Genomic DNA, 288,358 nt, shown 5'->3' with positions numbered 1-288,358 from the left:
ATTGGTAAACATGGTTTAGATAGAATCTCATTATTGGTAACCCCAGCAGTTTTGATGGAAAGAATTTTTGGCATCTGAACCCTTGAAGGGCAAATGCAATACTTACTATTGCACTAACAATTTTTAACTTTGTCCACCCCAGTCCAACACCGACACCTCCACAGCATAATTACAAGCAGCAAAATTACAGCTTTCATTTTTGACCTATACTGGAGTTAGCTGTTTCTAATAGTATGGCTCTTTGCATAAATTTTGACAAGTACAGAAAACACTTTACTGAGGACTTCACATTGTTTGTAAGTGAGTCAATTCCCAATGTTTCAATACAAACCAGCAATGAATTCAGAACTAACTCATTGGTCATGAAGCAGAGTCGAACAACCTGAGAATATGAAAGATGAAACATGAACCAAATTTTCGCTTATTTCTTGTTGTGAGATGAGACAAACCAAGGATAAGATCCCTTGAGTGTAAACATGTCTACCTTTATTCTTCTTCTTCCTTTCAAAGTTACCACTGCATTACTGTACATGAACTGTGACAAGATCTCAATGAGTTTGAGAATAGACTTTGATTCTGTTATATCTTGTATTAAGTACTCTGTATTGTCTTATACAGTCCATGCTGTGCTCTATACACTGTATTATGACATGTATTGCCGATATAATCATATGTTCTCTACATTAGAACATGGAATAGTACAGTACGGGAACAGACCTTCGGCCTATGATGTTGTGCTGAAAATGATGTCGAATTAAACCAATCCTGCAATTGGTTCATTCTTTCCATTCTTTGCATATGCATGTGTTTATCTAAAAGCCTCTTAAACGTCCCTATCATATCTGCCTCCACCAGCACCCCTGGCAGTGCATTCTAGATGCCTACCACTTTGTGTAAAAAACTTGACCCTCACATGTCCTTTGAACTTTCTCCCTCTCACCTTAAATGCATGCCCCCTAGTATTAGACAGTTCAATTCTGGGAGAAAGATTCTGACTGTCAACTCTATTTATGTATCTCTTTATGTCTGCTCTCAGCCACTGCCATGCCAGAGAAAGCAGCCCAAGTTTTTTCTAGCCTCTTCTTATCGCTCGTACCCTCTAATTCAGGCAGTATCCTGGTAAACCTATTCTACACCCACTCCAAAGCTTCCACATCCTTGTTGTAATGTAGTGAACAGAGTTGATTGCAGTATTCTAAGTGTGGCCTAACTGAAGTCTTATAAAGTTGCAACATGACATCCTGACATTTGTACTCAATACCCCAACCAAGCCATATGCTTTTTTTTAACCCATCCCATCTTCTTGTGAGGCCACTTTCAGGGAGCTATGGACTTGGTCCTTCTTTACATCAATGCTCTTCAGGGTCCTGGGTTTAACTTTATACTTCTCCTTAAGATTTGACCTCCCAAACCAAAGCATCTTTCATTCACCCAAATTAAACTCTGTCTGCCACTTCTCTGCCCAAATCTGCAATTGGTCTATATCCCACTGTATCACTTGACAACTTCGATACTATCTAAATCTCCACTGATCTTTGTGTTGTCTGCAAACTTACTAACCCATCCATCCACATTTTCAGCCAAGTCATTTATATCTATCACAAACAGCAGAGGTCCCAGTATGGATCCCTGCAGAACACACTAGTCACGGTTCTCCAAACAAAAAATCATTCTTCCACCACTACTTTCTACTTCTTATGGACAAGCCAATTCTGAATCTGTGCGACCAAGTCACCATAGATCCCATACATTCTAATATTGGGGCAGCACAGTGGCTCTGTGGTTAGGACTGCTGCCTCACAACGCCAGGGTCCTAGGGTCAATTCCAGCCTCAGGTGATTTTACACAAAGTTTGCTCATTCTCCTTGTGTCTGTGTGGGTTTTCTCTGGGTGCTCCAGTTTCCTCCTACAGTTCAAAGATGTGCAGGTCAGGTGAATTGGCCATGCTAAATTGCCCATAATGTTAGGTGCATTAGTCAGAGGGTCTGGGTGTGTTAATCTTCAGAGGGTCAGTGTGGACTGGTTGGACCAAAGGGCCTGTTTCCACACTGTAGGAAATCTAATCTTCTGGATGAGCCCACCATGAGGACCTTTTTGAAAGCCTTACTAAAATCTATCCATTGTATAATACCTCTTTATTCTTCCTTGTCCCTACATTTTATACACATGCTTTAGTGATGATCTGGTTTCTGATACTGCGTTAAGTAATCTGATTAGCTTCAGTGCCTAAATTCTTAGGCCAAAATGCTCAGAGAGTTTATGGAGGCATGATGGGCCAAATGGCCTCCTGCTGCATCATAACAATTCAGGGATTTTGTGAGGAAGGGCAGATTTGAAAGCTGGACATCATTCCTCATTCTGAAAATATTATTTAAGAAGGGAGAAAGAGAAACCAGGTAACTACTGTAGGATTCTGGTTTGCAATCAGTCATTTGGTGACTTTTAGATGTTTTGAATCATTCCCAGATCCCTAGTTCTGACACTAGGCTTATTTAGGGAATGTGAAATGAAGAAAGCAGTAAACAGATGTTTCAGGGCAAAATAATCTCTGTGTTTATTTAGTTACAAAAAGGTCAGTATCATATGAGAAATAAAGGCAAATGCAATAACACAATTATACAGAGGACAATAATTAAATACACTCTAAAACTAAACAGGTTAAAACACTATTAGAAGCTAAACAGCAGTTCTAATCACAGACACATAAATCAGATTTCCTAACCTTGTGGTCCCTGCACGGTCACCACCCACCTTCCCCTCCCTGCTCGGTAGGTTGGAGACTTTGGGGTCTCACGAGTTTAGGCTTACCACATGGGAAAACATAATTTTGAAGTACAGCTGACTGTTCCCACTTGCTGTTCCTGGTGCCTCGATGAAGACTTCAGACTGTGTAGTCCTTCAGTCTGGGTTGAGTCCACTGAAGCAGTAGGAAGCGATTTGGATTTATCAGGTGAGTATTTGGTTTTCCTTACTTTCTGATGGTTTTTTTTGAGAGCTGGTTCTCACCTCAGGATGTGTCTGAGGGCCTTGTGGTATTGGTCGGTGCAGCAGTTTTTGGAGGTGTTTGGGTGTCCGGTCTGCTGGTCGTGGTCAGTTGCTGTTTGTTCTCCTGGCTCAGAACAGGCCTATGTCCATAGGTTTCTGAATTGCTATTGGCATCCCCCTTCTGGAGATAGCTCTTGGAAAAAGCTGCTGTAATTAGCCATTGGAAATTTTCATCTGAGGATCGCTGTCAGGAACACCTCCTGTGGAACAGTTCTTGGGAAGCTAGCTGTTTGGGATTCCTCATCTGGAGATGCTGTGGGTTAGCTCCCGGGGCAATAGCTGTCTTGGGTGAACATAGAACATTACAGTGCAATACAGACCCTTCGGTCCTCGATGTTGCGCCGACCAGTCATACCAATCTGAAGCCCATCTGACCTACACTATTCCATGTACGTCCATACGCTTGTCCAATGACAACTTAAATGCACTTAAAGTTGGTGAATCTACTACCATTGCAGGCAAAGCATTCCATACGCTTACTAATCTCTGAGTAAAGAAACTACCTCTGACATCTGCCCTATATCGATCACCCCTCAATTTAAAGCTATGCTCCCTCGTGCTTGCCGTCACAATACTTGGAAAAAGGCTCTCCCTGTCCACCTTATCTAACCTTCTGATTATCTTATCCGTCTCTATTAAGTCACCTCTCAACCTTCTTTCTAACGAAAACAGCCTCAAGTCCCTCAGCCTTTCCTTGTAAGACCTTCCCTCCATACCAGGCAACATCCTAGTAAATCTCCTCTGCACCCTTTCCAAAGCCTCCACATCCTTCTTATAATGTGGTGACCAGAACTGTACACAATATTCCAAGTACGGCCGCACCAGAGTTTTCTACAGCTGCAGCATAACCTCATGGTTCCGGAACTCGGTCCCTCTATTAATAAAAGCTAAAACACTGTATGCCTTCTTAACAACTCTGTCAACCTGGGTGGCAACTTTCAAGGATCTGTGTACCTGGACACCGAGATCTCTCTGTTCATCAACACTACCAAGAATCTTACCATTCGCCCAGTACTTTGCATTCAAGTTACTCTGACCAAAGTGAATCACCTCACACTTATCCGCATTAAACTCCATTTGCCACCTCTCAGCCCCGCTCTGCAGCTTATCTATGTCTCTATGTAACCTATAACATCCTTTGTCACTATCCACAACTCCACTGACCTTAGTGTCATCTGCAAATTTATTAACCCACCCTTCTACGCCCTCATCCAAGTCGTTCATAAAAATGACGAACAGCAGTGTACCCAACACCAACCCTTGCGGTACACCACTGGTAACTGGACACCAGGGTGAATATTTCCCATCAACCACAACCTTCTTCTTTCTTTCAGCAAGCTAATTACTGATCCAAACTGCTATATCTCCCATAATCCCATTCCTCCGCATTTTATACAATAGCTTACTGTGGGGAACCTTATCGAACCATATACACCGCATCTACCAGTTTACTCTCATCTACCTGTTTGGTCACCTTCTCAAAGAACTCAATAAAGTTTGTGAGGCACAACCTACCCTTCACAAAACCGTGAGATCGGGACCTGCAATTTTATTAATTGCGGGCATGTTCATGCCGATTCTGCACTTAATTTGTGTTACTGGTGTTCCCTTTTAGGTCAGTCGGCTTCCTGACAGTTAAGACTATGTGTGAATGGATTTTGATTGACGTTGAATGGCCAGTATCTCTGTGAGTGAATATTGATTTAAATTGAATGTCTGGTATCTGTAGAGGTCCCATTCTGTGTTGTGTGGCTGATTGTTCTTTCAGAGTCAAGAAGTGGCTTGGATTTTGTGGCTGAATGATGGTTCCAGACAGCTATCTCTGTGTCTCCGTATTTTCCCAGACCATAGCCCAGCTGCCTTTCTACTTATAAAAGTTTTTTTTGCGACAAGTCCAGAGTTTTGGTCCAGTATTTTAGATGATAAGGATTTTGCTCAATCCTACATGACTGCCTTGTAAATCTGTTCTCGGCTGTGAGGAAGTTACTAGAATCTGGCATTAGGGACAGAATGATTAAACCAATTGATAAGAGTCAAATGAGCAAACAGAGTTGGCATGACCATATGAACAGTGGGTCATGATGAACTAATTTAGTGGAATTTTTGAGGAAGTAACTAGAATAATGGATAAGGGAATGCCCAGATTATCTACATGGACTTCCAGAAAATAATTGATAAAGCTCCAGTGAAGAAATTTATTTGTAAAAATGATATAGAGTGGAAATGGGCATTAGTTGGAAATCAGGCCAGAGTAAGGATAAATGGAAGGTTTTCTGAATGATGGAGTGTAGTCCATGTGATGTTCCCCACGTACTTTAGCAGGGATCTCAGCTATCACCATTTATCTAGATGCTGCGGTTTAAAGAATTAATAGCCAAGTTTGCAGATTGTACTAAGTTCTGATGTGGAGTGGCAGGTACTGGACTGGGGTGGACAAAGTTAAAAATCACACAATGCCAGGTTATAGTCCAAATAAACCTGTTGGACTATAACCTGATGTTGTGTGATTTTTAACTTTGCACTAATTTAGAGTTACAGAAAATTTCACAGGTTGGAGAAGAAAGTTACAAAGGAACATAAACAGATTAATTGATTGGCAAAACTGTGTCAAGTGGAGTTCAATGTGGAGGCGTGTGAGGTCATTCACTTTGGATCCAAGAAAGACAAATCAGTGTATTTTCTTACTGGTGAGAATCTAGGAACTGTGAAGGACCAAAGAGATTAGGTTACAGTCAGTATTGTACTTGCTTGATTTTAAAACAATCATCTTATTGTGGAAAATAATGAACCAAGACCTTGGACTGTACACGGCAAACAGCAAACACACTTGGAAACATAACTTTGCCAGGTCATGGTGATCTTGCTTCCACTAAGTCTGTAATTGCACTTTTGCTATCAACTTGTTTCAGTGTTGTCTACAGGATCATTTTCAATATTGTGAAAGCCTCAGTGCAGTATTGAGCCATTCAAACCAGCAGGTTCCTGGGTTTGATCCATGGTTTTGCTGAGTTCGTGGTTGTTAGTGAGGGTAGGGCAAATTGATCCTTGTGTCTGAGGCTAAAAAGTGGAAACATCAGTTTGGTTCTTTACTGCCAAGTATCTTCTTCCAGAAAGTGGACCTGTAAGGATGACACTGATGCAGTTTAGCCAAGATGCTCCCTCATGCTGACATTACCCTGGTGGCATGTTCTCATAGGATATGATGTAGGATATACAGCACAGAAATATCCTTATGCCTAAACCATCCATGTGTCTTTATATTCCCACTATAAAACCCTTTAGACAGGGCTTTATGTACTCCAGCTACCTCCCATCCCTTCTCATCTAAATCAATCATCAGAACTCTATCCCTTTCTCCCCCATGCACATACCTAGCTTGTCCTGTAAATTCATCTACAATCCAAAGATATGCAGGTTAAGTGAGTTGGCCTTGCTAAATTGCCCATAGTGTTCAGGCATGTGTGGGTTAGTTGTGTTAGTCAGGGGTAAATGTAGAGTGGTAGAGGAATGGGTTTGGGTGGATTAATCTCCAGCGGGTTGATGTGGACTCATTGGGCCAAATGGCCTGTTTCCACACTGTAAGGATTCTAGTCTAGGAAATATTTGCTTCAACTATTCCCTGTGCTGGTGAGTTCCACTTTCTCACCACTCTTTGAATAAAGAAATTTCTTCCTTAATTTCCTATTTAATTTCTTGGTGATTATCTTATATTGTCTTTGACACTCCTTGCCACAAAGAGCTGTGGGGCAGGGTACTGGTGTATATTTAAGGCTGAGATAGGGAGATTTTTGATCAGTCGGGGAATCAAGAATTACTGGGACAACACAGGAAAGTGGATGTAAGGAATGTTGGATCAGCCATGATCTTATCAAGTAGCAGAGCAAGTACGGGGGCCTCCTCCCTATTTCTTATTTATGGCCTTTAGTGGCCAAGATATTCTTCCCCACAGGAGAAAACACTTTCAATGTAGGCAGCCTCTTAAAACCGTTCAGGGCTCTCTTGTGAACAATGGTGGTATCATTCAAGTCCTACTTGCTCCAGGGGTATGTATTAACAGCTCTGGACAGATTGATTGGAAAAATATCTTAGGGTAGCCCCCAGTGGCTCGATGGGGTTAGAACTGTTGCCTCACAGCACCAGGGATCTGGGTTTGATTCAGCCCTCAGGAATATATGGAGTTTACAAATTCTCCCCATGATTTTCTGGGTCTGCTTTGGTTTTCTCTCACAGTCACAAAGTTGTGCAGGTTAGGTGGATTGGCCATGCTAAATTGCCCCATAGCGGCCAGGGATGTGCAGGTTAGGTGGATTGGCCATGCTAAATTGCCCCATAGCGGCCAGGGATGTGCAGGTTAGGTGGATTGGCCATGCTAAATTGCCCCATAGCGGTCAGGGATGTGCAGGTTAGGTGGATTGGCCACGCTAAATGCCCCACAGCGGCCAGGGATGTGCAAGTTAGGTGGATTAGCCATGCTAGGTTGCCCCATAGTGGCCAGGGGTGTGCAGGTTAGGTGGATTGGCCATGCTAAGTTGCCCCATAGCGGCCAGGGATGTGCAGGCTAGGTGGGTTAGCCATGGGAAATGCAGCATTACAGAGATGGGGTGGGTCTGGGTGGGATGCTCTTTGGAAGGTCGGTATGGACTTGACAGGCTGAATGGCCGGTTTCCACACTGTTGGGATTCTATGAAAACCTTTCATAATTTATTAGGTAACCCATTCACCTCCATTTTTCAGGAAGAAACAGACCCAACCTTCACATCTTTTCTGGAAATGTATACCCCATATTTCTTGTATCATCCTGGAGAATTGCTGTATATTTTATTATAATTATGGTCACCCAAGGTGCACAAGTTCTTTCAATGTGGTTGAACCAATGTTCAATTCAAATGTAGTGTAAATTTCATAACTTTCAAGGTGAATCCTCTAGAAATCAAGCCAAGTATTTGCTTGCTTTCTTTATGACCTCATAACTGATGGTACAACTTTCAGTGTTAGCTTTGTGACAGTCTTAGCTTAATACCTGGGTGAGTTGACAAAGGCCTGTGTTCTGCTTCTGAGCAAAGTGACCATGTAAGGATGGATGGGCAATCAGAGAAAGAAAATTATTTTTAAGAAGTCCAAAAGTAGAGGACATAGGTTTAAGGTGAGAGGGGAAAGATTTAAAAGGGACCTGAGGGGCAAATTTTTCACACAGTGAATAGTGCATATATGGAACGAGCTGCCAGAGGAAGTGGTAGAGCTGGGGACAATTACAACATTTAAAAGGTACATGAATAGGAAAAAGATAAAAATCAGACAACACCAGGTTATAGTCAAACAGGTTTATTTGGAAGCACTAGCTTTCGGAGCGCTGCTCCTGTTAGACATAACCTGATGTTGTGTGATTTTCAACTTTGTACACCACAGTGCAATACCGGCCTTTCTGAATTATGAATAGGAAAGGCTTAGAAGGATATGGGACAAATGCAGGAAAATGGGACTAATTCAGTGTAGAAAACCTGGTCAGTATGGATGAGTTGGGCTGAAGGGCCTGTTTTTGTGCTGTTAAACTATGATTCTATGAGTTGTTCACATTGGTTTTCTGTTGATATTGGTTTCTTTGTATTTACCAATAAATAGAGGTGAATTCTGTAACTTTCTGTGAATAAAATAAACTGACCAGCTAACCTAATGTAGTGTCATGAATACTATAATGAGGAGCATCAAGATATTGACGGGAACTCTTCCAAGTGCAGGATTTAGAATCAATGGCATTCTTACAGAACAGAGTCAGTGCTGGTCATATAGGAAGATTCAGCAACTGATTTTCTCACACTAAGGTCCGATTTGCCAAACAGGCACATAGAGTCATAGAGTCATAGAGTCATAGGGTCATAGAGTCATAGAGTCATAGAGTCATAGAGTCATAGGGTCACGGAGCTGTATGGCACAGAAACAAACCCTTCACTCCAATTTGTCCATGCTGACCAGATATCTGAAATTGATCTAGCCCCATTTGCCCGCATTTTGTCTATACCCATCTAAACCCTTCCTATTCATGTACCCATCCAAATATCTTTTAAATGTTGTAATTGTACCAGCCTCCATCACTTCCTCTGGCAGCTTGTTCCATACTCTCACCACCCTCTGCATGAAAAAGATTGCCCCTTAGGTTTCTCTTAAATCTTTCCCCTCCCACTTTAAGTCCATGTCCTCTAGTTTTGGACTGCCCCACCCTGGGGAAAATACCTTGGATATTCACTCTATCTATTCCCCTCATGATTTTATAAACCTCTATAAGGTCACACCTCAGTCTCCGATGCTCCAAGGAAAATAGCCCCAGCCTATTCAGCCTCTCCCTATAGCTCAAGCCCAGCATCTGTGGCAATATCCTTGTAAATCTTTTCTGAACCCTTTCAAGTTTCACAACATCCTTCCTAAAACAGGGTGACCAGAATTGAACGCAGTATTCCAATGTTTTGTGGTTTTAATTGATAGAGGAATGCTGACCAGAAACTGCTCCCTGTCTTCTTCAGATAGCACCGCAGCATCTTTCAGGTGGACAATTCCTCGGTTTAATGTCTCAACTAAAAGTTACATTTTATTCCTCAATGCCAAGTTGAAAATAATGGTCTCAAATGTGCAGTGGAGCCTGGGCCTAGAACCTTCTGTCGAAAAGGCAAGCTTGGGCACAATTTTAAATGTGCAACAGGTAAGATTTGAATGGGTTAAAATGAGGTTAAAAACCGAGCTAAAATGGTATTTTGCACATTCGTTTCTGTCAGTCATGGTATTCACTTTCTCCTTTTTTTCGAAGTTATTTTTAGGTTGTGGGGTGAAGTAATAAGAAAATAAATCCATGGGGGTGAGTAGACTACTGGGATGGGTGGGTTGGGATGAAGGTACACAGACAGTCTCAGGAAGGGAAATGCATTGTAGGACTGCAACAGTGCGAAAGAAAGGATGAATAAAGAGGTGTCCCTGCAGAGGGAGAATGTTGGAAACGGATGAAAGGACTAATCAGGCAGGGGGGAGATTCCGAGTCACAGGGTAGACCAGGGGGCAACAGAAAGTGAGTTCATGTCATGCCGAGTTTGATATTCAGAGAGGTGGAGGTGGAAGGGCATGGTGCTAAGGCCTTTGCTGAGACAGGAGCACTGTGGAGTAGGGAAAGTAAAGTGAATGCACAGTAAGAGCTGAGACCTGGAAAAAGAGGGGGGCATTTGGAGAGATGTGAAGATCAGAAGGATTTGGAGAGATGTTTATCCCCTCGAGCTGGTGAAACTTGCAATTCTTCACTTGAAAGGAAGGATTTTGTTAAAATGCAAAATGATGATAAAATGAGAGAGTGGGGGCTTAGTGGTATAGTGGTATTGTCCTTAACTCTGGTTCAGAAGGTCAGAGTTCATGCCCATCCTGCCCCAGAGATATGTCACAGTATTTCTGAACAGGTTTAATAAAAATAATTTAAATCAAACAGGAGACTGGGATAATTTTGAGATAAGAAAAAGTGAGGACTTCAGAAGCTGGAGATCAGAGTCAAGAGTGTGGTGCTGGAAAAGCTCAGCAGCTCAGGCAGCATCCGAGGAGCAGGAGGATTGGCCTTTTTTTGGGTTGAGAGATAAATGGGAAGAATTGGAGGAAGGTAGCTGAAGTTGTGATAGGTAGACAGAGGTGGGGATGATGGTGATAGGTTGGAGAGGAGGGTGGAGGGGATAGATGGGAAGGAAAATGGAAGGTAGGATATGAGGGCGGTGCCGAGTTAGAAGGTTGGATGTGGGATAAGGTAGGGAAGGGGAAATGAGGAAACTGGTGAAATCCACATTGATGCCATGGGGTTGGAGGATCACAAGATGGAAGATGAGGCGTTTCTCCTCCAGGCGTTGGGTGGTTAGGCAGTGGCAATGGAGGAAGCCCAGGGTCTTCATGCACTTGGAGGAGTGGGAGAGGGAGTTGAAGTGTTCGGCCTGGGACAGAGGGATTGGTTGGTGCGGGTGTCCCGGAGATGTTCTCTAAAGCACTCTGCGATTAGGCGTCGTCTCCCCAAGGTAGAGGAGACTGCATCGGGAGCAATAGATACAGTAATTGACATGTGAAAGTGCAGGTAAAACTCTGATGGACGTGGAAGGCTCCTTTGGGGCCTTGGATGGAGGTGAGGGGGGCAGGTGTGGGCACAGGTTTTGCAATTCTTGTAGTGGCAGGAGAAGGTGCCAGGAGGGAAGGGCAGCTTGGTGGAAGGGCATGGACCTGATGAGAGTTGCAGAGGGAATGTTTTTTACAGAAAGCAGATAGGGGAGGGGAGGGAAATATATCTCTGGTTCTAGAGTCCATTTGTAGGTGGAAAAACTGGTGGAGGATGATGTATATGGAAGTTGATGGGGTGGAATGCGAGGATCGGGGGTTCTGTCCTTGTTGCGGTTGGAGGGGTAGGGTTCAAGGGTGGAGGTGTGGGAAGTGGTTGAGATTGCCGGAGGGCATCATCAACCACGTGGGAGTAGATGTTGCGGCCTTTGAAGAAGGAGGCCAGTGGGTATGTTCTGTGGTGGAACTGGTTCTCCTGGGAGCAGATGCGGCAGAGGTGGAGAAATTAGGAATAAGGGATACCATTTTACAGGTTGCAGGGTGGGAGGAGATGTAATCCAGGTAGCTGTGGGAGTCGGTGGGTTTATGGAAATGTCTGTGTTGAATCAGTCACTGTTGGTGGAGATGGAGAGGTCCAGGACGGAGAGGGAGGTGTCTGAGATGGTCCAGGTGAACTGAAGGTGAGGGTGGAATGTGTTGGTGAAGTTGATGAACTGTTCAACCTCCTCATGGGAGCACAAGTTGGTGCCGATACAGTCATCAATATCGCGGAGGAAAAGGTGGGGAATGGTGCCGGTGTAACTGCAGAAGATGGATTGTTCCATGTAACCAACAAAAGGGCAGGCATAGCTGGGGCCTATGCAGGTGTCCATGGCTACGCCTTGAAATTGGTGAAATCAGCAGATCTCATCCACTTTCTGCACCTCCACCCTTGAACCCCACCCCTCTAACTGCAACCCCCCAGTCCTCACATTCCATACTACCAACCTCGGTATGCATCATCCTCTGCCAGTTCCACCACCAACACCAACCAACCCCACTGCCCTGTGGCCAAAAACTTCAACTCCCCCTCCCACTCCACGAAGGATATGCAAGTCCTGGGCCTCCTCCATCGCCACACCCTAACCATCTAAAGCCTGGAGAAAGAACGCGTTATCTTCTGCCTGAGGACCCTCCAACCCCACAGTATCAATGTGGATTTCACCAGTTTCCTCATTTCCCCTCCCCATCTTATCCAGATCCAACTTTCCAACTCAACACTGCCCCACTCCTCTCTCATTTATCTCTCCACCCCCTTGGCTCATAAACCTCATTCCTGATGAAAGACTTGCCCGAAACGTACTCCAGCACTACTCTCTTGGCTCTAATTTTGAGATGAGGTGAGTCTGTGTTGTTCAATGGAGAGTGTACATTTGGTACGGCATGTAATGTCACTGAAAGGTCTGGATAAAAGGTCACTGATCTGAAACATTAACACTGCTCTTTATAGTGGCTGCCTAATCTCTCGAGTCTCTCCAGGTGCTTTTTTGTCGCTATTGACAAATGATCAGTTGGAGGAAGTTGAGTTGATTGAAGAATTGCTCAGACACAACAAATTAGGTGTTTTTTTTTATCTTCACACAAACAATATGTCTCAGCCACAAACACGAACAGCGCTCTTCGTTCCTTAATGTATTGTTTCCCTTTCCTCATGCCATGAATCTTGCAGCCTATTGATTGTGACTGATCACTAGTGCTTAATTCGAGACAGTTTTAAGCCGCATGGGAACATGTGTTGATGAATTCCAAGCTCTTGTTATGCAGGACAGTTACAGAGAGACGGAGAGGTTTATCACATCAATTTACACAAGGGGGAAGGTCAGTGTGAACCTGCAGTGCAACATAGAAACTACGAATGAGCCGATGCTCAGGAGACACCTTACATTTTGAGTTGGGTCGTAAAGATAGTAATGGCAGTATCACTCACTGACGAACAGACTTGCAACTGGCTGGAACTCCCCCACCTCTCATTTCTGACAGACATCGCAGCAACTGATACTGAACTCACGGAGTGTGAAGTTGTAAGTTTCTTGTGCACAGAAATAGTCCTCAGAAACTGACTGCATCATCTGCTTTGCTGTTGATTGACATGAATGAACTGCCACATAAAGTGATTGTCCAAGAGTGAGTGCCTTTGACCCGACCAGCTATTGTCATGGAGGGGTGCAGAGAAAAGCTCTCACATTTTGCCACCAGAAGGAGAACTTGCAGCATGGCTGCCCTGTATTCTATGTGGCGTTAGGACAGGTTTCCTTAAATGGGAAGTGAAGGGGATCAGTTCTATGACAGCTCAGTGAGCACAAACCACACACCAGCTGGTGTTAAGCTGTGTGAAATGAGAAGATTTTGAGTTTATGACTGGGTTGTGCTGTTGTCTGATCTCAGCTGGCCAAGGATTTGGGCCATTCAATCGGTTTTTCATGTCCCCGGGTCAGAGATAGCCCGACAGAAAATTAGCCTAACTCAATTAGACAGCAGCTCGCGACTATTGGCTGCAGGGAACAGTGGAAACTGAGGTCAAAGATATCACGAAAATATAGGGTGATCCAGTTCCAACTTTGCACAAGGGAAGTGTATGAGCAGAGAATTAGCCAAACTTTCTGGCACCTTGACTTCTAGCCATTGCCTGGAGATGTGCACTTTACACCTCCCCAGCATGGCAACAGCGAAGGGTGACTCTATTGGACACTTGGAACCCAGCTCCTGACCCCATTGGCCAAAGGTCACAAAATATTTGGAAAGGGGGATAAAAACACAGACACTTGGAAGCCTCCCCCTCAGCGAAGACTTGCAGCAAGACCCAAGGTGGGAAACCAATCCAAGAAGACCCACCTTAACCTGTGAGGCCTACCTTCATCAAACAGAGCTACTTTTCCATCAGAGAAGATCATTGCAGCTGATATACTTTCTCAGACGGATAGCGCCAGATAGAGAATAAATGTTGTGGGAATATGGGAAATGCTCACATGGAGTTTTAAATAAAGAATACTTTGTTAATAAAATTGAATTGAACTGCAAACAAAGTTCTGTGTCCCTTTGTTCATCTCACTGACAAGAGTGCTTAGGTCAAAATGTTTTTGGTATAATAAGCTAGTCAAAGTGTTCAGTGCACGGACACCAGCGTTATCTGTGGAATAGAGTAGGAAGACTTGAACTTAAAATAAAAACAGGAAGGTGTTGTTTTATTAAAAATGGTTTATTATTGCATTTTGGCAGCAGTAAGTTCCAATACATTCTGAACTCAACAGAAAAGCATTAAACAGAATCTTTAACATTGTCCAGCCTTGTGTGTTATGAGATTTTCATTAGAAGACAGTGAGATATGGTAACACAAACGTAGCTGTCCTGGTGAAGCATGCAGTGCCACAGATTGGGAGATGGGAGTTGACTACCATTTGCTACAGGCAGTGAACCCTCAACCTCCTCCGCAGAGTTTACTCAGGATGAAATTCCCGTGAGTGGAAACATTCTGAAGGTCAGTTCCTGCAGGCACCCTCCCCTTAGCTCCAGCAGCCAGTAATGGGTCACATTTTGTGAATGAGTGCACCAGAAGAACCAAAATTAGAGGGAAGGTGGGAAGGGAGAAATAATGAATCATTTTCCAAAAATCTGTGCTTGATTAACATGATCACAGTTTTAGGATGTAGATAAAGCAAGCATCAAAAATTCTTATCCTTGTACAATAACCTCTTAAAGAAGAGCTTGATCTCTAATCTTGCTGGAAACACAGGCCTATCAGGGTCTGAAAGACTTAGGACCCAGGGCATGGATGATCAGCTAAACCTCATGTTGAGGACCTGCTGTGCATTCCCACATTTTCTGCTTGTATTCCAGTCTTATCCGTGATCTTACAAGTTTGAATGCCCTCCATCCGAACCAACCCTATTCATTCCATTCCCTAGTCCATGCTACATTGAGGCCATATAAAACAAGGGTTGCAGCATCAACAGGCTGGGAAAGGAGATGGCAACTGATGTAGCCTGTACTTGAGAGAGCTCTGTCCATGGAAATTAGCTCTTTGTCCACTTTAGAGATGGCCGACCGAGCTGCTGATCCCCTGAGCGTCGAGACCAGAGCCCATGGGATAAACTGCTCATCTCAAGAAACAACCTGTGAAGAGCTAAGTGAAAAATGGATTTCTGAAACATGAAATAATGGAATTGTAATGGCCAAATTGGCCATGATCGTGTTCTTCCGAGTAAGCTGAGTGCACATCCTCATGGCCAGTATGTTAAAAGCTGGTTTCAGGGTTAAATATGGCCAATTTCATGTTGAATCACGCTGGCACTGAGTTCTCTCTGTGGCTGGAAATATTCCCTCATCTTCCTGGAAGCACTCAACATCCATATTGCGTATAAGAAACTCAAGCATTTGGATTTTAGAAGACTTTAAAGCATGTGTCAGAAATCGTGCCTAGTTTTACTAAATCTAAAAGCAGGGGAGAATTCCCCACTAAAATAGAAGGGTAATTTGAGATCGGAAATTGCAGTTTATTCTGATAAACCTTAAATTTCCTTCAAGGAGCTTGACTCCTATCAATACTGCTAGGTGTTTAATTTTGTTCAGATCCTGCCTGAACAATCTGTGACAATAATACTTCTTTAACAAAGTGTGTTGCAATTTTTTTGTTCAATCCTTAAATGAATGGCATTGCTGGGATAAGAGACACATTCAAGTTTCAACCCTTCCTTTCAGATTACTATTTCTGATCACTGCCAATTGCATACATCAGCTGGGATAGGTATTTTCTAATCAACCTGTTCAAAGATGTCATGAGACACCTCTTGAACCTCCTGACTCAGAGATAGGGACTACCACTGTACCATAGACACCTCCACTGACTGGGATATGTAGGGGCTAAAATATGCAGAATTCCAATTTTGTTTTTAAATGGCTGTAATTATGGCTCATTCATTACTTGTAATAAGGCTAAATTTAAGTGTATTCAAATTCTTTACATTTGGCATGTTAACAATTTACAAGGAAAATGTTTACTTCCTGCATTCCAGGGTTCCTTAATGCTTGCTGGCAACTGACAGATAATTGTCCATGTGTCATCTTCTGCTTCAGGTAAGCCCAAGAGCATAGACCAAAATCTATCTCTGTTGTTCTGCATAAGTTGTAGATATCCACTTGGATGGCAGTAATGTAGTCATGAGAGGAGGGAACGATTCAGCAACATGACTGAACATGTAAAATTGGTTGAGTTCTGAACTGGGGTTACCTATTTGGATTTGGTGTTCTCAATTAGAATATTTGTCCAATGACTATATTTGCATTCCTAATAGTGGTTAAATTGCCCAAAGAGCAAATTGAAGCATTCCAGAATAGTGAATCTCCTTGTGGTTTTCCCATTTACAGGCTGATTAAACTCCCAGTTCTGTGGAAATTAAAATATTCTCATGGGTCTGGGGCAATGTTTCAATGCTGAAGTAGAGAGAAAAGATAAAACTGGATTTAAAAACAAATATTTTTATAAGTATTAAAAATGGTTATGGCTTTCATTTTGAATATCATCTTCCTGCATGTTCTTTCTGCTGATTTTGTTTCGTAAAATTGGCTTGCAAAAGATCTGGTCAAAAATATGCGGTTTTGTTGTAAGCAGAGCAAACACGCCAGATAGTGAATGTCCAAGTAGTCCTTTGTATACTTTCCATATCAATCTAACGCTGATTCTTCCTTTGTTTCTGCTCTTTTAAAAAGCTCTGCTGTCATTTGGTGCACCATTACAATTTGAGATCAATGGCACATTCTCCAGATCACCAGTGTTGTCTGCACTGGGTTCAGCAACACTGCCTTTTTCATTCAACCCCTGCTGTGCTAACTTTGGCTCCTGGCTGTCTGGATTGACATTACCCATACCTTTCATCTCAACTGTGTCTGCTGTCTGGTCCAAAGTGATCTTGGGGGACTTACTGCCCATATCATCAGCAGATAGTTGATTGGAGTTGGTACTTAGACCTTCTCCATTTTCCAGTTCCTGCTCTGTCCCCTTCCCTTGCTCATCATCACTTTTCTTGCTGTCTCCATTTTGTTCTTCTTTATTTCCATCCTCTTTGCTGTCTGTATCCAGTGCTTTGTCTTCCTTGTTTTCTGTTATGTTCAATGTGTTGTCTACTCCTGCTGCTTCTTGTAATGTGGTGCTCGCTCCTTCCTTTTCTGGGATGTGGGAAGCCTCTCCTTTTGCGGTATCAGTCTCTCCTTTGGCTGGTGTCTTCTTTTTGAGGTTGTGGGTCACGGTGAGTATGTCTGTTTCCAGTTGCTTAGAATCTTCCCTGGGCTCATCATTGACCTTCTCGGGAATCTCATCAAATGACTTGGTCGATCCCCGTTTATCTTGCTCATTCACATACTTTTTCTTTGGGTAGGAAGATGGGTAATAGGCTGAAGCCTTGTAGTTTTGCCTCACCAGCACTATAGCACACACTATGACAACCATTAAGATTAGAAGAACCCCACCAATGATGATTAAGCTCATGTATTGGTTAATGAATCCCATAATAGCAGCACCAATGGTTGTGGGTTTTGCAGTGGCACTAATAGCCTCATTTACAGAAACGGGGTCAGCACTGTTGGTGGATGTTGACACCTTCACAGTCAAAAACGTGATTTCAGTAGAAGACATGTCAGATTCTGAACCTCCAGATGATTCTGCTGAGGCCGTTGATATGGTTGCAGATGATTGAATGCTGGGAAATGTTGTACTTGGGCGTATTGTTGTGAGGGCAAGTAGCCAAAATGCCAATGGAATGGCCATTGTTGTCTTTCACAGTTAGCTCAAAAATCTATTTAAATCAAAGAAGAACAAAACAACAGATTAGAATGAGAAAATACAATGTTCAAGTACTATTAAGATTAACTATATTAATTTCTTGGAGGTTGAAACATAAACAACACATGAAAGAGGCCAGGTGCAGTGCAGGGTAAATGCTGAGTTAGGAGAAGCCTGGTGTTGGAATTTCTCTGGTTTGGGATTAGGGAGGGGGAAAATTAATAAAAGAAACTCCTGCTCCTATTTGCAATCCAATGACCCTCATATCTGAGCCAGGATTGGATTTGTGAGGAATCCAAATGGCTAAGGATGAGTTACAAGTCTTTTACATCTCTTCTAATATTGATTCTCATTCAAGTTAATGGAAAATCATGGAAGCCTGACCTATTTTTAAACAGCAGATGTAATGTCTTAGACAGCTTGTGGCATTCAGGCTGTATTGTTGACACCTCACCATATGCATTAAAGACCCCTGGATCAAAGCAGTTTTCTGGACCCTGAGTTGTGATGATGGAATTTGCTCAAATTAACAAATTTAAACAGTGGACTGAGAGTAATGTGGATCTTGCAGCTACTCCTGAGATTTCGGCTTATTTTTTGATTTACTTCTAGATTTTGCACAGTTATTATATTTCCGTAGTATAAGATTTTTATTTTAATTCATTTTTAATTTTTTTACACTTAGATAAATGCATGAATAAGAACTTTTTGGAGGGTTATGGGCCAAGCGCAGGCAGGTGGGACTAGTTTAATTTGGGATTATGGCTGACATGGACTGGTTCTCATGAAGAGTCTGCTTCCATGCTGTCTGACTATATCTGGGCTAATCAGTTTACTTGCCACCCCAATTCTCTGTTTGTTATCACAAGCCCCTTGTTTCGTAAAGGTCATTGATGTGTTTATGGCTCAGTCTAACAGGGTAGGCCATATAACATCCTGTTAATGAACAAGACTTTCCTTTTGGATTAGGCTGTGATGGAAGATTCTCAACTTCTGCCATGGATTAAAAGCAAATTGCTGTCATTTACAGAGCAGAGAGGATGATTCGACTCTTGTACCATGGCAAGGATAATTGTGGAATGAAAATAAAAGAGGATGGAAATCTAAGCAATCATGCACAAAGTCAAAAATAGCACAGGCCTCTTTCTAATTTAAACCTACTGAGAGCTTCATAATACAGGTAGACTGGTTACTAAGGCTAGATCACGCAGAAACTGGGGGATCTAACCAATTGGATACAAAATTGGCTTGAAGTCAGGAGACAGAGGATGGTGGTACAAGCTTGCTTTTTGAACTGGAGACCCATGACCAGCGGTATGCCACAAGGGTCAGTGGTGGGTCCAATGCTTCTCATCATTTATATAAATGATTTGGATGTAAATATAGGAGGCATGTTTAATAACTTTGCAAATAACACCAAAATAGGAAGTGTAGTGAACAGTGAAGAAGATTATCTCAGAATACAAAGGGACCTTGATTAGATGGGCCACTGAGCCAAGGAGTGGCAGATGGAGTTTAATTTAGTTAAACGTGAGGTGGTAGAGTAATAGAGTCGTAGAGATGTACAGCACGGTCCAACTCGTCCATACCTACCAGATATTCCAACCTAATCTATTTTCATTTGCCAGCACTTGGCCCAAATCCCTCATATACCCATCCAGATGCCTTTTAAATGTCGCAAATGTACCAGCCTCCACCACTTCCTCTGGCAGTTCATTCCATACATGCACCATCCTCTAAGTGAAAAAATTGCCCCTCTCACCCTTAAACTATGCTCTCTAATTCTGGACTCCCCCATCCAAGGGAACAGACTTTGCCTATTTACCCTATCAATGCCCCTCATGATTTTATAAATCTCTATAAAGTCACCCCTCAGCCTCCGACACTCCAGGGGAAACAACCCCAGCCTGTTCAGCTTCTCCCTATAGCTCAAATACTCCAACCCTGGCGACATCCTTGTAAATCTTTTCTGAATCCTTTCAAGTTCAACAACTTGAGTTTCTTCATAAGTTTCTGCACCTGGTTCTTGGGAGAGGGCTTCAGGGCCAAGACAGTGGTAATATCTTTTGGTTGCTCAATCCATTTGATTGATGTCAGATGCCCGATAGCTAACACCAGAACCAAAATTAAATTCCTCTCAAGGAAAATGAAATCCAAGCTTTGGAGATTGATAGATTTTTGTGGACAACTTTACTTAGATGTCGGAAGTAAACCCCACAACGTCACCATTAACCACAGAATGCAGACATATGTTTAATTTGTACCAAATTGGAATCTTAGTAAAATATGCTGACGTTTGAAAATCCATCTGAATCCATCTGTCTGATGACATTTGGCATGAAAAGATGGAAAGTGTCAAAATGCAAGGAACATGAAATTATTAATAAACTTTGAGATTTTCATTTTAAAAAGGTCATACTTATAACAGTGTCTGACAGCCTGAAGGATCTTAGTTTTAATTAACTTCCTCACAATGGGCAAGAATGCCTTTGCCAACTTACCACTACTTGTTTTACAACAGTGAACAACATGCTGTGTTACTGTTCCATCTTGGAGGTTAACATAACCAGACAAGTACAATTGGGAATCTATTTGGAACAATCATTAACTGGACTTCCTAGGAAGGATTGAAGAAAGCAGGCAGTAAAACTGAGACAGAAGAATACATCCTTACTGTCGGGTAGGAAGTGCAATTATGTTTTAATAGTTCATGGAAGTTTTTAATCTTCCTCCTCTACACCCCCACTTCCCAACCAGATTTCCCAATCATAACCTTTCATTCAAACCACTTCTGTCTGCTGATAGCTTTTCTCACTTCCCCAATTCCAAATAAAGGCCAAAATTTCATCTGTTTTCTAATTCTTTGTTATATCTGCATTATAAATCCTGCAATACTGCACTACTTACAGCCTCTCAATCCATAATTCACCAGTACTATGTAACTTCCTCAAGCAGAAGTTAATGACACCAGAGTGGTTAGAATAGAGAAAGCCATCTAAATCAGAGAACATCACTGTCAAGTCATATTTTATCCTCACCCAATGTCCATGCACATTCAGATTGATAGAAATATAGAGAAAAGACCAGTTTTGTGATGAATATCAAAACAAAGTACATTGAACTACTCTTATTTAGAACTGGAAAAGAAATTTGTATTGCATTTCCCAAAATCATCTTCCATTTGTTCCTATAATTGGATTAACAATTTCTAAACAGTGCCCAAGACATGGAAATACATCTGATGGCAAGTTGTCAATCAATTTCAAATTGCATGGAATTCAGCCAAGACAACATGTATAACAACACGACACAGCCAATTTTTTGTTGGTTTCGCTGTTCCTGATTGCCAGGTCTCATCTCCTAAGGCCACACCTGAACCTGTAGGGTGTTTCATTCCACCCAATGGCTTGCCAATTTGGCCAGTTACCAAATGGGAATCAAGAAAAAAATGATTATAAATTCTTGCTGTTAAATTAGAACTTTTATATCCTTAGTCTCACCAGGTTCTTTTCTCTGTCCCCATTACCCAAGTAAATATCCATTATCCAAGAGTCCTTTCAAACAGCACAAAATTCTCCTGCTTCACTATATAGTTAGCAGGGAGGCAGTGGTGTGGTGGTACTATTACTGGTCTAGTAATCCAGAACCTCAACTTAATAAAAAAAAACCCACCATGGGACAAGGAATTGAAAATGAGCAAAATGGCAAATGTATATCCACTGTCAATAGTTATAAAGACTCATGTGGGTCACTTTACAGAAAGCATCTGCTGTTATTTTCTGATCTGGTCTACACATGATTCCAAACCCACAGCAATGCGGTTGACTTTCAACTACCTTCTGAAATGGCCACACAAGCGACTCAGTTTCAGGACAGATACCAATGGGAAATAAATGTTGGTCTAGCCAGCAACATCCCACATCCCATGAACAAGTAATAAGGACCACTAGTACAATAATATTTGAAGTAGTTCACTTTCTTTATCAGCTTGAAATCAAATTAGGTGAAGCACAAACTCAATGATTATGAAAACAAATAATTTGTTTGGTTGAACCAAAGTTTGTTTTAAAAAGTAAGAAAGTTTTAAAAATTAATCTTTCGTGTCTAATATAAACAGGAGCAGCAGGGATCCATTCAGCCCGTTGAATCTATTTCACCTTTCTATATGACCTGCAGGTAACAAGTATTTTACTTTAAAGATCATATGTTTGACAGAAGTGAACATGCCCAAGATCTGTTGTTTGTATTACAGAGGTAGATTTCCAGCATGCACAGTATTTTGCTGCTTTAACTGGTCACAGTGGTTAGTGCTGGGAGGAAGAAGATAAACATTACAAAGGCATAATAGCAGGTTTTGACAGGCAGCTCAAGTTTTAAAATGGCTGAATTTCAGAGGTTCAAGGTAATACCTCATCACCACCTCCTCAATGGCAATTAGAAATGGGCAATCAACACTGGCCTCACCAGCAAACTTTAGGTATTGAATGCAGAGGAAATTGAAACCTATTACAACAAGCCACAGGATCGTGTTGCATTTTGGTAAGGCAAGCCAGGGCAGCACTTACACAGTTAATGGTAGGGCCCTTGGGAGTGTTGCTGAATAAAGAGACTTAGGGTGTAGGTACATAATTCCTTGAAAGTGGAGTCGCAGAGAGACAGGGTGGTGAAGAAGGCATTTAGCATGCTTGTCTTCTTTGGTCAGAACATTCAGTATAGGAATTGGGATGTCATGTTGCAGTTGTACAGGACATTGGTTAGGCCACTTTTAGAATACTATGTACAATTCTGGTTGCCCTTCTATAGGGAGGATGATGTTAAGCCTGAGACGGTACAGAAAAGATTTGCAAGGATGTTGCCGGGGTTGGAGGGTCTGAGCTACAGGGAGAATCTGAATAGGCAGGTTTTTTTGTTCCCTGTAGTGTCAGAGGCTGAGGGGTGACCTTATAGTGGTTTATAAAAATGTAAGGGGCATGGATAGGGTGAACAAGCAAGGTCTTTTACCCAGGGTACGGAAGTTCTAAATTATAAGGTTTAGGTCTGAAGTGAGAGGGAAAAGATTTAAAAAGGACCTGAGGGGTAACATTTCCACACAGAGGGTGGCGGATGTATATGGAATGAGTTGCCAGAGGAAGTGGTGGAGGCAGGTACAATTACAATATTTACAAGGCATCTGTTTGGATATATAATAGGAAGGGTTTGGAGAGATATGGACCAAATGCTGGCAAATGGGAGTCAGGCAGTTGGAGTATCTGGTTTGCGTGGATGGTTTGGACTGAAGGGTCTATTTTCAAACTGTATGAATCTATGACTCTATGCACAATTTCAGAAGTACAGAGTCAGGCCACAATGAGGATAGCAATGCATGAGCACTCATGAAGAGCTCCGGCTGTGACTGTCAGCAATGTAGTGAAAATAGGAACTGAATCTATGTTTAAATTTAAACAAACATCAAGATAATTATATCACTGAACTAATTGAGTCAACGGTAGAATACTGACTGAGATCCAGAAGGTACGATGTTTAATGCAGGGCTTACCAGTCCCTGCACAATGTGGGCCATGGCGAGAATGTTGGGAAAATCTGGAGATATTCAGTGAGGCCTTTCTCAATGTCAAGACAAAAAGCCCCATTTTCCAATCAAGTGTTGGACATCGAGAGGAAATTCACTAAAACGTGGCAAGGAGCCACTTAGCATGGATTTTCACTCATTAACAGCCTCATTATTATTTAATCTCAACTCATTAGTCTGCAGTTTCCCATTCTGTCGCGTCAGGAAAGATGTCAGGAAAATTCCTGTCACTAGAGGGTGATAGGAATCTGGAACTCACTGTCTGTTTGGGTGATACAGGGAGAAACTTTCATAACCTTCGAGAAGTCAGGTGGGACTAAATTTGGATCGGGACATCTGGTCAGCATGGATGAGTTGGACCGAAGGGTCTGTTTCCGTGCTGTACATCTCTGGGACTCTATGACTCTAAGTATTTAGATGTTCACTTGTTGCTGGAAAATGGAGTTAAGACAGTTAGGTGCTTGATTTTGACTGGCACAGTCTGGATGGGTCAAAGGACCTTTTTCTGTGCTGGAGTTCTATTATTCTATACACAACTGAGCAACTTGCCAGTCTCAAATGATGGTCTCAGTCACACTTTCCAACAGTGGGTATTAGTTAGCAGTCAGAGCTGATTTTTATTGAAGATTTGAAGGAAATTTACAGGCTCCCCTCAAAAGCCAAGTCAACTCAAGCCTGACAACAGCCTGACCTTGCTGATTTTTATATCAAATAGCATGCTGATTTCTCTTTATTCATTCATAGGTTGGTAGCCTGCTGGACAAGGCCAGGGTTCTGTTTCTCGAGAAAATGACAGGGAGCTGCATTAGTGTCTATTTCAGATGAGAGTTTGGATTCAAATGCATTTTTATGTTTCTGAAGTCACAAGTCATAGACCAGACAAGGACAGCAGATTACCTTTCAGAAAAGGCATTAGTGAACTGGATGAGTTTTTACATCAGTTTGGTAGTTCCACAATTACCCATATGAACTGCTTAATTCCATAGTGCCGTTTAATTTGTTGGTGATGAAATTTGAGTCATCTCTGGCTCACTGGAACAGGCCTTTGATTATTAGTCGAGGGTTCACTGGACTACCATTTCCCCCGAGCCTTCACTTCCCCAGCTGGGTTCCCTTTTCTGATTGCCACAACTTGGATGAAGGTGAGCTTAGAATTGCCGTGAGAGTTCTGATTTTTGAGTGGTCTATCAACACAGACCATCCTGATTCACGTGATGATGAATGATCACTTGAGTGAAATACCAAAACGGGGGAGGGGGTTTCTGCTGACCGTGGGATTCTGCTGGGCATATCAGCATCTTCAGGAAAGGTAGGGAAAAGTAAGGAAAACCATTACAGCTAGCCAGTCCCCAGGAGCTCTGTACTGCGTTCAGCATTGAATAGAATGAGATTTCTCACATTCTTGGACAATGCTACAGAGGAAACCACAGCATATGTGGCATTACTTTAAATCTGAAGGCATTTGGTGCTTTTCTTTTACAAACTCAATCTGTTTTTTTAAGCTAGTTATGATTTTCTTTGTCCCTGCTTAACATGAGAAAGCTGAAAACATCCACATCAATGATCAGACAAAGACTGGAAATGTAATTTATTGGAAAGCACATACAGGGGTGTCAATATACCTGAAGCACTGGGAGTTTTTTTTAAAAAAAGTCCATTTTCCAGAAAGGAAGAAACAAAAGGTCAGAGGCCTGATGAGTCTAACAGAAACTATCATCATGTTGCTATAAATCTGGAGAGTTAATACAGACCCCAAACATTACAGAGAGGCCAGCTCAGCAACTCAGCTAGGATCAGTGGTTCCCGTGGCTACATAGGGAATGTCTTTATTTTTGGATTGTTTTCTTGTTGCTGTGAGTTGGAAGTTGGATACATGTACAAAACTGAGAGAAGGGGAATGAGGCAAGGCAGAGGTGGTGAAGTTATGGGAAGAAATTCAGAAACAGAGGGAATTAAGAAGGCTGGAAAGACAAAAATGAGAGAGAAAATGCAGAAAGGAGAAGCGAGTGAGAGTACGAGAGGAAAAGGCAAAAACCAGAAGGAACAAGAGAGAAAGAATAAATCAAAAAAAAGTGAGAGGAAAGATCTGAGAATGTGAGAGCGAGAGGAAGTGAGACCAAAAAATGGGGCAGTGACAGTGAGTCAATGAAAGACACCAGTGAACACAAGAGGGGCAGATAGTTTGCAGGGATGGAGTGAGAAGAAGAGTAGAAAAATCAGCAGCGATTACCAATTAAAGAGAGAAAGAATGTTTTCGGAGTAGTAAGGCGTTTTAATTGACAGGGTGAGACAGCAAGATTAGCAAGGAAAAGAGGGAGTAATACGTTGTAGAGGGAATACATGAAAGAGTGAGAGGACATGCACAAAAGAGGGAATAGAAGGATGAAGTGTATAGAAATATGAATAAAAGATAAGTGCACTAAAAGATTAATGATTAGATTAGAGGGGATTGGGAGGAAATGGGAGAAAGGGGGTGGTAATGGAAATGTGAGGTTTAGAGGGAGAAGAAGCATGTATACAGGAATGCTACAAATCCATGACCAAGCTGTCAACAACATCTGTTTGACGTGTGAATTGAAGAAGGAGTGCTTCAAAATGTGACAGCAATGGGGAGGAGAACATTAATTGGAACTCAAAGAGATATATACCAAATAGATCAAATTGGATCAAACTGTAGCTCTACGGGGTACTTAACTGCAGAGGGACAAGTTGCAGCAAGGGTTGTGCTTGATAACCCACACGTGTGTGACACTTCTTCTTCTGTCTATATCCACAGGATATACTAAGAATAAAAGTAACAGAATACAACAGTGCATCTACCAGATTAGTATCATCATTGAATAAGTAAGACAGCAGCACATTTCTTAAGCGAAACAAAGTGTCAAGTGTATTTTAAGCAGGTTAATTTGCAACTTTAACTACTTTCCTTAAAGAGAGATTCTCTTGAAGGGGCAATTTATTGGGAGGTTCAGTGGTCCAGTTGTGGACAGTGCCCTCGAGTAAAAAGCAGTGCTCACTGCTATTACATTCTGAGTATTTGACCAGGTGGCTAGAATGTTGGTACCGGTCCTTCAGCTGGCCAAAGGTTAATTATTTGGCTTTGTACCACCATGAACTTTTACAAATAATTTTATTTTAAGAAAGACATATTGCAAAGGTCGATACATAAATAAAAATATTAGCTGCCCTTAGAATTACCTTTGAAAACAAAAAACTTTTTATTCTTACATTGTGGTCACTTTAAGTAGTCACATCCCTTTACATTTATCCCTCACTCCTTCATAGAGGTTACATTTTTGAATAGGAGAATGTAGAATTAATGAAGAAAAAAATTAAATGCTTTCATTGCAATGGTTAATGAACATCTATGATTCGTAGAATCATATTTCACAGATTGAGGTCATTCACCCATTGTATGTGTGCTAGCTCTCTGGAAAAACTAGTCAATTACTTTAATTCTCTTGTGCTTTTTCTCCCCCAAGCCTATGAATCCTCTCCCATAAGCAATTTTTAAATCCAGTCCTAAGTACCTCCTGGAGATTGACCAAGCTGGCTGTGCAAAATCAGATGGGGTCTAGTCAGAAAATGATCCCAATAATTTGTAAAGGGAAGGAAAAGTCCCACCTAGGAGCAAGGATTTTAAAAACTCTTCCACAACAGCACTGCGAAGGAGTGTGTCACCGTATTATAGGTTGTGGACTTATGCCCAAGATTTCCCCCTACGGTTTCAAGATTTAGTTCTGGGTAACGGGTAATGCGGGTTTGATGGGAAAATGGAATCACTTTCTTTGATGTCTCTCCTTGTCAGAGAGCCACATCACTCACAGACTTGTCGGCTTACCTCCTCAGCAGTGGAATCAAGAATGGTACAGGGAAACAAGCTCAAGAAACGAGAGATAGTAAAACTCCTCAGTTAAACGAGCAGACATTCCACTGGTACAAAGGCTCTTGTGGTGCAATGGTAATGTCACCACCTCTGGACTAGGAAGCCTGTGTTCACATTTTATGTGCTCTACAGGTTTGCAAGTTGATCAGGAAATATCTGTAACCTGTTGGTGTTGGATACTGGCATTACCTGGTAGGTGGCACTCTTAAATTTACATCAGGTGGCCAATGGTGCTTCACAGTTTGGACATTTGTAATTTCTGTAAAGTTATAATAATCCAGAGACCACATGTTGGAGTCGAGAATTTTAGAATTACAGTAGAACAAGAGATTCAGGAGCTTTAGTTACAGTAACTGGTGATCTATATCACCAACAAATCTGGTGGATCAGTCTCAAGTATAAATAATAAAAGTGTCCCTTTTGGAGCCAGTGTTGAGTGAATACAGATTGGCTTAGTTGTAATGTTTTCCGTGGCTTCCTAACCTGCCAAAATTCATCATCAAAGATCAGTGAAATAGCTTTCTGGGCAAATAATCTGTCAAAACATTTTTTTTATGGCAACAGTTTCTGATGTGGAAGGCACTGCCTGAATGGCTAGTGGAAGCAGTATCACTGCTAACGTCCACAAGGATATTGGATCAATACATTGAAAGGAAACATTTTTCAGGGGCAATAACATAAAGGTGGAACTAATCAGATAGCTGAATGGCTGAATGGCCTTTCTGTACTGTATGAATCCATGAAGTATTGGAAAATATCAGTGCTCATGGAAATACCCCAAATGAGGCCCAAACCTTCAGAGGATCACAAGGAATTGGCTTGAAAAAATAATCTCGAGATTTTCTTTGAAATATCAAAGATAACATGGTAAGATGATGTACTACAGGAAATGCCAGGGTTTGTCATGAATTACCTGATCATTATCATAAGGCAATTTGTACTTTCAAGGACTCGCTCGAAGGCCAATAACCTGATGTCATGTTTAATCATTTCACGGCTGAGTTATGGGATGAGGGACAGGGTACTGCGTTTCAGGGATGAAATGAGTTCTGGGCATACAGTTTGGGTTGCAAGCTGCTATTTCTAGTCTGTTGATCGAGTTGAGATGAGCAACATCATTTTGAGGGAAAGATGTTTTGTGTTTACAGAAGATTGAGGATGTGAAAATGAGAAGAACAGGGAGCATTCAGAGGGTAGCTCCAACAGCTTGACAGGGAGGCATTAGAAGTGATTTACATATTGACCATGCAGCGCCATTACTAACCTAGGGTTGAGGCCCCATTCCTGCTCCCAAACTCTCTGCTAGCCAGCAGACTGAGAATCAATAACCTCCTTAAGGACACAACAGGAAAGGGTGGGATGCTGCAACAATTACATGAGCCCGTGGTGGGGAGTGGAGGCTCAGATGGCCTCTCTTGAAATTGTTAAAATGAAACATTATTAGATACTATCCACTCACCACCTTCACATTGTCATTGGGCTGAATGGCAAGAATTTGAAAGTGGAGGTCAGGATGTCCTCCAGAGAAAGGGTTAAAATTCAGTGAGAGAGTCACCAGCTCCTCCCAATAATTAGCTCCAGACCTCCCATTAGCTTCCCTCAAGGAGAAGGCACTGAGTAATGGATAGAAAACCAGTCAAATAGGATTCTTTGAAAATTGGGATATGAGGGGAAGAAAAACATTCTCCAAATGAAACAAGCTTCTGTGAGCATTCCAGCTAATCTCAATTTGGCCCAGAACTCATTTCATCCCTGAAACGCAGTACCCTGTCTCTCATCCCATAACTCAGCCGTGAAATGATTAAACATGACATCAGGTTATTGGCCTTTGAGCGAGTCCTTAAAGGTACAAATTGCCTTTTTTTGCCACACTGTCCATTGAATCTCTTTTTTTCATCTGAATCTGCGTCAAACAATTGTTTCTGTAAGATAATCTGTGAAGGTCCTGACTATTATGACTTTGATTCAAGTTGTTGGCTATGGTTTGAGATACAGTGCTGTGGAGTTACTAAGATGTAATATTTTTCAGCCGTTCCCCGCTCTCTAGCTTTGCGATTTTGTCTGTGCTATTGGCAGCAGGGTCAAGTGAAAGTCAGGGTCTTCTTTGCAGATTATAATGCTCTAAGCAGACACATCTACCACTAATATCCATAGCCTAGGTTGAATTGAGTGCAGCCAGATTTGTCAGAGAAAGAAAAACTAGAACACAAAGGAATAAGGAAAGGGCTGGCAGCAGAGAAGAGGAATGTGAAATTCATAAAAAAAAAGAGAGTGAAGGAGAGAGCGAGCATTCAATCTGATTTAGCTTGCCCAGAGTGAAATGTAACATGATGGTAACCAGAGCAAAACAGAGAGGGAGGGAAAAGAACAAGACAAAAATATGCATTTGGGGGAACAAAGACATTGATCAGAAAGTGAGAGGAGAGAAAATTCAACACAGTTCTGGAGCAAATGGCTGGGTAAACAAAGGAAAGAAAGGGCTGTGATTGCAATGCCAAGTAAATTAAGCATAAACCTGAAAAAGTACACTTTATTTTTCCATTTGCTGAATGCATTTCCAGCAATTTCAGTTTTCATTTCAAATGTCTCTCAGTTTTTATTTTTACCAATTTTTTTAAAGCAGTTCAGGACTCTTTTGCAATATTCTTATTCCACAACACATGTTTTAGATTGAAAGGTGACAGTACAAGAGTTATTTCGGTGAAGAACAATGGGTGAAAATGTGTTCCCTTTTAAATGTTGACGGAAAAATTGTAGACAGAATTCCACGTTCATTTTGCGAATGGTGAAGACTGACCTCCCCCAATATGTTGTTGGCAGCTTGCAAATCACCTACTTTCTTAAATCTGTAGCATTTGAGACATGGAAATGGAGTGAGGAAGTGGAGGAAAAGTGATGAGATGATGAGAGGCAGAGAGTGGAAAAGAAAGGAGAGAAGAACATTTTTGACTAAGTACCAGGGATTTTCCCATTTGCACTGAAAGCTCATGGTTTAATCTAAGACTATCTTCGCAATAATCTGCATCAAAATGATATTTATTGCAATTATAACTTCACAAAAGCATAAGAGAATGAATAAAAGAAATTCTCTTCTTACATAGCTCGTGGCAGTTCAGACAAAAAACATAAACTTCGACTTACCCTGTGACCTTTTATTTGAAACAAAGTAAGCGTCTTCTCAGTGAATGGCTTCTATGTGCAGTAGAGGTCTTGGAAATAAAAAGTTGGAAGGAGTTTTTCAACTTCTTGTCAGTCTTTACTGTTCTGTGCCCTTGGAAAAGCGTTCTCTTGCCAATTATCTTGCAAGCAATTCCCTCAAGCCATGGGTTAGGAGCTAGGCTTGTGGGTTCTTCTCTCTCTCTCTCTCTCTCTTTCTTTCTCCTCCTCACCAGATTGTTTTCATTAGCTTGGAGTTTAATGTGGGGAGAGCCTGCAGGGATAGAGTGCTCTTCAGCAGCAGACTTCCTGTCAGACGCTTGTGTGCTGTGTTGAGACCAGATCGCTTTACTTTATGCAGTTGATTGAGCTGCTGGGAGTCACAGAGAGAGAGAGAGAGAGAGGGCTGTGTCTATGCGTGTTCATGCATGTTTCAATTGAACAGAAAATCTTGGTGAATCATTGGTTACTAATAAAAGATACAAAGAAGAATGAACAGAAATATCATCTGTTGTCAATGTTTTTTTTAAACATGCCCTCCACAAAAAAGAAAGTTTGTCTCAAAGTTCTAAGCAAAAGAGAAAAAGAACTGTATTTTGAGCTATGAAATGTGTTATATGTATCTCCTGGGGAGTTATTTATGGAGGATTAACTCTTTTGAATGTGAATTTTCTCCTTCCCTTCCCTCTCCAGTACTCCTTCTTAAAGGAGCCATGTATCACATGTTGTGGGTTTCACCTCCAATTCTGGAAATAATGGGTTCAAGTTCATATTCCTGAGATGGAAGCACATAATCCAGGCTTAGACTCCAATGCAGTACTGAAAGAACACTGCTATGTTGGAGGTGCTATCTTTTAAGTGAAACATTAAAAACCAATGCCCGTCACCTGCATATAAATGATCTCTTTCAAAGAAGAGGAGAGATGTTTTTTGTGGAGCAAAGGGTTAATGATCCTTTTACTCTAAGAACAGCCTATGTACAAAGAATTGTGCCATAATAATGTCGATTACATGGAGGTGGAACCGAAGTCTGTAGGATTCAAGAGATAAGCTCTCTTACCATCTCTGTGTACAGTTATGTTTAACAAAGGCTGTTGATTTTCATTATCAAGAATGTGGACTATCTTCCATGAACAACACGGACCTGATCTTACATCATTAAATCCTGTATGATGGAATAGTGATCCCTCAATGAACATCACATCGCTGTTTGAGGTCCAAATCAGTTGTTGCTTTTCCAAAATTACAACAGTGACTACACTTCAAAAGTACTTCATTGACTTGGATGTTATGGACTCATGACAATGTAAGCAACTTTTTTCTTCATCCTTTTTGGCCAAGAACAGATTGGTGGCTACCGCTGCTCTTTGGTGCCGATGAGACAATGAGGGTTTGTGGAGTTTTCTGTAATGGAAAGAATGAATGAATGTTAATAGTTAATAGCTAGAATGTAACATCAATGTTGTTAGATGATGCCACATCATCTAGGCTTGGGACCTGAGGGAAGTACGTTGTAATGGTGTCCTGCTGAACAGTGTCTCTATAAATAGTTAGCCAAAGCTTTGCAACAATATTATTTCTGGCCCTCATCTGTAGGAAATTCAGAATCCAGTTTTGATATTCATTCATATTCAACTAGAGACTGTATCAGAGCCAATGAAGTCAGACCTCGTTTGCCTAAACTGCCCACTGGTAGTTTCTGGGGAGTAGGTAAGGGGAAATATGATTCAATTTACCACTTCATCAAACTGCTTTTGTCATCTTGGCTGAGTTCTTTGAATCAACACATACCAGTTGTCAAAGCTGGGCTATCACATGAGAAGATCATTCAGTCCATTGAATCCTGCTCTAGAACAGGCCTGTCAGACATATTCCTCTACTTTACCCATATCGCTCTGAAGGATCACTTGTTCTTTACGATACACTGTGTAGCATCGCTATCTTCTCTGAGGCTTTGAGAAATGGATCTGCTCCAAAGATTAGTTTTGCAACCACTAAGTGCAAAAAGTTAAGGTTATTCAAGGGCTGGCTTTTTCAGTGGGTTACAGCATTGACCTTGGGCTCATCTCCGGCACATGCTGATCAAATGAAGATCTCCTCTCTCTATTAACTGTAGGCATCCTCTGGAAAAGGTGGTGAAGCCACATTAGTCTTTCAGGCTAAATTGTAATGAGTGCAAAGTTAGTGCACAAAATCAGCCTCAGTTTGGCAGAAATTAACATACAGTTGGAGGACTATTTCATGCATCCACTATTTCTGCAGCATTTCATAACATACTTGCAACAAATTCTTGTCTGTTACTTTGTATCATTGTCTACTCTGTCAGTTAGCATGCAGTATACCTTGAAGAGATATGCTTGTGGAATCATCACTGTATCATAGCATGTGACCTCAGGGTGTCAAGGTCTCAGATTCCATCTTAACTGGGGTCATTTGAAGCATGACAGCCTGATGAAAATGGTCTACTGTTTATAACCAAAAGCTTAGCATTAACCCAGATGCAGAAGTGTCTGAACTGTAGTATATCGAGATGCCAATAGCTACAATTATTATTGTATATACTCGAGTAAAAGTCGATTTCATGTGGAAGTCGACTCCCTATTTTTGGAATCTGGAATTTTCCATATATCGATCCTAGTTCTTCACAGCTACTAGATCAAAATTTGGGAGTCAAGGTATTATCATGCACATAAAAGTTCCAATGAGGAGATGAATTTTTTTCTGTGCTATTATGCATTTTGATGTATAATTATAATATGTATAATTGTATAATTGATGCATAATTTCAAGATGCATCAGGTCAGAGTCAGGTGACAACCTCCCTTTGTGTGCAGCTCAGCTGAGCTCAGTTTCCCCCGTGGATCTTGTGAAATGCAGTCATACACCTAGTTGAGGTTTTGAAATTTCTTCATCATTTTGAGTAAAAATGCCTTCCAGAGAAAACAAAAAATACACAGCAGTGTTTAAACTGAAAGTTATTGACGTTGCAGAGAAGACAAATAAACTGCACGGCAGTGAGAATTTCGTGTTTCAAAGAAACTTGTGAGAGCCCGGAGCAAGAAATCTGACCAACTTCAGACAATGCTAAAACAAGAGTATGCCAACAGACGTAAACCTAGCAGGTGCTCACAATTGAAGAAAAAAAGTTGCTGATTGGGTGTTTGAAAATGGTCAAAATGGAAAACGTGTTGGTTGTGAAGCTGTCTGAATCCATGCACAAAACAAATCAAAATATGATGGAATTTCAGATTTTTAGGTTAGTGATGGACAGTGCACAAGGTTCACAAGAAAGCATGATTCAGTACTTCAGCAGAGAACTCCAACTGCACAAGAGCTGCTGGCTGGACTAGCAGATGAGATATTTCATCAGTTTGTAATCAGAAATCGCCAGAAGGAAGGCAGAAAATATGATGCATTAGAAACATGGATGAAACGCCTATTACTCTCAACATGCGAGAGAATCGAATTGTGAACCAAAAGGAGAAAAAACAGTAATGGTGAGAACCACTGGCCATGAGAAAAGTAGGTTTACTTGAGTTCTTTCTTGTATGGCTAATGGCACTAAGTTAAAATCGATGGCTGTTTTTAGGAGAAAACTTTGCCAAGGGAGAAATTTTCAAAAGGAATTGTCATCCATATGCATTCACAAAGTTGGAATGGTGAAGGTGGATGTAGAAAATGGATAAAGCAAGTTTGGAGTTTACAACCCCTGGTAGCCTACACAAGGAGAAGAGTCTGCTCGTCTGGGGCCAGTTTAGAGAACATCTAGTGAAGAGTGTTGCACAAAGGATGACTATTTTTGGGATGACATAGATAAAGAAGAAACGAATGATGTGTTACCTCTAACTACGGACAGTGGAGATGAAGAGGCTTCATACGACGATATCATTCCTCCTGATGATTACGAAGCTTTATTTGATGCGGAAGGTGTTGAACAGTGTGATATTGCAGGATTTTAATTTACTTTTGCATTTGATATGTTTAAGGTACCATGTAATTGTAATTTAAAGCTGTATTATATTTCTACTTCACTTTTTGTATGTATAGATAAAAGCTTACTCATTCATTTTGTTTCTATTGTCTTTATTCGGTATCTACCATAATTTAACCTTAAAAAATAATCTAAAAAATTTGACTTTTACACAAATATACATGGGTAATCTTTAAGTACTATGTTACTTATACCTGGTTCTTATGGGTGTTGGCACAACTATTACTTCATGGGATAAGAATGACCTGATGGAGGCAAGGCATTGCATGGTGACAGATCATGGAGGCAGCTTGGTAGTAATTGGGAGGCACATCCAAGAGTAGGTATTGGAAAAGCTGCACTGGCCTAGTTTCTCAAAGCTTGAAGTTAAAGTGTAGAATCAGAATACAGGGAAAATTGACTGGGAAATTCTTTGGAGCTATTCATGGTGTTTCCATCACACATTTGAATAATTAGGTTTGGTGAAATGGAATCAGCTCCTAAGAATTGACCAACTTTTTATTTTATCTCAATTAGGTAGTGAGACTGGGTCAGAGAGATGATAATGCTTAATATCCCAACAGTGGTTAAGTCTCCTTTTTTAATGGCATTTTGAATGAAATGCCTCTGATGAAAAGCGCAAGATTATTTTCAAAGGTATGTGACATAATCAAGGAACTAATCTTACAATCAGCAATCACAAACGTGAAGATTCTCGGTTTATGACATAATCACTTCATATTCAATTGGTTATTGATCATGATTGATGGAGGATACCATGACAATGATTGCAGTATAGTCCAGTGAGAGAAATTGTCACTGTGTCTATCTCTGGCCGTGGTCAATCAAGGACATAGTCAGCTAATGAATCCAAACTGGTCCTATTTTACAAGTCACTATCCTCTCGGCAATTCCTTGGTACAGAAAATTGTATTAATGTGTTAGTTCTGTAGCTGGGGATACCTTAAACCTAAACAGATGCTCACCACAAACATTTGGTAATAAGTAATTCAGTAATGGCTGTGTAGAATCATCAGTCAAATTGCTGCCCTTTTATCTTCAGGCTGTGATGTTTAATCTATCCTTGGGTTGGAGCAAGAAAGTTGGTTGTCTCTGGGGAATGTTAGTGAAACAATTTCAGGGCAACATGTTCTAATAGGCACAAGTTACACAAAATAATTACCCTTCAGTGGGCACCAAAGATTTCATTTAAAAAAGCCTCAAATTTAGTTTGTATGGAAATATTATTTTGGTGCTAATGAGGAATATGTTCAGGATTAATGCTCATCGTTTGAGACAGATTGGAAGACATGACTTCGTTCAGAACCTGCAGAGAAGGAAAGACTGGAAATAAATTTGAAGGGATGATGTTCAGAAACTCAAAACATTATTGAAGATCCTAATAGGTTGTTTCAAAGCCAAATGTTCTAGGACGGTAGAACAAAGAACCATGCAGTTCAGTCAAAATGTTCACTGTACTTTTTCATTTATGTAAATGTAATATTCACATCCGCAATGAATGGGTGGGAGATAATTCCAAGCTTACAAAATAAAGGATTGGTCCTTAATAATGACTGGAAAACAGGCCCGGAAGAAATTTATCCAAAAATACTTTAGGAAGTGAGGTTAGGAGTGGGTGCTGTGACCAGAAGATTCACTGTACATTAAATAGGGAGGCAGTAACTGAAAGCTATAAAACAGTCATTGCTGTTCTCATTTTAATTGGATCAGAACTATGATTCTGGAGACTACAGGCTGGTAACTTGACAAACAAAGTTGAAAAAACACTGGAACATGTTACATCAAATTAATGGCATTTCTGGAGCATGATGGAAATGATTCAGAATCATAAGTAGAAACAGAAATCGCTAGATCAGATGGGATGGGTGATAAGTTACTGCTGTTTAGCAAATTAATTGGGATACTTTGAGGATCTAAAGCAATGATAACAAGGACTAATGTAATCCAGATTCAGAGAGCTTAACTGCAAACTGTATTGGCTCTGAGTTTTGCAAACTCAGTAGGTATTGGTCAATGACAATGTTGTTCTGGGATGCTTGTCTATCCTCACTGTTTTGCACTCCTAGGCAGGTTACACGAAGCAGCACATTATCCTGTACATGATTCTCTACCAACCATCAATCCCTTTCTATGCAGCATTCTAGGCAGCCACTGTTTGACAGCTATCACTATGACCATTGTTTTTCATCTCTGTCCCTCCTAAAGTCTAAAAGCATTGATACTCCATAACCTTCTACCTTCCTGTCTCATTGTTGTTTTCAAATCAAGATTCATCAAAACAGCTCCTTCTTCAACTGTCTCTTTGCCAGGATATCATAGCTGAGGAATTATTTATTTTGTGCTATTTCTCTTTATACAATATCTGGGTTTTCCAAATTCAGGGTTGGCATCATCTGCCTGAACGTGTTCACTCACTGGAGGAGGAGATAACTGCTGATGCTGGAATCCGTACTGAAAACAAAAAATGCTGGAGATCAAAGCGGGTCAGGCAGAATCCGTGGAGAGCAAGCTAATCTTTCGAGTCTAGAAGACTCTTCATCAGAGATGAGGTGAAGTGTGGAGGGGACAGTATTTAGGATATAGTTATGGATCGGGGGGCGGGGGGTGTGCTTTGGAATATGGGTGGGGGTGGTGGGGGGGGGGGGGGGGGGGGAAGGATGCTGATAGTTGAGATTAAGTGATTGGAATATGATTCAATCACTTCATCCTCCAGCACTCCAAAGCATCCCATGCCCCCAACTACAGTATAAATGCTGCCTTTCCACAATTCACATCAGCTGTGATGAAGAGTCATCCAAACTCGAAACGTTAGCTTGCTCTCTCTTCATGGATGCTGTCTGACCTATTGTGATCTCCACCATTTTTTTTGCAGGACTCTTCTTCACTCACCTTGTCTTTTCGCTTACTACATAACAAAATCACAGAGACTTCACAATTTGGGGATTGCTAGGAAAAAGTGACTTCTTGTTGATGCTTTTGGCTTTGCTGCCATCAGGACAGATTCACACGAATATCAAATTTCAAGGGGACCAACAATTTATACTGTATGAGGAGAGGGTGTTGATTGGTTAACAAATGGACTGAGTGGACTTCTGAATTTAAAACGCAGACTGTGCCAGTGGAGGCAGTTTAAGGATCTTTGTTGTTTACAGTGTCAATGATCTCACTGAGTAGATAAAGAGCAGAATGCCTAAACATGCAGATGGCAGTTAGTTGTGTGGGAGAACAGGATGTTTGAAATTGACAGAGTTATAATAATTGGGTAGATAGATCAGAAATTAAAAGTACTAATTATACTTCAGCACTTATTAATCCTTAGACTGATTCTGGATTCATTGAGACATTGGTCTTCTTTGAGTATAAAGTAGTCAATATTATTATAATAAATTTCCTAATAATTTTGCTTTGTTATTTCCCAGTTTTTGTTATTTTGCCTCTTACAACCTAATGTATATGTTCTATGCATTTTTGAAAAAAATGTTACGTTTGAATGTTTTTTTCCTGGATGCCACTATCCATTTTGAAAATTATGGAAAGAAAATAGAAATGCAAAGTGGATTTATCAACATTATGCCAGAGCTGAGAGATTATAGCAGTCAGTAAAGATTGAATGAGTCAGGAAAGAGAAACCAGAGGGATGGCTTAATTGAGGTCTTCAATGCTATGGAAGAATTCGATGGGGTGGACATATGGTTTCCATTTATGGGGAAGACCAGAACTTGGGGATATAAATACAACATACCAAAAGGAAATTAAAGAGAAATTTCTTTACCCAGAGAGTAGTTTGATTGTGCAACTTATTATCATGAAAATAATTTGAAGCGAATAGCATAGATGCGATTGAAGAGAAACTGGAAAACACTAACAAAAGAAATGAGAAAGGTCTTAGCTTAGCCAGCTCCCCCACCTCCTCCCCTCCCCACAACTGCTGGTAGAGGCTGAATAGCTTCACAGGTAGATGTAGCCTGATTTATATGCTGTCACGTTTGCAGAATTATACATTACTTCAGTTCATGGGACATATTAGCCAATGCCTCTAGTTAAACAGCACAGTGAAGAATAACATACTTACATATTAAATGCTCACCATCTTCAAGCTTAGTTTGATGCTAAAGCTTATCTTTGATAGGTTATTTTTCTTTTCTAATTTCTCATTAAGTCAATAATAGTTACTAATGTCAGAATCTCTATCTACCAAACATGTCCCTATATTCATGAAAAGAACACGTGAATGAAAGCAGCTTTCTGCAACTGAATCACTACATTGATAACATACATCCTTAGAAACTTTCAAAATGAACAATTAAAATAACAGAACATTCAATGTCATCCCAAAGCATTTTGCTATAATACTGACTGTTAATTTTATTTTAAAATTAGTTGGATGTAACTATGGCTGACAAGACCAGCATTTATTGCTCTCAAGAAGGTGATGGTGATCTGTTTTAAAGAGTCCAATTTTCAGAAAGTGTGAGAGTCAACCACATTGCTGTGAGTCTGGAGTCAAGTTTTTGTCAGGGTACCTGACATAGCAGCTCAAATTTAACGTTATATAAAGTGTAAATGCTTTCCTTTCTTGTCTCACCAAGCCTTTAATTGACCATATCATCCTGCATCTGATCCCTTACCCCAATTATTTAGATTAAAACTAACTCTACCTCCAAGAAATCTGGTCCCAATGTAGTTCAAGTACAGGCCAAGTCACGGTACAGTGTTCACTTTCCCCAATACAGTTAGTAGTGGCTCATAAACCAGAACTCATTTTCCCCCACCAGTCTTGAAACCACGTATTCACCTTTCTAATCTGATATACCAAACGCCAATTTGCATGTTGTTCAGGTCATCGTCCAGAGATGATTACTTTTGAGTTTCTGCCAATTTCTAATTTCTTCTGTGTTCTGCTTTTGTTTGTGGACGGTGATGATGCCTTTCCTTATGGCTTCAGATGTACTTCCAGCCAGAATTACATCCTTGTACACTCCCAACAAGCCTGGGTTGACACAGTCTCACTGAAACAAGCATCATTTGGCTGGTAAACTTCCACTTCCAGCAATCTCTCAAAGGACCTGACAACTCTGTTGATAAACTTGTCAAGAATTAGTATTTTTATTCCCCCAGATTCTTTCACTTGCCATAATCCAAGATCTGAATGTCTTAAGCCACTTCTTTTTAACAAAAATATACTTAATTCACAAAAATTTGAAAAGGTCCATTACAAAATATTTTGACTTGGAATGTGCCTTAAAACTGAATTTCTCTCCATACAACATGTTCCTCGCTGAGTTGTCTCAGTACGACTGTAAGGTTAACACATACAATATACGTTCCACATCAGGCACATAGTCCAAGGGCAAACATTTCAAATGGAAAATTGTGCAAAGTACAACAGAAATAGCCTGTTCTTCGATCACCATGTTCTACTCTGAGGTGCCTCAATACAATTTCAGTCGTCTTGATGTTCACAATGTACATTTCTTGTCAGGCTTTTAGTTCAAAGGGTTCTATAGGTTACAGCTGAGACCAGGTTAAAAACAATAGGTTTCCTTCTCCAAAGAACATCTGTGTATATCTGTGCTCACAGCTCCATGACCTTTACTATATTTATGGAGAAGGATAGGAGCAGACGGTATGGGATAGTATTTAATTGGGGAAGGGGGAACTATAGTGCTATTGGGCAGAAACTGGGACACCTAAATTGGGAACAGATGTTCTCAGGGAGATGCATGATAGTAATGTGTAGGTTATTTAGGAAGCACCTGCTGATAATGCTGGACAGGATTATCCCACTGAGGCAAGGAAATGATGGTAGCTTGAAAGAACCTTGGGTGACAAGAGAAGTGGAACATCTAGTCAAGAGAAGAAGGAAGCTTACTGAAGGAGCAATGATCAGACAGGGCTTTAGAGGGTTACAAAGTAGCCAGGAAAAAAAAAACTGAAGAATTAACTTAGGACAGCTAGACGAGGGCATGACAAAGCTTGAGCTGGTCATAGTCATAGAGTCATAGAGATGTACAGCACAGAAACAGACCCTTCAAACCAACTTGTCCATGCCGACCAGATATTCTAGCCTAATCTAGACCCATTTTTCAGCACTTGGCCCATATCCCTCCAAATCCTTCCTATTCATATACCCATCCAGATGCCTTTTAAATGTTGTAACTGTACCAACCTCCACGACTTCCTCTGGCAGCTCATTCCATACACATACCACCTCTGCGTGAAAATGTTGCCCCTTGGGTCCCTTTTATATCTTTCCTCTCTCACCTTAAACCTATGTCCTCTAGTTCTGGATTCCCCCAGCCCAGGTAAATGACCTTGTCTATTTATCCTATCCATGCCCCTCATGATTTTATAAACCTCAAAAGGTCGCCCTGCAGCTTCTGACGCTCCAGGGAAAACATCCTCAGCCTGCTCAGCCTCTCCCTATAGCTCAGATCCTCCAACCCTGGCAACATCCTTGTAAATCATTTCTGAACCCTTTCAGGTTTCACAACATTCTTCTGATAGGAAGGAGACCAGAATTGCACGCAATATTCCAAAAGTGGCCTAATCAATGTCCTGTACAGCTGCAACATGACCTCCCAACTCATGTATTCAATACTCTGACCAATAAAGGAAAGCATGCCCAAATGCCTTCTTCACTATCCTATCTACTGTGACTCTACTTTCAAGGAACTATGAATCTGCACTCCAAGGTCTCTTTGTTTAGCAATGCTCCCTAGGATCTTACCAGTAAATGTATTAGTCCTGCTCTAATTTGCTTTTCCAAAATACAGCACCTTGCATTTATCTGAGTTAAACTCCATCTGCCACTTCTCAGCCCATATGCCCATCTGATATAGATGCTATTGTACTCTGAGATAACATTCTTCACTGTCCACTACACCTCCAATTTTGGTGTCATCTGTAAACTTACTAACTATACCTCCTATGTAGGATTAAGAAAAACCCTAAGGCATTCTACACTTAAGTGAGGAACAAGAGGATGGCCAGAGTGAGGGTAGGGCCAATCAGAGGTAGTGAAGGGAACTTGTGCCTGGAGTCTGAGGTCCTTAATGAGTTCTTTGCTGCAGTATTCAGTACTGAGAGGGACCCTGACATTTCTGAGGACAGCATGAAACAGACTAATATGCGAGAACAGGTTATTGTTAGAAAGGTGGATATGCTGAAACTTTTGAAAAACAGAAGGATAGATAAATCCTCTGGACCAGATGGGATATATACTAGGTTTCTACAGCAAGTGAGGGGAGAGACTTTTGCACTTTTGTGATGATCTTTGTGTCTTCACTGTCCACTGGAGTAGCGCCAGATGATTGGAGGGTGGCAAATATTATTCCCTTATTCAATAAAGGGAACAGGGATAATTCTGAGGACTGCAGACCATTCAGACTTACGTCAGTGGTAGGCAAAGTGTTGGAGAGGATCCTGAGAGACAGCATTTATGATTACTTGGGATACCATAGTTTGATTAAAGATAGTCAGCATGGCTTTACGAAGGGCAGGTCATGTCTTACAAACCTTATTGAATTTGTTGAGCATGTGACAAAACACATTGATGAAGGTAGAGCAGTCTATGTGGTGTACGTTGATTTATTTTAACAAGGTATTTGATAAGGTGCCCCATAGTAAGCTCATTCGGAAAGTAAGGAGACAAGGGATACAGGGAAACCTGTCTGGATACAGAATTGGCTGTAGAAGACAGAGGATGATGGCTGATGGAAAGTATTCAACCTGGAGCTCGGTGACCAGTGGTGTTCCACAGGGATCAGTTTTGGCACCTCTGCTCGTTATGATTTTTATAAATGACTTGATGAGGAAGTGGAAGGGTGGGTTAGTAATTTTTCTGATGACATGAAGGTTGGTGGAGTTGTGGATAGTGTGGAGGGCTGTCGTAGGTTGCAACGGGACATTGACAGGATGCAGAGCTGGGCTGATAAGTGGCAGATGGAGTTCACCCTGGACAAGTATGAAGTGATTCACTTTGAAAGGTCAAATTTGAATGTAGAATACAGGGTTAAAGACAGGATTCTTGGCAGTGTGGAAGAACAGAGGGATCTTGGGTCCATGTCCATAGATCCCTCAAAAGTTGCCCCAGGTTCATTGGATTGTTAAGAAGGTGTATGGTGTACTGGTTTTCATTAGCAGGGGGATTGAGTTTAAGAGCTGTGAGTTTATGCTGTAGCTCTGTAGAGTCCTGGTTAGACCACACTTGGAATATTGTGTTCGGTTCTAGTCATCTCATTATAGGAAGGATGTGGAAGCTCTACAGAGGGTACAGAGGAGATTTACCAGGATGCTGCCTGGACTGGAGGGAATGTCTAATGAAGAAAGGTTGAGGAAGCTAGGACCTTTCTCATTGGAGTGAAGAAGGATGAGAGGCAGCTTGATAGAGGTGTACAAGATGTTGAGAGGCATAGATGGAGTGGATAGACAGCAACTTTTTCCCTTGGCAGAAATGTCTATTACAAGAGGGCATAATTTTAAGGTAACTGGGGGAAGGTTTATGGGTGATGTCAGAGGATGGTTCTTTACTCAGATAGTGGTGGGTGCATGGAATGCACTGGCAGCAGTGGTAGTAGAGTCAGATACATTAGGGACATTTAAGCGACTCTTGGATAGGCACATGGAAGATAGTACAATGAAGGATATGTAGGTTAGTCTGATCTTAGAGTAGAATAAAAGGCTAGCACAACATCGAGGGCTGAAGGGCCTGCATTATGTTGTACTGTTCTATGTTCTATATTCTATGTTCTAACTGGGTTTTAGGATGAGATGATATGATCACTGTAACTGGCACCATACATTCTATTTTAAATTCCAGATTAATTCATCGAATTTAATCCACAATTTGTCTTGGTGGAATTTGTACCCACATATTATTGGGCCAGTCATAGAGTTACTGAGCAAGTGTACTTGCATGTAAGTGATAGGACAGAGCAGCATCCAAAGATCTGACAAATTGATCAAAATAAATGGCTAGTTAATCTCCTTTTGGTGGCTTTGGTTTAGGAGTAAATTTTAGTCAAGCTACTGAGGGAGCACCTCTGCTTTTCTTCAAATTACAATGTAGGTTCTTTTCCATCCACTTGAGAGGAGAGAAAAGGATTTTGTGTAACATTGCATCTGAAAGGCCAAGTGTCAAGCTCCCTCAGTATCACACAGCCGTATCAGCCTAGATTATATGCTTCAGTATCTGGAGTGGGTCTTGAACCCACAGCCTTCTGACTCTGGTTCAGACTGAGTCTAGATTGACGATGTTATCCAGCTCATTGCTAACAATAGAGCCCAAAGAAATTTCTCGACTGTTTCATATGCAGAAATTTCTAAACTGACACATTTTCATCTCATTAGCTGAGGAAGGTTCTAGCCCCAGGTTTCAGGATTGCACGTGTGACATGTGAATTTGCTGCCCAAATGTAGCCTTCAGTCTCACTCCAACAGGCTACATCATTGATCACAGGATGTTAATGTTAATTTGGTCAGTTAGTCTCTTCCTTTGTGGCTGGTATAAAAACATATTGTTCGTTCAAACTGAATGGAAGTTTTACAAAAAGGGAAAATGTAGGAAATGTTTAGCAGGTCTGACTGGAGCTGCAAAGAGAGAAAGTGAGTTAATATTTCAGGTCAGTGCTGGAACTTAGATCTTTATTTAGAATCAAGCCCATGCTGCGACTAATGGAGCAGTTCCTGCTGCTGATTCTGGGTACTGACAGTGGAAAATCTCCCATTTTTGCTCACTGAATTCTTCATTTTCAGGGCAGAAAATATTGCTTATAATGAAGGGAGCTCAAGTGCGCCCCATTAAATAATTAGTGAATGCAGTAAGTGGTGCACAGGGCGGAATCATATATGGATCTGAATGATGTGGGCTATGGTTAAAAATGTGACAGAATTAATGAGAAGCCCTAGAGAGACCTATCTTGACATGGGAACGACTTGCTGAATCTTTTAACTAAGATTTCAGTGTTGAGGCAAGTTTCTCGCTAGGGAATGGCAATTTACCAATGAAGGGAGACTGTTGCTGATATTTTTCACTAGTTTCTGTTCATTAATTGTGAGTCATAGAATCATAGTGTCATACAGCATGGAAACAGATCCTTCCACCCAACTTGTCCATACTGACTGGGTTTCCTAAATTGAACTAGTCCCATTGGCCTGCATTTGGCCGATATCCCTCTAAACCTTTCCCATTTGTGTACTTGTCCAATGCTTTTTAAATGTTGTAATTGTACTTGACTCTGCCACTTCCTCTGGCAGATTGATCCATACACGCACCACCCTCAGGTCCCTCTCACCTTAAACCTATGCCCTATAGTTTTGGACTCCCCTAATCTGGGAAAAGACATTAGATATTCACCTTATCTATGCACCTCATGATTTTATAGACCTCTATAAGGCTTATTAATGGCTTTAATAATTGTGCAGCTCACCTAATTAATATGCAGCTTCCTATCATACCAAACCTGCTGCCAAAAAAGTAGATGCTTAGAATTCCCACTGTGGGTGTCAGAGGGGCTACTGGCACCTTCAGATCATTGCTGCCTGTGCCCAGCCTCTGGGTTGCTCGGTCTGCAACAGCATCTCAGGGCATGATGCGTGGGCACCAGGCCCATACATCCCTCTTCCACAGGCATTGGGCAACCTGCAGAATCCTCATGGCACGTCCCTGATCCACTGGAAGGCCATTTCGGAAGTGCAGATCTCCATTGCAGGCCGCAACAGCAGCTAACATAGTCTGCTGCAAGGAGACCTTACACACAGGGATAGACAGCCAGCTCCATGGTTTGGACCAGGCTGCATCTCCAGGCTACTTGCTTGATGAGTTAGCGCTCGCTCACCGAGCACCTACCTGTATGCCCATAGCATGCCTTGCCTTGCTGTGCCGATTAGTACAGTCACACGCTGCTGGACAGCAGGCCTCAGTCAAGGGGGCAGAGCTCAGCAGTACAGTAACGTGCTGTCGGTGTCACATCTGCACCACATGCTAGCAGCTCACGTGGCAAACACACTTCAGGGGCAGCAAGAAGCTACCGGGTCTCTCAATCTTAGGACAGTCATCCTGATTGAAGTCTATGGAAGCACCAGTCAGTCGGGGGCCCTTGCACACTGAGTCAGGGTTGCCCGTGCACACCAAGCTGATTCATTAGCTACGGTCAGGTGTCCAGTAGGATGTTCAGTCAGAGGGTCCATGCCTGTGTAGTTCAGGGAGTAGGTCATGGTCAGTTCAGTGGCTCCACAGCAGTCAGTCTGAGGGGTGGGCTACAGCTAATGCAGTCGAGACGTGTAACTATTGTTAAATTTGTAACTATTATGAATAAAATACGCCAACTTGGTGTTACCTCACATATAAAACACTCCAACCCAGTGTTACCCCATGTATAAAACTCTCCAACCTTGTGTGTTACCCCATATGTAAAACTTTTTAACCTGTGTATTACCCTGTGTGTAAAACACTGTAATTCTGTGTGTTAACCTGTGTGTACAATACTAACTCTGTGTGTTACCCTATGTGTAAAACACTGTAATTCTGTGATATCCCATGTGTAAAACTCTCCAACCTGTGTTATCTCATGTGTAAAATACTGGATTAGTGGTGCTGGAAAAGCACAGCAGTTCAGGCATCATCCAAGGAGCAGTAAAATTGACGTTTTGGGCAAAAGCCCTTCATCAGGAATACAGGCAGAGTGCCTGAAGGGTGGAGAAATAAAAATACTGTAATTCTGTGTGTTATCCCATGTGTAAAACACTCCAACCTGTATGCTACTCCATGTGTAAAATACTGTAATTCTGTGTTACCTCATGTGTAAAACACTGTAACTTGTGTTGTCCGGTTTGTAGAACACTCAAATCTGTCCATTATTTTGTGTACCACATTCTTAGTTTAATCATTATGCTTCGTGTAACACATCTGTTTGTTCACTTCCTTGTATGGAACAGATTGCAGTCAACAATTTCCTCTCATCAACTCACAAATCCTTTCCACAAGAATGGATTTGTCTTTAATCACACTTAAAGGTTTTACAAAATAGTGTTTTAAAAAAGAAGCTCAAATAATCCTCGTCCAAGAGTTTGTGTTGTGAGGACAGATCTTGCCAGCCTTTTCACAATGGATGCCATTTTGGCCCAGATAATGTATGAAGATGTGAGGTGCCCTGGGTGAGACTGTCTGTGCCCCAATGGCCAGACTGATTCTTATCTAAAAAAGGGATTTACAGGATCCTGCATGGATTCATGCAATTTTTGAGCAAAATAAAATGTAATTCTGCAAGTACAAATTTACCCCACAAACTTATGTGTGTGTGTCTGTGTGTGTGTGTGTGTGGGGGGGGGGGAGGGGATGAGTGTCTGTGAGAGAGTGTGTGTATGTGTGTGAGTGTGAGTGTAAAAGTGTATAGGTCTCTGAGAGCGTGCGTGTGAGTGTGCGAGTGTATGTGAGAGTGTCTGAGACAGAGCTTGTGTATAACAGAGTATATAGGTCTGTGAGAGAGAGAGAGAGTGTGTGTGTATGTGTGTAAGAGTACAAGTGTGTGTGTGTGTGTGAGTGTGTGTGTGTAAGAGTGCAAGTGTGTGTGTGTGTGTTAGTGTGAGTGTGCGTGTATGTGTGAGTGCGTTGTGTGAGAATGTGTGTGTGTGTATGTGTGTGTGTGTAAGAATGAGAGTGTGTGTGAGTGTGTGTGTGTGAGAGAGAGAGTGTGAGTGTGTGTGTGTGTATAATGCAATGGGGCTACCTGTAGTGTGACATGAATCCAAGGTTCCGGTTGAGGCCATTCCCATGGGTCCTGAACTTGGCTATCAGCCTCTGCTTGGCCACTTTGTGTTGTTACTTGACCCGAAGTCCACCTTGGAGGATGGTCACCCAAAGACCCGAGGTCAAATGTCCCAGACCGCTGAAGTGTTCCTGACTGGAAGGGAACATTCCTGTCTGTTGATTGTTGTGCGGTGCCCATTCATCCATTGCCATAGCTCTGCTCGGTTGTTTAAAGGTGAGAAGTGGAGGTTTGGGAAAGTCTTGGCGAGGTGCTAATTCTCATTGATAACGTGTTGCAGGCTGCGAAGAAGAACATGGCGTAGATCTTTGACCCCTGGGAAGTACTGGACAATGAAGGGTATTCTGTCGGTTACAGTTCGTGACTGTCTCCTGAGGAGGTCATTATGGTCTCTTGCTGTGGCATGTCGGAACTGGCAGTCGATGAGTTGAGCATTGTACCCGTTCTTATGAGGGCATCCTTGAGTATTTCCAACTGCCCATCATGTTCCTTCTCATTTGAACAGATTTTGTGTATGTAGAGGGCTTGTCCATAGGGGATGGCTGTTTTAATATATTTCAGGTGGAAGCTGGAGAAGTGTAGCATCGTGAGGTCATCCATGGGTTTGCGATAGAGTGAGGTAATGAGGTGTCCATTTTTGGAGATGCATGTGTCCAAGAAAGAGACAGCTACTAGAGAGATATAAAAGAGACGTAAGGGGCAACTTCTTCACACAGAGAGTGGTACATGTATGGAATGAGCTGCCAGAGGAGTGGTGAAGGCTAGTGCAATTGCAACATTTAAAAGGCATCTTGATGGGTATATGAATAGGAAGTGTTTGGAGGGATATGGGCTGGGTGCTGGCAGGTGGGACTAGATTGGGTTGGGCTATCTGGTTGGCGTGGACAAATTGGACTAAAGGGTCTGTTTCCATGCCATACATTTCTATGACTCTGACTAGTTCATGGTGAGTTTGATAGTGAAATGAAACTCATTGATATCTCTGTGTAGTTGTTTGTGACTCCTCGTCATGGGTCCAGAGGAAGAAAATGTCGTCAATATATCTAGTGTATAATGTTGGTTGAAGGACCTGTGCAGAAAAGAAGTCTTATTTGATCCTGTACATGAAAATGTCAGCATATTGGAGTGCATATTCGGTCCCATGGCTGTTCTGTGTGTCTGGATGAAGAACTGGTTGGGCAGATGAGTTGTAGGATGGTGCTCGGAGATTGTCAGTTGTTGGCATTGAGTACTGAGGCTGGTGCCATCATTGCAGGGGAGGCTGGTGTAGAGTGCAGAAACATTCATTGTGACGAGGAATGTGGGTGCTGAGTTTCAGGTAAGAAATCTGTAGTGTCGTGACAGAAACTGGGGTCCTCTGCACAGTGGGTTTCAAGATGCCTTTGACATAGCCAGAGAGGTTCTCACACAGGGTCCTATTGCCTGATACAATGGGATGTCCAGGTGTATTGGCTTTGTGTATCTTTGGAAGGCAGTAGAAGTCGCCTATGCGAGAAGTATGTGGGATGAGGGGACGTAGGGAACTCTGAAGAACTGGATCCAAAGTCCTGATCAATGTGTTTAGTTCATGGATGTGGTCGTTGGTAGGATCGGCCAGTTATTGCCTGTAGTGTTTTTGGTTGTTCAGTTGTCGGTACACTTCCTTGCAGTAATCTGTTCTATTCTGAATGACAATGGCTCCTCTTTTATCTGCTGGTTTGATGACAATGTTGTGATTGGTTTTGAGAGCCTGGATGGCATTGCGTTGTGAACGGGTGATGTTTTGCTCTACCTTGTGGGTACGGCTGATGAATCTGGCATTTATATATTTCCTGATGGTTTGAGCATACATGTCAAGCCCAGGGCAGCGGCCCTCCGGTGGGGTCCATGTTGACTCCTTTTTTGGTCGCCCCTCTACAGATCCCTGTGATGATTGTTTCGGTTCCTCGGTAGGCTCACTGCTGGCACCTCGAAAGAATTCTCGGAGTCTCAATTGTCTGATGAATTCCTCTGTGTCTACTGCAAGACCCATGGGATCCATTTTGGCGGTGGGGCAGAAATGAAGACCCCTGCTCAGAAACTCAATCTCTCACAGTTGAAGGGTGTGGTCCAATAAGTTGACAATCAACTTCCCTACAGTGATAACGTCTTCCACTGTGGTCCCAGCTTGGCTACTGCTGGGGGTGATGCCAAGTTTCTCCGGTTTCTTGTCCTTGGTGTGCAGATACGTAATATAGCTTTGTCACCTTGCCTGTTTGGCAATGTCTTGTAACTGTATTCTGAATGCAAGCTGAGAATGTGGACTCCATCTTAATTTCAAGGTGCCTGCTGTAGAGTTGTGTGCACGAGATAATTGGGGAGTTTGTGAGAGGAGTTTCTGCTGAATTTGTGCTAAACAAACATTTGGAGAAGCTCAGAGGAAATTTCAAGGAAGTAGCAAACACGAATGTAGCAAATTACAATTTCCCTCTGACACAGCAAAATATTATTTTTAAACATGATACAAAATATGATAAAGTTATGTTGGGTTATGTGTAAACCATGACTGTGATGCATCATCTATAAGATGCAATGCAGCAATAATCCAAGGCTGTGTAGATAGCACTTTCCAAACCTCTGCCTCTAGCACGTAGAAGGACAAGGATGGGAACATCAGCGACTTGAATTTCCCTCAGAGTCAATCGTCTGACTTGGAACTATATTGCTATAGCTTCACTGTGGCTGGGTCAACATGCTGCAACTCTCCTCCTGACAGCTTGTGAGTGTCCCTAAACCAGGTGGGGGCAATGATTCAAGAAGGTAGCTCATCACCATCTTCTCAAGACGGCTATCCAGAATCATGGGTCCCAGTCTGAGGGGATGAGGAAGGCCATGAGATGAGGAAAAATTGCTTCATCCAGAGAGGGGTGAGCCTGTGGCATACTTTGCCACATAAAGCAGTTGAGACCAAAACATTGAATGTTTTCGAGAAGGAGTTAGATAGAGTCTATAGCGCTATAGAGATGAAAGGATATAGGGAGAAAGCAATGATCATATTGAATGGTAGAGTCCTCTCAAAGGGTTGAATGGCCTACTCCTACTCCTATCTTCTATGTTACTGTGTTTAGGAATGGAGAATAAATGCCTAACCAGCGATGCTCACATCCAATGAAAGGATTAATAAAGTTGAAAAGAAATGTAATATTTTGAAAGAACTACTATATGATGCGGTGGCTAGTTTACAATTCAGAGTCAAGTGAAGAGGACCCTCAACCTATTTGACCCTTAATCACCAACATTCCAGTCGCAATTTGTTTGGAACTAAGTCAGATCCACTGCATCCAAACATTGTGTCTCTGCAACATTAACATTGCTGATTGGCTGCACATTAGGGTGCATTGATATAGCAGGACACCCTCACTTTCTTCCTCTAGTTACTCACAGGATGTAAGACATTGCTGTGAAAGATACCCATCTCTAACTGCCAGCTCTTGAACACAATGGAATAGTTTACTAGGCTGTTCTGGGACGTTGCTATGGATCTGGAGTCACATGTAAGCCAGGCCAAGTAAAGGCAGCTGGTTTCTTTCCATATTTATTAACCAGATGGGTTTTTATATCAAATGACAGTTTAATGGAAAACAATTTAATTGATTGATTGAATTTAAATTTCCAGCTGCTATTTTGGGATATGGATTCATGCTTTTGGATTATTTGTCCAGACCTCTGGATTACCATAGTACAATTGCCATGTTACTGTTCACTAATGAAGGAGCATCGCTCCAAAAGCTAGTGCTTCCAAATAAACCTGTTGGACTATAACCTGGTATTGTATGATTTTTGACTTTGTTCACCCCAGTCCAACACCGGCTCCTTCACATTATTACTATTCCCTTGCAGGAATGGAAGAAGGGTCAAGATCAGAGTGGTGCTGGAAAAGCACAGCAGGTCAGGCAGCATCTGAGGAGCAGGTAAAATTGACATTTCGGGCTTCATCAGGAATTCTGCGTAGGAATGGAAGAAAATCAGGGGCTGGCTCTTTATAGGATATTGACTCTGTGGATTTACCAAGGGCAGAATCAATGATGTTGATGGAATGTCTGGCTTGTTGAATGAGAACCGAGAGTTTTAGTCTGTGAGAACATTTCTTAAATATCCCCCATCTTCATTCATGCTGTCTTCTGACCTATAATTAGTATACAGCCAGAGGTTAATGTGAAAGTGTTACTTGGCAGCTGAATGAAAGGCGTCAGGTTGCCATGTTTAGTCAACATTAGCAGTAACTAAATGTTGGAGCTGAGCAAGGAGATTCCAGTTAATGTGCGTTCATTCTTTAATCCCCACGTGGCCACAGAATGTTTAAATTACATTACTTATCGGAATTTTAAATCCCTGAACTCCCTCCCTAATAATATCGTGGATGTACATAGACCACATGGACTGCAGCAGTTCAAGAAGATGACTCACAACCACAGTTCTGAAGGGCAATTAGGGATTGGCAATAAATGCTGGGCTTGCCAGCATCTACTGAAGAACTTAAAGAAAAACTGTTGTGATGCTTAGGTCACCAAACTGTGTGGGGTAGACTTACTGATTCAGTTACTCTTTTCTTGCCTGCCAATGTTTTATGATTTTATAACTCCTTATTATGGTTTTAATAATTTGACTGTTACTGTGAGACTCGCTGTTGTAAACATTTGGGAAGGATGCACTTTAACAGATGCAAGTCTGACTCAAAGCCTGCCCCTTTGCCTCCACCCTCCAGAAGTGGAACAAAGGATGCTAGGCCTTCACTTTCAAGGACATGCAGGTCCTTCGACTCCTCCATCGCCAGACCATAGCAACACGACGGCCGGAGGAAGAGTGCCTCATCTTCCGCCTGGGAATCCTCCAACCACAAGGGATGAACTCAGATTTCTCCAGTTTCCTCATTTCCCCTTCCCCCACCTTGTCTCAGTCCCAACCCTCGAACTCAGCACCACCTTCCTAACCTGCAATCTTCTTCCTGACCTCTCCTCCCCCACCCCACTCCGGCCTATCACCCTCACCTTAACCTCCTTCCATCTATCGCATTTCCAACACTCCTCCCCCAAGTCCCTCCTCCCTACCTTTTGTCTTAGCCTGCTTGGCACACCTTCCTCATTCCTGAAGAAGGGCTCATGCCTGAAACATCGATTCTCCTGTTCCTTGGATGCTGCCTGACCTGCTGCGCTTTAACCAGCAACACATTTGCAGCTCTGATCTCCAGCATCTGCAGTCCTCACTTTCTCCTTCACTTCTTGCCCAATAAATGAAGCAGCAGACTTGTCTCTGGCTGTTGTGCCACACAACCTGAAACCTGCTCAGTGTTTCTGAAGATACGGGAGGTGGTGGAGAGAGAGGGGGAAATGTCTCAAGTTTGTTTCTGGGGTGGTATCTACTGATCCCCTTTCAGAGTTTGGAGACCTGGCATTATGTAAAATCCTACTGGCTTATATATAAGTCTTTACTGCCCTCCTCATTTCCAAAGGTATTTGTTGGATTGATTCCTGCTTATGAGCAACATGACAGGTGACCAGGAAGGTGGCTCCTACTGCTCATGCATTGTAAGGATTTGCAGGCCCATCATCAACGTTTTTAACCACATGACGAATGTAACATCCATGGGCAACAAGTCCTGGCACAGGATTTGAACCCAAAACTTCCTGCCCACTGCCTCACAAGACTTCCTGGAACATACAAGATTCTTCAGGGACTTGCTGGGGTAGATTGTGGAAATGTAGTTTACCCTCATGGGAGAGTCTAGTACTGGAGTGAATAATCTCAGAAGAGAAGAGGTGAGGAGAAATGTCTTCTCTCAGAGGGTAGTGAATCTGTGGAAGTCTATACTACAGCAGGCTGTCGAGGCTGGATCTTCAGTGGATATAAGACTAAAGCAGGCAGATTTTTAATCAGTAAGAGAGTCGAGGGGAATGTGGAGGAAAGTGAAATTGAGGGATATCAGATCAGCCATGATCTCATCGAGTGGTGGAGCAGACTTGATGGGCTGAATGGCCTACTTCTGCTCCTATGTCTTATGGTCTTAAACCTCATTTCCCTTATTATAGAACCCTGAAGGATGAGGAGGTGAGAGGAATGGGGAGTGATGGAGGAGGAGAGGGAAACTACATCATTCAAGGTAAAAGGATAAATTAAGGGTGAGGCTGAGCAGTAAGTACAGCAGGAAGAGGACAGTAATATAAAGGTAGTCACACTTCCCCTTCCAACCCTCCCTCCCACCCACCCACCCACCCACACACACACACACACAGAGCAGCACTTTTAAATTAATTCACAGGATGTGGGTTTCACTAGCAGGCGAGATATGGAGATAAAGCGGAGCTGTGAATGTGGATTTGCGAAAGGAAACAAGCAGAGGAGACTCACCAAAAAAGAATAAGATTGAGGCCACGAAAATGAGCTCCATGTATGGATGAAGTTGTTATCTGAGGTTGTAAGTTTTTAAAAGTTCTTTCATGGGTTTAGTGGGTGTTGCGGACTGGATCAGCATTTACTGCCCACCCCTAGTTGCCCTTGAGAAGGTGGTGGTGAGCTGCCTTCTTGAACCACTGCAGTCCATGTGCTGTAGGATTTCTTGGATTAAGACCAGTGACACTGAAAAAAAAAGGCATCAAATTCAAAGTTAGGATATGAGAACCTGGAGGAGAACCTGCAGGTGGTTTCTAAACACCTGCTGCCCTTGTCCTTCTAGGTGGTAGAGGTGTGGGTTTGGAAGGTGCTATCTCAAAGGAGCCTTGGTAATTTGCTGCAGTGCAACTTGTAGATGGTATACACTGATGTCACTGTGTGTCGGTGGGAGAAGGAGTGAATATTGAAGCTGTTAGGTGGGCTGTTAAACAAGCGGTTTGCTATGTATAGGATGGTTTTGAACTTCTTGAATGTTAATGGAGCTATGCCCCTCCAAATAAGTGGGAAGTATTCCATTACACTTCTACTTTGTGCCTGGTAGATGGTGCCTTGTAAGCTTTGAGGAATTGAGAAGTGAGTTACTTACCACAGAACTCCCAGGGCCCCTGCAGCCACAGTATTTACATGGATTTATGTAGTACATAAGTAGAAGAAAATATAGGAAAAAGCAATTGACTCATGTCAATTAGGGTCAAGATCAGAGTGGTGCTGGAAAAGCACAGCAGGTCAGGCAACATCCGAGGAGCAGGAAAATCAATGTTTGAGGCAAAAGCCCTTCATCAGGAATGAAGGCTGGGAGCCTCTGGGACAGAGAGGTAGTTGGGAAGGGGCTGGGGCTGGGGAGAGGATAGCCAAGAGTCCAATAGGTGGATGGAGGTGGGATGAAGGTAATAGGTCGGAGAGGAGTGGGAGCGGATAGGTGGGCAGGAAGATTGGCAGGTAGGACAGGTCATGAGGATGGTGCTGAGCTGAAAGGTTGGAATTGGGGTAAGGTGGGAGGAGGGGAAATGAGGAAACAGGTGAAGTCCACATTAATGCCCCGGGATTGAAGTGTTCCGAGACCTTCAAATAGGTCCTTCACACTGGGACTGGACAACTAGCCAGCAGAGAGTGGAACTGGGCTTTCTGCAGAAAAATGAAAATAACAACCACTGCACAGCTCAACTGCTTGTGCCTGGAGGTCCTTATGTTGTCAAGTGAGGATAATGGATAAGAATGATGAACATTAATTCCCTAAGGGAGGGAGAGAGCATTTACACAGCAATAACATCCAAAAATTCAGGAAACACTTGGAAGCTCAGGCAACAATTGTAGAGAGAATGCCTCCTGGGTCAGCAACAACTTGTCCGAAATGGAAAGTAGATCTCAAGCTTGACAGAAGAAATGCTATTTATACCAATTGAAGTGAAGTATACACAGGTGAGGGCATTGATTGGTTCATTGCTTGAGCACATCTATTTAGTGACTTAAGAGTTGAGTGGAGTCAGGAGATAGATACCTGTGAGGTTTCACTCTGTGAACAAATCTAATTGTTCACAAAGCCTGGCTTTACATTCTTCAGTCACCAACCAGCTATCAGGAATATTGCAGGAAACAGTAAACAATGAAGGTGAAAAACTTTAAAGAGATCATTGGAAATCCTGCAAAATTTATACATAGTCTTCCCTCAGGAGATGTAGGTTATTTATTTTCAGGTGTTAGTGTTCCTGAGGGTCGCTAGGTTGAAAACACTAGTTCATGATTCAGAAGCAATATAAATTTCAATTTAAGTTCATGGTGTTTTTACTGGTCGTTGTTATATTATTAACAACCTTTATTGGTGTTCAAGGAACCATATTTCTGCTGGTACAGTGGGTCATGTGTCTTAAATGACTGAGCAGATCCCATGATGGGGCCAACTATGCATGATCCATGGAAAGTCTGGTTCTGTCAATTTTGCATTTGGACTGCAACACTACAGCAGGTAATGCTGAAGTAGAGAAAAATAAAGTCATTTCTGTTTCCCTTTTGGCGAGTTCCCACGCAGACAGAATGAAAAAGCTGAATCAGAATTTTTTTAAAAAACCCACAGCTGGCAAACTGCTGTCAGATTATACACATTGTTCCAAGTCCCTGATCGATCCAATTTTTACAGAAGGAGCTTTGAGAACAGGTCAGAATTTGTGAGAATATATCAAGATTTCAGCCAGCAATCAACAGAGCTGCTCTGTACTTCACCAAAGGCCAGGAACAAGAATAATAGTAAAACAGTGGCTGTTACCCTGTGTATCTGATCGTGTCACATTATAATTGACTTCAGTATCCCTGTGCTAACAAGCTGAACATAATAACCCATAGGTCTCCCTTGTAAACATCCAGTTATCCAGTCATAATGAGAGCTACTTTGGAACAGGTCAGTTAGTAACCAGATCAAGCTCAAGCTTCAATACCCAATATTGTTCGAAGGATCTATCAACACTCACTGTAGAAGTTCTCACCCAAAGAGTGGCTGTTGATTTTAGGATAATCTCACAGCAGTCTACACCTTGCGGAGAGGAGCAAATCAAGACGAACTGAGCTTAAAAGTGGGGAGTTTGCGAAGTAATTCAGTAAGACCGGACTCCAACCTGCTGGTACTTAGTCTACAGTTGAGCTGTGCGACATGGCATAGAGATTCCAGCAAGATTCTGCCAAATGGAGGCATGCCACAAATGGCTGGGGATTTTTGTGCTGCTACACGGAGATCTTTGCTTAAAAGAAAAGGTGAAACCTCCAATGGTGAGATGAGGTGTTGGTGTATTGCAGTCAGCGTGCTCACCACTTTTACTGAAGACCTTGAGAAATGGTGATCAAAGGCCAACAAACAACTCAATATTCAATCACACTGCCTGACATTTCTACTGGATAAAATTCAAATATCCAAAGGAGAGTTCTCCTCACATTCAACTATTTTGGAACAATGTGATCGCCTCACTGGATTGCACTGATTTATTTAAGAAAAGCCATGAATCTCATGTGGGGAGATGCAAAGACTTCCTGGTGTTGATCAACGTGTCCTTTCAACACAGGCCATCTTATTGGCAGGAAAAAAGTATAACCAGTTTGACCAAATACACTTAGTCTCTGTTAATAATTAGACTCTTTTACTCAGCCAAAAAGAGCACTTGTAACCCTGAGTCACGTCAGTGTAGCAACTGAGATAAGGGCAGAAGCAGAAAAAAATCATTTTTAATTTAATGCCATAGTTTGACAGAGAGTAGTTGAAGGGAGTTTCTCGAAATGGAGAAAGGTGACCAGTGGAGTTCCACAGGGGTCGGTATTGGTGCCATTGTTGTTTGTAATATACATAAATGATCTGGAAGAGGGCACTGTTGGTATGATCAGCAAGTTTGCAGATGACACAAAGATTGGTGGAGTAGCAGAAAGCATAAGGGACTGTCAGAGAATACAGGAGGATATAAATAGACTGGAGAGTTGGGCGGAAGAGTGGCAGATGGCTTTCAATCCAGACAAATATGAGGTGATGCATTTAGGCAAGACTAATTCTAGAGCGAATTATACAATGAATGGAAGAGCCTTGGGAAAAGTTGATGGGCAGAGAGATCTGGGAGTGCAGGCCCATTGTACCCTGAAGGCTGCTGCATAGGTGGATAGAGTGGGCAAGAAGGCATGTGGTATGTTTGCCTTCATTGGACAGGGTATTGAGTATAAAAGCTGGCAAGTCATGTTAACATTGTACAAGACATTGGTTATGCCACATTTAGAATACTGTGTACAGTTCTGGTTGCCACATTACCAAAAGGATGTGGACACTTTGGAGAGGGTGCAGAGAAGGTTTACGAGGATGTTGCCTAGTATGGAAGGTGTTAGCTATGAAGAGAGGTTGAGTAGTTTAGGTTTATTTTCATTAGAAAAAAGGAAAGTTTAAAGGGGATTCATGTGGCAATTACTTCACACAGAGGGTGGTGGGCATTTGGAACGCGTTGCCAGCAGAGGTGGTAGAGGTAGGCACGTTAGATTCATTTAAATGCGTCTGGACAGATGCATGAGTAGGTGGGGAGCAGAGGGATACAGATGCTTAGGAATTGACCGACAGGTTTAGACAGTGGATTTGGATCGGCGCAGGCTTGGAGGGCCGAAGGGCCTGTTCCTGGGCTGTAAATTTTCTTTTTTCTTTGTATGACCTTGTTTCAAATAAAACGACCAACCACTCACTGTCAAAGTAGAGTCAGAAGTCACACGACACCAGGTTATAGTCCAACAGGTTTACAGGTTTATTTGAAATCACAAGTTTTCAAAACACAGCCTCTTCATCAGGTAACATGAGAGAGAAGAGCACACAGAAACAAAATTTATTGGCAGAGAGATCTAGGGCAGAGAGATCAAAAGATCATACAACTGCTATGAGTGGGGTGTCAAATAATAAGTCTGTGCAGGTAACCAAGGCTGTGAGATGGTGTAAAGTTTTACTCACACCATCCAACACTGTCAATTTGCAGCACTGTCAATATGCTTTGGACAGTTCTGTTTCATACAACCTTTAGATGTCATTTATCTTTATCATCAAGGTCTTTCATAAACGGTTCCTCCTCTATGCATCCACTGCTTGTCAAAAGAGCATTCATCATACAATCTCCACCAATGTGTTCTTCCCAAAACTGCCTTCCCCATTGTCTTCTTGTCACAATCCTCAGGCACCATCTGGGCACTATTTACCAACAATCCTTGTCCTCTTCTACTCTGGTAGTGCCCTATATTATGGCCTTTGCTTCTTCACCATGATTTGCTAAAATACGTAGCTGAACAGTTATATCCAAATCTTACCTTTTTAATACTTAGATGGTCTGAGTTTCATATCGAATTCATTTTCAACTGTGGTTTAAGTTTAATCAGAAACTATTCTAATTGCTGACCTTCTATCCAGTGGTAACTTGTCTGTTCTTTGAATGCAACTGAAACATTTTCTTGCAATGGACCCATTACACTGTTTCCCCATTTTCCACATCTGGATTCACTCAAATACAATGATCCTTTCTAAGTTCTTTAGAGTTTATCACATGTGATAACTTGGGGAGGAGGAGATATTCAGATGACACACTCAATAGGAAATGATCATTCATCGCTAGCAGCACATACCCATTAATCAAAAACATTAATGAAACCTTTCAGCTTTACCCTGCTGATGCAACAGGCTCTGGACAGAATCAGCTTTCTCCTGGGTGAAATCCACTGCTTCCTGTGATTTGATGTAACCCCTACCGTCGCTGCTTCTTTGCACTGAGATTGCAGTGCACCTAGAGGGGAGAAAATTCAAAACTAATATATAGAGGCAAACAAGTGAACAAACTACAGGAGTGTATCTCTGCCACACCCCAATGTATTTACCAATGAAACACAGGTTTCTCAATGCTGACTAAATCATTATCTCATTTGCTTCTTTGTTCAATTTGGTAATACAATTTAATCTCAACAAAATCATTAACTTTTTAATGTACTAAAGAATATTCCATGTATTTTTAATACAATTCTAAAATGCATGCAAAAAATCAGGGCCTTGTTTTTATCAAGATGGACCCAGGGTTTTTTTTAACACAAATTGCACGTAAAGTGCAATAGGTTGACATCTGCAACAACTGTACAATTCCATGAGAGAAGCAATGAACTCAGTGTTACTCCATACAGTATACTTCAACGAATTTTGGGATCTGTTTGAGACTAAACATCACAGGGTTATCTTTAATGTGGGCAGTGTTTTTGAGGGACTGGCATGTACGTTTGGTTTGGGTCGACAATAATACTACCTCAGTGGAGATAATATTACGTCTATAATATCGAATGCATTTTCAACTGTGGTTTAAGTTTAATCAGAAGCAATTCTAACTGCTGACCTTCTACTCAGTGGTAACTTGTCTGTTCATAGAATGCATCTGAAACTTTTTCTTGCAATGGATCCATTACACTATTTCCCCTATTTTCACATCTGGATTCAGTCAAATACAATAATCCTTTCTAAATTCTTTAGAATTTATCACGTGATAACTTGGGGAGCAGATATTCAGATGACACACTCAATAGGAAATGAGTGTGTCCTACTGAGGTTAAAAACAAACAACACTAACAAATTCATGTTAATTCTCGGGGCAGTTAAGAGACAACCACTTTGCTGTGGGTCTGGAGTCACAATGTAGGCCAGACCCGGGAAGGTTGGCAGTTTTCTTCCCTAAAGAACATTATTACAGACCAAATCTTTTCCAAGACAATGGTTGAACATATCATTGATGAACAAACTTTTATCTTTATTTCATTCTTGAGATCTCAATTCCCCACATTTATTTGATCACCTTCTTGCAAATGTTTTCATCGATTCAGCATGCACCAGGACATGAACGCCTTTCTGACTTCTGATCTTTCCCATCTGTTTTGGTGATGGTCTTATTTTCTGGTGTGTTGTACTTTGGAGTTTCATCCATGTTTCTAAAATAGGGCAAATACACTCTTCTCTTGTTATTGAATGACAAAGGTTTGATGATTTTATCTCAAGTGCAGTTTGCAAACACTGAAATTTTCTTGTGCACCACCTAGAACTAGTCTTGAATGCTTAAACACCATCTTCCTTTGTTTCTGAGGCAGGGGAGTCAGGCGGCTGCACAGTTGGCATGACCATTTCTTGTTCATTGATTTTGTCAGTCTTCTCTCCAGTTCCAATGGAGCTACATACTTATTATTCTTCCTCAAAGACAAGCATAGTAGATCATATGGTACTCATTAATCTTGTCAATTGTCAACTGTTTTCTGTTGTGTAAAGCAATGGTTCCACAGGGGTTAATGTTCATGTGACATTGAATTCCACCCAATCTGTTGATGCTGTTTCAGGCTGAGTTGATGCAGTGAGTTCTACATGAATAGGAAACATATGTATTCTGCACAGTTCTGGAGTGTCCAAGTAATGGTACAACGCTTGGACGTATTGCAATAAGGCATCCTGTTAACTAAGAACAGTACATCTATAACGGCTCTGCAAAGGTGTATCTTCTGTCACTGATCATTGGAGAGGTTGTAGGTAAAGTATAGACAAAGGAAGATTATTGACAGTGAACTCCCTCGAACAACCTTTCCTCCTAATCACATACTGGCTGAAATAGCAGAAACAGGTCAGGCAGCATCCAAGGAGCAGGAGAATCGACGTTTCGGGCATGAGCCCTTCTTCAGGTCATTCCTGAAGAAGGCTCATGCCCGAAACGTCGACTCTCCTGCTCCTTGGATGCTGCCTGACCTGCTGCGCTTTTCCAGCAACACATTTTAAGCTCTGATCTCCAGCATCTGCAGTCCTCACTTTCTCCCTGAAATAGCAGAAACCTGAAATGCAAACCACTGCAATCACAGTAATACCCACACCTTCCTTAAAACCCACTTCCTTGACCAACTTGTTGTAGTTTTACAATTCACTCGTGAGACGTGGTATCACTGGCTGGGCCAGCATTTCTGCCTGTCAGTAGTTGCTGTTGAGAAGGTGGTGGTGAGCTGCCTTCTTGAACTGTAGTACAGGGAGGGAATTCCAGGAATGGCAATATTTTTCTAAGTTAGAATGGTGAGTAGCTTGGAGGGGAACTTGCAGGTGGTATGTGTATCAGCTGTCCCGGTCCTTTGAGTGGTCGTGGGTTTGGAAAGTGCTGTTTAAGGATCTTTGGTGATCTTTCGTCTTGTATCTCCTTAGCTTTGTCTGTTGACAGCTTAATTGAAGTGCCTGAGGACATTTCTCTACCTCGAATGCACTATATAAATACACATTACTGCTGACGCTGTTAAAAAATAGTCTTTAATTAAACATCATGGACTGCAGATTAAAAGAATATATTATTTAAAGTTTGTCATTATTTCAAACATTAGACATGATTGTTTGTTTCAAAGTCAGTTTCAGGGCAGAAAAGAAAGGAAATAGGGGAGGCCAACACTCAGCTTTCAAACACCCTTTGAAATGGCTCTAATCTTGATACTGATGGCTAGGAACACCTCATGAAATATAGTCCACTGTCTGTGAACCAGATTAAATTAAACTTTGTTGATCCTTCTGTTTGTGTTCAGCGTCTCTATATGAGTGCTATAACGAACAGCATTCAAAGCAGTTTGGATAGAAGACAACTTGAAAGCCCCTGAGTGCTGATCATCTGCTGCCTTGCTGATGAATACCAATGTTCCTGGTATTGTTTGTGGTTCTCTGGCCAGCACGCTGATAGATTCAACATTACACTGGTTCCCTACTGACTTGTTTTCCGAATCTCCAGCCATCGAAAACTGGATCCTGTACCACCAACCTGTCATCTACAAACCTGAAGTGTCAAGAATCTGGAGGAGATTGCTTCATTTGTTGGAGTCAGACTTAAGCACAAAAGAGAGACAGTTGTGGTTAAAACATCACCGGAAGAGTTCTTTATGTCAGTGTCCCCAGCCCAACCATCTTCAGTAGCTTTATCAATGACCTGCCCTTCAACATAGGGTCCGGAAAGGGAATGTTCACTGGTGATGTCACAGTCTGCAGTTGCATTTGCAATTCCTCAGACACTGAAGTAGGCCATACTCTTGGAAGAGGAAAGAATCTGAACATTTCCAGCTACAATTTCATTGCCAGAATGTGTCCTCTGGTCATGAGGGCAGGACTGTGCTGTCACTCACTTTAATATTGTGGTTGTAAGTAAGTGACCTGATCCTAGTTCAGCTCTTTCCTACCCATTTCAAACACTTTGTTTCCAGTCCCTGTATATGTTGATGGTCTCACAAAATCTTTCTTTGAAAAGCCAATTTTCTGGACTAAGACTCTTCAACCAAAGTCAAGCAACTCCTCACCTTGCAGGAATTACTCACTGCTCTAGCTTCCCATGCATACTCATGCTTTGTGCAACAATGTGTGAACTCTCCTCTGTGTCACTATCAGAGTCCTCTGGGCTAATCCCATTGGGCTGTGAGAGGAAGATGCAATAGCAGAGTCGGTGAGCATCAGATGCATGTTACAGAAAACCAGATGAAAACCAGCTCCAGCTTTCCCTCTATTGACATTCTCAAACTCATCTCATCTATGTATATTGACCATCCATTTGCAACTCTCTCCAAGTCAAAACCTCCAAATGTTGATATTCTAGAGTTGAATTGGAACTGGGTACTTCTCTCTCACACTGAGACAAGTAAAATCTCATTTTTTTTCTTGATCCCTTCCTGATGAAGGGCTTATGCTCGAAAGTCGACTTTCCTGCTCCTCGGATGCTGCCTGACCTACTGTGCTTTTCCAGCACCACACTCTCAACTCTGATTTCCAGCATCTGCAGTCCTCAGTTTCTCCCTCTGATGATGATCAAATTGAGTTTGGGAATTCTGTTTCTGTGAAATCGTAACCATAACACCACATCCTAGTACCTTAATACCAATGCTGCACTCCACCCAGAACCACCTCCACCACAACTTGTGACCAAATCATTTGCTTACTAAATATTATCAAATCTACCTTTTTGCCCATCAGAACTATCCCTTTCATTTATTTTGCTTAGTTAACCTTCTCACATAGGTCCTCAAATCTCCTTAAAGTCTGCTCCTGCAATATAAATGCAAGAGCCTGGAACTTCCAACTTCCAGTCCTAAGATTCACGGAATTGTTAAATACAGGTGAAGGCCATTTAGCCCATCATCTTTGTACCTCTGATTGGGTATTAGGGCTCAAAGACCTGCCTTTCCTCTCTAATTGTCTAATGCACAGGTGGTTTTGCATAGCCAGAGTGAACTATTCAGGGAGCAAGGTGATGTATTTGCAAGGACAAAATCAGCTGGGCCCAGCCTGGTCTAAACTGCTCCACTTGAGATTCCCTACAGGCCAGAATTATATGTTTTTTATAAGTCCACCTGTTTAGACATGGTATAAGACACCTGTGGACTAGGTAGGACTTGAACACCAACCTTCTGGTTTAGAGGTAGGGCCATTACCACTGCACCACAATGACCCCACTGAATTCCATCTTTTAGTGAATACTATTGGCCACCACTGACAGGATTAAAGACTTAATCCTAATGATGATTTGAATCCTGTATTGGGAAAAAAAATTAGCACCAATTTCTTCCAGCAGAAATTCCACTGGGGGTCTTTCAAGGGAGAAAGTTCTAAGTCTCCTCTTTGGTATGAGAGGCATTGGGGAATGAAAGATCTCCCCACTGCCCCCTTGACTGGGGTTGAAAGAGCTGCTTTGAATGAGGCAGAATTGAATTAGTATTGTATTCCATTCCCCAAGCCTTGTCTCGGGCAGGAATCTGGACTGTATTTTCAGTCCCAGGGATTTTAGTGTCAGCCTAATACATTCAATTTGAGGAGAGGTGAATAGCCACAGATTTTGCAAAAAAAAAGCAAGAAGAAATTTTCCCTAACCGTCTTTATTAATCTTGTAAATCCCCAGGATATTAGTCTCACATTCCAATCTGCCTAGTGCAGCTATGACCAGTTGCGTTCCACCGAGGTTAATTTGCATGGCCCAATAGGGGACTAGAGTTTCACAGAGCATTTGTTGATCTGCCTGTCAACTCTCGTTTTAACTTTCTGTCCTGTTCTTAATCAAACATCTACATTGCTTTTATTTGTTAAAGGAGCTAATCAAGGTGAGAGTCTGTCCATTCAGATCTCTATAAATACACTGATTACAGAAAGCTTTTATTGCCTGCTGCTATGCTCAGAAATGAGTTGCAAAACGAGCATGTGAGGAAGTCAGTCTTCCCCAGCCTCGTACAAGTCGGAAAGGCTTTTCAAGCAAGAATTTGTACAATTGCTAAGTATATACATTCAGTTTTAATAGCTGCTAAGAGTTTGTCTTACATTAAATGGTCAGTGTTTTAGACTGCCAAAAGTCAAACCCTTGAACTGAAATTTTAAATAAAGCTGAACTGATGGTTACGTTTGTGGGAAAGGAATCCATCTTTTTTATGAGAGCTCACTATCCATCTTGTGATTTATCCTCACAAAATCCCACTCCTAGTACCAAAGATCCATAGACAGGCACTTTTTCAACCCACAGCCACTTCCCTCTAGACCGACAAAGGCAGCAGATACATGGGAACACCACCACCTGCAAGATCCCCCCAAACTACTCATTATCCTGACTTGGAAATACACTGGCATTCCCTCAATGTTGCTGCGTCAAAATCCTGGAATTCCCTCCCAAGTGCCATTGTGGGTCTACCTACAGAGCATGGACAGCATCATTCAAGTGGGCATCTTCTCAAGGGCAACTAGGGATGGGTAATAATTGTTGGCCGGCCAGCAACACATATATCCCAAGAGCAAATAGCCAGAAAAAGATTAAATTTGAACAATGATCTGGCCAAATGCAGCAAATGGTTTACTGGGCGTCTTTGAACCCAGGATGTATGAGGGAATAGCAACAAATTATTTTCACATTTTGTCATCGCTGTTAAGCCTGATTCTGACAACACCTTAGGCCGCTGCAAATGTAACCCTAGCAAAGATTTGCTGGATAGTGAACAAGAGTAGGAATAGTGATTGATTTCTCCTTGTTAAGCTAAGGACACCAGAGCCAATTCCTGTAGTGCCAAATGTGAACAGTTAACTCTGCACAGCTCTGTATCTGAATGCTTTAACTCGTCGCTGCTAGACAGGTTAAGGCATTTGGGGGCCCTTGGTTAATATGGAACTGATTTAAGTTTGTTTTCATTGCTTAGCAGATGAATTCAAAATGAATTCCATTCGTTATCAGGACTAGCCATTCACAGTGAAATCGAAGTATGCATTTGATAGTTACTCTGGGAATTTGGGATGTTTAATGGTAAAGCTGTTGGATATATGCGAGTTGTTGTATTCAAACTTTTTAACAAAGCAATAAAAATCTGAGATAATAGTTTTACCTTGTTCAGGTCATGGTCCTTTGTTGTGCAAAGTCGTTATGCTCAGCATATTGCATGGTCCTCTGGTTGAACAGCTCAATGTATGAGCAGAATTACCACAGATAGAAACAGCCAGATCTCATTAAACTGACCAAAGTGTCACAGTTTGAAGGCTAGCCGCATGATTACCAAAGCCTCATTAAAGTCGACTCAACTTGTTCATTGAGTTCCAAGAGTTGTTTTTGTTATTGTTTGTATATTCAAAAGAAATAGAAATTGTATAATCAGATTTTTTCAGAAGTGGCAATTCCTACCAATAACAGACTGTCAGAATTATGGTCTTTCAGACCCATGAAAACGAGTGTGTTACAAAGAAGAACCACACAGTCAATTAGTGAGGAAGCAATAAACAGTACAGAAGTGTTATGATAATGAACATGCAACAACAAGGGCACTTATTGTTTTCCTGCGCCAAAAATGAAACTACGATGTGGGTACTAGAGCTGTTACAAAATTCATCTAAATTGCTGCTGCACACAATTGTTGCTAATCAGAGCCATCGGTGCGACGCAGGTGTCAAACACTTCTTTGGTTTTCTGGTTTTTGTTTTTCAGAGGCTTCATTTTCTTTCTCACTCACTCCTCTATCAGGTAATGCAGTGATGTATGAAAGAAGCACTGCTGGTGGCCAAGGCACAACATGTACTCTGGGCAGAGGACTTCAATGCCAATCACCAAGAGTTGCTCAGTGCCATTCTGAGTTGGGTCTGCAGCAAATGGCGAGGGTGCCAACAGGAGAGAAGAATCTATTTGACTTCATCCTCAGCAGTCTGCCTGTTACAGATGTACCCATCCATGATGTTATTAGTGGCCACTTCACAGTTCCCCTCCCCTCTTCACATTGAGGATAGCCTCCATAGTGTTGTGTGGCACTACCACCGTGCTTCATGGGACAGACTTTGAACATATCTAGCAACTCAAAGCTGAGCATCCATGAGACACTATGGGCCACCACCAGCAGCAGAATTGTATTCCAACACATCTGTAATCTCAGTGCTCAGCATATCTCCTTCCATTACCGTGAAGCTAGGAGATCAACCCTGATTCAATGAAGTGTACAGGAGGGCAAGAAGCAGGCATATCGGAAAATGCAGTGTCAACCTGGTGAAAATGCAACTCAATAATACTTGCTTGCCAATAGCAGATACAGCATGCAACAGGCAGGGACTATGTGATTCCATAACCAGTGCATCAAACTGAACTCTGCACTCCTGGCACATCCAGTCATGAATAACCAGTAAATAACCAACAGCAGAAGAAGGCTCAACAAATATCCTTATCTTCATTGATGGGGAGACCAACTTATCAGTCTCCAAAGACAAGGCTGCAGTAGTTGCATCCATCTTCAGCCAAAATTGTTGAGTAGGTGAATCATCTCAGCCATTTCCTGATGTCCTCAGTGCCACAGTTACCAGTCGTCAATCAATTCAATTGACTCCATGTTGTATCAAGTAACAGCTGTAGGCACTGCATGAGGCAAAGACAATGGGTCCTGTATTGTGAGTGTTGTTGCTAGGAAATAGAGGTTTTCTTCCAGATAGAGGTGCACACCCATTTAAACCTGAAGAGTTCATAAGCTGATTGGCAAAACCAAGACTGAGGAAATCCTTTCTCAAATCTCTACACAGATAAGCTAGATAAAATACTATGCTCATCCAACAGTCTATAATAATCCTGAGCCAGTGTCCGACTGTGGTGGGCAAGGTCCAAAGTCACATGACACCAGGTTATAGTCCAACAGGTTTATTTGCAATCACAAGCTTTTGGAGCACTGCTGCCTCACAGCTCCAGAGACCTGGGTTCAATTCCCACCTCGGGCGACTGTCTGTGTGGAGTTTGCACATTCTCCCCGTGTCTGCGTGGGTTTCCTCTGGGTGCTCTGGTTTCCTCCTAAAGTCCAAAAGATGTGCAGGTTAGGTGAATTGGCCATGCTAAATTGCCCATAGTGTTAGGTGTAGGGGAATGGGTCTGGGTAGGTTGCTCTTCAGAGGGTCGGTGTGGACTTGTTGGGCTGAAGGGCCTTTTTCCACACTGTAAGTAATCTCATCTAATCTAAAGTAAATATCTGTCAACCTCAGGCTTAAATATACTCAATGACCCAACCTCAAAAACCCTTTGCAGTCAAGAATTCTATGGATTTTCTACTCCGAATGAGATAATGCTTCTCCTTAAGTCTTTTTTCATATGACAACCCTTACTTTGAGATTATACTCTCTGCTCCTAGACTTTCTCACAAGGGGAAACATGCTCCATGCATCAATCCTGTCAGAACCCTGAAGAATCTTATATATTTCAATAAGTTTGGTTCTCATTCTCCAGTGAGACACAACCTGCACAACTTCTCTTCATCCTGTATTTTACAATTTCCATTCATGGTCCCTGTAGTGACCATGCAAAACCATACGATATTTAAAGGTGCCCATTTAATAGACCCCATTGGTTAGTCCATTGGTCAACTTGACATTAGATGGAATTGATCACTAGAATAATTGGAGAAAGCTAGTCCTGTCAGTAATTGGTTATAACTCACATTATCACTATTGACAGCAGAACACTGTTTCCTAAGTATTTTTCCCCTCACTGACCTCATTTCAAGGCTTGAAAGTTATCGACCCATTGTCTCAGCCTGCTCCTGCCCCACTGAACTCATCTCCCAATACCTCAACACGGTCCTGTCCCCTTTAGTCCAAGAACTCCCCACCTACGTTCGGGACACCACCCACGCCCTCCACCTCCTCCAGGATTTTCGCTTCCCTGGTCCCCAACGCCTTATTTTCACTATGGACATCCAGTCCCTGTACACCTCCATCCCCCATCACGAAGGACTCAAAGCCCTCCGCTTCTTCCTTTCCCGCCGCACCAACCAGTACCCTTCCACTGACACCCTCCTTCGACTGACTGAACTGGTCCTCACCCTGAATAACTTCTCTTTTCAATCCTCCCACTTCCTCCAAACTAAAGGAGTTGCCATGGGCACCCGCATGGGCCCCAGCTATGCCTGCCTCTTCGTAGGATATGTGGAACAGTCCATCTTCCGCAACTACACTGGCACCACCTCCCACCTTTTCCTCCGCTACATCGATGACTGTATCGGCGCTGCCTCGTGCTCCCACGAGGAGGTTGAACAGTTCATCAACTTTACTAACACCTTCCATCCCGACCTGAAATTCACCTGGACTGTCTCAGACTCCTCCCTCCCCTTCCTAGACCTTTCCATTTCTATCTCGGGCGACCGACTCAACACAGACATCTATTATAAACCGACTGACTCCCACAGCTACCTGGACTACACCTCCTCCCACCCTGCCCCCTGTAAAAACGCCATCCCATATTCCCAATTCCTTCGTCTCCGCCGCATCTGCTCCCAGGAGGACCAATTCCAACACCGCACAGCCCAGATGGCCTCCTTCTTCAAGGATCGCAGATTCCCCCCAGACGTGATCGACGATGCCCTCCACAGCATCTCCTCCACTTCCCGCTCCTCCGCCCTTGAGCCCCGCTCCTCCAACCGCCACCAAGACAGAACCCCACTGGTTCTCACCTACCACCCCACCAACCTGCGCATACAACGTATTATCCGCCGCCATTTCCGCCACCTCCAAACGGACCCCACCACCAAGGATATATTTCCCTCCCCTCCCCTATCAGCGTTCCGCAAGGACCACTCCCTTCGTGACTCCCTTGTCAGATCCACACCCCCCACCAACCCAACCTCCACCCCCGGCACCTTCCCCTGCAACCGCAGGAAATGTAAAACTTGCGCCCACACCTCCACACTCACTTCCCTCCAAGGCCCCAAGGGATCCTTCCATATCCGCCACAAGTTCACCTGTACCTCCACACACATCATCTATTGCATCCGCTGCACCCGATGTGGCCTCCTCTATATTGGTGAGACAGGCCGCTTACTTGCGGAACGCTTCAGAGAACACCTCTGGGCCGCCCGAACCAACCAACCCAATCACCCCGTGGCTCAACACTTTAACTCCCCCTCCCACTCCACCGAGGACATGCAGGTCCTTGGACTCCTCCACCGGCAGAACACAACTACACGACGGCTGGAGGAGGAGCGCCTCATCTTCCGCCTGGGAACCCTCCAACCACAAGGTATGAATTCAGATTTCTCCAGCTTCCTCATTTCCCCTCCCCCCACCTTGTCTCAGTCGGTTCCCTCAACTCAGCACCGCCCTCCTAACCTGCAATCCTCTTCCTGACCTCTCCGCCCCCACCCCACTCCGGCCTATCACCCTCACCTTGACCTCCTTCCACCTATCCCACCTCCATCGCCCCTCCCCCTAGTCCCTCCTCCCTACCTTTTATCTCAGCCTGCTTGGCTCTCTCTCTCTTATTCCTGATGAAGGGCTTATGCTCGAAACGTCGAATTCTCTATTCCTGAGATGCTGCCTAACCTGCTGTGCTTTGACCAGCAACACATTTGCAGCTGTGATCTCCAGCATCTGCAGACCTCATTTTTTACTTGAAAGTTATCATGACCTCTCACACCTGTGAGAACCATGAGACTAGTTTTGGGGTAGACCTATGAGAGCAGGAGTTAGAGACAGAACTACAGCCACTACATAGAAAACCCAATTGGGGAGGGGCCAGTTCTGGACCTAATATTTGAAATTGATTCTGGGCAAATGGAAGCCTCAACAGTATAACAGTGGAAGTATGGTGGAGGCAAGTTCAGTTGAGGATTTCAAAGTTTCTATTTGAATAGAAATAATGTTCAAGAATATGGGGAAAAAGCAGGAGATTGGCACTAGGTAATGATACTTGTTTGAAGAGTTGGTCTGGGCACAACAGGTTGAATGGTCTTTTTACTATCTTAACAATTCTGTGATTCTGAGTGGGAGACCATTTTGGAGATAGCAACCATAACTCAGTTACATTTAGGATAATTGTGGGAAAGGATATGAATGACTGGAAATAAATGTTTTCATTTGTAAAAAGATTAATTTTACAAGGTTAAGATACAGTTTGGTCCAGACTCAAAATATATAATGAATAAGAGAATAACTATGGTCCATAAGGCATCATTAAAGTAATCTGTGTGGGCATAGTTCTCAATGTATACTTTATGTTGGTGCCACAATAGAAAAGGATAATGGTGTTATAGGCTTCAGGGTGGACGATTGTGAAGCATTAGAAGAAATTAAGGTAGAGCGAAAGGCTTAGCAATCTTATAAATGGATAAGTCCATAAACCTGGATGAGATGTAAGCTGGTTGGAGGGTTCCCAGGCGGAAGATGAGGCGCTCCTCCTCCAGCCGTCGTGTAGTTGTGTTCTGCCGGTGGAGGAGTCCAAGGACCTGCATGTCCTCGGTGGAGTGGGAGGGGGAGTTAAAGTGTTGAGCCACGGGGTGATTGGGTTGGTTGGTTCGGGCAGCCCAGAGGTGTTCTCTGAAGCGTTCCGCAAGTAAGCGGCCTGTCTCACCAATATAGAGGAGGCCACATCAGGTGCAGCGGATGCAATAGCCTGATGAAGGGCTTATGCTCGAAACGTCGAATTCTCTATTCCTGAGATGCTGCCTAACCTGCTGTGCTTTGACCAGCAACACATTTGCAGCTGTGATCTCCAGCATCTGCAGACCTCATTTTTTACTGGATGAGATGTACCCCAGGTTATTGGAAAAGGATGCAATATCAGGAACCTTGGCAGTCATTTTCAAAACCTCTCTGGCCTCAGAGGTGCCAGAGGACTGGAGGACTGCTAATGTTGTTCCATTATTTAAACAATGAGGAAGGGATAGGCCAGGAAATTACAGGCCAGTCAGAGTAACCTCGATAGTGGGAAAAAAAATGTTAGCAATAATTCTGAGGGGCAGAATGTATCTGTACCTGGAGAGACATGATAACCATTACTGCTTCTGAGCTCGTGACCCTAAAATCTCACCTAGTGACCCCACCGGGATCCTGACTTCATTTTGGGAAATCTTGCATTTGAAGTTAATGAGGAGAAACAACAAATATTTTAATTGTTCACAATAAGATAAAGAGATAAGAGATGGTTGCTGACTTACGTGATTTATGTGTTATGTGATTGTGTGATTACTCTATTGGTTCTACTGCATTACTGTCTTGCATTCAGAATTTAATGTTTATTCTTTTTGATATTGTTAGCTGATTACCTCTGGCATTGCTCATACAAAGCCTCAGTTCTTAGCCTCCAGTGGAATCCCACACGAAGTTTTCATTCCAATGAACATTCTGATAATGAATGGTTAAGATTCTGAAGTATTTAAAGTAAAAGAAAACAGTAAAGAAGAAACAATGGATGTAAAGGGACATGGGAAGCAGCAACATGTTTGTGTAACTTTTTCTGGCTGATTTTATTTCAGTACTAGAATGCTTAGTTAAGAAATGAAACAATGACTGAAATGTCAAAAGTTTACTTCCACCATATTACCACTACTTGCAATTAATTCTTCAAACTCACATTGTCTGCCCCTATAAGGAGACTATAAGAAAGAATCCAATAATGGTGGGAGGAGAAGATGTATGTTGGAACTGGAATTTTTAAAAGTGACATATGAAAGGAATTTATTTCAACAGGCAAGTCAGATGTTTTGTGTTCCAAGAGTTAAAAATGCCTGGAAGAACTAAACACAAAACAATTCGGAATCATGCCAGCCTTAGTCTGCTCAGACACTCAGAGAGCCAGCATCTTTTCTGCCAAGTGTTTGTTTAACAGCAGAATAAACTGAAATGCAGACTGGAATACAACCGCACATCCGCACTCTGGGAAAATTACAATGAATGGTAAAAAGATTGCACAGGCCCTTCCCTCTTCACACTGGAATATCTATTTCTTAACCAATGCAGAAGGGTTTTGAAGCATATAGAATATTCTCAATACTATTGATGGGTTTGTTTTAAGTGACAGTTTGGCTCCTGAGTAACCCTCGTCACCAATGAGGCTTTGAGCTATGGATTTAATAATTCACTTTCTGTGGTAGACAAAGGTTAGTCCCAGTGTGGTAACGGACAAGCAGACACACATTTAGGTTCTGGGTGACAGGAAATGTGAGGAAATGCATTTTTACACGGTGGTTCTGTGGTTAGCACTGCTGCCTCACTGCGCCAGAGACTCGGGTTCGATTCCAGCCTCGGGCAACTCTCTGTGTGGAGTTTGCATGTTCTCTCCGTGTCTGCGTGAGTTCCTTCCCACAGTCCAAAGATGTGCAGGTTAGGTGAGTTGGCCATGTTAAATTCCCCATAGTGTTAGGCGCATTAGTCAGGGGTAAATGGAGGGGAATGGGTCTAGGTGGGTTCCTCTTCGGAGGGTCAGTGTGAACTTGATGGGCCGCATGGTCTGTTTCCACAGTAGGGAATCTAATCTAATCTAAACAAAATCTTGAACTCACTGTCTCTGAAAGTGGAAGAAGAGGGTATGCGTTATGATTTTGAAAAATAGTTGGATGAACAATTAAGGAAATTAAACTTAATAGACCGCTGAGAGGTATGGGGAATGGGACTGATTGGAGAGAGCCTATTTATTTGGTTCAATGATTGAGGCTGGCTCTTCAGGACATTACTGGGGAGGCAATGAGACATTATCAATGGTGCTGCTTTTGTTTAAAATACCAGTGTATCTTCCTCTTCAGGATGTGACACAAGTCAAAGAATTGGAGCTGAACGGTCACTCGGTGGTTAGCACTGCTGCCTCACAGCGTCAGGGACCTGGGTTCAATTCTATCCTCGGACGACTGTCTGTGCAGAGTTTGCACATTCTCTCTGTCTCTGTGTCTGTGTGGGTTTCCTCTGAGTCTTCCATTTCCCTCCCACGTAGTGTCCAGGATGCACAGGCTTGGTGTGTTGGCCATGGGAAATACAGGGATGGGGTTGGCCTGGGTGGGATGCTCTGCAGAGGGTCAGTGGGTTGAATGGACTGACTAAGGAGATGGATGGGTTGTTAGTAGCTATGGGGATCCTTTGGGATGTCCTATGAGAATAAAAGGTACTCATAAACACAGGTTTTTTTCCTTAATGGGGCAAAATAAATACGAATTTGTTGTAACGCAATTGATGAATTGGGGATGCTGTTTCTGTAGCGTGAACTTTTAAAACGTGTGTTGGCTGTAACACGATTACAGCACCAACACTTTCAGCGCTGTTTCTAGAGCGGGATTTTTCTATAACGCGGCCGTGACCATCGCGTTCCAGAAGAACTGACTGCGGAGAGATTTCAGCATCTAATTTCACTGAGCCACCTAGTGGCCTGAGACTGCAGCTGCACTGTGACCACCAACGTTACAAAATTGTGTGAGAAGTGTTCACCAAACAATTCACAGTGGCAAATACTGACACGAAAGCATGAACCAAACATTGTACCAACAGAACATAAGGTTTTCAACAGGAAGCCCAGAGCCTGGCTGAGATTGTTAGTAATTGCTATAGATAATTTGAATTGGTGATTCTGAAATTATGCAGAATAGTGATGGAAAATGGAGCAAAATTTGATATTCGGGCCTCCCAACGTGTCCCCACCCTAGTTTTCACTTCCCTCCATCTGCAGTGATCCAGCCTTGAGCCATTCCTCACAGGGGAAAGACTGATGGGAGCTGGTCTGGTGTGACACTGTCCCAGTCCCTGCCTTCCCTCATCACAACCACATATGTCTCCTAGTCTGCAAGCAATGTCATAGGAGTCACTCACAGCAGTAAGCTCTCCAATGTTCCTCTTAGAACGAAAAGTCTCCATAGTGAGCACCATTTGTTCCCATCGGGACTTTGACCTTTAACTTAATAGTTTGGAGATAGTAATGACTGCAGCTACTGAAAAATCAGAGTCAATAGAATGTGGAGCTGGAAAAAGCATAACAGGTCAGGCAGCAACAGAAAAGCGACATTTCGGGCAGGACCGCTTTTAGTTTGGCTTTCGATAGGGCAGGAAATAGATTGTTGATTTTTATTTCAAAGGGAATGAAGTTCAAGAATAGGGAGGTTTTGCTAAATCTATACAAGGCAGACCACCACTGGACTGCTGGGAAAAGTTTTGGGCCCTTTATAAAAGGGAAGATATCTTGGCATTGAATACAGTCCAGAGAAGGTTCACAAGGTTGATCCCAGGTCTGGAGGGTTTGTCCTCTGAGGAGAGATTGAGTAAGAGTTTAGAAGAATGAGAGGTGACTTTATTTGGATCTGGGAGTGCGAGTCCAGGATTCTCTAAAGGTTGACTTGCAGGTGGAGTCCATGGTTAAGAAAGCAAATGTAATGTTGTCATTTATCTCAAGAGGGTTGGAATGTAAAAGCAGTGATGTACCACTGAGACGTTATAAAGCTCTGGTTAGGCCCCATTTGGAGTACTGTGTCCAGTTTTGGGCCCCACACCTCAGGAAGGACATACTGGCCCTGGACCCTGTCCAGCAGAGATTTACACGGATGATCCCTGGAATGGAAGGCCTAACATACGATGCATGGCTGAGGATCCTGGGGTTGTATTCATTAGAGTTTAGAAGGTTGAGAGGCGATCTAATAGAAAATTACAATATAATGCATGGCTTAGAAAAATTGGACACTGGGAAGGTGTTTCCGTCAGGCGGAGAGACAAGGATCCATGGGCACAGCCTTAGAATTAAAGCGAGTCAGTTTAAAATGGAAATGAGGAAACATTTCTTCAGCCAGAGAATGGTGGGCCTATGGAATTCATTGCCATGGAGTGCAGTGGAGGCTGGGATGTTAAATGTCTTAAAGGCAGAGATTTATAAATTCTTAATCTCGCAAGGAATTAAGAGATATGGGAGAGTGCAGTAAGTGGTGTTGAAATACCATAGCCATGATTGAACGGTGAAGTGGACTCGATGGGCCGAATGGCTTTACTTCCACTCCTATGTCTTATGGTCTCATTGAAACATACAAGATTCTTGGGGGACCTGATAGGGTAGACAGGGCAAGATTGTTTCCCCTTGTGGGAAAGGTTAGGACCAGAGGGCATAATCTCAGAATAAGGAATCACACATCTCAGACAGAGATGAGGAGAAATGTCTTCTCTTAGAGGATAGTAATCTGTGAAAGTCTTTCTTTTTAATCAGTGAGGCAATCAAGGGTTATGGGTAAGAGGCAGGAAAGTGGAATTGAGGATTATCAGATCAGCTGTGACTTCATTGAATGGCAGAATGTACTCAATGGGCTGCCTGGCATAATTCTGCTCCAATGTCTTATAGTCTCTTGGAGATGGGATTTCTCCAGGAACCAGCCCTGTACAGCAGATGATCCCAATGTATAAAACTGGGTGGAAATTCTAATGGACTCATAGTAGATATGAAAACTCTGTCTGGGTACTGTTTGGCTAAGGAGAAAAGAATTCTGCTCCTTATGTCCAAGAATAAAAGCAGAGTTCTTTATGAGTATGAGGTCCGTAACAGAGGGAAATTTACAACTGAGAGTCTTACAATTATAACTAGGAGAATGTGTTCGAATTAAGGTGGGGTTGTTACTTCGTAAGCTTTTTGAATAGGCTGGCTGCTTCACATCTCAATAATTACAACAATAGCAATGTGTATTTATGTAGCCCCTTAAATGCACAAAAAACTCTGAGATGCTTCCTATAGATTTATGAGGAGGAGAGAAAATTCCTGAGATGAGTAAGACTGACAAAAATCTAAGCTGAAGAGATGGATTTTAATAGTCCAAAGGGAAGTGGGGAGGTGGATGGGTTTGGGATGGAATTCCGGAGAATGGGGCCCAGATATTTGAAGATATAGCTGCCGTGCCACTCTCTCTCATACACACAACACACACACACCACACACTCACACACTCACACACACTACACACACACACCCTCTCACACACAAACACACACACACTCACACACACACACTAACACACAAACACGCACACTCTCACACACCACACACACACATCACACACACACACCACACACTCACACACACCACACACTCACACACACACCCACACATTCACACACACACACCACACTCACAACACACACACATTCACACACACCACACTCACAACACGCATACATTCACACACACACACACACACCACACTCATACCACACTCACAACACACACACACCACACTCACACCACACTCACAACACACACACATTCACACACACACATTCACACACACACACCACACTCACACACACACTCACACACTCACACACACACACACCACACTCACACACACACTCACACACTCGCACACACACATGCCACACTCTCACACACACAGTACACACACACTCGCACACACACATTCACACACACACACTCTCTCACACACAACACACTCACTCACACACACACACACATTTACACTCACACACCACACTCACACCACACACACACAACACACACACCACACACACACACCACACTCTCACAGACACACACACATTCACACACACACCACACTCACATTCACACACATCACACTCACACACACACATTCACACACACCACACTCACACACATTCACACACACCACACTCACAACACACACACATTCACACACTCACACACACAAACTCACATACACAACACACACACGCCAACACTCTCTCACACACACAGTACACACACACAGCACACACTTACGCACACGCACATTCACAACACACACATACACACTCTCACACACAACACACACACTCACACACACACACACACACACCACACACACCACACTCTCACTGACACACACACACACACACACCACACACACCACACTCTCACAGACACACACACATTCACACACACACACCACACTCACACACACACCACACTCACACACACACACAACACTCACACACTCACAACACACACACATTCACACACTCACACACACAAACTCACATACACCACACACACACGCCAACACTCTCTCACACACACAGTACACACACACAGCACACACTTACGCACACGCACATTCACAACACACACATACACACTCTCACACACAACACACACACTCACACACACACCACAAACTCACACACCACACACACCACACTCTCACTGACACACACACACACACACACCACACACACCACACTCTCACAGACACACACACATTCACACACACACACCACACTCACACACACACACCACACTCACACACACACACAACACTCACACACCACACTCACACACACACCACACTCACACACACACCACACTCACACACACACACAACACTCACACACCACACTCACACACCACATACACACCACACACACTCATACAACACACACACCACACACTCACACACACACACCACACTCACAACACACACATTCACACACATCACACTCACACACACTCACACAATCACACACACCACACTCACACACACTCACATTCACACACACACCACACTCACACACTCACAACACACACACATTCACATACACTCACACACACACTCACATACACCACACACAAACACGCCAACACTCTCTCACACACAGTACACACACACAGCACACACTCACGCACGCACACATTCACAACACACACATACTCTCTCACACACACAACACACACACTCACACACCACACACACCACACTCTCACACACACACATTCACACACACACCACACACACCACACACACACCACACTCACACACCACACACACTCACACAACACACACACCACACACTCACACAACACACACACCACACACTCACACACACACCACATACTCACACACACACACCCACACGCACACCACACATTCACTCACACAGACCCACACACACACCACACTCTCTCACACACACCACACTCACACACACACTCTCTCACCACACACCCTCTCACACACACACTCTCACACACAAACACACACACTCTCACACACTCACACACACCCACACACCCACTCACACACACACACACCCCCTCACAGACACACGCACACCACACACACTCACACACGACACATCCACCACACACTCACACACACACCACACATTCACACACACACCACATACGCTCACACACTCACACACACAAACACACACACTACACACACACCCTCTCACACACAAACACACACACTCTCACACACACACACACACACACACACACACACACACCACACACATCACACACACCACACACACAACCCACACACCACACACACACACCACATACACCCAGACACACACACCACACTCTCACGGACACACACACATTCACACACACACCACACTCTCACAGACACACACACATTCACACACACCACACTCTCACACACTCACAACTCACACACACACACCACACTCACACACACTCACAACACACACACACACCACACTCACACTCATAACACACACACAACACACTCACACACACAACACACATACATTCACACACACACACCACACTCACAACACACACACACCACACTCACACCACACTCTCACACACTCACAACTCACACACACACACCACACTCACACACACTCACAACACACACACACACCACACTCACACTCATAACACACACACAACACACTCACACTCACAACACACACATTCACACACACACACACCACACTCACAACACACACATTCACACACACACACACACACCACACTCACAACACACACACATTCACACACACTCACAACTCACACACATTTACACACACACACCACACTCACACACACTCACAACACACACATTTACACACACACACCACACTCACACACACTCACAACACACACACATTCACACACACCACACTCACACACACTCACACACATACAACACACTCATACACACAGACCACACGCTCACACACACAAAACACACAACACACACACACTCACTCACACACACCCACACACACACCACACTCACACACACACTCTCACACACCACACACTCACACACACCCACTCACACACACACCACACTCTCACAGACACACACACTACACACACGACACACCCACCACACACTCACATCACACACACACACTCTCACACACAAACACACACACTACACACAGACCCTCTCGCACACAAACACACATACTCTCACACACCACACACACACACACCAAACACACACCACACACTCACGCACACTCACACACACCACACGCTCACACTCACCACACACTCACACACACCACACACACACCCCACACACCACACACACCCACACACACCACACTCTCACAGACACACACACATTCACACACACACCACACTCTCACAGACACACATTCACACACACACACTCTCAACACACACACACACCACACTCACACACACTCACAACACACACATTCACACACGCACACACCACATTCACAACACACACACATTCACACACACACACCATACACACATTCACACACACTCACCACACTCACAACACACACACACATTCACACACACACATTTACACACACATTCACAACACACACACCACACTCACACACACTCACAACACACACACATTTACACACACACACACCACACTCACACTCACAACACACATACCACACTCACACACACTCACACACATACACCACACTCACACACACATACCACATGCTCACACACACATACCACACGCTCACACACACAACACACACACCACACACACTCTCACACACACATACCACACGCTCTCACACACATACCACACGCTCACACACACAACACACAGACACCACACACACTCTCACACACCACACACTCACACACACCCACACACACACCCACACACACACTCACACATGCTCACACACACACTCTCACACACATACGCTCACACACACACGCTCACACACACACCACACACAAACACTCACACACAAACACTCACACACACACCACACACAGACACACACTCACACACACAGACACACACACTCACACACACACAGGCACAGTCACACACAGACACACACTGTCTTGCACGCACACACACTCACACACACACTCTCACACAAACACACACCAAACACACACCACACACACACTCTCTCACACACACACACACACACACCACACACACACTCTCACAGACACACTCTCACGCACACACACACTCTCACACACACACTCACACACACACCACACACACTCTCACACACAGACCACACACACTCTCATACACAACATACACACTCACACCACACATTCACACACATCACACACACCACACACATACACACCACACTCTCACAGACACAGACATTCACACACACACCACACTCACACACACTCACACACACCACACTCTCACAGACACACACACATTCACACACACACACCACACTCACACACACTCACACACACCACACTCTCACAGACACACACACATTCACACACACACACCACACTCACACACCACACTCACACACACACCACACTCTCACACATGACACACACACTACACACTCACACACACACCACACACTCACACACACACCACATGCTCACACACTCACACACACACCACACCTCACATACGACACACACACCACACACTCACACTCACACACTCTCACACACACACACATACAAACACACACACACCACACACACACCACACACTCACACACGCACCACACACTCACTCACACATCACACACTCTCACACACACACACGTGACACACACTCACACACGCACACACGCGTGACACACACACGTGACACACACGCGCACACACACGTGACACACACTCACACACACAAACTCTCTCACACACACCACACACACACACACCCACGCACCACACACACTCACACACTCATACACACACCACACGCCACACACACACACCCACGCACCACACACACTCACACACACCCACGCGCCACACACACTCACATACATACACACCCTCCACACACACTCTCACACACACTCCACACACATACTCACACACTCACACACCACACACACTCATACACTCAGACACACCCACGCACCACACACACTCATACACTCACACACACACCTCACACACATACACACCCCCCACACACACTCTCACACACACTCCACACACTCACACACACACTCCACACACACACTCACACACACACGCACACACACACACACACACACACACACACACTCCACCTTCAGGATAATTACACTTTATCCAAGCTGCTATCAGTTCTGATGAAGAATCGCTGGACTCAAAACATTAACTCTGCTTTTTCCCCCACAGATGCTGCCAGACCTGCTGAGTTCCTCCAGCTATTTCTAATCTTGAGTCAGATCTCCTCCATCTGCAGGTCTTTGTTTTAATTTCAATCTATGAACTGTAGCGCTGGCTGAAACCAGCCAACTCAGAGTGGTGAATAAGGCAAACTAACGACATTCTTCTGGGTTTGTGGTGTTAGCTGAGGACTGTGTAATAGGGAGGGGTACTTAGTTCATATTTGTCACAACTAAACATTATAAATGAAAATTAGAGAGACGAACAGAGACACAACCCAATGACCATATGCTCTGGGTAAGGAGTTTATTCATGAGACGTTGCTGGTACTAACTAGCCTTGTCAGTAGCAATGTCCGTGGTGTTAAGGAGCACCCTTATATTGCCAGCTCATCTTGTTTAGAGTGTCTCTCTTTGTCACTTCCACATTGGTGCTGACAGCTCTGGCACTGCCGGACTTGGGCATGGCTCACAGGTTTTCCACACTCACTGAGAGCACTGCCAGGACCTACCCACTGCTGGGCTTTGTTGCCAAGCTGATGGTCTTCTTTCCATTACAACTGAATGGAGTTTAGGAAATGAATGTTGATAAGGCTAAACAGAGTTGTCAAAGCATCAGGACAAATGCAAGATGACAAATTTCAAACAATCACAACAATTTCTCCACCAAGAGCAATGGGGTATTGAATGATTCACGAGTCAATGCTAATTGACTGAAACATTGCCACAGAAAAAGCAATGAGGCTCTGATAATTCAAAAAATAAACAAGACTTGAACATAATTCTTTAGTTTACATTGAATGGATTGAAGAATCTGAATTAAGTTATTGCTAGCAAAAACTCAGTTAATTGTCTTAAGTTGGTTGTTAATAGTTAGTACAGTCAGGATTGTTCTACAAGTGTTGTCAACTACAAAATCACATCTCATGGTAAATGTTTTGCTTTGGGTTTTGCATATGTAGGGTAATTGCTTATAGTCTGTACTCTTGTCTACCACTAACAATTCAAAGAACATGCAGTTTGATTTGATTAGACCATTGCTAGGATATGTGGCATTCATACTTAGCATCACACCAACACCATAATTCAGATATCATATTACTCAGCTGTGAGGTGGGGAGGTTAAGCACTTTTTGGGTGGATGACAGCAAACTATTTGTGGAAAATACATAGTTTAAAACTAATGCCTCATCTGCAAGATACATTTCCATATGCTCAGGTTCCTTGGGAAGGACTGAAACCACAATCTTCCAAATCAAAGACAAAGTGCCATCACTGAGCCTTAAATTATAAGATGAAAGATTTAAATAAATCATTGAGATATTCAGAAACTTGCACTTGTTCTTCAATTTTCTTTACTACTTTTCTGATTTGTATCAATCAGCTTCATTCATCAGCCAACCTCTTCTCCATAAAAGCTCACCTTTATGATCAGGTTGTATCCACTCCCAAGGCAACCCCAACATTCTGTCACCGTTGGGCATACCAAAAGAGCCAGCAACCAAATGCAATAAACAGATACTCAGCAGGTCTGACTGCATTTAGTCTAATTAAATGGGGAAACAGGCTGAATGGCCTAGACCTGTCAAAGAGAAGTAATGGGAGTATTTTTGATTGTGATCACTCTACAATAAGCTGTACAGGCACATGGAGAAGGGGTACAGGCAGTTTGCCACTCACAAAATGGTGTGGTAAGAGAGGATGCCCACTAGAAGAGACAATACAGGCAGTAAAAAGGGACACTGTTACCCAGCATCAAGCTCCCTCATCTCAGAAATCTGATCAAGTTGACTTCTGGCTTCTACTCTGAAGTGTATAGACAGTGGGTGAGGCCAGCACAGGGCTCAGTGTGCTGGCTTCCATGATCAACTAGCCCATCGATGCTCCCCGTTTAAAATCCCCAACAAGGAGAGGAGAGACTCTACACACAGTCAGCAATGTCAGCAGGGCACAGGTATATCGGGAAAAGTTGAATTTTTCTTCACAGCTGCTGATGCTTCTCAATCAAGAAACAACTCAAAAGGTTGTTTCTAGAGGCAATGAGTTCAACACTTGGAAATGAGCAGACGACAGAGTCAGGAGTAATTGTTTATTACACATATAGGAATAAGTTACTAAGAAAAATTGTTTGAAAAAGAAAGGAAAAGTCTTCTATTTACAGAGTACGTTCATCGTAATTAGGACTGTCAATTTGTGTACTGCAAGTTCACATAAAGAGCTATGTGGTAGTGTTCAGATAATCTGTTTAATGCCTGTGACATTGTTTGAGGGATAAACATTGGACAGGGCAATTGAGAAAACACATCTGCCCTCCTTCAATATAGTTCCACAGTGTATTTTTAATCCATCCAACAGCTAGACGGGGTTTAACATTTTATCCAAATACCTCAGACAATGCAGTCCTCCCTCAGTACTGAACTGGAGCATTAACTTCGAGTCTGGTGTTTATACACTGGAGAACCCAGAATCCTTGTCACTCAGAAGTGACGGTATGACCAATCAAGCTGGAAGTGACACTCCACAAGTCAGTTCCTGCAGGATTAGGAAAAGCCAGAAAACTAGTAGAATGGAGGAATTTAAAGAAAACTCCAGCTCAGTTTCTTATCCAATATCATGTTCTCACTTTAATCCCAAAGGGTTTCAGTTTTATTACAATTCTGTGGCAAGTCATGTTAAAATTGTACAAGACATTGGTTCGGCCGCATTTAGAATACTGTGTACAGTTCTGGTCACCACATTACCAAAAGGATGTGGACGCTTTGGGGATGGTACAGAGAAGGTTTACGAGGATGTTGCCTGGTATGGAAGGTGCGAGCTATGAAGAGAGGTTGAGTAGGTTAGGTTTGTTTTCATTAGAAAAAAAGGTGAATATAAACCCAGTCTGGCGTGCCCAGGGTTGATTAAAGTTGTCACGCTCTCTGTGCAAAATACACGAGATACGGGGGGCACCGTGACAGGAAAGGCATCGATCCAGGATGGCAGAGGACTCAATGCTGCCTTTAATGTTGTGTCTGGTATGGTGGAAGAACAGGAGAGAGACTAAAAGACCCAAAAGTGGAGGGAGAGAAGGATCTTGGAGGCTTTTTTGCTTTCTAACACTGTCATCCTTTCCTGCGTCACTTGCTCATTTCCTCAGTAATGTGCAGGCATATTGTGCCCAATGCTGGACATTTCATTCACTTATTAGCTTTTTTTTATTTGTACATGGGATGTGGGTATCGTTGGCTGGCTAGCATGTATTGTCCATCCCAAGTTGTCCTTGAGAAGGTAGTGATGAGCTGCCATCTTGAACCACCGCAGTCCACATGCTGTGGGTTGACCCACAATGCCCTTAGGGAGAAAATTCCAGGATTTTGGCCTAGTGACAGTGAAGGAACAGTGATAAATTTCCAAATCAGGATGGTGAGAGGCTTGGAGGGAACTTGAGATTGGTGGTGTTCTCCTGCATCTAGAACACCACACTGGAGAACACCCGCAGAGATGTCCTGGAACTGACATTACTGATCTCCAAATACCACACCCATCTAGTTATGTGCTGGGTATGACTCCAGTCTCAAGAGAGTTTGCTGCTAATACCCATTGATTCCAGTTTTGCTAGGGCTCCTCGATGCCACATTTGGTTGAACGCAGCCTTGATGTCAAGGACGGTCACTCTCTCCTCACCTCTGGAGTTTAGCTGTTTTGTCCATGTTTGGACCAAGGCTATAATGAAGTCAGGAACTGAGTGGACCTGGAGGAACCCAAACTGGGCCCAACTGAGCAGGCTCTGTTTGATAACACTGTTGATGACACTCTCCATCACTTTACTGATGGTCAAGAGTGGACAGACAAGGTGGTAATTGGCTGGGTTGGATTTGTCCTGCTTTTTATGTATAGGATATACCTGGCCATTTTTCCACATTGTCGAGTAGATGCTAGTATTTCTCCTAATAGTGGCTGGGGAAGTGGCAAGTTCTGGAGCACAAGTCTTCAGTACTTAGAGTCATAGAGTCATAGAGATGAACAGCATGGAAACAGACCCTTCAGTCCAACCCGTCCATGCCGACCAGATATCCCAACTCAATCTAGTCCCACCTACCAGCACCCGGCCCATATCCCTCCAAACCCTTCCTATTCATATACCCATCCAAATGCCTCTTAAACGTTGCAATTGTACCAGCCTTCACCACTTCCTCTGATAGCTTATTTCATACACATACCACCCTCTGTGTGAAAAAAATGCCCCTTAGGTCTCTTTTATATTTTTCCCTATGCCCTCTAGTTCTGGACTCCCCAATCCCAGGGAAAAGACTTTGCCTATTTACTCTATCCATGCCCCTCATAATTTTGTAAACTTCTGTAAGGTCATCCCTCAGCCTTCGACACTCCAGGGAAAACAGCCCCAGCTTTCAGCCTCTCCCTGTAGCTCAAATCCTCCAATCCTGGAAACATCCTTGTAAATCATTTCTGAACCCTTACAAGTTTCACAACATCTTTCCGATAGGAAGGAGAACAGAATTGCACATAATATTCCAACAGTGGCCTAACCAATGTCCTGTACAGCTGCACCATGACCTCCCAACTCCTGTACTCAATACTCTGACCAATAAAAGAAAGCATACTAAATGCCTTCTTCACTATCCTATCTACTTGCGACTCCACTTAAGGAGAAATAAACCTACGCTCCAAGGTCTCTTTGTTCAGCAACACTCCCTAGGATCTTACTATTAAGTGTATAAGTCCTGTTAAGATTTGCTTTCCCAAAATGCAGCACCTTGCATTTATCTGAATTGAACTCCATCTGCCACTTCTCAGCCCATTGGCCCATCTGGTCAAGGTCATGTTGTAATCTGAGGTACCCTTCTTCGCTGTCCACCACATTTCCAATTTTGGTGTCATCTGCAAACTTACTAACTGTGCCTCTTATGCTCGCATCCAAATCATTTATGTAAATGACAAAAAGTAGAGGAGCCAGCACCGATCCTTGTGGCACTCTACTGGTCACAGGCCTCCAGTCTGAAAAACAACCACCACCCTCTGTCTTCTACCTTTGAGCCAGTTCTGTATCCAAATGGCTAGTTTTCCCTGTATTCCATGAGATCTAACTTTGCTAATCAGTCTCCCATGGGGAACCTTGTCGAACGCCTTACTGAGGTCCATATAGATCACATCTACTGCTCTACCCTCATCAATCCTCTTTGTTACTTCCTCAAAAAAGTCAAACAAATTTGTGAGACATGATTTCACATGCACAACACCATGTTGACTATCCCAAATCAGTCCTTGTCTTTCCAAATAAATGTACATCCTGTCCCTCAGGATTCCCTCCAACAAATTGCCCACCACCGACGTCCAGGACACTGGTCTATAGTTCCCTGGCTTGTCCTTACCACCCTTCTTAAACAGTGGCATCACATTTGCCAACCTCCAGTCTTCTGTCACCTCACCTGTGACTATCGATGATACAAGTATCTCAGCAAGAGGCAAGCAATCACTTCTCTAGCTTCCCACAGAGTTCTCGGGTACACCTGATCAGGTCCTGGGGATTTATCCACCTTTATGCCTTTCAAAACATCCAGCACTTCGTCCTCTGTAATCTGCACATTTTGCAAGATGTCACCATCTATTTCCTTACAGTCTATATCTTCCATATCCTTTTCCACAGTAAATACTGACGCAAAATGCTCATTTAGAATCTCCCCCGTTTTCTGCAGCTCCACACAAAGGCCGCCTTGCTGATCCTTGAGGGGCCCTATTTTCTCCCTAGTTACCCTTTTGCCCTTAATGTATTTGTAAAAAGCCCTTTGGATTCTCCTTGATTCTATTTGCCAAAGCTATCTCATGTCCCCTTTTTGCCCTCCTGATTTCCCTGTTAAGTATACTCCTACTGCCTTTATACTCTTCTAATGAGTCACTTGATCGATCCTATCTATATGGTTCCTTCTTTTTCTTAACCAAACCCTCAATTTCTTTAGTCATCCAGCATTCCCTATACCTACCAGCCTTTCCTTTCACCCTGACAGGAATATACTTTCTCTGGAGTCTTGTTATCTCATTTCTGAAGGATTCTCATTTTCCAGCCGTCCCTTTACCTGCGAACATCTGCCGCCAATCAGCTTTTAAAAGTTCTTGCCTTTGTGGTACTCAGTGTCTCCAACTGTTTCTTGATATGAAGTGTGAATGGTGTGAATCGAATTGCCTGAAGTCTGGTATCTGTGATTCTGGGGACCATTGGAGGCCAAGATGGATCATCCACCTGACATTTTTGGCTGAAGATTGCTGTGAATGATTCAGCTTTATCTTTTACATTGATGTGCTGGGCTCTTCCATCATTGAGCATGGAGGTATTTGTGGCACTTCCTCTTCCAGTGAGTTGTTTAATTATCCATCACCATCATCAACTGGATATGGCAGGATTGCAGAGCTTAGACCTGATCCATTGGTTGTGGGATTGCTTAGCTGCATCATTGCTGCTTTTGCTGTTTGGCATGTAGGCAGTCCTGTTTGGTAGCTTCACCAGGTTGACATCTCATCTTCAGGCATGCCTAGTGCTTCTCCTGCCATGCCTTCCTGCACTCGCCAGTGAACCGGAGTTGTTCCCCTGGCTTGATGGTAATGGTTGAGTGGGGGATATGCTGGGCCATGAGGTTACAGATTGTGCTGGAATACAATTCTTCTATTTGTGATGGCCCACTGTGCCTCATGGATGCCCGGTCTTGAGTAGCTCGATCTGTTCAAAGTCTGTCCCATTTACATGGCAATAGTCCCATACACGCAACATGATGGAGGTTATTCTCAACATGAAATTTAAGTTACAAAGGAGCCTGAATCATTACATTCCTTTTAAATTTCTACAGAGGTTTTCAACGATGAATTATTTCAGATTTCCTCAGGTATATAGCAATTTGTACCTTTAAAACTTCAATGTGCTTCACAAAGGTCATGATTTGGAGGTGCCGGTGTTGGACTGGGGTGTACAAAGTTAAAAATCCTACAACACCAGGTTATAGTCCAACAGGTTTATTTGGAAGCACTAGCTTTCAGAGCACTGCTCCTTTATCAGGGGGTTGCACCTGAAGATGAGGTGTCAATCTGGTGAAGCTACCAAACAGGACTGCTCGCACACCAAACACCAACCATCCGATGAAGGAGCAGCGCTCTGAAAGCTAGTGCTTCCAAATAAACCTATTCGAATATAACGTGATACTGTGTGATTTTTAAGTACGCAACGGTATTATCTGGTGAGGGTTAAACACTGAGAGGTATAAAGGCGCAGGTGGGTCTGTATGTCATCCAGAGTCGAGAACATACTCCCATCCCAGGTGTATCTGCATTTTCCTCTCAGCTCCCCCTCTTTGAAATTCCCTCCTTCACCCATAACTCTGATGGCCTGAGGAATAATCCCTCCTTCAGAGGAGCTGTTGCTGAGATCAAACTGGTAACAAAATAGATCAGAAATTTTCCTAAAAAAAATTTAAAAAGCTCACCCAAGCAAAAAATATATCGTCAATAAACACACAGCAAAGCCACATTAAAGACGCAGAGTAAATTAAATCCTGCTGAGACAGTAAAGACAGTGAGACACCCTGCAAGAATTTAACTCTCAATGATCATCCCCGACTCCATCATACATTTGAAAGGAATTGCTGTGAATCTAGAATCAACCCTGATTTGCAGTCTGTTTCCCTAATTTCCTGAACTCATTTGGCCATCATGTCCACTTGCACAGTGATCATTTATTTTGTGGGATTTCTTTCCTTGTAATTATTAGGAATGCCCCGGTCAGATTCAGACCTTCCAACTTGTGAACAAAGATTTCCATGGAGCTGTGCAGGGCCCCTTCAATCCTTATGTGTTTTTAATGGTGGCAAGGCCTGGTGACTCACCTTTCAGATCGAAGAATTGCAGCGGTTCAAGAAGGCAGCTCACCACCACATTCTCCAGAGTGAGGAAATAAATATCAGCTCAGCCAACAGTGCCTCAGATCCCATAAATGAACTGAAAGGAAATCCTGTACCTCCCCTCGTGGCCTCACAGATCCCCAATCCTGACCACCTCCTAGCCCCCAAACCCTCCCAATTCTGGTCTCACAGCTCTCACTGAGGGGTCACGGCAATGATCGAACGGTGAAATGGGGTGACAGTGATATAATGTTTGGAAAGCATTGGTCTCCATTACCCTCAATGTTCAATAGAGGGATCTGCTCAGAAGGCCTTATCTGTTTCCATCCTGACATATTTCTGACATGAACAAGCTTAGGTGCAAATAAAAGAGGAACATTTGACAAGACTGATCGTGGGGTAGTTTTCGTCTGGTTGCCCATCCATCGGAAGTGGAGCGGAGAATTCCAGTCTCTTGAGGGTTTGGGAGATGCAGTGTGTTACAGCCAGCACTAGGGCACAGCATCCTTCCCACCTGGAGACAATTTAAAGGCAGCTGCCAATCCCATTACCCAGCCGGGAACTACTCCCAGTCCAAGGGCTGTCCCATTCACGGCTCACGAAAGAGTAGAAATGATTCCGTAAAACCGAAAACGTTGAACGATCCTCTGAGATTTAAGTCCACCCTCATCCTTTGGAAGTGCTGAGAATTTGATACACTGGACTGGATTTCGGGATTGTAATGAGCTGCATCTTTAGTTGAGGAAACCCACAATGTGGAAATTCAAAAGTTTTTTTATTACAGTGTGGAAACAGGCCCTTCGGCCCAACAAGTCCTCACCGACCTGCCAAAGCGCAACCCACCCATACATTTACCCCTTACCTAACACTACGGGCAATTTAGCACGGCCAATTCACCTGACCTGCACATCTTTGGACTGTGGGAGGAAACTGGAGCACCCAGAGGAAACCCATGCAGACACGGGGAGAACATGCAAACTCCACACAGTCAATTGCCTGAGGCAGGAATTGAACCCGGGTCTCTGGCACTGTGAGGCAGCAGTGCTAACCACTGTACCACCATGCCACCCACAAATTTGCAATTGGTGATAGCTTGTTCCTCCATAGAGGCACTTTGAGATCCCTGTAAGTGAAAAATATCACTTAGAAATCATTGATTTGATATACCTTCCACTCTTAATGCTAATTTTTCACTTGCAGCACATTTAAGAAAATTAAACCTTGTTAAGTGAGATGAAACTGGGTTTTTAAATGGTTTGCTTTATCATTATAACTTCCGAATAACCTGGGAAATCAATTTGCAGATCCTTGACTGCAACAGAATTCAATAACACGAGGCAGAATTTAATACAGGGCATAAGATTTAACAGAATTTTGCGCAAAGGAGGATTTACATGCATAAAGTATCCTTCATGACCACTAGTTATCTCAAAGTGATTTACAGCTAATAAAGTACTTTTGAAATGTGGTCATTGTAATGTAGGAAACAGCAGCCAGCTTGCACATTGAAAGCTCCCACAAACAGTAGTGTGATATGATGAGATAACTGGTTTTTGATGTTGATTTAGCAATAAATATTGGCCAGTAGACTGGGGAGAAATCTCATTGAGTTCTTCTTCAATGTCAGAGCATGGGATCGTTACCATCCACCTGAGAAACAAAAGGAAGTCTCATTGTAACATCTCAACCAAAAAACAGTCCTTCCAACACAGCAGCACTCCCTCGGTATTACATGGACCTGTCAGCCTTGATTGTTGTGGACAAGTAGGATTTGAAACCCAGAACCTTTTGACTCAGGAACAAGAATGATCCCAATTGAGCCACAGTTAACACATTTAAATTTGGAGACAAACAAAGATAGAGCTGGAGCAGTGAGGACTGGGATTGATAAAGACCTCTATGTCACTAGCAATAAGGTCAAAGGCAATTGCCATGGTGACAGACAATTGAAGTATTTATGTTGGAAGGATGTGTATTCTGAAACTGAGCTCAGGGTCAAACATGACATCAATATTCCTAATGTTTGGCTTAGTCTGAGAACCACTATTGCAACACAAGCTAGGATTTGGCTCTGAGAGCTTTTTAGACTGTATCACTGGAATGGTTCTGTTAGTAACTAGTTAATCCTTTTGGCTGATGTCAGTGGTATGGTGAATAGTCATTAATCTGCAGCAAAAATTGCAAATGAGTCAGCACGCAATGATAGCTCTCAGCAACGCCGACGTGGGGACTGATCATGTTCCAGGAAGCAAAAAGCAGCGCAATTCAATTGGTGAATGTTCCCTCAACAATGTGAAGGAAGCTCCACCCTGAATCCAACTCTTGCTGACTTGGGAAAGCTAGCAAGGTAACACAGTGGGGAAGTGTTCTTTCTTCCTAGTATTTGACAATCTCAACCCAATAGAGGCAAAGTCACTTTGACCTTCATGTGTGTGTGTGTGAGAGAGAGAGAGTGAGAGAGAGAGACCGCGCACGCGAGCGCGAGCGCGCACTGGTGGTGGTTTAACCTGAGGGTTACCATGCCTCAGGTGGGGGAAAGACCACTGTGTAACATCTTCGAGTAAAAAATGAGGTCTGCAGATGCTGGAGATCACAGCTGCAAATGTGTTGCTGGTCAAAGCACAGCAGGCCAGGCAGCATCTCAGGAATAGAGAATTCGACGTTTCGAGCATAAGCCCTTCATCAGGAATAAGAGAGAGAGAGCCAAGCAGGCTAAGATAAAAGGTAGGGAGGAGGGACTAGGGGGAGGGGCGATGGAGGTGGGATAGGTGGAAGGAGGTCAAGGTGAGGGTGATAGGCCGGAGTGGGGTGGGGGCGGAGAGGTCAGGAAGAGGATTGCAGGTTAGGAGGGCGGTGCTGAGTTGAGGGAACCGACTGAGACAAGGTGGGGGGAGGGGAAATGAGGAAGCTGGGGTGTGTAACATTTGCCTGCCTGCCTGCCTACCTACCTACCTACCTACCGAAGAAGAACAGGAAGCCCACCCAGTCGTTTGGGCTCCACTGACGCCGCAGCAGAAGAGCTGGATAGTAAATGTACAGACTTGTTTATAGGAAAAATAAATTTTGATGTCTGTTTGTAAAGTATGCACAAGAATGGCATGACCAGTTGTATAGAGAGCCAAATAATTTTATGAATAAAGTATATTTTTGAAATAAAAACAAAAGACAGGTTGAGAAGGAGACTCCTGCATGGTAACCTCAGCCCATGCAGGAATTGAACTGTTGGTATCACTGCATTAGAGACCAGCAGTCCAGCCAACTGAACTAAACTGACCCCCATCCCATTCCCCCTACTCAGAGCATTCTTTCTGCATTGTCTGGTTCCATCAAAGTGCTCATGACATACATAAAGAGGCTCTTTGGTGTAAGCCGTAGCAATAAAAATAGCCATCCCAAGATAACCCCTTGATCCCCACTCCCTCTGCTGGTTGTAAAGTTTATATTGGTCAGCGCTGGTCCTTTAAAAGCAAAGCTCAGGTGATTGAAATTGTCTGTCTTATTGAATTGATACATTCTCATTGACTCCTTCTTTATCAGCCCTGAAATGGTAGTTGAGCCATTGAGGCTAATGTGCACCTTCTTTGTTGGACAGCGATTGAGTTGAAATGTTGGTTCACATTAATTTAATTCATTAATAAATTCAGTAGAGTTCACATCCAATTCACACCAGCTTACTGTCACAGAGTCTAGCTGAACATTTCTGCAATTTTCTTAACACTCAACCTGAATTCAGGTACATTGGGGAAACCGAGCAAAGGCTACGACAACAGATGAATGGGCACCGCACAACAATCAACAGACAATCACTCACACATGCACCCCCTCGCAGACTTAAGACACTCTGCACCCACTACACACACACACACACACACACACACACTTTCTCACACTCACAACCCCCACCCCAGACAGACAAAGACCCACATGCACACATATATTTTGTGGGGTGAATTTGTATTGCAGAGTTACATTGTACTTTGCTCAAAAACTGCACACATTCATGTCGAACTCTGAGTTCAAAAACTGCAGGAATTTATGTAAAACTCTGTTATCTCACTTTTTAGATTAGAATCAATCTAAACATCAGGCCGTAGACAGAGAACACAGGGGGCTAACACCTTCAACATATTGTCTAGCTATCACCATTGTTAGCAGCTAACTTGAGAATGCAACTTTAAAAAGAAGGATTTTGTGATTTACACATGAAAGAAGTGAAACTATCACTGTATTCTAACAGCTGAAAGGCTTAACAGACAATCAATTTTTCAATGTATAATTTCAGTTACATCACACTGCAAATTTTTGCTATAAATTCTGTGTGTTAGGATTGAGCCCTCCACTATCACCTGATAAATGAGCGATGCTCCGAAAGCTAGAGTGCTTCCAATTAAACCTGTTGGACTATAACCTGGTGTTGTGTGATTTTTAACTTTGTACACCCCAGTCCAACACTGGCATCTCCAAATCATTCCTTATCCTGACAGCTTGCCCTTCTGTTTCTAGAATTTTTACTGTGTAACTTTTTTCCTGAACTCTCACACAGGATCCCGTCCTTGACAAAACACTCTGCTTTTACATAATTGCTTATAACACAGTCTTCGTCATGATGTGACAAATTGCAAAAAACTGATAGGTTTTAGGACTTGCTGAAATAAATCTATAGTCACCAACCTTACAACCTTACAATCCTGATGAAGGGCTTATGCCCGAAACGTCGAATCTCCTGTTCCTTGGATGCTGCCTGACCTGCTGCGCTTTTCCAGCAACACATTTTCAACCTTACAATTAGCTCAAGACCCTCAGGCATTGCTGAGGGCACCAGCAACAATGAACTTGATAACTGCGTTCCCTGACAGTGATGAGTTGGGAATGATTTGCATGTGGGTCTTTGTCTGTCTGTGTGTCTGTCTGTCTGTCTGGGGTGGGGGTTGTGAGTGTGAGAAATCGTGTGTGTGTGTGTAGTGAGTGCAGAGTGTCTTAAGTCTGTGAGGGGGTGCATGTGTGAGTGTGTGTGTCTATAATGTTGTGTGTGGGTGCGTCTGTGTGTACCTGTGTCCGTGTGTATGTGAGAGTATGTGTGTGTAGGAATGTGTGTGTGTGTGTGTGTGTGTGTGTGTGTGTGTGTGTGTGTGTGTGTGTGTGTGTGTGTGTGTGTGTACAGTGCAATGATGATCACCTGTAATGTGACATGAACCCAAAGTCACGGTTGAGGCCCTCCCTAATGGTACCGAACTTGGCTATCAGCCTCTGCTCGGCCACTTTCCTCTGCTGCCTGTCTCGAAGTCCACCTTGGAGGATGGTCACCCGAAGGTCTGAGGCTGAATGTCCTGGACCACTGAAGTGTTCCCCAACATTCATGTAGAACTCTGAGCTCAAAAACTGCAAGAATTTATGTAAAACACTGTTATCTCACTCATTAGATTAGAATCAATCTAAACATCAGGTCATAGACAGAGAACACAGGGGGCTAACACCTTCAACGTATTGTCTAGCTATCACCATTGTTAACAGCTAACCTGAGAATGCAACTTTAAAAAGAAGGGTTTTGTGATTTACACATGAAAGAAGTGAAACTATCACTGTATTCTAACAGATGAAAGGCTTAACAGACAATCAATTTTTCAATGTATAATTTCAGTTACATCACACTGCAAATTTTTGCTATAAATTCTGTGTTACGATCGAGCCCTCCACAATCACCTGATGAAGGAGCGTCGCTCCGAAAGCTAGTGTGCTTCCAATTCAACCTGTGGGACCATGAGTTGGGAAATCATTCATTCAACAGGTGATCAGTGAGCAATTCACAGACTCCACGTATCAGGGGCAATGTTGACCAATAACCATGTGTGGGTAATTGAGAGTCCAAATGTGGTCAGTTTGGAACTAAAAACTGATTAATGGATGTTATTGTTGGACATATGTGTTCAGTAATCAGTTACAAAGCTCATATGCATGTACTTTCAACTCTCTGAGAATTTGTTAATTAGATTTTAAGCAGACTGTGCAGAGTTTTCTTCATCAAAGTGGGTGTTAAACTTCCTTGGTAATAACAAAGAACAAAGAAAACTTACAGCCCACGAACAGGTCCATCGAACCTCCAAGCCTGAGCCGATCCAAATGTACTGTCGCAACCTGTTGCCCCATTCCTGAGCATTTGTATCCCTCTACTCCCCACCTACTCATGCATTTATCCAGATGCATCTTAAATGCATCTACTGTGCCTGCCTCTACCACCTCTGCTGGCAACGCGTTCCAAACACCCACCACCCTCTGGGTGAAGTAGTTGTCACATGTATCCCCCTTAAACTTTCCACCTCTCACCTTGAAAGCGTGACCTCTCGTTATTGAATCCTTCAACCTGGGAAAAAGCTTGTCTCTATCCACCCTGTCTATACCCATCATGATTTTGTAAACCTCAAACAGGTCCCCTCTCAATCTCCTTTTTTCTAGTGAAAATAAAACTAACCTACTCAACCTCTCTTGATAGCTAGCACCTTCCATACCAGGCAACACCCTCTTAAACCTTCTCTGCACCCTTTCCAAAGCGTCCACATCCTTTTGATAATGTGGTGACCAGAACTGTACACAGTATTCTAAATGCAGCCGAACCAATGTCTTGTACAATTTTAACATGACTTGCCAGCTTTTATACTCAATACCCCGTCCAATGAAGGCAAGTATACTATTTGCCTTCTTGACCCCTCTATCCACTGGTGCAGCAACCTTCACTCCCAGATCTCTCTGCCCATCAACATTTCCCAAGGCTCTTCCATTCATTATATAATTCGCTTTACAATTAGACTTCCCTAAATGCATCACCTCACATTTGTCTGGATTGAAAGCCATCTGCCACTCTTCCGCCCAGCTCTCCAGTCTCTCTATATCCTCCTGTATTCTCTGACAGTCCCTTATGCTTTCTGCTACTCCACCAATCTTCATGCCATCTGCAAACTTGGCAGAGTGGGAGGGGGAGGGAACCCTCCTATCTGTTGATTGTTGTGAGGTGCCCATTCATCCTTTGTCGTAGCCTTTGCTCAGTTTCCCCAATGTACCATGCCTCTGGGCATCCTTGCCTGCAACGTATAAGATAGACAATGTTGGCTATAAGGATAAGGAATGAGTGGTTACAATGATCATCCCCAGATAAAGAAATGTCAGTAGAAACGTATGTGACTGTGAATTTGGATTGTATCAATGTCAGCAACTGGTGCAATTGCTGGCATTTCACAAATACTTCTCTCTGGGGAAAGCATTCCCAGAGTGAATGAGATCAGCCACTAACATGGTCAATGTGGGTCAAGCATAATCACGAGCTGGCCGAGTGGAAACCAGGTCTCATAATGAATAGAATAGAATCCCTACAGTGTGGGAACAGGCCAGTCAGCCCAAAATATTCACACTGACCATCTAAAGAGTAACCCACCCAGACCTATTCTCCTACCCTATTACTGTACATTTACCCCTGACTAATGCACTTAACCTACACATCCCTGACCACTATGGGCAATTTAGCATGGCCAATTCATAGCTGCACATCTTTGGATTGTGGAAGGAAACCGGAGCACCCGGAGGAAACCCACACAGACTCTGGGAGAATGTGATGCAGCATTGCTAATGGCTGAGCCACCATGCCACCCGTAATGAGAGAGAGGAAATGCTCATGTGAGCAGGACAACAGGAAACAGGCTCACCAATACTGAGCACATTGCACCTGGGGAATTTTCACTTGCTGATCAAGATGTCCCCTCCCTACAGAGTGAGGTTTCTTCTGGACACAGAGCTGAACCTTAAAGGCTTTGCTGGGTCTTGGGGAATATGGGCGCTGACCAATTATTTTCCTGCTGGTCTAGTTTCCATAATGTCGAGGGTAGGGAAGGTGCCCACCATTAGGCCTATTGAGGGCCTTAACTGGACCATTATTGTCCCAGATTCCACTCCCAGCAACATAATATTGCAGCCTAGTGTGGCTTTTCTCTAGCTTCATTGCAATGGCAAGAAGAAATGAGAATTACCTCCCTCAGGAGGGCCGGGGATCTCCTCGTGCTCATCTGAGTCAAATCTCACTGCAATCCTAGCCCGCTTTGTAGCTTCCTGCTTGGCTTTCAGAATCCAGTCCACATTTCTCCTCCAGCCCATCCCTCCATTGGCTCCCCATCTCACTCCAGTCCGACAACCGTATCTGCTTCTTGCTGAGAACTGCTCACTATGAGACCATAAGACATCAGAGCAGAAGTAGGCCATTCAACCCATTGAATCAGTCAATAAAATCATGGCTAATCGGATAATCCTTAGCTCCACTTTCCTGCCTTTTCCCTTAATGATTGATTCCCTTACTGATCAAAAATTTGACTATCTTCGCCTGGAATCTACTTACTGGCCCAGCCTCTATAAGCCCTCTGTGGTGAAAGAAATTCCCCAAATTCCCTACCCTCAGAAGAAATTCCTCCTCATCTTAGTCTTTAATATGTAACTCCTTATTCTTAGATAATGCTCTTTGGTTCTAAACTCTCCCACAAGGGTGAAGCAACCTCTCAATGTCTACCCTGTCAATTCCCTGAAGAATAGTGTATATTTCAATAAGGGTTCATCTCATTCTTCCAAATTCCAATGACTAAAGGAGAAAGTGAGGACTGCAGATGCTGGAGATCACAGTCAAGAGTGAGGTGCTGGAAAAACACAGCTGGTCAGGCAGCATCCGAGGAGCAGGAAAGTTGATGTTTCGAATAGAAGCTCTTCATCAGGAATGTGGGGAAACCCAAAGGGACTGAGATATAATTGGGAAGGGATAGGGCTGGTGGGAATGTGGCTGGGAATGTGATAGGGAAATGAAGATGGGGGGTGATAGTGATACGTCGGATGGAACGGATAGGTGGGAAGGAAGATGAACAGGTAGGACAATTCAAGAGTGTGGTGACCACACCTCTCTCTTCATCTCCATCCAAGGCCACAAAGAAGCCTTCCACATCCGGCAGAGATTTTGTAACACCTTCACACATGTCATCTACTGTGCCCGTTGCTTCCAATGTGGTCTCCTCGACAGTGGGGAGACAGGACGCCAAGTTGCAGAACGTTTCAGGGAACATCTCTGGGACACATGCACTGAAAAACCCCACTGCCCTGTGGTCAAAAACTTCAACTCCCTCTCCCACTCTGCCAAGGGCATGCACCTTGGGACCCTCCAACCACACAGGATCAATGTTGATTTCACCAGTTTCCTCATCTCCCCTCCCCCCACCTTATCCCAGATCCAACCCTCCAACTTGGCACTGCCCTCTTGAACTGTCCTACCTGTCCATCCTCTTCCTATCTGCTCCACTCTCCACTTTGACCTATCACCCTCACCTCCCTCCTCCAGCTACCTATCGCCTTTCCAGCTACCTTCCACCCCAGCCCCACCTACCCTTCCATTTATCTCTCAGCCCACTTGTGCCCCCCTCCACATTCCTGATGAAGAGCTTATGCTTGAAACATTGACTCTCCTGCTCCTCAGATGCTGCCTGACCGGCTGTGCTTTTCCAGCACCACACGTTTTGACTCCATTGAATAAAGACCCAATCTACTCAACCTTCCCCCATGAGACAGACCCTCCATAGCTAGGATCAACGAAGTGATCCTTCTCTCCACTGCCTCCAATGTCAGGAGATCTTCCTTAAGAAAAGGGGACCAAAACTGTGGACAGTATTTCATCTGTGGTTTACCTAGTGCCTTATATATTTCTGTACTCCATTCCCTATGAAATAAAGGCCAACATTCCACGTACCTTTCCAAATATCTCCTAAGCTTGAATGCTAACTTTTTGTGATACACGCATGAGCACCTTAAATCCTTCTGTGCTTTGCTTTCTGCAGGCCCTTTCCATTTAAATAATATTCAGCTCCTCTAATCTTCTTGCACAACCTTATATTATGTTTCAGTTATCATAATGTCATAGAGTTATATGGAATGGAAATAGATCTTCTGGTCCAACTTGTCCATGCCAACCAGATATCTTAAACTGAGCTAGCCCCATTTGTCAGCATTTGGCCCATACCCCTCTAAACCCTTCCTATTAATGCACCCATCCAGATGCCTTTTCAATGTTGGAATTGTACCAACCTCCACCACCTCCTCTGGCAGCTCATTCCATACACGCACCGCCCTCTGGGTAAAAACATTGCCCCTCAGGTCCCTCTTAAATCTTTCTCTTCTCACCTATGCACTCTAGTTTTGGACTCCCCTACTCTGGGGAAAAGACCTTGGTTATTCACCCTATCCATACCCCACATGATTTTATGAACCTCTATAAGGTCACCCCTCAGTCTCTGAAGCTCCAGGAAAACAGCCTCAGCCTGTTCAGCTTCTCCCTATAGCTCCAACCCTCCAACCTTGGCCTACATCAATTTTCTTTGTCACTTGTTCAAAAAATCTCAATCAAGTTAGTGAGACATGATTTCCCATGCACAAAGCCATTTGGGCAGCACGGTGGCACAGTGTTTAGCACTGCTTCCTCACAGCGCCAGAGACCCGGGTTCAATTCCTGCCCTGGCGACTCTCTGTGTGGAGTTTGCACGTTCTCCCCGTGTCTACGTGGGTTTCCTCCGGGTGCTCCGGCTTCCTCCCGCAGTCCAAAGATGTGCAGGTCAGGTGAACTGGCCATGCTAAATTGCCTGTAGTGTTAGGTGAAGGGATAAATGTAGGGGAATGGGTCTGGGTGAGTTGCTCTTTGGAGGGTCGGTGTGGACTTGTTGGGCTGAAGGGCCTGTTTCCACACTGTAAGTAATCTAATCTGATTATCCCAAACGCATGTAAATCCTGTCCCTCTGAATCACCTGCCACTAACATCAGGCTCACTGGATTATAGTTCCCTGTTTTTTCCTTACAGCCTTTCTTAAATAATGGCACCACATTAGTCAACCTACAGTCTTCTGGCACCCCACCTGTGGCTGTCGATATACAAGTATCTCAGCAAGGGGCCCAGCAATCTCTTCTCTAGCTTCCCACAAAGGTCTGGGATACACCTGATCAGGTCCCGGGGATTTATCTACATTTATGCTTTTTAAGACACCCAGTATGACCTGGTCTGTAATATGAACACTTTTTTCAAGACAAAACTAATTGATTCCCCAACTTCCTTAGCTGCAAAGTCCTTTTTCACAGTAAATACAGACACAAAATATTTCTTTACGATCTCACCTATGTGCGCGACTCCATGTATAGACAGCTTTGTTCATCTTTAAGGAGCCCTATTCTCTCCCTAGTTACTCTTTTGACCTGTATGTTTTTGTAGAATTTGTTTGGATTCTCGTTAACCCTATTTGCCAAAGCTTCCTCAAGTCCCCTTTTTGCCTTCCTGATTTCCCTCTTAAGTATGATCTAACTCCTCAAGGGATTCACTTATTCCCAACTGTCTATACCTGACATATGCCTTCTTCTTTTTCTTGACCAGAGTCTCAATTTCTCTAGTCATCCAGCATTTCCTACACCCACTAGCCTTACATCTGTTCATTCACTTAACCTGGACTAAATGACATGGATTATGATGGTATGTGCGGCAGAATTGCGTGGGAATGCCATCACAGTTTGAGAATGACTTGCTGCATCTTTTAAGCAAGTTCTGGGTGTTGAGGTGGGACTTTGGTGAGAGAGCGCTGAGTTGCTTCTGATCATGTTTTCTGAATTCTTGCGAGGGGGAGGGAGAGCAGCCCCAAGTCGTGGTCCACACAGGCACTATCGACATTGGTAGGAAGACAACTGGGGATTTAAGGCAGAAATTCAGGGAGATAGGGTGGAAGCTTAGAGCTAGGACAAACAGAGTTGTTATCTCTGGTTTGTTGCCCATGCCACGTGCTAGCGAGGTGAGGAATAGGGAGAGAGAGGAGTTGAACATGTGACTGCAGGGAAGGTACAGGAAGGAGGGTGTTGGATTCTTGGATAATTGGGGCTCTTTCTGGGTTAGGGGGACCATTACAAACAGAATGGTCTTCATCCTGGTACCAATATCCTGGGGGGAAAATTTGCTAATGCACTTCAGGTGGGTTTAAACTAATTCAGCAGGGGATGGGAACCTAAATTGTAGTCCAAGTATAGAGGAGGTTGAGAATAGGGTGGCCTGTAATAAGGTTTCACAGTCACAAGAGGGCACCAGCAAGCAAGGAATTGGTTTGAAGTGTGTCTATTTCAACGCCATGAGCATCCAAATAAGGTGGGTTAGTACCTGGGATTTTGATGTGGCCATTTCAGAGACATGGGTAGAGCAGGGACAGGAATAGTTGTTACAGGTTCAGGGATTTAGATGTTTCAGTAAGAACAGAGAAAATGGTAAAAGAGGTGGGGGTATGACATTGTTAGTCAAGGACAGTATTATGGCTGCAGAAAGGATGTTTGAGAACTTGTCAACTGAGGTAGTATGGGCTGAGATTACAAACAGGAAAGGAAAGGTTACCCTGTTGGAAGTTTTCTACAGGCCTCCAGATAGTTCCAGAGGTTTAGAGGAAAGGATAGCAAAGATGTTTCTTGATAGGAGCGAGAGTGGCAGGGTAGTTGTTATGGGGGACTTCAAATTCAGGAGGCAAAACGGGGACATGAGATAGCGTTGGCAAATAGAATTAAGGAGAATCCAAAGGGTTTTTACAAATATATTAAGGACAAAAGGGTAACTAGGGAAAGAATAGGGCCCCTCAAAGATCAGCAAGGCGGCCTTTGTGTGGAGCCACAGAAAATGGGGGAGATACTAAATGAATATTTTGCATCAGTATTTACTGTGGAAAAGGACATGGAAGATATAGACTGTAGGGAAATAGATGGTGACATCTTGCAAAATGCGCAGATTACAGAGGAGAAGTGCTGGATGTCTTGAAACGGTTAAAAGTAGATAAATCCCCAGGACCTGATCAGGTATACCCTAGAACTCTGTGGGAAGCGAGAGAGGTGATTGCTGGGCTTCTTGCTGAGATATTTGTATCATCAATAGTCAGAGGTGAGGTGCTGGAAGACTGGAGGTTGGCAAACATGGTGCCACTATTTAAGAAGGGTGGTAAGGACAAGCCAGGAAACTATAGACCTGAGCCTGACCTCAGTGGTGGGCAAGTTGATGGAGGGAATCCTGAGGGACAGGATGTACATTTATTTGGAAAGGCAAGGACTGATTTGGGATAGTCAACATGACTTTGTGTGTGGGAAATCATGTCTCACAAACTTGATTGAGGTTTTTTGAAGAAGTAACAAATAAGATTGATGAGGACAGAGCAGTAGATGGGATCGATATGGACTTCAGTAAGGCGTTCGACAAGGTTCCCCATGGGAGACTGATTAGCAAGGTTAGATCGCATGGAATACAGGGAGAACTAGCCATTTGGATACAGAACTGGCTCAAAGGTAGAAGACAGAGGGTGGTGGTGGAGGGTTGTTTTTCAGACTGGAGGCCTATGACCAGTGGAGTGTCACAAGGATCAGTGCTGGGTCCACTGATTTTCATCACTTACATAAATGGTTTGGATGCGAGCATAAGAGGTACAGTTAGTAAGTTTGCAGATGACACCAAAATTGGAGGTGTAGTGGACAGCGAAGAGGGTTGCCTCAGATTACAATAGGATCTGGACCAGATGGGCCAATGAGCTGAGAAGTGGCAGATGGAGTTTAATTCAGATAAATGCAAGGTGCTACATTTTGGGAAAGCAAATCTTAGCAGGACTTATACACTTAATGGTAAGGTCCTAGGGAGTGTTGCTGAACAAAGAGACCTTGGAGTGCAGGTTCATAGCTCTTTGGAAGTGGAGTCGCAGGTAGATAGGATAGTGAAGAAGACGTTTGGTATGCTTTCCTTTATTGGTCAGAGTATTGAGTACAGGAGTTGGGAGGTCATGTTGCGGCTGTACAGGACATTGGTTAGGCCACTGTTGGAATATTGCATGCAATTCTGGTCTCCTTCCTATCGGAAAGATGTTGTGAAACTTGAAAGGGTTCAGAAAAGATTTACAAGGATGTTGCCAGGGTTGGAGGATCTGAGCTAAAGGGAGAGGCTGAACAGGCTGGGACTGTTTTCCCTGGAGCGTCGGAGGCTGAGGGGTGACCTTATAGAGGTTTACAAAATTATGAGGGACATGGATAGGACAAGTGGGCAAAGTCTTTTCCCTGGGGTCGGGCAGTCCAGAACTAGAGGGCATAGGTTTAGGGTGAGAGGGGAAAGATATAAAAGAGACCTAAGGGGCAACTTTTTCATGCAGAGGGTGGTACGTGTATGGAATGAGCTGCCAGAGGATGTGGTGGAGGCTGGTACAATTGCAACATTTAAGAGGCATTTGGATGGGTATATGAATAGGAAGGGTTTGGAGGGATATGGGCCGGGTACTGGCAGGTGGGACTAGATTGGGTTGGGATATCTAGTTGTCATGGACAGGTTGGACCGAAGGGTCTGTCTCCATGCTGTACATATCTATGACTCTATGACTGTATAAGAGATAAGATTTATAATCAATTCGATAGGAAAAAGTTGATTAGGGATAGTCAACACTGCTTTGTGAAGGGTAGGTCGTGCCACACAAACTTTATTGATATCTTTGAGAAGGTGACCAAACACATGGATGAGGATAAAGCCGTTGATGTGTATATGGATTTCAGTAGGGGCTTAATAAAGTTCCCTATGGTAGGCTACTGTACAAAATACAGAGGCATGGGATTGAGGGCGACTTAGCGGTTTTGATCAGAAATTGGCTAGCTGAGAGAAGACAGAGAGTGGTGGTTGATGGGAAATGTTCACCCTGGAGTTCAGTACCACAAGGATCTGTTTTGGGTCTGGTTGAGGATGTAGAAGGATGGGTTAGTAAATTTGCGGACGACACTAAAATCGGTGGAATTGTGGATAGTACTGAAGGATGTTGCAGGTTACAGAGGGACATAGATAAACTGCAGAGCTGGGCTGAGAGGTGGCAAATGGAGTTTAATGTGGAAAAGTGTTAGATGATTCACTTTGGAAAGAGTAACAGGAATGTAGAGTACTGACTAATGGTAAGATTCTTGGTAGTGTAGATGAGCAGAGAGATCTCAGTGTCCATGTACATAGATCCCTGAATGTTGCCACCCAGGTTGACAGTGCTGTTAAGAAGGCATACAGTGTTTTAGCTTTCATTAGTAGAGGGATCGAGTTCCGGAACCATGAGGTCAGGCTGCAGCTGTACAAAACTCCGGTGTGGTCGCACTTGGAGTATTACATACAGTTCTGGTCGCCGCATTATAGGAAGGACGTGGAAGCTTTGGAAAGGGTTCAGAGGAGATTTACTCGGATGTTGCTTGTTATGGAGGGAAGATCTTACGAGGAAATATTGAGGGACTTGAGGGTGGACAGTGAGTGCTTTTTTCCTAGGATAGTGATGGCTAGCACAAGGGACATAGCTTCAAATTGAGGGGTGATAGATATAGGACAGATGTCAGAGGTATTTTCTTTACTCAGAGAGTAGCAGGGACATGGAACGCACTGCCTGCAACAGTAGTAGACTCACCAACTTTACGGTCATTGGATAGATATATGGACAAGAATGGAATAGTGATGGGCTTCAGAATGGTTTCACATGGAGGGCTGAAGGGCCTGTACTGCGCTGAAATGTTCGATGTTCTATGCTATAGGAGGTGGGGTGGGGGGGGAGGTGTTATGCTTGCTAACAACCTTAATAACTGCCCATCTTGCCTCTTCAAAATGTGGGTCGCTATCCCACTGCCACCGTGAGCAGACTCGTCAAGAATTCTCAACACGGAAGTTAGAATGGATACAATAGGGTTCACTATGGGCACCTGGCACCAACATCTCAGGGCACACTCTATGGGCACTGTCCACATGTCAAAGGCCAGGTTGTTGGAGATGTTATCATTCTCGCTGACTTCTCCGGTAAACATAAAAGATCCCAAGGTACTACTTGAAGCTGAAGATTCTTCCATGTGTCAAACGTTGGGAATTTAAATGCCCTGTTTGTGGAGCTTGCCATATAGAGGTTGGCTGCTCCACTTCCTCCTTTACAAGAATGTCAACATCTCAAAAGCATTTCATTGGCTGGCATCAGGATGTCTTGAGAGCATGTAAAACTCCAAATAAATGCTAGTTCGTTCATTTATTATTTTTCTTCCATGCCATTTAATAAAAGTATTTCATTTCAGCAAGAAATCTATATTTCACTCTTATCCACATCTCCCCAGCTATTCCCTGGGTCTTTTTTCAGTCTATTATTAATTTAATGTATTTCCCCTCCATATAAATTGCATTAAGTCACTGTGTTCTTGTTTACAACTAACACAAATGAGAATTCTGCAAGGAATTTTTGAATATTTTCTGCTTGCAGGGAGTAGATACCCAACACCATTCTCTATGTTGGCAGTGCAGCTGGGATTTAAAGTGGGCCTCCTGGATCAGAGGTTAGGATGTTACCATTGCACCACAAGAGCCCTTCATCAGGTGGTTCTTAGCGATGTGTTATGATAATCTTATTGCAGTCTTTGCAGAGAGGGATATGCATTTTGAGGCTCAGTGAGCCATGTCCGGGCTTTGATCCACAATGCTTCGGAATGGAGTCTCCTGTATTTTTGTACTTGCTGACCAAGGAAGAGAGCAGTTGTACACACATAAACCTTGTGTACCAGTTTCCACATCTCATAAACGGGGTGGGGGTGGGTGGTGCTGGATTATTGGCACCGAAGGCATCGGGCTGTAAAACAGACTTGATGCATGCAAACTGGTTGCCACTTTTCCGAGATGATACATTAGATGACCTTCATTGGCTGTTAGGCCCTGTGAGAGCTCTGATGTCAGAATAGGCATCTGTATAAATTCCTCCTTTCCTTCTGTCTGTCTATCGATCCGTCCTTCCTTTCACCCTTCCTTCAATTCCTTCGTTCCTTCCATACTCCAAAATGGTGGATGATACAAATGGAGATGGAGAGGATGGTCAGCCAGCGTTGTGACTCCTTTAAAACAGGCGAGAGGAGGGGGAAGAGAGTCTTCACAGAGAGGGGGGGATCCGCAATTTCAGGAGCCCTCATTTTAAAGGGGTCATCTTTAAGAAAAAAAATATTTGGCCAAATTTTATTCATGTACTCACCACATGAGCAGCCACATGAATCATGAACCCAGTGCATTTCTATTCCAGCTGTGTGTGTGTGTGTGTGTGAGTGAGTGTGTGTATGTGTATGTGTCTGCCTAAATAAATCCAGAAAGTATGAAATACACATTGGTAAAGGGAGTTCCACATCAAAGGGAGGGACTAACGGTAAGACTCTCTCGATAAAAGGAGGCCGTGGTGAGATTTCCTTGTATCCTTTTCATTGATTCTAACTCAGCCTCCAAATCATTTCTTGTGCACTGTTCCCATCCTTTCTTAATCCTCCTGGGTCTCTGAGACACGCCATCTGAACCGACTGTTTATAAATATTTGTGTTTCAGGTGGGAACTTCCCAGCTCAATAAACATACAGCGATGTGAAAATAGGACAGGAATTCCTGCAATCTGCTGCAGAACTGGAGACTTCCAGAGACCAAGTTGTTTACCGAGGTGGAGTGTCCCAGGGAATGAGGGAGGTTGGAGGAAGGGAATGTGAAGAATGCACAGAGGCTGTGGCTTTATTGCAGCCTTGGGGTTTGATGGAAGGAGGGTCTGAATATTGCTGGTAACAGTCTGTCTGAGAGGGTGGCACATAGTCACTGAGCCAGCAGCTCTCAGTGTCTCCTACTTGAGTGGATGGGAGACATCTGATGAATAATGAGCAGGAGGGTAATTCCTGGTTTCCAAGGCAACATTTATCCCTTTAATCCAATGTCACAAAAACTGTTTTTTAACGCAGTGCTGTGGACTATTTAGTGGCTGTTCTCCTGTATCACAACATTACCAACGCTGCAAAACCTCTTCTGGACCGTGAGACACTGTGAGACATCTGGTCGTCATGGAAACAGAGTATAAATCCCTCATTCCATCCTAGAGGAGGAGACGGTGAGGAGGAGACAGGGAGGGATAAACAGAGAGGGGGAAACAGAGAGGGGGAAACAGAGAGGGGGAACGGAGAGGGGGGGAACGGAGAGGGATAAATGGAGAGGGGATAACAGAGAGAGGGAGACATGGGGGGAAGAGAGAGGGGGAAACGGAGAGGGGGAGACATGGTGGGGGAACGGAGAGGGGGAAATGAGAGGGCAGACATGGGGGGAGCGGAGAGGGAGGAATGGAGAGAGGCAAACAGAGAGGGGGGAAACAGAGAGGGGGCAAACAGAGAGGGGGCAAACAGAGAGGGGGCAAACAGAGAGGGGGGAAACAGAGAGGGGGGAAACAGAGAGGGGGCAAACAGAGAGGGGGCAAACAGAGAGGGGGCAAACAGAGAGGGGGCAAACAGAGAGGGGGGAAACAGAGAGGGGGCAAACAGAGAGGGGGGAAACAGAGAGGGGGGAATAGAGAGGGAGAATGGAGAGGGGGAAAATGGAGAGAGTGTAAACGGAGAGGGTGTAAAGGGAGAGAGGGACACGAAGAAGGGGAATTGAGAAGGGGAAACAGAGAGGGGGGAAACGGAGAGGGGGCGAACAGAGAGGGAGAAACATGGGGGCAAAGGAGAGGGGGTAAACAGAGAGGGGGAAATGGAGAAGGGGAAACGGGGGGAAGAGAGAGGGGAAATGGAGAGGTGAAACAGAGGGGGGAATGGAGAGGGGAGAATTGAGAAGGGGAAACGGAGAGGGGGGATGGAGAGAGGATAAACAGAGAAGGGAAAACAGAGGGGGAAAAGGAGAGGGGCAAATGGAGAGGGGGGAAACAAGGGTAACAGAGAGGGGGGAAATGGACAGCGGGAATGGAGAAGGGGGGAAACAGCGAGGGGGAGGGACGTCAAAGGGAGGGACTAATAGCAAGACTTTCTTGATAAAAGGAGTCTGTGGTGAGATTTCCTTGTATCCTTTTCATTGATTCTAACTCAGCCTCAGAGAGTGTATGCGTGTGTGTGTATGTGAGTGCATATACACTGTCTCTCACACTCACAACCCCTCAACCCAGACAGACAGACACACATATATGTTTTGTGGGGTGAATTTGTACTTGCAGAGTTACATTGTACTTTGCTCAAAAGCTACATGAATTAATGTAAAACTGTTATCTCACTTTTTAGATTTGATTCAATCTAAACATCATGGCATAGACAGAACACAGGAGGCTAATGCCTTCAACATATTGTCTAGCTATCACCAATTGTTCTGTTAACGAGAACTTAAAAAAATGTTTTGTGATCTACATATGAAAGAAGTGAAACTATCATGGTATTCGAACAGATGAAAGACTCAACAGACAATCAAGGTATTTTTCAATCTATAATTTCAGTTACATCACACTGTAAATTTTTGCTATAAATTCTGTGCCTTACAATTGGGTGCTCCACTACCACCTGATGAAGGAGCGATGCCCTGAAAGCTAGTGCTTCCAATTAAACCTGTTGGACTATAACCTGGTGTTGTGTAATTTTTTATTTTGTACACCCCAGTCTGTCGCCGGCACTTCCAAATGAACATTGACCTCTTTTGGGAGCCATGACAGTCTCTTGCTATGGAATCGAATTATACTGGACTCGCACTGAAGTTTGGAAACATAGTCACTGTCACAACATGGGAAATTCAGCAGCTCAATAACACACAGCAAAATTCTACACAGCAAGGAGACATTCACAGGGACATTGGATTTTAGCAATGATGGTTAAGTGATAAAGCAGGAGCTATCCCTTGCCTGTCAGAATTTTGGCATAGGATATTTGATGGGAATAGATCTGTGTGGGGAAGGGTACTGAATGTCCATCTCAGCAACTTGGACACATCAGCACCCACTCTGTGCTGTCCTAATGTGTCTGCGTGGATTTTGTTATCGCATCTGGAGTTGGATTGGAACCAACCACTTTCTGACAAGAGAGTAGGTGAGGCTGTGAACACCAAGTCACAGCAGTAACAGGGTATCAGCGTCTAATGCTGAGAATTGGGACTGCAATCTGATTTCCCAGAGGCAGTCAGGCCAGATGTGTCACCTGTTCAGCTGAGGTTCACCAGATCAGAATAAATCCTGGACCTTCCCCTGTGGCTTAGTTCCACAATGTACTATGTAACTGAAGTCTTCAAGAAGAACAAACACAGGAACACAGAAAGGCTTGTATTTCTGTAATACCCTTCCTGACCTCAATCACAAAGTAGGAAATGCAGCAACCAATTTACCAAATCAAGTTCCCACAAATAGCAATGTGATAGTTAACTGAACAATGTAGTAAATCTTTGGGACATTGATTGAAGGATTAATTAGCTAGGATCACTCACTGCTTCTCTTCAAAAGAGTGCCAGGGGATCTATGTCTACCTAAGGCAGCTGCAGGTAACAGCTCATTGTAACAGCTCATCTAAAAGGAAGCATCGAGTGCTCAAGCAGGTTTTAACACACAACCCTCATGATGTGGAGGCAATGATATTCTCAATTAAACTACAGCTGACTTTCTTCTTCACATCCAAATGAGAAGATTCCATTGTGCACAACTGTAAATAATCACACATCATCCTGATCGTTGTGGTGATTGGTCACTTTTGATGTTACTTGTGGGTCTGTCAGTTCTCCAATGTAGCCATAAGAGGGCGACATTGTAAAGTGGCACTAAAATGATCATGTGGATGAGAAATAGTGTTCTCGCTCAATGGCATCCCAGCATGCACTACCACCTGATCACTCTCTCTGCAAATGGCATACAATAAGTCTGTGAGATGGAGGAGGCAGAGCAGCATCTGGGAACAAGGTGGAAGTGGAAGCAGCACCATGTGACAATGAAGTTCATACTTGGAAATAGATGATTTGGGTTGATGAATTGACAATTCAAAGCGCCAATTTTTCTGTGCCTTTTTTAAAGGCTAAAAACACCATTAACCTTTTCCATTGTGAATGGTCAAATAAGGAGAAAGAGCAGTGAACTAGTTTGAAGAGATTTTACAAAAGTGGACTCAACAACCAGCAGAGGGTGGGGAAACCACATAGTGTAAGAATCAGGATTGAGGGATGAATGTTGGCTGGGACATTGAGAGGAGGTCTTCTCTTTCTTTTAAGCTGTGCCATTTGCAGCATTGGAGGTGGGACACGAGACCTGAAAGTGACACTTTACCTAAAGAAGGGTTTCTCCAACGATGTGGCACTCTCTAAGAAGTGCATTGGGGTGAGAGGCCTGAGGACAAGGTGGTGGCAACCTGGGGCCTGGATATGGAGATCCTAACCTACAGTGAAAGGAGTGGAGTGCAACTGAACAAAGTAACTGAGAAACAATTGAATGAGTTGCAAATTAAAAGATTAAGGGGCTTATTGTAGTGCAAGAGTGGAAACAGGGTGCCAGTAAGCATTGTGCAATTTTGGGCCTACTTCCAATAATTGCTAAAACTGAGACCAACAAGTTTCAAGTTCAAGTGTTGATTCAGAGCGATCTTTGTGGAACAGGGGATGTGAGTTCCTGTTCCACTGAGAGCACCTGTTGCGCAATGTTAAGATGGTTTAGGGACCAAGGAAGGAGTCACAGGTTTTCAGACACAGCACAGATGTCCATCATGCCCTTACCTACAGGGATATTGCAACCCACTCCTCACTCCTGTACCTCTCCATGGCAACTGGAGCTGCTCTGTCTAGTTTCAAGTCTTCTTCCCACCATCCATTCCTTCACAGATTCAAGGAGCCCTCCAGCAAGTTGCCCAACACACATCACTCCCTTTCTCCCAGTAACTGCAATAAGGTTTACCATTAACCAAAACCTGAACTGGACTAGCTACATAAACACAGGGGCTACAAGAGCAGGTCAGAAACTAGGAATCTTGCAGCAAGTGCATTCCCCAAAGCCTGTCCGTCATCTACAAGGCACAAGTCAGGGGTGTGATGGGAAACTCCCAACTTGCCTGGATGGGTACAGCTCCAACAACACTCAAAAAGCTTGATACCATCCAGGACAAACAGCTGCTTGGCTGGCACCACCTGCACTAGAAATATTCATACTGTCCACCGCTGACACACAGTGGCACCATCTGCAAGATGCACTAGACTGACTCATCAAGGCTCCAACAATGTCTTCCAAACCCAGGACCATTTCTATCTAGAAGGACAAGGACAGCAGATAAATGGGAAAACCATCACCTACAAGTTCCTCTCCAAACCACTCACCATCCTGACTTGGAAATAAATCACCATTCCCTCACTGTCGTTGAGTCAAAATCTTGGAATTCCCTCGTAATGGTATTGTAGGTGCCCCTACATGACATGGACTGCAGAGTTTTCTCAAGGGCAGTTAGGAATACAGTGCAGCAATCCTCACATCCCAGGAATTAATTTTTAAAAATTATTCTCTATAGGTGAGAATTTCCAAAATGATTTTGTTATATTTTTAAAATTTTTAAATGTTGGAAGGGTGTCAGTGAGAGAGGGGGCATTGAGGGGGGGGGGGGGGGGGAAGGGTTGTGGCAGCTGTTTCAAAAAATTCCAATATGTTTCATTAGTGCTGTCTGAGCCTTGCGCTGCAGGTGAACAGTGAAAGGTGGGTATGCTTTCAAGAATAGGAACGGTTTGGAGGGATAGGAGCCAAATGCTGGCAAATGAGATGATCAAGTCTAAGATATCTAGTTAGCCTGGACAAGTTGGACTGAAGGGTCTGCTCCTGTACTCGATAACTCTCACTCTATGACAAAATGCTGTATAGCCTCATTAATAATGCAAACAGACAAGTCAAAAACCAATCAGCCTCTCAACAATCTTTCCTTTGGGAGGTCAGGGTGGACAATGGGTGCTTGTGTTGTTGTTCTTACTTACTGAGACATCCAGGTTCAAGTCCTCCCTACCCATGAGATGTGCTTTAACCTCTCCAATCAATATTGATTAAAAAGGGCTAATTTGTTGCTTGGTTCTGGACAAAATTGAGCTTAAACATCCATAGTTTTACAAAGGATGAAGCCCTCTGTCCTGTAGCAACTATCAACATGATCCCAGTTCTGGACCAGCTAGCGAGGCCCAATCTAATGGCAACTTGGGGTAGCTGAGCATCTGAAAAACACACACACACCTCCCATTAGCCAGGTATCTGCTACCAGGGCTGCCTCAGAGCCTGTGTTCTTCATCAGACTCAAGTCTGGCAAGATCTGCTCAGATCACAAATGTGGAAATTTGGGGATGAAACCACCAGGAGAAATGAGGGAGAATTATTTTCTCTGCTTCATGTCAATGCGAAGATACTGGAGCAATCAGGATAGTTTTTACAGTATAGAAAAAAAAGTTCAATATTTGGAACTGTTTTGTTGGAGTAAATAGGCAGAAATGCTCTCCACTGACAAGTAGGCTCAAAGCTAAAATAATTGGCAGATGGACCCAAGGTGAGACAGGGCAAATTTTCTTGATGGAACAGCCTGTTGTGGTGTGGGCTGCTCGACTGGAAAAGGAGGTGGATGCAGTTTCTGTGGGAATATTCCAAACAGAATTGGATAAATATTTGAAGGGGAAATATCTTGCAGACCAATCAGGAAAGAGCAACCGAGGGGGACTAATGTGACAGACCTCTCAAAGAGCTGTCACAGGTACAGTGGGCAGAATGGCCACCTCTTGTGTTGACTGATTCTATGATTGACACCCACATTCCTGGAACATAAGCCACATCATCATATTCTCAACTAAACCAATTTATCGAAGTGATGACAAAATGGTAACCCAGGGCTGAAAATCCACCAAGAAGTAATTATAGAATCCCTACCAATGTAGAAGCAGGTCACTCAGCCCATCAAATCCACACCACCCCTCTAAAAACTCTCCCAGCCAGATACACCTTTTCCCCTAATCCTGTAACCCTGCATTTCCCATGGCCAATCTACCTAGCCTGCATACCTTTGGTCTGTGGGTGGAAACCCATGCAGACATGGAGAGAGTGTGCAAACTGCACACAGACAGTCATTTCTATTGTTGACTGGCTCATCATCATTTCCGTTTAACAACTTTGAGATTAAATTAAGAATAAAATATCAACTAATACAGGAAATGTTGTTGTGCAAATCTAACCACAAAACACAGGCAAACAGCTCTCACTTTGCATTTCAGGCACTTTTTTGTCACATATGTCCTAAAAGATATCAGAAAACATTGAAAAAGACACATCAAATCCACTTGTCATACAGACTGTGTATATTGCTCCTTCATATCAAGCCTTCTCCAGCCATTCACCAAGTGCAAAACACTGCACCTGAATCCCATTATCCCCAATAGCCATCAGGCTGAAACCTGTTTTACATGGAACATTCAGTCTGTTAGATCATCTCCACTCTTCACCTCTGCCAATCCTGGAGAAACTCAATGAGCTTACTGAGTCTTCCATCACAATTTGTACTGACTGTCCACTGCTCTGCCTATTGCTACACCATTATCACTCTCCTCACAAAGACTTAGTGTATTCTTTCCAACAGCCAGTTCCTTGTCCACATGGAGGTTCTCTCTTCAAACCCATTCCTTTCTCAATAGCAGCCTGTAGTGCGGAGCATTAATCATTGGTGCTTCACCCAGTGATTCAGTTCATCCAGCTCAGATTGAACAGAATCAAACCTCTCCCTTCCCTATTGGTCTTACTTTAAGTGATTGTGATTATTTTAAATATCCCCATGTAACATGTTTCAACATCTCTTAAGACTCAATGGTTGGTCAACATGAGTCAAGCTCTCTTGTTCCTCATTCCAAATATACTTGAGTAAAGCAAACATCTGCCAGTGTATTGTCAGAAATGAACATTTGTTGCTCATTGCCAGTTGTCTTTGAGAAGGTGGGGTGAGCTTCATTCTTGAATTGTCACAATCTATGTGCTGTCGTTAGACCAACAATGCTGTTTGGGAGGGAGTTCCAGGATTTGGACCCAGTGACAGTGAAAGAATGGTGACGTATTTCCAAGTTGGGATGCTTTGTGACTCGGAGAGGAATGTGCAGGTGGGAGGTGTTCACCGGCATCTGCTGCCCTTGTCCTTACGTGGATAAAGGTTCCGGGTTTGGAAGGTGCTGTCAGAAGAAAGGGGGAACAGGTAAAGTTAACATCAACCATGTTGGGGAGAGGAGACAGCATCGAAGTAATGAGTGTGACAATTCATTCATGCATTTTTCAAATGAGTTAAAGTGAACTATTAAAATGAGGCACAGCCTTGGGTTTGAGTACTATTTCCAAATTGCATTGGAATTAGGTCAACCAAATATACAAAATTACACAATAGCTTTTGACAAACAGAAACATCTTTAACAAGACAAACATGGGTGGAAGGTTAAATTTATTTAGAAATGGCTGAGGATTCCACTTTGTCCACTGTCATACAGTTTGCTGATAAAAAGCTAAAGGAAAATGTAACCTTTTAGTAGTTGGAATTTGTAAAATTACCAGAAGACTCTCTGCTGTGATGTCAGACGACCCAGTGCAATTCACACAAACCTTCGGTTTTAAACGTATTTTTCAGTGGAACAAAAAATGTGTTTGATCATCAGCCTCTTCCTCACCCAGCTAAGTATTATGGAAAAAGTGCAAAAAGCCCCACTTTGAAATTGTACACATCCAGCTACACAGACACTTCCTGGATGCTGCCACAGGCTCCTCTTATATCGAGGGAAATTCTCTTACTACTTATTTCTATATTTATCTTCTCAGTTAATCTGCACTGACGGGAGACCATTTGGTCTGTCTTATCCTGTGCTGGCTCTTTGAAAGAACTGTCTGATGCTGTACGTGCTCTTCCAATACTAATACAATGTTATCTCACTGAGCCTTCAAAGTCTGCTGGTGCCAATGTTAGAGGGCATTGATGGGCAGCATGGCACATTTAAGGCAACGCTCTTTAAAGATGGTTATTCTTGTGGAGAAGAAAGTAACTATTGCATTCCCTTCCTGATGGTCCTCAATAACCCCATCCAATCTAAAACTATTTATTCAGTCAGCTATAGAAGGAGGCCATTTGTTCCAATCCTTCATTAGTGCAATCCAAAACTAATTGTAATCCTTACTGTAGCCCTAGTCTCTGTATTTTACTTTGAGTAAAATATTCTTGCTGTCAATTAATTACTTCCTTTAACTACATCCTTTAGCAGAAGATAAACCAGCTGTTCCGTTCTCTGATTAGTTGTAAAGGCACTGGTCATTGATTGAAAATAAATACCAAGAGTAGAGTTCTTCTCTCTTCACCTTACAAAAAAGCCTTCTTAATTCTAGCCACAATGAAATTAGTGACAAAGTGTCATTTAGCAACACAACACTGAGTTATTAGGATGCTGTCCTGAGCCGTGGTGCTAAGAATGAACCGTGTGGATGACTGGATTGTATAATTTTGCACCAGAAACACATCAAGCGTTTGATGTTAGCTCTGAAGTTTGGCAGGTTCCTTCAGGTAGAGGTTAGGATCTAATTTCCAATTATATCGCTTTGTTTTTTTGACCTTAGAATCTTTCAGCATCCAACTAGCTCACCCTTCAAAGTGCAGCACACAAAGCAAGTCGACATTTCTATTTTAATAAGTGTATGTACAAAGTCTTAAAAATGTATTGTCTTCTGTGTAGCGACATAAGCACAACACTCTTTATAGGCATCAGTGGCTGGAGTCAGGACTCAGCTTATGGCAATAGCTTTACAGACAGTAGAGGAATCTCTGTAGATCTGAAGGGTTCAAATATGTGATGAAGAACAGTCCTCAATCATGGAACATCCTCAGAGACACTTGCTCATTAACCAAAGCAAGAGACTCAATTCACCAGCTTACAATTGATTCAAATGTTGTTACTTCAGCATTTAGAGACCAGGAGGAGAGGCTTGAGTCTGAAACTTAATGGAAAGGTCTAGTGTTCAGTCACAAAGCTATGGAGGGTAAGGTCATCGTCATCACTGTCACTATTCTGACCAATTGTGGTCTCTCTGAGATTTCGAAGCCGTTTTGCCTTCATTTGTCTCCGCAGTTTCCTTTCATCTTCAGGCAAAAGAGCAGAAATGCAGATCAACTCAGTGCCATTTGACCGGTTGACCCTATAGTTCTGTCTTTGACTTGAAAGCTTAGTACATAGGACTACAGTGCATATGACAAAGACAGTGCAGACCCCTGCTAGAATAGCAATAGCTATGAGGCACTGAGCAACAAGGCTAATTTTTTTACGTGTAACCTGAGCAATTGTAAGCCTGTTGTTACTTCTGGTGGTTGTCTTGATGATTTTGCTAACAAAAGGAATGGTTGGTTTCAAAGAGATTGATTCATTAGCTTTCTTTGTAGTTGTCACAACTGGAGAAGCTGTAGTCACCGGATAGGGGCTCATTGGTAGCTTCTTTGTAGAAGTCAAAGTGCTGGATGGCAGAGTCGTGGTTTTCACCTTGACGTCTGGATGGACATATCCACTCAGCTCTGAAGTGTTAGTGACTGTAGTTGAGGTCAATGTGACTTCAGACACCTCTGTTTCAGTTCCACCTATATCTGTTGTCCAATGCTCTGTTCCATTAGTGGGGGAAGAGTCCTGGTTGACATCAGTCACTGGTTCAGGATCCACAGAAGTGGACCATTTCATCAGCTGAGTGGTGGCTTCTTGAGAAGTCTTGAAATCTTGAGTGGAGAGAGACAGGGGCCCTGTTGTGGAATAAATGGAGGTACCTGTCGTTGGAGAACCAGTTGTTGAAGTGAGTTGAGCAGTTTCTTTGGGAAGGGGTGAACTTATTGAATTCAGATAGACAGGTGGGGGTGTTGCTGAGTTCTCAGTGAACGTCTGAGGATTCTGGGTGTGTCCATCAGAAACTGATTCTGTCAAATTATTTATCTCTAATGTTTCCCTTGTAGTCAGCTCCATCATAGCCAAACCAGCTACTGCAGCAAGAAGTACAGGAAGGCTACACCACATCAATGGCATATCTGCAAGAAGCTAAAAACATAAATATTTTTCAGTGTAGCAAAAGCAAATCTACAGTATTAGCATACAATGTTACTGGTTTGAACATAGTGTATTTGGAACAGATACCTGGTTCCTACTGCATTGACAATGGCCATGTTGTCATGCATTAATGTCACAGGTAACTGCCAGGATTCTAAAACAGAACATTACAAAATCTCATTACAGTTGGATTGTCTGAATTGTTTTTAAAGTCATTTAGACTGTCTGACAGGTTTGTGCATTAAAAGGAAAACAATTGACATAGTCATTATGATAGAAGTGGAGGCCATTTGACCCATCAAGTCCAGGCCAGGGAAAGAATGATGAAGTGCCTCTGAAATCGAAAGTTCAAATCAGCTCACAGAATTGCATCTAAGGTGCTGTTCAGACTTTAACCACAGACCCCCCCGAGTTCTAGCTCACACGGTCTTTGATTTACTTCCTCACACCTGGGTCTGCTTTCATCTTCCCAGGCAGAAGATGAGGAGTTCTTTCTCCAGGCGTCTGGTGGTGAGGGAGCGGCGGTGAAGGAGGCCCAGGACCTCCATGTCCTCGGCAGAGTGGGAGGGGGAGTTGAAATGTTGGGACACGGGGCGGTGTGGTTGATTGGTGCAGGTGTCCTGGAGATGTTCCCCAAAGCACTCTGCTAGGAGGCGCCCAGTCTCCCCAATGTAGAGGAGACCACATCGGGAACAACAGATACAATAAATGATATTAGTGGAGGTGCAGGTAAAACTTTGATGGTTGTGGAAGGCTCCTTTAGGGCCTTGGATGGAGGTGAGGAAGGTGGTGTGGGTGCAGGTTTTGCAATTCCAGCGGTGGCGGGGGAAGGTGCCAGGATGGGAGGGTGGGTTGTAGGGGGGCGTGGGCCTGACCAGGTAGTCACGGAGGAACGGTCTTTGCGGAAGGCGGAAAGGGGTGGGTAGGGAAATATATCCCTGGTGGTGGGGTCCGTTTGGAGGTGGCGAAAATGTCGGCGGAGGATTTGGTTTATGCGAAGGTTGGTAGGGTGGAAGGTGAGCACCATGGGCGTTCTGTCATTGTTACAGTTGGAGGGGTGGGGTTCTGTCCTTGTTACGGTTGGAGGGGTGGGGTTCTGTCCTTGTTACAGTTAGAGGGGTGGGGTTTTACTGCTCCTCAGATGCTGCCTGAATTGCTGTGAGGAACGATCCCTTAAACTCTACTTGCAAGGTCCTTCCTTACAGTTTGTTTCTGAATTCCATTTTCCCTCAAAAAGAGTTATAATGGTCTCACCTTCTTACTTCAAACTGTCTAATGTGTAAATTTGTGTCTGTTAGTGCTTGTTTAGTTTATAATAGTTTAGATGTTTGTCTTGATCGTTTATTTGAATCTATTTCACAACCATTTTGCACTTATATATTGTGATATCCATCCTGAAGATGTATTAAACCTCCCTGCTAGAAAGATTTAACCAATTTATTTTTAATGTGCTAATGTCACACAGGGGGAGGTGGAGCTGTGGAATACTTACATTAGGAAACCTGAAAGTCTCCCCTTTTCCAAAAGTAATGAGCACAACTTCCTTAATATTTCCTCATATGAGGGTAAGCAGAAGTAGGCCTGTTGGCCCATCAAGTATGCTATCCCATTCTATGAGATCCTGGTCGATTGAATCACTCTCTCTTGCCTTTCCCTTAACTGGTTAAAAATCTATCTCAGCCTTAAACATACTTCATGACCCAGGTTTGACAGCCCTCTGAGGTAAAGGATTCCACAGATTCACTACCCTCAGAGAAGAGATTCCTGCACACCTAAAGAGGTCTTGATCAATTGGGTTATTGGGCAGAGGAGTGGCAGTTTAATGTAAAAGCAACAAGGGCAAGACATATACAATTAATGATAGGGCCCTGTGTAGTGCTGTAAAAGAGAGGGTATGCTTACAGAATTCTTTGAAATTTACATCACATGTAGATAGAGTGGTTAATGAGGTGTTTATTACGCTTGTCTTCATTGTTCAGACCTTAAAGTTTAGGAGCTGGGACTTCATTTTGAGCTTGTACAGGATGTTAGTGAGACCTCTTCTGGAGCACTGCGCAGTTCTGGGCTCCCTGCTATAGGAACAATATAATTAAATTGCAGAGGGTTCAGGAAAGATTTACCAGGATGTTGATGGGAATGGAGGATTTGAGTTATAAAAATAGGTTCAGACTTTTTTCACTGCAGGGTAGGAGGTTGAGGGGTGAACTTATTAGTGGTTTATAAAATCATGAGAAGCACAGATAAGGTGAATAGTGAAGGGTCTTTTCTCTAGGGGGCATATTTTTAAGATGAGAAGAGGAAGCTTTTAAAAAAAAGGACATGAGGGGAAACTTTTTTCCACAAAGAGTGTGGAATGTACTGCCTGAAGAAGTGGTGGATGCAGATACAGTTATGATTTGGGTATTTGGGTAAGTACATGACTAGAAAAAGATTTGGAGTGATAAGGATCAAATGCAGACAAGTGGGATGAGTTTGGTTTAAAACCATGGTTGGCATGGGTTAGTTGGACTGAAGGATCTGTTTCCATGCAGTATGATTCTATGACTGTGTAAATGGGTGACCCCCTACTCTAAGATTGTTCTCTCTGGTCCGAGACTGTCAGACAACGGGAAACAACCTTTCTGCATCTACTCTATCAAGCCCCCGAGAATCTTATGTTTCAATAAAGTTGGCTCTCATTCTTTTAAATTCCGGTGAGCACAAGCCCATTCTACACAATTGTGCCTCATCAGAAATTTTTTCCAAAGCATCATCAGCCTAATGAACCTTCTCTGAACTACCTCCAATACCAATAAATCTTTCCTTAGATATGGGTCCCAAAAACTGTTCACAGTATTCGAGGTATTGTTTAATGAGTGTCTTGTATAGCTTTAGCAAGACTTCCATATTGTTATACTCCAAACCCTTTGAAATAAAGCCTAATATTCCATTTGTCTTCCCATCTTCTGACTGAAGTTGGCTTTTTGTGATTCCACACATTAGGAGTTCCCAATCCTTCTGTCTGGAGCTGCCTGTCATCTTTCTCATTTGAATATTATTCAGCTCCTTTGTTCTCCTGGCAAAGTGCAAAACCTCACACTTCCCACATTATATTCCAACTGTCAAGTTTTTGCCATTAACTTAAACTGTCTCTATCCATCTGTAGACTATTTGTGTCATCCTCACAACTTGCCTTTCACCTGTTTTTGTGTTATTTGCAAACCTGGTGGTTGTACATGCACTTCCCTCATCCAAGTCATGAAAATATATTATAAACAATTGAGATCCCAGCACTGATCCCTGTGGCACTCCACTAGCTACAGGTTGTCATCCTAAAAATGTCCCTTTATCCCAATTCTCTGAGTTCTATTAGTTACCTAAATCTCTGCCAATGCTAATATGCTGCCTCCAACACCATGAACTCTTGTCTTATTAAGTAGCATAGCAAGCACAGGTTGTTCTGCTATAACACACATTTTGTCAATGCAAATTTGCTATAACACAATTAATAAATTCAGGACGAGATTAGACTAGATTCCCTACAGTGTGGAAACAGACCCTTCAGTTCAACAAGTCCATACCAACCCTCCGAAAAGTAACCCACCCAGATCCATTTCCCTCTGAATGATGCACCTAACACTACAGGCAATTTAGCACGGCCAATTCACTTGAACTGCACATCTTTGGACTGTGGTAGGAAACCGGAGCACCCGGAAGAAACCCACGCAGACATGAGGAGAATGTGCAAACTCCACACAGACAGTCGCCTGAGGCTGAAATCAAACCTGGGTCTCTGGCGCAGTGAGGCAACAGTGCTAACCACTGACTGGATGCTATTTCTAAAGTGTGAACTTTTAAAACCTGTGTTTGCTGAAACGTGATTACTTCACGAATACTTTAAACACTGTTTCGAAAGCACAATTTTTCTATAACGCAAAGTTGTAACCATCGCGTTATAGAAGTACTGACTATAGTGCCTTATGGAAAACCTTTCGGAAATCCAAATATGTTACATCAAATGGTTCTCCTTCCATCTATCCTCCTTTAAATTTGCTCAAAGAACTATAATCAATTTGTCAGGCATGATTTCCTCTGTATGAAGTCAAACTGACTCTGCTTTCTAAATACTCTGCTATTACATTTTCATTAAGGCACGTGTTAAGCTAACCAGGTTTTTGTAACTTTTTTGTTTATTTTCCACTTTCAATAAGAGAGTTACATTGACAGTTTTCCAATCATCTGGGGCTTATCTAGAATCTGAGGATTCTTGGATGATTTATTACCAGTACATCTACTATCTCTATTGGTGCTTCCTTTAATACCCTAGGTTGCATCCCATGAAGTCCAAGGGCCTTGTTAGCCTTTAACTTCCCTCGTACTTTTTCCTCTAGTGACAGTTATAGTATTTACTTCCATGGTCCTTTAGCCTCTTGATTATTTAACAATTTTGGAATGGTGTTTATCTCTTCTGTTGTGAATACTGATGTAAAGTATTTATTTATTTCCTCTGTCATTTTCTGGTTTCCCTTTATTATTTCCCCAGCCTCATTGCTTAAGAGGCCAATGTTCACTTTTTACATCTTCCCTCAACTTTCACATATTGAAAGAAGGCTTACTGTCCAATTTGAGATTACTTGCTAGTTTACTCTCAAAGTTTACTTTGTCTCTTTATTTTGTTTTGATTAACTTTTGTTATCGCTTTAAACTTTTCCAATCCTCTGGCTTATTATTAATCTTTGTCACATTGTGTATACTTTTTCAATTTTATGCTTTCCTTAACTTCCTTGGTTATGAGTCTCAAACTATTTTCTTAAACATTTACCATTGTTCAACTGACTTTTTGCTAAACTTTTTTCCCAGTTCATTCCAGTTAACTCTAACCTTATTCCTTACTGCGACCATGCTATGGCTTTAAGAGGTGTACTTCGTCCTGGTTTCTTTTAAGAGAGAGATTAAATGAGAGGTGTCAAGCATTCTAGAGTAATGTAAACTATCTGTGTAGCCTTGGGATTTTTAAAAAGTTAAAACAATAGACGTAGCCTGGATGGGTGTGACCAGCTCGCAGACCAAGATTTCTAGTTTTTAAAAAATTTTGAGACAGAGCAGAAGCTGCAGGATTCTTGAAGAAGTAGAAGCCTTTCCCCCACCCCCACGCCCCTCTCAGTTAGAATAGAGTTTCTTTTCCCACTGCGGGCCTTGCACGTGAGAAACTCTGTTTTCTGAATTTGCCTTTTTGCCAAGGAGTGTTGTTTATGGGATGTTTCTATATTGGAATAGTTAATTAGTAATAGTTACTGTATCTATTCTTGTAAGTTTTTCCAATCAAGCTAATTTATTCTAAGTTCTGCTTTCTTTTGAGGTATTTTAACTGTTGAGTTTGCATAAATCGTGTTTTGCTTAACATCAAGTAGTTTGACCTGTCAAATTGCATCTGAACACAGCACTTCACATTTACCTTTGAAATAAGAAAAAGGGTCTAGGTTATCGTCTTAATATTTTTTAAGGGGGGACTGGTCTGGTCTAGTCAATAACACCTTTATTCATGACATTTAATTTCCAGTCATTTCTGACTCAAGCTTCTCACTCTCAAACTGAATACTAAACTTTATCGTGTTATGATGTCTGTTTCCTAGGGGATCTTGAACTCTGAGATCTTATATTGAAACTACCTCATTACACATTACTAAATCTAAAATAGTCTGTCTCATGTTGAATCCACAAAATGTTATTCTTGGGAATTGTCTTGAATACATGCTATGGATTCTTCCTCATGGTTCCCTCTTCCTATTTGATTTTCCCAATCTACATGAACACTATAGTCACTTATATTAATGCATTGCCTTTTAACATCCCCTCATTATCTCCTGATTTATTCTCTATTCTATGTATGGCTACTGTTAGGGACTGTGCCCACCTGTTATATTCATACCTCATGTTAAATGTCAGATCTGGTTGCTTAATTCTATAGCTTCTCAAGCCAATGTAATGAGGTGAGAGCCATAGTATTAATGCAACATGGACTGATAGGAAGAATAGTGCTCAAGGAATGTTGTCAATACTTTCACTGCACTTATTACACAGCTAATGTTGGAAAATCAGGAGGTGTCTAGAATAGGATAGAATCAGTCTCATGTCTGTCGTCTGCAAGGTGTTAGAAAGGATTCTGAGGGATAGGATTTATGACCAGCTGGAAGAGCATGGCTTGATTAAAGGGAGTCAGCACGGCTTTGTGAGGGGCAGGTCATGCCTCACTAATCTTATTGATTTCTTTGAGAATGTTACTAGACAAGTTGATGAGGGCCAAGCGGTGGATGTGGTGTATATGGACTTCAACAAGGCATTTGATAAGGTTCCTCATGGTAGGCTCGTTCAGAAGGTCAGGAGGAATGGGATACAGGGAAACTTAGTTGTCTGGATACAGAATTGGCTGGTTGACAGAAGACAGCGAGTGGTAGTGGAAGGAAAATATTCTGCCTGGAAGTCAGTGGTGAATGGTGTTCCACAGAGCTCGGTTCTTGGGCCTCTACTCTTTATAATTTTTATTAATGACTTGGATGAGGAGATTTAAGGATGGGTTAGTAAGTTTGCAAACGACACAAAAGGTTGGAGGTGTCGTTGACAGTGTAGAGGGCTGTTGAAGGTTGTAGCAGGACATTGACAGGATGCAGAGATGGGCTGAGAGGTGGCAGATGGAGTTCATCCTGGATAAATGCGAAGTGATGCATGTTGGAAGGTTGAACTTGAAAGTTGAGTACAGGATTAAAGACAGGATTCTTGGCAGTGTGGAGGAACAGCGGGATCTTGGTGTGCAGGTACATAGATTGCTTAAAATTGCCACCCAAGTGGACAGGGTTGTTGAGACTGTACGGTGTTTTGGCTTTCATTAACAGGGGGATTGAGTTTAAGAGTAGTGAGATCTTGTTGTAGCTCTATAAAACTTTGATTAGACCACACTTGGAATACTGTGTCCAGTTCTGGTCACCCTATTATAGGAAAGATATGGATGCTTTGGAGAGGGTTCAGAGGAAGTTTACCAGGATGCTGGCTGGAATAGAGGGCTTATCTTACGAAGAGAGGTTGACTGAGCTTGGACTTTTTTCATTGGAAAAAAAGAAGAAAGGCTACCTCATTGAGGTGTACAAGATAACGAGAGGCAAAGAGAGAATTGATAGCCAGAGACTTTTTCCCAAGGCAGAAATTGTTAACACGAGGGGTCATAGCTTTAAGCTGTTTGGTAGAAAGTATAGAGGGAATACCAGAGGCAGGTTCTTTACGCAGAGTTGTGGGAGCATGGAGTGCGTTGCCAGCAGCAGTTGTGGAAGCAAGGTCATTAGAGACATTTAAGAGACTGTTGGACATGCATATGGTCACAGAAATTTGAGGGTTTGTACATTAGGTTTACCTTACATGAAGGGCCTGTTCTGTGCTGTACTGTTCTAAGTTCTAATCCTACAGTGTGGAGATAGGCCATTTGCCCAACAAGTCCACACAGATCATCTGAAGAGTAACTCACCCAGAACTGTATCAGACATTTACCCTGACTAATGCACCTAACCTACACATGCATGAACACTCTGGACGATTTAGCATGGCCAATTCACCTCACCTGTCTTTGGATTGTGAGAGGAAACCAGAGCACCCGAAGGAAACCCTTGCAGACACAGGGAGAATATGCAAACTCCACACAGTCACCTGAAATTGGAATTGAACCCAGCTCCCAGGCACAGAGGGGCAGCGGTGCTAACCACTGAGCCACCACGTCTGACACAAAGCAGCCAAAATTGCAAGAGTAAAGATGAAAATATTGATATTTGTGGTGTTACATTTTTCTGAATATTTTTTAGGGTTATTTGCTTAATTGTGTTGAGAGTGAGGGGAACAAAGTATTCAATGACTGTATTTTTTGCTTTTATCTTCCAATAATGTACATTATTATTTTTGTTATTATCATTTTAGTGATTTCCATTGATTTTGTGCATTATATACAAACGGGGCAGGAACAAATGGGAGAGACTGGACTCCTTTCACTGGAAACTACTGATACTTTACAGGCAGAATGGCTTCTATCTGTACCGCAATGACACAGAAACCGTATCTCCACTGTATTAGCTATCAGACACAAATATCTGGAAGGAAGAACAACTACATGCATAGTAATTTGAAAATCAAACCAAAACATCTTGCTCAGATAATCTCCTTTCAAAACCATTGGTTCGAGAAGAGTCAAAGCATCTCTGTATAGATCTACAATATACCATCAAATCTTTTGTTGTGAGACAGAGGAGAACCTTTTCATTTAGACCCTTGCTCAGAGTTGCAGCCCAAGAAACAACTCTCCTTTTGATCCTTTAAGTCAAATGTGAAGTGAAATGCAGGAAGAAATGGACCTATAGAAAGCGTTTACACAATAAACAAACTCATATGAGGCTGATGTCATGGTTCTCTGACACCGTTTCTTTGGGTTTTGGCACGTTTTACTGAAGACTTGGTGTGCAACTGGTGCTGTGGGCATGGGCCTTATAACTTGATGTGTTAATGCACCTCTGTCCTTTATGAAAGGGGTTCACGTTTTCAACACAGTGTCGATGCAATCATTCAAACTATTTAAAGGGCTTGTTTTTGACAAATTTGAATTGTTTGGAAAATTTGAGCAGGAGGTTAAGGTTATTTAGAACTATGATATTTGTTTTTATGCACAGATTGTGCAATTTAAGAACTGCCAGAAATGAGGTGATGTTATTTGATGCAACATTTTCACTTTTCCAACACAGGCTCTAAGTGTAGTTTGAATGGCTTTAATGGCATCTGAGCTCCAACTTTATTTTGCAGGTAGTTCCATATGCTCCTACCAATGACGAAAGCATACTTTTTTCTGAATTTATGTCCCTTTTGGTCCAGTTTGAAATGCATCCTACATTTAAGTTTGATCTTTGTCACTGCGGTCCTGAATTACTCCCTATTTACCCAAAAAAGCTGAAGTTTCCTTTATCTTCCTAACAGCTCATTCCATTTAGATGCTGATCAATTTCTGGTATTATTCTCTCCAACATCAATGTTAAAGACAGACAGGCTGCTACCACTAGAAGATTTAGATTTTACTGGGACTTTATTGCAAGACTTTCTGTTCACTCAACTCAAACCGCAAGAGACCCAGGGGAAGGGTCTCACAATAAGGGACATCTTTCTTCCCTTTCCAAACACCTTCTCTAAAAATCACTAATGTTTGCTCTTTGAATTTTTCAAAACAGTTTTTGTCATCATTTCATTTTACTTCCATTTGTTTTCAAACACGTTTGTTATTTTTGGTGACTTCCTCTCAACATCAGCTTGCATTTATTTCAGCACCTTTAATGTGGAACATCATGTCAAAGTGATCCACAGCAGCACTGTAGGTTAAATTAGTGTCACTTGAAAGACATAGATGGTGTGATAGGATGACCTAACTTTTGCCAATGAGATTGTGTTAAAGGAGGACATGATAACTGGACGATAAGAGATATAAAATTGAAATTCCAGAGCACCCGCTGTGTGGCTTTAGTGGGTAACACTAATGCCTTTAAATAATGAGATTTTGGATTTGATTTCTGCTCCAGAGGTTGAGTGTAAAAATCAAAGCTAGCATTTTGAGATAGTGTTTTGAATGAAACGTTAAACTGAGGCTCCAAGTGGCTGAACGGTTGGGTACGATCGGACATTATAAAAGATGAGTGGCAGGGAATTATTCATGTTAATCAAGATCACATATAGAGTTTAACCAGATGCTTCTGCCACAACATTTTTGCCTCTTGAGCTGTTTTTAACCATTCCACTAGCCAAGCCTTTACATATTATTCATCTTGCTCAGATATTTATACTTTGACATACAAGATATCTTCTGTGGTTGATTCTACTTGAAACCCATTTGTCAGTTATGAATATTATAAATGCTGTGTAAAACCAAAAAAAAAACTGACTTCTGGTTTTCCGTCAACCTGTGACATTTGTCCTTCCTGGTTACACCCCATATGTTTTAATCATTTAGCAACTTATTATTTCCTCCTTTAGCCAAAGTCACAATGTGAAATCTGTTAATAGAAGGCTGTTTCTGAAAGACATCTTCCATTGATAGCACCTTTAAGTTCACCTGTTGCAGATGCAAAAGGATTCCTTATTGGGTCATCATTTGCTTTCATGAATAGCCTCTGAAAGCTATATTTGACTTTCTATGCTCAACAAGTGAATGTAAATAATTAAAACTTGACATTCCAACCTGGGCTGTCAGTATAGCCAGATAATCATTTTGCACCATATGCTATTCTAAGTGACAGATTTAAAGTTACTTGTTTAATTATAGTAGTCCCACTTCATATTCAATTCCATTGGCCTGAAATGAAGGTGGAGCTCTTTTGAAGTACTAGTGTGCTAAGAATATTCTTGCAGTGTTGTGCTGAATCTCATGACTTGTGCAAGAGCTGGTTTGTCCAAACCCAGAGGCAACCATGACAAGAGCAGCTGTCCAGAGGTTATGTGAATCTGACCCTGGTATGTGAGTACCATGATGGCCTAGGCTTTAATGCTTCATTATTAACTCTGCACCAAAAGGAGAAACTTCCCAGCAACTGGCACTGTCTGGGAGGAAGGGCCTATAAGCTTCACTGCTACTACTTAGAATGGATCAATGCAGAATGCTGAAAAGCTGTTAGAGCGGCTGTCAAAACTATGTAAAAGATTATGTGATAGGTCTAACTATGAACAGGTACAAGCAAATGGACCTTTTCCATGGTGTGCTTTAATAAATAGCTTTCCTGTGTCAATATGTTGAGAAAAAGAACAATTTTTATTTTGTTAAGTACTACACACGGGTTGCACAAAATGATTCATGAGAAAACCCTGTGCCCACATAAGGTGCTCTGGAAAGTTAATTTGTCTGAACTCGGTTTTCAAATGCTGATAGATCTGCTAGCCTAGGCTAACAGATCAGTGCTATTTTGACGTTGATTAATGAAATTTCAGGATCCACTTAAGTAATAATTAGAAAATAATATACATAAGGTCACCTTCATGACTGCACCTGACCTGGTTAATGTGTAGATTATTGTTTCAGGTGCATTGCAACGAGAGTCTTGAAAAGGTTCTACTCCCAATCAAGGACAGTTAGACACACAGACCAAAGGTGGCCAATTAGAGCTAAATTGAAAGCAGGTTTATATGGTAGGCCCATGGCCATCACACAGTATGCTTACAACTAGCAACTAATAGAGACTTTGAATCAGTCTGGGCACTATAAGCATCCAAAACACACCTGGCTGTGATATTTAGACAAATCTATTATTAAGGGGGCTTTATTTTATGTACTTGGAAACCTCTCAAATTATTTCTAAGAACAGAAATATAACATCATGTCACATATGTGAAGCCACTGTGCTGAAAGTAACATTATGATCCATGTCAATCCCTAAATGCAAAACAACATTCCTTTAGATGGGTTGAAGGAGAGGGGTTTGTTCACTAGCTCCCATTGTATGTTCACAGCATCACCCACACTGTGGGAATCAGAAGCAAAAACGTAAGTTGAGATGTGAATGGAAAAGGATTAAGTCATTAAACTCTACTTTAGAATCAAGTTCTCATTTATGTAAAAATTACCAGATTGATATGGAACAAATACTTGTGCTGACTGATTGCAAAGTGGTTTCCTCTAAGCATCTGTTGGCTCTTATCTCTCTCTGACTGTCTATTTGCAATCTGTCTAAAAGTGCCATGAGTGAGGGAAGGGGAAGAAGGGGAAGCAAGAAAGTGCATTACATAAAAATGCAAATCGAAGAGATGTTCTTCAAAGTTAAGAATGCAAGGTTTTCTTTTAATTCTTTCCTAAGTGAATCGATGAATTATCACCCATGTGCCAAGGGTTAGCTGTTTAAATTTGAGTTGGTGCGTTCAATGGTGAAAACATAAGTTTGTGTGACACACCAAATCTGTGTATAGTTTGAAAACTCTCGCCACAATATTTCTGAAGGAGCATTTTAGCAAGTTCAAACATTAAAATTAATAATACTAGAACTTACTGTGCCTTGGTAGAGAAGGCGATAACCAGAACGTCTCCGCGATAAGAATTCAGATATGAACAACACGTGTATTCCAGCCTGTCTTCAATAGCTCCAGTTGATAATTTGGGATTATTCAAAATAAATTTATTTAATTGAAAGCATTTGAAACTAAATGTGACCACGAGAAGCTCTCACAGGATTTCATGCGCCACTAACTTTCAAAAACGACCTGCTTAACAGAACAGCAGGAAGTGTGTCAGAATGAGGTTGGAAGAGAAGTTGAGGTTTTATGAGTCACTTACAGGCAATGTCACAAATTCTGTGCAGCAGAGTGAAATTTGCCCCAACTGCTCTAGAGTCCACACAAGCATCCCCTCATTTTGTTTTGTCTAATCCTAATAATACATCATGAAGGTTCATGACATTACTATTACTTAGAAAATTTGGCTTTAAAGTGGACAGAACCATGTATAATTTTAAGTTTGGTTTTTAATTCTATGATGTGTGCATTAGAAAAGGAAGTCCTATTATTAGTTTAATTGTTTTGAGAGTGATGCAGAGGTTTACTGACATTTCAATGAGGTTTTTAAAATTTTGAGGAGATTAGTTCAGTACTAATACAAGATTGGAAGATTTGTTTTAAAAAGGGCATTTGCAGAGCCATAAAGTATCTTATTAAAATCCATTTGGAGAAAGACAAGCCATTAGGAAGGTCAGTGAATGGGCAGGTTTCCTTTCAGGGCAGTGCATACATTTCCTTCCGAGAAAAAGGCTTTAACCAGCATTGGAGTTTAGCAGGTTCTAGAACAGTCAGAGCATGAGAAGATCCAAAACCAAAAGGCTGTACAAGAGAAGGTTAAATACTTTAGGAAGTGTTAGCATTTAAGGGTCCTATGAAGAGATAAAACAGACATCCGCTTGCTCCCCCACCCAACCCATTTTGTCAACATGATAAATACTATCACCTTCAGTTCTGAAGTAGTTACTGGACTGACAGATCTGCTGTTTCTCCAACGTTTTCTATTTTTTATTTCAGATTTCCAGCACCTGCAGCATTTACTTTTATTTTTGATAGTGATGGTATTTGTTCATTGATTCCACATCCTCTGACTTTAACCATGAGTCGAACGTGAGAGGTCTCATTGGGGCTTGGTGCCAGTTTTAAGAAAGTGAAACAGGATCAGGATTTTTTGGTTAGTGTAGAAAAACACAGCAAATATTGAAACTCAGTTTGTATCTGAAGTGTTAAATCCCAGCCAGTTAAGATGACATTCACAAAGCAGCATCATGCTCCAAAACCTTATTTCCATTGAATTCCTGGTCTTAGTCTAGCTATCAATGCCATTTCCAGAGAAAATACATAACAATCCCTGACAAGATTGTAGTGGAGTTGATAAAACAACATCCACTAAATGGGCTCCTTCCATCTATATTCTTGAAAAGTAATTGCATACCGTCATTTCATTCTGTATCTCTGGTTTTAAAAGCCTCGGGCTGAGTTTAAAAGTCAGCAGTTGCTCCCAAATACAAATATTATTGGAAATGGCTGGAACAGTGTGCAATTGCATGCTGTACCTTTGAAATACTCACTCAACCACTGAATGCTCCATTTAAGTATGGAGACATTGCTAACTTTCATTTATGCCAAAAACAAATATGGAAGCAAGCAAAACACAAAAGCCAGATACTCTAACTTATATTCTGCTATCATGATATCGGTTGAGTAACAGAAAGCAGAGGTAACTATAAAGTGTATGAGTAGGGTATGTCTAACCGTGTCTAAGCAGTAAATAGGTAGGAGAAAACCAGAAAAATCACAACTGCATGCTTTCATAATTTGCAAGTGTTTGTAATCCCCTTCTTGTAGCCCCCAGTCACCCCTAGCAACCCCAGTCACCCCTATGGACATGATGGAATGAATGACCTTAACTTTGTAAGATGGCTCTATGGATTGCAGATGAACTATAGATAAATCATTTTCCCTCTCAGTCCAAAAGCTGTTACAATTTGGCAGAGCTGGGATCAAAACCCAAAAGGTCCTCCTATAACATCATGCCACATCATATGGTTGACTTACTCATCAAACTATCTTGGGATGGGTCAAGAATTATTTTTAAAAGAAATGATCATTCCTCTCCCATACATTAGCTACATTCCATTCCACTACAGAAGTGAACCACCCTAGTTTGATTGTGCCTGAATAGTGCACGCTGTATATAACATACATTTCACACGAACAACCTATTGACTTTCCATGAGGCAAAATCAGCACTAAATAGGCATTTAAAGGAGTTCTAGAAATAATACTACTTACATAAGTAATGCTTTCGCCACCACATCTTTGGACATCACAAGGTTATATATCTCCATGAGACTCATCATTGATAGTTTTATATTGCTGATGCTTCAATGAGCAGTTGCAAAGTCTGATGTGGAACTGAGCTATTTAGAATGTGTTGCTGTGGTACATTATCTGATCACATTACTGCATGTACACTACATGGTCTATTAAACAACTACATGACCAACTAAGGTGAGAAAGAAGGGCTGCAGAGCCAAACTGCTCATTTGATATCATTTTGAGGGTTGAGCCTCACTACAAACTTTAAGCAAGCTGTCCACTGGTTTTCAGTAATGATGGGCAATACACCAATTTGCAACTCCAAAAGCATGGTACCTACTTGCCTATCTTGGATCAGTGAGAGCATTCCTGTTGCAAAGTCAGAACAGCTGAGAAAATGCATATTCCTCAACCATTATCATTAAAATGAATGATTGGATAATTATTTCTTATCTGCTTTTGGAACTTGCAAGTAAATTGGCTGCAGTTTTGAGAAAACCTTCCGACTAACCTTCCTAAAGTATTTTGTCAGTTGTAAAACACTCAGGTGCACGTGGTCACTAAAGATGCTACTAAATGCAGATTCTTTCTCTAGAAACTGATGGCATTAGTTGGCAACTCAGTATCTTCTGACGCTATAAACGAAAAGGTGAAAACTCAGATCCTTGTCAAAGACTTCAACTAAAAAAATTCTGAATCTTCCTCAGTTGAGTGTTGACCACAGCTTAGATTACCTTAAAATATACAGATAATCAATTAATTTACAGTGGATTGAAGTAGACTAATGAATGTATGATACCCCTAACATGTTTACAATACACTGACACCTCTGCTGTATCTGGTGACTTCTGATCTCAGTATCGTCTATCAGGCTAAGGGAGGAAAAAAAGGAGAGCTCATTGTCACTAGTTTTGAACTTGGCAACTAGTAGTTTCATTATTCTCACCATTCCTGAACAGTGTGGATAAATTTATCAAACTCTATTTTCAAAAGTTTGGTGAAGGTGCTAACTCTGGGCAGGACTTATTTCATTGATTTCTGTCTTGACCTAAGATGCCTATTTGCAAAAAAAAGCCTCAGAGTACAGTGCGCAGCCTGTGTACCTAAATTACATAGAATTTGACCAGCAAGAAACTGGATATTTCAAACCCATAAATAAGAAAAAAATAATTAAAAACAGACTGGTTAGTCAGCATCTAAAAAAATGGGTTAACATTTTGAATGCAGACCTGAGCTAGATTTAATGGATTACTTAGCTCAAAGAACACCGTTCAGCTCCAATTACCCAAGGTCTATGGTTGAGAGGTTCTGTATTTACCAGGAGACAGAACTAGGTAAATACTTGGGAGAAAAAAAAAATGCTGGGGATTCGTGGGGAAAAGAGTAAGCAGTGGCACTTACTGGAATGCTACAAACAGAGTCAGCACAAATTTAATGAGTCAAATGACCTTATTGTGTACTGTGCTATTCTATGGCTAATAGCCAGAAATGCAACCAAATATTTCACATGGTGGGAAGAGGGTGAAAGAGAGGTGGCATGGTAACTAGTTTAAGACAAAAACAAAGCAATTACTTATTAACAGAATACCAGACCAAGGTTTTTCAGGTGGGAATATATATGGACTTGGAATAGTTAGTAAAGAAATGAACATGGAGTTGAACTGCTCCAATCTCTGCAACAACATTGTTAATATGAATGCACTGACAATACTGCAACACAAAGTAAAGATAACATCCAAAATAAAACTATAATTGTTCACTTTTGTTATTGGTGAGATCAGAGGTGTATTTTAGCTTCGTCACCTCCCTTCACAATTTGCCTGGGGTGGATATCACAATCCAGGGCAAGCTGCACAATCACCTGATGCAAAAAAATGCCTTTGCCAGCACAAGAAAGCAAGTAGCTAGAATGAAGACCATTTGAAAATCCAGGGGAACCAGCTGGAGCTATCTTCACAGCTCATGAAGTGGAACACAGGCTCTTAACCACTTCCACTTGGCATGAGTTTCCTGTGCAATGACTCATCATTTTACAATTTGTTCAAGTGCACATTTCCTGTGAAGCATTGGGACTTCCTCTTCAGGATCCACGGTCTTCTCCGGTGGCTGAGCTATGGTGTGACAGCTCGACAGGAATGGTCGAGCAGCAGTTAATACTTATCATTTATACTACTGATGGATTGAGGACTTCTCAATCCTTGTTCACAAAAATAACACATTTTATAAAGATTATGAATGAAACTAATTAAACTAGTTTAAAAAGATGAGGTAACACATTACAAATGGGAAAAATCAGACAGATGGAAAGCTGAAAGTTTGAGGATGAATTGTGTATGCATAGGAAGAGTTTGACTTTGCACCCTGCAAGCAGAACTTTTACCTGGCATTAGATTTCCCTATTAATCTAAACCATTCAACCAGTTCCTCACCCTGTTTTCTTTGGTCTTTGCAGCCAGCAGGTCCCTCATTAGCAGCTATTTCAACCTAATTTTAACTTCCCACTGACCCCTCTGATCAGCCCTCAAAGCCTTATTAAACCTAACAGTGCAGAACAACTTTCCAAACTGCAACTCATCCCTTCTCCTCCCACACTAAAAATACACCCTGCATTTTGCTTCATTGACGGGTTTCTTGAAAACCCCGATTGTCCTAGAACATTCTAATTGCATCTACTTTGACCTCAATTCCCTCCATGTGACATGCAGTCTTCCATTCCTACTGATAGTAATCAGATTCACATCCTTTGACTTGAGGATTACCAAAATGCAAAAATCATATCTATCCCAATCATTTATAAACTATCTACTTTGATCTCCTTGAACACAGTTCTATCTCCCAGTAATTACATCCTCTCAGTAAACTGGGCTAATCTTAAAGTTCTCTTCTCTGAATGCCTACCTCAATGGTCACTTTCAACATCAACTCTGAGGAGTTCTTGGAATCTGCCTCCCAAACTGAAGTATCTGGGCTACCCTCATCCTTAATGCCTCCAGACTATCCTCTCCAGAGGTCCATTCACATTATAGTTTTGCTACCTTCCGATTCCACTATTCATTAATCCATTAAACTAATTTCTGTGGAACTTATACCCTGGATCCACTCCTGATTGCTCCACTCTCATTACTAGGGTCAATCCACTGTCGGATTGACAATTCTTTCTGAAATGGCCATCACACTGCTTAAATAAAAAAGCTTAACAATAATCCTCTTCAATTACAATCCAATTACTATTCTCCCTTTCGTTTTCATAATTCTCCACGTCAATTATCATCCAGATCAATTATCATCCAGATCAATTCTCACCTTGGCCTGTAGATTTCCATCATACACATTTATCACTGGTCAATTACAGAGCCCAAAACTGCAGCTATAACATTTGTCCTCCCAGATCTTTCAAGTCAATTAATATTCCATCCTCTATCATTGCTGTCTCATGGTCCATCCCATTTCAACTTACCAAAGTTTTCCAGTGCCTTTTCTCTGCACAAATACTTCAGGATTGTCACAAAATTACATCCTTGACATTTGATACAATCCAGATGAACACTTGGCACATACCTCTGCCATGCTCAAGGTCTACTAATCTCCACTATATTCTAGAAATGTGTATGAATGATCCAGGAGCTTTTCAAATACAATACTGGCAAAACTACACATTCTGCTCATACTCTGTATCGAAGTTGGACCAAAATACACACCATACCCATGCCTCAGACATTACATCATAATCATCCATAAAAGTGCTGGAACCAACATGTACCAGAGTTTCCTGGTACTATCTGGCTGAATGTACACGAAGAGAGCGCGAGAGAGATGGAATATCAAATGTAAGCATTTTCTAGACAATACCTCCTTCTGTATTTAAGAAGTTAGAATAAGCCACATAACACCAGAATGATTTTATAATCAATGTTTTATCTTTGCAACTGGAAGTATATTTAATGACACATCACCATTCCTTGCTCTATAAGAGCTGAACCCATTAAGTGTTCTTTAATGGTGCTGGTACACTTGTACATGGAATGTGTAGTTGCTTTTAAAAACCGGTACCTGACAGACGAGACAGACAAGCCCGTATAACCTGGAAATCACTCTAGTATTAGAGTAAAGCACACCTTTATATATGCATAGGACTTGAGTTAAGAATAAAAAAATTAATACTCATATGTTTCAATGTGGAAAGCGTGAAGAAAAAGACAATTGCCACCTTTGTTAAAAATCCTGAAAATAAATTCTATTTAAAAAAAAGTGAATTGTGTTTCCAAATTCAAATTAAGTTAGTTCAGTGAGATAGGAGGAAAAGGAGGGCAATTTGATACTGGAATGCTGAAGGGTGCTTCCACCAATGGCAGGGTAGCGAGGGTCAGAGTTTTGGTGACTGAAGGATTGCCAATAATCCACACCAGACAATTGTACCCCCATGATAAAGCATAATACAGGCTTCAGATAGTGATCTTGGCCATCTGATTCTCAAGGTTGGCAATGCGCTCGTTTTGGCTGGCGACGGTGGCTTTCAGAGTTTTAAGCTCTTGAAGCAACTCATCCAACTTGGATTCGGAATTCTAAAGAAGAAAAAGAAAAGAATATTTAATCTCCATTTGTCAGTAGTTTTGGAATTGAATCAAAGTTGACACAAGACAACTTTTCTCAACATGGCAGAACTACTTTCAATCGCACATTTCAGAGAAGACCCAAATTCTACAGTTCTGGAAATAGATGAAAGATCAAAGTGTACACCCGGATGGAAGTAAGGAATGAAATGCAAATAATGGAATATAAAACTAACTTGCAATGAGTATCAAAGTTAACAGCAAAAGATTTAATAAATATAGGAACCATAGAATCCCTACACTGCAGGGACAGGCCTTTTGGCCCATTGCATCTATACTGACCATCTAAGAGCATCCAACCTGGACTCATTCCCTTCTCCTATCGCCATAATCCCTCATTTCCCATAGCCAATTCACCTAACCTGGACTGTAGGTGGTAACCAGACCACTGGTGGAAACTCCAGACAGTCACCCAATGTTATAATCAAACCTGGGTCTCTAGTGCTGTGTGACAGTGATGCTAACCACTGTGCCACCATGTCACCCAAACATGACAAGAAAGCAATGGTAAATCTGTGCCTATTCAAGGTGAATGCAGGTTAGACTTTAATGGATAATAATTACATGAGTGATTGTTAAGTTAGTACTCTGCACTTGCATTCAATTGCAGAAGATGACAAATCACCATAGAACCAAAAAACAAAGGGAAGGAACTTAGAGACTAAGTTACGAAGCGTAATGGAGAAAATTCCTGGACTAAAGATGGGTTATTCTCCAGCACATTTTAGATTCCATTGCAAAATATTAAAAGAAATAAGTCAGGAAATGTATACATTTCTCAATTTTCCAGTCAGGAATTGTAAATATCAATTTCAAAAAAGAATTTAAAATGGGAAGGAATGAAGAAGCCAAGCAAATATAATCCATGAGTTAGGACAGGGATGAAAAAGGAATTATTTTTCTTTTAGAGACAAACAATTGTGCAGAATTCTTTACCACACAGGGCTGTAGAGGCTGTGTTGTTAAGTATACTCAAGGCCGATATTGACAGAGTCTTAAATCAATAAGGGAATCAAGAGTTATTGAGATAAGGTAAGAAAGTGAGATTGAGGATCATCAGATCAGACATGATCTCACTGATCCGCAGAGCGGTCTCAACGGGCTGAATCTCCTCCAACATCTTACAATTGACCCACAATTGTAAGGTAATATAATCTACCAGGGAAAGTGATAAACTTGTTGGGAATACATCAGTTGTTCAAAGCATTTTTTTTCTTTTTAAGTGTTTGACCAATCTGGCAGAATTTTTGAACCAAAATGGTGATAGGTGCATGCTTATAAATGTTGACTATATGGATTTACAGAAGGCTTTGATAAGATTCAACACAAGAGTTTATTAGCAAAGTGTGTGTGTATGAAATTGGAAGCATATTTGATAGGAGTTGGAAACACATTGGCAAGGGACAGCGTTGAGAAAGTTGGATTATTTTCGAGTTGGAAGGACATGTGATTTTTCTGCGGGATTTGTTTTTAATTCATAAGATGTGGGTGTCACTGGATAGACTAGCATTTATTGCCCATCCCTAATTAGCCAGAGGGTAATTAAGAGTCAACTACATTGCTATAACTGGGACAACATACATTGGTAGTGCGACCTTAGCTTTCTACCTCATACACTAATGACTAGATGAACAGAGTGAATTTATGTACAAAAAATAATTTCACATAAAATGTTAAGTAAGAGACCTAACAGTGCTGGGAGACATAGTAAAAGTCCTGTGGCACCATCTCAAGAGTAGTAACAGAGTACCCTGGTGTTGTGGTAAAATGACGATCTCTCAATCATCATCATCAAAACAGATTCCCTGGCCATTTATTTTTTGCTGTACTCAGTGCTCCCACATACTGCCTGCCTGCCACATTGGCCTAAACAACACAAAGTGCTTAAAGAAAATCACTGATTGAAATGAATTAGCATTCTGCAAAATATAAAAGTCATAATCTAAGTACACGTTCTATTTAGGTCTACAGGTGTAATTTTAATCCATCTCTAAAACCTCACTTGTTTAAAATATTTTCCACTTTCCTTCACCTAAGGTAATTAGCTGAGATTTGATTTTGGGTATTATCCAGGTCATGGTTCTTGTATCTGCTGCCCCACTTCAGGTAAATAATTCTAATATAATGGGGATGAGATTTACTTTTTTCCAAAATGATTGAATGGAGTCTCCAGTGCATGCATTTCTAAAAAAAAAACTACTGTAAAATTTATGTAGTAAAATCAGTTTGGTTCAGCAGGTTAAAGACCAAATATCAAAACTGGTTAATTCACCTGATGCAGCTGTTGTTAAATTTCCTACATAGCAGTCAGAGTCCTACAGCACAGAAGCAGACCCTTTTGGTCTGACCAGTCCATGGCCATAATCCCAAACTAAACTTAGACCGCCTGCCTGTTCAGGGCCAAATATCTCGCCAAATCTTTCCTATTCATGCACTTATTGAAATATGTTTTAAATATTGTAACTGTACCTGCATCCACCACTTAGAGTCATAGAGATGTACAGCATGGAAACAGATCCTTCAGTCCAACCCGTCCATGCCGACCAGATATCCCAACCCGATCTAGTCCCACCTGCCAGCACCCGGCCCATATCCCTCCAAACCCTTCCTATTCATATACCCATCCAAATGCCTCTTAAATGTTGCAATTGTACCAGCCTCCACCACATCCTCTGACAGCTCATTCCATATACGTACCACCCTGTGTGAGAAAAAGTTGCCACTTAGGTCTCTTTTATATCTTTCCCCTCTCACCCTAAACCTATGCCCTCTAGTTCTGGACTCCCTTACCCCAGGGAAAAGACTTTGTCTATTTATCATATCCATGCACCTCAATTTTGTAAACTTCTATAATGTCACCCCTTAGCCTCCGACGCTCCAGGGAAAACAGCCCCAGCCTGTTCAGCCTCTCCCTATAGCTGAAATCCTCCAACCCTACATGAAATCACTAAAAATAAAATTGCCCCTCATGCCCTTTTTGAAATCTTCTTCCTTTCACCTTAAAATTAGGCCCCCTTGGGCAAATTTGAAATCCAACACCCTAGGGAAAAGACACCTGCCACTCACTTTCCCTACAGTCCTCAATCTCTTCTGCTCCACTGAAAAAAGTCCCAGCCTTTCCTTATAATTCAAATCCTCCATATCTGGGAAAATCCTGATAAGCCCCTCCAGCTTAATAGTATCCTTCTTATACAAGGGTGATCAGAACTGAACACAATACTCCAGAAGAGGCCTTCCCAACATCCTGTACAACCTCAATTCCTATAATCAGTCACAATGCTTTTATCACTTCCATCTATTGTATTAGTATTATAAAGTAGGCAGTATTGTTGCATTACTTAAAAGTTAAAAACGAGGCATAGGGCCTGGTGTTTACATCTGGCACAACTAATTAGCCGTTACGCTATGGGGCCCAAAACTCCGGGAGTTTCCTGATTGCTAGTATGTGGTTAAGCAGCAGGATGGAAGCTCGTCAAAACAGAAACTTGCAGCTTTTAGCAGAGAGGCTGCACACTGAAGTGAAACGAAGCATTGCATTAACTGAGAACACCTACTTCAGTTACTTGGTTTGGAGTGAAGTCAAATTGAAGTTCAGTTTCTACTTGTTGGAGAAGTGTGATGTTCAACATTGAACAATACTCTTATTGAGGTCAAACCAGTGGAAAGATTTAGCATAGTTTTCTTGTTTTCATCTGCTATGCCTCTATTAATTAAGCTACAGATGACATGTTTTTATAAAAGCCTCCTCACATTATCCAATCACCCTAAAATAAGACTTCAGTTCCTTGAGCTTTAACTTTAGCAGGAAACTTTCAAGAGCACATTGCTATAATAGGTCCATGGAAGGTCTGACTGAATTCTGCTAATAGGTTTGATAAAGATAGAAGCTTTAAAAAAGACCTGACCTTGGTGGAGGGTGCAAGAGCAGAGGTGACAGGAGAATAAACACAGTGGAAAGAGCACAGCACTGGGACAAATATTCATCAATTCTTAATGACCAGTAAAAGCAAATCAAGGAGCAATGTCACAGAGCTTCATGTTTATGATTAATTGGTGAATGTTAAATTTTTTTGCTTGAGTGGATGAAATTAAAATTTAATTTCTCTACTATAGAGGGGCGTTGTATCTCAGTTCAGTCAAATGTCCATCCTGTGCCATAGAAACATTCTGAGCTTTGGGAGCTTGAGCTGTGGTGGGGGTTGACAACCAGATGGATAATGTTTCAACTGATATTGATCCTGCAGCTTAAGAATCTGTAGGCAGAGAAGGTATTAATGACAGCCAGGGAGACCAGGAAAACAAGGCAAGGAATCTCCTGAGTGTACCTTGCTTTCTAACTGGATTACAATTCTGAATATTTGGAGGTCCATGGTTCCTTTGGGTAGTACAGCCATACCCATTTCCACTGCATGACCAGTAGCTCAGTTTTATAACAGGATGGAGTGGGGAGCGGTTAGGGTGCAGGTGAGGTGGGAGAGGAGAGTTGAAGAGAATTGAACAGGTAAACATACAGCTGTTACTGCAGTCACAGTAGAGGCTCCAGGATGAAGTTCCCTCTCTTGGCTAGGGACATGGCTAGTTTTTGAATACAGGCCTTCAGTACTGTTGCTGGCATATTGTCAGGGCTCAAAGCCTTTTCAGTAACCAATGTCTTCAGCTATCATGTACTTACTGCATTGAGGGAGGGACCCTTCATGGGAGTACTACCACTTTCAGTTTTTTTGTTCTGCATAGGCTTGTCTAAACGGTTCCTCTGGACTTTAAACTCTCGGTTTTTCCCAGGTACATAGCCATCTTTCAGGGAGACAAGAATAGGGTCCTTGGTTTGTCCTTCAAACCATTCTTCTGCTTCCAATGCTGCTTCCGGTCCAGGCGTATCAGGGTATAGATCATCCTGATAAAGGTCAGACTGGAAAAGGGAAAAACAGAAATCATTTGTCAAGGCAATAAGAAATTAACAGAAATAAACATACTTCAGTAAAGAGCCAGAATTGTCAAGATTCATGGGATGTATTCGAAATGAATGAAATTAACAAGAGTACAAACACAGCATAAGTTGCACAAGCAAAGCAAATGCTTATATTGGAAATGCAAACTAAAAGGACACAAAGGGAGTTAAATGGTGTCATGAAGTTTCTTCTGATATGATTTATTGGGAGTTGTCACTAGGTGGCAATAGTGTTGAAAAGCTACCTTGAAACCTCTCCGTTCGAGTAGAGCGATGTGGAATGGAATGATCACCTAGCTTCTGTTCTGCCGTACAACAGTATTAGGATTTTTACAAGTACATGTAAACAGCAAACTACCTAATTGGTTAAGGGGTTACATCTGGGTAACCACCTCCTATTAATAATAAAAAGAATTGTTGGAAATTTGAAAACAAAAAAAAAAACGGTCCTGCTGGAGAAATGCAGCATCTGAGGACAGAAAAACAGTTAATATTTTAAGTCCAATGACCCTTCAATAGAACTTCGTCTACTAATCCCCACCATGTTGTGGGGGATCTGTTCATTATTCAATTCCATATCCATGAAATGTGCAGAGTCCTATGGAGGAAACATTCATCTCAACTCAATAACATATTCCTGTTGCATTCAAAAGCATGGGACTCAAATCAGGGGAAACTTAAAACACAAGAGATTGTTATCATGTAAGAACTACTCATTAAAGCTCTATTTTACTAATATTGAATATGACTGATGCAATGGGATGCCATTTTTCTTGTCTGGAACAGTTCACTGTTCCATTCCTTTAATATTTTTAATAGCACAAATGCTTTCTACACTATCGAGCCCGTTCCTCCACTCTTCTTAGCAGCACCATCCTATCTCCAGCCATTGGAAGGGCTCAGAACTCTCACTTAGCTATCAGTAGAATCAATGCCCAATTACATTAGGTTTCACCTCCATGCAAGAAGCACATGCGCTGAAGTTCTGCTAGAATTTCACCCACCTTTCTTGGCACTGTCATAATGATTGGCTCACACTTCCTTTCATGAAGTTTAAAGAACCTGCAAATGGAAAGGAATATTGTACATGTTTTAAGAAATTGAACTTTTACAAATAATACATAAATATAGAAATCATTGGTGCAAAATGTGTCAATGATCCAGAACACCAAAACATTTTTAGCATCATTTTAACTGGCCAATATTGCATTGGTGTGTAGACATTACCTCATATTGATAATATGTCTTGCAAAAGTTTAGACATTTTTGGAGCAGAAAAACATCCGGAGAGATCATGGCCATAGTCACACCTCCATTTTCAGATGCTTTTTAATCACTGGAGTATAATGGAATTACTACCAATATTTTATAAGAAGCTATTAACTCTAAATAGTTCCATTAGACAAGATCTACATTTTGAGATTAAATTTGAGGAATGTAGTTTAAAGCCACAATTTTCTGAACCACATATTTGACTGTGACTAACTGAACCAGTACTAGCTGCCAAAATGTGTCTAACTCATTCTGATTGAAAAGCAAATTACCTGTGTACGCCTTTTTAGTGCTTTTCTGAAATGCTTCTGTCGCTCTGACCTCAATTTCTAACATGCTGTTTTTACTTCCTCTTTGATGGCTATAATAATCACCAGTCAGTAGTGTAAACATTCTCCATGGTTTCTGGAAACCATTTTTATGTCATTAACTTAATAACTTGATAATTCCTACTGAAGGTAAGTTGTAGCCCTTCATAAAATGTATTGGTGAATCTCTGGCCCAATTCAGATTCATCTAATAGCTTTGTTAACTTTCCCAACACTGTTACAAGGCAGCAGGTCAAGACTGGGTCTCTCTCTTTTGGATTGAGTAATGAATGAAAAGTTCCCAAACCAACAGAGCATTCACAATGCTTGTCTTATCGATACTGCATCTTCATTCCCCCCATCAAAGAATGATATTTTCAGTATACAAGAATTGAAAGAACAGAAACAGCTCAAGAAACAAAACTTTGCTTAAAAAAAAAGGTACAGCTCATTTGAACTACAACTCTGCACCTCTTACCTGGCAATCTCACATCTGGTAACATCAAGGCCCCTTTTTGGCATGTATCCCATCCCTCTTTGTGGCTCCTTGCTGGCAAAAGTGTTTAAGTAATGGACGTACGGTGTTTCATCTGTGATCTCAAAGTAGCGAATACTGCTGTCACCCTGCATTGGAAAAAAAAGTTGTCACTGCACCTCTTTCGAAAGAGCTAAACATCAAAATCGGTGTGTGGTTTGGTGGAGTGGAGCTTAAAGGGTGTATTAAAAACAGACTATGGTGTTGATCAATAACCTTGTATGCCAAAAATTACTTTCAGTGATCATAGGGAGAGCAATGGTGATTAGATTAGATTAGATTACAGTGTGGAAACAGGCCCTTCGGCCCAACAAGTCCACACCGACCCGCCGAAGCGCAACCCTCCCGTACCCCTACATTTACCCCTTACCTAACACTACGGGCAATTTAGCATGGCCAATTCACCTAACCCGCACATCTTTGGACTGTGGGAGGAAACCGGAGCACCCGGAGGAAACCCACGCAGACACGGGGAGAACGTGCAAACTCCACACAGTCAGTCGCCTGAGTCGGGAATTGAACCCGGGTCTCAGGCGCTGTGAGACAGCAGTGCTAACCACTGTGCCGTGATATGACTCTTCAAAGTAATCCACTGGCTGTGGAGGTCTTGGCTGCTCCAATAGTGCAAGAATCAACATAACGCAACACTGCGTGTTTCATTATTAAATTATTTGGCCCGCTTTTATCGCAATGATGTTTAAAGAGAGTGAATAAGTTGCTGGTACAGTGTATATCTTAACAACTGATACAATGGAATAAAGTTTAACACATTAATCAGCTAGAAACCAACAGGATTACACCCCTCATATTCTCAGCTGTGACAGATCACAGAGCTGAAACTCAAACTCTTATTACTGTCTAATCTGCCAAATATTTCCAGCATTTTCTATTTTCCTTACAACGGTAATGGGATTTGTTTTGAATATTTCATGACTTCCTCCAAACGCTATTGCATTACAAGATATTAGCATGTATAGCGAGCAGTAGCATCTTTAAGCAAAGGATTTCATCCTCCATATGGCATCTCTTCCTTCCTATCTCCTCCGATTAGCAGCCAGAACTAGACAGACCGCACTGGAAACAATTTCAACCTTGTACTTTAGTTCTCTAGTGCACCAGATAGGTCTTTCTTTTTGAATTTCTTAGCAGAGTCTGAACCATTTGATTAGGAAGAAAATGTTACAATGTGGGACTTTTACAAAGAAAAAGAAACTGCGTAGAAACAATATGAATAATCACATAGAAAACAGAAGTTAAAAAAATGAGGAACAGAGATGGGAACTGGCTCCAGTATAAGCTGTGAATGCACACTGCTCTCTCAAAACTAAGTACACTACAGGCTGAAATCAATACAAAGCACTTTGTCCACCAACACGTTTAGAGGGACCATCACCAAATCAAACAAAATGGATAAAGTTTTATTAAATATATTCTTAAATATCTAAAAGCGTAATGGAAATTTGAATATTTAAATTAGCAATAGATTTTCCAGTGAAGCAACATCCCCAGACAGTCTGTGGTGTTACAACTTTGAAATGCGCCCTGGAAAATTTTGACCTGAGCATTACTTGTCTTCTCTTTTTAAGTACAGCTGATTGATAGACTGTAAGCACAATACCATACAGCAAAGTAAATATTATATAGTTGAGGAAAAGGAAAATTCTCTTGAAAAGATACCTCTGCATTGATAACTGTCCATGCAACGTCTAGATCTTTTCTTCTAAGGTCTTTGTTTTCTTGCTGGCATCACTCCATTTAAATTCAGGGCTGAAAAAGAATTGCCACTTTTCTACATGTTTCTGATTTTTAAGCCATAGCTTTTGGATAAAGTGCACCATCTCAGTTGGAGAAGCAAAATAACCAATCAATATTTATCAACTTTCAGTCAGCCCTGTAGCACATTGAATAATCCAAATTCCTAAGCAACTTGACTGCTCTGAAACACAACAGCGACAGCTTGTTCAGGACACAAATTTAGCCCCATTCAAACGCAGAAAGAAAAGGACTACTAAAATTAAACTTGCTCGCCTGGAATGGTGTATCTTTTAAAAGAAGAGATCAACTGGTGCAAAACAAAAACAAAGGATTTTGAAATGAGTTTAACAATGAGCCATATATTGGACTTTGGAGAAAAACTGCAGTTCCTACATCAGAGATGAAATAGAAGCCTGTATATGAAATTGGTTAGGAAACAAAAAAAAGAGCAAAGAACAGTTTTTCAGACTGTCCAAATATCATAGTGACAACTCCAAGGGGTCAGTATCAGTATAGACTCTCATTCACAGACACATTTGCAAATAGCACAAAACACAAAGATAATAAACAGTGAGGAGGGCAATACCAAAGACATTGGAAAAACAAACAGAAACATGGCAGGTTGAACTTAACATTCAGCAGATCCCATAATTTCCAAAAGGAAATTGGATGATGAAAGGAAGCTCCGGGAGGCTACAGAGAAAAGGCAGAAGTAAGGGACTAACTAGTTAGCACAAGCACAATGAGCCAGTGGTCTCCTCCTGTATTGTGTTAATCTAGAATTTGGCGTTTTGCTGAAAAGCAGCATGACCTTCTAAAATTAGCCTTCAGTTATGGGGTCTGCTGGAACTTCATTCACCAGCAATGCCGGCTTGCATTTTTACTTTGTGACTTATCCAATGCTATATTCAGTGTTCCTTGATGCAGCTATTAGGTACAGAATCTTAAAGACTAAACCAGTGGAAACCCTACCTCCAGGTAGAATTCAAATTTTCTTTGAGATTACAGGCTTAATTTTTCAATTGAAAACCTTCCTCCAGGAATTACATTTTATTGGTGTTGAGACTATGGTCTGCCAAATCTTGCTGAATAAACGTGACTTGGATAAATACAGATGGGGAACAATGTCCAAAATTACTAAGAGGGGTCAATAGACACTATTATTAGAACATGGACTAAGTATTGGAAGAATATTTTCATAGCGTTGCTTTAGAATCTAGGATGGTTTGCCACAGTGACCACAGAGGCAGAAACCAGATCAGGAACTGGATGCGTATTTTTGATAGAAGTGGATTCAATAGTAGTTTTCGAAAGGTACAGGAAATCTAACTGCCTCTCTTGTATGATGTAATTCCTGCAGACAAATACCAAAAGATGAACACAAAATACATGGAAGTATTGGGTGAATTCATGCCTGTAATCCCCAAAACATTCTTGAAAATTCAATCATGAGGGCAATAAATCAGAGAAAAGTCACTTCCGTAAATGGACAATTTGAATGGGGATCTACCTCAATAAGCACATGTAATCTGTGGAGAGGTCAGTGTAGAATTCCAGAAGGACATAGGCAAGTGGTGGCAGATGAGAGATGATGCATTTTGGTAGGAAGAAAGATAATGTCAAATGAAGGACATAAATCTAAGAGGGGACAAGGTGTGGTGCAGGATCAGAGAGTCCAGGATCTATATGTGCACAGAACATGAAATTGGCAGGACAAATCGAGAGAGCTGTAAGTATATATTGTCCTCAGCTTTAACTACAGGTCAATACAACCAACTTCTGGCCTTACTTCTAATGAACAACAGACATGACTGTCAGCAGTAAACTCATAGCATTCAAGAATTGCTGGAAAAACTCAGCAGGTCTGGCAACATCTGTATAGAGAAAGCAGAGGTAACAATTCAGGACCCTACTTCAGAACCAACTGTAGCTGGAAAAAAGTTGGTATATATGCTGAAGATGGGGTGGGGTGAGGGAGGTATGAATAAATGATAAGTGGAGAAGAAGGAGTCCAGAGACACACAGTGAGAGAGAACAACAGTTCAGAGACAAAGCAATGGGTAAAGGTCAACCTGGTAAAATCAATAACTGCATCCCAACATCTCCATCTCAGGTTGCTGCATTGCTCCAGAAAAGCTTAGCGTAAGCTGGAAGATTGGTATTCCATTTTCCATTGGGGTCCCTGCAGCCTTTGGGGCTCAGTACTGAGTTCAATAATTTTAAGGCCTGAACACTTTCTCTCTGATCGCTACCCTATCCCCACAACCAGCGGGTACATGTGGGGAATGGGGGTGGGTGCACACATGCTCAGGTGTGCATGCATGTCTGATCGTGAGAGTGTACAAGTGTGAAGAGTGTTTATTGAAGGATCTAAACAAAATGACGATAGTTTAAACTTGAGGCAATGGTGGACTGACAACCAACGTGACAATTGATTCATATAATAGTCGGTCTGGCTTCCTTCCAGACCATAACAATTCTGTGATTAACAGGGACACAGTATAAGAGCAAAGAGCTGATGCTGAACTTGCAGAAGACATCTGCTCAATTCAACTGGAATACTGTGTACAGTTCTGCATGGTACATTACAGGAAGGATGTGAATGCATTAGTGTGTGTAGCAGTGGTCGACAAGGATGGTTCCAAGGATGAGGAACTTCACTTGAGGACAGATTGAAGAAGTTGGGGCTGTTCTCCCTGGAGAGAAGTTTACAACTGAAGACATAGGTGAATTTCAACTTTGTTTGAGATTCAAAATATTTCCTGTCAGCACAGATACAGAAGGGCATTGTTGCTTTCACCTAATAAAATAACCTAGAGATGAGGTAAACACATCTGTGGGCAGCACGGTGGCACAGTGGTTAGCACTGCTGTCTCACAGCGCCTGAGACCCGGGTTCAATTCCCTACTCAGGTGACTGACTGTGTGGAGTTTGCACGTTCTCCCCGTGTCTGCGTGGGTTTCCCCCGGGTGCTCCAGTTTCCTCCCACAGTCCAAAGATGTGCGGGCCAGGTGAATTGGCCATGCTAAATTGCCCATAGTGTTAGGTAAGGGGTAAATGTAGGGGTATGGGTGGGTTGCGCTTCGGCGGGTCGGTGTGGACTTGTTGGGCCGAAGGGCCTGTTTCCACACTAAGTATTCTAATCTAATCACATTATGCCTTGATGCATGCACAGAAGCAGCAAATGGCGTAACAGCACTACCCAGTGGAGCAAGCCTGCACTGCAGCATAATTAAAATATTCTGGAGTGGCAGGTTAACTGGTACAATTTTCCCATCAGAAGTTCTTGATATTATGTCCATGCAAAACATTGGTAGGTCTCTCTCTCCTCTTGGATATTGGCTTTTGATTTTTGAAGTTCAGAGGTACTTCAATAGGATGAAGGAGAAGTAAAAGTGAAGAGATTTTAAATACCACATTTTTAACAGGAAACCATTCCTATGTCAAGTGGTAAATGGAACTATGGCAAGAAAGGGAAAAAGCAATATTCACCAACTTGAAGCTCCTGATGGTCAGTAAACGCAATCACAGTAAATGCAACCAGTTAAAGACCACAATAAAATGGATAGAATGACATACCTCCTCTACACTATAGGCAAACACCGCAAAAATGCATCACAAAATTAAATGTTTTTAATGTATTGCTTCCATTTCATCAGATAATGATCAATCAAGGACAGGTAGCATGGCTTTGGCAAGTGGAGATCATGTTTCATAAATTTAATTGAATTTTGAGGTGACGGGATGTGTAGATGAGGATAATGCGGTAGATGTAGCCTACACAGACTTCAGCAAAACTTCTGACAAGGTCTTGCATGGGAGACCAGTCAAGTAAATGCCAATGCAATCTAACACAATTTGGCAAATTGGATTCAAAATTGGCTTAGTGGAGGAGGCAGAGCATGAGGGCGATGAATGGATATTTTGTGAATGGAAATTTGTGTTCAGTGTTGGGTATCTTGCAATTTGGTACTACATAAATGATCTAGACTTGAACGTAGAAGGCATGATCAGTAAATTTGCAGATGGCACAAAAATTGACTGTGGTAAACAGCAAAGAGGAAAACCTTGAACTACAAAATGGCAGGCAGTCTAGTCGGATTTCCTGAGCAGTGGCAAATGGAATTTAATCCTAAAAAGTAAAAAATGATAGACAATGGGAGGATTAACAAAGCAAGAGAGGACCCGATGAATGGTAGGACCCTAGGAAGTACAGAAGATCTCAAGGACCTTGGAGTATGTCCATAGGTCCTTGAAGGCAACAGAACCGACAGATAAGGCAATTAAGGTAGCATATGGGATACTTACCTGTATTAGTCAAGGCAGTGAATACAAGAGCAGGGAAGAGATGATAAAGCTGGACAAACCATTGGTTAGGCCACAGCTTGAGTACTTCACGCAGTTCTGGTCACTGTACTCTCAAAGACATGATTGCACTAGGGAGGGCACAGAGGAGATTCACAAGGATACTGTCTGGGCTAGAATGCTTCAGCTATGAAGAGAAATTAGATAGACTGGGAGAGAAAGACAGTTAATGTCAAATCCAATGACTTTTCTGTTCAGCAGTCATTTTGGCTTCAAATATTAACTGTTTCTCTCCCATAGATTCTGCTGAACGTGAATTTCTTCATCATTCTCTGTTTTTGTTTCAGATTTCCAGCATCTGCAGTTTCTCGCTTTTATGATTAGGCTGGGGTTGCTTTCCAGAGATCAGAGAAGGCTGGAAGGGGATCTGATTGAGGCGTATAAAATTGAGAATCGTAATTAAAATAGACACAAAGAAGCCTTTCCCTTTAATACACAGGTGAAACAAAATTTAAGGGGCAGGAGACTTGAGGGAATTAGGGGAAAATATTTTCTACCGGATGGTCGGGGTAACTGGAACAAAAACAGAAATTGCTGGTGAAACTCAATAGGTCTGACAGCACCTTGGGTAGAAAGCAGAGATAATGTTTCAGTCCAGTAAGTTATCAGAACAGTTTGACTTCTTTCTCCCCACTGCCACACCTGCTGAGTCTCGCCAGCAATTTCTGTTGTTTCAAATCTCTAGCATCCACTGTTCTTAGTTTTATTTTATTGCAGGCGTAATTGGAACAGTGCGTGTCGTGGGAACCATCACAATATTTAGATAGCATTCAGTTAAACTCTTGAAATACCAATAGCATACAAGACAAGAGAAAAGAAAATATGACAGGAGTAGATTGGTGGCTGATGATCAGCAGGGATATAAAGGCCCGCAGTGCCCCTTTCATGCTGTAAAACTCTATGACAATGTCTAAATAGAGCTCTAATAGCATCACTGGAGAAATGGCTAAGGGAACACTGGAAGCTTTCATGTAACCTAGCTCGTGAGTCAGATCTCTGGCAAATAGGATCTTGAACAAATTAATTGCTTTAACTAAACAAATGAATTCTTTAGAATGACTCATACAGCTCGGGATATCTTCCCAGTTTCTTGTACACTGTCACATTAAAAATTATACCATTTTGATGAACTGATATTAATAAAAAGGATGCACCACAATAGAAAAAATTAGACCCTGATAGCTTTTTGGTCAACTTTCCACCTTTTTACTAGGGATTTCTACAAAATAAAGCATTTTTCCCTCTTCTTCCAAAAGTATTGATTCAATTACGATATTCAGCTCCACAAGCAACACTTTGTTAATACTCTACCCAGATGGCTGTTACTCAGGTAAATCACTAGTAGTGACTGGACCAATTGTTTACTGCAGATAGTGCAGTCAGGCCAGATTCCTCCCTCACCTGAAACACACACCTTGCAGAAGCAATGACAGAAAGACAAAGCCAAATTAATCAGATCTAAGGTCTATAGTTCTATCACACCCAGTCATGAATGGTGGTAAAGAGAAATACTCACTAAAGGAGGTAGTCCCAAAAACAATCCCATCTGCAGTAACTGTGGAATCTAGCACATCAGTGCAAAAGATAATGCTGCAGCATTCACCACATTCTTCAGCTAGGAATGCCAAATGAATGATGGTCTTAGCCATGTCCAGACCTCCCCAACATCACAGATGCCAGTCTTCAGCCAACTCAATTCACTCCAAGCAATACCAAGAAACAGTTGGAAGCACTGAATATTGCAAAGGCTACGGGGTCTAACAAATACTACTGAAGACCTGTGTTCCACAACACTGCTGCACTCTTGGCCAAACTGTCCCAGAACAGCCACATCAGTAACATCTACCCAACCATTGCCCAGGTATATCCAGTACACACAAAGTGACAAAACATGAAGGGCTTTTGCCCGAAATGTCGATTTTTCCTGCTCCTTGGATGCTGCCTGAACTGCTGTGCTTTTCCAGTACCACTCTAATCACCACATGGTGACAAAAGCCAACGGCCATCCAATTACCGTCCCAGTTTACTCCTAAATAAAAGTGGTGGAAGGTATTATCAACAATCCAATCAGCAGCATCTACTTAGCAATAGCCGACTCAGTTTGGGTTTCGCCAAAGCCACTCAGTTCCTGACCTCCTGACAGCTTTGGTCCAAACATGGAAGAGGAAACGGAATTCCAGTCGGGAGACAAACGTGACAGCCCTTGACACCAAGGTCACATTTGAGAGTGTGGCATCAAAAAGCTCTCGCAAAACAAGTCAATGGTAATCAGGGCAAACCCTCGGCTGGTTGGAGTGATAACTCATACAAAGGAAGACAGTCATCTCAGCTCCAGGATGCAGGAACGCTTCAGTGTGATTTGGACAAGTTGAGTAAGTGGATAAATTTATGGCAGATAAAGTATAATGTCAACGAATGACAGGTTATTCATTTTGATAGCAATAATAGGAAGGCAGATTATCTGACTGGTAACAGATTGGGAAAGGGGGAGGAGCAAGAAGTGCCCTTGTGCACCAGTGCTGCAAGGAAGCAGCCTGTTACAGCAGCAGTAAGAAATAATCTAACTACTGCCCTCTGACATTCAATGTTATCACCATTACTGAATCCTGCATTATCATGCTGAGGATTACCACTGACCAGAAACTAAAACCGGACTATCTATAAGAGTACTGTGGTTCCAAGAACAGGTTAGAGGTTAAGAATCTTGACGCAAGTAACTCACCTCCCAAACTCCCAAAGCCCATCCACCATTGACAGGACACAAGTCAGGAATCTAATGGAGTACTCCCCACTTGCCTGGCTGAGTAGAGTTCCACGAACATTCAAGAAGCTGGACATCATCCAGAATAAAGCAACCTGTTTGACTGGGACTACAAACCTCCAACACTGACACTCAGTAGCAGCAGGGTGCACTATCAACAAGATGCATGGCAGAAATTCATCACGGATCTTAATATAGCACTTTCCAAACCCACAGCCACTACCATCCAAAAGGATGAGGGTAGCAGATTCATGGGAATACCATCCCTGCAAGCTCCACTCTAAGTCACTCAACAGTCAGACTTGGAAATATACTGCAGCTCCTTCAGAGTCGTGCTGGGTCAAAATCTTGGAACTCCCTCACTAACAGCATGGCAGGTCTACCTACAGCAAATGGGCTGGAGTGATTCAAAAAGGCTGCTCAACACCACATCCTGAAGTGCAACTAGTGTTGGCCTAACCAGTGATGCCCCCATGAGTGAATTAAAACAAACATTTAAAAGCAGAGGGCTTGGCTATTTTCCCCTCCTTTAATCCAGAGACACTGAAGCTAATTGTAGGGTACCTATCAGAGAAGTTCAATTTGGTAAAAATCAGAATACAACTTTACTGAAGCAAGGCTTGTTTTTCTCCCACAGGGATGACTTAGTCATTAGAAACACAGTCACTTACCTTAGCCATGTTTTTAAAATTCAAGTGTTATTGGTGCAAGTTTAGCCACCATTGAGACAACAGACCTTCTCCAGCTCAGGCAGCTTTAAGATAAACTTTAGAGTCAGTTTGGACGATGAGGCAAAATACTTCATGTAGGGGATCATAAATGTAGTATTCTAAGAGACTGACAGCTCTAAATAAGTGCTGTATTTACACTCAAATTTCATTAAATCTTAGAACTAAAAATTTTGAGCAATGCAAGAAATCATTTTAATACCTTTCAATGGTAAAAATTTAATTCACTGATCCCTTAGTCATTGTTTTTATTAGAAGGATAGAGCTAAGTTCAGTTCATAGTCACTTCCCACAGTCCAGCGTCATTCAGTTCCCTCACAGCACCTTTCACAGCAGTTTCCATAAGACACAGGAGTGGAAGTAAGGCCATTTGGCCCATCGAGTCCACTCCGCCATTTAATCATGGCTAATGGGCATTTCAACTCCACTTACCAGCGTTCTCCCCGTAGCGCAAATGATTCAATAGACCATTTCACAGATGACTCAATAACTGACCATTATTGAACTCACTTCAGGATTTTGTCTTCGACACATTTGCGGGGCATTACTGAGATACAAGGTTCAATGTTTATCAAATCGATAATGTACCTGTGCATGCCATTGTTTTGGCTGTTATGTAAGAGGGAGGCAGGAAATTATTTTAGTACTTAGTGCAGTGCCAGACACTTCACAGAATGCATTAATATCCACAACACCAAATCCCAGCTCTCCCGTTCTGTTGATTGGCTATGCTTCAAAGATCAGCTCACAGTCTATTTTTAAGTCCTGAAGTTCCAAGAAATTGAAACTAAGACAATTCAGTTCTTGGTAAACCAGTCACAACTATTTTATTAGGGCATGCTGGTAACTGTGTGAGCAAAAGTCAAAGTATGGCTTTCATTTTTGATTATTCATGCGCTAAAGTATTGAACTTCAGGCAATGATAGAGCACTCAAACAGCAGAGGTGTGATGCCAGCTGGAACTGAAATAATCTGCACACAATGTAATATTTAATGGGTCTCACTGCTCATTGACTGAAACTAGTTAGTGGGGAAACAGCATACACCTCAATGCCAGAAGGAAGTGGCTGAGCAAATTAAAAGTTTCAATTCCAATACTATTTGTAAATCAGGATGTGATCTGCAAAGCAAAATCAAGCTTTTGTTTTAATACATGGATCCATGTTTTTGATACATAGAAGCAGGGTTGCTGATGGATCACCCTCTTACACTGGTTTAAGTTTGGCAGAGGCTGATAAACTGTTGCTCTTTTCTTTAATTCCTATGATCAAGGAGCAGGAGCTCCGATAGATCATTTGACCCCTCAGGTCTGCTCTGCTGTCTAATAAAATCATTGCTGATCAATTTTCAGTTTGAATCCTACATTCCCCTCTGCCCCTGATAACCTTTACTGTTTTTATCTGACAAGCTGCACGTTAAAAACATTCAATGATCTTGCTTTCACAGCCTTCTGAGGCAAATAGCCACGAATCTCTTAGGAAAAAAGTCACTAAATTCTTCTCATTTTAGTTTTAAAATGGTGATACCTATTTTTAAACAGTGCCCTAATTCTGGAGTCACTCACTCTTCCAAATTCCAGTGAAAACAAGTCGAGTTTGTCCAATCCTCCTTCATTAGACAACCTACTCATGCCAGATATCAGTAAACCTCCTCTGAACTTCCTCCATTGCATTGACATCTTCCTTAAATAAGATCAGGAATGCAGACAGTATTCCAGATGTGGTCTCATCAGTGTTCCATTTAACTGAAGCGGAAAATCCAACCTTCCTCGTAATAAAGGATAACATTCCATTAGCCTCCATAATTATTTGCTGTAACTATATATACACTGTACCTCCTTAATCTGACACCATGATCCTGCAACTTCTGTGAGCAAGCACAGTTATACTGTTCCAAACCTTGCTGTACTAACAGGTAAAGAGATCACCTATACTCCATAAAATAGTTGCTTTTCACCTTATTTTATGCTGCACAGTCAATTTAAACATGTTATAAATTTTCCTTGCTGACCCTCACAGTTGATCTCCTGTGATCTGGCAAATTCTATAGCCTGATAAAAGATCAGTTCCAAAACTGCAGGTGTATGGTAGCACAATGTTTACTAATGCTTTGTGACTTATGCACTAGAACACATACTTCTTTCATACCTCAGAATTTTGCAGTTATTCTCCATTTAAGTAATGCCCTGCTTCCTGCCAATGTGAACAACTTGACATTTTTACATATTATACTCCATCTTCCAGATTTTTACCTACTCACTCCACCTATCTATATAGAAAAAAAAACAAAATACAAACAGAAAGGAGGAATGGGCCATTTAACCTATCAAGGCTGCTCTGCAATTCAGCATGATTTTGACTGATCCTCTGCCTCAACACCATACTCACGTTCTGCTCCCATACCTCTCGACACCTTCAGTGTCAAGAAATCTATTTCTTTCTAAATATATTCAGTGACGAGTTTTCTGAGAGTTCTAAATAGCCTCTCGACATTGAAAATATGACCCTTGCTCCCTTTCTCATCAATCCCAACTGCCAGGTAAAGATCTTCCCTGCACCCTCTCTTGTTCAGCCATGTCAGAATTGTACACGTTTCAATGAGATCCTTTCTCATTGTTCTAAACTCCTGAGAATACCAGATCTGAAAGCCGTTTATATCAAACATAATACTGATTTTAGAGTAGTAGAGTTCATTAGCTTTTCTCATTTCTACCATATACAACTGATACAGTAAAAACGAGAGAGAGTGTTACTCCAGGATAGAGGGTGCTACATGGACAACATAAACTACACACTCGTACACGCATAAAGTGCATAAGTAGTGCAAATCACGCAAGTTATAGTGTAATAGAAAAACGATACATAAGAGATTTTTTTCTAGCAGCAATTCAAAGTCATGCAAAGAATTTCAGATGGGAAAGAGTCCGATCATACTGTGGTAAGGAGCCTGATGGCTTTGGAGAAGAAACTGTTGCACAGTCTGGCCATGAATGATCGAATACAGTAGCACCTCGACATACGAACGACCCTGTTCATGAACAAATCAGTTTACGAATAGGACTATACGTAAAATTTTGCTTCAACATACGTACAAAGTTCAAGGTACAAACGAAGGTACAAACGCAAAAAGGCCAGTGTGCGACCACGTGATTTAATTGTCCTGCTTTGCTACGTGCTTGCTGAACGAAAAAGCTCTCGGGACCCCGCGTGATCTCATTCAGTTCGTCTTTGGCCTGTGCGCTGTGAACATCCATCCAAGCAATCTTACACTATCCGAACAATGGGAAAAATTGATTCAGTTCATGAACTTTTCGGTTCACAAACTGGGTCCCGGAACGGATTAAGTTTGTAAGTTGAGGCGCTACCGTACTCCGGTATCTTCTGCCAGATGGCAGGAAGGAAAAGAGTTTGAGTGAGGGATGTGTGGGGTCTTCCACACTGCTCTTAGCCATTTGGATACAGCGTGTGGTGTAAATGTCTGTAATGGAAGGAAGAGAGACCCCGATGACCTTCACAGCTGTCTTCACTATCTGTTATAGGGTCTTATGATCCAAGGCAGTGCAATTCCCAAACCAGGCAGTGATGCAGCAGTTCAGGGTACTCTCAATGAACCCTCCGTAGATTGTGGTGGGGATGGAGTGTGTGCACGCGCGTGTGCGCCTGCGTAAGGTGGGCTTTCCTCAGCCTGCGCAGGAAGTACAGACACTGCTGGACTTTCTTGGCTATGGAGCTGGTGTTGAGGGTCCAGGTGAGATTCTCTGCTAGGTGTACGCCAAGAAATTTGGTGCTCTTCACAACCTCCATGGAGGAGCCGATGTCCAGCAGAGGGTGGTCGCTCTGCACCCTTCTAAAGTCAATAAACATCTCTTTCGTCTTATCCACTCCTTAGGTATTCTTCACAACACATTTTCTATATGCATCTTTGTGCCTTCTACAAATTTAGCTACCCTTGTTAAAAATACCCTTATCTAAGCCATTGATGTGAATTGCAAAAAACTGAGGTCCCAGTACCGATCAGTGTAACATTTTTCTTCATGTCAATCTGAAAAATGACTTATCTGACCCATGTATGGGTGCTGTTCTCTGTCAATCTTCTACACTAATATGTTACCATGACAACGAGCTCCTATTCTGCACAATAACCTTACGTAGCAATTAGTCACATGCCTTCTGGAAGTACAGTACATCAACAGGATCCCCATTATCCATATGGCTTGTCAATTCAAGGAACTCCAATAAATTAATTAAGCGTGATTCACCTTTTAAAAAACAATGCTGACTCTTCCTGATTATTGGATTTTTTTCCCAGGTACCCAGTTATAAGCGCTTTAATGATTGATTCAAAAATGTTCCCCATGACCAATCTCAAGCTAATTCACCACAAAAATTCTGTTGTCTGCCTCCCCCTTTCTTAAATTGGAGGAATTTTTTTTAATGTTTACTGTAAGGAAAATAAGAAAAGTCTTTAACACATTGAACAAAAACAAAGAATTTACATACTTGCAACAGACCTCTTGACTGAAATGGCCCACTGTCCCATTTGGGAAAAGTGGACCACCAACAATTCTCTCAAATAACATTGACTTAGTACCCTCTTCTCTCCTTTCATTTCCACTTCCAGTCTGGGTGCAGCATCTCTATATCAAGCAAGACAATTCCAATACAATATTTTGACATTAAGTACCATATCTACGAAATTTAGCATTTTCTAAAAGTTAAAATATGCTTCATGGATTTTCTTGATGGTCTTAGTAGGAAAATGGATATAGTGTCAGAGTCCTTTCTAGGTTCAGGTGAGCCTCTGTTTAAAATGATAGTTCTGTGATTCACCATCCTTCAAAGCTTTGGGAGAATCCTTATGATTCAAAAGGAGAAAATATAATATTAAATGAATTAACACAGATGCTCTTAAATACCACATTTGGATGCTCCATACGAAGATATCAACTAATAAATTGCTCAGCCCTTACCTTTCCACACAAGTATACAATATTTGTGTCTGCATCATAGAAAGGTAAAAGCACGCCATTGCTGGTATCCATTTCATGAAGAGCTATGGGCTCGTCCATGTTTTCCTAAAAAGAGAATCCAGAATCAGTAACAGCAATGCTAAATTTTTAAAAATATACTACAAATTGCTACTCCCTTCCTTCCATTAACTGCAGTTCTCTTGCTGCCAGAGATTTTCCTGATATGATGTATCATAATTGGACAGACTCACAAAAACCGCCTCATTGGGCTATAACGCGGAGCTAAGCACAAGCTCTATGGCTTCAGTTGGGTTAATTGCTGGGTTTAGGAAGTTATCAATTATTCTGATGTCCAGCTGTGGAGAAACAGATCATATAGCAACAACAAGAATAAAGGAACATGAGTGGGCCACTTAGCCCCACAAACTTGCTCTCTCATTCAACTAAATTCTGACTGATTTGGAGCTTAATCCATTGCCCTCCAGATTCCAAACCCCTCAATCTTACAAAAATCTGAGTTTTAAAAGTTTCAATCAACCCCACACCTTGACAATCTTTGCTTTATTTTGAATGGAGTGTGTGTGTGTTTTTGGGGGGGGGGGGGGGGGGGGGGAGAGAGAGGTGTCTGAATTCCTAAAACCTCCTTTGCACAAAGAATTGCTCCCTAACATTACCCATGAAAGCTACGCCTCTTTATGATCCTTAAATCTCTGAACAAAAGCGATGAATGCCACTCAATTGTGCTTTTGGTAGTCACAACAACAGACATTATAACAGCCAGTATTTAAGCTAGAAGCAATACGTGCCATGTGAAAGATGATACTTGAGAGTATTGCATAACTCTTTTGATATTCAAATACTGTAGCAAATCAAAAGCTCCGACAATATGGCTAAAAGGCGCACGAGTGCCACATGGTGGTTAACAACAGTACTGCAAAAACAGGATGAAAATACAGAAAGAACCGATACATAAGAGTAACAACACTATTTATACACAATTGCCTGTAAGGACTCACTGCTCTTTGTGCTGCACTATGGGATCATTCATATCCACAATAAAGGCACATAATCTCTGTTCACCATCACTTTTTGGTTACATCAGTTTTCATACAAAACGGTCAACTGGGAATAGGGGCTTCTCTTCCCAGTTAAGTAACAATAAATTGGTCTCACATTCAGTTGCTAATATCAGTTCAAAGATATCACTCTGGTATATTGATACCACTCAAAATGATTCAGATGAGAAGTGATTCAATTTGACAACTTCAGTTAGAGTCACTTTTTACTAAATCTATTTTAAATTCAATACCTTAAAATGAACCAAACCATATTTTTCAATGTAATAGCAAGCTCTGTGAACAACAAGCATATCTCACACTATTCAAGGCTGCAGTTCTATTATTCTGCCACTGGAGGTTCCAAGATAACGGTCTGAGTTGAAGGATGTCACTGTGACAAAATGGGTGGGCACGCTGACATTAACTCCAAGCAAGTATGTAAAGGTCTAGTCATCTGATTTGAGATTAGACTGCACGTCCTGTTAAAGGGGTTTCATCTTTGAGGAAGGACATTTTCAGCAATTATTTCCCATTTGCCAAGCAATGCAACAGGACAAACGGCTGGATACACCCAGAGTCTGGGACAGGATATGCAAACATTGTTGGTCATCATGGTCTGTTATTGAGGGGAGGGTCCAATCAGTGGCATAAAGCAACAACTGAAATACATTGAAGAGGAAGTGAAATTCGTCCCCAAAATGCCTGGAAAAATTCAAAGAAGAATGAACAGTAACAGCAATTGAACAGGCACCTTGGCAATCCAAGAATGCTGACATATGGCACCTTTCTAAACTAAAAACCTTTCGCCTCGACAGTATTCTTCTATTCCCTCCCTTTACATGCATCGGTCATGGTGCCTCTTAAATGTTGCTATCATACCCACTAGAACCACTTCCTGTGGCAGCGTACTCCTGCAGAAAAATCTGGCCTCATCTCCTTTAAATCCACATCCCCTTCTACCTTAAATCATGTCCACTAGCAACTGACGTTTCTACCCCGGGAAAAAAAGAATGGATAGTTGGAGTCTATCTTAACAGTACCATAAATTGAATGCACAGATTTTCTATTGAGGTGCTCTTCAGTGCTTGATGCTGATAGGTTCAGTAGTTCAAGTTAGCGCTGCATAGGTTGTGTGCGCATGTGTATGCCTGTATTTTTTTGGCAGTTGTTGGGGGAGGGGGGTGGTGTTGATGACGCTGAAGCAGGTCCAGCAGGAGAGGTCTAAGGATTGGGAAGTTGAAAAAATGTTTCAAACATGCCAGAAAAAAAAAGGAACACTCAGCTAACTAACAGCTACAGAAAAAAAGTAACTGCCTGCTCAAAAATCTTCCAGCTTTGCCCATAATCTGTGGAAATGCATGAGCTGTATCAGAATGTAACCACTAAATAGATCAGAAAAATATTTACTGAGAACATATAGATGTCTTTCTTCTCCCCATTCCTCAACCTAAACGGTGCTTAATGCCAAAACTCACCGGGTTCCACAGGGCAAGCTGCCGTTCACTCATGCGGCTGAAGCCAGTGGTGAAGACGTTGCCATTTGCCAAGAACACTGCTCTCATGGGCCTTGCTCCCTCGTGAGCTTTATCCTTTTCCTGGGAGGAAGAATATTTTAAAATGATTTTTCACTTCAATTGAAAACAGCCACACATGAATTACAAGTCAGTTGGTAATCTCCAATTTTCATTTCAGTACAATCAACAGGAATGATTTCTCTTATGGCTACACATCTCATCATTCCTTATCAATTGTACATTTGTGTCAGTCAGCATATGCAGTGGCTGCAGAGAGAGCATTTACTCCTTCTCCATATTACAGTTTCTTCTATATTTTGATGTCACATGAGTTTACATTTACCTAAGCCTCCTACAAGGATGTTCACAGGTAAAGGGGACAGCTGGGAAATGGGAAGTCTTCAGAAATTAGATAACAAGAATCCAGAGAAAGTATATTCCTGCCAGGATGAAAAGAAAGGCTGGTAGGTATAGGGAATGCTGGATGACTAAAGAAATTGAGGGCTTGTTTAAGAAAAAGAAGGAAGCATATGTCAGGTATAGACAGGATAGATCGAGTGAATCCTTGGAAGAGTATAAAGAAAGTAGGAAGTATACATAAGAGGGAAATCAGGAGGGCAAATAAAGAGGGGACATGAGATAGCTTTGGCAAATAGAATTAAAGGAGAATCCAAAGGGTTTTACAAATACATTAAGGACAAAACGACAGGACAGGAATGACAGAAGGGTGGTAAGAACAAGCCAGAAAACTATAGACCAGTGAGCCTGACCTCGGTGGTGGGCAAGTTGTTGGAGGGAATCCTGAGGGACAGGATGTACATGTATTTGGAAAGGCAAGGACTGATTAGGGATAGTCAACATGGTGTTGTGCATGGGAAATCATGTCTCACAAACTTGATTGAGTTTTTTGAGGGAGTAACAAAGAGGATCGATGAGGGCAGAGCAGTAGATGTGATCTATATGGACTTCAGGAAGGCGTTCGACAAGGTTCCCCATGGGAGACTGATTAGCAAAGTTAGATCTCACAGAATACAGGGAGAACTAACCATTTGGATATAGAGCTGGCTCAAAGGTAGAAAACAGAGGGTGGTGGTGGAGGGTTGTTTTTCAGACTGAAGGCTTGGTGACCAGTGGAATGCCACAAGGATCGGTGCTGAGTCCTCTACTTTTTGTCATTTACATAAATGATTTGGATGAGAGCACAAGAGGTACAGTTAGTAAGTTTGCAGATGACACCAAAATTGGAGGTATAGTGGACAGTGAAGAGGGTTACCTCAGATTACAAGAGGATCTGGACCAGGTGGGCCAATGGGCTGAGAAGTGGCGTATGGAGTTTAATTCAGATAAATGCGAGGTGCTGCATTTTGGGAAAGCAAATCTTCGCAGGACTTATACACTTAATGGTAAGGTCCTAGAGAGTGTTGCTGAACAAAGAGACCTTGGAGTGCAGGTTCATAGCTCCTCGAAAGTGGAGTCGCAGGTAGATAGGATAGTGAAAGCGGTGTTTGGTATGCTTTCCGTTATTGGTCAGAGTATTGAGTACAGGAGTTGGAAGGTCATGTTGCGGCTGTACAAGACATTGGTTAGGCCACTGTTAGAATTTTGCGTGCAATTCTGGTTTCCTTCATATCGGAAAGATGTTGTGAAACTTGAAAGGGTTCACAAAAGATTTACAAGGATGTTGCCAGGGATGGAGGATTTGAGCTATAGGAAGAGGCTGAACAGGCTAGGGCTGTTTTCCCTGGAGCGTCAGAGGCTGAGGGGTGACCTTATAGAGGTTTACAAAATTATGAGGGGCATGGATAGGGTAAATAGGCAAAGTCTTTTCCCTGGGGTTGGGGAGTCCAGAACTAGAGGGCATAGTTTTAGGGTGAGAGGGGAAAAGATATAAAAGAGACCTACGGGGCAACTTTTTTACCCAGAGGGTGATACGTGTATGGCATGAGTTGCCAGAGGAAGTGGTTCAACATTTAAGAGGCATTTGGATGGGTATATGAATAGGAAGGGTTTGGACGGATATGGGCTGGGTGCTAGCAGGTGGAACTAGATCGGGTTGGGATATCTGATGGATATGGATGGGTTGGACCAAAGGGTCTGTTTCCATGCTGTACATCTCTAGGACTCTATAACTGAAGCAATGGTTTGCAGTTCACATATTACAAAATACTGTCAGCCCTTGGCTCATCTCTTTGAATGACTTTCTTACATTAAGGACTTGGAACTCTTCAAGCCCATGAGTAACACATCATTCTTGGAAAGGATACAAGAGAAAAATTCTGATTGACAACTAACCATTCTCTTCAGTCAAATCTCCAAAATCTCTCACCCGATTACCTTGATTTTTAGTCACTTGATAGCACACAATTTTGGTATTTCTGATAAAAATCAGACATGCTGTTGAGGCCTTTTAGTTGATAATTACCTTGATAAGTTCATGGCAAAATGCTTTGACAGTACTAGTTTTCAGCAATACCTTGATTTTGATTGAAAACTGTCCCCTATGCAGTGGCCCTGGAGATCTTCTGATACACTTACAGCAATAATTTCCTCTTTGCGTGGATCAATCACTCTCAGTTTCTTGTCCTTGCAGGTCGTGCACAGGAGGCTGCCATTACGGTTCCAAGATGTGCTAAAGATCATATCTGGGTGCATGTCATCAAGTGTTATCATGGCCTCAGCTGTTCCCACATTCCAGATGATGATTGCATTGTCACAACCTTAACAGGAAAGAAAACATATCCAATGTGCTAAAAAGATGTGAATGGATATAGTGCCCTTCATTATTGTGCAACATCAAAATTAATCACTGAACTCAGCTGCTCAAGTAGTTACAAGGAGGGATCAATGAGAGTCAGAAAATCCCTGCAATCCAGTTTCAAAACCAAAATAACTCTCAGAGAAGTAACTAAGCACTTAGTTTATAAATACAAATCTGTATTTTAATGGCATATTTATTTCAAATTTAATTAACTAAACACTTACTGATCTAGAAATGGAATATATGTTTCATTTTTGCACTGTTTGATAAAATCTCAGTCAGAGGTTTTATAAATGAATTAGTCAACCTTGACATTCAATCCCCATTTTAATTTCATATATTCTGTACTGATATTTAATTTTACATCATTTAGAAAGGAACAGGAAACTTAGAACAAGTTTCCCAGTTTGTTATTTAAGTGTAGGACATTATTTAACATGGAGGCTGGGGAGTTAGTAACTCAAAATTGAGGTCATAATGAGAATATAATTATAGGATAATCAGTTTATACAGGCACTTCTAAGTGAAAATATGGATACAATAATTTATATCACAAAGACAACTAAAGAATTGCAACAAAACATGACTTCAAGGGGACAGAAAGAGGTTTACAGAAACAATCTTTAAAGTTATGTTGATAACCTCACAAAAGCAAATTTCCTATCCAAAGGACAAGGGATTTGTAACAACATGAGCATGATGTGCAAGAAAGATGCAAATGAAAACTTTGATGATCCTTTCCAAATACAAAAAGGAGGGAAGCATTAACCATAATAACTCTATCACACAAAGACTACCTGCTCTCCTTGTGTAGGAGTAATACAAGTAGTCCTGATCGAAGATCAATTAGGAGCTAATTGCAATCGTGCACGGTCATTCATCTGTTTGCATCAAAAACCCAGCTTCCTCTCAAATCGATGCTCCAAGTACATTGGTCAGTTGTTGTGAAGATCACATTTTTATTTTTGTATCAATGGATTAAAATGGGGAAAGGATACTGCTTTAAAGCCAAGAACCTGTGTCCCCACCAATGTATTTTTCTCTACCCAATTAGTCAATGATATTTTTGTTTATCTGGGTCTGTCTGCATGTGAATGTAGACGTTTAGCAAAGGGTAGAGGTTATGTTCCAAAGGTATATGTTGATAATTCCTTTTTGTGCTTGCACATGGTTAGAACTGATTTATTTGGAATAAATAGTAGTTTCTTGTTAAGTACATAAATTGAGTCAATGTCTTCTGCTAATCAGAGCCGAGACAGAAAAATTGGAGTCCAAGTAATTTGATTAAATCTACAATTTGAGAGACCATCCTGGGAGTGGTGGGGCTCAAGCATCAGTATGCTTTTCCAAGTCGATCACAACATTGCCTAGATGTGATTTATTGCTGCTTCATTTCATTGAACTAAAATGGGGCACTTCCAAACATAACAAATGATGTAGACTGGGCAATGGTGTAGTTAGCCAAGGTTATATTCATCCAGTGCACTGTTCTTAATATATCATGTTAAAATTCTGTCAGAGTCATTTCATTGTTACTGGTACAAGTTTGTTTCCCATAAGAAATATCTTAGGCCAAGTGTTTGAGCTAACTAAGTGCTTTTGTGGACTAGAACCTTATGAGCAATAGTAACGTCTGTAGTTAGTTTTTCCATTTCAATTTGAGACAACACTAAAGTAGCATGGCATTTAGAAAATAAATTCTCATTTTTGAAATACTAGAGATGAAAGATTTATCAGCCTAAAGTTTACCGTAAGGAAAATACTACAATTTTGCTTTTAGGGACAGAATGATTAAGCATTTGGCAAAGAGAGACTCAATATCAATTTATAATAGGCAAGTCTTGTCTAATGAACCATGATGATGTTTTAGAAAGGTATCAAACATGAACAAGGAAGTGTCAAAGAGATTATTTAATTAGAGTCTAGAGATATTCAATAAGGTTCCACATTTAAAAATGTACATTGAATTGCAGGCAACCTGTTGGCTAAAATTTGTTAGGACAAGCAGAGTAGGGACAGCTGTTATGTACTCTCACTGGCAGGATGGAATGGTAGGGTCTCAGTGTTTCACTATTTATAAATAACTTGAACAAAGAAATGAAGGCCTGTGTATATCTAGTTTTCTAATGCTACTAAGTTGGGTGGAAGGGTAATAGAGGGAACAGGAAGTTGCATAAATGAATTGAGTAATGCGGTAGATTCTGGAAATGCAATGTTGGAAAGTGTGATGTCACTAACTTTGGGGTCTAGAAAAGATAAAACAATTCCCACAAGAAGGTAGCACTTATTTATTAACAGAGATATTTGTGCCCAAGTACAGAAACACTAAGAGCCAATTACAGGCATAAGTCAAATTTTTAAAAGGCTAATGCAATTTTATTCAAAATCTGGAACACAAGTTCAAAATCTGCAGAGGTTAAGCCACATCTGGAATACTGCATTTAATTCTGATGAATGTGATGTTGGTCTTGAGAGGACGCAACACAAGCTGATCCATCACAATGCCAGCATGATATTTTTGATTAGAGAATTTGATAGGCAATTACTAACATGTCGGCCCAGACCAGGTAAGGACAGCAAATTTCCTTCCCGAAAAGGGCAGTGAACCCGAATTTCAAACAATTGACAATGGTTTCATCGCCATCATTAGATGTTTAATTCCAGATTTTTGTTAAATTCAAATCCCACAATGACAGGTTTGGAACCCGGTTCCCAGAACAGTATCTAGGTACCTGGATTACTTATCAAGCAATAGTATCACAAGGGCATCGCCTCCCCCAAGAACCTCTCAGAACCACTTACTTGCAGAAGGGTAGTGGATAAGATTTTTCGTTAAAATAGATTATGAAGAATTACTAAAATGAGACAGAGCTGATCTGTAGCTTTACGTCATTTATGATTTAAGCGAATGTTGGAACAAGCTCAAGGAGTTGAATGGCTACTCTTGCTCCCGTGTACCGATAAATGATGGAGTAATAACTATTATCAACTGAAATCTGCTGTTTCTGTTCTCATTTTTGTTTAATTTGATCACCTAATAAACCCAGCATGTTTTTTATGACTCAAGATTATATGGTGTGTCGATGTTATTTGTCAGTTGGAAAGACCAGAATTATGAGGTAGTTAAACAGCAGCATAAAGGATTTATTGTTCAATCTGGGAACACTATAGTAAGAGATACTTGGTGCATGAGGTCATGCTATGGTTCAGAGGCTGTGGAGGTTGCTAACAGGAATGACCATTTGCAGTGGTTACAAGAAAAGTAATAGTAGAAAGCCTGATGGCTCTTCATGTAGCACAAACAGACAAAGGTGAAGAGACAGGCTGGTATAAATGGAAATACACAATTCTGCAAACTCCAAACACCAGGAAATATCAAATATCTACAGTATTCAAAATTCTTGGGTTAATATCTTGTTACTTCCAAGAGAAGGGGCGGGCAAGGGAAGGGAAGGGGCGGGCACGGGGGAAGGGCAGGAGCAGGGGAAGGGCAGGAGCGGGGGGAGCGAGGGGGTGAAGGAAGGGTGGGGGGGGGGGAGGAGGGAGGGAGATGGAGGGAGAAAGGGCGGGGGAATTGGGGGAGGGAAAGGGGGGTAGAAGGGCGGGGGAAAGAAGGAACGAAGGAAGGGAACTGGGGAATGTTGATCCAGTGAGAGAAAGGAAGGCAGGAATCATTTCATACAGAGCATCAGCACTGTAATTGCCGAGCTGGGCTTCACGGGATGTGGTTTGGGCTCTGTATATTCGTTATATAAAAAAAAAGGTTCTTCAAATCATTGCCCAAGTTTGAAGCAGTGGAACAATTATTTCAGAAGCACAACACTTTGCCTTGGTGGATCAATGCATTGCATTGTGTTGTACAGAGCCACAGAAATCAGGAAGGTTTCAGTTTTGACCTCTGATACATCACAACTTGGTACTCAACCAAGTAGGAAATGAAGATGTTAAAACTCTCTTATCCCGCTATTCAGAAGTTGCGCAAGAAAGATAACGATACAGAGGGGAGGCAATGGCCCAGTGGCATTATCGCGAGATTAACCACCCAGAAACTAATGTTCAAATCCTGCCACAGCACAGGCTACAACTTGAATTCAACAGAAAACCTAAAATTAAGAATCTATCAATCACCATGAAATTGCCTATTGCCTATTGTCAGAAAACCCATTGGGCTCACTAAAATCCTTCAGAGAAAGAAATTTGCTATTCTCACCTGGTCTGGCTTACATGACTCCAGACTCTCAGCAATGTGGGTGACCCTCAACTGTCCTCTAAAATGGCCTACTCAGCCAATCAGTTCACAGGCAGCTCGGAATGGGCAATAAATGCTGGCCAGCCAGCAATGCTCATGGCCCACAAGTGAATAAATAAAAATGTTCATACTTAATGTACATCTGTCAGAGTCAGGTAACTGCAGGGGGATAAAAGCTTAACTAGTTTAAAACAGGTCATGACAGGTCCATCACTACAGAATGAGAAAAGATACCCAAAACTCACATCACAGAAGCACATGCAAGATAGTCTCTCAACCACAGCAGCTCTCAAAGATACTGAGCACAAGACAAAAAGTCCAGGCACAAGAAGTTTATTACTTTAGTTTTGCATCCGTTCCACCAAGGCCCCAAGGTTTAGAAACCTCTGGGTTTGAGGTTTAGATAGGGGGAGAAGTGGGTGTCAGCGACGGCAAGAAGGGTCTTGTCACAATCATAAAATGTAGATGAGCAGTTTTTCAACTTTCATCATCAGGTTCTAATGCCTGGGACTTTCCATGGTCTGAGATGGTTTCAAAAAGCAAGGAAATCTAAAAATGATCATAGTGATCACCTGACTGCAGGTCAAGCTAAGCTGCATAAAACCACAAAGTTCAATTTATGAAGTTTTTAAAAGTGGTCTGTGATTAACAGTTTGAAAACAAGAGACTTTGATTCTGGAATTTACAACCCCACTGTATATCAAGCAGCTTGTGTTTTGGCAAAGAAGGGAGATGGATTTGTAACTGGAATGGGAAATATTTCTCTCTCCCTCTGTCTCTGTTTTTTCTCAGTCTCTCAAAAGACAAAAGATGATAGAACAAAATGGAACAAACAGCCAATTACCAACTCAAATATATCTGCAATTTTACATGGCAGGAATAGATCCAGTTGAGTGCATTTAATCAACAGTGGTCTCAGGTTTGAATCTAATACTTCAAGAACACCCAAGAACTTTAAACTGACTACTTTTTATTCTTTACTTTTCTACTAAACACTAGCCCCTCTTATTCTCTATAATAATGTGAGATTGATGTTGCATCTTTTTTTTTTCAAGGGTGAGCAAATAAATTCTTTCGAATGCTCAGGAAAACCTTGAAATTAGCTCTTTAATTGCTCCTGAATTAGTTAATTTTTTTTTTGGTAGGTATTGGTGTGCACTAACAATATTAAATCTTTGAGGCAGCCTACCAAGGCAGTTGAAAAGAGTAATGCTGAGTCAATCCTGCTCACCTGGTTGTAACAAAGGACCTTTGGTTCACTGAAGATAGGGAAGTTAGTTAGTTCACATCACTGGCCATTCTTTTGTTGAACTGACTACAGATCCACGATTCAAAAATCATCATCTGTTGAAGCTAGAGCCAACATACCTTACTCAAAAATCAAACTTAAAATCCTGAAATTTCATGACAAAGACCATCACTGTGCCAAATCTGATAATTCAGCAACACTGGGTGTTGCAGAATTACTTCTAAATAAACCTGTTGGACAATAACCTGGTGTTAGGTGATTTTTAAAAAAAAAACGTTGTCCACTCCAGTCCAACACCTGCACCTCCACATTACATAATCCAGTCAGACACAAGTTAGCCTTTTGGAAGATTGGTGTATGGTTAGAGATCTTGTCTTGATTACTTGTATGTTACATGGTACTTGACTGTTTTTATTCTACAACTATTGAACAGTGGTTCAATTCAGGTGCTTAATACAATTACCTTATAATGTAGGTAGTAGAGTTAAACATGTAGGTAAGAAAATGTTACACCTCACCAAATTTTCCATTTCATACTAAGTTAAAATAAGGAAACAGGATAAAAGCAAAAATTTCTCAGTGTCATGTACATTAGAGATGTCCTGCCAAGCTGTCAATCTGTGAAAAAAACCTCAAAGGGAGAAACTTAACTGTACAGAACAGGTAAAAACTCAACATTGTATAGGAAAAGAAGGAAATGGTTTGATCTGAAGCACTAATCAACTGACTCACGCCTGAACACCATACATTTTTACATTCTGCCACTCTACTAAACTGCAGTAGCCAATGCTAGTTAATCACTGGCAGACCAATAAGCAACAACATAATAATGCCCAATTAATTCCTGTTTGATCTGAAGCTGGAAAAGCAAATGAAAAACGTTTCTTTCTGACCCCTCTCTAAATGACAGGCTCCTTTATGATTCTGAGTTAGGATTCAGAGGAGGTTCACTAGGTTAATTCCAGAGTTGAGGGGCTTGGCTTATGAGAAGAGATTGAGTAGATTGGGATTATATTCATTGGAATTCAGAAGAATGAGGGGACAATTTATAAAAACATTAAATTGTGAATGGAATTGCTAAAATAGAAATGGGGGACATGGTGGCAAGCACTGCTGCCTCACGTCACCAGAGACCCGGGTTCAATTCCGGCCTCAGGCGACTATGTGGAGTTTGCACATTCTCCCTGTGACTGCGTGGGTTTCCTTCGGATGCTCTGGTTTCCTCCCACAATCCAAAAATGTGCAGGTTAGGTGGATTGGCCATGCTAAATTGCCCGTAGTGTTAGGTGAAGGGGTAAATGTAGGGGAATGGGTCTGAGTGAGTTGCGCTTCGGTGGGTCGATGTGGACTTGTTGGGCCGAAGGGCCTGTTTCCACACTGTAAGTAATCTAATTATTTAATCTAAAAAAAACTAAATAGGATGCTTCTACTGACAGGTGAAGCTAGGACAAGAGGGCATAGCCTCAAGATTAGAGGGAGCAAATTTATGACTGAATTGAGAAGGAACTTTTTCACCCAGAGGGTATGTTAATCTATGGAATTCCTTGCCCAGGGAAGTAGTTGACACTACCACAGTAAACGGTTTTAAAACTAAGGTAGATAGCTTTTGAAAAATAAAGGAATTAAGGGATACAGTAAGAGTGTAGGTAAGTTGAGCTGAGGCCATGAAAAGATTAGCCATTATCTTATTGAATGGCGGAGCAGGCTTGAAGGGCTGGATGGCCTACTCCTGCTCCTACTTCTTATGTTCTTATGAATTAACCTCCAGATAACCCCACTGCATTCCTGACCAGCCCTTCAGTTACATCAATGTCACGTAGAGCTGGGAACCAAGACTACTCATTAACTACAAAGTTCTTCAAAGGAAACACTGATAATAAGAGTGCCTCCACATATGGTCATAGATTTGTTCATGCAAATACAGACATGCCTCAGTGTATAATTCTTTGCAGAGCACACCCTTATCTTGCCAGGATTACTGAGCTTTAACCTTTAGAAGTCAGGGTGGGGATAATCAAATTCCTCTTCTTAAAATAGATATCACGTGACAAATTCTGAAAGCAGTTTTCATTTAATAGTCTAATTTAAGCATTATGTTAAAAACCAGGCTTCCCAAACCCGCTTATTTGGCTTAAACCCTACAACAAGCATCTCAAGGAGGTCAGATTAAATCAATGTTATCAGATTTATGGTAGGATATTCTGGTATAAACTTCCAAGTCAGTTTTAGACTGTTTGAAACATTAAATTAGTTTGGCATATAGAGTCAAAGAGATGTACAGCATGGAAACAGACCTTTCGGTCCAACCTGTCCATGCCGACCAGATATCCCAACCCAATCTAGTCCCACCTGCCAGCATCCAGCCCATATCCCTCCAAACCCTTCCTATTAATATACCCATCCAAATGCCATTTAAATGTTGCAATTATACCAGTGTCCACCACTTTTTCTGGCAGCTCATTCCATACACGTACCACCCTCTGTGTGAAAAAGTTGCCCCTTAGGTCTCTTTTATATCTTTCCCCTCTCACCCTAAACCTATACCCTCTAGTTCTGGACTTCCTCACCCCAGGAAAAAGACTTTGTCTGTTTATCCTATCCACGTCCCTTATGATTTGGTAAGCCTCTATAAGGTCACCCCTCAACCTCCGACGCTCCAGGGAAAACAGCCCCAGTCTGTTCAGCATCTCCCCATAGCTCAAATCTTCCAACCCTGGCAACATCCTTGTAAACCTTTTCTTCACAACATCTTTCCAACAGGAAGGAGATCAGTGGCCTAACCAATGTCCTGTACAGCCACAACATGACATCCCAACTCCTGTACTCAATACTCTGACCAATAAAAAGCATACCAAACGCCTTCTTCACAATCTTATTTACCTGTGACTCCACTTTCAAGGAGCTATGAACCTGCACTCCAAGGTCTCTTTGTTCAGCAACACTCCCTCGGACCTTACCATTAAGTGTATAAGTCCTGCTAAGATTTGCTTCCCCAAAATGCACCACCTCACATTTATCTGAATTAACGTCCATCTGCCACTTCTCAGCCCATTGGCCCATCTGGTCAAGATCCTATTGTAATCTGAAGTAACCTTCTTCACTGTCCACTACACCTTCAATTTTAGTGTCATCTGCAAACTTACTAACTTTACCTTTTATGCTTGCATCCAAATCATTTATGTAAATGACAAAAATTAGAGGACCCAGCACCGATCCTAGTGGCACTCCACTGGTCACAGGCCTCCAGTCTGAAAAACAATCCTCCTCCACCACCACCTGCCTTCTACCTTTGAGCCAGTTCTGTATCCAAATAGCTAGTTCTCCCTGTATTCCATGAGAACTAATCCTGCTAATCAGTCTCCTCTGGGGAACCTTGCCGAACGCCTTACTGAAGTCCATATAGATCACATCTACCGCTCTGCCCTCATCAATCCTCTTTGTTACTTCTTCAAAAAAAAAACTCAATCAAGTTTGTGAGACATGATTTCCCACGCACAAAGCCATCTTAAAAGGAAAACGTTACTTCTTTAAGTCCTTTAAAGTTTAGTCCTTGTAGAGTGTCACTGAACATCAACAGATGAAATTTCTGGGGAAGGCAATGGGGTTGTGGTTCACAATGGTTCCAACTACATCGGCAGAAAGAGGGCTGAGGTCCTGAAAACAGAATTCATGGAATCAGAAAGGAATTTACAAAGCCAGACCTCAAGAACAGTAATCTCAGAATTACTCCCAATGCCATGTGCTAATGAGCACAACAGGAGGGTCGATCAAACATGTGGGTTGGGAAGTAGTGTAGGATGGAGTGTATCATATTTCTGAGGAAGGTGGAACCTTTACAAGAGGGATGGGTTACATCTCAACAGGTCTGGGACTGATACTTTCACAGGGAGAAGAGAGAGTTAAGCTGTTTATAGTACAAAAGCATCAAGAATGACAGGAGAAACAAAGCTGAGCATAAAATATGTTTAAAAGCAAAACTATACCAAAAGATACAATGTTAAGGGCATTCTATTTGATCTAAGGACAGAGGCATATATGAGATAAATGCAAATAAAGAAATTTGACTGCATGGTGACCAGGGCTGAATAACCAAGGATGTTCAAATAAAGACAAAACACCATGGAAACCTGAACCAAAAGCACAAGAAATACTGGGCAAACTCAGCAGGTTCAGTAGCATCCATGTGGAGAGTAAGTGTTATTGTTTCAAGTCCAGTACATTTTGAAGCCGAGCCATACTGGTTAACCTTTAACCATACTTGTTAAATGTTGCTGAATCTGCTGAGTTTCCCCAGCATTTGCTGTGTTGTTTTACTCAAGAGTATTTGATAGTTAGGAACGACAGACAAAAAAAGAGGAGGGGGGAGTTGTGCTGACAAAATGGGATGGGCTACGTACATTATAAAGGAGAATCAGACTGGAAGAATGATGCGTTGCCTCTCAAGTAATGCAGAATGTTTCTTAACTGGTCAGAGGTTGGCAATTCAAGATATGCAAAGGGCCTTGCGTATGTTTGTTAAAGTCACTGAAGGCCAACATTGCACATGCAGCAAGCTGTTAGCAAGGCTAATAGATGGTTATTCAAATAATTGTGTGCAACTGTTTGGATTGTTGTATTGAGTGTAATAACTCAAAATTCCATAGATTCTGAAATGATTCTTGCAGATTATTCCCATGGAGGGAATACAATGAAGGCTCACCAGACCAGTTATTACTATGCTATGATTGGGAAAACTAGGCCTGCATTCTCTAGAGTTTCAAAGAGTGAGAGGTAATCTCATTGATAGCTATGAAATTCTTAAAGGATAGACAATGTAGATTCAGATGCTGGTTGGGGAGCTTAGAACAAGGGAACACAATATAAACATAAGGGGAATATCAATCATGACCATAGAGTCAATCAATATGGAAACAGATCCTTTGGTCCAACCAGTCCTTACTGAATACAATCCCAAACTAAAGTAGTCCCACCTAAACTGGACCTGCTCCTGGTCCATATCCTTCCAAATCAAAATAAGGAGCTTTTCTTTTAACCCCAAGGATGGTGAATTTTTGGAATTCTTTACCCATAGAGGGAAGCACATCAAATGTTATGCAGACAGTGGGGGTAAAAGGCAATGAAGCATCCCAGCAGCTGTTGTGGTATTCAATAGCAGAACAGGATTGACAGCTGACTGACCCACACCTGCTCTTATATTCCGATCATTCATGTGGGGTGAATGGCTTTATTCTACCCTGTAACAGTTTTGTGATTCTGTAAACTATACTGGAATACAAAACCATTTCAATCAACATCCTCTACCTTATAGATTTGTTCATTCTCGATTTCTGAACCTTGATGGACCAGCTGTTCATTTTGGAGACACATTACAGTACTTAAGTTAGCCCTCACCCAATATCCATATGTAATCGCCAGATTATGAGTAAGTGAGTCAATATTCACACCCTAAACTAAAGGGTATTGACCTCATGTGCACTACATCTGCAATAGCTCAGTCAAATCAGCTCACGCAACCGAGATCAAACCTGGGAGCATACCGCCGTTTTGCGCACATCAATCATTATTGGCATACAGCTGGGGTATGAATAATTTTGTGGCAGAACTTGGGCTTTTCAAAGGTTAAACCTTTTGAACAGAATCCCTGGAAAACTTGACAATGGCAGAAGATCCACAACTTTTATTCAAGTTTAATACACCTTAAAACCTGCCCACTGCTTACTTATAGGAACATAATCTTGTTGTCAAAATTATTTTAATGAGTTCCATAGACATTTATAGAAAACATGAAATCTTTGATGTTATTAAGGCGTCATTAAATGCTTTATTAAAGCAAGTTTACAGTGGCACACTTTGGCTCTCAAAGGCCTCTGAATCTCTATATGTCTGGCAAAATCACTTGAGAACTCAGACTTTTAATTAAATGTATAAGTAATGAGTCTCTCATCAGTGCTTACAAATGAGTGAAGTAGGTTAATAGGCAACTTGGGCCTGCTTTATTTAAAATAAAAAGAGTCTAATAAGTTAAGGGTTTTTGCTCATGCCCAGTTAAAGGCTTTTTAAAATCAATAAAAGGAACTCAACCATTGACAAAAAAAATGGACTAGTGAAATTTAAATAATATTGTTAAATTGATGCAAGAGAGCTCATTACCCATAGAATTTTCATAATCTCAGTGTCAAAGAGAGTACAATGCAAAATGGCTGATCCAAGGATTCCTTTGAATAATTATTACCCTAAAATAGAAAAATAGGATAAGGCGGATACAGCTTTTATTACACTTTGGGCTTCTGTTGTAATGCATGAACAAATCTAGAACAGAGATCAGTTTAGATTTAACAAAACATACAAAGATGATGAATTTACATTGGAATGTCCATGTATGACAAATGCAAAACAAAGCTATTTGGCGAAAAAAAAACTGATTGAGAGATATGACAGGTTTTAAAAATAATATTTGGAATTAGCTACATGGATTGCCAGCCTTTACTGTCCCACATTTCTAGTACTTCAAGCATAATTAGCATTAATATAGAAATATTTTAAAATTTACAAAAAGGTATGATATCGCAGTTGGCAAATATATAAGCAGAAATACGTCTCTTAAAGAGACTCAACTAAATTAGCTTTAGGAAAGAAGGAAGGAAATTGTTACAGATAGAATCCCTTCAGAATGAAAAGATATTGCAGATTCCTCTTTAAATTGCAACAGCAGAATCACAAGCCCACATTAAGGGAGTGTGAGCAAGAGATCACCTCACCTGCACTGAGTAGAACATTGCGCGCAGTTGGATGCCAAGATACAATCCCAACTCTCTTGGCATGTCCCTCCAAGATGACAACAGGCTCTGTGATGGGAGCTGTCAGTCCATTCTCTGGTATTTGCCAGATCTATTAACAGGAAAAAATCATGTAAGTTTAACTGGACTGAATAAAATGCAAACTGAGGACATCCTCAAAACAAACTGAACACATTCCAATTTTGGCCAGACTTACAACCCATCAAATGAAGACAATGACAAACAGTATGTGGGATATTTAGAGGTTTACCTAGATGCGCTTTTTCCCAAGGTCTCATTAACCATGAGGCGCCACTATTAACAAGCTTTCCGCCAGAATAGGCTGCTTTTATATCTCTCCTGCACAATAATTGAATTACATGAGGAATTTTAGGGGAATGGACTTTAGATCATTTACAAACAGTCAGAGTTGTGATTGTGCACATAAAGTAGCACATAATTCCGCCAAGAGATCATCAGTAGGAATGAGATGGATTAAGTCAAGAGTATAAGATTAAAAGGTTACTGAACTTGGTGAAGAAACATTTGCATGGCACTAGAACTGGGAGTTTATAGTTATAAAGCAAACCTGAAGAGGCGCCAACATTTTCCTCAAAGATTAATGAATAGCCAAATGGAGGTCTTTAATATTAAGTGATCTAGTGCAATAAACCTGTAGAACAAACAGAATCCTGCCACCCTCACTGTCTAACAATTATATTCTATAATGCTAGCAGTACTGCTGTATTACTGCCACTGGACCTTCCCAGCCCTGGGAGAGATTATCTGATGGGAGCAATAAAGGTGAAAATTGTGTTTTTGAAATTTTCTGCTGATAGTCTTGTTGAACTCCCACTCAATATAGTGGTTCACTAACCCTAACCCAACATCTTATGGAAACAAAAAGCAGAATACTGCAGGTATTGAAATCTGAAATTAAAGCAGGAAATGCTGGACATATTCCAAAAAGATAGCACCTGTGGAAAGTACCATTAATACTTGATGAAGAAACCCAAACATCCAAAAATACACACGATTACAATTTTAAACTAAAATAAACATTATTGTACATCAAAAAGAATTATTCAAAGCAAGCACTATTAACTTAATACCTACTTATGCTATGAAGTCAGTTCTATTTTTTGCTTCCCTTAAGAATTCCTTTAAACATTACAATCTTCGAGTTCACATTTTTTTCAGAACCAAACCACAACTCTCCAGAATTCACGCATTTTCTATCCAGAATTCCAGCTAATTTTCCGAGGTACGATTCTATGATATCTTGCCATTAGCTGTTTGGATTCATGACCTTTTTTTCCTAAAGACTGAGCTCCCTTTGTTTTTAAACAATTTCGGTAGATATAAAACTACCTTCCAAAACTTTCAAAGCTAACTCCGACAACTGGTTTCTGCTACGAGGTACTGAGAGGACCACCGAACAAAAAGAAACCGAAGAACTACAGCTGCTGGAAATCAGAAACAAATTCGGAAATTCAAGAAACTCAGGTCTGGCAGCTACTGTGGAGAGAAAGCAGAGCGAATGTTTCAGGTCTGGTGACCCTTCCTCAGGAGTTCAGTTTGCATGCAGAGAGGACCACTCAGTTTTTCATTTGCTGCAGCTAGAACAAATCTGAGCATTTTTCCCCCAAACTGAATTGCCTGCTTCAGTCAGTAAAATACATAGATAAATTACACAAATCAGCATTCCAACCATAGCTCCATTCAATCATTTTTGTCAATGACATTACGGTAAGTTGAGATTTAACTAAAAATACAAATTATTTTACTTTCGGCAGAATTCCAATTCTGCAATCATGGTAATTAAATTTCTTTAAATCATCCTTTCCCCAAAATGTCTGCTGGAAGGAGGCCAGTCACTGAATTCATGCTGACCCCGTACAACAATTGAATGAATCCCATTTCCCCACTCTATCCCTGTAGCCTCCAGTTCCTTTTTATTTCACTTTGAAATCAATGGTCTCTGCTTTCACCACTCTTGGGCCAAGAGTCCCAGGTCATTGCCATTCATAGCATTAAATAGCTCCTCTACACATTTCTCGTGATAAACATTCCCCTTAATACACATACATCATACCTTGCATGTCACCCATTCTCTCAGAGAAACTCAGTGCAGTTCAAGACCCTCATCTTGCAGACAAATCTTCTGAATGTACTATTTTACCGGTCTAATTTCAGTAACTAAATCAGGAGTTTCCCTGTGGAGGATAATTCAATCATTTCAAAAAAATTACAAAGTAAATCAAGCTCTCAGACTGCTGGAGTGTGCACAATTCTAAAAGATATGATGCTGAGTTAGCAGATGTCAACAGGGTAAAGTCTCGCTGAAAGGACTGAAGTTTGGCCTGTTATGAATAGATCTTCACAACATTACCTCAAGTATGCTCAAATTGCAGGTGAGCAGATTTCATTAGCTCCGAACTAGCAGTAACATTGAACATTATGGTCTGCTTTCCATCTAGTTCGTCCGATAGAGTGTTAAAAACCCATACAGATCAGTAAACTCTGGGTCCATGGCACATGGTGAATTATCAGTCCAGTTTGCCAGGAAAAGAACTGTTACATTTTTCCCTTTGCACCCCATGCTAAATGGGAAATATTCAGCTTTTATTCCCACGCTTTATGATAATGTGGTGACCGCTGTTGGAAAGTGTGGGTGGATGATATGCTACAAAATTGAGCAGCCTGCCAACACTCACTGTCTAGACTCATTTAGGATGAGGACATTCATACAGTATACCTTAATGCACACTTGCAAAAAAAAATGCCCATTGCAGCATTCAGTGGATCTTAATTCCAGGTTATTCAGACCATTACTTTATCTGGAGGTCTAACCATTATCATTGAAAGGAATTAAATATGCCCTCAAATGTGTTCTATTGTGTTTTTAAATATTACCCATTTTTACTGCAGGTACCAAAAAGACAGTCGGCATTCACTGTCTAGCTCTAGTGATCTTAAAAATGGTGGGGATGGACCCCCTTGAACCTACAGCAAAGAATTTCCCTCACCGATTTAGGTCAGATATTTAAGGAATCTATCACGGACTAGGAAGCTATGATCAAATCAGGGATCTGGAGGCAAAGTTGTTCCCATGCATCTGCTGCCTTTTGGGTGGAGTCAATCACAGATTTGGAAGCTATTGCAAAGCATGACAGTACAGAGACCAGCTGTCACGTATGCTCATGGTCTGGGTGGATGTTTTAGGTCAGTCAATAATGCACCTATCAAACATGTTGTTTAGTAGTGCTTCTGGCCTGTTGTAGTCACACCTGTCAAGGCAAGACTGTCCCATAGTAGGCTTGAGCGGACTTCAGAGTATCAGGTGATGAGTTACTCAATGACTGATGTATTTGGTCAATGGTGATCAATGTTGATAGTGGTATTACTATAGAATTTCAAAGGGAAATGGGGTTGTCTCACTGGAGACCATCTTACGTAGTATTCAAGTGGCAATTAAAACTGCACATCAGTCTAAGCCCATGGGATTGCTGCATGCAGGAATGCATTCATACATTTTTTGAGGAATCATGAATGAATGACAGTACAAATAAGCAAACAACCTCACTTCCAACTTGCAGTTAGAAATGAGGTCACTGATAATTGCAGCTACAAAATGTTGCTCCCTTTACTAACAGTTTAGCTTCAAATAGTATTCTGACTTTACTGTTCCTACTCCATTAATTATCCTATATCCCTCTAGCATGTTAGAAGGTAAATTACTAAAGCAGCAAAGGGCTAATGGTATTTGTGTAGGAGGTCACATTGAAGATCAGTACAGGAGGAGGGAAAATGATGAAAAAAGATCTGCTGTCTATTCAGGGCATAGATACAACAGCAAAGAAAGATATACGACGGAAGGAAGAATTTAAAAAAAAATATGGGGAGGCAATGGAATGCACTATTTGAGTGCATTATTGAAGCAAAAAACAATGGCATTAGTAGCACTGATCATGTGGAAACTAAGCACTTACATAGACTAGCTTGAATGAACAATGAACTTGTGTTTTGTATGCAATAAAGGCCTTCAACAGCAGATGGCAGTGATGTGGTTAAACCAGTTGTGGTGCAAGTTAGAGCAGAAAGCTCCAACATTTTTTTATATCTGATGCCTCACAACCTCAAAAATCTGCAATGTTATTATTAGTTTACATCCATTTCAAGGGGCATATAACAATTTTGGTGTTTCGATTCAAGATTTACAGCACAAAAAACGACTATTCCTGAAAACAAACCAGAATTCCTGAGGCTGCATAAACAGGATTGACAGTACACAGAATAAACATGGTTGAGGCCTGTAGGATGAACAATTTATTGTTCCTATTCCATTAATTATCCCATGTCCCTCTAAGATTACAAAGTGCTAGAAGGTAAATTACCGAAGTAGCAAAGGGCCAATGAGCAATATTGTAAGCAACAATACTTTCAATTCAAAAGCTATTCTTCCATTTATCCAGCTGTTTGATATATTCTTTTATTTAAACAATACTTGAAATTTAAATGAAGGATAATGAACACCTTAGTTAAAAAAAATGCATTCAAGGTTAAGGATATATTAAGAATACTGGGATTGGTATCTCAACACATATGGAGGAAGCCAGACAAATCCTCAATACCCACCTCTTGCTTCATTTGAAACCAGGGCCCATCTGACATTTATCAACAAGCTTCAGTCCAGGATTCGATGACAGTCAGGCTTGGCTTGCTGAACTGTCCAGCATTATGTAGATTGGATCGAATTTAAATTTTCTTTACCAAAAATGACATGGATGACAAAAATTTACTACAGCCAAGTTGGCGGGTGACAAAAATAGGTGGGAAGGCAAGTGATGAGGTTGAAACAAACGGGATAAGTAAGTGGGAAAAACCTTAGCAGATAGAATATAATGTGGGAAAATGTGAGGAATGCACTTTGGCAGGAAACACAGACGAGCTAAACATTATTTAAGTGGAGAAAGACAGCAGAGATCTGCACAAGACTGGCGTTTGGGAATCCTCAAGTATGAATCACAAAAAGCTAGCATCCAAGTTCAGTGGATAATTGGGAAGGTAAATGAATTGTTTGCCTTCATTTCAAAGGGAATGAAATTTAAAAATGGGGAAGTCTTACTAAAACTATTCAAAGCACTAGTCAGATTAGATCTTGTATACTGTGAAGAGTTTTCGGCCACCTATAAAGAAAGATATTTACAAGCAGGCCAGAGAAGGCCCACTCAGTTGATGGCCATTATGAAAGAAAATGCTTCTCATGGTTAGAGTAGATCAGGCTTGTAATCATTGCCGTTTAGAAGAATGAGAGGGAACCATATTGAAACAAACAGGGATTCTTAGGGGCTTGCCAGGGTTAGAGTTAGGCAAAGACAGGCTGAGTGGTTGTTTCCCCTTGTGAAATGATCTCAGACCAGGATCACCTATTTAAGGCAATGTCTTTTCTCAGAGGGGAATGAATCTGCGGAACTCTTTACTGGAGAGAGGTGTCGAGGTTAGGCTACTCGACTGACAGATTTTTAAATCAGAATTTGAATAAAGAGTTTAGGAATAAGGGTAGGAAAGTGAAGTTGATGATTATTATTACATCGTTGAGGATTATTAGCCAATTTACATCTGATCAAATGGCAGAGCAGACTCAAATGAACAATTGGTTGACCTCTGCTTCCATGTCTTATGATCCAAGCCTCGTTTTAGACCACAGTTTCTCAATAAACAAGTTAACCCATTCTTACTATATCACAAACTCTGGAAACAATGTCCCCAAGTATGACTTGAAGTTCCCTCGGATATTAACGTGTGCTTCTGAGACATCAGGTTGGTGAGTAAGCCCCTTCAGTGGTGGGCTTGTCTTGTCCTGTGCACTCCAATCCTCTCTCTATATAAGATCATAAGAAATAGGAGCAGGAATACACCATGGTCCCCTCAAACCTGCCTGCCATTCGCTAAAACCATTTCTGATCTGCCTCAGGCTGCAACTGCTTATTTTTACCAGCTCTTCAAAGACCTCAGCTCCTCACATAGATATTTCAAATATCTATCTACTTCCTCTTTAAATACTTTGTGTTCTACTTACCACAACTCTTTGGGCTAGAGAAATCACCACGCTTGCATCCCATTATTCCGTAGCTATGCCCCCTAGTTCAATGGGTCTCAACCCCTGCCAAGCTCCCTCAGAATCTTGTAAGTTTCATCAGCACCATCCCTCATTTTTCAAAACTCTAATGAATAAAGGTTTAACCTTTATTCTTGACATTCATCCCAGGAATCCGCCTACTGAGTCTCTCTCGAACTGCCTCCAAAACCTGTGTATATCCTTCTTTAAATAAGGGAGGCAAAACTGTACACTGTACTCCAGCAGCAGCCTCACGAACACTCCTGACAGTGTTATTAAGACTTCCCCTATTTTTAAAGTCCAGCCTCATAACTATAAAGAGCAAGTTTAACTCTTGTAGCTGAATTCACCTCAAGACCATTAGAAAGAGTGAAATAAGCTACTTGGATCTACTCTGGGTTGAATATTTTCCTTTTTCATGGAAACACCGCATTTCTCATAGCATATTTCTTTGCATTTCATGACAAGTGACAGACAAGAGAAGGGAGAGATGTAACCTTCAATAATAAAAGTAATCCTGCCAACTCACCTGAATAAAAAGGTACCTATCATCTTAGTGGGGATCCTGACTGCTAAGGTGGCAAACTTAGAGCACTGATCAATACATGAGAATGAGATATTATAGCAGTCACTGAGACATGTTTGAAGGGCGGGCAGGATTGGCACCTCAACATTCCAGGGTATATAATTTTCAGGGATGACGTGGAAAGATGAGAGGTGGATGGGGGCACTGCATTATTGATAAAGGAAATTACTACTGCAGTAATGAGGGAGAATGTCTTAGATAGGTCTTCAGATGAGGCCATTTGAATAGAGCTTGGAAATAAGGGAATTTCACTGCTGGGATTTTACCACAGGCCTCCCAATCAGAGGGAGTTGGGGAAGTAGTTATTAAAGTAAATCACAGACACAAGAGAAATAGGGTCATGGTAGTCAGGGATTTCAATTTTGTTAACAACCAAGATCTTGAGTGTGAAAGGATTAGTTGGGGTGGAGTTTTTAAAGAAGTGCACCCAAGGAACCTTTTGTGCCTGTACATAGGAAGTCTTACCAGAGATGGGACAATGAAGCGGCACGGTGACAGAGTGGTTAGCACTGCTGCCTCACAGCGCCAGAGACCCGGGTTCATTTCCCGCCTTGGGCGACAGACTGCGTGGATTTCCTCCCACAGTCCAGAAATGTGCAGGTTAGGTGAATTGGCCATGCTAAATTGCCTGTATTAGGTGAAGGAGTAAATGTGGGGGAGAGGGTCTGGGTGGGTTGCGCTTTGGCGGATCGGTGTGGACTTGTTGGGCCGAAGGGCCCATTTCCACACTAAGTGATCTAATCTAATGTTCGAACTATCCTAGGGAATGAAGCCAGTCAAATGGTTGACACATCAGTGGGCAGACATTTTGGGGCTAGTGACTATAACTTTACATTTAAAAGGTCATAATGAAAGGGAATAAAGACAGTGCAGCAGTTATGGTCTGAATTGGGGTAAGGCTGATTTCAATATCATGAAATTGGATCTGGGAAACAGACTGGGAGCAGCTGCTTGTAGTTAAGTGTACAGTTGGAAAGCAGGAGTCTTTAAAAAATAGTGCAGTGAGAATTCAGGACTAGTGTGTTCCTCTAAGAGTGAAGGGCAAGGACAACTAAATATATTGAAGAGGGAAATGCAATTTATGTGGTGTATGTGGACTTGAGAAAGGCCTTAGGTCTCACATGGAAGGCTGATCCAAAGAGAAAGAGCCCATGGGATCTAAGGCAAGTTCAAGCAGAGGTAATGGCATTGTGGTATTATCACTGGATCGTTAATCCAGAGACCTGGGTGATTGAATCCTGCCAGATGGTGCAATTTGAATTCAATAAAAATCTAGAACTAACAATCTAATTATGACCATGAAACCATTGCTGATTGTCTGAAAAGCCAAGCTAGTTCACTAATGTCTTTCAGGGAATAAACAGTCATTTTCTGGTCTGCATGTGACTCTAGATCCACAGCAATGGAGTTTACTCTTTAAATATCCAGTGGGCAGTTGAGATAGGCAATAAATGCTGGCCTAGTCAATCAGGCCATCATCCTGTGAATGAAGAAAGTTCGCAAACTGGACCTAAAATTACAACTAGGAGGCAATGGGTAATGTTGGAGGATTATTTGTAACCGGAGAGCGGTGACCAGCAACACACCACAGGGATTGTACTAGGATCCTTGCTGTTGTGAATTTAGATGGTCTAATTAGGTTTGTAGATGACATGAAAATTTGTGTTGTTGACAGTGACAATGGTGGTCTAAGGCTACAATCCAGGCTATTATTAATCAGCTGGTAAATCGGGCATAGCAACAACAGATGGAATTTAATTCTGATAAAAAAAGTGTTACTTCACAGCTGTACAGGACATTGGTTATGCCACTTTCACAATACTGCATACAATTCTGATCGCCCTGCTATAGGAAAGACACAGTTAAATTTGAAGAGGGTTCAGAAAAGATTTGCAAGAACGTGACCGAGGTTGGAGGATTTGAGCTATAGGGAGAGGCTTTATAGGCTGGAGCGTTTTTTTTGTAGCAGAGGATAAGTGGTGGCCTTATAGGAGAACAATAAAATACATGAGAGCCATGGATAGAGTGAAAAAAACAAGGTCTTTTTCTCCCAGGATGGGCAAGTCCAAAACTAGAGGACATATTTACAGTGAGGGAAGAAAGATTTAAAGGGGACCTTAAGGGCAACTTTTTCACACAGAGGTGATGTGTACAGAGAAACTTCAATTATCCAAACAACATGGGTAGGGAGTATTTTACTTGGATAATAGACGTTCCTCTGTATTTGGAATGAGCTGCCAATGGAAGTGGTGGAGGCTTTTAGAAGTCATCTGGATGGATGTTTGAATAGAAGGTTTGAGGGGGATATGGGCCACATGCTGGCAAATGGGACTAGATCAGTTTAGGATATCTGGTCTCTTTCCATGCTGTATAGCTCTATTAGTGCAAGGTGGTATATTTTGGGAAGGATATACATAACAAATGTTAAGTCCCTATGGAGAACTGAGGAACAACAGAACCTTCATTTACAAATCCATAGATCCCTGAAGATGTCAACACATGGAGAAAGGATGGCATACAGGATGTTTGCTTTCATTTAGGTCACAGATGGAAAACTGTGCGCAGTTCTGATCACCACATGATAAGGATGTGATTACACTGGAGAGGGTATAAAGGAGATTCACCAGGATGTTGCCTTGGATGGAAAGTTTCAGGTATATGGGGAGACTATATAGGCTGGGTTTGTTTTACCTAGAGCAGAGGTTGAGGAAAGAATCTGTTTGATGAATACAAATTTAAGAGGCATAGACAGGGTCAACTGGGGAATCTTTTCCCTCTTGCAGACATGTATAAGAGCCGAGAGTGCAAGTTTGAGGTGAGGAGTAAGTGGCTTAGACAGGATTTGAGGAAAAGGTTTTCACCCAGAGGGTGGTAGAATTATGGAACATGTTGGCTGTGAAGATGGTGGAAGCAGGTACTCAATATATAAACAACATGTGGGTGAGCATTTAAAATGCCTTAGTCTGCCATGTACCAAGTACAGGTAAGTAGGATTAATGAAGTTTGGTGTTTGTTGGTCAGTACAGCCATAGTGGACTAAAGGGCCTGTTTCTATGCTTTATGACTCTACAAGTGGACAATACAAACACAGTTTAGGCAAAAATTCAAATCATTCATTTTTTGCATGCTTTCAACATAGTTCTAATCAGGTTTTCTGATCTGTTCACTTCACAGGAGGGGGTTAAAAAGACAATGTAATGACTCATATCCTGACATCATCCTTTGAGCCATTAACACTGCAGATGTTGAACAAAAATAACTAGTTCATCTGGTTCTAAATTAAAGCAAAGGATAATTCTCAGCTGAACAGTATACCTTTGAAAGCCATGGGTAAAGTAATTCAAAATATAGCTTGGTGTTCAAATGAGCGTTTTTTTTTAAAAAACCCTACCGCAATCAAAGATAGATGCAAACAAACAGTACAGCCTGATTTCTGAACTCCCATATAGCTCCCAGCAACATATCTTACTGAAATTCAAGGGATGAAGTTGAAGACTCAGATACCCAAGTCTGAAGGCTTTGTAACAAACATGTCAAACTGTAAACATGTGCTAGTGTTTAATGCATTGGAATTCCTAACCAGTGATGAAACCAGTTTCAAGCACAATGGGAAACAGATTCTAGCTCACCACAGTTGAGCAGCCTGGCAGAAGACAGTGCTGCTCAGTAACTACGCACAAGAAAAAATAGCAAATCACAGAATTTAAAATCACTAATGGTGGACAGCTGAATGTCACTGTTTGCTTGAACGAAGTGAAATAAGCAAAAACTCTGAATGGAGAGGCAAGAAACAGACAGAATGGATTCAGAGTTTGGCATTTAAAGTCGACTGCCTTGGTTGGAACGTAATGCTAGGTCTTGGCCAGGCCACAGGGCAGAATGTGGTGAGAGGATTATATGTTTAGTCACACTACGATCCTTGGTAGCTGATCCTTCCCAATAACCAGCTACACCATCTTATTTTTCTTAACTGGTCAATCAACACTGGTGCATATACTCCAATAACCACTTGCCTCCAATGCTATCCGCATAGACAGCAGTAAAGCTCAAGGTAGGATAGGAGTTTGTGACATGCAAGCTTAAGTTGTAGTTACAGTTACTGAAACTTCAAATGGACTAATGGCCTTGATCTCAAAAGTAGTAACTGGAGACTGAAAAGCTGCTTATCCACTCATCCTGTCACCACAGTGAATATGCAAAATTGAGATTCACCAAAGAATTTAACCACATTAGTACATATATTGACATTCAAATTGACTAGGAGAGATGAATGGAACTCAAATCCTGAAGAAAAACAAGTTGACTGTTTTTGACGTTGGTTTCTCACCTCAGTGCAATAGAAGATGCAAGTGCTAAAATCACATGATTTCTTACATGATCCATTCACCAAGTGCTGCATGTCAGATTTTAGTGGCTGCAGAATGAATTCATTGATATCAAACTGAACTTAACACAACAGTGTATATGAGGAGTCATTATAATTTCCTAGAGCCCAGATCCCTTGTAGGGGTATTGCAATGGTTCAAGTCAGGGTAGTAACTAATGTTGCAGTAGATGCGTTTGGAGACATCAGCATGGCATTTAAATTTTAGTTTTACTGTGATAACTATTTGGTAATAAAAGCTTCCATTTGGTCATAACCTCCAACATCATCACATTAATGGTGATCACTGGTAAGGATCAGAAGTTCCTAATTGGGAATTCAATGTGGTACCTACAAATCCATATAGTATTCAGAATGACTGTAATCTAAATAGAGACGCAATTTTCTGCTGAACATTTTAAGTAATATGTAGAGTGAGAAAGAGGAAAAGGAGTTTCATAAGGCCAAATATTTGTTTTGGCTATCAAAATGTCCCCTCAGAGATGAGAGATTGTATGATATTACCCACAAGCTAATCTGCATAAATAGTGTATGTGTAAAGAGAATCTTGGATCAATATGCAACAGGTCATTTTTATAGAGACCAGCTGTACATTCTGAAAGTCAGTCGATTTGCTCACCCAAGACCGGAGTTGCAATATGACTACTGCACAGCCAATTTCAGGAGCAGCCACAATAAAGAAGTAATCCAAATTTAACAGTCTATAATGTATTTGCTCTCTGCTCCTCAACAAAACTCCCCGTGTCTGTGTGGGTTTCCTCCGGGTGCTCAGCTTTCCTCCCACAGTCCAAAGATGTGCAGGTCAGGTGAATTGGCCATGCTAAATTGCCCATAGTGTTGGGAATCTAATCTAAAAAAACTACTTAACTTTCAAAATCAGTCTGAAAATAGAGAATGAAAAGTTGTCACATATCAACACTATCGATGCATGTCCATTTTCTCCATCTTTCAATTGGCTTGCCCTGGGAATTTCCAGACCTACCACTCAGCAGCACTGCCAGAATGAACACATCCCCATATTACAAAAAGACAAAGACAATGGAGAAGTTGCAGAGACAATATGCAAGCCTAATATTAGAAAATATAGATATACATACTTAGTGACCTGCATTTACCAGGTGCCTTTAACACTGAAAACATTCCAAGGCTCTTCACAGAAACATTATCAAACAAGCTTTGGCACCAAGTTACTAAAGGAGATATTAGAACAGGTTGGTTAAAGAAGTAGATTTTAAACAGCATTTAAAAGGAATGAGATTAAGAATGGTTTTGGGAAATACAAACCATAACATGCTGGGAATGTTTTCAGCCCCATCTGCACACACAGCACTCATTCCCAAATGGCAAAGCTATGTATAATTGGATAGTGTTGGCATGAGGGTGGAAGACTGGGGTGCAGTCAGCTTTGGAGAAGTGAATAAGAACAAGTACACAGGGCTAAGAAGGGATGTAGTGTCACTCTGACTCTATAATTGATGCAGCCAACCAACCGTCAACGTATAATCACTCCCTTTAACACCTATATTGCATAAATCAATTGTTTCCTCCATGTAGGCACAGCCAGCAGAGAACCTGGACAGAAGATTGCAATATTAGTTTTAATGTCCAGAAAACAAAATTGTTAGAAAATTTATAAGGAGAATTTATTGTACCGACTGGGAAAAGTCGAGCCTAATTAACATTCGATTACCATTTACTAGTGTAAATTAGTTTAATTAATTAGTCAGGCGCCAGATGTATTTACAACACAGCAGATGCTACAACACGACTGCACATTGACAGTGAGCAATTTTACATTATCCTAATGACAAAAGTTAAGTGTAATGTTGTTGATGGCTGTGTGAAATTATTATAATTGTCAAATAATAAACATCTAGCTCAGTAATAAATAATAATACCACTTTTTCCCATTTCTGAGTGGGGTAGGAAGTAAAAACACAGTTTCAGATATTTTCTAATCAACCTGCACTGAAATGATGCAAAGATTAACCAAGTTTCTTAGTTCCAGAGGTAGAGACATTACCACTGCACCACAGAACAATATTAAAGCTGATATGCAGTTTTGTGGAATTAATGGAAATCATTTAAGTGCACTGCACCAGGTAGAAATTGGTACATTAAAGAATTATGTGCAGAGTTTATAATGTGTCAGCCTTTACTCTGCATAAACCAGTTTTGATCACATTTACCTAACTATCTATCTACCTTCAATTTGGATTTGAATGCAGACAATTCTGATCCTTTCACTAATCCTACTAGTGAAAACCACATACTCAATAATTCTTTTCTTCAAAGTTTGGGAGAGTTACATGCAGCTTTAGGCAGTTTTTTTAAAATGGACAAAAATTATTTGAAAAAGCTACATATAATCATTGGAAACAGTTGGAGACAGTGGATATTGCAAAGGCTATGGACCCTGACAACATTTTGGCAATTACACTGAACACTTGTGTTTCAGAACTTGCCATGTCCCTAGCCAAGCTGCTCCAATAGAACTACAACACTGGAAAATTATGGAGTTATATCCTATACACAAAAAGCAGGACAAATCCAAACCAGTCAATTACCACCCCTACCATTCTACTCTCAAATTATCAGTAAAGCGATGGAAGATGGCATCAATAATGCTGTCGAGCAGCACTTGCTTCACAATGACTTGCTCAGTGATGCCCAGTTTGGGTTCCATCAAGGCCATTCAGCTACTGACCTCATTACAGCCTTGGTTCAAACATGGACAAAACTGCTGAATTCCAGAGACTAGGTGAGATTGATAGCTCTTGACACCAAGTCTGCATTTAACCAACTCTGGCATCAAGGAGTCCTAAATGAAACTGTAGTCAATGGGAAATCAGGGCAAATGCTCTGCTGGTTAGAGTCATACTTGGCATATAGGAAAATGACTGTCGTTACTGAAGGTCAGTCATCTCAACTCTATCTCTACAAGAGTTCCCCAGGACTTCAATGACTTTCCATCCATAAGGTCAGAAGCTTGCTGATAATTACACAATATCCAGCACCACTCAGATACTGAAACAGTCCATGTTAAAGTGCAACAAGATCTGGACAATGTCCAGGCTTGGGCTGAAAAGTGGCAAGTAACATTCGCACCACACAAATGCCAGATAATGACCATTTCCAATAAGAGGCAAGCTAACATTGTCCTTTGATATTCAATGGAGTTTCCCATCATCCTGGGGCTTACCACTGACCAAAACTCAACTAAACTCAACATATAAATACAGTGGCTATAGGAGTAAATCAGAGGTTAGCAAATATTTTAGCAAATAACTCAACTCCTGCCTGGCAGAGTCTGTCCATCACCTGCAAAGAACAAGTCTGGGATGTGATGGAACACTCCCAACTTGCCAACTTGCAACTCCATCATCAAAAACCTGGACATCATCCAGAACAAAATAGTCCACTTGATTGGCACCACATCCATAAGTATCCACTCCATCCAGCACTGATGCTCAGTACACACTGCTGCTACTATCTCTACAAGATGCACGCAGAAATTCACCAAGGTTCCCTAGACAACACCTTCCAAACCCAGGAACTAACTAGAAGACAAGGACAGTAGATACATGGGAACACCCCCACTTATACATTCCCCTCTAAGCCACGTAAAATCCTGACTAGGAAATATATATTGCCATTTTTTTTAAAACAGTTACTGAGTCAAAATCCATGAATTCCCTTCCTAGATAGTGACCCTTAGACATAGGAGTAGAAATTAGGCCATTCAGTCCATCGAGTCTGCTCCGCTATTCAATCATAGCTGATAAGTTTCTCAATACCATTCTCCCGTTTTTGCCCAGTTATCCTTGATCCCTTTTGTTCTCAAGAACCTATCTACCTCAGTCTTAAATATACTCAATGACCTGGCCTCCACAGCCTTCTGTGGCAGTGAGTAGCAGTGGCACATGCAAGCTCCTCAGCCCAGGAGCATGGAGCTCCTCTACTCCACCCACTTTACTTTTTGATTTTTTTTTGTAAAATGTTCCCATTTATTATGGCACCTTTTATTCTTTTAATGACTTTGGCAAAATATATCTTCTCCTGGCCCAGGCAACGAGGTGGCTTCCAACAGCCTGGAATAGCTGTACAGCTCTGGTGCCTAGTGGGCAATCTCCCAGTATGGTAGTCATGTCCAGGAGGGGTGGTCTTGGCCTGAAGTGGCATTTTGTCCTGGCATGGAGGTCTCATCCCATTGAGGGGGTCTTCTGTGAAGGCTTCTGGGTAGTCCAAAAGCCCAGCGTGAAGGTCTCGTCCTGGTGAGGTGGTCTCACCTTGGCATGGATGTCTCATTTTCACTTTGGAGGTGGATTCCGGGCCTTTCAACTGCCCAGTGTGGAGGTCAAGCTCCACTGAGGTGGTATTGTCTCGGTGGGGTGGGGTAGTCTCAGCCAGTCCCACATGGCAGTTTTGGTCCGGTTTTCTAGTTTATCCCAAACCCAGGAGCTGTGATGAACCTTTACGTTTTATTTCCTCCCTTCTTATTTAAAACTTGTATCATTAATTTAGGTGCCATGATATGACGACTTATGAAAGTTGTGCTTTTTATTTGTAAAAATACACGTGACAATAATTGCATTTCAATTCCTAGCGTTGCTGTAGGTTTACGCACAGCACATGGACTAAAGTGATTCAACAGGTATTTCACCACCACCTTTTCAACAGTAACTAGGGACAAGCAATAAATGCTGACCAGCCAGCAATGCCCATGTTCCATGAGTGAATAAATACCAAAAATCTGTTGCATTTAATCTTCCACCTGAAATTCTAATGATATCATTTGATTGCAAGAGGTCACGTACTGCTTGAGCTTGCAATAGATAATGAACAACAAATTCCCTCGGGGTGGGAATTTGTCTAAAAGCTAATGGGTTTTCCATTTCATGGTAAAGCAATTATGGGTAAAGTTCTATTTGCTTTTCCTGTACTATATCTATTCCCAGCAAAACACTTGAAAAAAAAACTTGGATTTATGAAATATCTCCACACGCAAAATAACTTCATACTGGAATTATGCCAATAGTTTTCTATGAACACAATGCTGAAGTTGAGCTGCCTTTGTTGGACAAATCAAATTTCATGCTTGTCAAATGAACAAAAGCACAGAAGCCAAATGGGGTGGTGCAATGAATTAAAAATAAACATACTTTGCTGTAAATACTAATATTCATTGAACAGGAAAACACTGAGCACAAAAATCAACCATTTCAATCTGAAATACAGGGTGAAAACCAATTGAGGCGATGTTAATATCCCCTTTCTCAGATAGATATTCAAGGTATTACCTATCAGAATCAAAAATGGCTGTGAAAAATAGACCATTTTTTTTTGCTTTTGTTTCTTTACTGGCATTGACAGACATTTATAACAGAGGTGGCCAAATGGACCATTATGCTTATACCGTTAAAAACCTAACAACATTAATTTCATTTTCCAGCCCTTGGTCCACATCTTGGAGGCTGTGGCAATGCAAGTACAAACACAAATACGGCTTTAAATATTAAGTGCATTTCTGACTCAACCACCCTTTCAGGCAGTGAGTTCCAGACTCCTATCACCCACTGAATGGAAAAATTTCTTAACTCTGCTCTGAACATTATATCTCTTACATTAAATTTATGCTCTTTATTATTGACCCCCCCGTCTACTAATGAAAAGAGTGCTTTCCTCTCCACATTGCCTGTGACTCTTCAAAATGAAAACACCTCCAACCAATTCAATCATTCCTCATAACTCATGGATCTTGCAGCTGCTCCTGGAATTGCAGGCTTAGTCAAAAGATTTATTATTTTTTGAAGTTATTACAGTCATTGCAGATTATTAATAAGATTTTTTTGTTTTTTGCATATTAATGAAACAAAATGAAGACCAATTTTTTAAGCAGACTTTTTTTAAAGCTTTACAGGGTCTACAATGAATGGCTAAGCTTTTTCTATTCTAAATTCAGAAGGCTATGTGTATTTTAGAAGGTTTTTATTTACATTGCAAAGCGGTTTCTTCTGAAAAACTGAACGGTTTGTTTTAAAAGAAGGAGTTGTGTTTTCATTCTGGAGAGTCCTACATGGTCAGTCTGGAGAAGATTTTTTTTCTACTAATTTATTGAAGGGGAGTTTTTTTTACTCAATGAGTCATAGAGATGTACAGCATGGAAACAAACCCTTCGGTCCAACCTGTCCATGCTGACCAGATATCCCAATCCAATCTAGTCCCACCTGCCAGCACCTGGCCCATATTCCTCCAAACCTTTCCTATTCATATACCCAGCCAAGAGGTTGATTTTATTTCAGCTTAATATCTTTGATACACATATATTTTCAATTATTTTCTGTAGGTAATGAAAGAAGCTTATTTTATATGCAAGATTTTATTGAAACATCCTTTTCTTAGGCTTCGTATTATTAAGGGCATGTATGAAATATGGAGTGAGATGGCTAGTAGATTTAGAAAAGTTATTACACCACAGGATACAGTCAGTCAGTCAGTCAGATAGATGGGTGACTGTCAGGTTAGGTAAGAAGGTAGTTCAAAAATCTCTAGGGGCTATTCGGCTATCAAATAAATATTCAGTTTTTGGAAGGGGATAGTGTCTGAGGAAAATGGAAGGGGCAATCAGCTATAGAACAATTGGAATAATTATGTGAGGCAGCGTTTGACAAGGTTCAACAGAATTGTTAGTGGGAACCCTCCTATCGGGGCATAGACAGGAGATTCTGTGGGAGCGAGTGGAAATTTAGGATGGTTTATTGCTTTCCTGATGCGAGGATTAAGGACATCTCTAAACATTTCAAGCATATTGTTAAAGGCGATATTGAATTTAAGAAGTTAGGTAGTAGATTAAAAGAATAGAACGTTAAAAGTAGTAATTTCTGGTTTGCTCCCAATGCCAAACTCAAATGAGGGAAGGAACAAAAAGTTAATGAAGACAAATCAATGACTGAACAGCTGGTGGATGATTCAGGGATTCACGTTTTGGAACAATTGGAATGTCTTTTGGGATAGAAAAGGCCTGTCAAAAAAGATGGGTTGAATCTAAACTGGAAAGGGACGAATATCTTAGCAAGGAGATTTGCTCATTCCTTAAGGGAGACTTTATACTGATAGAATTCCTCCACTTCCCCCTCTCAAAACAGCAGTGTAAACAGAAGGACTGATGGGAAAGATTTTGAATGGGAGAAGAGCATGACAGTTAGAAAAGACAGATGAGAGAGAGTCAGAGTATGTAGTAATTCTGAACTGAAATTGCATTTATTTCAAGGGGTCTTACAGGTAAGGCTGACGAACTCAGGGAATGTTTCAGAACATAGGATTAGGGCATCATAGCTATTACAGAAACCTGGCTGAGAAATGGATAAGACGGGCAGCTCAACGCTTGGGTTTTAGATGCATTAGGCAGGATAGAAAAGGAAACAAAGGAGTGGGGAGGGGTAGCGTTTTTATGAAGGAATGCTACAGGAAGAATAGAAAGGGAGACAAGAGAGGAGGGGAGTGTCACTTTTGATAAGTGATAACATTACACCTGCACTGAGGGTGGATATTCCTGGAAATACACCCAGAGAAGTTATTTGGGTGGAACTGAGAAATAAGAAAGGGATGATCACCTTATTGGGATTGTATTGTAGACCCCCCCCCCCCAACATTCAGAGGGAAATTGAGTAACAAACTTGCAAGGAGATCTCAGCTATCTTTAACAATAATAGGGTGGTTATGGTAGGGGATTTTAACTTTCTTCACATGGACTGGAACTGCTATTGTGTTAAGGGTTTGGATGGACAGAATTTGTTAAGTGTGTACAAGAAAATTTTCTGATTCGGTATGTGGATGTACCTATTAGAGAAGGTGCAAAACTTGACCTACTCTTCGAAAATAAGGCAGGACAGGTGACCGAGGTGTCAGTGGGGGAGCACTTTGGGGCCAGCGACCATAATTCTATTAGATTTTAAATAGCGATGAAAAAGAAGAGACCAGATCTAAAAGTTGAAGTTCTAAATTGAAGAAAGGCCAATTTTGACGGTATTAGGCAAGAACTTTCAAAAACTGATTGGGGGCAGATGTTCGCAGGTAAAGGGAGGGCTGCAAAATGGGAAGCCTACAGAAATGAGATAACAAGAGTCCAGAGAAAGTATATTCCTGGTAGGGTGAAAGGAAAGGCTGTTAGGCATAGGGAGTGTTGGATGACTAAAGAAATTGAGGGTCTGGTTAAGAAAAAGAAGGAAGCATATGTCAAGTATAGATAGGATAGATCGAGTGAATCCTTAGAAGAGTACAAAGGCAGTGGCAGTATACTTAAGAGGGAAATCAGGAGGGCAAACAGGGGACATGAGATAGCTTTGGCAAATAGAATTAAGGAGAATCCAAAGGGTTTTTACGAATACATTTAGGACAAAAGGGTAACTAGGGAGAGAATAGGGCCCCTCAAAGATCAGCAAAGCGGCCTTTGTGTGGAGCTGTAGAAAATGGGGGGGATCCTAAATGAGCATTTTGCATCAGTATTTACTGTGGAAAAGGATATGGAAGATATAGACTAAGGAAATAGATGGTGGAAAAATGTGCAGATTACAGAGGAGGAAGTGCTGGATGTCTTGAAATGCATAAAAGGTGGATAAATCCCCTGGACCTGATCAGGCGTACCCTCGAACTCTGTGGGAAGCGGAGGAAGTGATTGCTGGGCCTCTTGCTGAGATATTTGTATCATCGATAGTCACAGGTGAAATGCCAGTTGGCTGACGTGGGCCACTCTTTAAGATGGGTAGTAACTGTTTAAGAAAGGCGGTAAAGACAAGCCAGGGAACTATAGACCAGTGAGCCTGACATCGGTGGTGGGCAAGTTTTTTTTTTAGATTAGATTACTTACAGTGTGGAAACAGGCCCTTCGGCCCAACAAGTCCACACCGACCCGCCGAAGCGACAACCCACCCATACCCCTACATATACCCCTTACCTAACACTACGGGCAATTTAGCATGGCCAATTCACCTGACCCGCACATCTTTGGACTGTGGGAGGAAACCGGAGCACCCGGAGGAAACCCACGCAGACACGGGGAGAACGTGCAAACTCCACACAGTCAGTCGCCTGAGGCGGGAATTGAACCCAGGTCCCTGGCGCTGTGAGGCAGCAGTGCTAACCGCTGTGCCACCGTGCCGCCCCTAAGTTGTTGGAGGGAATCCTGAGGGACAGGATGTACATGTATTTGGAAAGGCAATGACTAATTAGGGATGGTCAACATGGCTTTGTGCATGGGAAATCATGTCTCACAAACTTGACTGAGCTTTTTGAGGGAGTAACAAAGAGGATTGATGAGGGCAGAGCAGTAGATGGGATCGATATGATCTATCAGTAAGGCGTTTGACAAGGTTCCCCATAGGAGACTGGTTAGCAAGGTTAGATCTCACGGAATACAGGGAGAACGCGCCATATGGATACAGAACTGGCTCAAAGGTAGAAGACAGAGGGTGGTGATGGAGGGTTGCTTTTCAGACTGGAGGCCTGTGACCAGTGGAGTGCTACAAGGATCGGTGCTGGGTTCTCTACTTTTTGTCATTTATGTGAATGATTTGGATGTGAGCATAAGTAGTATAGTTAGTAAGCTTGCAGATGACACCAAAATTGGTGGTGTAGTGGACAGTGAAGGTTACCTCAAATTATGTCTGGATCTTGATCAGATGGACCAATGGGCTGAGAAGTGGCAGATGGAGTTTAATTCAGATAAATGCGAGGTGCTGCATTTTGGGAAAGAACATCTTAGCAGGACTTATACACTTAATAGTAAGGTCCTGGGGAGTGTTGCTGAACAAAGACACCTTGGAGTACAGGTTCATAGCTCCTTGAAAGTGGAGTCGCAGGTAAATAGGATAGTGAAGGCGGCGTTTGATATGCTTTCCTTTATTGGTCAGAGTATTGAGTACAGGAGTCGGGAGGTCATGTTGTAGCTGTACAGGACATTGGTTACGCCACTGCTGGAAATATTGCGTATAATTCTGGTCGCCTTCCTATCAGAAAGATGTTATAAAATCTGAAAGGGTTCAGAAAAGATTCACAAGGATGTTGCCACGATTGGAGGATTTAAGCTATAGGGAGAGGCTGAACAGGCTGGGGCTGTTTCCTCTGAAGCATAGGAGGCTGAGGGGTGACCTTCGAGGTTTACAAAATCATGAGGAGCATGGATAGAATAAATAGACAAAGTCTTTTCCTTGGGGTCGGGCAGTCCAGAACTAGAGAGGGTAGAGGTTAAGGGTGAGGGGGAAAATATATAAAAGAGACCTAAGGGGCAACTTTTTCACGCAGAGGGTGGTATGCGTATGGAATGAGCTGCCAGAGGGTGGTACATTCGCAACATTTAAGAGGCATTTGCATGGGTATATGAATAGGAAGGGTTTGGAGGGATATGGGCTGGGTGCTGGTAGGTGAGACTAGATTGGGTTGGGATATCTGGTCAGCATGGACGGGTTGGACCGAAGGGTCTGTTTCCAAGCTGTACATCTCTATGATTATGAAAAACTGTCCAGTGAAAATACATGGTAGAAATTACAAATAAGAAAGGAAAAGTCACTTTGATAGGATTGTACTGTAGGTTCCCCAACAGTAAGAATGAAATTGAGAAACAAATACATAGGGAGATCCCACATATATGTAAGCATAATCAGGTTGTAATAATGGGGGATTTTAATTTTTCAAACATTAACTGGGGTTACCATAGTATGAAAGGTTTGGATGGTGAAGAATCTATTAAATGTGTTCGAGAAAGTTTTCGTTATCACTGTGTGGATGGTCCTACTAGAGAAGAAATAAAATTTGACCTTCTCTTGGGCAATAAGGCAGGGCAGTCAGTGAGGAACACTCTGCATCTGGCGATCATAATTCTATTAGTTTCAAAATGATTATGGAAAAATGATAAGCCTTCCATAAAAGTTAAAGCTTTAATAGGAATGAGTCAAATTTTAATGGCATGAGACAAGAACTTTCAAAAGTTGATTGGAGTAGACTGTTTGCAGGTAAAAGGATGTCCGACAAGTGGGAGACATTCGAGTGTGTGATGAGGAGAGTGCAGAGGCATCTCGCTCCTGTTAGAGTGAAGGATAAGACTAGATTAAGGAACAATGGATGACTAAAGATATTGAGGTTCTAGTCAAGAATAAGACAATCTTATTTTTGAAATTCAATTGAATTTCTTAATCAACATAGTGTGTCGGGGCCTTCTTAAGAAAGAAAATCAGGAAGGCAAAGAGGGGATATGAGATAGCATTGGCAGATAAAGTTAAGGATAACCCGAAGAGATTCTACAAATACAAAGACCAAGAGGATAACTGGAGAGCAAGGTTAGCTATCACGGAATTCAGGGAGAACTAGCCATTTGGTTTATTTTCCCTCATGCATCAGAGGTTGAGAGGGATGACCTTATAGAGGTTTATAAAATCATGAGGGGCATAAATAGGGTAAATAGACAGTCTTTTCCCTGGGGTGGGGAGTCCAGAACTAGAGGGCATAAGTTTAGGGTGAGAGGGGAAGAATTAGAAAAGGGACCTGAGGGGCAACTTTTTCACACAGACAGCAGTACATGTATGGAATGAGCTGCCAGAGGAAGTGGTGGAGGCTGGTACAATTACAACATTTAAAAGGCATTTGGATGGGTGTATGAATTGAAAGTGTTGAGTGGGCTAAGTGCTGGCAAATGGGACTAGATTAGATTAAGCTGTCTGGTTGGCATGAACAAATTGGACTGAAGGGTCTGTTTCCATGCTGTACATCCTATGTCTCTTATAGGTCAAGGTGATCATCTTTACGTTGAGATGGCAGCAATAATAAATATTTCATGTCACTTTTTACTATGGAGACAGAAATAGAGTCTAGAGAATACAGAAAAATAAATTTTGATGTTTTAAAAACATTTCACGTTACAGAAGAGGAAGTCCAGGTAGTCTTAGAGAATATAACCATGGATAAATCTCCAGGACCTGATCTAAGAATGTTGTGGGAAGTGAGAGACGAAATGTTTGCACCATCTATAATTATGAGTGAGGTGCCTAATGACAAGAGGGTGGCTAATGTTAAGAAAGGTTGTAAGGAGAAATTGGAAAACTACAGACCTGAGAGTCTGACTTTAATTGTTGCTAAGTTGTTGGAGGCGATTATAAAATACGATTTACGGACATTTAGAGAGGCAAGGATTGATTCGGGATGGTCAACGTGAGTTTGTGAGAGGAAAGTCCTGTCTCAAATTTGATTGAAATTTTTGTCAAAGTTACCAAAATACTGATGACGGCAGAGCAGTAGACATTTATTTGGATTTTAGTAAAGCCTTTGACAAGGTTCCACATGGTAGATTAATTAGTAAAGTTGGCCACATTGGATTCAGGGGAAGCTTACCAACTGGATACATAATTGGCTTAACAGCAGGAGATAGCGGTGGTGGTGGGGTGCTTTTCGGACTTGAGGCCTGTGATCAACACCTCCAAAGAGATCAGTTCTGGGTCCGCTTTTGTTTGTCATTTAAATAAATAACTTACATGAGTAAGGAGGCATGGTTAGTAAGTTTGCGGATTGCACCAAAATTGGTGGCATTTGACAGTGAAGGTTTTCTAAGATTACAAAGGGATCTTGATCAAATAAGTCAATGGGCTGAAAAATGACAGATGGAGTTCAATTTGAATAAATGCAAGGCATTGGATTTTGGCACAACAAAAAAAGGGTAGGACTTATAGAATAGAGGGACCTAGAGGTACAGGTACATAATTCTTTGAAGTTTGCATTACATATAGACAGGGTGGTTAAAAAGGACATTTGGCATGCTTGTCTTCATTGCTCAATCCTTTGAGTCAAGGAGTTGGGATGTCATGTTGAGATTGCACAGGACATTGGCGAGGCCTCTTCTGGAATCCTGTATCCAGTTTTGGTTACCCAGTTATAAGAAGATATTATCAAGCTGGAGAGGGTTCAGAAGAGATTTCCTGGGATGTTGTCAGGTATGGAAGACTTGAGGTATAAAGAAAAGCTGGATAGACTGGGACTTTTTCACTGGAGTGTAAGACGTTGAGAGGCAATCTGGTAGAAGTTTATAAAATAATAAGAGATATAGAGAGAGTTAATGGTAGTTAACTTTTCCTTAAATAGGGAATTTCAAGACCAGAGACACATTCTTATGGAGAGAGGAGAAAGATTTATCAAAAATAGACAAGAGGGACAATTTTTTTTAATAGAAGGTGGTTTGTATATGGAATGAACTTCCTGAGAAAGTGGTGGCTGCAGGTACAATTACAACGTTCAAAAGAAATTTAGATAGATACACGAATTGGAGGCATATGGGCCAGAAGCAGGCAGGTGGGACTAGTTTAGTTTGGGATTCTGGTTGGCATGGACGGTTGGACCGAAAGTCTGTTTCCATGTTGTATGACACTGACTCAGACCCTCCAATCCAGGCAGCATCATGGTAAATTTCTTCTATAGTCACATACTTTCATTAAAGTGATGACCTGAAATGCATATAATACTCCAGCTGTGATCGAATCAGTGTTTTATACTGTTCCAGCAGAACCTACTTGCTCTTTTATTTATGCCTCAACTAATAAAGACAAGTTCTGGATTAGTGGTGCTGGAAGAGCACAGCAGTTCAGGCAGCATCCAAGGTGCAGCTAGTGTGCCTTCTTAACCACCCTACAAATATTAATGGATATGCATATCAAGATCCTTCTGACCTTTAGTATTTCACATCAGTCATAGTGCAATCCTTTTCAGTGAGTCCTGCCAAGTGCATGACCAATTGAATTCCATTTGTTACAGCTCTTCCCAGTTATCAATCCACTAATGTCCTCTTGCATTTACACTTTGTTATGCACAAACATTTTGATTATATCCACTATATTTAGGTCTAAATCAACAAGGCCTGCAGAACCCCACTAGAAAGACTTCCAGTTTCCTACATCAGCCAATTTTGAATCACTTTGCCCTGAATTGCATGTGCTCTTATTTCCTCAGCCAGTCTGCCATGAGAAACCTTATAACAAGCCTTGTTAAAGTCCATGTTGACCACATCAAATGCATTAACTTCATCAACATTCCTGGTTACCTTTACAGAAGAAAAAGGTCTCAAACATTACCTTCCCTTAAATTCACGCTGACTCTTTGATTAAGTAGTCTTTCTCGAAGGGCAGACATATTCTAACCCTCAATTATTTTCAGGAATCTTTCCACCAACAAGATTACATTGATTGGTCTATAATTTAATGCTGTCTCTCTTCCTCCCTTTTTTAAGAATGGAGCAACTTTAGCAGTCCTCTGGCACCTCATCTGCAGCATGAAAAGATTTGAAAATGATCCTGTCTTCCCTTGCCTCCCTCAACAGTCTGGGATACATTTCATTCAGACCTATAGATTTATTCACTTTTAGGGACTGCTAAAATTCACTACCACCTTCTATTACTTTTATTAATTTCTTCTAATATTGCAGTCTTCCAGCCCAATGTCTACACCAGTCTCCTTTCCATTGTGAAGATCAATCTCAAGCATTCAATGAAGTCTTTGCCCACATCCACATACAGATGACCTCCACGGTCCCTAATGGACCTCTTACCTTAGTTATTCTCTTGTTCTTTATACATTAAAGTAAAACCTCTGTTTTCCTTTATTCCTGAAAATGATTTTTCAGGACTCTCTTTACTTGCTTCAATTTCCATTTTAGATTTGTGCGTCTAGAAAAGATTGACTCATTGCTGGATAAATCTCATTAGTGAGTCTAAATCCTCACAGCAGGACCTAACAGCAAATGAATGGAAACAGTGATAATAACTGTGTTGAGCCCTTGTAGATCAATATTATGCAACAGTACAACCACAAAATCAAAAGAAAATGTGCACATGCCCCTGGTCAATGTTAAATCAGTTTAGGGATTCTGAACACAGCCCACAGCCAGAACAGCCCCTGTCAAATTGATGATATCACCATATAGTTCAAGAATCACTAACAAACTTCATAATGGCTCACTAAAAAATAAGTTGTGGATGCTGTAAATCAGAAACAAAGACAGAAATTGCAGCAGTTCTGAGGAAGGGTCACGTGACCTGAAATGTTAACGCTGATTTTTCTCCATAGATGTTGCCAGACCTGCTGAGCTTTTCCAGCAATTTCTGTTTTTGTTCTTAATACCTCAATTTGATGACCACATGCATGCGCACATGCACAGCATGCAGAAAATTACCCCAGTGAACGAGCATTTTCAGAGTTGAAGGAAAAAAACAAGAAGGAAAGCCATAAATATGCAAGGGGTATGGGAAGGGTGATGGTGGCGTGTGCCGTGAGCAAACATGTCGTTTGTTTGGAACATTGGGATTTGAACACTTAAAGAGACTTCACCCAATATTAAACTCATGCACCTCCTTGGATTGTAATACTGTTAATATTGTAAAAATCCTCAATTTTGCAAAATATAGGCATTATGGGAATATTATATCCAATATATCACCTTCTGCTTATATATTATCTTCTAGAGTGGTGTCAATTTGTATTTGATTACAACTCTATGATTTATTGCCCATCTCTGTTCGTGCTCAACAGTGGTTAGATACCTTGTACCAGTGCAGTCCATATGCTGGATTTATACCCTCCTTACAGACAGTTGAGAGGAGATTTAATTGACATGGAGAAATAGGAGGGACTTGGACAAAATAGATCTGTAGAAACTGTTGTCCATTCCACTAAAGGTGAATGACAAAAAAACCCAAAAAAGGTGACAGGAGGAAAACGCTGATCAAAAAATGTGGTATGCACCCAGAGTGCACTGCCCAAGAGAAAACAGATTTAAATCAAAGCTTTCAAAGGGGAAATTGGATCATGTGAAGAGCAAATAATTTTAAGGTTACAGGTGAAGAATGGATGGGGCTGTACTAGCCAACTTGCTCTTGCTGACAGACACAAGTGGTTGAAAGGCCTTCTGTATTTTAAGCATTCTATTCCATGAAGCACTTTAGGATATTTTATTGTATTAAGAAAAAACAACTATAAAATGCAAGATACTGCTGATAAGCACAAAATTCAAAAATAAATCTTCAGTAGGTTAGGATCAAGAGCAAAGAACTGGTCTCAGCCTTCACTGGGCAGTCAGCAATACAATCAAAAACAAACTGTGCACCAAATCAAAATGTAGATTAATACTCAATCAGGAAAAATATTAAGACTGCATCATTATTTCTGAACAAAAAAAAGCTTTCATTTTAAACTATCAGGACAATTTACAGGAAAATCATCACCTCACTCAATCTAAACACCATCTTATGCAAGTATTTTGCAATGTCACAGGATAACAAGTAGAAGTAGTTAATCTTTGAGAACATCATTCAGCATTGTGGATACAGGACTGCCATCTCCAGCTGAGTGCTCTTGGCAGTTCCAACATGCCATTCAAACCAGATGTTCTTTCAAAACGTAGACTTGGTTTAACAAATTATTTGACAGACAGGTAAAGTATCCATATTAAGCATTCTAATACTTCAGCAGGCTGACTAGAAACATTTGGTGGATTAATAGTTACACCAAGACTATTTTCACCTTTATTGCTCAGAGCTATAAGGTTTCGGGTCTCAGCATATATTGCTCTGCACAAAGTCCATCAAGTCATTCCCTGGACCAGGCTCTTGGCTAGCTAGGCCCCTGACCTCAATTTCTCTATTAATGCTGATAGTTCATTACCATCAAGAACTTTAATGCTTGTTGAAATAACTCCACAGATGCCAGTATCCTGTTAACAAATCACCCTTTATTCACACATGCATAGTACTTGACACGGACTGGGATCCTCAGACTCTGCTTGACTTTGACTGTCTCGTGTATCTCAAATCAATTTTCCGCTGGCTGATTTGGGCTGTTAACCCGGTCCAATTAGGGAACTCAGTTGGAGGGTCCATCTGGCTGACCTCATTACAATTACTACATCCCTCTCCCTCTATGTCCAGGGATGTTGGCTTTTTTGTTGAGCCTCCTGGGGTATGTTCACACCAAGTCCAGTTCCTCAGACTCAACAACAGGTGGTGTATATCGGACCGTAGACCGCCTCTTGTGCCTAGAGTGTGGGAGAAGAAATTCAACCTCTCCTTCAGGCGGTCAAGACTTTGAGGCTACAACATCTGCCATGTCTGACGCAGATTCCAAGGTTTCTTTGATGCTAAACAGAGGGGAAGAACTCACAGGTCCCAACAATCTTTCCACCTCTTCTGAGGGGCAGGGTACGTTTTATTCCTGTCCTGTTTGCAAGTTTGCAGCTTTCATGTGGTCCACGTGCTTGTTCAGGACTGCCTCCCTGAAACTCTGTGCATCCTGGGACCATAACTCTCACATCTATGCTTATCTATGTAAGGCCACTTCCACAGTTTCGGCACCAAACCTCATCCCCTGAGGTAAACTCTCCCTCTTATCTACCTCTGCCCCTCCCCCAATTCTAGTTGTGATGGTCCTTATGTTTCCCCCATTACCACCAGTTTTAGTTTTGCCAGGACCTAATGTCAGAATGTGGACGCAAAGAGATTATCAGTGGTGACCAAAATGATGTCCAGAAAATTTAAAACCAGAAAAGGACTCTTTCAATGACACCACCACTGATGGTGTATCTACCAGGAGGCAGCTCAACACATTCACTATTTGGCCTCCTGGATGGTGTTCAAACTTTTAATTATATGCACTTAGAATGAGAACCCACTGCTGAATTTGAATTGAAGCTATGGACGGCACAGCTTTGTCCCTTCGAGTAGCCCTAGCAAAGGTCTCTGGTCTGTTACTATTACAAATTTACATCCAGAAAAGAATTAATTCTTTCTCCCAAAGATGACTGCTGAACCTGCCTTCCCTATCTGGGCTTATTTGCGATCTGCATCAGCCAGGAAGCATATGCTGAAGGGTGTACTTCTCCTCTGGGCCACCTGCGAGGCAACACTATTTTTAAGATACCTTACAGGGAGACATCACGTGTCAGCACCAGATCTCACTCACATTCTGAGGTCCGACCGGCAGGCCTCGTTACAATCATATTTGTATAGTCAATTTATTCAATTATCTTTTGAACCACAAAGTTGAGAGATTTTCCTGGATGTTTTAAAATGTTAATGTATCACTTCAATAATGGCACTAAATATAATTCATTACATATAGGAATATGCCCAACAGGCTACTTAGCCCACTCAGCACATACTCTTGTCAGCTACAAAAAGAAATATGTGTACAGTAGAACTTACCATAATTGTACAATCCTCGGAGCCACTAGCGATAATTTGGTCATTGTGCGGGCACCACTCAATGTCCAGCACTGGTCCTGTGTGTCCACAAACGGTTGGATATGACTTGTCAATTCGGCCAGTCTGTGGAGAGAGAACAGTGGTATCAACATGTTGTTTCAAGTACTAATACGAATACCAATGATTTCTGTAAGCTCCAAATAGATGAAGCACAGCTCTGAAACCACCACAACATGAACCAAATTCCAATCATTCTAGTGCCACATCAAGCATCGGGGCAAATTTCAGTGCAGTTATTCTACTGAAAAGTATCCATGTACAAATGTTCAAAATGAAGTGCTAAACTGGTTATAGCTGACATACTGCAATCACTATTATGACAAGTGTTGGCAAGGGATGCATGTATGATACTACTGTTTTCATACAGGCAGAGAACAAAATAAGTTTCTGCATCTGGCATGAATAGCACCTCAGTTAAGTGAATAAAAATCAGATATTCAAAATGCTTTCCCAGTAGAAACACAAATGTTACAAGCAAACCTGATGCAAAGCAAGTGAATGACAAAAGTCCAATTTCCCATTTCTTTTTCCGAAAAGCACATAATGCACAGTTGGCAGTCAAGTCTTGACCTTTGCATGTTGCATTTAGAATTTATTACACAAAGCAGATTATGCTGGCTTGTGTGTGTATATTGCTGTGCAGCACAAAGGAATATCAGCATTAGTATATGCCCAGAGAAGTGCAAGGCAAATGTACATGAAATCAATTGTAAGCAGAAAACAAGTCACTACCATGATACAAGTGTGTTTTGGCAATATACTAAGCTGTCTCATGTGCTAATTTCCACTGTGTCCCTTCCTTCATGCATTACCATCACCTCACCTCACCACATAGCTCTAGAATGTAGACTAACCTCCATTTAACCTCCCGTCTCTCACTGTGAACTAGCAGTCAAAGTTTACAGATGGGGCTCAGGGATACTTTGAAACCCAAACAGCCCCCACTCAGTTTCAACCAAGAAGCATCTGACAACAGAGTTTGAATGGAGTTCAAATTAAGTTCCAATTCCCAAATGGACATATGGCCTGAAAAGGTGCTTGACAAGGTACGTGGCAGTTACACAATCACTTAAGGCATGCAGCCAAGACCCAAACAATAAAGAGGTTTTGGACTGTAAACTTCTGCTTCAGTGACTGTGGAAATGAAATTGGAAGAAGCTCAAAGGCGTTAAAAATTAAGCTTTGTAACTTGACACTGAGTTACAAAGTGATTTGCTTCATTATGGCAATGGCTGGTAGGCTGATGTATGAAACATACTTCGCTTTTGAATTAATATGATAAAATGATAAATAATATCCACACAATGATAATGTCCGTAACAAGGTGGTCATTAAGAAACTGGACTCACCACAAACAATTAGTGGCTACAAGAGGAGAAATAGTGCAGCAAATAACTCACTTGGCTCTCCAAATCCTGTCCATGTACAAGGGGATAGTGAGGTCTGCAGATACTGAAAAGTCAGACCCAGTGAAGTATGGAACTGCAAAAAGCATAGCAGGTCAAGCAGCATCTGAGGAGCAGGGGAGTCAACGTTTCAAGCCGGAACCTTTCATCAGAACTGGAGAGGGTGCAGGGGCGGAGAAGTAAATAGAGGGAGAGGATGGGACTGGGGAAAGGTAGGTGCGATGGCAATGGGTGAATGCACAAGTCAGGAGTCTGATGGAATACTCCCCACTTGCCTGACGATTGCAGCCCCAACAACACATAAGCAGCTTGGCACCATCCAAGTCAAAGCAGCCCATTTGATTGGCATCACATCCACAAGCATCCACTCCCTCTACCGACATTCAATAGCAGCATGGTGTACTGTCTACCAGATGCACTGCAAGAAATTCAAAAGATGCTCAGACAGTATCTTCCAAATTCTCAACCATTTCCATCTAGAAGGACAAGGGCAGTAGATACATGGGAATATGACACATGCAAAGTCCCCTCCAAACCATTCACCACCATGACCGCAAAACACATCGCTGTTCCTTCACTGTTGCTGAATCAAAATCCTGGCATTCCCTCCCTATCAGCATTGTGGATCTACACAAGGCACAGACTGCAATGGTTCAAGAAGACAGCTCACTACCATTAAGAGCAACTAGAGAGGAGTGATAAATGCTGGCCTAGCCAGCGATATCCAGCCCATGAGTGAATTAAAAAACAAAGGACTGCTCTCGGCTCTCAGACAAACCCTTTATTCTCACTAACACTCTCTGCCAAACTGAGAGGTGGCTTCAACCAGGCTCTTGCCTTTACTGCTCAGTCTGGTAGGGTTTTCAATGCACAAATATTTCCTGCAACAGATATATCCTTTGATGTTCCTCAATGCTGTTTGCCACAGAATTGCAGAACACGAGAACATAGTTAAACCCATTAAAAATAATCGATAGAAGAAAGTGATTGAGCTAATCTAATCCTTGGATTCACATGACAAAAGTGACAGGGTCATATTACCTGGAAAAAGTGAATGATGAGGCAGTAATCTACTTGATGGCAATGCTGATACCATAACTCAAGAGCAAAACTCAGTTTACATTCTTGCTAATCTTGAGATTGGATTACATCCTTGTTCACTTTAACTCATTAGTTTGAAGATGCTGCAAAAGCTGGCGTGCAAATCAGTTTTAAAATGAAAATTCTGTCCTAAGTTAATTACAATGGAGGCTTGCTCATTGCTGTACAATTTGTATACAACATTCTCAACTTTTGTAGAAATCAGACAGAAATCCAGCAGGGACAGAAAAAGCCGCCACTATATTGTCCATTCCCCCATGCACACGCAAAACACCAGATTAATAAAGAATACAAACAGTGCAAAGAACTGCAGAAAGTTAGAAAATACAGCAAACAGAAGCAGATTGCAAACACAAGGATAGAGGGGTCAGGAGTCTAAAATGATGAAGAGCTAAGCAGAAAATGTTATTTGAACGAAGTTCCACGACTTCTTAAAAAAAAGACAATGTGAACTGAATTTGTTTTGATTACTGCTTTAAACATCTACCTCAGCACTTTTACTTAACAGTAAGTAGATTCATGACTCCTTTGTTCATGGGGTTTGTAAAGGACGTTATTTCCATCTAGATCAGTTACAAACAATTCAACCAGGTTTACTGAATGCACAGCCTGCCCAGTTTCAGTTGTCAAAAAACGGAAGTAAATACTCTAAGACAATCTGGATTTAGAATACCCTGAGAAAGTAGAAAAATGCACAAGGCAATTCAGAAGTGTAGACACCAAGAAATGAACAGCGAGCCAAAAAGATAGATATTAGGAGTGCAAGTGGGTTTAAGAGGAAAAAAAGAATTTAGGGAGAAAGTTTTAGAGCAGACATCAGGTTTGGCTCAGCTATCACAGAGTACTGACAGCATGCCAGATAATTGGAGATCCCACCTTTCAGCTAAGGGATTAAACGGAGAGAGAGCCTATCCTTGATTTTGGAGAGCTCTTCCAGTGGTCTGCACAATAATTCTTTCAGCATGACACCACCAAAACGTGATAAATTTTATTATTCGTTCATGGGATGAAAGAGTCACTGGTTTGGTTTGCAGTTATTACTCAATACTAATTGCCCTTGAGATGGTGATGAGCCACCTGTCTGAACTGCTGCAATCCATGGTGGGGCAGATATACCTACAATCTTCCTAAAAATAAATGGCTATCATGTTGTAGTTTTGCTGGGTAGCATACAGCTGAGGAAGAGGCAGCAGCCAATGCTGAATCCTTAGTGGAGTCCCAGAGACAAAGATTAGGGGCAAGAAAGAAGTTCACTGATGGCTTCAGCTGGATGAGAGGGAGGGGAAGCAAGCATGACCAGTTTTGCTGAACTGGATAACAGGTGAACCAATGCAGGAGCTGTCATGTCAATCTCAAAGACTGCAGTAATATTGAGGATAGCGTGAAGAGAAAATGCATTATGATCACGGATTGTGTAATTTGTGACTTTTATTAGGGATGATTCTATACTGTGGCAGGTTGGAAACCTGGTTAGAAAGATCTATTTTGGAATCGTGGGCAAGGATTTGAGAGACAAAAAGTTGAAGGGAGGATGGTTGAGTGAGAGATAGTGTTTTTGACAGAGAAAGGAAGTGCATTATAGTTGATGAGTAAATTATTTACAATATCAACAAATCAAAGGGCTACAAGAAAATCTGAGGTATCAGCAGCTTAGTGACAACACTTGAAGTGAGTACAAAGCAGGCTTCAAGGACAAGACATGAGCAGAAATTAAGTATGACAGGAGAAATCTTAAGGCAATCTGCATGTTCAAGGGAAAATTAGCAAGACAATTGAACAAATAATAAGTTCCAAATCTTGCAATTATTGGAGGGAACAAAAAATGGCATTTAAGAAAATGATCAGTAGTGGAGAAAGTAGTCTGAGTTTATTTTTCTCTCCAGGCTGATCCTGTAGCATTAACAGAGCAAAGTCAAACAGAATTTGAAGAGGTCCAGTCAGACTAATGGATTGCTGAAGCAGCTATAGTGCTGCACATGCCACACAAGCACACTTGGCACTGTGGTACAAAACTGAATTCATGATGGAGCACAAGACCAAAAGATGGCAAACTCTTTGAAATCCGCTCCCGTTCAGTTCCACCTACACTAAGATTCAGGAGTTGCTCTACAGCAGTATTTATTTTTGTTCACTCCTGCAATGTGGGCATCACTGGTTGGGCCAGTATTCATTGCCTGCCTCTAGGCTGCCTGTAAGAATGTTGTGATGAGCTGCTTTCTTGAAATGCTTCAATCCATGTGCTGTAAGTTCACCCACAATTCTGCTAGGGAGGAAATTCATGGATTTTAATTCAATAGCAGTGAAGTAACCATAACAACATATCTCCAAGTCAGGATGGCAAGTGGCTTGAAGGAGAACCTGCAGGTGGTTGTGTTACTGTGCATCTCTTGCCCTTGTCCTTCTAGATCGAAGTAGCAGAGTGTTTTGGAAGGAGTGGCCTCAGATTGTTTGGCAGTATTCTGCAGTGTATCTTGTGGATAGTACACACTGCTGCTACTGAATGCCAGTGGTGAACAGTGTGGATGCTTGTGGAGGTGCAAGCAAGTGGGCTGCTTTCTCCTGGATGGTGTCAAGCTTGAACACTGTTGGGGTGGCACACATTCAGGCAGGTGGGGAGCATCCATCATATGCCTGACTTGTAGATAGTGGACATGCATATGAGTCACTTTATTTTTATTACTGAGTCACAGTATTTTTGCCTCAACCTGCTTTGTAGCCACTGTGTTTGTTATGTTCATATAGACACTCGTGACAACGTGGCCATTACGAAGGTATGGATGATGATACTGTTCATTCAAAGGCAAAAAGAGTCCATCATTGATCAACACGTCAACCACATCGAGATGATTTTATAAGGAATGGAGCAAATCAGGATTTTGGAACTCAGTTTTGAAGTACAATGCTCCAGCTTTGGTGTACATTGACTGTGGCAAGTATAACAGGACTCAATTAATGTACAAGGTGAAAGGGTATACTTTTTCACAGTTAGAACAGCTTAATCTGAGACCCTGATGAACATACACGAAATAAAAAAGCTGGAGGAACTAAAAAAATTTCCTTCATTCCATGCTACATCAAGCATTCTGAAATATCACTTAATAGTATGAAACTTTACAGAAGAGCAAAGCAATTCCTTTATTCAGGCTACTCAGGAGAATGGATGGCTTGGGAAAACTGAAAGCCGCTGGAAGTAATCATTAACATTTTAGGATTTAAATAACAGACTATAGCTCAGCGGAGAAATAAGACGAGGCTGGAAACAGTGACTGTACATCACAAACACCCTGTGACTACTCTTCACTCTATTCCTCCAGCATTAAGCAGGTGGCTTTAAGGCAGACAAAAACCAGCTTTTTGAAATATAACAGCTGTTATTTGGAACCATTTATTGCTTGTGACCATGGCAAGACACCATCAGTTGAATAGCTCAGCTGAAAGTAATGTGCTTAGACAATCGTGGAGGAAAGCAGAAAGGAAAGAGTCCAGAGGACAACAGTAAGTTGTACTTAGTAGGTGTCCCTCCTTCATGCAGGAGAAACAGACTCCTTGTGTAAGTACTGGCATTTAGTCAACAACTAAATTAAGCACTCTGTTCCTTCTCCTCTCCCTCCAGATGTCATGGATTTGGCAATCATCCAATTGCTTTCTTCGAATTTGATCCTGGGAAGGGGAAATACCCAGTAGAAGAAAAAAAGTAGTGGGAGATAAAACATTACCCCAAAGATATAAAATCCTGAGAAGCATGAATAGGGTTGACAGACAAGGTCTTTTCCCCAGGGTTGGGGGGTTCCAGCGTTCGAGGGCATAGGTTTAGGATGAGAGGGGAAAGCTATACAGGGGACCTAAGGAGCAACTTTTTCACGCAGAGGGTGGTACATGTATAGAATGAGCTGCTACAGGAAGTGGACGAGGCTAGTACAATTACAATTAAAAAGCATCTGGATGAGTATTGAATAGGAAGGACTGAGGGACATAGGTCAAGTGCTCGCAAATGGGACTAGATTAGTTTAGGTTATCTGGTCAGCATGAACAAGTTGGACCGAGGGGTCTGTTTCCATGCTGTACATCTCAATGACTCTATGGTGGTCGAATCTCAGTTTTCACAAATACTAGCAATCCTGTATATATTTCACATGTGAGACTAGCCAGTGAGTTCTGATAGACAAGCAGGAGGTTGGAAGAACACAACAAGCCAGGCAGCATCAGGTGGTGCAGAAGTCAATGTTTCAGTGTAACCCTTCTTCAGGTTTGGGGGTGGGTGTTAGACCCATCCCCAGTCCTGAAGAAGGGTTATACAAACATTGACTTCTCCACCTCCTGATGCTGCCTGGCTTGCTGTGTTCTTCCAGCCTCCTGCTGGTCTACCTTGGATTTCAACACCTGCAGCTTTTTGGGATCTGAGTACTGACAGACTAACTGTTCAGTAGCAGGGAACCTGGAGTCAAATTCGGCCCTCAGATGGAAACACACATGTAGTATCAATTAGGATGATCAGGGAAAAGTTCAGAAATGAGTCGCCTTGAGTAGACTTCACCTCTCTCTCTAATCCATGGGATCAGATGTATTGCCATTTCATTGGCCTGATCAACATAACATCATAATGTAGTCTTTGGGGAAGTTAACACTTTTGAAATCTGTGACTGACCGCACAAGTTTCTCACCCCATCACAAAGACTGTGCACTTTTACATCTCTCCCGTTATCTGTGTGTTTTGCACTCCATACAATCAGTTTGGATGGAGTTAAGAAATAGCAAGTGTGGCCAACATTAATAGGCATTACTTCTAAGTCACTAGTGTGGTGGTAATATAGGACAATCAGAAATTAGAACTATATATAACAAGGATAGTACAATAATCATGGGGGACTTACAGATTGGGTAAACTTAACTAGTGCTAAAGCTGTGGTGGACGAATTCCTAGAATCTATACAAGATAGTTTTCAACTAGAGTGACCAGAGAACAGGCTATTCCAGATCTGGTATTGACGAATCAAAAGACCTGATTAATAATTTTGTATTAAATAACCCTCGAGGAAGAATGACCATAAGATAATAACTTTTACATCAGGTTTGAAAGTGATGTTGGTCAAATCAAAATCAGGATCTTCAATCTAAAGAAAGGAAACAGAAGGCACAGGTGACCAACGGGCTCTGGTAGGCTCAGAAATGATATTAAAAAGATATGAAATTAGAGAGGCAATTGGATACCAGGTTAAAATGGTCATCTAGGAGAACTTGTCCATGGATTTTCTCTTCCTAGCATACTCAATTAGGGAGGGAACCAACTTACAGGAATAGAGAACATTCATAAACAAATGTTATTATTTCATACAGTGCATGGACAAATAGGATGGGCCTCATGACCAGAATATTGTCATTTTTATGATTTTCTGATATCTGCCCAAATACTAAATTTGGATACAGAACTGGCTCAAAGGTAGAAGACAGAGGGTGGTGGTGGTGGTGGAGGGTTGTTTTGCAGCTTGGAGGCCTGTGACCAGCAGAGTGCCACAAGGATCGGTGCTGGGCCCCCTCTACTTTTCATCATTCACATAAATGATTTGGATGTGAGCATAAGAGGTATATTGCAGATGACACCAAAATTGGAGGTATAGAGGACAGCGAAGGTTACCTCAGATTACAACAGGATCGCGATCATATGGACCAATGGGCAGAGAAGTGGCAGATGGAGCTTAATTCAGATAAATGCGAGGTGCTATGTTTTGGGAAAGCAAATCTTAGCAGGACTTATACACTTAATGGTAAGGCCCGAGGGAATGTTGCTGAACAAAGAGACCTTGGAGTGCAGGTTCACAGCTCCTCGAAAATAGAGTCACAGGTAGATAGAATAGTGAAGGCGGCTTTTGGTCTGCTTTCCTTTATTGGTCAGAGTATGGAGTACAGGAGTTGGGAGGTCATGTTGCAGCTGTACAGGACATTGGTTAGGCCACTGTTGGAATATCGTGTGCAATTCTGGTCTCCTTCCTATCGGAAGGAATTTGTGAAACTCGAAAGGGTTCAGAAAAGATTTACAAGGATTTTGCCAGGATTGGAGCAGTTGAGTTATCGGGAGAGGTTGAATAGGCTGGCACGGTTTTCCCTGGAGCGTTGGAGGCTGAGGGGTGACCTTATAAAAGGTTTATAAAATCATGAAGGGCATGGTTAGGATAAATAGATTCCCCTGGGTTCAGGGAGTCCAGAACTAGAAGGCATAGGCTTAGGGTGAGAGGGGAAAGATATAAGAGACCTAAGGGCCAACTTTTTCATGCAGAGGGTAGTACATGTATGGAATGAGCTTTCAGAGGAAGTGGTGGAGGCTGGTACAATTAAAATATTTAAAAGGCATTTGGATGGGTATATGAATAAGAAGGGATATGGGCTGGGTGGTGGCAGGTGGGACTAGATTGGGTTGGGATATCTGGTCAGCATGGACGGGTTGGACTGAAGGGTCTGCTTCTGTGCTGTACATCTCTATGATTCTAAATTAAACGATCAAAGGGCACATTTGATCATGTCAGGCTAGCAAAGGCACAATGCGCTGTTACACTCCACCTTCGAGAGTCAGCCATTGAATAATTCTAAACAATTATATGCAACAGTTGAGACATTTGCATTGGTTTGTGCTTTACAGACCTATTTTTAAAATTCCAGCTATAACCTTTGAAAAGGTGAGTACCAATTCTGCTATAATGCAGCCACAATCATCACTGAGACAGAAGTATTAAATGTATATTTCTAAGGAGTCAAAGGCTAGTTTCCTAGTGAACATAGCAATTTAGAGCCTAGCCATGTGAAGAGTTAAAGTTCATCACAATACAGCAGTAGCTCATTAACGTCTCACTAACACCCCCCCGACCCACCCAGCCTATATCGGCGCAAACTATTTGGCTAAGGAGACTAAAAATATAGCACAGTATTTGCATTGTGGTCACAGTACGTATCAGCACTCTGCCAGATCTGTACTCGTCTGAAAACGCCCAATCTCGGAAGCTAAGCAGACTCGGGCCTGGTCAGTACTTGAACGGGAGACTGCCTGGGAATACCAAGTGCAGGAGACATAAGGCCCCTTGTGGCACAATGGTAAAGTCCCTACCTCTGGAATTGGAGGCCTGGGTTCAAGTCCCACCTGCTCCAGAGGTGGGCAATAACATTCCGAACAGATTAATTAGAAAAGAAGAGTATGGGCATGAAATCTTGGCTGTGGAATGGGACTAAAGTAAAGAATGGACACTTCAAGCGTTAAGTAACATTTAAAATGTTAGATTTCTAAAAATCAAGGGTTAAAACAGTGCTAAACATGTTAGATGTAACCAAATTAGCTGGGGACTTGCAGCTTTAAATCTCCATGCTGCTGTAAAACTTTGCTATCATAAACAGTGTATTTATTCTGCTTGATCTAAATTTCCCCAGAAATTACCCTTTTAACTCTTATTGCCTATTAAAATACATTAATTCTTTTCAATGAAAGGGGCTCTCCCATAAACAAGAACAAGTTGGAAAATCTGTATTTAAACATAGTGGTTTAGTTAATGTAAGGCAAATGTTGAGTTCCCATAAAACACAAGAAAATGTTGCAGTGACAGGGTTAATATGAAATTCGTTGCAGACTTTTCCTTTACAATGTACTCGAGCCTTGAAACGGCTCAAGTCCTTGTCCTCACTGGCCAATCAGAGAGAAAGGGAGGATAATATTCTGGAAGCCTCACAGACTGGGAGCTGGATGACCATATATGGTATAAAACACTGCCAGCTGCTTGTGGAGGTTGCAGCCTTTCATATCAGTTAGTCAGAGAAGGCAGCAAGACCTCAGGAACAAGAAAGTGAGAAAAAAAACAGACAGATAATGGAATGAGCAGTATTTCTTGGAGGAGAACCACAGTTTTGAGCATGTTCTATCAGTCTGAGTCAGCAGCTATGGCCCTGGGGTTGGTAGCCTTTTCTCAGTCTCTTATTCATCCCCATCCCATGCAAATATTTTACAGGACAGAATTATGGCAATATGTGTGGATGATTTTGTTATATGTTGAGCCAAATGTTCAACAAGAAACTGACAAAGAAAACATGCATTACAACATTTTAAGCTGCCTTCTTCAGAATGCTAAAATCTTATATTTTGAAGTGAACCAATATGAGAGCATTTCCTTACCAGGCCAACAAAACAACCTCCAGGTCTTGGGTACAGTCCATAAATTTGACAACTTTCATTTACCTAGGGCCTTTAAAAGCAGCAAAACAACCCAAGTCACTTCACAGGAATGATCAAACAAATGCTGTCACAAAGACTTATTTGGACAGATGGTCAAAAGTTTGGTCAAAGAGTTAGATTTTACAGAGCATCTTTAAAAAAGAGAAAAAGAGTAGTTTGAGGAGAATTTCTAGAGGCAGTGGCCTAGACTGACGAATGATGGTCACTGAGGAAGAAAACTGGAAGCAGCCAACTTTGAAAGAATGCAGAGATCTGGGAGGGTTCCACAGTGGAGATTTTGTTTTTAAAATTAGCTATGCAAACAAGAACATTTCAGGATTTATTTAGACACCGATATGAGAACTACTTTTTACCATGATTAGATTATTAATGTCCTAACTGGTTGATCGATGAATATGCGCAGATTAAAATCCATGTCTCCATTCATTCAGATAAGATTGATCTTTATGTCAGTCCCCACCCTCATTTTCCTTCATCTTAATTAAAACACTCACTTGAAGGAATATCATACTGAATAGTTCTACAGTTGATTATGACATTTTCTCCCAAAGTTCATTCGAACAACCTTACTTTGTGAAGGAAAAGACCGAAAGAACTACGAATACTGGAAATGAGAAACAAAAACATTGCTGGAAATTCTCAGCAGGTCTGGCAGCATCTGAGGAGAGAAAGCAAAATTAATGTTTCGGGTACAGTGACCCTACAGAACAGATCGTTACTTCATGAAAACCAATCTGCCATTTGACCTTGGGGAAGATATAGCCCATTTGAGTCTGTTTTATTATTTCCTATTATGAACATACACACGACCAGTTAAGCAAGACAGCTTGGATATTTGGTATGCTCAATCTGCTAACAAAGGTTTCAATTCCACAACTAAAGACCATCTATAACCACCTTACATTTGAGTATGTTTAAAGGAAATAAGCATTAGCATACATTAGATGAGTTAGGAATCAGCCAATAAAATTGAAAAAGAATACAGCTACATGGATACAGCTTTGGATATGGGAGACAGTTAATTTGTTTGTTGTCCAATGTATAAGCAAAGACAAGAGTGACAGCTAAGGGAAACAGGAAGTGGTGGCAGAGATCTGGAAAAGCAGGATCATACTAAATGTAGGGTTTGAAATTCAGCTATGTATAAACAGAATGCCGAGAGCACATAACTGCTACTCACTTCAGATTAGCCTAGTCATGAGGATGAGTGTGTCTTGAGGGCAGAACTTCTGCATGTCAGCCCAAAAGGAAGACTACACTTTTGGTAACATTGAATTGATGTTACGCATGAAGGCAGATCTCGACAGTGTGTGCTGAAGAAGCCTCATTCATGATACTTCAAAAAATTATATCAAGACTACAGTGGTAATGTGGTGGTTGGTTAAGAGTTAGGAGCAGTCAATGTACATATGGAAATAGGCTTCAGGCCTCAGTGCAGTTCCTCAAAAGGCGGCATTATTCTTTAATAAATATTGAAACTAACCACAAAAGGTAAACTTTAATCTGGAAAGAGGTCAAACACTTTGCTGGCCTTCTACAAAACACTATCTACCATCCTATCATAGCCACCTGTCCCTCAGCCTGACCAGCCCAATAACATCAGTTTTCACTTGCAATTACACATTTCTTTTGAAACAACTACGTCAACAGCAGAAAAACAGCTTTCTCCGTAGTATACGCAATTCACTGTGCACAAATTCAACATGCAAAACTCTCAAAAACTTTGATCCAGATGTTTACCATAAGGATAAGACCACTAAGGCATTCAGTAGCATCTCTATGCTATACAATACAACCTGCAGACCAGCAGTCTACATTTTCTTACTGAAGTCAAACAAGAAATGAAGTAGGACCCTTGGTCCCTTAAGCCTGCTCTGCCATTTATTAAGGATATGGTCAACAGAATGTTGGCCTCAATGCCAATTTCTTACCTGTTCTGTAACCCTGAAATCTGCCACAGTTGAAGAATCAAACTAAATCTTTAATATAATCAATAACTCAAACTCCAAACTCCACCTATATGGAAAGAATTCAAAGACTGAACTTTTAGACAAGCAATTCCTTCTCATCCATCTTAAGTGGGTAATGGTTTATTCTGGAACTGTGCCATTTCATCATTAGATTCTCCAACATTACCTCAGCACATATCTTATTAAGACTCTTTGTATCTTATATTTCATTAAAATTACTTCCCATTCTTCTCAACTCCAATGGGATCAATACCCAGCAACCCACTAGATTGTAATCATCACCCTGCTATTAAACAATGACAGATACACAACTTTGCTTCCACTGGATGCAAACGATAACAAATGTAAAGAAATGTGGAACAAAGATACTTTTCAAATTCTGCAATGAGGGATAAAATATGCATAGGTTATGTACAAACTGCGATGCTCCACATGGTCAAACAACCTGCAAACACCGAGTTCAGGATGAAACAGATTAGGAGGTTTGTAAAAGGCCCAAACTTTCCTCCACTGCGGTCTAGGAAAGGAATAAGTAGTTAAACTACTGTGCTGAAGAGCTTTAGCATTATATAATTTTTCAGAAATTATTCACATGATTGGAATAAAGCAACAGCACAGGAGCAAAATCACACTCCTCAAAGTCTACAACTAATGACAGTGCATTGGGACTTGAAAATGCAGATGGTTTTTCATCAAGAAATGCCTAAATTACATTTACATGCAAATCCCAACATAGAAGGAAAGCTTTTTCTTGCTAAATATTAAAATATTCAAAATTGAAAGCAGTAACTTAAAACGTAACCAGGATATCTGTACTCCTGCTGCCAAAGATAATTATTGTTAACACCATCGGAAAAGAGCTGCCACAAGGCCTATGCTATGTTGTGCTCCCTTTGCCTCCAGGATTCAGGCTCAAATTCAGATCAGACCGTTTCTGGAAGCTTTAATGAATTCTAGGTCATAGCAACTCCCTTTGCATAACTCCAAACTGATCCATCATCCACTTGTTCAACAATCTGAGGCCACATGATCAGCTAATACCAAAGACAAAATAAGTTACACAGTTCTACTGAACTGGAGGTTGTTTCCACTTCATATCTAGTCTGCAATTGTACAAAACAGGCAATAAGGAACAAAACAGTTTTCCTGTATTAGCACAGGACTACAGTGTTTTCTCTCTGCACCAATAAGGAGCTTGAGCAGTCTCAGATGTAGTACCCACAGAATACAGGGATATCAAAATGTTGTATCTGACTTGATCTCCTCTACATCCGGAAGACAGGATGCCAACTTGCGGATCATTTCAGAGAACATCTCTGGAACACCCACATCAACCAATCCCACCACCCAGTGTCTAAACACTTCAACTCCCCCTCCCAAAACACCAAGGACATGCAGGTTGTGGGTCTCCTCCATCACCACACCCTAACCACCTGACATCTGGAGGAAGAACGCTTCATGTTCCGCCTTGGGACCCTGCAACCACATGGGATTAACATGGATTTCACCAGTTTTCTCACTTACCCTCCCTCCACCTTATCCCAGTCCAAAGTCTCCAACTCTGCATCGTCCTCTTGACCTGTCCATCACCTTTCCCATCTATCCGCTCCACCCTCCTGTCCAACCTATCACCTTCTCCCACACTTCATCTACTTGTTGCATTCTCAGAGACCACCTACCCCAGCCCCAGCCCACTCCCATTTATCTCTCAGCCACACCTCCCCAGCCGACAAGCCTCATTCCTGGTGAAGGGCTTACGCTGGCAACATCGATTCTCCTGCTCCTCGGATGCTGCCTGTCTTGTTGTGCTGTGCTTTTCCAGCACCACATACTCGACTCTGATCTCTAGCATCTGCAGTCCTCACTTTCTCCTAGTATCAAAACTGTACCAAACAAACAGTTGTGGGTATGGTATCGACCCTACCCACAGAACCGGGAGGGCTGGGTTCAAGTCCCACCTGCTTCAGTGCATAGTAATATCTCTGAACAGGGTGATTAGAAAAATAGGTTAAATTAACCAAAACATTCATTAAAAAATTAAACAGCCGTTATTTACCAGTCCAAAAGTGTCAATATTAACTATATTAAAAATCCAAAATTGCTGTGGTACAATTTTCTGGTCGCAGATTTTATTTTTGGGACATGATGTCATGCCAATTCACACAAGTGCACACATTCTTGGTGGCAGAACCCCTTTATAGAAAACCTGGATGGGAAAATGGGATACGTTCGTAATTTATGCTGGCTTGCAGTTGCACTGAATCAAAGGTTTAAAGTTTTACGGAGTAATTTCCTAATCACGGCTTCATCAGTTGACAATCTGAAGCCTGTGTTTCCATGAACAAGTTATATTTTGCCTTTTAAATTCGGAGGCCAGGAAATGTTGGCAATCTATAGAACTGATGGCTTTTAAAAAGGATCGATCAGCATGGCTTAATGCTGTCATTTAGCCTGTAATGGAGTGTGAATTTCCCTGTGACCCATTCTACAATCCAGTTTCTTGACAAGCTTTATGTAAGCAGCATCTGCTCCAATTTAGTTGCTTAAAAACAGTTGAGAACTAACCACATGACTTCACTCCTTGTATGACAGTGTGACTACTATGACAACACAACTTATATTCAAACAAAACCCACGATTGCATGTTCAATGATGCTTACATCTTTCTATCATGACACAGTTGCCACAATTAGAAGTTCGGTGATCATAATATCCTTTCCTGATCTTTTATGAGATGAGGGCATCACTGGCTAGCCAGCATTTATTGCCCATCCCTAGCTGCCCGTGAATTCAGTTGCTTGCTGGGTAATTTCAAATGGAGCAGTTGAGACTCAACACTGTGTGTCTAGACTTACATGTAGGCCGAACCAGATGAGGATGGTATATTGCCTTCCCTGAAGAACATTAATGAGCCAGATTGCCTTTTGTTAGGCAAAAGCCAGTGGTTAGAAAGTCTATTTGATGCACACAGAATTAGTTGAGATGGTTACTTAAGATTGTCAAATCCACAGAACCATACGTAGTGTAAGCTTGCCCCTTCAGGGGAGGAAGGAACCAAAACTGGAAAAGAGAGGAAAAAGTGTCTGGGCAAAAATAAGAAAAATACAAATAAACAGCCAGAGATCATGTGACACTACTGCAGATGGCAGTTGTATATCTGTACCACTTAGATTATCAACTCAGACACAACTGGTCAAGAAATTAAGATTGTATTTTGGGTCAAGGGCAACTTACAACCCTTTTTAAACTAAATGGCAGAATTCACGTCAGTTAGTTTTTTAAAAACAATCACCAAGTCTGTAGATAATTTTACTAGCATCCGACCGACATTATCACAAGCTCTAGCTTGACAATTGATGAATCAGTGACTATAATCCCAGCCACTAACCCGATTCATTGCTGCAGTGAATCAACATAAACTGTGAAATTTATTTTTACTCATGGTTCCTTTAAACGGCTCCAGCTTCAGGAAATATGCAGATCCAGTTGAGACAAAGTATCAAGTCCTAGACACAACATTTTAATAAAAAAAAGAGCACATGACCTTTGCGAACTCAGAACTATTTTTGTGTCTTCTCCTTGCTCTTCTGAAATGCTCATCCTATTCAGACCTGCCACACCTCCAGTGGCAGGTAGGACTTGAACACAGCCCTTCTGACCCAGAGACAGGGACAACACCATTGCACCACTACAACTTCTGAGTATTCATAACTTAAATCAACTGCCAATAGCTCTCTAGAACCAGAATAACCAGAGTAACAAACTGCCAAAATTTGATCGGTTTTTTGAGAATCAACATTATTTCTTCATTTGCACTCCCATAACATTGACAATGGGGAACAATAGTACTTATACTTTCAAAGTCAATTGTGAGAAATTCTTGAGTACCATTGGAATTGCTTGGCCAAAGAGCCTTGGTCCAGTTTCATTAGCATCATGTCCACACACAACACTTTTACATATCTTCAGTGCCTTCAGGGAATGCATGGCTAATGAAAAGGTTAAACAGAATGTGTATTACTCATAAATCATTGTTTGATGAAGATTGATTCATTTACATTGTGCTGTGGACGAGAGAAAAAAATGAGTGACATTGCCCTTCCAACTGTATATTTGCACCATAACATATTAATCTTCAAAGCAGGAGAGGAAAAGGAACAAAATTTCCTAGAATGCTTAATTTCTTGATGTGTCTATAATACAAGAAAATGCAGTCATTTCAAAGGTGGGCGAGTAAGCATCCTTCCAAGGATCTCTCTTAAAACAGCACAAAGTTGTGCATTTGAATTGTTAAGCATCAGCAGCTTCTCCACCATTACAGCAAGTGAATTACAAACACAATGTGGTTAATGACAGGGTCCAGTAGTTACTGGTTTCCAAGCAAAATAGGAAGGTTCATTAACAGCCTTGATAACAGCTGGAAAATGTAAAAAGAGGTTTAAAAGTGACTGAAGGAACGATCAACAAATGATAACCATGGCTAAAAGAATTAGCACACTTACAGTGAACTAATTCCAAAACTAACTACAGGAGGACAAAACTGGTCACATCAACAGGATGGAAACACATCAACAGGATGGTTCATAGAAAGGTTGCAACCAGTTATGTTGCTATACTTTGCACATAAGCTGTACCAGAGGAAAAAATGCTTCAACTGGTGAAAAACCAAAGAACTGCAGATGCTGAAAATAAAACAAAAACGTTTGGAAAATGTCAGGTCTGGAGCAACATCTGTGGAGAGAAAACACAGTGAATGAGTTTTTCCAGCGATTTCTGTTTTTGCTGCCATCGATTCCTTGACACTTTGAATTGAGGCCAGTATCTGCAAGAGACCAGCAACCGTTGTTTCACCTCAGGATATCAAACAGCTCGAAGATTTGTTACACATTATATAAAATGTACAAGGTTGATATTGTTGGAAACTTTCAGACCCCTGGTACATTTCACTGAAATCAATGATAAAATTGCACTGAAATCTGGCCCTGATATTCACATGGAGCAGTGTCTTGGAATAGTGGGTAGGGTGGGTGGAGTAATGAGTGGGAAACCCACTCCAAATACAATGGAGTTTTAATCTCACTGCATGTGTATTTTTTTTGTCTTTAAAGATCCATATCTGAAAATCATCTGACTGACAGGTCTGCTCATTACAAGGACGATGCCAGACAACACCACAGTCCAGGATCTAGGATGGATTTGTAATCGTGGGATTACTGTTTCAGATTAACATCTCCACTTTTCAACTGAACAAATCCATCTACTTGGCTACCATTGTCTGTGCTAGTAGAAATAATTCTAGGTAAAGTTCAATGCAAAACAACCTATGTCAAGAACTGAACCAAGAGAACTAATCACTGGCATTTGAAGACAAACCTTACTTTCGATTAAAGTTCACAAGAATGGCTATTAAATCTATCTCGGCTTCAGTGTCAAAGGAGGTTTGATTATGACTGGAGGGTTGAGAGAACTTGCAAGTGGCTCCCAAGCTTGAGAAATTTCACTATTTACACTGTTTGATCAGGATTAAGAAGTATAAAAGAAATCAAAATAAAAGGCTTATACTAATCAGAAATTACTACTTAAATCCTTCCAGTTCTTCAATAGAAATGAACATTTTGAAAAAATATCTATATTCAATATATGTTCACATTCAACATCTTCTGGAGCTTTCCAATGTCATCATATCCTATCACCACCATGACGTTGAGGTGCCGTAATCGACTGGGATAGACAAAGTCAGAAGTCACATGACACCAGGTTATCTACTAACAGATTTATGTTGAGATTTGAAATAAACCTGTTGGACTATAACCTGGTGCTATATGACCTCTGAGATTATCACCTCCAAATTGTCATGGGTTAGGATTTACCCAGAACCTTTATCCCACTGAAAAGTACACAAAACGTAACTAGATTTTCAATTATTTTGGATGGTGGAAAACATTAGCTCTCAATTACTAACAGCACAATTGATCTGTTTCTATTAATGGAGACAAAGAGACAAAACATGACTCAGCACAGTATTATGGCACAAGACAAGTATAATTGAGACACCATTCCTCTAGCTCCTTTTCATCAAGTTAAATAGACCAACTAATTATGGAATCACCTACACAAAGCAAACATTGATGTTCCAACTCATTCACAAAAGCAAATCTTCTATGTTGGTCTTCACTATCTCCCTAATAAGAATCCTATGTTTCACGGTCATCCACAATTCAGAAAATTCTGCAAAGCAACTCGTCAAATCAGAACTTATTATTTGTAACATGTTTGAGGAAACATGAAAGCAGAAAGTTGGTTCTTTTCAGACTTGCATAGTGTCTTTCCCTTCTTTCAAAGTAAAGATGGCACAGGGAGTGGATCTGCTTGCAGCCCAATCTGATTGCATAGGGTTGGATAACTTTAACATCACAAACAAAGCAAACTGCTGCCAGGTCTGTACCAATTATGCCATGATCAAATATTAGACATACAACAATGGCATAATTTTGCTTACAATGCAATTTACTGGAGATCAAAGTACCTCCTCAAAACAGGAATTTGCAAGCATTAATCTCTGTTGCAGAGCCCCATGAAAATATAATTGAGAGGGAATCTACAATAGCAATCTTTCTTGTATGCCACAAACATCAACATTCAGAACTGTGCTGTAAGCTTGGATCTGTTAATTGTTCTGCAAGGTTAGCATCAAACTATTCAACATTTGAAAAGCATAGTTCTTCATTTGAGTTGGTACTCTAACTTTTTTTGAATGAGGGAGATTTTTGGGATATATGGTACATTGCAGATGCTGAATGATCTAATAGTTCACTGACAGACTTGGGTGATATTATTCAGAAGGAGAGAGCAAAAGAAGAAAAATTGAATAGGGGTGGGGGAGGCCATGGCCCACTGGTATTATTGCTGGGCTATTAACCCAGAGAAGACAGGCAGGAGGCTGGAGGAACACAGCAAGCCAGGCAGCATCAGGAGGTGCAAAAGTCGATGTTTCGGGTGCAACCTTTTCTCAGGACACTTCCTGCACCTCCTGATTCTGCCTGGCTTGCTGTGTTCCTCCAGCCTCCTGACTGTCTACTTTAGATTCCAGAGCCTGCAGGTTTTTTTTTTGTTTCTATTAACCCAGAAACTGTTTTGGGGAGCCAGGTTCAAATCCTGCCACAGCAGTTGATGGAATCTGAATTCAATAAATATCGAATTAAGAGTTGAATGATGACCATGGATCAAGTGTTGATTGTCAGAAAAACACAATTCGTTCACTAATATCCTTCAGGGAAGGAAACTGATGTCCTTACCTGGTCTGGCCTACATGTGAAACCAGGAGAAAGTGACCTCTAGCATCTGCAGTCCTCAGAGTCGAGAGTATGGTACTGGAAAAGCACAGCAAGTCAGGCAGCATCCGAGGAGCAGGAGAATCAACATTTCAGGCATAAGCCCTTCACCCTTCTCCTGCTCCTTGGATGCTTTGCCTGACCAGATGTGCTTTTTCAGCACCACACTCTCGACCCAATGTGAGACTCCAGAACTACCACAAAGTGGTTGACTCTTAACTATTCTCTGGGTGATCAGGGATGGGCAATAAATACTGCCTGGCTAGCGATGCCCTTATCGCTTGAATGAATAAAGCAAAATATTGAATATTGCCAATTATTTCCAAAAGGAATGCTGCATAAAAATAGGGAGGTCTTGCTAAAAATATACAAAGCACTAGCCAGGGCACACCAGAAATACAGTTTTAATCCCTTTTCCTAAGGAAATACGTACTGGCACTAAAAACAGATCAGAGCCTACTCGGTTGATTTTGATATGGAGGCAGCTTCATATGAGAGGTTATGTAGGTTGAGCTTCTACTCATTGGCATTTACAAGAATGAGAGATCTTATCAAAATATACACTGTTTTTATGGGGCTCAGTAGATAAGTCTTAGACTAAAAAGAGTATATTCTCAGTAAGAGGCTGTCCATTTACAACAGATGAAGAATTTTCTCTCTTCAAGGATAGCAAATCTGTCAAATTCTTAACAGCAGAAGGCTGCTAAGCTTTTGTCATTAAATATATTTAAGTCTAAGATGGATGTTTAATCAATTAGGGGATCAAGGATTATGGAGAAAAGGCAGGAAAGTGAAGTTGAAGATGATCAAAACAGCCACGACTTGACTGAATGGCAGAGGGAGAGCCGGCAGACTGAATGGCAGAGGGAGAGCCGGCAGACTGAATGGTCTTCTTCTGCTCCTACGCCCAATGGGGTACGAGAGAGCATGATTTAAGGAGATGCCACCTCTGTTGACAAATATTACGTGGGTGGTAGGCGCATATGCACCAGATAAACAGTGTCACCGATTCCCTCCAAAATCAACACTGATCGTAAAAAAGGTTCATGAGCAGGCTGGAAGCTCCAGAAAACAAAAGTACTCCAACAAATGAACTTTTGTCAATACTGAACTTTAATTATAAAGACTTTAACTGAATCATTTCACAGAAATAAACTCTCCACAGGGGAAAGATCTTGAGCATTTTTAAAGGGATTTATGCTCATTTATACAGGAACAGACCATTTGACCTATCAGGGTTACACACAACATAAGTCTCCTCCCTGCTTACTTCATCACATCATGTTTCCTACATGAAAACAGTCACTACACTTCTAAAATATTTAACAGGCTGTAAAGTGCCCTGGGATACCCGGAAAATCTATATGAACAGAAGTCTTTTTCTTTTCAGGAGAAAGCCCTTCCTGATGAAGGATTTTTGCGCGAAACATCAATTTTCCTGCTCCTTGGATGCTGTCTGACCTGCTGCGTTTTTCCAGCACCACTCAAATCTAGACTCTGATTGCAGCAGGAGACATTGTAAGTCAGCATAAATACCTTGGGCCAGAAAGGGCTTGGAAATCTAATCAAAAGACAACTGAGTTCTGGTGGCAATTGTGTGTGGGATTTTCAGTCAATAACTAACAATCTTTTAACAAACACCAAAGGGCAATGGGTGTCGATCAATTTTCACTGCCTTACTATAGGAAAGAGAATGCGCAGCTTACATTTATGGAATCTTTCCCTTCCACTTCAGTCACCCCTGATGTAGGGTTCATGCCTGAAAGGTTGACTCTCCTGCACCAGGATGCTGCCTGGTCTGCTGCTCTTTTTCAGCGACACACAGTCATATCAGAAATAAAGCAACTAGCATGTGGGGCAAGAAAGACGACATGTGGTATTTTAAGTTTACCAAAAAAAATTACTTCTTTACACTCAAAGGCTGCACATTGAATTACAACCTTCAGTCTCTCAAATACTCATATGCAAGATGACAAAGTCTTAGTTACATTCTAAATTGTTAGAGAGAAATTAGCAAAAGGGTAGAAAACAGGTACATGTTACCTACCAGGGTTGGGAAGTGATGGGTGATACTGAACAGGCTGCTTCTGATGTTAGGACCTTTATTGATTCCAAGACTTGGATGAACAAACAGAGTATAAATCAGCAAATGTTTAGCTCATATCAACTATTCACATTCTAGCACAGCCATGCGGCCTATGATATTGAGCTCTGCTCTCCTAGACACAGTGGAGCCAAAACAAACACTCGTGGGAGTGCAGAAAACAACTTATCCAAAATCAAAACATTTGGAATTGAGGAAAGATGGAAGAAACTTGAAATGTCAAGACTATTATCAGTAGAGGAAAAGCAAGTGCAAAAAATGCAGAGGTAAACTCCATGAGTGAGGGAAGGGGATGGATTCAGGCATGTAAAAGGTCAGATGACTGATAGAAGGTTTTCAGAGTGAATACATGGAATGGACTTCCAGCTGACAGCAGAAGGAAAATCCCAACTTAGGGAACTGGATCTTTGGATTGATAACCACAGTTGGTCAAATGGGTTCCATTTCAGGAATAAAGCTCTGCTCAGTAATACTGCATCACAAAATCACAATACAGTACATTGAGTTCTATTAGTGAGCCACAACAGATATTCAAGTGTCAACTGTGGCAGCATTCTAACCTTTAAGTCAGAACAATATGGATTCATGCTATATGTTAGAAACATGAATATGGAACCTCAACAACACTTCCATGAAATGTAGAGGGCTGAGTAGATGTAAAAGATTCCACGTCACTAAGCAAAAAGTAGGATTGTTCACCTTGTATCCTAGCCAACTAATTAGTTAACTGCTCTTTGTGATACCTGCCATGATTCCTATATTACAATGACAACACTTCATTAGCTGCAATAAATTTGGGATATCCAGACTTCAATAAATATATAATTGCAAGCTCTTCATTACAATAAATTAATGGATTTCCTAATATTGTAATTAGTTGAAAAAGTCCACACACGCCACTGTATGTACAGGTAAATTAAACTGAATCCTTTGTGATGTTAGAACCATTACTGATTCCAAGACTTGGATGAACAGACAGAATACAAATCAGCAAATGTTGAGCTCATATCAACTATTTGGTTTAATCCTTTAAACCAAAATATATTCCTGAAGAGTGTTGTGGACATCAGTAGTGAAAATTATTTGTATGGCAGCTTCAGCAACAGATCTGTTATTAGCTATATACCAAAGAAAAGGATTATGGCTCCCATCTCTCATATTCAAGTACTCAAAGAGTGTTATAATAGTACAGTACTCAACTCAGGATCAGATAAAATTCATTCATTTCGGCTGGAATCAATTCTGCTCTTCTCAAGCTCTCCTTTTATAGAAATAAAAATTAGTATACTCCAGGGTTAAAAATCTAATGTGTCAAAACTGTGAGGATTTACTGTATAAAACAAAATGGAAAACTGTGTGAAGTACACATTTCTCTACCTTCACCTACATGTTAACATAATAATTTTCACGCTAACTCCAAGAATCAGTTTTCCAAAAGCCTCGAATTGGTGGATTAACTTGGAACATTATTGGATAGGAGCTGCTTTGCTGCAGGATTCAAAGGACACATGAACCACCAAATTACATGAGACTCCAGACCCACAGTAATGTGTTTGACTCTCAACTACTTTCAAGGCTACTTGGGAAGGGCAATAAATGCTGGACTAGCTGGCGATACCCACATTCCATGAATTAAAAGGATTCTGGAGCCAAAAGAAAATTAATCCAACCATTTCTGAAATTACACAAACATATAATCTCACACCTCATTACTGAATGACAGCCACCAGTTGATGAAAACAAAAGTACACTGTACATGAAACTGAAAGAATGTTCCCAATTGATTAACTGGTTGACATTTCAGACAAGTCATTACTTGACCCAACAAGCACTGCTTTTAAGATCGTTTTAACTTCATGTTAGGTCTTTTGCCAGGAGAATTGCTGTGCACATGATCAAAAGCTTAGGGTGCGTCTGGGAGGTACAGAACGAGTGAGCAACAGACAGAGACCGAGCATGCGAGCAAGAGCGTTTGAGTGACAGAGACATGATTCCCAAGTTAGGCTGAAGGAACAGCCACCAATGGCTGAATGATTTATGTTTTCCATTAAGCAACATCTTGTTAGACCCCCCTTTGCAAGCAATTGTGATGGATCAAAAGATGTATCACATGATCTTGTCCAGAATCCCACCACCTCTGTCAATACAAGACAGGAGTTAAGTCTCAATACATGCAAAAATCCATCTTTGTTAGCTGCAGGATATGTACAGCATGCATATATACAAATGACTCAAGATTAGTTTTGCCCACATTTCCTCTTTAAATCAAAGAAAATTCCAAATTCTAGCATTGCATCGGCACATCACATCAAACTGCCAAAGTCAAAATCTGAAGATTCCGTTAACATCATACACCAACGTGGGCTGCATGTGTCTTTCCTGTGGTTCTACTTGCTATGTCTGTCTTATCATTAATGAACTGACTAACCCAGGGGTTCACTAACCCCACAGCAATTGGGACTGCATGCACTTCCTCTTCCTCCAAGAAGTGCTGGTTAAGCAGCAGAGGCTCTCACTTGACAGCCTTGAGACTGAGGTCAAGGCTTGATACATACAGTTATGGTCCTGCTATGGTTCGGGGTAATGAGCTCAGAGGCTCCAGCACTGTCTCCATCATTGACTGCAAAATTATTCTGGGGAGAAAGCATCATGATTTGCTCTCAACTTTGTGCACACTCTCCACTCTTGCCCATACCTCCACACTAAAATCTTCCCTGCCTGCTCTCATCACTTCTCTTCACCTTGTTCTCATATAGCCTAATCAAAATTTTTCTATCACATTTGCCCCACACTTTTTTTAACAAATAGCACAATCATTGACTTTATTTTACTTCTCCAACTCACTAGCTCTATTGATTCTAGGAAAGTACTTGAGCACAACTAGTTGTATCGCATCTCTTTCAAATCAAAAAGCCATCAGAATTTTTATATTCAATTGAACAGAGAGACCAGGCTCCAAAAGTATTTGAAAGATGGCATCTCCAGTAAAATGGTGGTCCATTCAAGTTTTAATCTCATGCTCAAATAATGGATTAAGTCTTGAAAACACAGCCTACTGACCCAAACCAAATTATCTACCACTCAAGCAAGCTGATGAAACAACTTGATGACAAAAAATGCACATCATTTGTGTGCATTCAGTTTTCTGTGTATGACTGTGAACTAGCACCACCATCATCCAGGGCCAGAACCAGAAACAGGATGTACTCCACAGCATAGCAACAGGCTCGAGACCATTTGTTCCTGGAAGATATCCAATGATCTTGTAAGTCCTCAGTATTCCTAACTACTTCCACAGTTCCTGATTCCACAATAAATTAAGCTCCAAACTCAAAAGCATCATTTATCAACTGGTTCCTTTTCTAAATGAATAAAGGTGACTGACTGTACACACCGAAACGTCGATTCTCCTCCTTCTTGGATGCTGCCTGACCTGTTGCGCTTTTCCAGCAACACATTTTCAGCTCTGATCACCAGCATCTGCAGTCCTCAATTTCTCCTGCAGATTATTTAGACAAACATACAAACTAGAAGATTAGAACATTCACTCCCCTATAGCTTGCTCCATCCTGATCTGACAGTGACCTCAATCACATTCCTGCCTAGCCTTGATATCCACCAGTTTCTGATTAGACAAGCATTTATCCATCTGTGTCTTCAAAGAATTCAATGACCCCCACCTTTGATAATCTCTGAGGGGGTGGGGGAGGTGTTTAAAAAAAAAGTGTCAGACTCATGAATCTCAGGAAAGAAAATCCATCTTAAATGATATCCCCTTTAATTTTATAACTGTTGCCTAGTTTTACTCTATTTCACAAGGGGAAACCTGCTTTCAGTATCCACACTGTTAAGTTCTTTCAGAATTTTTGTATGCATAAGATCATCTCAGTCTTCTAAACATCAACGGATACAGGCCAAGCCTGCCCAATTTTTCCTCAAAAGATTAACCCTTCATTTCCGTTAGCAGCCAATTATTGCAGCCCTGGAAAATCTCAGTCAACTCAGTAGAAATAAGTCACTGCTCATTCATAAAACGAGATAAAGACTAGGCCAGATTACACTACAATGGTTTGTGTCCTCATTTATTGCTCAACCTGGTACGTTAATTTCCTTTGTGCGATTACCTGCAGAAACCTCAGAAGAATGATCTTTAGCTATTTATCCATTCACCAGAAATACCATCATTGATACCAAAGCAACCAGAAATCAACCCCTTGTAATGTTTCCACAAGTTTTAACATAGGTGAAAAATTGCTTTTAGCTTCATTAGGTGCTAACCAGCATTAGGCAATGCTGGAAGGAGGGACAGCAAGTGTGAGAGTGAGAGCAAGAGCAAGGAGCAGACAGTATTTGGAGAAAAGTACCATGCCACCGCCTCTACAGTCTTCATCAAATGCACATTAATTGGTCTTCTTTCTGAGAAATTCTGTTCAGAGCTAAAAGTTTAAACAATCTTTAATAAATTAAAATTTTCAGAGAGGAAGAGGATTCAGTGTGCGTTAATGAAACCTCCAGGAACAATGAACCTATTGCGCTCTAATGTAAAAGGGGAAATGAAAATGTAATATTGAACTTTCCTGTGTAGTTTTTGCACCTTTAATAACAAATTCAATTCAATGTAATCAAGTTGGATGCTTCACAAACAAGTGGAACAATGCAAAGGAGTTACGACAAATTTAATACATCAAGATTTATACAAGGGATGGTGCATGTATGGAACAAGTTGCCAGAGGAGGAGGCTAGTACAACTACAACATTTAAAAGACATTTGGATGGGTATATGAATAGGAAGGGTTTAGAAAGATATGGGCCGTATGGGACAAAGTCAGATTGGGATGCCTGGCTGGAGTGTGGGAGTTGGACTGAAGGATCTGTTTTCATGTTGTATGACTCTGTATGTGGTCAATTGCAGAAAAAATTAGTATCGGAAGAAACCAAGTGGGGAGAAAGGTTGGTTTAGTTTCCCTCACCTGACTAAAGATAGATTACACAAGACAACGAAATAGAGCAAATTTATTAACTTCACTCACTTCCAATTTTAAATTAAATTTTTAAAAGCTTGACCTTGCTCCCACGTCTCACCTCCAGTGTAGCACAACTGACAATCACAATCATTCATTCGGAAACCACTAACCACAGACATCTTGCAGCATCTTTACATCAAGTTACCACAGCACAGCCAGATCTAGGATAAAAAATATTGCTCGGAACAGCATCTTCAAAGCCAGCCTTTGAATCTTTGAATGTGGAGTATAGGGATATGGATTGAACATGGGTTTTCTTTTGCAGTTTCTTCCTATTTGGATTTGCCACGTGATTTAATGTCTGACACACGGCGGAATTATTTTACTTTTATACAAAGGAATCTCACTAGTAGCTCTGACAAAAAAAAACAAAGTATCTCAACTGGGTCATTTAATCAAAATACCAGACTCCACAAATCTATCAGTACAATATCAACGATCTGATTAAGTTAGATAATGTTGCTACAGTCAAAAAAGATTACTGCAAGGCCAGGTCCATTTCCATTACCTGCTTCAGGCAATCCTCCCATTACTTGAAGTACTGCTTTTCTAGATAATACAGTTTTTTGTTATTTGTCATTACTGCCAATTTCTTTCTTGTCCTCAGGCAATACCATTCTACTGCATCTATACATAAACTAAACTGAAAAATTCAGAAGGAGATTTCAATCCTAACTCAACCTCTCAATACTGGAAAAAGAAATTAATGAAAAATACAAACGGATTTGCATCAGTACAGTAAGAACCCAATCAATCATCGACCCAACACACTTGCTTTTTTTTGCCTTGGAGAATGTCAATTATGCCCTGCAACAGAGAAACTCCAGTTTTAACATATGCCTTAGAAACTGAAGTTTGCTTAAAGCTTCATAAATAGCTAAAACACTCGAATCCATGAACAAATAAACACTGGGTGGGAAACCTCACCTTCCCTGCCTTAATATTCTTCAGGACAGAAACATTACAACACCAGAGTGCAGATACACAGTTTGCTAAACAGGTTGCCAAAAATAAGGAAAATGATCATTCACTTTACTCATTTCAAAACTGAGAAGATATTGTGGTGGAGAAAGAGAGCAAGGGGATGGAGGTAAGAGGGGAGACTATATGAAGAGGGGGAAAGGGAAAGGAAAGGAGAGAGGGAGGGGTAAGAAGAAAGCAGGGCAGAGGGGGATCTTCCTGAAATATTACAACAGAAGTGCTTACTTCAGTTGTTATAAAGTCTGAGCAGTCAGTTGATGATAACACGGCCTGCACTTAGCCCCAGGGAATCGACGGACATGTGCACACAAGCTTCTGTTATTATCTTTTGAATCCTGTTTCATCAAGCAAAATGGAATCTTCTTATTAAAAACAAGCCTACCTTCTAAAATCTAGACAATCGTGACCAGTATACACTGGAAAACTATTACTCTATTGTCTCTTTCTACAAACGACTTCAAGTTATTAGCAAACTTGAAGTGTTTATAGAAAAGTACCTTTTTGCACATTCCATCATGTAAAGGTGGCCAGTTGGCATAAATGCCCTCCTGAAAAAAGATCAAGTCGCATCAAACTCTCAAAGCTGTAAGCCCAAATATTGCTGGGCTACTACGGGCTTTCATATTTTTGTTTGAAATTTCCTAATTTGTGAACCGTTGAGGGAGAAAATTAGGTTCAACAATTCTGTTTGAGTTATCATAAGCTCAGCAAGAGGATGACCAAACTCAGGAGGATCAAGCTTTTTAAACGTAGAAGCTATCACACTTACCTTCTGCAAAGGAAGTATCATAAATGCTCCACCACCACTCGCCTCCACAATTACTGCCACAAATTTGGGATTTACAGCACAGAATGAACTATCCCATGTGGCCCTGGAAACTCTGATGTCATCATAGCACTGGTCATTTTTCACAGCCTGTCCGAAGACGTGCCGAAATTTGCTCTGTCGTACCACCTTCCGCTGTTGCATCTCTGAAAGAATTTTAAGGCGACAAGTTAACACCACACAATCAACAGAAATGCCCATTTCGGAACATATAGCAACATTTCTAACAGACTTTAATGACGTCAAGATAGTTATAGAAAACTTTGATACAGACACACTGTGGCTCCTTCCTCTTTGTGTCCTGGACTAGCGTCGCAATAATTATAATGGGCATGTGAAATGTTTGAACTCTGCTCATTTGAACCTCCAAATAATACACACAGTGTAGATTCTGTATTTCCAAAGTCATGTTGGGTTATATCTTACCCTTCAGTTTCACAGGTCGAGGTTCTGGATGTAGGTTTGCTCACTGAGCTGGAAGGTTCGCTTTCAGACATTTTGTCACCGTAAAAGGTGATATTAATGAGACTCCAGATGAAGCACTGGTCGTATGACCAGTTTTCTAGTTATGTGTTTCGGGTTCCTTGGGTTGGTGATGCCATTTCCTGTTCTTTTTCTCGGTGGGTGGGGGTTGGGGTTAGGGTTAGGGTTAGTAAATGGAAAAAAAGAATCGGAAACGGCATCGCAATAGGTAGTGACCAAAGGAAATGACATCACCAACAGAGGGAAACCCAAACACCTAAATAGAAAGTGAGCCATATGACCAGTGCTTCATCCAGAGGTTCCCTGATAATGTCACCTACTATGTTGATGAAACATCTGAAAACAAACCTTCCAGCTCAGCAAGCAAACCTACAGCCAGTTATGAATATCTTTGGCATTGGGATCACGTACAAATTTGGATACCATTCCTTGCAAAGCTTTAAATTCAAATCAACAATGTACACTGAACAGAAGATGCCTGAAAAGTTGAATCCTCATCTAACAAGTAATAACGAAATGCCCAACTCCAGTTAATCTTCTCCAGTGATCTCCCACAAAGCATCTTAAAGACGTTCCTAAAGCTCAGACACATTATCCATTTTATTTTATCTTCTACCATGTCTATCACTTTCTCATATCTTTGAGACTCAAAACATAATCTTTCTTTCTTGAAATTAATGCTGCTCACAGCTAACAATGTTCTTAATGTCAACATATGGCGGTTTCAATAAAAAAAGTTAAACTTTTCCCTATCATAAATTTAGCTGCCTCTCCTATAATTACCTGGATAAGCCACCTCCCTCCTTAAATATGGGTGTCAGATTGGTTATTTTTAAAACCTCTGGCACACATCCATATCCAATGGAAACCTTACATATAATTTTCAGGAACTCTTCAATTTCCCTAGTCATGTCTCAATGTATCCAGTCAGGCCTTTGAGATTTGACTTCCATATTCATCTTATAATAGGACTTGATTCATGGTCAAACATCCAGTTTACTCCTCCTATCCAATACTTTCCCTTCAGTAAGCTCCGTACTTCAACTATTTTTGATCACGTTTGAGTAGTTTTATCTAAGAAAGAGAGGAGTGTAGTCTTGTTTGTTTAACCAGAGTTTGCTTTTTAAAAGGGCAGCATCTTGATCAAAAGGCTTTGCTGTGCCTCCCTTCTTTTGCTTGGAAACAGTCCAATGGAGATCCTTATATCAGTGAAAAATTTGATGAGTAAGATGTACAGGAGATGCACTCACTTGTTGGACAGATCAAAACTAGGATAACAGGTATAAGACAGTCACTCCTAAATCCAATTAGGAATTCCTGACAATCCAGAATGGCACGAAATGGGAACTTGCTGGTACATGAATTGATGAGACAGATGGTATAAATACATTTAAAGGGGAAGCTCAACCAGTACACCGCGGAAAGGAAACAAAAAGGACATGTAACAAAAGGTTACATGAAAAACTGCAGGCAACTGCACAAGCATACTCATCCAGAAACAAAAATGTAGGCAATTCCAGACCTGCTTAAATTTTTAAAATCATTTAAAAAGGACAGAAGATGCTTAAGTCCACATAGATACCAAAGATTTAGGCAAAAACAGTAAAGAGCTACTGCTGACGGAATATGAGCAACTAGAGGTTAAATTAAAAAGCAGAACCAAAAAAAGGTCATAATCTCTGGATTACTCACTGAGCCACAATCAAATTCCCAAGGTCAACAAGATGAAACAGTGGCTCAAAAAAAAAAATTTGGTGTCAGATCATGAGACATTGCCACCAAGACAGCGGAAGGAAGGAGTTCTTCCAGTGGGACAAACTCCAGTTGAATCATAGTGAGACTAGAGCCCTGGTGAATCGCATAACTAGGGCTATGGTTTAGGCTGAATAGTAGGGGGTCGGTTCAATTGCATGGAAAATTATGAAAAAAGTTAGGGTGGGTGTATGAGAGGCTCAGCAGATGTTAAAGTTTCCAGAACAAGTAATAGATTAGATTCCCTACAGTATGGAAACAGGCCACTGGCCCAACAAGTCCACACCGACCCTCTGAAGAGTAATCCACCCAGATCCATTTCCCAATGACTAATGCACCGAACACTATGGGCAATTTAGCATGGCCAATCCACCTAACCTATATATTTTTGGAGTGTGGGAGGAAACTGGAGCACCTGGAGGAAACCCACGCAGACATGGAGAGAATATGCAAACTCTTTACAGTCACCAGAGGCCCTAGTGCTGTGAGGCAGCCGTGCTAACCATTGTGCTGCCCGGGCAGAGGATATGGAAAGGGTCAGAAATCTAACTTCAGGCACGGTAGAGAAGGGAATGACTATGAAAGGGGGCCAGTCAACACAGCAGTACTTAGATGCAAGTATATAAAACAAGGTAAATGAGCTTGTAGCGCAGATTGAAATTTGTAAGTAGGAAGATGTGGATATCACAGATGCGGCTGCAAGGGGATTAGAGTTGGGAACTAGGTTTCCAAGGATATATACCCTATTGAATGGAAGGCAGATTGGCAGAAGGGGTGAGGTTGCTTTATTATTAAGAAATGAAATTGATAGCAAGTGCCTGAGACAGTAGACGTAGCAAATGTGGGTAGAGTTGAGGAACTGCAAAGGACAAAAAGATCCTGATGCACAGGCCTCTTAGCAGTAGTCAGGATGTTGGGAAGAAAACACAAGGTGATAGAAATGGTGTGTAAGAATTGTATTATTACGATAATCATGAGGGACTTCATTATACAGGTAAACTGGGAAAAAAAAGATATATAGCAAATTTGTGGAATGTCTAGGAGATTTGTTTTTGAGCAGCTTGTGGTAGAATCCACGAGATAACAGGCATTTCTGGACTGTGTTCTGTAATGAGGTAGACTGATTAGGGAGCTGAAGATGAAGAGCAGTGGTCATAATGTGATAGAATTCATCCTGCAGTTTGAGGGGGCAAAGGTGGAATGATATCTAACGGTATGACAATTGAGTAAAGGTAACTATAAAGACATGCTGGAGGAGCTGACCACAGTTGATTGGAAGGGAAGCCCAGTACGGAAGACAGTAGAGCAGCAATAGCAGAGGTTTTGGGGGGATAATTTAGGAGGCATAGCAGAAATTCATCCCAAGGAAGAAACATACTAAGGAGACAATGAGACAACCATGGCTGACAAAGGAAATCAGGAAGAATATAAAAGCAAAAGTAAAAACATACAATGTGGTGAAGACCAGAGCATTGGAAAGTCTTTAAAAACCAGCATAGGATGACTAAAAAAAAGTAAGTCAGGCAAAACCAGTGACAGTACGCTAGCTAGTAAAATAAAACAAAGATTCTAAGAAGTATTTTTATATAGGTGAAAGATAAGGAAGAAATAAGCTTGGATATTGGACTGCTTGAAAATGAATCTGGAGTAGTAGTAATGGGCAACAAAGAAATGGTAGAAAAAAAACTGAACAGGTGCCCTGCATCAACCTTCACAGTGGAAGAGATGAGCAGCATACCAGAACTTAAGTCGAGGCAAAAGTGAATATAGTAGCCATCACTAAGGTGATGGTGCACTTCAAGTCGAATGACCTATAGGTCAATAAGTCACCCAGGACATATGAACTACACTCCAGAGTAGCTGAGGAGACGATAGAAGCATTGGTGGTGATCTGTTTAATAAAGGGAGGAAGAAAACAGGAAACTATAGGCCAGTTAGCCTGACGTCTGTCATTGTTGAGATCTTACAGTCCATTATTAATGATGAGTTTGCAGAGTACTTGAAAGTGCATGGTAAAATCTGGCTAAGTCAGCACAGTCTCATCAAGAGTGTCATGCTTACAAATTTGTTAGGATTGAGGAGGTAATGAACAAGTTAGACAAAGGAGAGCCAATGGAAGTGACTTATTTGGATTTCCAGAAGATATATGACAAGATGCTGCACAGGAGATTGCGATGCAAGAGTCAAAGATGTTAGGGACATGTTAGGTATTGGCATGGTTAGAGGAGTGCCTGACAGGAAGTAGGCAGAGAGTAGGGATAAAGGTTTTATTTTCCCAGGATGGCGGCCAGTGACTAGTGGAGTTCGATAGGGGTTAATTTTTGGGGCCACAACTATTCACGTTATACATTAGCAATCTGGACCATGGAACTGAGGACATTGTTGTTAAGTTTGCAGATGACAAAGATAGGTGGGGAAAACAGGTAGAGTTTCTAAGAAGTGGGAGGCTGCAGAAGGACTTGAACAGACTAGGAGGGTGAGCAAAGAAATGACAGATGGAAAACAAAGTCGGAAAGTGCGAGATTGTGCACTTTGGTTGGGAAAAGCAGCACAGACTATTTTCTAAATGGGGAAAGGCTTTGAAAATCTGAAGCTCAAAAAGGGATGCAGCTGTCCAGTTCAGGTTCCCATGTAGTTAAGGCAGCAAATGCAACTTCAGCACTCATTTCGAGAGGACTAGAATACAAGAGCAGACATGTACAGCTCGCGAAAGGCCCTGGCCGTGCCTCGGGGGCGGGGGGGCGTGGGCCTTGGCCGTGCCTCGGGGGCGGGAGGGTGTGGGCCCTGGCCGTGCTCACGAGTGGGGCCCCCTGGCTTCCTGAGTTGCAGAGTCTAGAACTCGGGGTCAGTCTCAGGATAACCTTTAGGGATTGAGCTAATGTATTTCTTCTGCAAGGAGTGTGGATCATCTTCAAAATTGTGTCTTACCTGTAGGTTTGTGGGAGTTTGGGACGAAATGCAAAAGCAGAACTCAATCTGGTTTAGCAGTTTAATCCCAAGTAGGATCAAGAGTGGCCTAGGCACTGCACACTACGCACTACACTTTAAATTTCCTGGTAAAAGGCTCCATGTCTCACAGTATGTAAAGTGATGACACAGCAGCTGAGTTCAAAATGCCATTTTATATTGTTACAAGAAAAGCCCCTCATATTATTGGATTAATATCAAAATAGGTGTTACTCTAGCTGTCTCCAAATAATGTTTTGGAATCCAGGTGTTTAAGATACATCCGTGGTAAATGCACAGCACAGGAGAAGGAAATGGTATTATCCAAGGTATTTTCAAAACTCAATAGCCCCAACGCACTTGACAAGCCTGCCACCAACTGAGCTGCTGGGTGACAGTAAGAGACAGAAGCAGGTTTGGTCACTTTTGAGCATCAAGGTAGCAGCTCCTATGTGTGTATTGTTGTGAATATTTCGAATACACACATGGTTTTCCCTGTCCGGTGTGGAGGTTACCAGGCTGAATCACCACTTCCTGATTGCTACTCAGTGACGTAACTGGAATGCAACTGTGATTCTTCCTACAAAATGGTGCAGCATAAAAATTGGAACATTAGGTACTTGCAAGACCCCAACTAACCATAAGGTAGTGCTTCAAAACAGAATGATGGCAAAAGCCAGGGAAACTAAAATGCTGAAGACATGCGCAATTATAGCTTCACAAATCTTAGCTGTACATTTCAGTTTCCTCTGGCACAAACAAATACCTGTTAATCCACTTTACATCAGGTCAAACTTGATTGGTTCCAGAGGAACTCAATTCATTATGTATCTCATTTCAATGTTCCACTAAAAGTATTATTCCATCTCTCAGAACTTTCTGGAGTAGCTCGTTGCCTACCTGCACCCTGACCCCAGTCTACACCATGCTTCACACACTCAATCTGGTTCAAAGTCACTCGCAAACAGTACAATTGAAGAAAGCAATAAAGTAAAATATTCGTAAATTGAAAGAGGGACAAAAATAGAAAATGCTGGAAAAACTCACAGGTCTGGCACCAGAGAGAGAAACAGTTAATGCTGCAGATCAATGAACTTTCATCAGAACTGGGGAAGTCAGAAATTTAATACTTTTGAGGAAGTGAAAGGGGGGTGGGGATGAGAAAAAGGACAAGAGAAAGCCTGTGATAGAAGAGGTTAAAAGGAGAAAATAGTTCATTGCACAAAGCTAAAAGCAGTGAGACAAGAAACAATAAGATGCATTGAGATAGGTAAAAAGGAGAATCATGAACAGCTGCTACTCAAATGCCAAAAAAGTAGCCAGAGTAAAAAGAAAACCAAAGAAAAATTAAAACAAACAAACAGGGAAGGAATGAGTGCACAACTGAAATGGAGTGGACACAAGTTGAATCCTTTCAATTGGTGGGGGCAATGGTGGTGGGGTGACTCTTGGTTGAGGAAAAAGCAAAACGATTCAGGAGTGTTAGCATGGCAGCTAGCAGAGGAACAACAGATGAGATAGAGAATGGAAGATGCAGAAACTGGGAGAAGCAACAGAGACTTTACAGGATGCAGATATGGTAACTGTGGAAGGCAGCAACTGTGTACAATAAAAACAAAGTGCTGCAAATACCCAATAGGTCTGACAGAATCTGTATTTTGAGGGAAGCAAACAAATTGATATTGCTGATGACATACTACAGTTACCAAGAAGAGATCTAGAAAGGGAAAGGTCCAGTTGGAGACTGCCAACTACCATCTAATAGTTGCATTAGTGTAAGTGCCTTGGCATTTAACTACAGGAGCCATTAACATGCCTCAGGTCCATTGTTGCTTTAACCCTCATTCTTCCCACTGCTCCACCTAACAGAAACTCTCATTCCAACCTTCAGAAATTTGAGATTTTTCAAATATCTGCTGAGTGTTCTGACTCAAATGCAGTTCAGCCACCATCACTATGTTCACTAGCTTATATTAACCCTTGTTTCAGCAAAGCTTAAATTTCAAAATTTTCATTTTTGTTTTCAATCCTTTCGTGGCCTTTCATATCCCTACATCCTCCGGGAGAGAGAGGCAGAGAGAGGGAGGGGCAGAGAGAGAGAGAGAGGCAGAGGCAGAGAGAGAGGCAGAGAGAGAGAGAGAGAGAGAGAGGCAGAGGCAGAGAGAGAGGCAGAGAGAGAGAGAGAGAGAGAGAGAGGCAGAGGCAGAGAGAGAGAGGCAGAGGCAGAGAGAGAGAGGCAGAGGCAGAGAGGGAGGCAGAGAGAGAGAGGGAGGCAGAGAGAGAGAGGGAGGCAGAGAGAGAGAGGGAGGCAGAGAGAGAGAGGGAGGCAGAGAGAGAGAGGGAGGCAGAGAGAGAGAGGGAGGCAGAGAGAGAGAGGGAGGCAGAGAGAGAGAGAGAGAGGCAGAGAGAGAGAGGCAGAGGCAGAGAGAGAGAGAGAGGCAGAGAGAGAGAGGCAGAGAGAGAGAGGCAGAGAGAGAGAGAGAGAGAGAGAGAGAGGCAGAGAGAGAGAGGCAGAGAGAGAGAGGCAGAGAGAGAGAGGCAGAGAGAGAGAGGCAGAGAGAGAGAGGCAGAGAGAGAGAGGCAGAGAGAGAGAGGCAGAGAGAGAGAGGCAGAGAGAGAGAGGCAGAGAGAGAGAGGCAGAGAGAGAGAGGCAGAGAGAGAGAGGCAGAGAGAGAGAGGCAGAGAGAGAGAGGCAGAGAGAGAGAGGCAGAGAGAGAGAGGCAGAGAGAGAGAGGCAGAGAGAGAGAGGCAGAGAGAAAGAGGCAGAGAGAGAGAGGCAGAGAGAGAGAGGCAGAGAGAGAGAGAGGCAGAGAGAGAGAGAGGCAGAGAGAGAGAGGCAGAGAGAGAGAGGGCAGAGAGAGAGAGGCAGAGAGAGAGAGGCAGAGAGAGAGAGGCAGAGAGAGAGAGAGAGAATGACGAGAAGCAAGACGACAAGATCCTTGCATCCCACACAATGTCAGCTAATGTGGGAGCTCGGCTCAGAATCACAGAATCCCTACAGTGTGGAAACAAGCCATCAGGCTCAAAATGTTCACACCGACCTTCTGAACAGTAACCCATCCAGACCCATTCCCCTACATTTCCCCTGACTAATGCACCTAACTACATAATCCCTGAATGGTATGGGCAATTTAGCATGGCCAATTCACCTCACCTGCACATCTTTGGACTGTGGGAGGAAACTGCAGCACCCGGAGCAAATCCGCATAGACATACAGACAGGCACCCAAGGCTAGAATCAAACCCAGGTCCCTGGTGGTGTAAGGCAGCAGTGCTAACCACTGAGCAACTGTGCCACCCCCAATTCACGAAGTCAAGTGGTCAGCAGTTCAGCAAGAATCAGATAGGACAAGGCAGCTGCTGACAGACCAAGAATTTGGAAATAGCCAATCCACAAGGGAACACCTGAAGAACTGTGGTTTAATATTGAGGTTGAGAGTTAAATTATGAGGACAGGTTGGATAAAATTTAGATTGTATTCTTGAGTTTAGAAGACTATTAAAAGAATTTAAGTCGGTTAAAGGATTTAATGAGAGTGGATAAAAATAAAGCAATCTGAGGAAATTCTGAATGAGCTAGCTCAACCATAAAGTTTGAGACAGATTACACAGGCAATCACATCAAGGAGAAGAAAAAAAAATTGGGAGTTCTGTTCCATGAGACTTTGGATACTGCCAAATGAATTTTTCAAGACCAAGTTCAATTGATCTTTTGTGAGGGATGGTTACCAATAAAATGGATAATAGCCAGATAAAAAGGACACTGAGGTATGGATCAATCATCAACTAACTGAATGACTTGCTTTGACAATGAAATCCTTGAGTTTCCTATGTGACCTAGATGTGAAGTTTTGTTATGCAAAAATTCACATTTATGATATTTACATCCTTGGGACATCTCAAAACACCCACAGCCAATTAATCTAACGCCATCACTGCTGTAACAAAAGAAAAGATGGCAGTCAATTTTGTAAATGGACCAGCTTGAGGTAAAGTCTTAAACTTAACTGGACAGTCCAGCAGGAAAACAGTAATAGAAAGATGGAGAGAGTATAACTTCATCTATACAATCACGGAGGACCAATTAGCCCATTTATAATTGGCAGAAATCTGCATCAAAATGTAAAGTGCTTTAATGATTAGGAGTGGATTTGAGAATGTTGAAGTCTGGCCTCAGTGATTTGCCTGCAAAAACTGTTTTTTCCAAACTGGAAAAGAATTGATTATGTTATCTTCCTTCCCTCAAACACCCACATCCTCCAAGAACTATTTTAAGACCAAGAGCTGCAGTGTTGAACTAAAGCACACAGTGGCTCCTCATTCCAGAGGAAACACATCCTGCAAGGGAATTAAAATGCAGGAACAGTCATCTCGAATCGCTGAACACAGCACTGTGCATGTTTGCAGGGCAGGAGCAAAACTTTGTTCTGGAAAGAATGTCTGGTTACAGTATTTCTTTCTCTCAAAACATTCAAACATAATATTTCCCGAACAACCAAAACATGATAGTAAAATGACTTGCATGATCAAGTGACTGGAGATAAACAGCTTAGTGATATTCTGCAAGTATAGATAAGGCAGAACAAAGTTGTGATATGTATTATGGTTAATATACCTTTAAGAGGCATGTTTACTTTATTACTGCATCAGAGCATGTGACTTCAGAGTATAAAACTCTCATAATCCATCTTACTTCTGATCACCTGAAACATGACACCCTCCGGTTGTAATAACAGTTTATAATATTAGCTCATACACCTAGGAATGCACTGTTTGTACACAGGTTAGCTGAGGTGAACAACATGGAAGGCTTGGTCATCTGCTGTAATTTGCTTTTCACTTGATGACTCTGAACCTCATTGTGCTTGCATTTATACACCTTATAAACAGCTTTGTTTGCTGCTAGTGTTGTGCCATCTTGTTGGTCACTGTCATTTTGTCCGAGGGTCTGACATGATATTTGGAACCAGATTTCCTGCTCATGCATGTTTAATGTCCCTTGTTGCTACATGCTTTTACATATACCAGGAAGAGGTCAGTGTTTTTCTGATTGGGTGCAACAGCTGCATCTATCGCAGATTTTCTTGATTTGGTGCGCTTTGTTGATTGTAGCAAGTGTCTCTAAAAATATGCTTCAGACAATTATGGCTTCATCCTTTATCTATTTTTGAGTAACAAGTCAGTGATACGGCCCTTTTTAGATGCCAAAAAAGCCTCAATTGGTGGAGCCGATGACTTTTAAATTTCAAAAATGTATTTTATTCATAAAATACCTTTATATACATATTGCCACAAGAGAGTTCAGTTGTGTAAAGTGTTTATATATGGAGAACAAACAAATCCAAGGCATTTCTTACTTATTCCACACTATATTTATGTACATTTGAGGCACAGGTAACTGAATAGACCCCATTGTATTTTGGCCAAAAGACCTCACCAGCAGTGGTCTTTCCCCACCGCCTCTGAGCAGCAGCTGTCCTATTGCAGCTAGCCTCTCTGACAATTCTGCTTTGGAAAAGTCACATAAGCCCTTTGCTGCAGTGTCTTCTGATATGGACACACGACTCAGGGTTACTGTCTGGCTGACATACATTGGAGTTGAAAATTAGTTGTTAATCCTTGAATTAATTCTTACCCACAGCTTGTCTTCAAAATTCTTTCCAGATCTTGTGATTATGATCATCCATAGGAAGACCACATATGTTAATTCTGTGAAGCTCTTTGTTGCAAATGACAAAGTAAGATTTTTAGAGCTGTTTTCTCAAGATCATCTATTCCTTGATGTGTAAAGTAGAATTGTTTGAACAGTTTACAATTAAGTAAATAGATGACTAATGAGTTTCTGCCATCTTAAAAAGTTGAACTGTATCATCTTAAGTCCCTCATCTCATTACAACCGGTGAAAGCTTGCTGTGCACTAACTGGATCCTGCATTTCTTAGTGATCAATATGACCACACTTCAAAAGTTGACTGAAAAGTGCTGGACATTTCTTGAGGTCATGAAGGGAGCAGGCTGCAATTCTGTGTAAACAATATGCCACTGATGTACACTGCAAGTGATCTAAAACCAAATCGATTACTTAAACCTGGGTTGAACTACTAAAGATAACTATTAAAATCAAAAGTAATCTTTTAATTAGTTTAATTGCATTAAAAACACACACTGCTTGGATACCCTCCATACCAACAGTCTACTGTATTTGTTAGCACTCACTTTGTCCAAGATTTTCCTGTCTCTTTACATTTTCGACAGTTATCTCCTTCACTTGGATATCAGCCTTAATTGAGCAATTAGCCTCAACAATTAAACTGTTCACAAGTGACTCAATATTTCTTCAAAATAAACATTTCAGAAATGATGATCTATGGGTGGGTGATGCTCACAGCTGTTGCAAATGTACAAATGCAAGATCCCTCTAATACAATATTGTCTCAAAGTCAAAGCAAGACACCCAGCAGTTTATCATGCTTTAAGTTTAAATAATATCTTTACAATATCTGACACAAAGTCTTATTTCTCTGCCAAATAAAGAGAATGCAAGCCAGACAGACAGAGCGCTAGCACGAGCCAGACACACAGTACTTGTGACAAAACAATGGGGTGGGGTGAAATAAGGTATACGTGGAGCACACCTGAACATATGAACTGCGTAAGTGCACCTGGATGTTTCAATTGATCACAACACACCAATTAGAGAAGCACTGAATAACCGGGATCTTATTATGTAATCATCTCAAAGACAGGCTGAGAAACCTGGACAAAGACGAGGTCGAACATAAATCCACTTAAGCTATTTTTATTTACATGGAAATAGGAACACAGGAGTAGGCCTTTCAGCCCTCCAGGCATATCATGGCTGATCTGTATATTAACTCAATTTAATTTTGCTCCATATTGTCAGCTGCCTTTAACACAGGAAACATTTCCCAGTTTAGTGCATTTTTAAGTGACCTAGTATTCAAGTTGTCTGTGGAATGTTCACTATCATGTCTGATCTTGTTCCCAAATGGTATGGCTCAAATCTGGATTGCATTCCCTTGTTCTGAATTCACCCATCCAAAAAAAAGAGTATCGCTGTCTATTTCACTAAATCCCTTTCTTAATTTAAGGACCTTAATTAAAATCAACTTTCTACTCCCAAGGGAATCAAAGGCACACAAATACTGAAAGATAACTTCCTCCCTGTTGTAGTCTAGCTTCCCTTGGGATAAAGCCCAATACTGCATCTGCTTTTTTTTAAAATAGTTGTGTGCTAGTTTTGTGACTTATATACATTAAATCTCATCACTTTGGTCCTACACAGTTTAGAGCCTCTCTATTACAAAGGTAATCCTGTTTTGTCTCCAATTCAATATGCATAATATTAAATTTAGGTATTTTCTGTAGTTTTATCCCCTTATCTAGGTCACTTTGTAATTTTCTCCAATTTGTACAATTACCTACACCTCCAAAGTCTCATTTGCTACTTTATACTTCTTCAGCCAAATCATTATATATACACAAATTAGAAGGAGGCCGCTCAGCCCTTCAGGTCTACTCTGCTATTTAAAATGAACATGGCTCATATATCCATTCAGATGCCTTTTAAATGTTGCAATTGTACCAGTCTCCACCACTTCCTCTGGCACCTCATTCCATACACGTACCACCCTCTGTGTGTCAAAGTTGCCCCTTGGTCCCTTTTATATGTTTCCCCTCTCACCTTAAACCTATGCCCTCTTGTTCTGGACTTATCGACCCCAGGGAAAAGACTGTCTATTATATCCTATCCATGCCTCATGATTTTATGAACCTCTATAAAGGTCACTCCTCAGCCGCCGATGCTCCAGGGAATAAAACAGCCCCAGTATATTCAGCCTCGCCCGATAGCTCAAACCCTCCAACCCTGGCAACATCCTTATGAATCCTTTCAGAACCCTTTCAAGTTTCACAACATCTTTCCAATAGGAAGGAGACCAGAATTGCACGCAATATTCCAAAGTGGCCTAACCAATGTCTTGTACAGGTGCAACACGACCGCCCAACTCCTGGATCAGTGGTGCTGGAAGAGCACGGCAGTTCAGGCAGCATCCGAGCAGCGAAATCAACGTTTCGGGCAAAAGCCGATTCTTGATGAAGGGCTTTTGCCCGAAATGTCGATTTCGCTGCTCGTTGGATGCTGCCTGAACTGCTGTGCTCTTCCAGCACCACTGATCCAGAATCTGGTTTCCAGCATCTGCAGTCATTGTTTTTACCTCGCCCAACTCCTGCGCTCAATACTCTGACCAATAAAGGGAGGCATACCAAATGCTGCCTTCACTATCCCATCTACTTGTCACTCCACTTTCAAGGAGCTATGAACCTGCACTCCAAGGTCTCTTTGTTCAGCAACACTCCCTAGGACCTTACCATTAAGCATACATGTCCTGCTAAGATTTGCTTTCTCAAAATGCAGCACCTCACATATATCTGAATTAAACTCCATCTGCCACTTCTCAGCCCATTGGTCTATCTGATCAAGATTCTGTTTTAATCGGAGGTAACCTTCTTCACTGTCCACTACAACTCCAATTTTGATGCCATTGTTAGAACTGAAGCAATTAAAAAGTTAAGCCCCAGAACATGGTCACACCAGTATCCAGTTGATGTAGCCCTGTTCTCCAACCTCCCAACCAACTACCAACTCATGTTAAAGTTTGCCCCCAGCTCTGTCAAACCAAGAGTGCACAATTATTTCACAGTGACCATCATGACTAAACTTACAATCAAAATCAATATAAATCCTAAAAAAGAAATGCTATTCTTCATAATCTCAACTGGATTCTTAATCTCATTTTATTCAAAGACAACCTCTCTCTCCAGCTAAAGGTTTGGCTGTAGACAAACCTCAGATCTTTGAAGACCAGCTTGAATTACACAATAACAAGATAAAAGCCTGCCAGGACAATAGTTGGAGTTTGGGGGAAATTGAAAAATGTCCTTTTTTCCAAAAAAATCGTTCACAAGAGGTGGACACCTTCAGCTAGGCCAGCATTCTTTGCCCAGCCTTAACTGCACAGATGGCAGCTCAAAGTCAATCATTTTACTTTTTATAAGGAATCACATATAAAGCCAGACCAGGTAAGGATATCAGTCTCCCTCCCTAAAGGGCATTAACTGAACCAGACAGGTTTTTCTTTTGACAATGGTTTCATGATCATAAGACTTTTAATTTCATTTTTTAAAAAAAATTGAATTCAAATTCCACCATATCACATGGTGGGATCTGAACCTGGGTCCCCAGAACACTACTTAGGTCACTCGATTACTAATCTAGCAATAATACTACAGGCCATCCATTGGCTCCATGAGGTTATATACTTTGGCAGGGAGAACAGAGAAGCCAAATAGCATCTAATTGGAGAAAGACTTCCAGAACAGGGGGATTTGGAAGTCCTTGTCCATGAGTCGCAAAGAGCTAGCACCCAGGTTCAAGAGGCAATCGGGAAGGCAAATAGAATGTTGGCTTTTCTTTTGAATGGAAATGGAATATTTAACATTAGGGGGACTTTGCCAAATCTGTACAAGGCACTAGTCAGGCCACAGTTGGAATACTGTGAATATATTTGAGCCCCCTGTCAAAGGAAAGACATATTGATATTGGAGATAATCGAAAGGTGGTTCACCAGGCTGAAACCCAGCATGGAGGGACCAGCTTGGGAGGTTAAGTGAATTAGACCTGTATTCATTGGAATATAGAAGAATGAAAGACAACCTTACTGAAATATTAGGTTCTTAAAGAACTTAAAGTGGGTTCAGAGAGTTTGTTTTCCCTGTGGGAGAGTCTAGGACCACAGGGCATAAGTTCAGAATAAGGAATCACACATTTAAAGTCAGAGAGGAAGAATTTCTTCTTTAAGATTACGAATCTTTAGAATTCTGTACCTCAGGAGTGCTGTTGAAGTTGGTTCATTAAGTGTATTCAAGGCTGCAATATTTATTCAGCAAAGAAGCCAGAGACAGTGGTAGAGGCAAGTACAATTACATTTAAAAGACATTTGGACAAGTATATGGACAGGAAAGGTTGAGAGACTTGGATCAAATGCAGACAAATGGGAGTGGTTCAGTTTAGAAAACTTGGTCAGCACAGACAGTTTGCGCCAAAGGGCCGGTTTCTGTGCTGTATACCTCTATGACAATCATCAGGTATGAAGTGCTTAAGAAAAATGAATACTTTAATAACCATCGTATATCTTTAATGACAATGTTGCTCTTTGGGCTTTAAAAGTAAAAAATGTTTTTCCAACCCCTTTAATGAACAGATCACAAAGCATGACAATTCATTATACTTCCTAAGCAACGTCAGAAGATTAACAAATTATTCCGAAACCAGTATCACAGCTCTATTCGATTCACACCAACCCCATGACAAGGTTAGGGAGCAAAAGCTTGGATAAGAGATTAAATTTGATAGCTCTTTCAAAAAAGGCATGATAGAAGATTCTACTCCAAATGCTTAGAGCTCGACTGGGAGCCTTGGGAGAAAGAAGAGCAGCATGCGTGAATGAAGAAGTCGTTTATGACAAATTTGGAGCCGACAGGATACCTTAGGGTAACCTACAATGACATCCATCATAGTTGAGTAACACTGACTTGCTTTTCCAATCACTCTAAAGGATATGTAGGAACAAAAAATTAAAACAGTGGATACATCTCACAACCTCATCCAGGTATGGCTTGCATCGGTAAACACCCCAACATTCCAAGCATTCCAAACACACAAATCAGAGAACCCCTACAGTGTGGAAACGTGCCATTATGACTATGCTAAAAAAAAATTTCAAGTTCTGAATGAAATCAAATCTTTTCACCTTAGCTGCCTCTTTGGGTTACAGCAAGATCATCTTTTAAGATTCATTTTGAATTTTTAAACCTAATACTTGTAATTATAAAATTCTAGGGAAGGGGGCAAAAGGAAAGCAAGCTTATTAAATTCAATAAATTTCAAAAAGTTTTAAAAAGAAGCTCCTGGCCACTAAGGTATTTCTATAAACCCAACTTAAGATTGATAAGCTTAGTGAATTTCACAAGAAAATAGAGGGCGAACAATTACATAACCCCCAGAGTTGAACCCTGTTCCATATGGAGATTATTATTTCAGCAGAACCATGTCAAAAAAAAAAATCACAGCACACAAATCATTCAGAAAATACCAACCAATACATATCCCAGTAAGATGGGCAGAACCAGACGAGAAACAAATCTATATTCAAATATTCAGGAAGGCAAGGATCAATACAGGCTCAAATAACTTACCCCCTGCCCCAAGTCAAATGGATGTATCAATACTCATTAACCCACAAGATTTGGCTGAAAACAACAAATTCTTGGAAACCTATTCGAGCAACACCTTCAGGAGAAAAGGCTATTGAGAATTTTTTTAAAAAAGTACTGTATATGCTCCAAGCACATACTCAAAGTGAATATGTGAAATCAGTTCAGAACTCAGGATTTGTTTAATGATTGACGTAATTGGCTGACTAATGCAGAACTGACAGGGATCTGATTGCTAGGAAAAAGAGAGGACTGCAGATGCTGGAGATGAGAGTAGAGAGTGTGTGGTGTGAAAAGCATAGCTGGTCAGGCAGCATCCGAGGAGGAGCATCAATGTTTCGGGCATAAGCCCTTCATCAGGAAAGAGCCTCATTTTCCAGCACCACATTCTTGACAGAGATCCAATTGCAGCAATTTGCTTCAGCCAATCTAACTTACTCATTGTTTCAAGCTTTAACTATTTTTTTGTGTGCTAGACTCAATCTCAAAAGGTCTTCAATTTGTCCAGCTGACCACTATAACTCAGAACATAAACCACCCAGATAGGGGATGTGGAATAATGCGAAGAACCTGATAGAAGATCTCCAATCTAAACTAGTCAAAATCTTCCATCACAGGAATGAATATTGTACTGTTGTGCAGTGTTACCAAATTAACTCATTTCTGTTATGTTTTATTTGTGCATCAATGCTGCAGTAGTCCGCCTCACACTTGAACACTGCTGGACACTTCTCACCAAGATTTTAGGCCCCATCATGAATAAACAGTTAAATGTGTTTAATAACATTCCTGATCAGCACCTTAGGCCCTTGTAACTATTCATGTGTTTTATACAGCAGGTTGAAACTGTTGAGATTAAAAGTGATGAGTCTTGTCACAATTCCTTTTTTCAGTAATACTGAAATAGTTCTGTGTCATCCCATTCCCCATATTGTGAAATGGCTTTATATAAATGAATGCTTTTCCACCTTGTTAACCCACTACCCTTCCCACCAACATCATTGTTTACTCCAAGTTCTTATCTGATCTGAGTCATGCTAGCTGAACCGTATATTTCACAAAGCTTAGCTCTTTCCCTACCAAATCATACCTTACACACTTTCTCATTCTGCTGCCGAATGACCATCAGCTATCTCAACTACTTCAACCTTCCTGCTCTTTACTCAAAAGAACTGTATTTATTTTTTCCCTTTTGGGTTTATATTCAACTCTTTTTGTTTGTATTTACTTTCATACCATTTCAACAGAACATTCCAGATTCTACTGCACTGTGTAAAGCAAAATCCCACATGTTCTCTTGTTCTTTTGCCAGTTATTTTAAATTTATGCCTGCCTTCCAATGGAAACACAGTCTTTCTTCATTCCATTAAAAGTTCTTTATAATTTTGAACTACATCTTTCTTTAACCTTCTCTGCCCTAAGGGGAATGACCTCCGCTCCCTCAGACAGTAATTTACCAAGGTTTTTGCATCATTTCTTTGCCTTTTACTGATTATAAAATTTATTTTAAAAAAAACTTAGGATTCCACTTGCTTTTATTTAAGAATAGCAATACCAACCCGTTGGATCACCTATGAATTATTTTTGGAATACCTGGTCTTCTAAACACCCATGTTTTCTTTTAAATAACAACCAAAATTTATCTTCAAGAAATATCAGTATACATTAGCCAAAGCATGCAAAGATGTCTTGAAAAGTCTGTCCTGGGTTTGCTGGGAAGTGACATGACAACTCAATTATAAACATTGTCCAAACAAGCATCACTTGAGATGATCCATTATTCCTCTTGAAATGCTGAATTTCACCTGCAAGATCTTACTAAAAAACCTCAAAGAATGATGTACAGCTTTAGTGAGCATCAATATGCAATCATCAGCTCCAGTGCCTGATATGTCTCATTGAATGGCTGTAAATTTGTAATCCATTTCAAAACTTTCACCTACAAACGTCAATAGTGACTAACAGTGTAAAGGGCTAAGATGGAAACAGTGAGAAAGCTGCAGTAAAATGGCGAGGTCTGTGGTCAGATCCAACTATAAAGGTAAAATCCAAGGCATTAATTTCAAGAGAACCTCCAGGCTGATACAAATTTAACTCATTGCCAGCTTTCCAATTCCTTTGAAATATGCAGTATTTGCAAGTTGATTCTTCTCTGTCAGTCATGTCAAGACCAGGTTCAACTGTAAGAATTAGGTGAAAGAGGTTTATATCAAATTTCTACTGCTTCCAGTGCAAGCAATACTTCCACTGTGCCAAGTTCAATGGTGCTTGGATTCCATTCAGTTTACTCTGCAAGACAATGTCCACAGGCAACACTGGCTTCCTTGAGCTAATTGTTAAATACGGCCCCACCCTCCCCAATCTCCAGCCCTACAACACACTATTCCCAATTTGGCTTCTTGCACATCCGTGTGAAGAAAGGAGAGAGATTTATGTTTTATGACGAGATTGAACTTCAACTAATGGCATATGGATCTTGGTCTATTTTTGTTAAAGGGTTTAAAAATTAACCAGGCCAATCTTTCTGGAACCATGTGCTTCCTGGAGTGTTAATGGTGTTTTTTTACTGTGCGTGCGTGTCTGTCTGTCTGTCTGTATCTGTTGTGGGGGGGAGGAGGGGGGGTTTAAACAACAGGAGACAGAAAAACATTGAATGTCATGAGCTGGTTTTGGAGTTAAAATAATCAAGAAGTGAATTTAAGTCAGAAAAATAGATTGGAAAGGTTCAGTCCAGTTTCCTTTGAACTGCCTAGAAACTAGACACGAGTATATAGTTTCTCCTAGTAAGAAGATTGTTCAAAGTATTTAAAGGAATAAGTTACCTCAGGAAAAGTTTTTGTTTTGCTGTGTTTTGAACTCTTTCAACTTGTTTGAAGATAGCTTAGTTTGGTTTATTTTATTTGTATTTAAATGTACAATAAATTTCTGTTTTATTATCAAACAGAAACCTGCAGCCTTGTGTGCTTATGCCCAGTGAAAGACCACCATGTTAAATAAAAATATCTATTAAGCAAAATGTCATTCTGAGGTCTGACTTGTCTAGTAGTAATACCAATGATGATCATAGCATTGGACTGTCATCTCTCCACTTCTTACTAGGATTCATTCCCTAAACACCCCAACTTTCTACCTTTCTTCACCATCAACTTTAGATGTTCCGTGAAACTCTGAACAAGTTTTTCATCATCAGCCTTAATAGCTCATACAATGTGGCACAAAATTTTGTTCAATTATACTTGTGATGCTAGCCTTAGGGTAGTTTACTATCATTGTTTCCATCCTTAGATTGTGATTAATTGGCTGATCTCACCATGTTCCCTCACTGTGCACCTCTGAAGGTTGATCTCACTACCTCACTGCAAGCACGTGGATTCATCAGCCTCTTCAAAACTTCCACTTGTGAAAGTCACACATTTAAAGAAAAGTGCATGCTTTTAATAGGCTTTGTCACCTTGTTGCATTGTGTTCCAGTTTGGTCAAAGTGAACTATCTTTACGGGATTGAAAATCACAACATCTGGTTATAATCCAACAGGTTCGTTTGGAAGCACTAGCTTTCAGAGCACTGCTCCTTCATCAAAATACTAACATAACTGAAGAGGTTCTTTTCGTCATTTAATGAATACCTAAAGCAAATTCAAAAAAGGTCCATGCTGGAGAAAAAAAACATTCCATTCAAGAAACTAATTTCAATCAAAACTGATGGTAGACCAGCTACGCTTGGTACAAACATGTCTTCGTTGCATTTCGCAGAAATAATCTTGATTTCCTCTGTTTGTCACGTACCATTGTATAATCCAAAGTTTGGGAGAAGATTTGTAGCTTGGGTGCTCGTTGTTGTGGTTCTGTTCGCCGAGCTGGGAGTTTTTGTTGCAAATGTTTCATCCCCTTTCTAGGTGACATCCTCAGTGCTTGGGAGCCTCCTGTGAAGCGCTTCTGTCATGTTTCCTTTGGCATTTATAGTGGCTTGTCTCTGCCACTTCCGGTTGTCAGTTGCTGTCCGCTGAAGTGGCCGGTATGTTGGGTCCAGGTGATGTGTTTGTTGATGAATCTGTGGATGCGTGCCATGATTCTATCAACAAACACATCGACCTGGACCCAACATACCAGCCACTGCAGCGGACAGCAACTGACAACCGGAAGTGGCAGAGACAAGCCACTATAAATGCCAAAGGAAACATGACAGAAGCGCTTCACAGGAGGCTCCCAAGCACCGAGGATGTCAACTAGAAAGGGGACGAAACGTTTGCAACAAAAACTCCCAGCTCGGCGAACAGAACCACAACATTGTATAATCCACTAGAAAGTATTAGCGAGTACAGTTTTGGACTTCTCATATAATAAAAGTTATTGTTTAGAGTCTCAACTCAACTGGAGCAAGAGGCCTTTGGCACAGTTTATTTAAATCCTTAACTGACAAACTTGATGCTACCTGTTGTGAACTAGTCCTCCATTCTAATGCAAGGTGGTTAAGTTGATGGAAGATCCTGCAAAGACTTTTAGATCTGATGTCTGAAATCACTTTTCTTAAATCAAAGAATGAAATGTGCAGTGATTTGTCAGACAATGTGGTTGCTTAACTTCTAGTTTCTTGCAGACAGTGTCGAAGCTGAATGAGCTAAACTTTGAACCACAGGAAAGGACAGGCAATTTAGTACACATGATCGGTGCTGTGAATGCATTCAAACTGAAACTGGATCAGTAGTCCTCCCAATTAATAAATAAAAACAGTATAACACTTCCAAAGTCCAGAGAAAATACTAGATAAAAATCAAAATGGTTCCACCCAGAAACTTCTGTGCATACCTGGGGAAGTTAGCATGAGAATTCAACAGGTGATTTCAGGGATTAGATCAGATGACATTTTCCCAAATGAAGACAATCAAATCCAACTATCAAACCTGCATCACAGATAGCCACTGGACTGTATACAACTAGCAGTGTCAAAACTACAATCCAGATTTCAACTCACCAGCAGATGTTATACAGGCACAGGTGTCATATTTGAGACTTGAGAGTAGACCTGAAAATTATTTATAATACTTAGCTTTAGATTTTTATGCAGTTAAACAGTTGTATTGTATTTTCTTAAGGATAGATTTTGTGCTATGTTTAAATTCAAAAAGTAATCTTGTGCTTAAAGATGAGACCACTAGTTTACTATGTAAAAGGTGCTGTGATTACATTTTTAAATGTTTAATTACACATGTTGTATTTGACTTTTACCTGGCTATTTTCTCCAACAGCAGATTATCCGTTCTCTTCTAATGAAGACCAGAAATCTAGTTGTAATTAAATGTGGCATGGCTAAATTGACCTTGTGAGCTACGGACTTCACCTAGTGAATAACTAAGCTGTGTGTGCCAGGACAGTGAGAAAGTTTCACCTCATCAGAGATGAATTCCCTCAGAAGTAACTGGGCCTCAGCACCCTGCATTTGAGTAATGAGTGCTGGGTAATGTGCCCTGTTAGAGATCTGACAGAATGATATTCAGTGGAGCAGCAGATTAGACTCCTTTGTAATGCCTTACACAGCAGAACAGCCTGTTAAAACTCAATCAATGCTCACTAATGCTTTTGACAAAGTACTGGACAATGTCTCAGGAAGGAATCAATACCTGCAGGAAGGGGAGGCAAGACACAGAAACATTAATGAGAAATCATAAAACAGTGATCAAAGCTGTCAGTTAGCCCAGGGACTGATATTATATGCCAGCGGTTTTAAATAGCTAAGTGCACTCATTAACCCAAGGCCCCTGGTGCGATATCAAAGCCACTTGGTTAATTTGAATTTGACTGCATGAACAACAGTCTTTTTTCCACTGGGCAGATAAAACAGAATATTGCTGTGCAATTACATTATTTTGAGGATGAGATTGTGAAAGGGGTCACAGCTTTTAATACAAGAGAAAAAGCGATTAAAAGTTAAAAAGGCATATCAAAAGATTAAGCTATATATTGTAGTTTTTTTTAAAAAAAACTTCAGAAGTCTACAGTACTGTTGTTTAGATTTTCATTTAAGACATTAATTGTTCCACTGCAAAGCCTATTTGCAAAACCAACACCTCCAAATCTGATATCAGCTAACAGCACAGTTTTGAAAATTTTGGGAGAGGTTTTAGATGGTAAGTAAGACCAGATCAAATGAAGTCTTCTTTCTTGCACACTTGTAGCTTCACAAATTCTGCCAACAACAGGGGGGATAAAAAAGCTACCCTGCAGAATCCCAAGTAAGAGGCTGAAGTTCAAGCAACATGGAAATATACAGCCAACTACTTGAAGCCTCATACAAATGTAACAGTCCCCAAAGGTAATGAATTTAACTCAAAGGTATTTTGTACTTGTATTTTTAATATAAATTTAATCAACTGTAGAAAAAGTCAGTTGCATTCAATCCAAATCCACAATTCAACAAAAACCTAGCCCCTGAAAGTGATGGCACAGATATGTTGGACCTGACTTGATATTACAAGTTACCCATTTTATCTGCTAACTGGACAGGAGCAACAGCAGGAAGTAGGACTCAACCTTTTAGAAGCAAATGCCATGTTCTAACCATGAATTTCTGGTAACTAATACTACAGTCGGTTCTGCTATAATGTGTAATTCTTCAACACGACTGAAGAATTTAGACTATTATTTATAGAATGTGAACTTTTCTTACTTGTATTGACTATAACGTGATTCCAGCCCAATTAATTTTAATGTGCGACTATTGCACACTTGTCTTATAATGTGAGATCGCATGAGAACGGAACAATCATATTTTCTCAGAATCAACTGTATGTCATCTGGCCCTAACTCCCCCCACAAATTGAAACATGAAATCGCTGTCCAATATATCAAAGCCTTTAGTAACTTGATTTCAGGTCACTCCTCAACCATCTCTTTTCTAGAAAAGACAGCCTCTGTTCAATTATCTTCAGCAGTTTTGGTACCGATTACATTAAATAAAGTCTGTGGAGAATTAGCATGCTTTATACAAGACGGTGTAATTAAATTCCACATTCCATAATATTTGGAATATCTTCATCTCCAAGGAGTGGCCTTGTGACAAGGGAATCAAAAACCAGGGATCACAATCTGAGTATATGGGATAGGCAATTTCACCCAAAGGTGGTGATCCCATGGAATACTCTACTACAGAATACGGTTGACACCATAACACAATGTCTTCAACTAGACAGATAAAGTTCTTTGGGCTAATAGGGATCAAATGATCTAGCAGGATGAAAGGGCTGAATGGCCTACTGCTGTCCCTATTTTCTAAGGAAACTAATCCAGGGATTCACTGCATAATGTCGCTGGACCATCTAAGCAAGTTAGGATGGAGACTCAGTTCCTTACCTTCTTCACAGGAGAACAATGTTTCCTTCATAACTTCGTCTTGAATGTCAAGTTATTTCGCAACAGAGCTAGTACAGGCAAGCAAGACACTACAACAGTGCTCTCTCCATTTCCCCCATCCCCACCCCTGACAAAACCACAGCCAAACCTAAATATTTGCAGCATTCAGAAATTACAGCAAGGCTTGTCAAGACAGATAAGGCAAATAGAATTTCTTGCTGACAGGTCTTGAAGCAGACAGACCCACTTTACAACCAGTCAGATAGCATGAAAAGACTGGTCAATATTTCCTGACATTTGTCAACACAGTTGCCAATACAAATGAATTCATACCTGCTTCAAACCAAAAACTGAACATCAGAAAAGTTGTAGATTGCATCTAATTTTTTTATGCAACTTTTTGGACCTTGTTTTGCTCTAAGCTTAGAAAACATTAAAACATTGATGAGGAACTTCAATCCATAAATCCTTGTTGAAAATTCACAAAGATTGGCTATTAAATCAAGGAGCATTTCCAATCTGATTCTCACCCACCATTTACACAAACATGGCTTCCAGCAATGGTCCATTTACAGCAAACGCCATTAATAATGTTGCCTCCACTCCTTGACAGCTGCTCAGCTTGTAGCTTTAGTAGCTTCAGACTATTACAAACTAATAGACTGCTGTTCACTTGAAAGCACCCAGTATGCTCAACACCTGGAGATGTGACATAAACCATTTTGGACATGGAATGGACAGAGGAAAAATTTACACAGTCATGAACCAGGTTTACTTCACAAATTTAGCAAAATATATTAAAAAGATGACTTCCTCCACAACCTCAAAAGGAATTAGAGATACCAAGATAAAAGAAACCACCAAATAACCTGGAATAGTCACTTCCTTGACATAATTTGTTCAAACTATGTTGCTCCAGAAGCAGAATTTGCCAACTTCTGTTAGACCCAATCCATGCCATTTTGTTCAGTGGCAGTTCTGAACAGGGAAGCAAGCAAGGAGAAAGGTTAAGGCATGAGCTTCTATTCAATTGCCTAAATCACCTTGGGGATGGTGCATGGTGGGTGGGGCCTCAAACATTTCTCCTCTGCAACCCCATTTCAAGGTGTGAAAGTTGGCACAACCTCTCTGAGAACAGAGAATGCGTGTCCAGCTGTTATAACTTGGTCAATGCTCCATATCAGCCATTGATGCCTCACAGCTTGTAATACCGAAAGTTCAGATCACTTTCGGGGAGTTCAAATCCAGCCATGGTACACGAATTTGAACTTCATACTAAAAAAGTAATGAAGAGTCTCATGGTTACCATAAAACCATCGTCAATTGTCAGGGAAAGACCCATCTGGTTTACTTATGTCCTTTAGGGAAGGAAACGGCCATCCTTAACCAGTCTGACCCGTGACTCCTAACATCAGCCATGTGGTTGACCCTTAACTGCCTCCTGAGTAATAAAACTGCTGGCCCAGCCAACGATCCCCACATCCTGTGAAGGAGTTAAAAAACTTGTCTCAACTGCCACTTTGGGAAACAATTGTAGATAGAAGACCAGCATGGAAACATCCATTGTAAATTCACAGCTGTTTGTTTTCAGATACATTTTCATATTGTGAACGTACCAAACATTTAGCATTCACATTTGTAACAGGAATGCTACCTGTATTAAAGCACATTCAAACCTGCAAAAACAACTCCCACTTATGTCGAAATCAAGGTGCCTCAGGTTCAATTCCTATTCTGAGTTAAATTTGGTAACGTTGACTTATCCACAGAATTCCTCAGTCGTGATCAGCTTCCTCAACCACTTCAATTACAAGGTGAAAGAATGTGGACATCAGCTGGGGACCAGATCAAGTTGGCTGCAATTCCAATCTGAAGCTCATGGCTGAGGATGAACCAAAGACCAAGTACTTAATGGAGTTAACATTATGCTACTCACAAAGCAATTTGCAGTTGAGCTTAAAGAAAAGGTGAAAATTGGGAAGAGAAAATAACTTATCTTCTGTAAAAGCAGGCTGAAAAGATGTCCAGCATTGTTTTGCAAATGAGAGATCTGAAGTTCAGTGAAGTGCTGGTATTTAAGAATACGACCCAACTCAGTGGGTCATTAAAACAGATTTTGTTGCACCATTACCAATGACAAGGCCAGTACAAACATTAAGGAGTAAACCCTTTCAATTCAGTCTATTTTTATTCATATAAGGGACATGGACATTCCAACAAGGCCTGCATCTATTCTGCATTCCCAACTGCTTTTGACAAGATGAGCCAGTGCAGTCTGTGGTAAAGTACTCTGACATTGCTGTTAGGTTGGAAACAACGATTTACAGAAGTGATGCATTGAGCATAGGGAGTCACTGTAATTCTGTGACAGATGAACAGGATTCCATGCAGAGAAGTAGATAAGTTGGAATTCGATTTGACAGTGGGGTGGGATTGGGGGCCAAAATGAGGATTCAAGCAAAAAAGGGAGGGAGGACAGGGACAAAAGCAGTGAGGTGTTTCCGTGGCAGAGGTGAGTAAACCATACAGGTTCAGAGCCCTCCTTGGGATTGATAACGGCAGAGATTTCATATGGTCTAGGTCAGCCTCAAGTGGCCACAGAGGAATGGAAGCAGTGGCTAGGAAGTTCAGAGCAACAATTAATAAACAATTTTCTCAGTGAGATGATGGAGAACCCCCTCCCACCCAAAGAACTGAATCAACAGGCAGAATTTGCAGCTTTGAAAGCTGCTATATCTCCTACATCTGCTTCACACAAGTCGAATACTTAATGCTTTTCTCGAAATGCTGTAGGAATCGCAGGAGCTTATCTAAAGATAAAAGGTTGCATTAAGATTCTGTACCAGATGTGGAGAAAGAGAATATACAGGAAGCAGACAGAATAAAGAGCTGACCATCTTTAATGCCCATACCAATCAGCCACAAATTAATTATTTTTCAAATCTTTCCACTTGCTCTGAAGTATAGACTCAATGAAAGATCAGATCGCAAAACAAAGCTAAAACTTTACAAAATCCAATTACTATTCCACTAAAGATCACTAAAACATTGAGTGAAATCCAAAGCAAACAAAAAGCATACCAATCAAACAGAAATACTGCCAGTGCTTTGCCCAGAATAAGTCACAAACTACCAAAAAATGTTGGAAGTAACAACAGGTGAAATGCTAATGTATCAGAACTTTCTCCATATGTCACTGTATCACATGCTTGGCCATGAAACAAATGACTCATTGGAAACTGCATCATTGGATATAGAGTGACTGCTCATGAATAAATCTAGCTTAACTTCAATTTCTCCACCTCCTTAAAAAATCTCTCCCAGCCATTTCTCTTTAAAACACTCTCCTTTTCCCAATTCAAGATTCCTCATCTTCTACCTATGCAGCCAGTCTTTCAATTGGCAAACCATTTTGCTATTCTACCCCCTTGTCTCAACAGCTCGGATTATGCCTGTTTTTTGTCTTTGACACTTTCACCTGACATTACGCATTTAAAGCGTTCAAAACTCTATATACCCTCATAAAATGGGCATTGTTGTTTCGGCTAGCATTTAGTGCTTATCCTTCATTGTTCAGGGTGAATTGCCTACCCTAAAAGGACACTTGCGAACCTAGTGACATTTGAATGACAATTTACATGGCTGCCACTGGACTAGCTTTGATTTAATTCCAGATGTTAATTGAATTCAAATGGCACCACAGTGGGATTCAAACTCATGTCTAGAACATTAGCCTCAGGTTCCAGATTGCTAACCCAGTGACATTAACATAATGCCAGCACAGTCTCCAGACAGGAAATACAATGACAAGTTTTCTAAAAATTCATATGTTGCCACCACAACTGATACAATCGGTATTTAATACCAATCTTTAATTGGCCGCAGGGATGGAGAACTGCCTTCGTGGAAGACTGCAACCACAGGGTGCAAGTACAACTTTATAGCTGTTAGGTCCGGATTTCCAAGATTGTCAATGATTAAGGAATGATGATGGATTTCCAAGGCAGGATGATGTGTAACTTAAAAGGAACCTGCAGATGTTAGTGCTTCCATGTGTCTGATGCCTTTGTTCTACCAGGGTGCAGAAATTTCAGGATCGGAAGAGGTTATGAATGAATGCATTGGCAATGGCTGGAACTTCTAGATGAAACATACTTCAATAGTATGCCAGTAGTGGAGAGAATTAATGGTTAATATTCTAGATGGATCCTCATTAATCCAAGAAAGTCAACAGCATTTTATCATATTCCTAATACATGGATTGTGGACGGTGTATGGAAGTTAGGGGTATTACTTGTGACATAATTCCAACCTAGTTCTGACAGAAAATATTATCTGGTGAATGGCAATTCACAGGATATTAATGACAAGGGATTCAGCGATAGTAACGGCAACTTCAAGAAAAAGGTAGCCTTTGGCAGGTTTGTGAACACTATTTGCCTTTTAACAGCTCAAGCCCAGATTTTTGTTCAGGCATGCAGACATAGACAGCTATATAATCAATTATGACACAAACAAAACATCATTCAATCATCAGTGAATGGGACCTTAGAATAGAGGAGAGGTTGTTGAAGCAGTTGAAAATGTTTCGGCCTAGAAATTATCAGAAATATTGCTCCAATGTCCTACAGCTGAAATTATTGGATTTTGAAGACTACAAATATTAATGCATACATTTTCTTTCTTTTTAAAGATTTCTCACTCTCTCATTTATACTATGATATACAGACAATAGCATGAGCACATTTCAAAAGTATATTGACATAATGACAATGCAATATACACAACAACCCATTTTGATGCTGTTAAGCAGCCAATGGCTCAGACACTAAAAAGAACAGAAATTAAAAAGACAATGAAAGACTGAATGTCTACATTTGTTAATTCAACTCAGTTGTTGGATAGGTTTTGCAATAATTCACGTCACTGACACTCACCACAAAAACAGTAGGAAGGTTTGAACAGATTTTAACAGCATATAATTTCAAGACAACACATGCAATCATGAAAGTGAGTGCATTTGAACTACTTACTTACACAGGCATAAAACTGATTTGCAAAGCTATTATACAATTCCAATTCATAATCTGCATAAGGTCTATGCTTACAAACAAGTAATTTGAAACTCAAGTTCCGCTTGAGATGTTTTGATCCAAACCACTTGTATTGGTAGATCCGCAGTGCTGACAAAAAGAACACGCCATTGTCACTTTTCAATCATGATTAACGATTATTTTACGTTACAAGTGGAATCCAAGTCCTTCCTTAATACATGCAATGGCAAAACAGCCATTTCATGGCATCCCCTGGGGAAGAAAAGGGCAGAAAATGGCAGCACTGTACCTTAGAATGCTTTTCCTTCTAATGAAAGAAAAGGGTAATAGAATACAGTTTCATACCAGTATGATGTCTTAATTATGTCCTAACAGGAGAGGCTGCTCTCCAGGAGGGAAATCTCGCACTTTCCTACATATGGTGAATCAGATCCGTAACAGCAGGGTGAAAAATCTCAGTGCAGTCTAGAAGTGCACAGATGGAGGCATCAGGTAAGAGAAGGTCTGAGCTCACCTGCAACAATTCCTTAGTGAAACCCCTCAGATTCAGTTGAATACATCCGCCAGCATCTGCTACCAAAGATCAGCAGCAAAGTATCAGAGTGAAGCCACCTCAGCAGAAAGTTGTTGCTTTTAATCAGAGATAGGAGGACGGATTAGAAAAAATGGGGAGGGAGAGGGGCCGAAATCATTTTCACCAGCAATCCTCCACTGGATTAATCAAACTACATTTCTAAGGTAGCTGCTGTAAATATTCACCTAAATCATGGAATGTTGGTTAAAACTACAGGATTTCGCTTGGATACCCAAGCCAAAATAAATCATGGCTTGGAAAACAGTGCACAAAGACACCCAGCTGCAAGCTAGAGGGCAATAAATTGTCACTTTTGAGAAAGGAAAGGTGAACAGTGAGTATTATTCTGAAGAAATGAGGTGCAATTTAGAAGCAGGGAGAGCAACACAATCTTAATATAAATGTAGCGTTTGCAACTCCACCAAACGGGGAGAAAGTGAGGACTGCAGATGCTGGAGATTAGAGCCAGAGGTGTGGTGCTGGAAAAGCACAGCAGGTCAGGCAGCATCCAAGAAGCAGAAGAATCAACATTTCGGGCATAAGCCCTTCATCAGGATTGTGATTCCTAATAAAGGGCTTATGCCCGAAACGTTGATTCTCCTGCTCCTCGGATGCTGCCTGACCTGCTGTGTTTTTCCAGCATTATACTCTCAACTCAGACCTCCTCCCATCCCCTAAAACACTGATTTGATTTTCAGATGCAACACCTGATAACTTAATACTTAAAATTAGGATTCTTCAAGTTACGTTAGAATGGGATTTTAAGATCTTTCTTTGTAGAAGGGATCCAACATCTTTTAAAAAATGATAATGCTATTATCTGACCAACAAGGCATAGGATACATGAAAGAAAATTGTATACAACTACACGGCATAGGTTCTTGACAGCAGGATACTAATATTGTGGGAGGAAATTACTGCAGAATTTGTACTGAAAACAAATGTTGAAGATCACAGTGGATCAGATAGTATGCATGGAGAGAGCACAAGCTAAAGTTGAATCTTGATGTCTCTTCACGTCAAGTCTGATGAAGAATTATCTAGACTTGAAATGTTAGCTTGCTGTCTCTCAGTGGATGTTGTGATCCGCTATGATCTCCAGCATTTGTTATTTTCAGTATTATAGTGGTGCTGCTGGTTCAGGAATAAGGACACTCGCCCTGCACCACAATTGCCCTAAACGAGATATTTTAAAATCTGTATATTCAGGACTTGTTGTCACCCAAGTCTGCATTAGGTGGTTCCCTAATCTAAAAAATTCTGGTGTTGGGGAAGGCATCTAGCAAAGAAGCAACACTATCACTGTGCCACTAAAGCCTGTAAGAAACTTGAGCCATCCCTCCTCCAACCCAACACGTAGCCTCTAGCCCCAAAAGCATACAAATACCAAATTCTCCATGGAGAAGTTGGAGGAGGGTTGGCACAGCATCTCCTCCACTTCCCGCTCCTCCCCCCTTGAGCCCCACTCCTCCAACCGCCACCAAGACAGAACCCCACTGGTTCTCACCTACCACCCCACCAACCTCCGTATACAACGTATCATCCACCGTCATTTCTGCCACCTCCAAACGGACCCCACCACCAGGGATGTATTTCCCTCCCCTCCCCTATCAGCGTTCTGCAAAGACCACTCCCTTCGTGACTCCCTCGTCAGGTCCACACCCCCCACCAACCCAACCTCCACCCCCTGCACCTTCCCCTGCAAGCGCAGGAAATGTAAAACTTGCGCCCACACCTCCTCCCTCACTTCCCTCCAAGGCCCCAAGGGATCCTTCCATATCCGCCACAAGTTCACCTGCACCTCCACACACATCATCTATTGCATCCGCTGCACCCGATGTGGCCTCCTCTACATTGGGGAGACGGGCCGCTTACTTGCGGAACGCTTCAGAGAACACCTCAGGGACACCCGGACCAACCAACCCAACCACCCCGTGGCTCAACACTTTAACTCTCCCTCCCACTCCACCGAAGACATGCAGGTCCTTGGACTCCTCCACCGGCAGAACATAACAACACGACGGCTGGAGGAGGAGCGCCTCATCTTCCGCCTGGGAACCCTCCAACCACAAGGGATGAACTCAGATTTCTCCAGTTTCCTCATTTCCCCTCCCCTCACCTTGTCTCAGTCGGTTCCCTCAACTCAGCACCGCCCTCCTAACCTGCAATCTTCTTCCTGACCTCTCCGCCCCCACCCCACACCGGCCTATCACCCTCACCTTGACCTCCTTCCACCTATCACATCTCCATCGCCCCTCCCCCAAGTCCCTCCTCCCTACCTTTTATCTTAGCCTGCCTGGCACACTCTCCTCATTCCTGATGAAGGGCTTATGCCCGAAACGTCAAATTTCCTATTCCTTGGATGCTGCCTAACCTGCTGTGCTTTAACCAGCAACACATTTTCAACTGTGATCTCCAGCATCTGCAGACCTCATTTTTTACCCTTACAGCAATAATAAACCTTTAAAAAAAACTGCCATGATTTTGATTTATGAAGACACCCAGTTTGCATCCTCGGGGGAAAGACCTGTAATTTTGGAAGGTCAGATCAGAGAAATGCTCTGTTTCCAAACCTTTGAATTCAAGAAACCAATGGAATAGAATATGAAAGTGTTTATTCACTCTGATGAGTTACTTATATAAAGACCAATGTGAAGAAAACAAGCATGTTTGCCCAAAACTCCACTGGAGCAAATGAGGTTAGAACAATTTCTGTCAAAGCTCACAGACCGTTAAGCAAATTCTGCTGTAGAGATATTACTTCACAAGCACGAATGTCTGCCATCCAAATAGATGATAAGCAACATACAGAACGCTTGTGCTGTTACACTACTGATTTGTAGAGTGTTTTTTTGAGAATTAGGAAAATCGTCTGGTATCACAGAATAGTAGCATGTTTGCTGCCGCTCAAACTATCAGCGTCAGGACTCAAGTTCATTTCATATTCATGCAAATATAAACACATGTATGTGCATGGTGGAGGAAAGGGGGTTTTTGAAAGAAAAAAAACCACAACATATTTCAAATGTTTACTGATTTTAATAATCGTCAAACAAATGGCCCCAAAATGATTAAACCACTAGTCCAGCATCAACATGCTCTTCATTTCAAAAATAAGGTGAGTATCTTAATACTCACAGGTACACCTTGCTGAAATCCCAACAAGGTCAATGGCTTTGTGCATGGAAAATCATGTCTCACAAACTTGATTGAGTTGCTTTGAAGAAGTAACAAAGAGGATTGATGAAGGCAGAGTGGTAGACGTGAGCTATATGGATTTCAGTAAGGTATTCAACAAGGTTCTCCACAGATGACTAGTTAGCAAGGTTAAACCTCATGGAATACAACGAGAACCAGCCATTTGGATATAGAACTGGCTTGAAGGTAGAAGACCTAGGGTGGTGGTGGAGGTTTGCTTTTCAGACTGGAGGCCTGTGACCAGTGGGGTACCACATGGATTGGTGCTGGGTCCACAACTTTTCGTTATTTATGTAATGAATTTGGATGCGAACAGAGGAGGTATAGTTAGCAAGATGACACCAAAATTGGAGGTGGAGTGGACAGAGAAGCAAGTTACCTCAGATTACAAAGGGATCTTGATCAGATGGGCTAATGGACTGAGGAGTAGCAGATGGAATTTAATTTAGATAAATGCGAGGTGTACATTTTGGGAAAGTAAATCTTAGCAGGACTTATACACTTAATGGTAAGGTCCTAGGGAGTGTTGCTCAACAAAGAGATCTTTGAGTGCAGGTTCATAGCTCCTTGAAAGTAGAGTCGCAGGTAGATACGATAGTGAAAGCAGCGTTGGTATGCTTTCCTTTATTGGTCAGAGTATGGAGTATAGGAGAGAGTGTGCTGCTGGAAAAGCAGAGCAGGTCAGGCAGCATCTGAGAAGCAGGAGAATCGATGTTTTGGGCATGAGTCCTTCATCAGGAATGAGGCCACAGGAATGAAGCCTCATTCCTGATGAAGAGCTTTTGCCCGAAACGTTGATTTTCCTGCTCCTCAGATGCTGCCTGACCTGCTGTGCTTTTCCAGCAGCACACTCTTGACTCTAATCTCCAGCATCTGCAGTCCTCACTTTCGACTTATTGAATATAGGAGTTGGGAGGTCATGTTGTGGCTGTATTGGACATTGGTTAGGCCACAGTTGGAATATTGCGTGTAATTCTAGTCTCCTTCCTATTGGAAGGATGTTGTGAAACTTGAAAGGGTTCAGAAAAGATTTAAGGATGTTGTCAAGGTCCAAGGATTTGAGCTACAGGGAAAGGCTGATTGGCTGGGACTGTTTTCCCTGGAGCGTCAGAGGGGTAACCTTATATAGGTTTATGAAATCATGACAGGCATGGGATAGGATAAATAGACAAAGACTTTTCCCTGGATGGGGGGTGTCCAGAACAAGAGGGCATAGGTTTAGGGTGAGAGGGGAAAGATATAAAAGAGGCCTAAGTGGCAACGTTTTCAATGCAGAGGGTGGTACGTGTATGGAATGCACTGCCAGAGGAAGTGGTGGAGGTTGGTAAAATTGCAACATTTAAAAGGCATCCGGATGGGTATATGAATAGGAAGAGTTTAAAGGGATACGGGCCAGGTGCTGGCAAATGGGACTCAATTAGGTTGGAATATCTGGTTGGTATGGACGAGTTGGACCGATGAGATTTGCTTCTGTTCTGTAGATCTGCATGATTCTACCAGCAACGCGTCAGCCTATCTATTGAGGAGAAAGTGAGGACCGCAAATGCTGGAGATCAAAGTCAAAAAATGTGGTGTTGGAAAAGCAGAGTCAGTCAGGCAGCATTCAAGAATGAAGAGTTCATACTCGAAACATCGACTCTCCTGCTACTCGAATACTGCCTGTCCGGCTGTGCTTTCCAGCATCACACTTATCTACTGAGAAGAAATAAGCAAAAACTCATACCCAGTGTGAAGAAGGAGCGCCTGTAGCATAACAAATCCTGAATGATGGGACAGCAAAATGTACATATTTAATAAAAAGCAAAAAAACTGCCAATGCTGTATATTAGAAACAAATTAGAAATTGGGAAAAAGCTCAGCCTGTCTGGCAGTATTGGTGGACAGAAATCAGAATTAACATTTTGGGTCAACTGATTTCTCTCCACAAACACTGCCAGACCTGCTGAACTTTTCCAGCATTTGTTTTTGTTACATACACTTAAATTGTAAATTTAGATTAGATTAGATTCCCTACAGTATGGAAACAGGCCCTTTGGCTCAACAAGTCCACACCGACCCTCGGAAGAGTTACCCACCCTATATTTATCCCTGACTAATGCACCTACCACTATGGGCAATTTAGCAATTCACCTGACCTGGAAATCTTTGGATTATGGGAGGAAACCGGAGCACCCAGAGGAAACCCATGCAGACACAGAGAATGTGCAAACTCCACACAGACAGTCGCCAGAGGTGGGAATTGAACCTGGTCCCTGGAGCTGTGAGGCAGCAATGCGAACCACTGAGCCACCATGCCGCCCCATTTAGTTTTTTGCAAGCACCCATGGAGCCTTTAATGCCTAGATCCAGTGGGGGAAACAAATATGCTAAAAGCAACATGATAAAAGGCTGTATCAAGGCCAAGGAAAATTTAGCCTGGAACTCTAAGAATCGCACCGAAATATTGCATCTCATTAAAATTGCTCAGCAGAACAGTTAACGCAACTTAGATGTTTAAACACAAACTAAAACAGTCAAACTTTGCAGGCTGAAATGTCATGTTTCACAAAAAAATTGTTCAAAGCCATGTGAACATGAAGATGGCACATCACCACAGATTAAGGATATAGAAGCAACAAGACCTAACAATGTTCAAAACATCAGCCTCATTCCTGTTCCTCCCTCTTCCTGACCTTTGCTGACTGAAGTTAGTTGGTAATATTCCAGTAGTTTCATCCATTTCCCCTCAAGGAGCAGCTGACTTCAGCAATCCCTTGCTGGTTCAGTCAGAAAGTTTTGCTCCAAAACCATTACAAAATCAACAGCCTTGGCATCCAATCAGCTTATCTAGCCACGCACCATGACCTAAATAAAGCTCCTCAAAGTAACAAGGAAAGATAAAGAGCTGCAATAGATATCTCGTGTTCAAAAGAATAGAGCTTGGTGGAACAGCAAGAGGCTCAATGATTACTTTAACAATTATTGCTGGCATCTAGTTCTTGTTGCTTTTCTATCCCCACCCAAAACATATGCAAGGAAGAAAAATTTCAACCACTCACTGGCATGCGTGGATCTCAGCCACAGCAACCATTTCAAAACTGCAGCGGTTATCCCCAATCCAAACGAATAGCACAGAAAATGACAGAGCCCATCACACCTGTCCCTTGAGAGGGGCTGTCCAGAAGAATATACAATGCCTGTGGCCTCGCCAATTAAGACGACAGCTGAAGCACAGAATTGAAAAGCAGACGCAGAATAAAATCTGTCTGACATTCAGCAATTACTAACAATGGGTGCAGGAAGATTTGGTTCAAATATGCATAATGTTATTTCTGTACACACAAGACCACAATTTTGCTTGTTAAAAGTATGACCAAGCCGACAAACAAGATGCCTTGATACTTTGCAACCGAAGGTACTAAAAACAAAGTATACGTCAGTATCAGGAGCCATGTATTTGTATTGCTTCGAACAACAGATAAGCTTTTCAATTGCAGAAAAAAGCATTTTCCTTTTTTTTGTTCTGACTAGGGCAGAGCGGGGCGTTGTCTTTGAAGAGACAGATGATGGGAAGCACTACACTCCATGTCTATTTTGTAATCCAAACCTCAGTAAATGCATCCTCATTCAAGACCTTAGGTTGGAGCTCATATGATTAGTCTCACACCGGGAACTAGCAGCACTGTCGCAGTTAGGGAAGAATGAATGGGGCACATAGAAATAAACTGCTTTGCTTTTTAAGTAATGAACCAAAGGGTGAAATATTTCAAGAAGCTACTAGCATTACTAAACATTTGAGTCAATCTTTAAGTACAATCTGACACAGATCTACAGGGTTTAACTACACAGCTCACTCCCAAAAATTATAACCCATTTGCAGGTAAAGGTGGTCCACTGGGCAGTCTTAACTGAACCAATCAAATTTCCTGCATCTTACCAAAGCAGCACCCAGTTCTGCTGAAGATTGTACCTTCACAATTTGATAGATTGATGATGGCAAACAATTCCTTAAGATCAATTCTAAATTTCTCTCTTATTAGTTTGAACCCACATCACCCTATTCTATAATAAAAATATTAATTCAGGCATTTTTCAATTAAACAACTTGCAGTTATATAGCACCGTTAAAAGTGAGCATCCCACAGGAGTACAAAGAATAAAACGTGGCACGAAGTGATATTAGCACAGGCTTGATCAAGGATTTAAGGATCATCCTGAAAAAGGACGAGGAGAAGTTGCAGAGGTTTAGGGAAGGAATTCCGGAGCATCAGGCCATGGCAGTCGATGCCACAGCTGTCAACTGTGGGACAATTAAATATGGAGAGACCTGGACTATAGTGCAGACGTTTCTTACTCTAATTTATAGTGTATACTTTTTTTCTGTGATCTCTCTCTTTTCCTGGCTCAAAAATGGAAGTATCTCAAGTCTTCCATCATAACAGGCCCAGCACTCGGGGTCAGCTTCATGGATTTCCTCTGCACTGCCTTCAGTTTCGCTGACTTTAAACTGAACCCTATATATGAGGGGCAGGGTAATCAGTGCATTAGATAGTTTGAATATCACAACACTGATTGTGCAGCCCTGCTAATGCAGTTTAACCATCTACTGCATTTGTTAATTTATAGTCTGCATTAACTGATCATGTTGAAAGCAGATGAGGTCTAGGTGTTTTCCAGCTCTATCCATAACTATTCAACACATTTCATGGAATGTGCACTGCCCATTTCTCCTCCCCACACGCTGCATTTGCTACTTATCAGCATTGAAGTTCACTTGGTCAGTCTATCTACTGTAATGCCATTTCCTCCACATGTATAAGGTCATCTCAGAAGCAAACAGCAGCTTATCCTTAGCATTCAACTGATCGCTTGTCTTCACACTATCCTTCAGGTGTGTGGTCAATTTCCACTAGCATGCAAAATCAATGTGTCAACTCCCTGAACTCCATAAAGACAATATTTGGTGAACAATGTCAGAGCTTGTTGCACCACACTAACGGAAATACCAAAGCTATTCTGACAAAGTCAAGAAACAGGGTCAGCAGCAGATGGTGACAGGTGTGGAACGTCTTAGCAATTGACAGGTTATGGGGTTTACAACTTTTGATGAAAACTGAATGGTATAACGTAATGATAGACAAGTGTCAAACAAGCACTTTGCAGGACGAGAAGGTTAAGGAGTGGAATTTCTAATGAATTGAACTGGATGTCTTTTATTATAAAAGATATTCAGGTTCATCAATAATTCACATGGGGCAGGGAGGGCAAAATGATAAAGTGAGAAAAACAGAAGCTCAGCATACCCTGCTGAAAACCACTTGCTAGTGAGCTGGGATCCCAACGTGTGGAAGATACACAACCTCTAAATTAGAGCATCAGCGCACAACACAAAGCAAACAATAGCTTTGGGAGGGCTCTTGTGGCGCATGTAGTCCCTATTTCTGGGCCCAAAATCTGCAATGGAGGTGTTATATCAAACCAAATGACCACGTTAGTGCACAAGCATGCAAATTTGCCCAAGTCTGAAGAACTTTCCAACAGCCAAATTCAGTACAGAATGCAGTCAGAAACTAAGGGATAATTTATTTACTACTTCCTGACTGTGCTGGTGACTCAACTGCAACAAAGTCCACTTTTCTAGCAGGATGATTCACTTCAATTGCAATTATGAAAACTTCAACAAGACAACATAACACCAAAGTCATGAGGAAATGTCCCAGATTTGATATGCAGCTGGATAGCAGTTCAGACTCAGTGCCAACACCTCATCATTACCAGTGGAGTAATGAAAAAAGTCAAGTTTTCTATTGTCAATTGCTATCCAATGACCCTCTATAATTCTCACAAAAATCATTTTGCCGATGTCCAAAATGAAAACAAAGGCAGAGAACAGAACCAGATACAACTGAGATCCCTTCACCAGTGTGATTAAAAAGCCCACTATAATTCAATATCACATGAAAGAGGATATAGATGGTGGTCACTATTCAAGGAAAGATATCAACACATGAGCATATTTAAGAACATGAGATTTTATTTCTCTCAATTTAATTAGCCATCACACTATTCCAGTTCACCCAATACTCCGAGTGAGCAACGACTAACCTCAACTAAATCACAAGCTTAATGACTGCGACTTCACTAGGGTGGGGACTGTGGAAAAACACCAGCTCGTTGCACTGAAATAAAATGAGGACTCACAATCAACCTCCACCATAAAGCGAAAAAAAACTGAACACACCCTAATCACTCTCCCTGGTAAAGTTAAAACTACCATAACTGTGGCATGCAATAACAGATGGGTATCATTGTTTCAGGAAAAATCATAAGGAAAATAGCAAACAAAGTTGGAAGAGCTAGCTAGGGCAAACTGGGGGAGACACTCAATACCAGTGTTGTGCCATGAAAAACAATAGGGTAGGCAGCCAGTGAACCTGAGTTTACTGCTACTGGCTAAATAAGGATGTGAGAAGAACTCCCTGCCCATTGTGTATGGCCTGATCTATTGGACAGGTATCTTTGTTTATTGCTTTTGGATATCATGGCTATGAGTCTTCACATTGTTACACCAATCTGAACCAGCAGCCTGTTACACCTACAGCCAGCATAAAATGTTAGTGGGTGTGTAGCTGATCAAAGTCTGACAGAAGCAAGCTAATAGGTCCATATAAAATTGGGTGTATGTATAACACAAACATCCAAACGCATAACATTCATTGTGCTACTTCTCACCCTGTTAAGTCTATGCACCTACATTACCTAGATGTCTCTTTTAGAGATTTCGTTTTAAGTTGATCACACTTATTTCAGTCCAAAATGGTTTACTACATATCTTTAAAGTGACTACTTATTCTGGAGTCTGTGGTCATCAGGAACATCCATTCTGCATTTATTCCATCTACAGGGGAACCTCGATTCCTTGAACTTGATGGGCAGGCACTATTTCGTTCAGATAATCAACTATTCAGTTAATCAATCAAATGCTTCTCCCCTGGGGCTCAAAGCTTTTAAAGTCTGCTCCCCATTCAGGAGATGAGCAGCAGCGCACGAGCCCCGTCTCCCGCCCCTGTGCAACACGCCCCCTGCCCTGTGCAACATGCCCCATACACCCAATACTGCCCAACACTGCCCCCTGCCCCCAACATCGTCCAATGCCCCCAACACCATCCCCGCTCCCGTGCAACACCCCCCTGCCCCCAACACCGCCTCCTGCTCCCGTGCAACACGCCCCTGCCCCCAACAACCCTCGCAACACGACCCCTCCCATGCAACATGCCACCGCCCAACACACCCACCCCTCTCCCCGCGCCCCTGCAACACGCCCCCGCCCCCACCCAACACACCCCTGTCACAACACTACCCCCCCGCTCCCGTGTGGCACGCCCCTGCCCCCAACACCGACCCCCTGTACCCGTGCGACACGCCCCTGCCCCCAACACCGCCCCCCACCCCGTTCCCGTGCGGCAGCCCCAGCCCCCAGCACTGGCCTCCTGCTCCCGTGCGACACGCCCCTGCCCCCAGCACCGTCCCCCCACTCCCTTGCAACATGCCCCTGCCCCCAATACCCCCCCGCAACACGCCCATCCCCTGCTCCCTTGCAACACCTCCATCCCGCTCAACACGCCCCCACCTGCACAACACGCCACCGCCCAACACACCCACACGCTCCCTGTTCCCCTGCAACACGCCCCTGCACCCGCGCCTCTGCAACAAGTCCCTGCCCATGCCCCATACGACACGCCCCTGCCCCCACCCCGCTCCCTGCTCCCACGCGACACGCCCCTGCCCCCACCCCGCTCCCTGCTCCCACGCGACACGCCCCTGCCCCCACCCCGCTCCCTGCTCCCACGCGACACGCCCCTGCCCCCACCCCGCTCCCACGCAACACGCCCCTGCCCCCACCCCGCTCCCTGCTCCCAGCTTCCATGCAACACCCTATATTACTTCAAATAATAATGTCGAACCTTTAAGACTCCCCAGAGGATAGATGGAGCCTTGGTTTAAATGTGAAGTATCACATTTAAGTAATCTACTCAAGTAGTAGCATATAACATTACTGCGCAGTTCAGGCCCTTCGGCCCTCGATGTTGCGCCGACCTGTCATACCAATCTGAAGCCCATCTAACCTACACTATTCCATATGCTTGTCCAATAACAACTTAACGTAGCCTGCATTTAGAGCTCAAATCTTGAACCTGAACCTGAACCTAAACCTAAAACGGTCTGCCAAAAACACTACCACTGAGATAAGCCTATGATTTCCAGTATACTGAACAGGTTTGTCCACCTTTACTAAGTTGTACTAGCTGGCCCAATTGCCAAATTTTTCCTGGACAGTGTTGGGTGCACGGGGCAGGTTGCACAGGGGCAGGAGACAGGACTCGTGCGCTGCTGCTAATCTTCTTGGCCTAATGTTTTTAAACAATTGATTCTTTTTAAGATTTTTTTAAAAGAAAAGACCATCACTCTACACTGGTACTTCCACCAAACACTCTTTGGACTCAGGATTGCTGTTCATCACTCCTCCATGATAAATCAGTTACTACCCTCCCACCATCGAGACTTCTCCTGTGAAAACCACTGTCTTTACTTTCATTTGAAACAACTTCAACCACCACTTAAAATTTTCATCCTTTCCATCCCTGCTCATTTTAAAGCAACTGCTCAGATTTGGACTTCTTATTTAAGGTACTGGAGGCCATTCCATGGGGGTTATTAGATTTATACCTGAAGTGAATGGGTTGACTTATTAGAAAAGGTTAGACAAACTGGAATTGTTTCCACTGGAGGTAAGAGAAAGGGGTGCCCTATTTGAAGCATATAAAATCCTGAATGATCTTGATAAGGTGGATGCAATTTCCTCTTACAACTGTTTTATAATTATGGATCACACTTTTAGGATTGAGATGAAGAGAATTTGAGAACTGAAACACTTTGGAACTCTGTGCTGCCACAGAAGGCAGTGAATGCAGGGCATTGGAAAGTTAAGACTGAGGTAGGTAAATCTTTGACAGCCAAGGAAATAGAAGGTTGTTTCGAGGAGATGGTAATGTGGAATTCAAAACATAAATAGGTCAATAAGATCTTACGGAATGGCAGAGGGGGCTGTCAGGGTCCAGTGAACCACTTGTATCTCTAATCTTATACTTTTATATTTCTTTTACACCAAATATAATTTAAAAAATTTAAATTAAAAAGAAAACAATAAGAATGAGAAGAGCAAATGAGAAGAGTGAAGTATTTATGAGCAATGGGAGAGGCTGAATGTCAATTTTGTATTAGATAATGCATTCTCTGCCCATGCGCTACAAAGCTCCCAAAGAAGCAGTTGCACCACGTGTTTATATCACTGAATGGCTTACCCTGAAAGCAATTAAATCACCAGCAGCAATACTGAAGAAAATGCTTTCAAGTCATGTTATCCCACCTCCAGCAGCCCCCCCCCCCCACACCACCCCAAACAAAACCACTTCAAGCATGATTCTCGCCCAAAATGCTTCAGCAACCTACAAACTGAATTAGAGAAACAAGGTAGTAGCTACAGACACCAGTTTCATTGTATCAGCTGCAGCACAACTAGTGACTGCAGTTGCAGTAAGCGCCTGTAAACATTCAAACTCAGAACAAGGGCCTAATCTTGTCACTTCAATAGGTTTGTCCCTGTTTTGAGTATCTCCGAAAGACTGGGCTCCAAAGCAAATCTAGACTTGCTGAAGGCAAGGCAAATCACTCAAGTGCAAAGGCAAAATACAAGTTATGCCAAATGTCCATATTTTAAGCCTTCTGTGGAAAAAAAAGTGGGTGGGATCAGTGCCAAAATTTTTAATCTCTCATTTTGGCAGTGCTTTGAATGTTCACTGAAAACAAAATACTTCAGTTAAAGAAAATGCACATTCCCTTCTCTAGCCAGCCTGAGGCATGATACTCATGGTATTAATGCTCTAGTACAACAAAAAAAAGTTGCTTGGGCGTATAGGAGTTGGGAGGTCACATTGTGGCAATACAGGACATTGTTAGGCCACATTTGGAATATTTCATGCAATCCTGGTCTCCTTCTTATCAGAAACATGCTATGAAACTTGGAAGGGTTCAGAAAAGATTTACAACGATGTTGCCAGGGATGGAGGATTTCAGCTATAGGGAAAGGCTGAGGCGGTTTTCCCTGAAGCGTAGGAAGCTGAGGGGTGACCTTATAGAGGTTTATGAAATCATGAGGGGCATGGATAGGATAAATAAACAAGGTATTTTCCCTGCAGTGGTGAAGAGTCCAAAACTAGAGGTTTAGGGTCACAAGGGAAAGATACAAAAGGTCCCTAAGGGTCAACTTTTTCATGCAGAGAGGGTGCATGTATGGAATGAGCTGCCAGAGGAAGTGGTGAAGACTGGTACAATTGAGTATTTAAAGGCATCTGGATGAGTATATGAATAGGAAGGGTTGAGAGAGAAAATGGACCAAATGGGACTAGATTAGGTTCGGCCAGCTGGTCAGCACAGATGAGTTGGACTGAAGGGTTTGTTTCCATGCTGTACATCTCTATAACTCTATGACTGCTTTTCTGAAGATGTCCTTCCAATCAGCAAGCGTGAACCTGAGCTTCCAGTTGCTCGCCATTTTAATCCTGTCTCCATCCTATTCTGACCTCAGCCTCCTACATACTGTTCTACTTAGAAACTGTTAAATCTCAAACTCATCCAGGTTTGATGAATTGGGAATTGATTGAAAATATTAAAATCCACCTTTCCCTTATACCACCTGCCCAGAGTATTTTCAGCACTTTGTTAATTTTAAATTTTCCCTTTAGCTTTCTCCTAATCATCAGTTTGCTGCAGTTTTCAGTTTCTACTAAAATTGTATGCCTTTTGAAACGGAATTCCTCTAGGTCAAAGTCAGCAGTGCCTTCAGACAGACTCAAATCCCATGTTAGCACTGGCAGTTGAGCCTTCAGCTGGCTAAGCTCTGGAATTCCCTCCCTAAAACACTCACCTATTTTAAGACAGTCATTCAAATTTACTCCAACCATGTTTTGGGTCATCTGTCCTAACATCATTATATGATTTAGATCAGATTATGTTCAATATTACTCCTGTGAAGTGGTCTGAGATGTTTCCTACTTTAATTTGCAGTGAAAAGTGTATTTATTGTTTGACAAAGCCCCTCAAAACTCCATCGCTGAAGTTGCTCTTAGCTCAGTGAAAAGTACTTTGGGCTTACAAAGCCCAGAATGGACAACAATAGATCAAGACAGCAGCTTAACACCATCACCACAAGAACAATTAAGGATAGGCAATAAATGATACCCAGTCAGCTCAGCTGGATGGACAGTTGGTTTGCAACGCAGAGTGATGCTAGAAGCACAGTTCAACTCCCACACCAACTTCACCCCTTGCCTGTGGTGTGGTGACCGAGATACAAACTCCCTTCAATGAGAGAGCAACTGTATGATCTGCTAGGACAATGGCAATGTCACACATATTACATGTTATATGGTAAAAGTATTTCAACACTTGTAAAGTTCTCAGGTCATTCTGAAATAAGGAAATTTGCCATGTAAATGCAAGCTTTCAAGAAAGATAGACTGTCTGTCATCCTCAGTCACATTTCCCCAATTGACTCGAGATTCAATACACCAAGTAAAGCAAAGTTATATCTAAAATTACGTCAGCTTTCTGAGGTTATGGAATTTCACCCTATTACAGAAAGTAAGCAGTTTTTGACTGTACAGCAAAAAATATGCAACTGTGGGAATTTTAGTTATGCTTTTGAACTTCACTTTTTCCTGACATAACTTCCTTAACAGCTTAGGAAACCACATGTTAAAGCTATAATCAAAGACAACAAACTGGTTATACATTGAGCAGCACCACTTCGAAGCCACGACCCCCTCAAAAATTCAAGGACTGCAAATATTAGAATGCTTTAATTTTAAAAAAATGAATATTGAGAATCAGACTTTAAAGAAAGTAACCATGTAATTGCTATTCCATGTAGTTCAAAACTAAAATTTAAATCACATGGCACAGACTACAGCAAGAAACACAAATCAAAACTCAGGAACCAGTTATAATTTATCCTTCGCTACAGTGAATAAGGATAGTTGTAATGCTTTATTAAATTAAAATACTTAGTCATTTCTGCAGTCTAACAACGAAGCTCATTCTGTCCTATGAGTCAGTGATTTAACTGGTAAATTAAAGCCACTTTTAAAAGGACAACAGAAAAAGACAATTCTTATGCTAATATGCAGCAGTTTGTCCATGTCAATGTGACTGTAGAGTTCTTTAGGCTTTTCAGTTGAGCTGCTGCTTAGTGAAGAAAGGGGGACTAATGGAAACACTGGACATTCTTAGCAGCTCAGAATAGCACAGACATTTGGCAATTGCTGAATAATATACAATTTAGAAAGGGAAACAATGAAAAATATTCTTTTCTATTTTCTAACTTAAAGTTACTTAACTGAGTATTTCATATTTGAGGCTTTGGTTAAGTGGAGTTTCTTTTCTGAAAAAGATTGTCAGGTAAATAAACAGTTAAATGGACACCTTCAACTCAAATGAAATGTCCCAAGGAGCTTTCCAAGAGAGAGAAGGAAGTGGGACATATACAAAGAAAGCAGGTAGCTGAAAGTACAAACAGATTTACAAGCAATATATGGCACAGATAGGTAAAGCAGTAGGTTTCAGGAGAGAATGCAGATGCAGCGAGCAGCACAATGTTCTGAGCTCTAAATCATTTGATTCATTAGTGGCAAAGTAGACAAGACTGAAACAGCATAACCGTACTGTTGGGTTGCAAGGTTAGACAGAATTTCTTAAGTTCAGAAAGGAAGGACATGAAGGACTGAAAATGAAGGCAAGAATTTTCAAATCAACAGTGGTGAATTAGGTTTGAAATACAGAAGAAATTTGGCAAATCAAATGGGACAGTCAGGACCCTTCACTGTAGACAATGCAAGAGGTCCAAGGAAGAGGTTTAAAACAAGACCACTGAAGCACCAATGTTAAATGACCATATAATATTAATTCAGCTTTTGTTGAAGTTTAGTAATTCTAAACCATTTTTTTTCTCAAACCCCTCTAACCTACCTAAATGAAAATACCTTTATTAATGAGAAAAATTCACATCAGTTGGATTTCATAGTATTTAAATAGAGCAATTTTTAAAAAATCAAATCACTTTGATCTCACAACCTCACTTTTTAAAAATTCATCAAGGAGATGTGGGAATTGCTCGCTAGGCTAGCATTTATTGCCCAGAGGGCAGTTAAGAGTCAGCATCGCTGTGGGTCTGGCATCACATGTTAGCCAGACCAGGTAAGGATGGCAGTTTCCTTCCCTAAAGGGTATTAGTGAATCAGGTGGATTTTTCCTGATAAGTCGATTCATGGTCATCATTAGACTCCTAACTCCAGATTTTTATTGAATTCAAATTCCACCATTGCCATTGCAAGATTCAAACCCAGGTATCCAGAACATTATCTGGGTCTCTGCAGCAAGAGCCCAGTGATAATACCTCCATGCCATCACCTCCCACCTCCTTCAGATGATTTCTGCAAAGGCATATCTCAAGATGTTTGCGGTATTATCTGGGCTCCTGAAAAACTCACTCCATCCCATCACCTTCTATTTATTACAGCCTTAATTCCTGTAAAGTGCTTTGAACTCTAAAGAATATAACAATGCATATAAGCCCTCTTGGAATTTCTTATAATATTAGCAATTTAGCCAGCCAAAATAGCACTTACTCAAATTATCAGGAAAATTGATGGAGAAATAAAATCAGACTAACTATCATACATCCTGAACACTAAACAATGCTATATTTATTTTACAGTATTTTGGAGATAAATTGGTCTGATCTGTTGATCTCAGCATTTAGCACAAAGAGGCTTGAAAACCACAGAAATTGAAACACAGCACAACAGATCATTTATGTTATTTGCCCTCTTAGAAACTCAAACATATTGGTTGCCAATTTCATAATGATGACAACTACAATCAGATTATTGCAAATTAAGAAGCACACCACTGCAGTTACTTAAACTGTTCCAACGTTTCAACTTAGGGCGAAGAACAGCTACTCATCACCATCCTTCAGATTTGTTCCTTTCAATTAAACCTATACATTAAGTATAGGTTAACCAGGTTTTATCATATAAAAGATTAGCAATCACTCCTTGACAACACAAGCAAACTATGACTATGTTTGGCCATTCCCCAAAGCCATAGATCAATGATACAAAACATACAAAAAGTGAACTTGGGCATTAGCACCGAATATCCATAACTTATCAAAATAAAAACAAACATTTCGTTAAAAATGACTTGCACAAAGTTATGTTTTCCAGAGAAAACCTGTGCTTCTCGACATCAAGTCACAATTCGTTAAAAGAAATATCCAAACTGCATATTAACACCAAACTTAGATAGCTGTGGATGCAGATCTTGTAAAAGTGCCGCCGCCTCAATCTTCGACAGGAGGAAGTCTTAAAGTCGTGTTTTAATCACTGCACGCCCTGATGCCGAACGCAACTCGACCGGCGACGCCAAACTGCTCGCATTATTCCCTATCAACGTGCACAACCACTCAAAAACGTCTCGATCATTCATCCACCCATCCTCGCCAAAACAAACACACGCTGCAAACAGCAGCAGGAAGGCTGCAACATGCCCAAGATGGATCACTGAAGGGGAGCCTCAGCTGAGCAGCCCCTGGATGCCACTCATTCATTGTCTCTGCATCGCTCTCCTGGTCCCCTCAGTAACTATGCCAACTACCAGGCGCCAACGACAGACCCAGACAACCATAACTATCACCACCTCCACCCCTACCCAGGTCACAGGGGGGTATCATTTTAACTCTCTCCTCACAGTTGTCGCCCTCACTTACCTCGAGTCTTGAGTTTATTTTTCTCTCTCAGCTCCCCAGTCCGTCGCTCACTCTGTAACCGGCTTCGAGCGCTCCCTGTCCCTCACTCACTCACCGCCACCGGAAGCAACGCCTTGACTGAGCGCGCCTGCGCCGGCCCGGGTCCCGCCCTCCCTCCGACTGACAGCGCCGGGGAACCAATCGCGGACTTCCTTCTCATCAGCTTCCGGGTGTCCAAATAAGGAGGTGCTGCATCCTTCCCAGTTGTGTGTGTGTGTGTGTCCGGAAGGGTGCCGCCCCCCCTCCTCCTTAAACAACACCCTGCCATCCCCATTACCATCAAACACAAAGTGTCCTTTATAAAATAAAAGGTGCCCAGTGAATGTTGTCATTGTTCTTTCATTGAGTACTGTATCAGATTTGACAGTGAAGTAGCTGTTCCCTAATTGCTCTTGAGAAGGTGGGTGATAAACCCAAGTCCATGAGGGTGCAAGGACTTCCACAGTCCACCCGGGAAGAACACTGAGGCTTTTGACCCAGCTTTTAGTGTTCTGAAAGAGAGGCACACCAGACTATCACTAATTTTCTCTCTTCCATGGATGCAACCAGAGCTGCTGAGTTTCTCCAGCCTTGAGTGTGTTTGTGAACAGTTTCCAGTTAGATTGGTGCTTGGCTTGGAGGGGAACTTACAAGGTGGTGATAGTGAAATACAAACTAACAAGCAGCCAAGCCACCACTCAAAATTGAATAACTGTTGCTGCTCCCGGTGGGCAGTATGAGCCTACTGCCCTGGCCACTTACGCTAGTTGTGCCCTGATCAAAATAGCCACGTTTTCTGCAGGCCCATCTCAGCCAGAGTGACGACTCCATTTCTGCAGCGAATTAATTTTACGATGGGATGACGGACTGATGGTCATCATTCAATAATCAAAATATATAGATGAGACCAGGTGATGCCACTGCCATTTTTTTGTTTTTCCCACCCCTTCACCAAATCTTCCTCCCGCGGAATAGCCCAGTATTACCAAGGGATGGTTCCATAAGTGTCCTCGAGTACTGCCATTATCCAGACCTACAAATGAAGCATAGATAATGCTGACAGGCTGGTTGCCAGGTTGTATTCCTGCAGGTTTGATCATGTAACATTTTTCCACAGCTTGCAAATTTATTACAATTACGCTGCCAGCCAGTTACATTGAGTGAGATTTGATCAGCTCAGTTGGACATCATTTCTGGTTCCAAAGTTCTTGGATTGATGGTCTTATTCACAAACCTTTCAAAAGTCAGCTCCTATTAAATTGCACCTGGAATACATCATTCAGTTTCACATACTATTCCTCAGGAAGGAAAGGAATAGTTTTTTGGTCTTAAGTGGGGAGCAGAGTAGCTTTACATCAGAACTAAAAGGGGTTAAATTATTAGGGTAGGTTGTGTGGACTCAGCTCCTGCTCCCTTTAGCAGGGGAATCCAGAATGGGGCCATAACCCTAACTTTGGAGCTTAGCTGCTCAGAGCTGATACAAAGCATATCTTCTCACACAACATCCAGGAAATCTGCCATTGTCTTCCCAAAAATCTATGGAGGTAGGGCTATTTGAATCTTCAACACTGAGGCTGATAATAACTTTGTCTAACAAAAACTTAAGGTTTCAAAACCAAGTTAAAATACAGACTAATCTAGACTACCGTTTAGACCAGAGTGGTGCTGGAAAAGCACAGCAGGTCAGGCAGCATCCGAGGAGCAGGAAAATCAATGTTTTGAGCAAAAGCCCTTCATCAGGTATCTATTCTTGATGAAGGGCTTTTGCCTGAAACATCGATTTTCCTGCTCCTCGGATGTTTCCTGATCTGTGTGCTTTTCCAGCACCACTCTAATCTAGACTCTGGTTTCCAGCATCTGCAGTCCTTGTTTTTACCTAGTTGATCTAAATGGTAGGTGGGGCATATGGGGCTGAGTGGCTGAGTAAAACAAGTTATGCCTTACATAACTTCATCTTGAACTGTAGTGGGCAGAAAAAAATTAAAATAACAGAACAAGAACACTAGCAAGACCCATGCAAAACATTCCTTTAAGTCCCTGTACCTACATCTGAAACTCTAGAGTGAACACTGTATCCCCTACTTATGTTCTGTCCACGAATCTCTTTGAACATTGAACATAAACTAAACCTCAAACTTGTGCTTCTTATAGATTCAACTTTCCAATGTTCAGATACACAATAAATTCCAGCAGACTGCCCATTCTGTACATTCTTCTGTCTGACTGAAAAGCTACCTCTTCCAGGGAGCCAATTAAAACATGAACTTGCTGTCATTGGCAAACCCTTTCAACAATCATAATCCACCAACAAAAACATCATTGTCTTTGTGAAGGGGCGGAGAGTGTGTGGGGTTTTTTCTGTCTTGTTTCTTGTTTTAAAAAGCCTTTTCAGCCAATTGCTGGACAACAGGATATATGTTAAAGGACATTTAGAGGATCAGTGTGCTGTGTGATAGTGCAAACTTGCCTCTCTTTTATGTGCAATAGCCCCTGGGAGATCAATCTTGAAGGGCCATTGACCTAGAACATTGACTGTGTTTCTCACTCAACAGATCCTGCCAGTTGTATTAAGTATTTCCAGCACTTTGTGAGATGAATTCTTGATTCTGGCTGAGGCATGGCAGAGTCAGAAATTCTAACTATTTGAGTGAAGCTTAATTCTGACCTCACCTAACAACTAGTACAAACTTTTCTCATGGCACTGAGCAGAAAAAGGGACTGGTAATCCAGGCTGATCACTCTCTCCCAGAACTAAGTACACTAAACTTACCTAACCACTATGAGCCAGGATAAGATCTATTATATCTACAGTTATTATATTGTTGTAAACAGCCAGGAACTAACTGTATGTGATCTAGTATGAGCACACTCATGGCAGCACTGGAGTATTAGTTTTTGGGTAACACATTGATGGTCTAAGCAGTGTTCTGTCCAGGCAGGCACAGCACTTATATATAGACAAAGAACTCACATCTTTCCAAGTCTAAAGTGACTACTTCAAACAACTGGGAACCAAAACACAACCAGAGCACACAATTACACAACAGAATATCACATCTGAAACATGATATACCACTCAATACCATCAGGCATGTATCATCTGGACAAAGCAGGAGAGCTGCTTAAGAAGTTAGAATGCTTTTTTTTGAGAGAGTACAGTCCTAAAGTTATAGGCCAAGAAGCAGAGGAGGATTTATTGACAGCAAAGCAGTTGAGGTTTTGGGACATCATTGTGTGGGGTCAAATTGAATTTCATAGTTCAAATGAACGTCAACTAGCATTGAGGGATTGGACAGTACAAATCATAAGACAATCACCTAGACTTTGCTGCGATATGGTCTGTGAGCTGGTCTTTGCCCTCAACCTTCACCTCACAAATGTTTACAAAGCAACCTTCTGGAAGTGAGAGTTGTTAACAGCATGGCAAGGACAACAACTACATCAGGGAGGAGAAAGTGAGGACTGCAGATGCTGGAGATCAGAGCTGAAAAATGTGTTGCTGGAAAAGCGCAGCAGGTCAGGCAGCATCCAAGGAACAGGAGAATCGACGTTTCGGGCATAAACCCTTCTTCAGGAAGGCTACATCAGGGTCCTTGGTAAATGACAGGATCAATATTCTGTCTCTTTTACTCATTAAACTTAAGGATTATGACTGAAGCAAAAAAGTCAAAGAAGAAAATAGGTTCAGCTCGAGTCAAATCAAATCCAGAACAAGAACTAAACAGAGAAAAGGGAAGCGTAGATGAAAAAATAAAATAAATTTGGGAAGTGTCAGAAAAACAATTCAGTTTTTCCATTTTGAGAATTTCATTAAAAACAATGAAGAACGAGACTCCACAGCTTAAACTGTTTTCTTCTTGGGAAGGAGAGGTTGATTGACATTGCAGGACTCTAACTTAAAAAGGGCCAGTCCTTAACTTTCTTCTACAGGTTTAACTCATAGCTAATGCAGAAACCCAAAGGGCATGTTGAAGGAGAGCTGCCTGTTTCTGATGAGGCTAACAGAGTGACTTGTGGCAATTTGCAATTCAAGGGAGTGTCTACTCAAAACAAGTTGCTGAAAGATTACTGTTAAACACCCCAACACTCTTGGCAACTATCAGATGTGGTATCTGAACTGGCATGAGCCTGCAGCTTTAAGGCTTGTTCCAGTTTTAAGGGTTGTACTTTAAATCCATTCAGGCGCCAGAAATATAATTTGGGATCTAGCACCTAAATCAATCCACAAGACTGGCATCCACAATTAAATTACTAAATTATTAAAAATATCAATATGGTCAGCATTGTGATAATAGATAGTGACTATTGATATCAACAATAAAGGTCAAATAAGTAAACATAGCCACTCAAGAAAGGAATGTTTCGTAATGGCATCAACCACTGAACAGGCATTGTGCTGAGTAATTCAGTAACAGAGAACAGTTTGAGTTCCAAGACTGAGAATTTGCTATGTGTGATGCAAGAGGAGTTGAAGAGCAACTCAAATTACATTGTTAGCACCTGATAACAGAAATTGTTGTATCACTATATTTCAAAATGGATTGCATGAGTGGATACACACTAAGTGGTTCAGTTGACAAAGGATACATCATCCAACAGAAAGGCCCAGATTTAAATGCCATTCTGTAAAGAATTAGTTGAAGAGACAAAGGGTTGCTACCCTTGGGCTTAATGCTCTGAGACTTAATAAAGGAAACCAATAATGACTCTCCCTTTTGGATGTGATCCATCTACACTTTGATAAGCAGTACATTTGTGAGGAGATTAGAATGAGTGCAGGCTCATCATAATCGTGATGGGTCCTGTTTCTCCTGAATGATTTAGAAACAGACTTTGCAGGAGGGAGAAGCAATGGAGGGTTGCTGATACCCACACTGATATTCAAATGATGGAGCACCTGCAGAGCAGAAGCAGAAAAAATGTTTTAAAAAGCATCTTACTCTCTTGGCTGGTGAGAAAAAGAACCATGCAATATAGCTGAAGCCTTATAGACCAGAACATTTCAATTCAATATCTGTACTAAGTTGATGCCAGATTGGACAGCAATTTGGGAATTACACTTGGCAGAGGGAACTAACCAATATTCCAGCATCTGAGCACACTCCACAGGGAACTGCTTGTAAGTGAATATCAACTCAGGTCAACTGTGACAGCCTTTTTAATGATACTGCTCACTCATAATGATCACTCGGATGATGTAAAGGCAGGCTGATGTCCTTCTGGAGCCATATACCAACAACAGGAGATCTTCCAGGAGAAGAAACTAGTAACTAGAGATCACAATTTCAAAATTGTCAGCAAGAGAGACAGGAATATGTTGAGGAGAAACTTCTTTTCTCAGAGGGTTGTTAGGATTTGAGATACACTGCCTGGGAGAGTGCTGGAGGCAGATTCCATACAAAATCTCAAAAGAGAGCCAGATACACGGTTATGGAGGTAGGGCTGGGGAATTGCATTAGCTGGCTAGCTCTTTCTGGAGGCAGTATAGACATGATGGGCTGAATGTCCATCTTCTGTATTGTAACATTTTATAATTCTAAGAAAGAAGCACTTGACAAAATCTCAATGAAATTGTTAATGCCTACCTAGTTATGTGAAAATCGAAATGCTTGATTTAAAAAAAAATTATTTGGGCGGCACAGTGGTTAGCACTGCTGCCTCACAGCGCCAGGGACCTGGGTTCAATTCCCGCCTCAGGCGACTGACTGTGTGGAGTTTGCACGTTCTCCCCGTGTCTGCGTGGATTTCCTCCGGGTGCTCCGGTTTCCTCCCACAGTCCAAAGATGTGTGGGTCAGGTGAATTGGCCATGCTAAATTGCCTGTAGTGTTAGGTAAGCGGTATATGTAGGGGTATGGGTGGGTTGTGCTTCGGCGGGTCGGTGTGGACTTGTTGGGCCGAAGGGCCTGTTTCCACACTGTAAGTAATCTAATCTAAAACGATTAGATTAATCTTGTAATTTCTCTCTAATGCCAGTTCACAACCTGTACATCTCAGTTTATCAAAATGTCTGATCCTTACATGGCATTTCCGAGTAAGGAATGTTACATCAAATAGCAAGACTAACAGGACAATAACACTCTTTTAAACCATACCAATGTGGCTCAAGATTGTTAGGCAGCAGTGACACCAAAAGCATAAAACAAAATTAATGGGTGAGATGTTCCAAAATATTTCACAAGGGAAGAACAGACTTTTAAATAGCTAATTCTATGGATATTAGTGATGCTGGAAAGTGATAATTATTGCCCATTCTTATTTACCCAGAGGCAGCGCAGTAGCTCAGTGATTAGCACTGCTGCCTCACAGCACCAGGGACTTCAGGTTCGATTCCACCCTTGGGTGACTATATGGAGTTTGTATATCTCCCTCTTGTCTGTGTGGGTTTCTTCCCCGGTGCTCTGGTTTCCTCCCACAGTCCAAAAATGTGCAGTTGGGTGATTTAGCCATGCTAAAAATTGTCCTATGATGTGCAGGTTAGGTGAGTTAAAATCCCATGCAGGGTTACGCAGCTGAGGTGGGGGGGTGGCGGTGTGTGGGATGCTCTTCAGCGATTCGGTGCAGACTGAATTGCTATTGGCGTTAGTCAAATATATGGTATCTCCACTCTGATTAAAACCAATGGGTCAAAACTGAATATAACATTTTATGTACAAGAAAATTAATTTCCACACAGACCTATGAAAAATATTTTTTCAGACATATGACAGTATTTGTGAAGAATTCCAGTTGGTCAGATTTAGCATTATTACAGCTGTGCAGGTGTTTGGG

The 288,358-nt window shown here is 41.5% G+C and overlaps 3 protein-coding genes across 5 annotated transcripts; all 3 read right to left on the bottom strand.

The window, feature by feature from the left end:
• Positions 1 to 14,322: 14,322 nt before the first annotated feature.
• Positions 14,323 to 30,892, bottom strand: tmem119b (transmembrane protein 119b). 3 transcript variants are annotated; one of them, XM_060843511.1, is made up of 3 exons: positions 30,514 to 30,892; positions 26,135 to 26,268; positions 14,323 to 17,930 (listed from the first exon to the last, which is right to left on the bottom strand). In XM_060843511.1, the coding sequence occupies exon 3, from the start codon at positions 17,900 to 17,902 to the stop codon at positions 16,841 to 16,843; it is 1,062 nt and encodes a 353-aa protein (XP_060699494.1). In that variant the 5' UTR covers positions 17,903 to 17,930; positions 26,135 to 26,268; positions 30,514 to 30,892; the 3' UTR covers positions 14,323 to 16,840. The 3 variants fall into 3 exon arrangements, with proteins under 3 accessions (XP_060699494.1, XP_060699493.1, XP_060699492.1); XM_060843510.1 differs by having other exon boundaries at positions 26,182 to 26,268; XM_060843509.1 differs by lacking the exon at positions 26,135 to 26,268.
• Positions 30,893 to 114,907: 84,015 nt separating this feature from the next.
• Positions 114,908 to 129,727, bottom strand: selplg (selectin P ligand). Its single transcript, XM_060843937.1, has 2 exons — positions 129,558 to 129,727; positions 114,908 to 117,525 (listed from the first exon to the last, which is right to left on the bottom strand). The coding sequence occupies exon 2, from the start codon at positions 117,511 to 117,513 to the stop codon at positions 116,464 to 116,466; it is 1,050 nt and encodes a 349-aa protein (XP_060699920.1). The 5' UTR covers positions 117,514 to 117,525; positions 129,558 to 129,727; the 3' UTR covers positions 114,908 to 116,463.
• Positions 129,728 to 135,775: 6,048 nt separating this feature from the next.
• Positions 135,776 to 281,695, bottom strand: coro1cb (coronin, actin binding protein, 1Cb). Its single transcript, XM_060843508.1, has 11 exons — positions 281,572 to 281,695; positions 234,003 to 234,205; positions 205,051 to 205,173; positions 175,718 to 175,847; positions 163,239 to 163,420; positions 160,665 to 160,784; positions 158,132 to 158,236; positions 143,497 to 143,642; positions 142,443 to 142,500; positions 141,163 to 141,399; positions 135,776 to 136,442 (listed from the first exon to the last, which is right to left on the bottom strand). Exons 2-11 carry the CDS (start codon positions 234,201 to 234,203, stop codon positions 136,323 to 136,325), a joined length of 1,422 nt encoding a protein of 473 aa, XP_060699491.1. The 5' UTR covers positions 234,204 to 234,205; positions 281,572 to 281,695; the 3' UTR covers positions 135,776 to 136,322.
• Positions 281,696 to 288,358: the final 6,663 nt, after the last annotated feature.

The sequence above is a fragment of the Hemiscyllium ocellatum genome, chromosome 24, assembly GCF_020745735.1.
Source record: "Hemiscyllium ocellatum isolate sHemOce1 chromosome 24, sHemOce1.pat.X.cur, whole genome shotgun sequence".
Taxonomy (NCBI): Eukaryota; Metazoa; Chordata; class Chondrichthyes; order Orectolobiformes; family Hemiscylliidae; genus Hemiscyllium; species Hemiscyllium ocellatum.
Note: the sequence above shows the minus strand (reverse complement) of the source record. Positions and strands in the feature narration are given on the sequence as shown.

Coding starts and splice junctions, on each gene's coding strand:
- coro1cb (XM_060843508.1), bottom strand. CDS start 234,203: ATGCAACAGCGGAAGGTGGTACGACAGAGCAAATTTCGGCACGTCTTC. Junction 175,848..205,050: donor CCGAGGATTGTACAATTATG/GTAAGTTCTACT, acceptor TCCTGTTAATAG/ATCTGGCAAATACCAGAGAA. Junction 158,237..160,664: donor AGCTTGCCCTGTGGAACCCG/GTGAGTTTTGGC, acceptor TTCTCTTTTTAG/GAAAACATGGACGAGCCCAT.
- tmem119b (XM_060843511.1), bottom strand. CDS start 17,902: ATGGCCATTCCATTGGCATTTTGGCTACTTGCCCTCACAACAATACGC.
- selplg (XM_060843937.1), bottom strand. CDS start 117,513: ATGCCATTGATGTGGTGTAGCCTTCCTGTACTTCTTGCTGCAGTAGCT.